This window comes from Coregonus clupeaformis, chromosome 17 (genome assembly GCF_020615455.1).
Source record: "Coregonus clupeaformis isolate EN_2021a chromosome 17, ASM2061545v1, whole genome shotgun sequence".
Taxonomy (NCBI): domain Eukaryota; kingdom Metazoa; phylum Chordata; class Actinopteri; order Salmoniformes; family Salmonidae; genus Coregonus; species Coregonus clupeaformis.
The window spans coordinates 9,589,322-9,875,767 of record NC_059208.1 but is presented as its reverse complement, the minus strand read 5'-3'; the positions used below and the strand labels follow the sequence as shown (position 1 = coordinate 9,875,767).

Genomic DNA, 286,446 nt, shown 5'->3' with positions numbered 1-286,446 from the left:
CAAGAAACACGAGCAATGGACATTAGACCGGTGGAAATCTGTCCTTTGGTCTGATAAGTCCGAATTTGAGATTTTTGGTTCCAACCGCCGTGTCTTTGTGAGACGCAGAGTAGGTGAACGGATGATCTCCGCATGTGTGGTTCCCACGGTGAAGCATTGAGGAGGAGGTGTGATAGTGTGGGGGTGCTTTGCTGGTGACACTGTCAATTATTTATTTAGAATTCAACCACATTTAACCAGCATGGCTACCACAGCATTCTGCAGTGATACGCCATCCCATCTGGTTTGGGATTAGTGGGACTATCATTTGTTTTTCAACAGGACAATGACCCAACACACCTCCAGGCTGTGTAAGGGCTATTTGACCAAGAAGGAGAGTGATGGAGTGCTGCATCAGATGACCTGGCCTCCACAATCACCCAACCTCAACCCAATTGAGATGGTTTGGGATGAGTTGGACTGCAGAGTGAAGGAAAAGCAGCCAACAAGTGCTCAGCATATGTGGGAACTCCTTCAAGACTGTTGGAAAAGCATTCCAGGTGAAGCTGGTTGAGAGAATGCCAAGAGTGTGCAAAGCTTTCATCAAGGCATAGGGTGGCTACTTTGAAGAATATAAAATATAAAATATATTTTGATTTGTTTAACACTTTTTTAGTTACACATGATTCCATAAGTGTTATTTCAAAATGTTATGTCTTCACTATTATTCTACAATGTAGAAAATAGTAAAACAATTAAGAAAAACCCTTGAATGAGTAGGTGTGTCCAAACTTTTGACTGGTACTGTATTTGGGATGTATGGATAATGTATGGACAGATCCTGTGTATTAATCTATACAGTTGAAGTTGGAAGTTTACATACACTTATGTTGGAGTCATTAAAACTCGTTTTTCAACCGCTCCACAAATTTCTTGGTAACAAACTATAGTTTTGGCAAGTCGGTTAGGACATCTACTTTGTGCATGACACAAGTAATTTTTCCAACAATTGTTTACAGACAGATAATTTCACTTATAATTCACTGTATCACAATTCCAGTGGGTCAGAAGTTTACATACACTAAGTTGACTGTGCCTTTAAACAGCTTGGAAAAGTCCCGAAAATGATGTCATGGCTTTAGAAGCTTCTGATAGGCTAATTGACATAATTTGAGTCAATTGGAGGTGTACCTGTGGATGTATTTCAAGGCCTACCTTCAAACTCAGTGCCTCTTTGCTTGACATCATGGGAAAATCAAAAGAAATCAGCCAAGACCTCAGGAAAAATGTGTAGACCTCCACAAGTCTGGTTCATCATTGGGAGCAATTTCCAAACGCCTGAAGGTACCACGTTCATCTGTACAAACAATAGTACGCAAGTATAAACACCATGGGACCACGCAGCCGTCATACTGCTCAGGAAGGAGACGCATTCCGTCTCCTAGAGATGAACGTACTTTGGTGCGAAAAGTGCAAATCAATCCCAGAACAACAGCAAAGGACCTTGTGAATGCTGGAGGAAACAGGTACAAAAGTATCTATATCCACAGTAAAACTAGTCCTATATCGACATAACCTGAAAGGCCGCTCAGCAAGGAAGAAGCCACTGCTCCAAAACCACCATAAAAAAGCCAGACTACGGTTTGGAACTGCACATGGGGACAAAGATCGTACTTTTTGGAGAAATGTCCTCTGGTCTGATGAAACAAAAATAGAACTGTTGGCCATAATGACCATCGTTATGTTTGGAGGAAAAAGGGAGACAGTTGCAAGCAGAAGAACACCATCCCAACCGTGAATCACGGGGGTGGCAGCATCATTGCTGTGGGGGTGCTTTGCTGCAAGAGGGACTGGTGCACTTCACAAAATAGATGGCATCATGAGGAAGGAAAATGATGTGTATATATTGAAGCAACATCTCAAGACATCAGTCAGGAAGTTAAAGCTTGGTCGCAAATGGGTCTTCCAAATGGACAATGACCCCAAGCATACTTCCAAAGTTGTGGCAAAATGGCTTAAGGACAACAAAGTCAGGGTATTGGAGTGGCCATCACAAAGCCCTGACCTCAATCCTATAGAACATTTGTGGGCAGAACTGAAAAAGCGTGTGCGAGCAAGGAGGCCTACAAACCTGACTCAGTTACACCAGCTCTGTCAGGAGGAATGGGCCAAACTTCACCCAACTTGTTGTGGGAAGCTTGTGGAAGGCTACCAGAAATTTTTTACCTAAGTTAAACAATTTAAAGGCAATGCTACCAAATACTAATTGAGTGTATGTAATCTTATGACCCACTGGGAATGTGATGAAAGAAACAAAAGCTGAAATAAACCATTCTCTCAACTATTATTCTGACATTTCACATTCTTAAAATAAAGTGGTGATCCTAACTGACCTAAGACAGGGAATTTTTACTAGGATTAAATGTCAGGAATTGTGAAACACTGAGTTTAAATGTATTTGGCTAAGGTGTATGTAAACTTCCGACTTCAACTGTATATACCTCGATTCTTTCAGCAAAGTCAAATCAATTAATTATTATTTGAGAGGAAAAATGTACCTTTAAGTTGTTGCACTTTTTGATAAGCAAATACTCAGGACTCTTTCATTTCTTTCTTTTTTTTTAAGTGCTGATGCTGGGGAAAATGAATTCTAATGTTGCATGGTACATTGTATGGAATCATTTGAGATTTTTTTGTTTGTGTGTAATTAAGAATTTAAATAATTATTTTTGAATGAATGGATATGAAAATTAGTTGGTTATCATATTATTGTATTTTGTTAATACTGTCTATTCCTGGTAGTTTCTGTACTGTCAGATAAAGTCTTACCGATGTATTTCTTTACCTTTCATACTCTTACCTGAAGCATACACAAAAAGATGCTATCTAGAAATTCAGAAGAGACCATAGCAGGTTCAGGTTGGTCTAGTTAGTCAGATGGCATTTGTCCCTCTTTGATAGAAATGCCTGAGAATAAAGCAGCCTGCTCAGTGTGAATTAGATAATTAGTCTCCATGGGGTTTATGACAGTCAGGCAGACATCAGAGACACTTCCTTCTATTGGATCAGCACCTACTGGGCTATGACCTTTGACCCTGCTGGGGGAGACGTTGGATGATCCCTTTATGTGTCAAAATTAAGCGGCATAGCTGGGGCCCCCCAGCTGGTAATTCAACCATGATAACAACTTTAGATAGCTGGCCGCAAAAGTAACTTAGCAATCTAAAAAAAAATGTAGCTGACATGGGCTAATTGACTGACTATCAGTGACTTACATAACAAGAGAAAAACTGCTGATGCACAACCACATTGATGATCAGGCCTACCACCGTTGTGTCGTCAGCAAACTTAATGATGGTGTTGGTGCAGGGAGTACAGGAGGGGACTGAGCACGCACCCCTGAGGGGCCCCTATGTTGAGGATCAGCATGGCAGATGTGTTGTTGCCTACCCTTACCACCTAGGGGCGGCCCGTCAGGAAGTCCAGGATCCAGTTGCAGAGGGAGGTGTTTAGTCCCAGGGTCCTTAGCTTAGTGATGAGCTTTGTGGGCACTATGGTGTTGAACGCTGAGCTGTAGTCAATGAACACCATTCTCACGTAGGTGTTCCTTTTGTCCAGGTGGGTAAGGACAGTGTGGAATGCAATTAATATTGTGTCATCTGTGGATCTGTTGGGGCAGTATGCAAGTTAAGGTGGGTCTAGGGTTTCCGGGATGATGGTGTTGATGTGAGCCATGACTAGCCTTTAGAAGCACTTCATAGCTACAGACGTGAGTGCTACGGGGTGGTAGTCATTTAGGCAGGTTACTTTGATGTTCTTGGACACAGGGACTATGGTGGTCTGCTTGAAACATGTAGGTATTACAGACTCGGTCAGGGAGAGGTTGAAAATGTCAGTTAAGACACTTGCCAGTTGGTACGCGCATGCTCTAAGTACACGTCCTGGTAATCCATCTGGTCCTGCGTCCTTGTGAATGTTGATCTGTTTAAAGGGCTTACTCACATCAGCTATAGATAGCGTGATTGCACAGTTGTCTGGAACAGCTGGTACTCTCATGCATGCGTCAGTGTTGCTTGCCTCGAAGCGAACATAAAATGCATTTAGCCTGTCTGGTATGCTTACGTCACTGGGCAGCTCGCGGCTGGGTTTCCCTTTGTAGTCCATAATAGTTTGCAAGCCCTGCCAGCATTCAATCTTAGTCCTGTGTTGATGCTTTGCCTGTTTGATGGTACGTCTGAGGACATAATGGGATTTCTTATAAGCTTCTGGATTAGTGTCCCGCTCCTTGAAAGCGGCAGCTCTAGCCTTTAGCTCGATGCAGATGTTGCCTGTAATCCATTACTTCTGGTTGGGATATGTACGTACGGTCACTGTGGGGACGATAAAATATTCTAACTCGCCACAGTAAGTTGAGACCCAAACTGAGAGGGGGCGGGGGGATTTTATCAGAGGGCCTTCAAAGGAGGATGTGGCCCACGGGCCGCCAGTTGTCCATCCCTGGTGTAGGCTATATTGAAATAATTATGCTCAAGTCAAAAAATCATTAAACAAAATAATGAGGATTTCTCTCCTACCTAATGGAGCTGTAGATTACATTTCACATTCCAGTGTTGGAACTTGTAAACAAGGCTGCATGGGATTTCTGTTAATGCGACTTCGTGCAGCCAATGGCAATGTCTGCTTTAGGTGTAATGCCAGGAGCCACTTGTGGATTTGACAGCTCAAACGCAGTTCCACCTCCGACACCATCAAAACAACCGCTATGCGGATGTTAGCTAAAGCAGATCTGATTGAATAGATAGAGCCCTTTGTGTCAATGCGGACTGGTGCCAACGTGAGCTTAAAGCACCAGAATGTTGTTGTGTGTGTGTGTGTGTGTGTGTGTGTGTGTGTGTGTGTGTGTGTGTGTGTGTGTGTGTGTGTGTGTGTGTGTGTGTGTGTGTGTGTGTGTGTGTGTGTGTGTGTGTGTGTGTGTGTACGTGTACGTGTACGTGTACGTGTCTGTGTACGTGCCTGCATGCATATTTGCGATGATGTGCCTATGTGCGTAGGTACATGCATGGCCCAGCTCTTTACTACTGTGGGTAAAGTCACAGGAGTTCAACACAACATCCCCCTGAGAGAGAATGGGAGACAAGGACAGCAATGCCTTCATAAACACCGCCTACATGATCTCCATGAAGCCGCAATTATCCTGTCAGATGCACAGCTGGGGGTCATATGACCAGCCAAGAGAGAGAATATCCTACAATCTAACATCATAGAGATAGATAGAGGACTCATCTTTGTATTTGTGCCGTTATAGCATGGGCAGCGCAATTAAGGCTATCTCCATTTTGAAGTAGTCAATAAGTAGTCCATTTTCTTCTTCACGATTGACTCATCCCTCCTGACGACCCGGTTGGACATGACTCCAACAGGGTCACCAGGAGGGATAAGCCAATGAAGTTGGAAGTCCCACCCAGTTGACTATATTAAAATGGTGGAAGCCCTCAATGGCGCTGCCCGTGCTAATACAACCTTTTGGCCACTTGAGGCCTCATTCTCTATGGTCAACATGCTAGCAGGACGTCCACTTATTATGATGTCAACATGCTAGCAGCAGGTCCACTTATTATGATGTCAACGTGCTAGCAGCAGGTCCACTTATTATGATGTCAACATGCTAGCAGGACGTCCACTTATTATGATGTCAACATGCTAGCAGCAGGTCCACTTATTATGATGTCAACGTGCTAGCAGCAGGTCCACTTAATATGATGTCAAGATGCTAGCAGCAGGTCCACTTATTATGATGTCAACATGCTAGCAGCAGGTCCACTCATTATGACCTAAAAGCAGGCTGTGAATTACTGGGGAGCCAGGGGAGGCTCGGCTCCCCTGAATGAGACGTTAGCTCCCCTAAATGCAACAAAGGTCAAACTTTGGGGGACTCTAAATAATGCTAATTTAATAATTATTCTATTTGTTTAAAATGCAGTGGTAAATAGGTTTTACAGTGGTAAATATGAAAATAAAAGCTTCCAAATGAAATGAACACCCCCACCTCTCTGTCATGGTTTAAACCAGGGGTGTCAAACTCGTTCCACAGAGGGCCTAGTGTCTGAAGATTATTTCTTCTGCTTTCAATTAAGCCCTAGACAACCAGGTGTGGGGAGTTTCTTACTAATTAGTGACCTTAATTAATCAATCAAGAGGAGCGAAAACCTGCAGACACTCAGCCCTCCATGGAATGAGTTTGACGCCTGTGGTTTGAACCATTTATTTCTATGTGGTGGCGCCATTTGTTTGATAAAAATAGCCTTTATTCCAAAGCATTCGATTTATCCTTTGATTTATCATTGTTTGCTTCAGTCAGTCAGCTGTTTAGAGCGCTCATTGCTTTGGTTTTCAGGTGGGCGTGGTTAATGGTGTTGTCCATGCCATCCGTGGCCATAAGTAGTAGACCATTTATTTAGCTTTTTTATTTTCTATCAATATTTGTTTTCTTTCCTGGATCAGCTGATGATCGTCGACAATTTCACTAGACAACTAGCCTACAGCTAGACACCAATGTGCATCCAATCCATCCAACAAGTATACGTTATTGACATTAGGCCTATAGTTGACGCTTTCGGTTAGAAGCATTCGATTTTGCAATGGCATAGGCCTATATTATTTTGGATTTGTGTGCCCATGAGAATTGTTTTCACGGCGAAACATAATGACATTTTGCGTAAGCATAGTTAGACTTACAGTGCGTTTTCCGAGATCTCCATGGTCCATGATTCGTACAGGGTTTAAGTTCAATGTTCTAATTCGATTGTTAAATGCTTAATAATGACAAATAACACTGTCATAAATGTTATTAATGTAAGGAAAGAAAGATAGTGTTTTATGTCTCACGATCTGTGAAGACTCCAAGGAATAACTCATGAATTATGGACAACTCATGAACTAGGGTGTAAAACATGTTTTGATTGTGTTCATGTTCATGTGTGTAAAATTGCCTCAGCTGAGAGGGTAGGCTATGGTCAGTGGTGTAGGCCTAGTGGAAGGTAAACCAGTGGAGGATGCTGAGGGGAAGACGGCTCATAATAATGTCTGGAACGGAGCAAATGCAATGGCATTAAACATGTTTTTGATATCATTCCACTTATTCCGCTCCAGCCATTACCACAAGCCCGTCCTCCCCAATTAAGGTGCCACGAACCTCCTGTGGTAAACGTAAGTAAACGCCATTTACCCACCCTTTTCAGAAAAATGCATTGAAAGTATAAGGAACCTTACTTTTTTCACCGCGACCAGCAATCAGAGTTTACCCACCAATTATTTTTAACACTACATCACTGGCTACCGCTAGGCCTATTTGAAGTTCATGGTAATACACATTGTAGCCTAGTAAGTTGACCATGTGTGTTAGGGTGACTATCCCGTTTTTCCAGGGACAGATCAGCCCCATTTCAGGTGTCCTGTCTTTTCAGGCCACAAAAAAGGTAAATTTGTCAGCAAGATGGTTAAATAATAGGCCTAGCCAATGGCAATCACTGAATGTCATTAACCACACTTTTTGTTTTTTTGTAACAGATGTCTATTTCCAGTCATCAAATGGTGCTAGTATAAATGGTTTTTAGATGCTGGAATTATTTTCGATTGTACGAACATGTACAGGTAGCCTACTTTTTTAAGTGATTTGTTTGACAATCAGATGAAAATATTGTAAATGGTTGTGTTCATGCCACATTAAAAGGTAATTCCTTTTGACCATTTAAATGACGTATTTAAAGATACAAAAATATATAAAAATAAATTGTGCACGTTTTCATTACTGCCTGTCTCTATGGGTCCATCCCATATTTATGCAAGAAAACCATATAAAGGACTGTAAGTGGGGGGATGAAGGGATGAGGGGATGGAGGGATGGGGTAACTGAGTTTCTGTGGTCACACACAGCCTACCACTGAAGGCGGCATTCTGTGAGTCACACAGACTCGGCGATCAGGTCAGTGTTCTGTATAATGACGTTTACCTATATGGGAAAGGAACAAACAAAACCTATATACGGTATATTGCTGGTGACAGATATTCAGACAGCAACTGTAAATGTGTTATGTTTCACTCTTGGTGAACTTTAAGGTTTTCTTTACAAGGTTGTGAAACATGTTGTGAGGATATTATATCCTCCTCAGACCCAGCAAGGTTTGGGATGTATTTATTTGTTACATCCCATAAGAGACTGGGGTAAAAAAAAAACATGTTACAAAGAACAAAATGTGAAAGAATAATTGAATTTACTTTTTATTGTACTGTAGTGGCCATTAGGACTAGTAAATAATTAATTGTATTTTTTTACATTACAGTAAAGGAGGACAGTAGGTAAAAAACATTGTGCATCCTGATATCCACTGGAGGGGACATTTATTAAGAAGCTCAAACCAAAACTAATGTCCATTAGATAGGACAGAAATGAATTGCCAGGTCTCAGGAGAAGGTTTATTGTCTTAGTGCAAGGCAGAGGGGCTAGGCACCACTCTCTTGACTTTTATTACTGGACAAACTGAAATAGACCACTAACATAGATACAGGAAATTACATCCCTTCTAAATGTTTGATCACTTTATTTGTTTTAATTTAGATACATGGCTTCTGTATGCGTGACAGACCAGCTCTCTCGATATCTAATTTTCCTCTTGATAAACACAAAAAAACATTGTGCAAACACACCTGCCATTACAACCTCCAACCTATCACTACCCACCAATTAAGTGTTCATTGAAAATAACCTGTTCAGAACTGACTGAGTCAGACACGTCATGAAAGCACATACTGTACTGTACTGACGTAAACGTGTTAAATATATCAAAAATGCTTCAATTCATGAAGCACTAGCAGCTATTGTTCCATAGTGCGTTCGCCACACCACTCATACACACACACATGCCGGCGCACACACACACACATGCACCCACGCACCCAAACATGCCATGCACACACATACGCACACACACACGCAAACACACACACCTCTATTCAAATGAAAGGACAAAACACCCACATCCCTGCTGGCTCAGGGACGTGAACTTACCTTGAGCATAATGACCCTGATGATAACAGACCTCCCTCCCTAATGGATATGCCTCTCATTCCAAAACACACACACATACAAACACGCACACACACCAGAGAACACCTTCCTAACTGCGGCTGAAAACTCTAGCCTTGAATCCTCCACAGTACAAGGTCAGTGGAATGTAAGCTGCAGTACGACTGTCAGAGTGGTCAGAAACAAAAGCCATATTCCCACGTTCATCCTGAAGAAGCTCTCAAGGGCACAGAGATGTTTTCAATGGAAACTCAATTGAATTTTGTTGAAGGCTGTAAGGAAGTAAGAGGATTGAGAATAATGTTGGTGGGAATGCAAACAGGTTATTGAAAAGGTGATAATGCAAGGAGTAATGCAGTGAGCTATGGCTGAATCCTACCCATATGTTACTCAACATGCAGCCATTGATGTGGAGATTGGCATGGCAGTTATGCAACTTTACCTCACATTGTTATTTGGTCCTTGATTGATTGATAGAACTCTTCATCACACCCTACTCTTCATCACACTCTACTTACATTTTTTGTTTTTCCTGACACATCTGAAGTGGGGATGAAGCACTGTTGAAGTGTGTCACAGCCACAGCAGTGATGGTTCACCTAATGATCTTGGACATAAATCTCTCTCTCATCTTTCTTTCTCTCTCTCTCTCTCTCTCTCTCTGTCTCTCTCTCCCTCTCTACTCCACAGGTTCACTCTGTGCTCTGTCGGGATCTCTTCAAATCCATCACTCTAAGACAGACAGAGAGAGAGAGAGAGAGAGAGAGAGAGAGTGGGCGGGCGTGCGGGGGAGAGAGAGAGAGAGCGACAAGGCTCCTGCTCTCTGCTCGGCCAAAACAGGCTGATGAATTACATGACAGACACAGAGAGGGCGCTGGCATTTTACTGAACATCTCCTGGGAATAGGTATTTCAAGGGAAAGATTCACTTCTGTTGGACAGAGTTATGGGGGAGAGAGGGGGTGGAAGAAAGAGAAGTAGAGAGAAAGGAAGATGGGAAGGGAGATCGAGCTATAGAGAGAGAGAAAGGGAGAGAGAATAAGGGAGAGAGAGGGAGGGAGAACAAGAGAGCGGGATGAAGAGAGAAAGAGAGTTTAGAGGGCCAGTTGAGTGGTTGCGGTTAAACTGTCTGAGACTCTGTGATGGATGTCTGTCCGGAAGGCCAAACAGAGAATGGCCACCCTAAGGGCAGGCGTGGATCATTTCCTTAATTATCACAGTAAAAATGTGACCATTTAAAAGCATTACAGAACTCAATGACTGTACAAAGACTGTAAACACAGTGTCCCATGGCAGTACAAGAGTGTCTGGTATAGCTGTGAAGATTAATAATAATATCTACTATAATTATAGTGTTCTGGAGGTCGAGGGTCTGAAATACTAATCGGTGCTAAAGCTTATCTTCAGCAGGGCACACAATGCACCGCTTTCACACACACGAACATTGTGTTTAATCTGAATACACATCAACAGCTCTCCAAAGGAAACTTCAGACAACGATTTACTGAGCCCTTGAGTAAAGCAGGGTCGTAAAAGTTGGGGCGAGGACTTGGCTTACATCCATTTATCTATCAATCCTGAAACAATGGTCTTTAAAATATAAGAAGGCATGCTCTGAGGGGAAAAAAGAGATGGCCAGATGACAATATTTTACACTAGGTCATGTGGCACAAAATATTTGAGCAAAAGCACTCACCAGATCTATCGACACATAGTGATGAGGGAGGATATAAATCAAATCAATGTTCAGAAATGACGAGGTTCCTCAGAGAGACAGTTAGTCATTTAGCTTTAGTGAGTGAGAGGAGAGGAGAGGAGAGGAGAGGAGAGGAGAGGAGAGGAGAGGAGAGGAGAGGAGAGGAGAGGAGAGGGAGAGGAGAGGAGAGGAGAGGAGAGGAGAGGAGGGAGAGGAGAGGAGAGGAGAGGAGAGGGAGAGGAGAGGAGAGGAGGGAGAGGAGAGGAGAGGAGAGGAGAGGAGAGGAGAGGAGAGGAGAGGAGAGGAGAGAGAGGAGAGGAGAGGAGAGGAGAGGAGAGGAGAGGAGAGGAGAGGAGAGGAGAGGAGAGGAGAGGATGCACGGCATGCCACAGTGTGGACTAAGTAATGAGAATATTCCATCTCGCTCCTCCTGCCTCGATGCTTGGCTTAAATTGTTTGGTGAATGACACTGTCTATGGCGATTCCAATGATTTATACCAACAACATTAGTGTAACAATGAAAAGACAGAATGGGGAGAATGGATGCCAAACACTGCTCAGATGTGTGCTTCGCTTCTTAAGGGAATAACATTACTCAGAAATTGGGAGAACTGGATTAAAGATGCCTACATACCAAAATGCACCGTATACCCTATGTAGTGCTTTAAATTTGACACAGTCAACAGTAGTGCCCTATACAGTATATGGAATAGGATGCCATTTGGCATGCAACCTATGTGTCAGGTGTTTTGTGACTAACTAGCTGTGCTCAGACATGCAGCACTCAAGTTGGGTGAAGCTCAATATCGTCTCTTGAAAGCAACATGCAATCATTCACTGCTGCTCTGCACTCTATTGATAGTGATACATTGCAGTATAATGAAAAATCCTTGTTCAAGATGATATTGTATTGTAGGCCGCAGCCCACTTGATTGTAAGTGTAACATATTTAATGTACATTCATACATATGTTAACATCCATTGTATCACATCTGCCACAGTATTGGGTATACCATCAACAAGCATGACACATGTATTCTGTGAATGCATAACACTGTAGCATTTTGACACATACCCCATGTCCCTGTCCAATCCATTACTAGCAGCTAAAGCTCTTCATACCACCCCCCTTCCACCCTTCCACCCTTTCACCCTTTCACCCTTCCAAATGAGACAAATCTTTATTTACAACAGCCATCCATCACAGAACACTAAAGCATTTAATTAAAGCAATGAGAAGAAGTCACATCAAGGCCATGATCAACAGCCTACGTTTATCAGTATCCTAACCTATCGTACTGATCCATATTAATATGACTCTGATTAACGATGCAGTCATTGGGTTTCTTTACAGGCTGATGTACGTGCGTGTCCAATAGCCAAGTCAAATAGCATGAAGAGAAAGAGGGGGAGGCCTCTTTAGACACAGCTATCCCAAGGTAATCCCTGCCATCTTTACAAATGATGGATTGTTGACTCACAGAGCACGGAGGTGTACAAGAGATCAGACATGCAACCTTTCTCAACGTGTGACCAAATATGTATAATGTGTGTAATGTTAGGCAATAGAGGGGGTTGTGACTTTGGCTTTGTTCATAGGACTTATCATCAAATTGGAACGTACAGTTGAAGTCGGAAGTTTACATACACTTAGATTGGAGTCATTAAAAAAAAACATTGTGAAGTGGTTATCCCACTGGCTATAAGGTGAATGCACCTATTTTTAAGTCGCTCTGGATAAGAGCGTCTGCTAAATGACGTAAATGTAAATGTAAATGCATGTCGGTTAGGACATCTACTTTGTGCATGACACAAGTAATTTTTCCAACAATTGTTTACAGACAGATTATTTCACTTATAATTCACTGTATCACAATTCCAGTGGGTCAGAAGTTTACAAACACTAAGTTGACTGTGCCTTTAAACAGCTTGGAAAATTCCAGAAAATGATGTCATGGCTTTAGAAGCTTCTGATAGGCTAATTGACATCATTTGAGTCAATTTGAGGTGTACCTGTGGATGTATTTCAAGGCCTACCTTCAAACTCAGTGCCTCTTTGCTTGACATCATGGGAAAATCAAAAGAAATCAGCCAATACCTCAGAAAAGAAATTGTAGACCTCCACAAGTCTGGGTCATCCTTGGGAGCAATTTCCAAACGCCTGAAGGTACCACGTTCATCTGTACAAACAATAGTACGCAGGTATAAACACAATGGGACCATGCAGCCATCATACTGCTCAGGAAGGAGACGCATTCTGTCTCCTAGAGATGAACGTACTTTGGTGCGAAGGTGCAAATCAATCCCAGAACAACAGCAAAGGACCTTGTTAAGATGCTGGAGGAAACAGGTACAAAAGTATCTATATCCACAGTAAAACAAGTCCTATATCGACATAACCTGAAAGACAAAGATCGTACTTTTTGGAGAAATGTCCTCTGTTCTGATGAAACAAAAATGGAACTGTTTGGCCATAATGACCATCGTTATGTTTGGAGGAAAAAGGGGTTGGCTTGCAAGCAGAAGAACACCTTCCCAACCGTGAAGCATAGGGGTGGCAGCATCATGCTGTGGGGGTGCTTTGCTGCAGGAGGGACTGGTGCACTTCACAAAATAGATGGCATCATGAGGAAGGAAAAGTATGTGGATATATTGAAGCAACATCTCAAGACATCAGTCAGGAAGTTAAAGCTTGGTTGCAAATAGGTCTTCCAAATGGACAATGACCCCAAGCATACTTCCAAAGTTGTGGCAAAATGGCTTAAGGACAACGAAGTCAGGGTATTGGAGTGGCCATCACAAAGCCCTGACCTCAATCCTATAGAACATTTGTGGGCAGAACTGAAAAGGCGTGTGCGAGCAAGGAGGCCTACAAACCTGACTCAATTACTCCAACTCCATTCAGGAGGAATGGGCCAAAATTCACCCAACTTACTGTGGGAAGCTTGTGGAAGGCTACCCGAAACATTTGACCCAAGTTAAACAATTTAAAGGTAATGCTACCAAATACTAATTGAGTGTATGTAAACGTCTGACCCGCTGGGAATGTGATGAAATAAATAAAAGCTGAAATAAATCATTCTCTCTACTATTATTCTGACATTTCACATTCTTAAAATGAAGTGGTGATCCTCACTGACCTAAAACAGGGAATTTTGACTAGGATTAAATGTCAGGAATTGTGAACAACTGAGTTTAAATGTATTTGGCTAAGGTGTATGTAAACTTCCGACTTCAACTGTACATGTATTTGACTTGTCGAGAACTTGAAGGTTAAGATGTCACATGATCACAGATCACAAACCCTTCTCTGTGTAGTAGTTGGTGTCACGTACGTTAAGAGAAGGGTCGGACCAAGGTGCAGCGTGAAAGGCGTACATGTTTATTTAACTAATAAACACACGACACAGTAACCAAAATAACAAACTTAACCGTGACGGTCCAAAGGACTAACACACAAGCCTAAACAGGAATACAACAAGATGCCACAACACAGGCAGGAAAACTGGCTGCCTAAGTATGATCCCCAATCAGAGACAACGAGCGACAGCTGTCTCTGATTGGGAACCACACCCTGCCAAACATAGAAATACAAACCTAGAATATTCACACCCTGACCAAACTAGCTAGAGTTCTATAGGCCAGGGCATGACAGTACCCCCCCAAAGGTGCGGACTCCGGCCGCACAAACCTGACTGAATAGGGGAGGGTCCGGGTGGGCTTCCAGCCTCGGTGGCGGCTGACCGGAGCTGGCTTGGGCACCGGTGGAGCAGACCGTTCTGGCTCCGGAGTGGAGCTGCTGACCGGAGCTGGACTGGGCACCGGTGGAGCAGACCGCTCTGGCTCCGGAGTGGAGTAACCGTCCATAATGCTGATGTTCTGGGGGGGGGTTATTTCCACATCAAAGGACGGACACTGATGTGAAGAAGGGTCTTTTAAACTGTACATACACCTCTGATACCTCTTAAAGAACTAAAACATGTCCTTATTTGTAGAGCTGTTTAAACCATGCCAATAATATGTAAATTATATTACTCTTATCTTAATAGTCTACTGTATATAGTTTGGTATATAGAACAATATGTGGCTTACATTGTGGCTGTAAATAAGGGCATACAGTCTAGACTACACAATAATGACAGAAGAAATTAGACACATCGGCAAATACAGTAAACCAGTAAAGTACTGTAAAGTAAATACAGTAAGGCAGGTATTTTCTGTTGACAGACTCACAGTCTTTCAACAATAAGATCATATAACTTTCTGTAAGTAGTCAATTTAATGCCGAGCCCCATAAACATTTTTTTTTCAATAGTTTAATCTCTTGCCCTAAAATCTGCCAATATCAATTTAATGACTCTGGCTCAGCTTTGTGTGTACAATGTGAGTTCAGCCTCAGCACCCAGGAAATTAGATATTTTGTGTGGACACAGGAGGAAGAAATCACCTGTGCTAAACATAGCTGTGTGTGTGTGTGTGTGTTTGCGCGTGTGCGTGAATGATATAATTCTAATACTATTTACAGTTCCAAAATGTTATTGCCAACCTGTAGGCCTATGTGGCTGGGATAAAACATTTAATAAATAGAGAGGTCTATTTTTTACAATTCTAAAGTTCGGTTTTGTAAAGTCAATATCTGGCTGAATAGGAAACAGATGTTTGTAGGGGAGCCGTCCTCTTTCAGGCTTTTGGACATTCCTGGATTGATCTCCAGGGCTTCTTTCTCCCAGTGGGGAGTGAATGCAGGGTGCACCTGACCTGGACTGTGGTGTCGCTGTCCAGTGTCATGTGGTGCTGATTTCCGACTCCATCGCTGTCCGCTTTAATGGCGCTGAATCTCCTATCGTCGCTATTACAGTTTAAACAACATCGGATGTTTTACTCTTGAGACATATGTCACTACAGCTCAGTTCATAAACATATTAGACCACAAACTAGTCCATGAATTCAATGAAGTTGAAATGTAACATTATTGAAACATGGATATTGATTTTGATACTCAGAGAAACCTTTACAAACATTTCACTGGACATGTTTGCCAATAGGCATATATTTCCTTGTTGGAATTCCTGGAAAAGTAATGACTTAAGAAACCCTTTTTTTCACAGAATACCCTTTTCAAGGTCCTTTTCGAAAGAACACTTTTACTCTTACTTATGATTTTGCTTCCTTCTTCAAACGATTTATTATGGGCATTAGGTTTAGTGTAGGCCTATGAAAAGATTTCACAAAGCGATTTTTTCTAAAGTAATCCATTCAGTGACAGAGAAATTACAAATTACAACCTAACCTTGAGTCAAGGATGTTCCCCCACATATGTATCAATGGGCGTATTCACTACATTTGTTGACTTATTTGGGTGGAGTAATTTAGGTGGAGTAATTTACATTGGATGAGAGTTTCGTAAATATCTCATAAACTGGTGTCATATGCAAAGATTGTGTTCCGTTGAAAAACAATCTCCTCAAGGCTCTCTATTGCGTTAACACTCCATGGAATTTCATACCTACTAGGGATGCATTGCACAGAGCAATGTACTGTATCTCTTTCTGGTTCTGAATTCTCTGATGCATATTGTTTCAGCAAATAAATTGAAAACAGAGTTCAGAAAATTAAAAGCAGTGAAACAGGTGGAAGTGGTCAAGAGACTCATTGCGATAGACATTTCATTTGACACAACTGACATTGTATCACAGGCACCTCTCCACTACAGAGACATGACATCTCTAAATGGACAAAGAGGATTAAACAAGCTAAGGATGCTACACATGCTTACATTATTCTAAAGCACTTTCTATGTGCTTACATTATTCTAAAGCACAATATACAGTATGTGCTTAACCAGCCACCAATCATACACCCTACAGTAACATAGACATAAGCCAATAACAATAAGAGTGATCTGTAGCATGTAATGTGTAGCATAATACTGCATATTATGTACAACGGATAATACTGTATATTAGTCAATGACTCCACAGCCTTGTGAACACAAAATGTTCACATTGAACTAGAGAGCAACAGAATTCCACAGGCATCACATAATTGCAGTGTAATTACAACAAAGACAATAGAACAGAGACAAGTGGAGAGTTAAATAGACCTTTAATTATTATTAATGGGCTTTGTCAACTGTTTTCAACAAAAAACATAGTTGAAAAACCAAAAGGTTATTCCGGGGTTCAGACGCTTAGGGTGGGGGTTTTATATAAGAAATAGACAAGCAGAAATAAGTAGCTATTATCAAGCATGAATGCACTCTGGTAGGTACATTGTAGTCATGTACAGTTATATGATTTTTGTTTGCTTAAGTCTTGCAGTCTTACCATGATTTAAAGTCCAGAATCACTTTTTAAAAAGATAGCAACAGCACAAACGTCTACGTTGATCTGGTTCAACAATCCCTCCAATATGGACCAAAACCCTTCTCATTGGACCACAAACGTTCAGGCTGTAAAACTTTGCTCTGATTATATTTTCGTCTAATTTGCATATTTGGTAAAGCAATCAAGCAGTCCCACACCTGATTCACTCTGACAGACAATCTGTGAATCTGATTACTTTGCCGAAGCTTCGGAGAAAAGAGAGGACAGCCATCTCTGTCTATTGGGGACTTTATAATCCTGTCCACCTGAACTGACATGCGTGAAGAGCACATGAATAGGACCAGAGCCATAATAGATATCTCTCTATACACGTATACTGTATATTATGTACACTGAGTACACAAAACATTAAGAACACCTGCGCTTTCCATGACAGGGAGGGGTACTCAGTGTATATTTATAGACATCTCTTTATATAGGGAATCTCTATGTATGGATCTGGCTCTGAGAAAGACCAAACATGTAACAAAGGAACCATAAATGAGACATGAAGGAGATCAGTACTAGCTCTGCCTAGTTGCATTGGCTCGGGAAGAGGCGAATCGGCAGACTTCGGAGACTCTCGGGGGAACTCGGGTAGCCTCGGATTCTCTCGGAAACGTAGATGTCGGAGACTTCCGGGATGCCTCGGAAGCGAGGTGGAATCCTTGGATGGGCGCGTGGAACTGGAATCGGACCTCCTCTCCTTCCTACGTTCCAGTAGCCGCCCATCGATCCGGATGGTCAAGGCGATTCCGGGTTCCATGCACTCTCGGCAGCCAATGTGCAGAAATCCACCGCATAGTCTGCCACAATGCGGGACTCTTGCCAAAGCTGGAGTAACTTCCGGGTAGCCTCTCTCCCGGACAACGGAGAATCGAAAACCTTCTTCATCTCAGCCACGAACTCCTCCAGACTGGAGCACACGGCAGACTGTTGTTCCCACATTGCTGTATCCCAGGCAAGAGCCCTCCCAGACATCAGCGTAATGAGGTACGCTATCTTCGAGCGGTCCAAGGGGAAGGAGGAGGGCTGCAGCTTGAAGATGAGGGAACACTGAGAGAGAAACGCCCGACAGGTTCCCGACTCTCCAGCGAAGCGTTCCGGGGAAGGTAAGCGGGGTTCTCGGAAGCCGGGGTGACCGGGAGAGACAGCCGGGTTACTGAGTGGCTGGGAGGTTACCGTCATGGTAGGCTGCCTAACAGACAATCCACGGAATTGCTCCAGCAATGTATTCAACGCGCGGTCATGGCGTTCTGCCAAGGTCTGGAAACCTTCCATAAGACCACGAAGCAACTCCTCGTGCCTTCCAATGGTGGCTCCTTGGGAGGAGACGGCGTTGCGGAGCTGGTCCGAGTCTGCTAGGTCCATCAGGGCCAGTTCGTACTATCACGGCTCAGGAAAAGACCCAGATGCAGACAGTTCGAATAACGGACGTTTATTATATAAACAGGGCGCAGGCAAAGGACAGGTCAAGGGCAGGCAGAGGTCGGTAGTCCAGGGCTGAGTCCGTAAGGTACAGAGCGGCAGGCAGGCTCAGGGTAGGGGCAGGCAGAGGTCAGTAATCCAGGGCAGTGTCAAACGGTACAGAACAACAGGCAGGATCAGGGTCAGGGCAGGCAGAATGATCAAAACCAGGAGAACTAGAAAACAGGGCTCAAGAAAACAGGAGTATGAAAAACACACTGGTAGGCTTGACGAGAGAAGAACTGGCAACAGACAAACAGAGAACACCGGTTTAAATGTACAGGGGATAATGGGGAAGATGGGCGACACCTGGAGGGGGGTGGAGACAAGGACAAAGACAGGTGAAACAGATCAGGGTGTGACACAGTATTACTGCAGGTGGATCCAGAACTAGTTGACCAAAAGACTGTACTAGACGAAGAATCAAGGATTAAATATGGCACTATACCACACAGCTTCACGCATAGCTAATCAATCCCTTCTGAACAATAACCTTATCAAATGTACACTTAGACAGCATTCTCTCTTCCACATGTTAACTTTTAACACCGTACAACTAATAAGAGACATAAAAACGGTATTGTTCCATAGGCTCTTAAACATGGCCTGGAGGGTCTATTTGTGGAGGCAGAGATCAATAGTAAATCCAAGGCACTGGTTGCTGGAGCCTTTGTTTCATTCATATTCCATTTCTCTCCAGAATTTATCCTCCAGGGTCTGACTGGATCTGTGGGAATAAGTAGGACGAGGGTGTCAGGTGGGCTAGTGATATACTATGGCCTTTCAGACAGGCTCAATATTTCCCCTCTGCTCTTGTCTGCTCCTTTGTGGCTCTTCAGAAAGAGAGAAGAAGAGCTCTGCTACCTGGACAATGATGTGACCTTCTGCTTCCGATGGCCCCCTGAGACACATCTGAAGGAGTCAGTCTAGTCTGTAGCTGGAGGATATGCTGTTGTGGAAGAAATACTGATAAAAGACACTAGGAAGAGGCTTCATCCTCTTTTGAAAAAGTTTCACTTTCATTTTCACCCGCTGGGACTCAGTGCCTGCCTGCCTGCCATCACAACCACCTGAGTTCTCTGTTTCTATGAATGAATCATCCCAATGGTTTTTGGATGGCATTCCACTTAGGGCGATGTTCCTTTCAGGATCATTGATAGCAGAGTATATATTAGTAGAGTGCTTTTAATTAAGGTGGCTGGGCTACTTAGGCTGGCGGTGGAACATCACCGGTGGGCGACGGCAAGGCTTGCCAAGTCTAATGGCGGTATAGCACGGTACTCAGTCACTCTCATCCCCTCCCTCCCTCTGCTAGCCAGCCCTCCATTCATCCCCCTCTCACTGGGGTCCCATATGGCAAGCTGCAAAGACAAAATTGTGTACATCGTAAAAATGTATGAACATAGAAAATACGCTTTTTGGTGTAAGGGTTAAGGTAAAGGTTAGTAGATAGTTAGTTGAACATCTACAAACCACCTGTAGGCGACATTCCAAATAAAGTGTTATCGACTGCTCTAACTCATAAATATTCATGGGAAGGTAGGCCCCTGACATATTTGGGTAATTAATTCATTATTGAATTAATTGGCAACTTAGAGGATTGTCTCTGTTGTTGATCACTCTTCAGATATCTACTGGGATTCAAACAAGAACCAATAAGTATCTGCTTCCCTAAAGCTGAATATTCATGACTTGTCTTTCAAAAAGACTTGAGGCTTTAACAATCTATGGATGGAAACAAAGAACTCAATATTCAACACAGTGTGTATATGGACTGTCCTCAACCTTCATATCCTTCAGCAAACTTATTTTTCTTCCTCCGTATTCTTACACTCTCCGTCACACACACTCTGTCACACACACACGCGCGCACACACACACACCATCAATGACAACACTGGAGTGGAGCCAATGTAGTGACGTTGTCTGTGACTCACCAACCACAATCTGAATGATGATGAGGCTCCCTATGAGAAACAACCATACACTAATAGTAATTTTTTTGTGTGTTCCCCATATAAGGTGGCTGATGGTAGGATAGTCAGTCCTGGACTGAAGGTGAAATGATTAGGAGAAATAGGAGAAATAGTTAAAAACCGAAACTGTTAATAAACTGAAAACTATTGCTTGAAGATTATTACAGGAGCCAGTTTGTGTTTGTGATTCAGTTGGTCAAGATGGAAAGTTTTAGAAAAAAAATAATAATTAAAAATAACATTTGAAGCACTTTTGCAGACCTCGAAGTGCTTTACATAATACTGGTGAAACTCACCTCATCCACCACCAATGTGTAGCACCCACCTGAATGACTAAATAACTCTACTGTTTAATATACAGTGAACCACTGCAATGTGGTCTGACCTCCAGTCTGGTATAGTTGGTCACCTTGTTAGCATGAACATTGATTCATCTTAACAAAAACCTTAGAATCCCTTTGTGACGGAGACACCATTTTGTTTCAACAAAGCCCAATCAACGATCATCTCACTCAAACTCATTATTTAACACTGTTACAATTAATCAAGTGACAGAAGAGCAGGGTGGAATGGAGAACATACATGAATGGAGAACAGTTTCCCCCCCTGTGGTCTAAGGCTGAAACCAAAATGGTTCCCTGTTCCCTATATAGTGCACTAAGTGGTGCCTTCTAAGTGGTGCCTTCTAAGTGGTGCCTTCTAAGTGGTGCCTTCTAAGTGGTGCATTCGGAAAGTATTCAGACCCCTTGACTTTTTCCACATTTTGATACATTACAGCCTTATTCTAAAATTGATTAAATTGTTTTTTTCCCTCATCAATCTACACACAATACCCCATAATGACAAAGCAAAAACAGGTTTGTAGAAATGTTTTCTTTTTTTTTTCTTTTTTTTTACAGAAATATAACATTTACATAAGTATTCAGACCCTTTACTCAGTACTTTGTTGAAGCACCTTTGGCAGCGATTACAGCATTGAGTCTTCTTGGATATGACGCTACATGCTTGGCACACCTGTATTTGGGGAGTTTCTCCCATTCTTCTCTGCAGATCCTCTCAAGCTCTGTCAGATTGGATGGGGAGCGTTGCTGTACAGCTATTTTCAGGTCTCTCCAGAGATGTTCGATCGGGTTCAAGTCCGGGCTCTGGCTGGGCCTCTCAAGGACATTCAGAGACTTGTCCCGAAGGCACTCCTGCGTTGTCTTGGCTGTGTGCTTAGGGTCGTTGTCCTGTTGGAAGGTGAACCTTCGCCCCAGTCTGATATCCTGACCGCTCTGGAGCAGGTTTTCATCAAGGATCTCTCTGTACTTTGTGCCGTTCATCTTTGCCTCGATCCTGACTAGTCTCCCAGTCCCTGCCACTGAAAAACATCCCCACAGCATGCTGCTGCCACCACTATGCTTCACCGTAGGAATGGTGCCAGGTTTCTTCCAGACGTGACGCTTGGCATTCAGCCCAAAGAGTTCAATCTTGGTTTCATCAGACCAAAGAATCTTGTTTCTCATGGTCTGAGAGTCTTTAGGTGCCTTTTGGCAAACTCCAAGCGGGCTGTCATGTACCTTTTACTGAGGAGTGACTTCTGTCTGGCCACTCTACCATAAAGGCCTGATTGGTGCAGTGCTGCAGAGATGGTTGTCCTTCTGGAAAGTTCTCCCATCTCCACAGAGGAACTCTAGAGCTCTGTCAGAGTGACCATCGGGTTTTTGGTCACCTCCCTGACCAAGGCCGTTCTCCCCCGATTGCTCAGTTTGGCTGGGCGGCCAGCTCTAGGAAGAGTCTTGGTGGTTCCAAACTTCTGTCATTTAAGAAAGATGGAGGCCACTGTGTTCTTGGGGATCTTCAATGCTGCAGAAATTTTTTGGTACCCTTCCCCAGATCTGTGCCTCGACACAATTCTGTCTCGGAGCTCTACAGAGAATTCCTTCGATCTCATGGATTGGTTTTTGCTCTGACATGCAGTGTCAACTGTGGGACCTTATATAGACAGGTGTGTGCCTTTCCAAATCATGTCCAACCTATTGAATTTACCACAGGTGGACTCCAATGAAATTGTAGAAACATCTCAAGGATAATCAATGGAAACAGGATGCACAGGAGCTCAATTTCGAGTCTCATAGCAAAGTGTCTGAATACTTATGTAAATAAGGTATTTCAGTTTTTTATTTTTAATACATTTGTAACAATTTCTAAAAACCTGTTTTCGCTTTGTCACCTGTTTTCGCTTTGTCATTATGGGGTATTGTGTGTAGATTGCTGAGGATGTATTTTTTGTATCCAATTTTTAGAATAAGGCTGTAACGTAACAAAATATGGAAAAAGTCAAGGGGTCTGAATACTTTCCAAGGGCACATAGAGTGCCCTTTCAGACACAACCCTAGTTATCATGGACACATGGAGCTGAATTTATTTCAATTCCCACGTCGTATGAAAACCCCCCAGGACAAACACAGACATGCATTGTTCTAACATCAATGGTTTGACATTTGAGAGTCATTATTTCTCAAATCAATAGAGATTACACATTCTTGAGCTATTTTGAACTTCTAATGCAGTAGGGATAATAAATAAGGGAGTGGTTTGTGACTCACAAGAGCAGCCGCTCACCGATATGTCAGTTCATACCCTGGTTGCACCTGCAACGCTGCCAAAACATCTGCTATGCGGATGTCTTACAAAGCTGGTTAACTCAATCTGATTGAAGTATTTTTTGCCGGAATAATGTTGTTTCTCTCATTTTTTACATGCTGACGCACTGTGGCCTCATTCAGAATTCACTCTGTTTTGCCAAACAATTACATGTATTACTGTGGGATATGTAAAAATGTCCACACACAATAAGACTGTGCTCTACTCTACTTACTATCTGTTTGTATATATCTGCAGCAGGCTGACTTGTTGATTGCACATTTTATACACCACATAATGGCTCGCTCTTCAAATCCACTCACACTTTCAGTATGGTATAAAAACCACAATATGATCCGAGCCAAGAGACATTATCATGTTTTATATGTTTTGTGATTCGTTGTTGTGGGAGAGTCTCTATCTCTGAAAGGAGGGAGAGGGAGAGGGAGAACGAGAGGGAGAGGAGAGGAAAAAAGAAAGAGAGAGAAAGAGAGGTAGAATGAAAAAAAGCGAGAACACATTATTTTGTATAATAAAAGCCCAAACACAGCAACATTAAATGTTATTTCCACCAGGTTTTCTGACATGGTAGGCTACTTGATGATGGTTGGTTGTGATTCTGTAATCTCAGAGTCCCATTCCTTCCCTTGTCCTGTTATCAGATGGAGATAGTGACATGTTGAGTGATACCTGCTGGGGATCAAGCTGATTCTGTTATCTACATGGTGGTGACATGGTGGTCACCCCGGTCACCTGCCATGCCGTGTCGTATCATGCCATCGTATCTCCACAGTTCTCTATATAATAAGCATATCTCTGTCTGTTTGTCTCTGCCTCTCCACCCTGCTGCCATTATCTTCCTTGTCTTCACCCTGCCTCCCCCTCTATCTATGTCTGTACTCCCTCTACCTCCCACATCTCTCCATCTACCTCCCCCCTCTACCTCCCTCTTCCTCCCACCTCTCTCCATGTACCTCCCCCCTCTACCTCCCTCTACCTCACATCTCTCCCCCTCTACCTCCCTCTATTTCCCCCTCTACCTTCCTCTACCTCCCACCTCTCTCCCTCAACCTCCCCCTCTACCTCCCCCTTATTGCTGGGATAAAGGCACTTGAGTTGTCAAGCACTCATTGAGCTGCGTGGACACTGTGGATTGTGTGTTGTCAGTGTCAATGCATCTCTCTCTTCACAGCCAACAACTTTCTGCAAAACAAGTCAACCTACTGTTATTTTACTGCTGCTCTTTAATTATTTTATATTTTTTACTTATCTCTTTTTTACTTAACAGTTATTTTTCTTAAAACTGCATTGTTGGTTAAGGGCTTGTAAGTAAGCATTTCACTGTAAGGTTCACCTGTTGTTTTCGGCGCATGTGACAAATAACATTTGATTTGATTTGATTTGTGATGGAAATCAGCTGGCTCCTCTCCACTTCTGCAGGGTTATCCACCTCCAGGCAGGTGACCAAGAACCCGATGGTCCCTCTGACAGAGCTCCAGAGTGTGCAAAGCTGTCATAAAGGCAAAGGGTGGCTATTTGAAGAATCTCAAATATAAAATGTATTTTGATTTATTTAACACTTTTTTGGTGACTAAATGATTACTTATATGTTATTTCATAGTTTTGATGTTTTCACTAATATTCTACAATGTAAAAAATAGTAAAAAATAAATAAAAACCCTTAAATGAGTAGGTGTGTCCAAACTTTTGACTGGTAGTGTATGTCTCACACACTATAATCCCCCTCTCTTTTTCTCTCCCTTTCTCTCTCCTTCTCACTCTCTATCTGTTTCAACCTCCATGATTTAGACTTTGTTTAAAAGCCCTGTGTGAGTGGCATATAGGCCTACAGGACTATGTGTCCAGAACCATTGTCAAATGGCCTATATCTGGGTAGAAAGGAAGAAAGCACACAGCATCCTCTTCTGAGAGAAGAATATATTGCCTATTAGCGATGGGGGGACCTTGTCTGTGTGATTTTAGAGAAGGGGTTATGGGGGTTGAAAATGTTTTTTAGTTAAGACTAAATTATTATGGTTCAAGGTCACAGCAAATTGAGGTTCTGTAGGCCTATCTAAGATTTTTTATTTTTTATTTTACTTTCTATTGCAACACATGAAATCAGAATAAAGATGAGACTCCTTTTAGGATGGCTTAGCAATTTCCAACTATTCATTTTTGTTTGTTTGTTTAGAAAAGTGATTTTTAGAATCCAAACTTGCCAACTGCAACGTGAAGGTTCTGTAATGTTTTGTTGAAAAACATCTTCAACTGATATATATATAAGATGCAAATCAACTTTATTTTTATGATACATTTGTTGCTTTAGCATAGGACAGTCATAAAGACTTACGTAGAAACCTTGAACTTCAGTGCGTCATCAGACTCTCCTACTGGACATTCCGATTACGACGGGAACAATAAGCGGAGTGCCAAGGAGGGTCATAGGGGAACGTTTGAAAGTAATATCGACCATATGCAAAATACCACAACGGATGTTAGTCATCACACAGCTCCGAGGAAGTACATGTCAAGTAAATGTACTTGATTTAAAGCGAATTAAGATACCTGTCACACTTCTATCTCTTGCTATATAACCTAGTGCAGTACTACAGTGTGGTCACAAAGACGCAACAGGACCAAAGGGAAGGCGCTGTAGAGCGGCAGAGCGCGCGGACTGGAGCAGAGAGAGAACTGAGCGGAGGTTGCGACCAAGGAACATCATTTTTGCGCACGCTTAAGGCATTTATATGGAGAGGAGACGATACCAGTTTCCGCAGGTGTAAACATCGAGCTCTCAAAAGTCATAGTGTTTGAAAAACATTTGAACTCAGTTTACTTGAATAGCCTATTTCTACTTTTGAAAATAGACGAAGAAATAATACTTTTAGGGCTGAATAGTTGCGCGCAACAGATAGCTGCATCATGAAATTACTTCTGCCGCTTGTGATAGCTTTTCTTGCTATTGGCCAATTTTTCTGTGAAGAAATTGGTCCAAAAGAAGATCTTGATTATTGGACAAACGATCAAATTACGGTAGGCATGATTTAATGATTTGACATAACAAGAAAATTATGTTATTTTTTGTTAGAATCGTCTATTAAACGAATTTTAAAAATGGACATGGATATTTTTTTAAATCTATGATTGCTTAACTATTGGAAAACATTTTTATATTTATTTAATGGCACAGCCTTGTGTTTTGTTTTACTAAAATTGTTGGAAGTCATTTTAACAAATGTTTATGACACATATTTGTATGCTGATGTCTGTTATAGGTTAATTTACCTGTTTGGAGAGTTTGGTAATGCGTAATTACGCATGTATAGAGACAAAGCATCAACCATTTCCCCCGCAACACAAATGTCGGGTGAAAGATTTGTTATGATTCAATGGGCATAAATTATGAGCTCTTAGCTCAGTGTACAGCGATCATTACTTTAGTCCCAGACTGAAGCTTCATTCACATGTAGCGCACGTTCTCACTTTGACATTGCGGGTTGGGCGCCTGCCAAGTCTCTGGGCGACTCTTGGGGCTTATTTCTCATAAACATTCTGCAGGTAGGCCTATATGATCATTGCCTCGCCCCTGAGGCAACACAGAGCGTTTTAACAAGGCGGGTGGGCTGTAGTCTTCAATAAGGAAGGAACCAACGGAACTAGGATGTCTTGGATAAGTGATGGGCACTTTAATGAGCGCGGGGCCATTAGCAGCTGTTGGGCCTCTGCTTTTAGACTAATGTTGACTCTAGATATATGGGCTACCCCGTCAGATAAAAATAGGATCGGATATGAAAGTTCACACGGGGTGTCTTTACTGTAATATATTGATTGCCCTGCGAGATTAGATCTAGTGCTATAAAAATATACGATATTTTACGCAGAGCTATAGACTTGTAGGCTATAAGGGAGTCAGTCTCCCCCGACCTCCTCTTATACCCTATGTCTAATGTTCCGTTCATTTGATTTCCTCCCTCGTGCAGGACGAGTGGCTGTCGTCTGACCCGTTCAGAGAGATACTGCGGAGAATGACGCGGAAACCGCGGCCTCATCAGTTCTTTGGCCTGATGGGGAAACGCTCCTCCGGTAAGACCGTGCTTCCTCGCGCCTCGTCCTGTTCCCAGCCTTCACTCTCTATAAGACATTTTCCGTTTATTGAAATTAAATGGAATTAAATTGAATGATATGCATTACATGTACATTTACATTTTTAGTCATTTAGCAGACGCTCTTATCCAGAGCGACTTACAGTAATGCAATTAATAATTACAAACTGTATGTCAATATTTTTACGCACGTTTTTTTCCTATTCATAAAATAAATTACATTATTATAGGCCTACATTGATTGATGTTTTTTCCCCCTTTCTTCCAACAGCAAATGCACAGATAACCCGAAAAAGTAAGTGACAAACTCGTAATTAATTAATCTTTTTAATTCATTTTGGAGAAGATTTCCCAATAATTGTCCATGCATTCCGAATTATGAAGCCATGGTTTATTCAGTTATAATTAGTTTTTCTGAAATGTTACAAAGGGACAAGGACTGGTGAGGCACAAATGTGTAGGCTAGCCAAGTGCGTGTAGCCTATCAGACACGGTTAAGGAACATCTATTGTGAGCTCAACCCAGGTGATGAGAGCGTTATTTGTACATCAGGTCAGGTGTTACAAGTTATGATGTTTGATGACATTGACGCCGTGAGTACTGTTCACCTGTACTTCACCATGTGGGATGTAGAGGTTCGTGCTAACCATGCGTGGGAGGGAGAACACACACCAAATGTTGCCCAGCAGCAAAATAAGAAAATGCATGGGTTGAATAATTATATTTATTTTGCATAATGGTAAGTAAAAGTCAAACGAAAGAGAGGGAGAGAGAGAGAAAAAATTGTCAGATGTTTTAATTAAATCACAACCCACACAGCTAACAGGTCGTTTGAGGGATTTAAGGAGACAGTAGGTGGTCGTCTTAATTATGCCTTGAAAATCCCTAAATTCCCTCGCTAGGATACGTTGTCTTAATTCTGCCTTGAAGACCTCTATTACCTCGCTAGAATACATAGTCTTAATTCTGCCTTGAAGACCCCTCTATTTCCTCGATAGGATAGTAATCTTAATTCTGCCTTCAAGACCCCTTGCTATGCTTTTGGGGACCCTAATCAAGATTTGGTTGGCCCCCCTCTAGACGGGGAAAATACGTATTTAAAAATATATATATATATATTTCCTGCAAATCTACACATTTTCCAATGGGGTGTATAGAAAATGTAGCTGTTTTAAAATACGTTTTCTGCAGTTCTACCCATTTTGCCATGGGGCAGAGAGAAATTGTTGTAATTTTATAACATATTTCATGCAACTCTACTCGTTTTGCCATGGGGCAGAGATAATTGTTTTCAGATTTAAAGCTAATTTCCTGTAATTATTCACATTTTGCCACTACATTTGCCATGTTAATGACATCTTAGTGAGAGTGACTAACATAATCCAAATGTCCCCCCTGGGGTCAGTCGGTATTCGGCCATAATTACTACAACTTTAGATAGCTGACTAACTTACCAAATAAAAAATGGTTAGCTGAAATGGCTAATTGAGCGACTCAGTGATGACATAACAAGAGAAAAATTGCTGATGCACAACCAAATTTCGAATTTGCACCTTGTGTATTCTACTATTCTAACTCTCAACAGTAAATTGAGACCCCGACTGAGTAAAAAAATGTGATGACGTTGAATCAACATGGATTTGCAAAAAGTAGTCCACGAAAGGAAATTTGTCAACCAACTTTGAACCTAAATCTAATGACATGGTGATATATATATATTTTTTTTCATGCAGAATTCACTGTAGTTGACAACTCAACCAAATGTAAATCAATACTAGACGTTGAAATGACGTCTGTGCACAGTGGGAGAGAGAGGGATATCCCACATCCCCTCTGTTCAGTCATTTAGGCATTTCCTAAATGACTCCCCTTCTCCGTGAAAGGAGGCAGCAAGTGCAGCATAAATACAGTGCATTTGGAAAATATTCAGACCCCTTCCCTTTTTCCACATGTTGTCACTTTACAGCCTTATTCTAAAATGGATTTAAAAAATAATAAGCCTTTTCAATCTACACACAATACCCCATAATGACAAAGCAAAAACAGTTTTTTTGAATTTTTGCAAATGTATTAAAAATTTAAAACAAAAATACCTTGTTTACCTAAGTATTCAGACCCTTTGCTATGAGACTCGAAATTGAGCTCAGGTGCATCCTGTTTCCATTGATCATCCTTGAGATGTTTCTACAACTTGATTGAACTCCACCTGTGGTAAATTCAATTGATTGGACATGATTTGGAAAGGCACACACCTGTCTATGTAAGGTCCTACAGTTAACAGTGCATGTCAGAACAAAAACCAAGCATTGAGGTCGAAGGAATTGTCCATAGAGCTCCGAAACAGGATTGTGTCGAGGCACAGAAATGGGGAAGGGTACCAAAAAAATTCTGCAACATTGAAGATCCCCAAGAACACAGTGGCCTCCATCATTCTTAAATGGAAGAAGTTTGGAACCACCAAGACTCTTCCAAGAGCTGGCCGCCCGGCCAAATTGAATAATCAGGGGAGAAGGGCCTTGGTCAGGGAGGTGACCAAAAACCCGATGGTCACTCTGACAGAGCTCCAGAGTTCCTCTGTGGCGATGGGAGCACCTTCCAGAACGACAACCATCTCTGCAGCACTCCACCAATCAGACCTTTATGGTAGAGTGGCCAGACGGAAGCCACTCCTCAGTAAAAGGCACATGACAGCCCGCTTGGAGTTTGCTGAAACGTACCTAAAGACTCTCAGACCATAAGAAACAAGATTCTCTGGTCTGATGAAACCAAGATTGAACTCTTTGGCCTGAATGCCAAGCATCACATAATATAAATAATAATATGCCATTTAGCAGACGCTTTTATCCAAAGCGACTTACAGTCATGTGTGCATACATCACGTCTGGAGGAAACCTGGCACCATCCCTACGGTGAAGCATGGTGGTGGCAGCAGCATGTTGTGGGGATGTTTTTCAGCTGCAGGGACTGGGAGACTAGTCAGGATCGAGGGAAAGATGAACGGAGCAAAGTACAGAGAGACCCTTGATGAAAACCTGCTCCAGAGCGCTCAGGACCTCAGACTGGGGCGAAGGTTCACCTTCCAACAGGACAACGACTCTAAGCACACAGCCAAGACAACACAGGAGTGCCTTCAGGACAAGTCTCTGAATGTCCTTGAGTGGCCCAGCCAGAGCCCGGACTTGAACCCGATCGTACATCTCTGGAGAGACCTGAAAATAGCTGTGCAGCGGCGCTTCCCATCCAACCTGATAGAGCTTGAGAGGATCTGCAGAGAAGAATGAGAGAAATTCCACAAATACAGGTGTGCCAAGCTTGTAGCGTCATACCCAAAAAGACTCGAGGCTGTAATCACTGCCAAAGGTGCTTCAACAAAGTACTGAGTAAAGGGTCTGAAATACTTATGTAAATGTGATATTTCCGTTTATTATTTTTTATAAATTTGCAAAAATGTCTCAAAACCTGTTTTTGCTTTGTCATTATGGGGTATTGTGTGTAGATTGATGAGGGGAAAATCTATTTAATCCATTTTAGAATAAGGCTGTAACGTAACAAAATTTGGAAAAAGTCAAGGGGTCTGAATACTTTCCGAATGCACTGTATATCTGGTATAGACCAATGCGTTGCTGGAGCCTTGATGCAGGCATGACTGTACATCACTCATCATTAGAGGCAAGGACAGAGAAAGAGAGAGGGGGAGGGTGATAGAAGGAGCGAGAGAGAGAAAGAGATAACGAAGGAGAGAGAGGGATGGAGGAAGAGAGAGAGCGAAGGAGAGAGATGAGAGAGAGCAAAGGTGAGCGAGAGAGCGGGGCAGAGAAAGGGGGAGAGAGAGCGGGAGAGAGAGAGTGCTTCGATCAATGCCCCAAGGACATTTAGGCGTTAAATTAGATTGGTTACGCTGATGATGGAAAGATGGACCCGAGCATCTCACCCTTACATTTACACAAACTGTATAATATAATATATACATTATACAGTAATACATATAATATAATATATACATTATAATAAATTACAGTATATAACACACAATGGAGGGGCCAAGCACTTATGATGTCCGGAGGGAAAACTGAGAAGAAATATTGCAAGTGACTCGTGACTAGACCACCAATGGAAGTTGCACAGGATGCCATCGCCCCGTTACGATCATCATCATTCCCATATCTCTAATGTGTTGACAGATAGGGTATGTTGACAGATAGGGTATCCCAGGGGTCTCACGCAGAGTTTTATAACCCCACCACTCCCCCTTCTCCCCCACATCCTCCCCCGTCTCCTCCATTCCCTCCACCCTTATATTATATTCCATTAGGGTGATCCACAGAGGTTGACAGAGACGCCCGTCAGTCTGTGACGCGTGTGTCCCCTCAGGACATGCATCCTATCCCCGCCCTCCTAGGAAAAACAATCTCCAACCACTACCCTTCCTTCCAAAACGTGTGGGTGGGCGCCGCTATATCCCTCAGTCACTAGGGCAAGGGGACGGAGTCAATCCATCAATTTGCACAAGACTAGAGATCTGCCAGAGTGGAAGGAGTGTAGATATTATTCTACACACTCTCCTCTCACCATTGAGGTTATACACTAGGCATTGCATCACTGACTAAAATGATTGGTCACACTTTATTTGGATGGTCCAGATAGATGATCTACAGATGGTCATACTGTCAACGCCATACTGTTATCTGTTGATAAGCAACTGCTTGGTAAGGTTACAGTTAGGGTTAGAATAAGGGTAAGGGTTAAGGTTAGGGCTAAGGTTAAGTTTAAGGTTAGGGTGTAAATAATATTGGCAGTAACTGGAAGAACTCACACCTTTTTGTTCTACACACTAGTCACTCTATCACTCGCTGTCTATAATTGTAGTGTCAATGGTATTGGCTCTCTTCTCTTTCAGGGCATAAAATTAACTCCTTTGTTGGACTGATGGGCAAGAGGAGCCAAGACGAACCAGGTAAGGGCCTCATATGAGCTTTTTAACCCACTGAGTCGAACCGAGCTGAACCAAGCTGTTCTTAGCTGGCCTGGTTACGAACCCACAATAATTGCTGGAACCCTGCTAAAAATGACAATCTGAAAAGAAACTGTGCTGTGTGATTTACAAGCTTTCTCCAACTATAGATTCATATGAGTGGAACACACAGCAGAACTACGACAAGCGCCGCTAACCGGTTGGTCTGTACTCAGTCCTCTGCTATTGGTCCGCTTCTCATCCAGTCATTCCTACAGAAGAGTGGAAGGGGTGTCTGATGCCGAGTTTTGTTTCCTCCAAAATATGTATAGTCAAACTTATTGTAATAAAATGTCTGTTTTCACATCATGGTGATGTAGCTGTACTGTACCTGACTGTACCAAATTTGATTTGTCCAGGAAGAAGGGGTTGAAAAGGAGGGCAGGAGTGTGATCTGAATAAGGTTTCAATATTCCGGTTGTTTTTCCCAAAATTCCCAGGTTTTCCAAAAATTCCGGTTGGAAGATTGGAATTAGAAAGGAAATTATTAGAAGGACATTTCCAGAATCCTCCAACCAGGATTTCTGGGAAAACCTGGGAAATTTGGGAAAGTTAGTGGACTGTTTGTCACCCTTGGTGTGAACTGATACTCCTACCGTACCTTACAGAAACATTATGTTATTTAATGTATGTCAAAGTATTAGTACCATCAGCATATCATATGTTCCAGAGAATACTGTTGTCGTGGACCATCAAAGCAAAGCTCTACCCCAGGGTATGTAGAAAATTGCACTGCCAATCACACTGTCTAGTGCCTCATAACTGTTTTAATCACAACCGATTGTGCTGTAAATAAACTACACACGCTGGTACACAACAGACATGCTGCTCTGTCAGGGCACGTTCTCATTTAAATTGACTGTAAATTAAACTGTCAAACTGTCATGTTTATAACACCAAGACCTATGGTATGACAGAATACTTGTATGTAATTGCGGCTTGATATATTAAAACTATTTTCTTTATTGGTGGAACTTTCTCTTCTTATTTTCACTGGTAGGAATATGCTGCGTAGAGCAGGGTTCCCCAACTGGTGGCCCGCGTACGGAATTTGGACCGCTGGTGGTTTTATTTGGCCCACCAATTTTTCTGAGCAAAAAAATACTGTTTTTTTTTTGTGTGTGATTTTCATTGTTGGACATAAAAGACACCAGGAAATAATCTCCAAGTGATTATAATTTAAGAAATCTGTTCCCAAGTATTCCCACGTGGGTGGTCCTCTGTAGCTCAGCTGGTAGAGCACGGCGCTTGTAACGCCAAGGTAGTGGGTTCGATCCCCGGGACCACCCATACACAAAAATGTATGCACGCATGACTGTAAGTCGCTTTGGATAAAAGCATCTGCTAAATGGCATATTATTATTATTATTATTATTAATAGAGAGACACGACATGATCGTATACAAATGTAAGCAAGGTTTGAAATGATTATGTTTTAGTCAATTTGCAGTCTACAAATAATTTGTAATTATGTTCAGGCCCCCCGACCATCCACTCAAGAAAAAAAATTGGCTCCTGATCCCTGGTGTAGAGCATGTGTAGAGGGTGTTGATATTGTGGAGTGGTGCACCCCTTGTGGAGTGATGCACCCTCTGTCGGACAAAGAAAGTAGCACACAGTTGTAAAATTGGCCAACCCCTCCCTCTCACACCCCACAAGTCGATATGATCCAATACCTATACCACTTAGAATGCATGCCCAATATATAGCTTTGTACTTAAGTGATATGCTAGTGTGGATATTGTAATGCAGACTCATGATGAAGATAATGACCACCCAAAAAACTAAACAATAACATGTGAGATAGATATTGTCAAGGGTGTGGAGCACATTTTATTTCAGCAGCAGTTTAAATACAGTAGACAGACACAGTGTACATCACTTTAGACATGTAATGCTATAGTTTCATACATTTCCATGAGTCTAGACTCTAGATGGATTGTAGTTGAGAAAACAAAGTGCAATCAATGCACCATGGTCAGCATCCAACCTGCAGTGTGTCTGTTTTGGTTTCAGTAGTTTCCTTATGTAACCCATTATACCAGCCTCTCTCAAGTATGTTTCATCTTCAATCGATTCATGTTGTTCCCAGCGTGATGTTCAATCTGTTACACATTCTATTATCTCAACGACACACTCACACAAGAACACACCCTGCACACACACTTTATGTAAACGCTAGTGAGAATGATGGTTTATAGACCATTATTACACCATGTTATGGTCTTGCTCTCTTTACATTGGTAGGTAAACACAACACACTCCAGTAAAGGACAGTATGTAACAGGCAACAAACACCTCGTCCCTTTGTTATCGCTATTCCAGACACATTATCTGTCTGATCAGTTTGTGTGGCCACTTACAGTTGAAGTCGGAAGTTTACATACACCTTAGCCAAATACATTTAAACTCAGTTTTTCACAATTCCTGACATTTAATCCTAGTAAAAATTCCCTGTCTTAGGTCAGTTAGGATCACCACTTTATTTTAAGAATGTGAAATGTCATAATAATAGTAGAGAGAATGATTTATTTAAGCTTTTATTTATTTCATTACATTCCCAGTGGGTCAGAAGTTTACATACACTCAATTAGTATTTGGTAGCATTGCCTTTAAATTGTTTAACTTGGGTCAAACGTTTCGGTAGCCTTCCACAAGCTTCCCACAATAAGTTGGGTGAATTTTGGCCCATTCCTCCTGACAGAGCTGGTGTAACTGAGTCAGGTTTGTAGGCCTCCTTGCTCGCACACGCTTTTTCAGTTCTGCCCACAAATTTTCTATAGGATTGAGGTCAGGGCTTTGTGATGGCCGCTCTAATACCTTGACTTTGTTGTCCTTAAGCCATTTTGCCACAACTTTGGAAGTATGCTTGGGGTCGTTGTCCATTTGGAAGACCCATTTGCAACCAAGCTTTAACTTCCTGACTGATGTCTTGAGATATTTTCAATATATCCACATCATTTTCCTTCCTCATGATGCCATCTATTTTGTGAAGTGCACCAGTCCCTCCTGCAGCAAAGCACCCCCACAGCATGATGCTGCCACCCCTGTGTTTCACGGTTGGGATGGTGTTCTTCGGCTTGCAAGGTACCCCCTTTTTCCTCCAAACATAACGATGGTCATTATGGCCAAACAGGTCTATTTTTGTTTCATCAGACCAGAGGACATTTCTCCAAAAAGTACGATCTTTGTCCCCATGTGCAGTTGCAAACTGTAGTCTGTCTTTTTATGGCGGTTTTGGAGCAGTGGCTTCTTCCTTGCTGAGTGGCCTGTCAGGTTATGTCGATATAGGACTCGTTTTACTGTGGATATAGATACTTTGTACCTGTTTCCTCCAGCATCTTCACAAGGTCCTTTGCTGTTGTTCTGGGATTGATTTTCACTTTGTACAGATGAACGTGGTACCTTCAGGCGTTTGGAAATTACTCCCAAGGATGAACCAGACTTGTGGAGGTCTACAACTTTTTTTCTGAGGTCTTGGCTGATTTCTTTTGATTTTCCATTGATGTCAAGCAAAGAGGCACTGAGTTTGAAGGTAGGCCTTGAAATAAATCCACAGGTACACCTCCAATTGACTCAAATGATGTCAATTAGCCTATCAGAAGCTTCTAAAGCCATGACATCATTTTCTGGAATTTTCCAAGCTGTTTAAAGGCACAGTCAACTTAGTGTATGTAAACTTCTGACCCACTGGAATTGCGATACAGTGAATTATAAATTCAATAATCTGTCTGTAAACAATTGTTGGAAAAATTACTTGTGTCATGCACAAAGTAATGTCCTAATCGACTTGCCAAAACTATAGTTTGTTAACAAGAAATGTGTGGAGTAGTTGAAAAATGAGTTTTAATGACTCCAAACTAAGTGTATGTAAACTTCCGACTTCAACTGTACTATTCGAGTACAGAATGGCTAAGTAATATCAGAGGCATTAGTCTTTTTCACATTACATTAGTACGATGACAAGTTAAAACAAAAACAGGGGGGAGACAAAAAGTAAAAAGAAAGAGTAAGAAATGTTCAAATTCATATTCTGATGAAGGACATAGATGAAGGACAAATAATCAATATTTTAATAGTTGATTCAATAAAATTGGTTTTTAATTGTGAGTGAATGTTGTAAAGCTGTCATCAAGGCAAAGGTTGGCTACTTTGAAGAATCTCAAATATAAAATATTTATTTGGTTACTACATGATTCCATATGTGTTATTTCATAGTTTTGATGTCTTCACTATTATTCTACAATGTAGAAAATAGTAAAAATAAAGAAAAAACATGGAAGTAAGTGTGTCCAAACCTTTGCCTGGTACTGTATATCTATCTTGTCTATTGTCTCCTGTGACATATTACCAAGTTCTTGTCTTGCACTGAACCAGAGGAGGCTGGTGGGAGGAGCTCTAGGAGGACGGGCTCATTGTAATGGCTGGAATGGCATTACAATGAGCCCATCCTCCTATAGCTCCTCCCACCAAGCAGGAACAAAGTGTCCTTTATTTTACAGGCTGCCTGCTTCCTGTCTGGGTAAGATGCAAATATTAGACTCTTGAAGTAAAGGTTATATCTAACTTCTGGGTAAGACGCTATGTTAAAAACACTACATCTTTACATTAACTGTTATTTGCATCTAACGTCACAATAATGTGAATGAGAGGAAAAGGAAGATTCTGCCGACAGAACTCATTAGGAATTTACATATATGTATTATGAAATCATATCTAGGTATGGTACTATAATTTATGAAAGCATTACAGTAGTATTGCTACTGAATTCCAGTTAGATGGACTACAGCATCATTCCAGTATTTTAACATGATCAACTATTCCTACTGAAACAGTTCCCCAAATCAGAACTGACCCTGTAACTGTAATTCACACTGATCCCAAGAACTAGATGATTCCTGCATAGGGCTGGAACAATTATCATATAATCGTCTAACCGACAATTATGGACAATAACCGTGAACAAAGAAAATGGTCAATAATAGTCTTAATACATTCATTTTAGGAGAAGAGGGGATTCAACTTTATATTCAAGTAGACATAGTATACCCAATAGCAGTTTTTCATGAAGTGGGTAAAGATGGTAATCATTTTGCGAGCGGCACAGTCGGAAGGAGAAGCTCGTTTTTGATACAGGGGTGTCACGAAAGCGGTGCTGTATTCGTTAGGTATGTCGTAACTAATTAGGTATGTCGTAGCTGAAGATGAATTATGATGCATTACAAGGTCAAAACATTTTAATAAAAACGACAATAACCATGGCAATTAATCGTTACCCAAAAATGCCATAATCGTCACAACTCTAGCATCAGACAGGTATGTTGTGAAGGGGAGGTGTAGTAATGGTGACAGAAGTGATTGATAGCTGACACGGTCTACGTTCCAATATCCATACTAGCATACCACTTAGAATGCATACATGCTCAATAGACTGCTTCATTCTAAGTGCTACGCTAGTGAGGATATTGGAAGAGAGCCACTGTTCTTGCTGTATCACTGGTCCTTATCAGGCTTGTAGATGGAGAGGGTTCTGGCTGAGGGGTCTGTAGCATTGATCCAGCGAGGCATCCAGTAGTGGCTGAGCCACTCAGCCTGGCCCGGGTACTGCTTCTCAAACACCTGGCGGTAGAAGTACGCCTCTTTGGTTCTGGGAGGGAGGAACGGGAACGTCTTAGGAGCTTTCTCCAGCTGGTAGTCGTTCACCTTGGAGGAGAGAAAGAAGGAGTCAGAATGTGTGTGTGTGCACGTGTGTCTGCATATGTCATGTGTGCCAGCGTGCCTGTGTGAGTATGTGCGTGCCTGCTGTGTGTCTGACTATGTGAATGTGTACCTCAGACTCCATTTGATCCTGCAGGCTGTTGTACCAGGACTTCTTGACAGACATCATTCCATCGCTGAAGGCCTCTTTACGTCTCCATAGGATCTCGTCTGGGATCAGGTTCAGACCTTTAAATGAGTCTCTGAGGAGGTGCTTCTCCACTCCATCCTGGTTATACACACACATACATCCCTCAGTGAAACTGAACTGTTTGGAATTATAGCACCGGAATCCTTTACATGTTTGGAGACTGATTTTTGCTTCAAGGACTCTGATTTGGATACACAACACTGACAACAATCCCTCGAGACACTTTTGCAATAATACATTACTTCCGATTTCATACTCCATTATCTCATCAGAGCCAAATCTACAGGATAGGGAGATTGGGATAGTGAGGATATGGTGATTAGGGCTGAGGAGACTGACCTTTGGCTGCCTCATCTCCTCAGGCAGGGAGAGGTAGTACGCTGTGAATCTGTGGTCCAGGAAAGGCACTCTCAGCTCCAGACTGTAGAGGAGAGAAGAGGAAGTCAGTTAGGTGCCATCTTTAAATCTTAGATCTTCTGTAATGAACCTATAGCTTCTCAAAAAAAGAAAGAAAGAAAGAAAGAAAGAAAGAAAGAAAGAACGAACGAACGAACGAAAGAACGAAAGAACGAAAGAACGAAAGAAAGAAAGAAAGAAAGAAGATAGTGGTCTGACGAGTTTGAGGAATGGATGTAAAAAGTAATGAATTTAGTGAAAAATAGTTTGATGCCCTTGCCCATGTGCAGCGGTTGTGCGGTCGGCTCTCAGGACGTCAAACAGGTAGAGCTCCTTCATCAGACGAACACTGTCCTCCGCTGCTGCCTTGGGCGTGGGAGCCTGGAGCAGGAAACACAACAACTCAGTTCATATTCCCAGACATAACAACTGGTTCCAGGGTTGGGTTCAATTCCATTTCAATTAAGTCAAACCAGGAATTTCCAATTGATTTCTATGACAATGAAAATTCATGCACTTCCTGAATTAACTACTCCACTCACCACAGCCCTGTCTAGTACATGAAAATTGGTGAGTGGGAGAGACATGACATCTGATGTGGAACAGACTTACCTTGTGGAAATAGATGTATCCTTGTGTAAGCTCGTCAGAGCCCTCCCCAGAGAAGATCACCACGCTGTCAGTCTTCTCACGGATGTACTTTGACACTAGGTACATGCCTGCAGAATGAGAATTGAATTGAAGTAGTCCCTTGCAGTATAACATAAACCTTGCCAAATATTCATTTCTTATGAAAGGTTCTTGCGCCATCTAGGGGCAAATAAAACCATCTGTATTTGGCTGAAAATAAGTAAATGAAAGTAAACTGATCATCACATGAACTTTGGTCTTTACTTCAAGTTTGCACTTTTGGGACTATTCCATTGGTTCCATTGTACCAGGCAAACTGAATCACGTATTTGATCCACATATTTGGCCCAGGTCTGGCTGATAGCTCCTCTCTATTGACAGGCCACACTCACTAATCTCCCAGAATTCCACTAGGATTCAAACCAGCCAATCAGTAGGAAAAGGAATGCAGCCTGACCAGACTCCTTTTGTCCAGGTCAGTGGGCACATTGAGAAGGTACAACAAAACTGTCTAGTGTCTACGTATTTCACAAATGCGTCACCCTCATAGCCTATTAATTCAGCTTAAGTGGGATACCACTTCTGCTTGGTGTTTGGAGATCTAGGCTGATCTAAGACGGGACAGTGTACTCCCTCACCAACAGAGGCGCGTATGGTGGTGATGTCATAGGTCTCCAGGTGAAAGATGACCTCCTCCAAGGCTTTGACACCCTCCTCAGGGGTGAAGTCCACCTCGTGGTGCTCACTGCCGATGTAGGACGCCACCTGGAACAATACAAGACATTCATTCACGTATTATCAATTTATTGCCGTCAACATATTATGCCCTGTGAGCTGTAATGTATTGGGTAAAAGATGCTACAAAAATAGTTTGATTATTACTGATTATGAAGTTATACTGTTATGAAACCGATTGATTAGCTGCTAATATTGTTGCACTCGCTTAGTCTAGGAGTCTTAGGCCTAGTTAACTGGTCTGTAACCTGATTTAAGGTGCATCTATGTGAGAAATCAGCGTATGAGGACCGTGTTGTATGTACATGTGCCTAGGAGACAGCAAACTTACCAGGATCCAGGCCCAGCTCCGTCCTGACTCCTATGGGTTGGCTAGCCCAAGTGGATTATTGTTCGTTGTTGAAAAGGGTGACCAACATACATATTTACAAAAATTAACTTCAAAAGGCCAGTCCAAAACTAAAGAGGTTAACAAAAAACAAAGACCGGCAGGCCGAGAGGATCTATGGCAGGGTTCTTCAATTCCGGTCCTGGAAGGCCAAAACACTTCTGTTTTTTATTTCTACCTGGTAGTTAATTGCACTCACCTGGTGTCCCAGGTCTGAATTAGCCCCTGATTAGAAGGAGAGGATGAAAAACAGAGGTGTTTCGGCCCTCCAGGACCGAAATTGAAGAACCCTGCTCTATGGCCACCTCTGAAGGATCCCCGCTCAACCTGATTGCTTGCACCTGATTGCCTGCACCTGTGCACTTCATCAAGGCTTGACAGAGCACCTAGACCCGGTTGCTGCTGCCCCCTGGGGGATGAGTGTGGAAGTGTTTAATCATGCTCCTAAGACCTAACCTACCCAACCTGTTCCATAACAATATCCTCTTTACTATAATGCAGAGTCTCTCTATGGAGGCTGGAGAGAGCCTCACTCACCTTGCGAGCAGCCAGGATGTCTGGGCTATCTTCAGCCCCGATAGCGAAGGTCTGGATGGGGTACTTCAACTTCTCTTCTTTGGCTAGTTTGACCAGCGTAGCTGCCACCAGACTGGAGTCCAGACCACCTGGCAGAAATATATAGTATCAGTCATAAACATGATTTACTAGCTTATCAAACGTGTAATTTGACCTATGGTGTAATGATAATAAGCATGTATTCTCATTTATTTGCAGACAAGCATAAGTGAAAACGACAAGTAACAGATCTCAAACATTACTTACTCAAACCACAAGCTTTCATGTGTGACACTACACAAAGATACTCCGTAATAGCCATTATTTGTACCTGAGAGAAGACATCCAATCCTCCTGTGGGCCATGAGGCGTTTCCGGACAGCGTTCTCAAACAAAGACCGGATGTTGCTCTTCACTGTCTCTGGGACAAAACCTACAGGGGACAGCAAGAGATCTTACTGTCATCACACAGGGACCAGTCAACTGAATGGTTAAAGACCAGCAAATCAACTCTAACATACTACACATCCAACTCCTATTGTCAGTGACTACAATGATTTCAGTTATACAAGAGGCTTCATTCGTGGCAATGCCCTCAATACCAAAAAGGTGCATCCTGAAACAATAATCAGTGAGCCATTCCTCCCTTCATCTTAGGTGTCAAACAACATTTGTCACCTTTCACTGATAGCTAGCTACAGGTAGTGGCACTGTTAAATAATCAGTAACCTTGACCCACATTTTGGCCGCTGTCAATCAAGATAGTGATGTTATGGAAATACTATGGATATGTGTGTTTGTGTGTGTGTGTGTACCGGAGGGTAGCCTCTCTACTGTGTCATAGGCAGCGTGGTTGGGCTCCTGGGTGCAGCAGTGGAAGCGGTCCATCTGAATAGACTCTACCTTCCCAGTGGGCTTCAGGTCAAACACCTCAAAGTGCCCCGGGAGGAACGGAGTGATCTTAGGAGGAGAGGACATGGAGTGGGTAATATCAGTCAGACCTGGGAACAAACACAAATAACATGTATAAGAACTACCATGGTAACACTTTACATTACGTTGTTGTTATCATACATGTATAGTAACACTATCATTATACACTAGTAACATCTTATTAACATGTTACATTGTACTTTACTAATTGAATTTCAGTTGCATAGCAATAGAGTTGAGCAGTTTTTGTAATTACACAATATTCTTTTTTTTATTTTACTCAAACAATAAAGTTAATCCAATCCGATCCTGAATAGGGATTGTTCTTTAATCCACTTGTGTAGCAACCAAAACCGCTCAACCCCAAAGGAGATATTAAGTAAGTAGTCCCCTCTCACCTTTAGCCTCAGAGCACACAGCCAGGAAGCCGTTGTCGGTCAGTAGTTTGAACATGGGCCGCACGCCATACGTATCCCTCCCCAGGAACACCTTCCTATTGGCTGTGTCCAGGAGGACGAAGGCGAACACTCCGTCCAATAGGGACGCCATCTTCTGAATGCCGAAGCGCTCGTACAGGTGAAGCAGGATCTCACCGTCTACTTTGGTCTGGTAGTCAGTAAACTCAAACTGCTCCTTCAGCTAAAGAAGGATGGAAAAAAGTATCAGGATTATTATGAGATATAAGACATTACAAGTGGTCATACATGCTCATGACATACACTCCCCTACATATTTATTTGTACAGTGAAGCAAAAACCTTTGGCTCTATACTCCAGCATTTTGGATTTGAGATCAAGTGTTTTCTATGAGGCGGCAGAACGTCACCTTTTATTTGAGGGTATTTTCATACATATCGGTTTTACCGTTTAGAAATGAATGTGCTTTATGTATCTAGTCCCCCCATTTGAAGGTGTCATAAGTATTTGGACAAATTCACATATAGTTTATTACATTTAGTCAAAAGTTTAGTATTTGGTCCCATATTCCTACAAACTTGTTGAATGCATTTGCAGTTTGTTTGATTGTGTTTCGGATTATGTTGTGCCCAAAATAAATGAATAGTAAATAATGTATTGTGTCATTTTGGAATCACTTTTATTGCAAATAACAATAGAATATGTTTCGGAACACTTCTAAATTAATGTGGATTCTACCATGATTACAGATGATCATGATTGAATCGTGAATAATGATGAATTACAGATGCACAAAGATCATGCCCCCAGAACATGCCACCCTCTCACTATTACATATAACAGGTTAGCATTTTTAGGGGGGAATGATATTTATGCATCTGTTACTTTCTCACTTGTCATTTAGTTCTCTCTCAAAAGTTTTTTTTATTTGGCATTTTGAATGATTATACAGATAACACACACAGCACAGGTAGAGGGCAAAACACACACGGATCCCCTACCAAATCAATCCCACCCCAACCCCCCATGCTCCAACAGAGCCCCATCCCCATATCAGACTTAAAGCAGGCATGATATAGAATTTTAGTAATATAATAAAATAACAAAAAGAAACAAAAATATAAATCAAACAAAAAGTTTTAAAAAATAATGATATAAATTGTCATTTGGGTTGGTTTATGGAGTTGTGAAATTAGCTGGGTCCATGTCTTCTACAAAGGATAGGAAAGGTTGCAAGGTATTATAAAATGTAATTGCAGTCACTCGTCATTATCTAAACGGTAAAACAGATATGTATGAAAATACCCTCAAATAAAAGGTGACATTCTGTACTATCGCCACATATAAAACATTTGATCTCAAATCACAAAATGCTGGAGTATAGAGCCAAATGAAAAGTTTTAGCTTCACTGTCCAAATAAATACATAGGGGAGTGTACGTGCTCATTACATAAATTACATGCTTATAATCACAATGGATTGTAAGTAGGTTACGCACAATCGCATCCAACAATTTCCCAAGGTGCAGGGTACATAAGATGTGTGATATAATAAGTTAATGCATTGTATTTTAAGACTGAGAATACCATTATCAATATGATCTTCCTACTTTCTTCGCTCACGGTTTTCTCAAACTCACATGAACAAAAGTTTGGACACATAAGAAATTTGGCTTGGCACCTAAAACCCTCACAAACCTTTACAGATGCACAATTGAAAGCATCCTATCGGGCTGTATCACCGCCTGGTACGGCAACTGCACAGCCCGCAACCGCAGGGCTTTCCAGAGGGTGGTGCGGTCTGCCCAACGTATCACCGGGGGCAAACTACCTGCCCTCCAGGACATCTACAGCACCCGATGTCACAGGAAGGCCAAAAAGATAAAGGACAACAACCACCCGAGCCACTGCCTGTTCACCCCGCTATCATCCAGAAGGCGAGGTCAGTACAGGTGCATCAAAGCTGGGACCAAGAGACTGAAAAACAGCTTCTATCTCAAGGCCATTAGACTGTTAAATAGCCATCACTAGGCGGCTTCCACCCGGTTACGTAACCCTGCACCTTCGAGGCTGCTGCCCTATATAAATAGACTTGAAATCACTGGCCACTTTAATAATAGAACACTAGTCACTTTAATAATGTTTACATATTTTTGCTTTACTCATCTCATATGTATATACTGTATTCTATTCCACTGCATTTCCATCTATGCCACTCCGACATTGCTCATCCTAATATTATTTATTTCTTAATTCCATTATTTCACTTTTAGATTGTGTGTATTGTTAAGATATTACTGCACTGGTGGAGCTAGAAACACCCGTTACACCCGTAATAACATCTGCTAAACATGTGTATGTGACCAATACAATTTGAAGTCCCTTTGGCATAGAGATAGTGCCTTTTTAAGAAAGGAGGAGTTGCCTGGCCTAAAGCCATTACCACACTAACATTATTATGTCCCTGCTTCGTGACTAGCAAGTAGAAACTGAATATGTTCCACACCAAAACTTGGCCATTTCCCAAAGGCCTGGTCCCATTTCCATACCTACAGTTGCCTGGGGTCCAGAAGTTTGGATTCCAGGCTATACCTTATGTGTCTATGGGCCATAACTACTGTGTGGTTTGTAGAGCTCCTACCATAGCCTGGGATTTGTGATGTGAAAAAATGTGGATTCCAGGCTATACCTTATGTGTATATGGGCCATAACAACTGTGGCGTTTGTAGACTTATTGAGCCTGTGATTGGTGAAACTGAAACAATGTAGATTCCAGGCTAGACATACCTTGTGGTAGTTGTAGATCTCTCCATTGTAGACGAGCCAGAGGTAGGGGAACTTCTTGATGCGGATGGGTTGCATGCCATACAGCTGGTCTACGATAGCCAGGCGATGGAAGCCAAAGCAACAGTTAGTGAAGCCGTTGACATTCTCAAAGCGAAAAGCGTCTGGGCCCCGGTGGGCGATCTTCATAGCGCTGGTGCACTGAACCGACAGGCACTCATCACTGCCAAACAAGGCCCATATACCACACATCCTGGGGCTGGAGAGGTGAGGGGGAGAGAAAGGAGAGAGAGAGATAGGGGGAAGGGAGAAAGAGAGAGAGGGGGTAATAAATACATGCAACAAGAGACAGAGCAGATGGTCTAGAGAGACTAGTGCCCCTTCAGCAACTGTTCTTTACAACCTTTCAACTGAGAAGGAAGAAAAAGGGTTATACAACGGACTATTGGACATATTGTACCTTTGCAAATCAGATAGGAAACTATAAGACACCACACTATCATACTTTTTACAAAACTATTGATGTCAAAAACGTATTAAGCGGTGTGTATTGGGCCGTGGATTTCATATAATTTAGCAGTAAGTGAGATTTTAAAACATAGCTTTCCAAAATGTGTACTACAGCATTGGCAGATTGATGTAACCGGTGTGAAATGGCTAGCTAGTTAGCGGTGCGCGTTAGTAGCGTTTCAATCGGTGACGTCACTCGCTCTGAGACCTTGAAGTAGTTGTTTCCCTTGCTCTGCAAGGACCGCGGCTTTTGTGGAGCGACGTGCAACGATGCTTCGGAGAGTTCCCGTAATCGATGTGTGCAGAGGGTCCCTCGTTCAAGGCCAGGTAGCGGCGAAGAGAGGGACGGAAGCAACGCTGTTACATTGACAGCTGCTTGAGTGCTGAATCACATTCAGGAAAGCTGATGACAGAATTGGGCAAGCCCCACGCTTCAATGTATCATCGTGTTACGAAGTATAATTTATCAATTCGTGGCAGCAAAACACAGTTAGATCCAGATCATTACCCATTATAAAAGCAAAACAGAAACCGTTTCATAATGTGAGTCCCCATCACATTTATTCAAACAAATACTGTGTAGCTCTGCTCGACACACGGTAACGTAAAGGTATATTCCATGTGGCTTTGTCATGTCGCACAAAATACTCGGCAATAGAAAGAACGAGTAACGGTTATCTCCATATGAGAAATGAAACACACATATTCGATTAAAAGGCATGCAGATAGTTTACTGAAAGACATACCTTTTTTTCGCGGACACAAAAGGGTGAAGCAGTAGTATTCTCCTCAGCGGCGGAATGATGCAACGCGAGCACTTCACTGATGCAGGCACGTCAAAACTAGCGTACTGACGATGTACTTCCCTGAACTGAAAGAGGGGCGTGACTTGCAACATCAGGTTCGGGTTGCATCAGTTTATGCTTAAATTTGAGATGATCAGATTTCACATACATTCTCGTTAGTTTTCCAGCCAAAAGGTGACAATAGACATTACATTACATTTACATTTTTAGCAGACGCTCTTATCCAGAGCGACTTACAGTTAGTTTATTTTTCATACTGGCCCCCCTTGGCAATCGAACCCACAACCCTGGCGTTGCAAACGCCATGCTCTACCAACTGAGCTACATCCCTGACATATGTTAATATTGTAACGACCCTGTATTGTGTTCTGTGTTCATGGATGTGTTATCGTTCTCATGGGTACTAGCAGGGGTTAAATATGCCAGGACAGATGGAAAGGTTGGGGGGTATGATGGGTAATCCGCGGGATTTTGGGAATGATTAAATAGGGGTTACGGTCTCATCTCTCTCTTCTGTTCGGGACCCCTTGATTTGACATGTTCTATTTGTGTATGTTTGAGGTTTAGCGGCGTGGGTTGTGGCCTGAACAATAGCCCATTTAGGAATAAACCTGTGTTCTGCCTGTACACCTGGTGCCCGTCTCTCTTTTTACTTTATGACCAGCTGGGTCATTACATTGGTGTCAGAAGTGCTTTCGAACGACGGGATAGATCGAGATTAGGCGAGTTAGCTGTTTCAGTATAGGCCGTGGTTAGCTTTAGCGTGACTCGGATCTACGGTCAGGATGATCGGGAGCGAGGCGGAAAGTTAAGGAAGAGTCGGACAAAGTGGCCGTTGTGGGCTCGGGTGTACCCGGTCGGGAGGGTCAGGCGATGACGGCTGTAGAAGAGCTGGAGAGCCACATGGCGGGAGTTAAATTGTCAGTCAGCAAGATGGCAGAACGGGCGGGTTTTCCTTCAAACCGCTCGACCAGAACAGACGTCACGAGCGACGGAGATATCACGGCGTCACCGCGTGCGGAAATGGCTGGACCTCCTTATGTAAACAGAGATGGCAGCGCCCTATTGCCATTAGCCACGGTAGCGGCTAAACTCCCAAAGTTCAATGGACAAGGTAAATGGGAAGTTTTTTCACTCAATTCGAGTTGTTGGCTAGAGCCGGGAGGTGGTCTGACGAGACGAAAGGGTTACAGCTTGCCCTGAGCCTGTCAGGAGGAGGCGTCGGAATGCCTGCTAACGCTAGCCCCGGACGAGAGGGGCGACTACGGTGCGCTAGTGGAGGCATTGGGGGCCGTTTGGGCAGCGATGCACAGCCCAACATGCTGCGGATTGAACTGAATAACAAAAAGAGACTTCAGGGGGAATCATTAAAGGCGTTGGCAAGTGATATTCTGAGCCTGACCAGGCGGGCTTATGCAAATATGTCGATTGGGGTGCAAGACGAGCTGGCACGGGACAGTTTCATTAGAGCGCTCTCCCCCACCGAACTGGGTAAGCATGTGCAGATGTCGGACCCAGCATCTCTGCGGGCTGCAGTGGAGATAGCCAGGAAGAGGGAGCTGATCTGGGGTGAGGGAGTGAGAGTGGAGGTTGCCAGTCAACCAGAGGTGAGAGCAGCGGCGGCCGGGGTGCTGGGGGTCACCAAACCAGAGTGGGTCGACGAGTTGGGAGGGTTAGTCAAGACCGCTTCGCTTGTCATTGAGAAGGGCTCCAGACAACATCGCAGTGTCAGCTCAACTTCCATTGTCTGCTGGGGTTGTGGCCAGACTGGCCACATTCAGCGGGAGTGTGGCAGATTCTCCAGTCAACAGGGAAACGACAGCGGGTTCTCGCGGCAGGGGCAGCGCGGGCCCATTCCTCCGCCCGCGAACCCACAGTAAGCAGAAGATGTACCCAGCAGTGCAGGCAAGAGGGTGGGGACCTGCTTCCCCAGGGTGTAGCGGCCACCGTGTTTCCTAGTCCGGTAGTTGTGGTGGGACGTACCACCATTGGGGACTTCTGCAATGTCATCGTCAAGGTAGAGGGGGTGGAATGTTTGGCCCTGGTCGACCACGGGCTCTACAGTAACCCTGGTGAGACCAGACATACTACCTGTTGGGGGTGCGGGTGGAGCCGACCTTTGTCCAGCTACGGACTGTCACGGGGAGCTAGCCCCATGTTAGGGAAGTGTCGGGTGTCTGTGACTGTGGGGGGGAGAACTGTGGGGTGTCCGGTGTGGGTAGCAGCGGTACAGGACCCCTGTATACTGGGAATGGACTTTTTGAAAAACTGTGGGGCTCAGTTGGACTTAGCTTCGGGCACTTTGAGGCTGTCGGGGGCCCACAGTGGGAATGTCGCCACGGGAGGGCCAGCAGGGGGGGGCTGTCCCTCCGTCTTCCTCCAAGCTTGCCGAAACTCCACTGGTCGTCCCGGCTGCTCCCTTGGTCGTTGTTCCATCCCAGCAGCTGTCTCCGGCGGCAACGACCTTCACTCCCCATAATGGTGCAAGCACAGGCATCCCAGTAGCCCAAAACACACTGGCTCCTTCACCCCATCAGCCCGACGGGGGAAGGAGGAAGTTCTCGACGCCCGTTGAGGCTGTGTGGCTGAAAAACTGTCAAGGTCTGGACGAGGGACAACAGAGACAATTAAAGCAGCTGCTGTTTGACTTTAAAGATAGCTTCGCTGGGGGGAAGATGAGGTAGGGCAAACGCACCTGGTTCAGCACGACATCGACACTGGGGACAACCAACCCATTAAAATTCGGCCCCGTCGCATTCCCCTTGCCAAGAGGAAGCAGCAGCCACAGCTATTGCTGACATGTTGCGGGCTGATTTCATTGAGCCATCAGATAGCCCGTGGTCCGCGCCGGTCGTCATGGTGCCTAAGAAAGGGGGTAAACTTAGGTTTTGTGCGGACTACAGGGGCCTAAATTCTGTCACCATTAAAGACTCTTACCCCATACCGAGGATCGATGAGTCGCTAGACCACGTCAGAGGGTCCTCGTGGTTCTCTTCCCTTGATCTGCGCAGCGGCTACTGGCAGGTGCCCCCTCGCCTGGGGCACGGAAAAACGGCCTTCTCCACGGATAGGGGCCATTGGCAGTTCAAGGTGCTGTGCTTCGGGCTTTGTAATGCTCCTGCCACCTTTGAGAGGCTCATGGACAGAGTGCTGGCGGGGGTTCCGAGAGACGAGTGTGTCGTGTACCTAGACGACATATTGGTACATGGCACGTCGTTTGAGGGGGCACTGGGGGGCACTTAGGCGAGTGCTGGAGAGGATCTCGGGGCGGGGCTAAAATTACACCCGGAAAAGTGCCATTTCATGCAAAGGGAGTTGGCGTTCCTGGGTCATCAGCTGGGTGGTGAGGGTATCAGCACGTTGCCAGACAAAGTGGAGGCTGTGAGGGGGTGGCCAATTCCAAAGGAAAAAAGGAGGTTAAGAGCTTCCTGGGTCTGGCATCCTACTATCGTAGGTTTGTGAAAGGGTTTGCGGGGATAGCAGCTCCTTTGAACCACCTTCTCAAGAAGGACACTGTCTTTCAGTGGACCGAAGAGCACCAGCGGGCGTTTGAGGCCCTCAAACGTGCCCTGGTGGAGGCCCCCTGTCCTGTCCTCACCAGACCCAAACCGTCCGTTTATTCTGGACACCGATGCAAGCAATGAGGGCTTGGGGGCCGTGCTGGCTCAGCGTGGTTCTGACGGGGAGCACGTAGTAGCTTATTACAGCAGAACTTTTGATAAGGCGAAAAACGCTACTGCGTGACAAGGAGGGGAGCTTTTGGCTGTCGTGGCAGCAGTACGCCATTTCAAGTACTACCTGGGGGGCCTGCCGTTTGTGGTGCGGACGGATCACTCCCGCCCTGCAGTGGCTTCTCTCCTTCAAGGAGCCAGAGGGTCAGATCGCCCGCTGGTTGGAGGAGCTGCAACCCTACGACTTCCAGGTGGAGCACAGGGCCGGCCTTCGCCACAGCAATGCAGACGCCTTGTCCCGCCGCCCGTGTGCTGAGGACGGCTGTGGGTACTGCGCCAAACGGGTGGAGCGAGAGAGGGAACTGTGCATGGAGGAGGAGTCACCGCCACGGTGAGTCAGCTGAGGGTGACAGAGTGCCGGGAGCTTGAGGCTGTGGACGTCGGGGAGTGGAGGCGTCGCCAGGAGGAGGACGCAGAGCTGCGTCCTGTGCTGGGGTGGGTGGAAGAGAGAAGACGACCGCCATGGGGGGAAGTAGCCCCTCTATCACCAGTCACCAAAGGACTCTGGGCTAAATTCTCAGTCCTTAGAGTGGCTGAGGGAGTGCTCCAGAGGGGGTGGAAAAAGCCAGCTACTGGAGAAATGACGTGGCAGGTAGTGGTTCCCAAAAGGCTGCAAGGGAGCGTGTTACAGCAGCTTCACGGGGAGTAGGCGCAGGGCATTTTGGGGTCTCCAAAACGTTAAAGCGCGTACGTAAAGGCTTCTATTGGGCCAGGCACAGGAGGGATGTGGAGGACTTTTTGCAGGCAGTGCGATGAGTGTGCTGCTAAGAAAGGACCTCCAGGTCAGTCACACGCCCTCCTACAACAATTCCCAGTAGGGGAGCCCATGGAGAGACTGGGGGTAGACATAGTTGGACCGTTTCCAATCACAGACAGCGGTAACAGGTGGATTCTAACTGCTATGGACTACTTCACCAAGTGGCCAGAGGCTTACGCTCTCCCAGACCAGGGAGGCAGAAACAGTAGCTGATGCATTGGTAGGGGGAATAATCAGTCGGTTCGGGTGCCACAGTCTATACACAGCGACCAGGGGAGAAACTTTGAGTCACGGGTGTTCTCAGAGTTGTGTAGACGGTTAGGCGCGGAGAAGACGCGCACTACTCCGCTTCATCCCCAGAGTGATGGGCTGGTGGAAAGATTTAACAGAACATTAGCACAACAGCTGGCTATCGTTACCTCAAAACACCAGAGAGATTGGGACACCCACTACCGTTTATTCTCATGGCATGTAGGTCGGCTGTTCAGGAATCGACTTCGCGTGCTCCCCAGCGCTACTAATGTTAGGTCGTGAGTTGCGCACCCCAGCCGAACTGACGTTTGGCCACCCTCCTGATAACGGCTTGACGGGGTTTTGCCTGGCCCGAACTATGTTCGTCGACTGCAGAACCGGTTAGAAGCGGCTCACACCTTCGCAAGAGAGTAACTCGAGAACGCAGGAATGCGCCAAAAGCGCCACTATGACTCACGCGCTAGGGGGAGGCACTTTGGAGCGGGAGAACGCGCGTGGCTTCACAACCCCACGCGCAAGAAGGGCGGTGCCCAAAGCTGGACAGTGCCTGGGTGGGGCCGTGCCTGGTGATAGAGAGAGTGGGGGAGGTGACGTCGGGTGGAGGTTCCCCCCACGGGGCAGGAAGGTGGTGGTCCACCGGGACCGATTGGCGCCCTACAGGGGAGGAAAACGGTGGGAATGGAAGTGAGGACTCTGATGTGAGCACACGGGGACAGTCTAGCGAGGGAGACTCTAATGCAAGCAGAGCCTGGGACGGGGGCTGCCTCTTCGGGGGTGCTGGAAATGACATTGGGGCAGATGAGTGTTCTGGGGTCCACCAGTGAGAGTCAAGGGAAGGCACAAGAGACTGATGCGACCTCCGGGTCGTTTTAAGGATTTTGTTTTGTAACCCTAGGGGCTAGGGTTTAGAAAGGAGGGGCTATGTAACAACCCTGTATTGTGTTCTGTGTTCATGGATGTGTTATCGTTCTCATGGGTACTAGCAGGGGTTAAATATGCCAGGACAGATGGAAAGGTTGGGGGGGTATGATGGGTAATCCCGCGGGATTTGGGAATGATTAAATAGGGGTTACGGTCTCATCTCTCTCTCTTCTGTTCGGGACCCTTGATTTGACATGTTCTATTTGTGTATGTTTGAGGTTTAGCGGGCGTGGGTTGTGGCCTGAACAATAGCCCATTTAGGAATAAACCTGTGTTCTGCCTGTACACCTGGTGCCCGTCTCTCTTTTACTTTATGACCCAGCTGGGTCATTACAATATATAAACATAGATGCATATAGCATGTGACTGGTATTATATTTCAACATGGCAAAAGGAGGTCAACATAATAAACAAGGTGTATAGACTCATTTGGCTGAGTTCACACAGGCAGCCAAATTATTATATTTTGTCCACTAATTGGTATTTTGACCAATCTCATCAGATCTTTTCACATATCTTATTAGCCAAAACACCAATTAGTGAAAAAATATAAGAATTGGGCTGCCTGTGTTAACGCAGCCTTAAACCCAACTCAAAGGAAAAGCTATTTTTTTTATACGCGTGAACAAGCGTGAATACGGCTCGTGTAAGGTAAATTGCCACGTGCCGATTAGGCCGCCCAGAGTGGCTCGCACTTTCGATTGTGCGTCAACAATTCAGCATAGCAAGTTTGTATGATGGTCTGGTTATTAAATGGGTAAATAGTTTAATCCATTCTCCATTTCATGAATTTATTCACAGGTAAATAGTAATATGCTCTTCTTACAAACAACCTTTGCTGCCCTGTTTCAAATCGTCCACATGGCTGGGAGAACCTATTCAAGTAACGTTATGTAAATGCATTTCGAAAATGTAAAACAAAAACGATTATTAAATAACTAACTACAGTGTAGGCCAACATGCTGACTAGACCGGACGCGAATGTTGATTGTACACCCACACCAGACGCGATGAGGCAATGCAGGTTGAAATGTCAAAACGAACTCTGAACCAACTATATTTAAATTTGGGGACAGGTCGAAAAGCATTAAACATTTATGGCAATTTAGCTAACTAGTTTGCTGTTGCTAGCTAATTTGTCCTGGGATATAAACATTGGGTTGTTATTTTACCTCTACTCCCGAAAACTAATCCACAGATAAATGGGTACACCGACTTCGTTTCTAGTAATCTCTCCTCCGTCAGGCTTCTTCTTCGGATTTTATATGGCGGTTGGCAACCAACTTTAAGGCGCATTAACACTAACGACTGGAGTGTGGACCTCAGTTAATACGTGGGTATATGCTCCTAAAAACCAATGAGGAGATGGGACAGGCAGGACTTGCAGCGCGCCAAGAGTAAGAAATAGACCAAATTCTGTTTTAGCGCCTGGCTACGCAGACGCTCGTTGATGTGCGCGAGCAGTGTGGGTGCAATGATTGAATGACATGTATGTGTACATTTATTTTGCAACGCGAGCGCTGTGGTCAGCATGCTTAACTCAAATGAGCTGCTAACGTAGCTAGCTAGCTATCTAGCCAACTTTACATACTGTATAGATAGATATATAGATAGCTAAGTGAATTAAATATCACCAGCTACCTAACCTCATATTAGCTAGCTATCTTGATGTATTTATCACTGTAAAAAACAAACTCCAAATACATTTGTAGGTAGCTAGCTAACAGCCATGGAGGAGGGTGAAAGGATAGTAGCCCCAACTCAAAGTGAGAGTAGGCTATTCTGGATAGGGCAGGTACTTTTGTGTAGTTCCAGTCCCTAGAAGTGAGGACAGAGATAATAGTAACATAATATTCAGTGCGGTCTAATTTGAGTATAATGAAGTATTTTTTTTTTTTGCGATGTTTTCTGTCCTCGGATACAGAGAGCTGTGAAAGCCTGTCTGCAGATGAAGAGGTCCCAATGAAGAGCAGTGGTTGTCAGTCCTGATCCTGGGGACTCAAAGGGGTGCACATTTTTGTTTTTGCCTTAGCACTACACAGCTGATTTGAAATGATCAACTCATCATCAAGCTTTAAGTGATATTTATGTATTAATTTGTGATGCTATCCTTAATATGATCCTGCTATTGTCACATGCTACACATGCGTGTGCACATGCATCTATTTATCCAATGTTATCATGATGTTTTAAGGGATATTATACTTTAGTAATCCACAATGACCTGGTGATGTAAAAGTCTAATAATGACATTATCTTCCATATTCCTACAGATACCTTGTAACTGGAGATTCCTTAAAAACGACTGCCTACAGTTACCATGTAGGGCACTGCAAGGTTGGGTGACCAGGGCCATCTGGGACTGCCTCCTAGGGGAATTCAGGCATGTGATGGCTACCTGTGTCCTGTATAACTTCATAAGGATGGACACGAGGACCAGGAGGGGATCTGCAGCTCGCCGCCGTGTGCCAGAGAGGTCTGCTGCTCTGCAGGATGTTTCAAGGATGGGGGCCAACAACGCAGCATAGGAGGCAATCCATGTGCAGGAGATCTTCACCTCCTACTTCTTCGAAAAGGGTACTGTTTTCTCAATAACAGTCTCTCTCCTTCACTTCATCCCTCTCCCCACTTCTCCCTAAATCATCTCGGTTATATCAGCTGTGTCGGTGAACCCCTCCCGCATCTGAACTGGCTGACACATAAAGGGCACAGCATGATCAGAGGTGAGAGGTCACTTGGTCGGGTCAACAGGAAGTATTATTAAAGAGATGCTTTACATTGAAATACAGATAGATGTAGTAGTCCCAGAGTTAATGATCCAAGGTCAGTTTTGCATTTCACCTCCTGATGATTATGATGACTGACAGTGTTAGAATAAAAAAAACAAGGCTTAATCATGCTCTCTCTCTCTCCATCTGTCTGTCGTGTGCAGGTATGTTTTGATGTGAGAGAGGATGCAAACCCCCAGTCCCGTCATCGCCATCTCACCCGCTCTTAAGATAACCTTCGGGCCAACTGGGGGCCCAAGACTGTTAGGAGACACAGCTAGAGACACTATTATGTAATTGTGATAAACTGAGAGAATATTAGGGTAGCACTGTAATTCATTAATCATATGCTGCCTTCCCTGCTCCTCTGTTCTTACCTCTTTCCCTTAGTCTTTTACACTCTCTCACACCTCTCTACCCACCTCTTTCTTCCTGTTTTTTATATAATGCACACCAGATGTGCATTGAAGTACAGACTGAACTTGTATTTATAATATATTACAATTATAATATTTATAATGCATGTATTATGTATTTATAACCCTTGGATAATGAACTTCTTTCAATAAAGCCTTTCACATTCTCTACTGGTTGAAATAAAGTCTCTCATTTGATGTCCTCAGATCAATGCAGATGAAGGAAATTAGATATTGAGATGAACCGGTTTTAGAGTATTTACATGATGCATAGGAAGTGTAGCATACCGTTTTTTAAATTCTGTTTCTGTATATATGAATTACAAATCAGCCTTTAACTAGTAAAATCATGTTTCTAGTCTATTGCATAGTTACAATGTGTAACCATTGATGTCCCAGGACCAGTAAACACTGTTGAAGTGTATGATTGTAATACATACCTGCAGACAGAGCATCATTCAAATACTGGAATTTGATACTCCTGGTATTGGAATCTCAGACATTCATACCTGAACTGCACCTTTATTTGCCAAGGTAGACTACATGATCAGTTAATATATTAACATTTAACATTTTAGTCATTTAGCAGATGCTCTTATCCAGAGTGACTTACAGTTAGTGAGTGCATACATTTTCATACTGGCCCCTGTGGGAATCGAACCCACAACCCTGACGTTGCAAGCGCCATGCTCTACCAACTGAGCTACACGGGGTCCAACATGTACAGGCTACAATGTGGGGATCTCATGCATGGTAATAACTACATGTATATACGACTTGCATCCTTGGCACAAAGTTATTTTATATTCTACTCAATCCATAGGCTTCATTAATGTCATTCAGACTGTTTTGAAGTTGATACAACCGGCTATGATTGCTGAAGTTCATAGCTAGGTTCTGAACTAATTCGTATACCAAACGTTTTAGGGTCCATACACAGATCGGCTACATAGCTAGCTACACATCCATAGGCATACAGGTATTTTTTATCCTCCACTGCACAATAAGCAAGAAAATAGTTAGCTAGCTAGGTTACTTCAGCTGCATTGCATGGCAAATATCAGCAAGGCAAGTTTACAAAATTGTACATTCAATTTGCAGTAGATTCTTTACATCCACTGTTTCACAAGACGACAGCCTGGTTTGCTGCTTGTTTCAGGAGTCCCTTAAACATTTAACAACCAGAATTACAATGTCATACTCAAGTCACAACGCCCATAAAGCTAGTCAGCTAGCTTGCTAAATAGCGATTTTCGTAAATTAACTTTATGATAAACAAAATATGCATAAACGTTTGTCTCTACATTAACTAACATATTCCTCTCAACTGTAAAATGTTTCCATAATTCGTTATGACGTTATAATTACTTAGATTTGCTTCCATCCTAGTATCCCATCTTTGCTGAAGAAAGTCTCCAGCCTTGGGTCGCATAGCGTCAAACCACTCGATATGATTTGTCATCGCCCAGCGGTCGCCGCTGGTGATTTGCATAAAGTTGGGAAATGTTAAACTTTTTCACCGCCCAACGGTCCCCGCCCTCTCCGCTTTCCTTCCATTGAAAATGAATGGGAAGCGGTGTTTCACCGCGCGGCACCGCGTGCTAGTGAACGTCTGGAATTGTGATATGTATAGTTAAAGTGTAATACTTATTGTTGATAAGTTTAGCTGCCAGTGCCAATAATACATATTTGAAAACAACAACTTTATGCCTACCTTTGATGATTTCGAGCAAAGGCATATAGGCAGGCTATGGCTGGGACACTCGAGAAACTCAGTTACAAGCGAGAATACTGTTATGTAGAAAGTAGGAGACTTGCTAAATTCTTTAACTGCTAGGGTGTATTAGCTACAACTCTCCTCACGTTCAGTGAGCCAACATAACAGGAGGCAGGTATGGTGGCTCCTGTAGGACAAAAACACTACATGACCAAAAGTATGTGGACACCTGCTTGTCAAACATCTCATTCCAAAATCATGGGCATTAATATGGAGTTGGTCCCCCCTCTGCTGCTATAACAGCCTCCACTCTTCTGGGAAGGCTTTCCACTAGATGTTGGAACATTGCTGCGGGGACTTGCTTCCATTCAGCCAAAAGAGCATTAGTGAGGTCGGGCACTGATGTTGGGCGATTAGGCCTGACTCGCAGTCGGCGTTCCAATTCATCCCAAAGGTGTTCGATGTGGTTGACGTCAGGACTCTGTACAGGCCAGTCAAATTCTTCCACACCGATCTCGACAAACCATTTCTGTATGGACCTCACTTTGTGCACAGGAGCATTGTCATACTGAAACAGGAAAGGGCTTTCCCCAAACTGTTGCCACAAAGTTGGAAGCACAGAATCGTCTAGAATGTCATTGTATGCTGTAGCGTTAAGATTTCCCTTCACTGGAACTAAGGGGCCTTTCAACAAACTTCACAGTTGGCATTGGGCTCCCGAGTGGCGCAGCGGTCTAAGGCACTGCATCTCAGTGCTTGAGGCATCACTACAGATCCCCTGGTTTCGATTCCAGGCTGTATCACAACCAGCCGTGATTGGGAGTCCCATAGGGCGGCGCACAATTGGCCCAGCGTCGTCCGGGTTTGGCCGGTGTAGGTCGCCATTGTAAATAAGAATTTGTTCTTAACTGACTTGCCTAGTTAAATAAAGGTAAAATACAAAAATTGGGGCAGGCAGTGTTCTCCTGGCGTCCGCCAAACCCAGATTTGTCCATTGGACTGCCAGATGGTGAAGCATGATTCATCACTCCAGAGAATGCATTTCTGCTGCCCCAGAGTCCAATGGAGGCGAGATTTACACCACTCCAGCAGATGCTTGGCATTGCTCATGGTGATTTTAGGTTTGTGTGCGTCTGCTCAGAAACATGAAACTCAGTTCATGAAGCTCCGGACGAACAGTTCTTGTGTGACGTTGCTTCCAGAGGCATTTTGGAACTCTGTAGTAAGTGTTGCAACCGAGGACAGACGATTTTTAGGCGGTACACGCTTCAGCACTCGGCGGTCCCGTTTTGTGAGCTTGTGTGGCCTACCACTTCGCGGCTGAGCCGTTGTTGCTCCTAGACGTTTCCACTTCACAATAACAGCACTTACAGTTGACCGGGGCAGCTCTAGCAGGGCAGAAATTTGGCGTACTGACTTGTTGGAAAGGTGGCATCCTTTGACGGTGCCACGTTGAAAGTCACTGAACTCTTCAGTAAGGCCATTCTACTGTCAATGTTTGTCTATGGAGATTGCATGGCTGTGTGCTCGATTTTATACACCTGTCAGCAATCGGTGTGGCTGAAACAGCCGAATCCATACATTTAAAAGGGGGTCCACATACTTTTGTGTATATATATATATATATATATATATATATATATATATATAGTGTATAAGGTGGTCAAAAGAACAACAATCATTCACAAGGGCTACATAGCGAACATAACAAATACAACAGTTTCATGGATTCTCATGAAAATTAAGTTGGCATTAGCTAAGCAGTGTATGTGAATTGACGCTCTCCACTTTCGCACGCAAATGTCGAGAGTCTGTGTGGTTTCGGCTTTATTCTATCAAGGACAAGCAGTTTAAATTTAGCCATTATATTTAGTTACATTTTAATGGTTCCAGGCAAGTAAACGCTGTAATATCTGTTCAGTTTCTCACCGTTAATAGCCTATTTTATACTGCCATGCTCTTCTTCATATGGTCTAAAAACAAAAAGTACCCTAAAGAACATGAAACTGCAACTCTGATCAGCTTGAAAGAAATCCAACTATTTTGGTTAAAGCTGGCATTTAAGTCTCATTTCAGAAATACCAGTACATCCAAGGAATCTTTGGAGTGCTTGTTATTCCAATGAAAGACTGGCATTTAGACAGGACAGATCAGGGGATATAATAGAACTGCCAACATTTGGAGAATAATTAACATTTCACGCACTCATTAATGGGTAGATAAGGCATACTATCCCCCCAAAATGTCACTGTAAAAGCACAAAAGAGTGAATATAGCATCTTCAGTCCTCTAAGCACATGCTTAAAACTTGAACCGAGAATAAGCTTTGCACTTAAATGAGTGTATAGCTAGCTATACTAAAATGAGAATAGAAATCTGCCCACACAAAAAAGGATTTGCAATCATCTCAACTGTCAAAGCTTTCCATTACAATAGAAATAAAATATACGTATATCTGCAGATCCACACACCCAGTGTAACTGTAACCATTTAAAAAACATTTAAAACCTGGACACAAAAATATAAAAACAAACAATATTAAAGGCTTTTCTTGTTCGGTAGTGTTGACAGCCTAGAAGTTTCTACCCCCACTGCGCAACATAAATATAAAAGATTAGCTATAGCTAAGATTGCAAAGGGAGAAAAAAAGCGAATAGCAAAAAAAGGAAAAGGGTATTGAAGTGGAGAATTGTGGCTAAATCTAAAAACATCAGTGTTACGGTTGTTCAACAGTGCTTTCAAATCATGCCATTCTCCCAATACTATGAAAAAGTGGAGCGTTCATATTTATACATACATATAATTCTGGTGCATAACCTTGGCACTGACGCAGATAATTCTAGAATTGGTTTTGACATCTTAAATATTGATTCAAAATGTTAATCAGAGAAAACAAAAATTCAACATATAAAGCCACATCTCGTCAGCAGGATGCATCGTGGGAGTATAAGCATAGAAAACCAAAATACTACTTTCTCAAAATTCTCTCAAATATTTGAGGGTACGGCCTCCCAACACTTTGGACATGCATATAAAATACAGGGTCAGTGTGGACTGTGTAAAAGCACCAGCAGCCCTTGTCAATACTGAAATGTCTACACAAGTATGGCTTTATTGATATTTCTCTCACACGCATAACTTAAACCAGGGATGGGCAACGTTGATAAGGGTGGGGGCCACAAAATCTTAACTCATCATGAGGGGCACAGTGGCTTGTGGGTCTGAGTACCCACATCTATAACCACACATGCATCGACCTTACGAGAAAAACATTTTAACAGCCCCCATCTTGACAGTGGAGAGAAGAAAATTAAGTTTGGGAGTACATTTTCTGCAATTCTACATATTTTGCCATGGGGCAGAGAGGAGTGTTTGCAGTTTTTAATATAATATCTGAGTGAGTGACTAACAAAATCAAATGGGGCCCCGGTCTGTAATTCGACCATGACCAACCACTTTTTTTTTGCTGACATGGGCTAATTGACTGACCGACATAACAGAAACTGCTGATTCACAACCAAATTTTGAAATTCTACCTCTCGACAGTAAGTTGAGACCAGGGTTTCCGTTAGCTGGTAATAGCCGGCTTTTGGCCTATATATATTTTTTTTTTGAAAAGCCGATAAATAAAAGTGGCGCCGGACAATTGTCCAGGAGAAGAAAAAAATCCCATTGTGATATAATGCTTTTTAGCCTATTCATTGATGGAAATACCAGTCGATGTAAATACATTTGACTGGTCATGCTTATCGGTCTATAGGTTAACTTGCATAATTTAGTGGAACTAAATTGGCGCATGCGTAGGCTACAGTATATTCGTTATCTTATTTATCACACCCCTACAGCATACAGATAGAGCCTTTGAGCGGAAAATATGTCAGACAGCGAGAGAGCTGCTGCAGCATCTCAAACGGCAACAGAAGGCAGGCTTCATCAGCACGTCACACCAATGAGCTAGAGGCAGTAGGCTACGCATTTTGAAAACATAATTGTTTGAAACCTGAACATTTTAATACATATGAGGCATGTCTTACCTTGCTTCAAAGTAGCCTATTAGATCTCCTCTCTTTCAAAATTTCTAACAAATATTTTCATCTGTCACATTAAACTGCTTGCATGTGCGGTGCCCTTTTGACAACAGGTGTTTTCCCGCCAATTGCATTATGGAACAAACATTTGTGCATAGCCTACTGCCATGTGCGCATTGCTGAGCTTATAATGTGAATACATTTACATTTTTGTCGTTTAGCAGACGCTGTTATTCAGAGCAACTTACAGTAGTGAGTGCATACATTTTCGTACTGGTCCCCCGTGGGAACCCATTCGAACCCAAACCCTGGCATTGCAAGCGCCATGCTCTACCAACTGAGCCACACGGGATCATAGTTTATCAACATTAAGCTAAAGGTTTGGATCGGTTGCATCAGATTCATTGGGCTCTATCTTCCCATAACTGTCCCAGAGTCTTTTTGGAATAGGCTATTTCTCTGCCAATAGAATAGGTAAACTTTTCTACTATGGGGGATAGTAGATTGACATAGGCTAGTGGTTTTGCTGTTCGTTACTTGTCTTGTTGGCTGAGGAAAGGTAAATGTAGACAGTTATTCTAACATCTCCAAAGTGAACATCAGAATCAGGACCACACATCCTTGCATCTGACTTGCATGTTCTGTTAATATGAATTACCATAATCTAAAATGTGATGTGTCATTCTGAGCACTGTGGGTGGACGCCTTAATCAGGTTACGTACCCAATACATATGGGTCCGGCAGATTTCTCAAATGTCCGGTAAACTAAAATGTTGCTGGTCAAATGTCCAGCGCCACATTTTCCTAACAAAAACCCTGGTTGAGACCCAGACTGAGTTGGAGAATGGGGGGCTACAAAATGGGGCCCCCAGTTGCCCATCCCTGACTTAAACTGTCTTGACTGTCCACAAAAGCGCCTCTAAAAATATAATCCACCTGTAAATCCTATTTAATAACATTCATATTGTATTGCACTTAGTCATCGTAAGTGTCACTGATCGTGACAGTCCATATGCGAGACCCAGAACCATGCAGGGTGTTGTTAGCCATCTAGTCCGGGCGGGGGAGCTGTGCTTTCACACAGGCCTGTAGCAGGAGTCTGGCTGCCACATGCGCAGGTCCACCAGGATCTGGTTGAGCTTCTGCATCCACAGGTTCCTCTCGTCCTTGGTGTCGGCACACAGCCAGTTCCTGCAGGTACACGTAAAGAGTCATGTTATGAGTTTCAGTATACTGGACCGGAGACCCAAGTCAGTTTACCTCCCTTCTCCCTGAAGCGTGCACTCGTTCACTTCCCTGAAGTATTGTTTTTAAATATTTGAGGGGGAGTGAACAAGTGCTCACTTCAGGGAGAAGAGTGCAGAAAATAGAAAACTTGGGCTTCAGTGTGCCAAATGTCATAAAATCAGCCAATCTTCAAATAATTGCTCCACACAAGGTACTTGCCTACAAAACAACACAGCGTACTATAGCAACTTCGACCAGTGACTTACTTGGTGACACACATGGTGTTTTTACACTGGCTGACGAGCGTCTCTCTGTCGTCCTCTCTCTGAGGCCGGACGGTGATCAGCTCGAAGGTGTTGGGCCGGGCACAGAACTCCCTGTTGGCTGGCTCCACCTTATGACTGGTGCAGTTGGCCAAGTTGATGCGACCTATTGGGTTCTAGAAAGACATGCACCCGTCCAAAGAAATTTTATGACAATTAAAATAGATAAAGCTACTATAATTGTTAGCAACATGAATTGACATACTGGTACATTACAACCAAGAATAACCACAATAAAACCTGAATGCTTATTTCCACTGGTCCTATAGTATTGAAAAAATAGGCTCACTGGGCTTATCATTAAAAACTAAAGGCTCCAATAGTGCTCGACGGCAGGTTGGCTTCAACATCCTCCTACCTTGCGTTTCTCGTCATCAGGGTAGGTCCAGTAGGAGATACAGTATCCTGACAGGACACACCATCTCCTGTGCCATGCTCCGAACCCACTCACATCCTCAAACATTGTCTGTAAAACAAAAAAAAATACAGATTAAGATTAAGCCTGTCCAAGGTGAAATCTCAAACGTCTCCCCTTGAAATAACAAAATGTTAGTCTGACTACCTGAGGGCATGTGGGATGTAGATCTGTAAATCTATGTTTAGGCTCCATGTCTACACTGCATCTGATGCATGCGTGTACTCACCAGGAAGCCTCTCTCCTCCACCAGGGAGCCCACCTCACACTGCATCTTCAGGTAGATGTGGCCCTCCAGGGGGCACAGGAAAGGCACCTGGAACAGATTACACAGGACATGTAACACAGGCCTCAGCTGAAAGACCACCAACACATCCACAAAATGCTTCCATCGATTAAGACGGCCGGGTGACAGGACAGATTGGGTTAATTAGCTTTTAGGCAGAAATGTAAGCCTGTTGTCTTCTAATAAGAGTAAATTGGCTGGATGGTGACAACTTAACTGCATACCGTGCCTGAAACACCCCCAAAACATACAAAAGACATCCAGCACAACTTACAGTCCTTACGACAATACCAAGCAACTTGTAGTTTGAGGTTAGAAATGTTAGTGTCACAACAGAACCAGATTATTTTGTTGTCACAAACCACCACACACACAAATCCCAAAATATTAAAGTGGTCATGGATCGAGTAGCAACCTTGCTGTGAAACATGTCTCTGAGAAGCGCTCTCTCAATGCCTTCATATTTGATCTAAAAGAGAGAAACGAGGAGTGTATGTGAGTGAATGAGTGTCAGAGGCGGGCAGGCAGCACACAGACAGTGCAGGTGGGAGAACAAAGACTGTTTTTCAGATTTGTAGGCCCGTCTCCCTGCTCCGGCCTCTCTCAGGACAACTGTCAGTTCTAAACTCTACAGATGTTAGACCCTCCCCTACGATTACCCTGGACATTAGCTGGTATTGTGTGCAGAGACACAGCAGAGGTCAGCTAAAGTGGAAATAGAGGGCGAATTCAGGATATAAATGGAAGTGGAGTCAGAACAACATTTCAATAAAGTTTTTAAAAAATGTTACAAAAGTCTTCGGATTTTACCTTCTCCAATGGGAACTTGTTTTTCCCAATTGAGGCTAGAGTTAGCTTGTGAGACCCGACCAGGACAAAGTTACTGGTGCGGACTGTATTTGGGCCCCCAGGACTGGCCACCACTGCAAAGAGAGAAAGGAGGATTTGTTGTTTAAGCTACACATTATTTGTTTTAGCAGACATTATCATCCACAGAGACTTGCAAAATCAATAAGTCTGTTCAACTGAAGTAGGTGAGACTGAACCACACATCACAATTACTGCAAGTAAAACCTTCATAAAAAATATCCACTAGCAGCAGTTACTTAAAAAGTATCCTTACCTGGAGTCAGACTGCTCTTCTACAGGGGCAAAGAGAGAGATGTTATGAAGAGGAGAGGCATGTTTAGAATGATTTTCAAGATGGCTGACTGTATGTACTGCATACATCATATATGACAACAGTAACAGAATAATAGTATAACGCATTCATTGATGCAATTCTACATTTCCCATGTGGCGATCATTCCTACCAATCCCCCTGAACAGATCCGATAAGTGTTCAAACAAACATTCTGTATGTAACCACAAGGCAGTGTATTAGAGAAGGATGATAAGAATGAAAGCTTACAGAGATGGCGAGGAACCTCTTGGGAGTGATGGCCTAGAAAGAGAAAAGGTGATTGAGTTTCAGAAGAGGTTACGTCAGGACATAGACAAGGGAATGAATGGGTAATTCAAAACACTGACTAAGCCAACCCTGCTATTGTGAGCTGTGAACAAAGCCTTTCAAAGAGACCCTTCACTGTGTGTTGGAATGGAAAGAAGGAGCCTGAAGGCCTAATGTGTGTGTTGGGCAGCAGTAGGCCCAGGGCCTGGTAAGCCTTGTGTTAGTTGTGTTCTACTACCGAGTAGTAACATTACAGTACACCCACACCAAAAGGTGAGTGGGGTTTTAAAATCAGTCCATACCGACAAGCACAAATCGAACATGGCTCCACACCATCTCATCTTAGAGACAGGAAGTTTTTTGAAAATAGCTCTAAATGCAATGCTCTAAATGCATATTCTGATACATAGCAATTGCACTGTATTCAAGCAGAAACTAGAAGGAAAGATACAAGACTATTCCCAGGTCAAATATTAAATAAACTGAATTGTACAGTTTGTTAAGGCATATTTGATTAAATCACACTACCTTTGACTTGCTGGGCTTCTTCCTCTTGTCAGGGTTCAACTCACGCTTCTGCACCTGAAGGAAATAAACAGGGTTAAAGTGAGTAATATCTCAGCTCAAAGAAGTCAGAGTCCTCCTTAAACAATAACATTTGCATTTACAAAAAGCAGCAAGAACTCACCAGGCAGTAAACCTCAATATCAATTGCAAAGTCGTTAGAGACATCAGGCCTAAAACGGAAGAGAGAGAGAGAGAGGAAGGCATTAGAACATGTATGACAGAGGACATGACATGCATGACAGTGGTACTACTCTACAGAATTTCAGAGAGGGAATCTGTGCAGTTTAACTGACATGGTGAACTTGGTAGAGAAGGTGATTGCGTCTCCACTGATAGCGCTACGTGTGCTGGCCAGGGGAGTAGCAACTGTATTCTCAGCTCCAGCACGGATCATGATGAAGAAGTAATGGCTTGACGACTCTGGAATAAACACAGATATAAAGTGGAAAATGTAATGAGTTCTGTCTAACACATAATACTTTAAGTATATTACAATTGGATTGAACAATGTACATTTTTCATCTTGTTTTTGACAGTACGATGTGGAAAACAGGAGATCAATAGAACTGTATTGTCCCCAAAGGCAATTTGGTTGCAGGCTCATTACAAACACTACAAAAGACATAACGTCATTCACCAAAAGAATACAAATAAAAAAGGTGGTTAGAAGAGATAATCAAGTAACACAATTGTTGTGTGTTGGGTCTCTACCTGGCTTGTTAGCAGAGGAGCAGACAAAGTCAGCTTTGAGGGGCAGTCGTAGCTCCAGGAGAGAGATGGATCCCTTGGAGGCTGAGACCCCCATGTCCCCACCCTGCCCCCTCCTCTGACCGCTAGGACCCTCTCCATTCAGACGGTCCAACTCAGCCTTCAGAGCCCCCCGCTTCTCCGCTGGAGGGAGACAAGAAAAAGACGTGTAAGAAAGTTTAAGCGAAATGCATGTCGATAATCTTAAAAATATAACAGCTGATCCCCAAGGGGTATGGTGCAAATTGGGATTGGCTGTCAGTGTGTGCACCCCATGTTGTAGGGGTAGAAGGGGAACTCACTGGCTACGAGCAGCAGCCTCTCAGCCTCTGCCTCCACCTGCGAGCCTTTCCCATGCTCCTCATCCGTACAGCAGTTCAGAGCTTGGCTGGCCTGGCTGATCACGGTCTGCTGCAGGTTCATCTCATTGGTCAGAACCTACAAGGAATCATAAAGACGACATCTCATTGGTCACATGGAACGAGGAAATCAACATCAGCGGTCAGAAGAACCTACATGGAAGGAAGGGGAAAATATCCCAAGAGATGTATATTTTGCACTCAGAGCACTTACACTTGATTCTGTACTCTACTACTAGATCCCTTACTATTAATAACAGTATGACAGGGCCACCTCTGAAGTAAGTTGTTCTTGCTCTGGCATTGTGTCACAGAGTCAGCTTCCATCTCACTTATGGAGAAAACGCACCAGACCGCTGTCGGTGCGGTGTGTTATAGAGACCACCGCCATTGGCAATTTAACAGACGTAATTTCCGTCCATTTCTACATGTGGAATCAGTTAGAAAATTACAGCGGCACTCTGTTCAGAGGTGTTAAGTACTCTCGGCCAGCAGATGCTCAACAATCCTACCGGTCTGTCCGTGCCTTTACCTTCATCTTCTGTTTGATGCTGGTGTGTCCTTGGCTCCTGGGTTCCTCTGCTGCTCTCCGAGACATGTCCTCCTTCCTCACAATGACCTGCTTCACACAGGGCCTCTCCGTACTCTCCTTGATCCTGGTCGACCTGTACGCATCAATACTGGAAGAGAAAGGAAAACATATGGAGAGAGTGAACAAGGAAGGCTGCTTTGCTTCAGTGAAAAATACCCCATAAAAGTATCAACAGGGTGTTAACTGGATACAAGGGTCTGAATGACCTAAGAGAAAATAGTTATGGTTCGTATCTTGAACTCAGTGAAACTAAATGACATAAATAGAAAAGTTGTTGATGTATCAGCTGAAGGGGTGAAGCTCAGCCAGTTACATTAGAGATACCATGAATTCAGTAAGGCACCAGTTTGGGTATGTGCCTTTAACTGGTTAGAGAGTGGTTGGTTACCTGTAGGGCAGGTTGTGGTCCTCATGGTTGTCTGTCTCTAGGCTGTCTGATGACCCGGCCCGGAGCATGCGAGCCCTCTGGAACTTACTGGGTCTGGACACACTGTCAGGAGTCTGGCTCTTAGCGTTGAATGAACTGGCTGGGGTCAACATCTTGTCAGGGATATACATGAAAAAGTATTAAGTTGGCCCAAAAATTACATATTTGGCCATAAGTCTATCTAGTCCATGGGCGCAAACAAAATATGACAAGCTTGCATTAAAAAGCAGTCCAAGACATTAAATAGCTGAAAGACTTTTCTACTTTGTATGCTTAGCATTTTTTCCATTTTGTTTCCAGCTTTGTACTGTAAACTCACCATCATTTTCCTCACTGGGCTCTTGACCACGGCAGCCACAGTCTCAGAGAAGGGGGCCAGGATGGACATAGAGGAGATGTTCAGTTTATCTTCCTCCTCATCTCCTGCACCCTCCTCATCCTCACCACTCTGGTCATGGAACCCGTCAAAGTTGTTGTTGATCACATCAGAGTTGTTGGACTGGTCCACGTTCATCTCATGACTCTCTTCTTCATCTGCATTGAGACAATAGTGAGTGGGATGTTATAGTGACGCCATCAGTGTAAACTTAGATTATATAGAGGACTGCTCTGATTAAAATCGTTGTTGACCGAAAGCTTAGGACATTAAAAAAATCTGGAACTTGCATCCGATTAAAGCATCCAAATAAACATTTTTAGGATCAGTGTAATCTCAAGAAAGCCAAGTTAGTATGATCAAGTATAGTGTACTAAGATAGTAAGTACAGTACCTGATTCCTCCTCCTGTGTTTCTTCCTCAGAAGGCTTCTCCACTGAGAATTCTACACTCTTCACAGGGCTGGAGGTTGGGGTGGTGGCAGCAGGTACATTGGGTTTCTTGGGTGCAGCATTCAGGCTATCCAGAGGGTAAGCTGTTGGCTCATCATCAGGCTGGGAGACAACAGGCCGTCTCTCCTCAGGCTGCTCAATCAGATCCTGAGAAAAATAATTACAGGCTCATTTAACATTTTCTTCATAACTGCTTTGCAGTTGCCCATCATACACCAGTCTACACATATGAAGTTTTGGTCGAAATAAATATACTTCACCACCAACCTTGGCCTGTGTGTTTTTCTTTGTGTCTGCTGCCGCCTCCTTGTTCTTCCAAATGTTGTTCCCTTTCTGGAAGCGGTTACGAATCTGAGCCAGTTCCGACTCACGCTCCTGCAATAAAAAACAAGAAAATGACAACTTTCCATCAGTCTGGTCACAAAACAAATGTCATAATACATGTAATACTTTAATTTTAAAAAGAGCTATTCATTACAAAAATAAATGCCAAAGTGCCGTACAAAGGCAAAACTAAAGACATTACGGTAGAAGGTCTGGGTAAATAAAGTGAACTGTAGTACCAGTTTCTGTTTCTGTGCGAGGTCAGCGGTGGCGGTGTTGGCAGCCTGGGCAGCTCTCAGCCTCTCCTGCACCAGCCTGGTGTTGGGGGTCACAGACTGGCTCACCACAGGGGTACGACCAGTCAGGCCTGCCCCAGACGGGTTCACTACGGTCGGGGTACGAGCGGCAGCTCCATGGCTGGTGGCAGGGGAACTCAGGTCAGAACGCTCCTGGCGCCTCTCCCCAAAACGCTCCATGAACGACTTGACACCTGTTAGAAACAGAAGAGAAAAATATTCAGTAACTCTTGGAGGACAATGGAAGTGGATATAGACATTGAAACACAGCAATGGTCAAATGAGCAGAGACTATGTATTAAAACATCTGATATTTCAGAACATCCTAATAAGCTGTCGACTTTAGCTTAAGAAAAACAACAAAGCTAAGTTGAGAGCTAATTCTCGCACACCTGGAGTTCCAGTCGCTCCAGCGGTGCCTCTCTGCTGCAGGGGAGTGGCTGGGGTGGTCTCCTTGGTGAACCTCTCCCTGGTCTGCAGGACAGAGGGTCCAGTGGTGGAGGGCTTCTTGGGGCTAGCGTTGACCTCCAGGGCTCGGGACAGGGCCTGGTTCTTCAGGGGGCTCTGAGGCACAGGTGAGGCTGAGGAGGGAGCGCCTTTCTGGGGGCTGGGGGTGAAGGCTGAGGCTCTCCCCTGGTAACTCCTCTGGGGACTAGATACAGGAGAGGGGAGACCTCTGCCTGTCCGTAGAGCTGGTCTGGCTTCAGGTACTTCAGTCTTCTGGGGGCTGGGGGGAACCGTTCTGGTGGACTTGACTGGGGAGTGGACAGGCTGCTGAAGAAATGCAAGAGCGAAATTATTAACCAAACTGTTCAGAAAATCTCAAAGTCTTCTGCATGTGCGTCGAAACATAACAATTTATAATTAGTTGTTACTGCACACCGCCTTCTTGCAAAGCATCACCAATTAATATCTTAATTTCTACTTCTGAATCTTTTTCACATTCAAAATGGCTCTATAGAATCAGTTTCTCCCATGCATTGACATATTAATCACACAACAGTTATGTACATCGTGATTAGTAACAAAGTCAACTGTCGCATTATGACTCACCTGGTTGGAGTCCAGAGCAGGCTTGCTGTTTGATGACTGACTCATTTGTGGCCGGTCTGCAGCAGCAGAGGTGGGTTTGGCTCCAGCACCAGCCTCTCTCCTCCAAGCAGGGGTGGCGGTACTGACACTACCAGGCTTCCCTTGTGGATTGTCTCTGCTGCGAGGGGCCGCGTGGCTGAGGTCGTCCTCCCAGGACCCAATGGTGGCAGCAAGGCTGGCCAGCCGACCCTTCCTGCCCACAGGGGCCTCTGAGGACGCAGCAGCAGGGCCGGGTGTGGGGACCGAGGCCACAGCCTGCCTCAGCTGGGTCTGGCTCTTCACTGGGGACAGAGCTGCTGGGATGTCTGGAACCTCGTCAGAGGTACCTTGGAGGAGAAAAACATACGCATTCAAATTTGTCAGGCCAAAACAATAATATGTGTTTAATATGATTGTTGTAGTATATTTCTAAACTGATATTAGAAGGTGTAAAAACAATGTTTGTCAGGTGTTCTATAATGGTTAAGCAGGTAATACATGTACAAATGAAATGATCGAGCTAGTCAACAGGCCATGCTCCTTACCTTCAGAGTCCCAGTACTGCCTCTGTTCAGCCAGTCTGGCCAGGCGAGACTTCATGGCAGCAGGGGTTGAGGAGGTGGGAGCCTCCCTCTGCTCTTCTCTGTTCCTCTGGAGAACTGGGCTAGTAGGCACCTCCTCCACATTCCTGGTGCTCTCTGGCTGTGAAGCAGCACTCACAGCCACCTTCTCTGGTTCTGGGGCAGGGCGCGCTACCTCCCTGGCCCTGACCTGCTCTGGGACAAGCTGTGCTGCCACCATGGGCTCTGGTTCAGGAACGGGAGCACCAGGGCAGACATCCACCCTCTCCAGAGAAGAGGCAGAGCGGATGCTGGCTGGGCCCGTTGGGGGCTTACGGTCAGTCTGGGGATCTGACAGAGTAGGGGTCAGGGTGCGAGGAGGCATCGCAGGCGCTCTGTTCTCCTCACCAATAATGGTGGGCTTGTCAAGTTCACCTGAACGACTCCGCTTGGAGGGAGAGGGCTTGGTGGACTGGTGGGGGGCTGGGGGGTCAAGTAAGAAACACCATGAGTTAAGTTTACACACTGGGAGATTTCCAATCCACAAAATTAACATAAGTATTTGACTTGATATACATACGATCTGAAATGTCACCATTTTGTCTATATTTGTACACAGCATAGGGAAAGCTACAGCCCTAGACCCATCCCACTGATTTGATCAGATCATTCTCTTTGAGCAGTTTCAATGGTCAAGCTTCTTGTATGGAAAGCTGTGCACGTGCAGGGCAAGAAGTTCAACCACTTCCTGAAGGCTAATGGAACCATCTGGGGTTTCAAATAAAACAAAACTCATCTATGCCATATTCACTATCGCAACCAGAGGGAGCACTGTGCTCGCAAATAATTGATGTATTTTATATTGTATCACTTTGAGAATAAAAGTGTATGATCTTTTTGTAGGAAGGCCTTCCCTTACCTTTGTCGATGACAGGCTCTGTGACCAGGCTGTTGCAGGTCTCAGCCAGAGGCTCCCTTGCTCTCTTGGCCATCTGTCTGTTAGAAGCAGTGGGCCTCTCTGCCATCTTCTTCTGCAGGTTCTCCCTGCGAGCACGGGTCCTCTCCAGGAGTTTCTGAACAGGGAAAAAAACAATACTTTATTATGAAATATAACATTTCCATTTAGAGCACTGTGTGCACTCTTTTTTCTAATTTGATTGAATCTAATGAGAACAGGACCTAGGAGTAGTAGCCCGCCGTACCGTCCAGACAGCATTGACTAGCACATATAAAAGTGACATCCTGAGGGACATTCCACACCATTGTAAACTTAAATTGCAACTGCGCCACTTTTCAACCTCATATTTATTGTCTCCAACCAGTGTCTACATAGGGCTGGCTGATATATCAAATTAATTTGAATGTTTTTGCACGATATTCCAAATGCCTGTATCACAAGAATCAAGTTTATTTTGTATAATTTTATGAGCGTTTATGTTCGCTTGTTCTCATGTCTTTTTGGTATCGTCTCCTTCGCCCCCATCTGCTGCGACTGTGCACCTTTTCATTTATACATGCACACCAAGTCCCTCCACCACACACCAAGCCCCTCCCCCTGCCACTCACAGTAACAAAGATGAAAGATCACTTCTTCCGATCTGACAAGCATTTTCAACTCGCTATTTGCATTTGGTCCAACAGAAACAGTCATACAGACACCGAAACACATTGAACAATTATTTTACTGTCATAGAGGAGAACATAACCTTTCTAACGATAGCCTTTTTATGTTTCAACTCATCAAATTGCAACTCCTCCTGAGCAGACCCTATTAAAATGGGAGTATCACTGAACATTGATTCTGAAAAATGTATGCTCAATTTCTGTTGTTCAGTACCACATTCCGCTACAAGCATTTTAGCCACATACTGTTATACTAGCGGTGTAGTCTGTGTTTTATAAATGTGCAATAAGCATAAAAAAACATAAGGAATTGGCAACTCGTTCTCATTCTGAGAAATAAGGTAGGCCACTTGATTTCAACATCTGAACAAAGTGGACAGGCTAGCATGCTGTTCAAACAGTTGGAGATGGACAGAAGGGTGTGTTCATAACAATTCAACTGTTCTATATTGTTAGCTAGCAAATAGATCCAAGTTAGCTATACTTTAAATATAAAGATTAGCTTGCTACTCACTAGCATGTGGGCTTGTGCTTGAGAGATTGTTTATGAGACCTGTGTTCATTTTCTATAATGTCTGCTACAAGAAATGTGTCATTATTAGTGAATGTGCATTATGCATGGTTCTGGTTAAATTTTTAAACAAAAGGGTACTTGAAAGTCAGATCAGTGATTATTGCAAAAAAGCAGGTAAAACAAATTTGATAATTAAATTATTTGTAGGTTTTATGGTTGTGTAAGGCTTAAAATCTAGATGATTTGTAGGCCACGTCGCCCGTCTACATATGTGAAAGCGGCGCATTTCTTGAAAAATATCACGTTAAAAAAGGTATACCCAATGACAGTGATTTCCAAACACAGATTGCGGTGACATGGTGGGCAAGAAAATACACTCCCTCTGCCTAGAAACTCGTTGCAGGTTTTGAAACTCACTTTCTTACATTTAAATTCTACACTGTGATGTCACATAGAAGCATTTTTTAACCACAGATGTAGACACTGGTTTGGTGCTGGAGATAATGAATATGAGGTTGAAGTGGTGCCATTTTAGTATGTTTTCCTTTCTGTTCTATTTTATTGCACCCATAGTGAGCAGTGGATGGAGGGGGTCTATGGCTTTCAAATAGTGAAAAAGTTTTAGTCCACATCACAGGGTCAACAAAAACTACTGAGTCTGGGGGAGATAAAAGGCTGCCATTGCCTCTACACTACTTCTCCCTGGCCTCCTACTCTCCTGTCTGTTCTTCTCATCTGTACACTAAAACCCTAGCTGGCCTCCCAGTCCAAGGCAAACAGTCCTGAGGCATGATTTATTGCCCTGGGCCAGAGCTCTGGCTGCAACAGTGCAATACTCAACACATTCTTGCCTGTTTCAGAGTTGCCTGAGCAGCTCTCTCACCCAGCCAGGCTGTGTGGAAAACTTGTTAAAGTGGGTGTCATTCCTTAGGAATGAGCCACTCGGAATGAGCCACTCCTGACGTGTTGTGGCTACTGGATTTGAAATCTCCCGAGGCATTTCTATTGGTTGGAGTGGAAATTTGAGTGATTTCGTATACTGCTGATGGCCGCTGCTTTCTCTATATATACACACACGAGTTGTCATGGAACAGAACCAGTTCCATACCAGAGTTATTTTTTTAATTAAATCTAGCTAGTCCTCATGGCACATTTGGTTTAAAAAATGGATAGTGTAATTTAAAAGGGAAATTGACAGACAGCTGCTGTATGGAAATGAAGGGGGGAAACACCCAGTGTAACTGAAAACACTAACGTTCACTCCTGTATTCATATTCAAATTCTTCACTTTGTCATACTGTAGTTTTGACTAATGCAGTCAAAGGTTGGAACTATTCCAAGCTCCAACTGGTATCCATTCATTCCCAATAAGGGAATTGTAGATTTCTCTCTCCCTGCTCACACGTTAAGGGAGGGGCTGGGGTTGTTGACAAGACAATTATCAGACTGCTTTATGCAGGCATGTAATGTACAGTATTAGAATTATGAAGAGGAAAATACCTTTAACAGGAGATGTCAGGGTTTAGATGTCATTTAGATGTCACTTCTATAACAGTTGACTTGGCTATCTAACGAGCAACGTTTTCAACAACTTTCAGTTAAGGTTATACATTTGAAATCAGCCAAAGTTAGCTAGTTTACAAAATATTTAAATTCCCATTTGTTGAAGAACAAATTAACGAGGTAGTTACCAGCTAGCTAACGCTAGTTAGCATGCAAACCAACGTGATTAACGTTGGTTTGCATGCAGGTTTTACAACATTATTTCAGTGCTACAAATATCGAGTTTAATGACAGTCACTGAGTATTTTGGTTATCAAACAAGTTTAACATCTTCATGCAATGCAACAAACAAATTGTTTTTAATAGCTAACGTTAGCTGGCCATGGTAGCTACGTTAGCTAGCTAGCAAATGTTACCCAGAACTTACTAGCTAGATAAAATAAATTAACTGTGCACTCACCTCGGTAAACGGATCCATTCCGAGAATAGTTTATCTTTGTTAAAATCTACTGACTTAGCTATATTAAAATCTACAGACTTAGCTATATTAAAATCTACTGACTTAGCTATATTAAATAAGTATAGTTTATCTATGCTAATTCAGCAAACGCGGATAGCTCGTTTCACCAGACCAGACGCCTCCGTTCCTGTTTTTTTTTTTTTTTACAAACATTTGTTCAATATTTGAATTTCAGCGCTGTGTTCACTGCGCAGACTCCGACGGTTGAACTCACGCAGGAATCACGGGACAACCAATGAGAAACACAATGGGCGTAGACAGACGAAGTCTAGCCAATCAGATTCAAGTTTCACTCTCTCTCAATTCAATTCAATTCAATGGGCTTCATTGGCATGGGAAACATATGTTTAAATTGCCAAAATAAGTGAAATAGATAAAACAAAAGTGAAATTAACAATCAGAAATTAACAGTAAACATTACACACAGTACAGAGAGACAATTTAGAGCCAATGTCACACGTAGAAAAATATCTCTGATTGTGATCAGCTGAATAATAATAACCAAGTTGTGAATTTTTTTATATTTACATTTTAGTCATTTAGCAGACGCTCTTATCCAGAGCGACTTACAGTTAGTGAGTATATATATATATATATATATATATATATATTAGAATAGAATAGAACAGAATAGTCTGTCTGTCTTTTGTACTTTCTCTCACCCACACACAGCCAATGTTGTAGACTGGACATTCAAGGCCCAACCTTCAGCGAGACAGAAGGAGGATGGAATTTGACCTGCCTGGTTAAATGAAGCATATCCTTTCCTTTATGCCATTGAGTCTGACTCACAAAACATGCAGGAAGGATACATGGAAGCAGGGAAACAGATATTGAATGAAGTCACATTTATTAAACAAGTTGGTGAGAAAAGTGAAAAACATAACACAAATATGTATAAACTATATAATGACACTTTGAAATAATTAGTGGCAAAAACTCTAATCTCTTATTTTTACTGAAAATAACTTAATCTCACAGAAGCACAATTGTTTCTGTGTGACGTTGCCCGGGCACCATGGAAACAGCTCTTAGTTTGTGTAATTTCGTTCGTCAGTCTCAACAACAGCTCGAGAGCTACAGCAACACGACTGATGCCGGAGTGCTCAAAATAGGACATTCTGGTTAGCTGCGGTTATCGTTAGTTGACCATAGCTAGCTAGTCTTGTTCAGTTTGATCTAGCTAACTAGCGAGCTAGGTTAGGTTAGTGACAGTTGGCAAGCTGGTTAGCTAGCTAACGTTAATAGTTAGCTAGCTAGCAAGCTAGCTACTTGTTTTTTTGCTTGGAAGACGTTAAGAGGTTATCCACAGAACAAAGACTCAGAGGATGCTCGAATCAATAAAAGTCACTGGTATGTATGCACTTTATCTATGGAACGTTGTGCCTTGAATTTGCTTGAATATTTCCAACCTGGTCAAAAAGCCACCAACAACAGAAACACACTGAACTTCAAACATATAAAATGCTTTATTAGTTACTGTTATGTAGCTAAGCATACTTTATGAACATTTTAAAGTGTCTTCATTATTAGGCTTATAACAGTTGTGCTGCATATATGCTCCATTTCCCAATCATTCTGCAAATGTTTTGACACAAAGTTATCATTAATGGGCTGTTTTTAGACATAATTATAACGCTGTCATAAAGTAGTTACATGCTTAATAATAATAATAATAATACATATTTTAAGCGCTTTTCAAGACATCCAAAGTCACTTTAGCTACATACAAAAGATAATCCGCAGCAGGATAAAAATAAATAAAATCACACATTAAAATATTTAACTATATAAAAGTACACCAAAATTGTTATAACAAGTCTAAAAATGCATTATAACTGTCAGTAGCTACTGTCCAGCATTACTTGTCAGTACTGTACTTCCTCAAAAATCTAAATGAAGCTATTCTTCAGTGCAGCAGGAAAATGATTTTGTAGCTAACATGTGGAACTGCAAAATACTCCTGTTGCTGTAATAAAGCACAAAACATTGACATGTTCAAAAGGGATATTTATCCATTCTTAATGTATTTGTTCCATGACCAGCTACTGACTCCCTTATCTTTTGGAATGATTCAGCTTGGTAATGTTATCTGTAATGGTTTGTTTTCAAATTTGTTGTTGCCATGTGATCTGCTGAAGCCCGGAAGTGGTTGTGTTGTTAGTGCAGTGGTTGCATAGCTTCCACATCAGTGCTCCTGTCTGAACAGAGAGGTTATACAGAGTGTGATGATGCTCCTGGTCATCCAGCCCATCTCACTGGAGCTCAGGACACAAGGCTCTGCACTAGAGCAGCTACCCTGTCAGACTCTGGAGACATGATGGGAATAATTAGGTGACTAGGCCTAAATCATAACTGACAGTGCTTTGTGCATAGAGAAATCAATGAACTGCTGATACAATTGCTATAAAGATGTAACTGCAGAGGTTGTCGGATATGTCCATTTGAGGTCTATGCACTGTGATTGTATGAAAGGGAGGAGGATAGTAGACACCTTTATTGCCTGGGGCTGAGTGAGTCAGTGTTGCACTGTAAACCCAAACCAATGATATCACCCTCTGAGCTATTGAATAAACCTCTGTTCGGGTTCTCTGAACAACGCACGCACACATGACAGAATTCACAGAACTCTAGCTTTAGAGCTGAACTGGCTGCAGCCTGAAGAAGCTCCTCTGTGTCTCGTTCTGTAAGAGGATTAGTCTATCTACTGTTCAACAAGTGAGTGAGATAATCTAAAATAAGTAAGCTGCTGCGTCAGCATTACTGACTCATCCCTCGGTCAGTCATCATCACTTGTTGTTTCAGAAAGGCTCCATTGGCCAGAGATGGAGCAGTCTAAGAAGTACCTCCTGAGCTCGATGGTGCCGGTAGAGATGGAGATCTTTAAGAAGTACTCAAGCCCCACAGTGCCAGACAAGCGGCCTGTGAGCCCCACTCAGGTGTGCCTGGAGAAGCTGTCATCCAGCATCCTCAAGGACCTCTTCACCACGGGAACAAGCAGCTACAATGTGTTCCTGCAGGCCGAGGAGGAGGAGAGACAGAGCCCCAAGCACTCCCCGTACCGCAGGCCCAAGAAGACTGTGAGATGTGCCTCTACAACCAGCAGGTCACACGACAACCACCGCCGTCCGTCTGTAACTCCTCTGTTACTGCTGGGCCAGCAGGGCAGCGGAGACACCAGGGACACCAGGCACTCCTCCTACCACCATGTCTTCTCTTCCGCCTCAGGGGGCTTCCCCAGCAGACCCAAGCCAGCCCACAGCATCAAGGTCCTGGGTAGCACCATGTACCTGTCCCATCGCCCTGTCTCTCAGCCCCGCAAGACCTGCTTGTCCAGCTCACCCCGTACCAAGCTTCCCTCGCTGCCCAGGGGAGGGGTGATGCGGGAAGGGGAGAACGCAGGGGTCAAGAAGCTCTGCATCCTCACCGCCATCAAGCCGTCCAACGTAGAGAAGGAGAAGGTGAAGTTCTTCAAGTCGGACTTCAGCTACAATCCTCAGTTTGAGTACAGCAACCCTGTGTCTCCGCTGGTGCTGGCTCGCCACAACAACGCCTCTGACCGCTTCCTGACACAGGTGAGACCCATGTCAATGAATAAATAGCACTTTTCGGCCATTTTAAACCAGAAATCTACCTACACATCAGCTATCACAGTGGAGAGGTGAGGAGTGAACTATCATGCCAATTACTGTCACAGGTAAGTGTAAGGTCAGGAACGGGAGACCGGTTTTATACAACTATTTTCAGCAAAGGCAAGAGATAGACTGAGCTGAAGTAAATCTGGCCACTCAGTGAAAGCCATGCAACCAGGTAGCAGACAAATCCTGTCAGACAAGATTGGATGGATTAGTTGGGGAAAACTTGCTTTAAAACTCCAGCTTAGCGCACCAATCAGGGGGTGGAAAGAGACATCAGTGCTCTCTCTGTCTGAGCTGTAGGGTTGAGGCAGAAAATATGACTTTGTGCACTATCTATCCACATTAGTATGTATCAAATGGCTATCCACATTAACCCATTCATCCACATTAATTCTGGGCAGATATCCAACAAGCTACTCTACCGACGGATCAGTATTTGAGCATGTTAAAAGTATAAAAGTTCAGGAGTCTTATGGCTTGGGGGTAGAAGCTGTTGAGAAGTCTTTTGGACCTAGACTTGGCACTCCGGTACCGCTTGCCGTGCGGTAGCAGAGAGAACAGTCTATGACTAGGGTGGCTGGAGTCTTTGACAATTTTGAGGGCCTTCCTCTGACACCGCCTGGTATAGAGGTCCTGGATGGCAGGAAGCTTGGCCTCAGTGATGTACTGGGCCGTACGCACTACCCTCTGTAGTGCCTTGCGGTCGGAGGCCAAGCAGTTGCCATACCAGGCGGTGATGCAACCAGTCAGCATACTCTCAATGTGCAGCTGTAGAATTATTTGAGGATCTGAGAACCCATGCCAAATCTTTTCAGTCTCCTGAGGAGGAATACGCTTTGTCGTGCCCTCTTCACGGCTGTCTTGGTGTGTTTGGACCATGATAGTTCGTTGGTGATGTGGACACCAAGGAATTTGAAGCTCTCAACCTGTTCCACTACAGCCCCGTCGCTGAGAATGGGGGTGTGCTCAGTCCTCTTTTTTTCCTGTAGTCCACAATCATCTCCTTTGTCTTGGTCACGTTGAGGGAGAGGTTGTTATCCTGGCACCACACGGCCAGGTCTCTGACGACCTCCCTATAGGCTGTCTCATCGTTGTCGGTGATCAGGCCTACCACTGTTGTGTCGTCGGCGAACTGCTGATTTTGTACGTTTGCCCACTGACAAAGAAATGATCAGTCTATAATTTTAATGGTAGGTTTATTTGAACAGTGAGAGACAGAATAACAACAAAAAAATCCAGAAAAACACATGTCAAAAATGTTATAAATTGATTTGCATTTTAATTAGGGAAATAAGTATTTGACCCCCTCTCAATCAGAAAGATTTCTGGCTCCCAGGTGTCTTTTATACAGGTAACGAGCTGAGATTAGGAGCACACTCTTAAAGGGAGTGCTCCTAATCTCAGCTTGTTACCTGTATAAAAGACACCGGTCCACAGAAGCAATCAATCAATCAGATTCCAAACTCTCTACCATGGCCAAGACCAAAGAGCTCTCCAAGGATGTCAGGGACAAGATTGTAGACCTACACAAGGCTGGAATGGGCTATAAGACCATCGCCAAGCAGCTTGGTGAGAAGGTGACAACAGTTGGTGCGATTATTTGCAAATGGAAGAAACACAAAAGAACTGTCAATCTCCCTCGGCCTGGGGCTCCATGCAAGATCACACCTCGTGGAGTTGCAATGATCATGAGAACGGTGAGGAATCAGCCCAGAACTACACGGGAGGATCTTGTCAATGATCTCATGGCAGCTGGGACCTTAGTCACCAAGAAAACAATTGATAACACACTACGCCGTGAAGGACTGAAATCCTGCAGCGCCCGCAAGGTCCCCCTGCTCAAGAAAGCACATATACAGTGGGGAAAAAAAGTATTTAGTCAGCCACCAATTGTGCAAGTTCTCCCACTTAAAAAGATGAGAGAGGCCTGTAATTTTCATCATAGGTACACGTCAACTATGACAGACAAAATGAGAAATTCTCCTCTAGAGCAGTGATGTTTTGGGGCTGTCGCTGGGCAACACAGACTTTCAACTCCCTCCAAAGATTTTCTATGGGGTTGAGATCTGGAGACTGGCTAGGCCACTCCAGGACCTTGAAATGCTTCTTACGAAGCCACTCCTTCGTTGCCCGGGCGGTGTGTTTGGGATCATTGTCATGCTGAAAGACCCAGCCACGTTTCATCTTGAATGCCCTTGCTGATGGAAGGAGGTTTTCACTCAAAATCTCACGATACATGGCCCCATTCATTCTTTCCTTTACACGGATCAGTCGTCCTGGTCCCTTTGCAGAAAAACAGCCCCAAAGCATGATGTTTCCACCCCCATGCTTCACAGTAGGTATGCTGTTCTTTGGATGCAACTCAGCATTCTTTGTCCTCCAAACACGACGAGGTGAGTTTTTACCAAAAAGTTATATTTTGGTTTCATCTGACCATATGACATTCTCCCAATCCTCTTCTGGATCATCCAAATGCACTCTAGCAATCTTCAGACGGGCCTGGACATGTACTGGCTTAAGCAGGGGGACACGTCTGGCACTGCAGTATTTGAGTCCCTGGCGGCGTAGTGTGTTACTGATGGTAGGCTTTGTTACTTTGGTCCCAGCTCTCTGCAGGTCATTCACTAGGTCCCCCCGTGTGGTTCTGGGATTTTTGCTCACCGTTCTTGTGATCATTTTGACCCCACGGGGTGAGATCTTGCGTGGAGCCCCAGATCGAGGGAGATTATCAGTGGTCTTGTATGTCTTCCATTTCCTAATAATTGCTCCCACAGTTGATTTCTTCAAACCAAGCTGCTTACCTATTGCAGATTCAGTCTTCCCAGCCTGGTGCAGGTCTACCATTTTGTTTCTGGTGTCCTTTGACAGCTCTTTGGTCTTGGCCATAGTGGAGTTTGGAGTGTGACTGTTTGAGGTTGTGGACAGGTGTCTTTTATACTGATAACAAGTTCAAACAGGTGCCATTAATACAGGTAACGAGTGGAGGACAGAGGAGCCTCTTAAAGAAGAAGTTACAGGTCTGTGAGAGCCAGAAATCTTGCTTGTTTGTAGGTGACCAAATACTTATTTTCCACCATAATTTGCAAATAAATTCATAAAAAATCCTACAATGTGATCTTCTGGAGAAAATAAATCTCAATTTGTCTGTCATAGTTGACGTGTACCTATGATGAAAATTACAGGCCTCTCTCATCTTTTTAAGTGGGAGAACTTGCACAATTGGTGGCTGACTAAATACTTTTTTTCCCCACTGTACATGCCAGTCTGAAGTTTGCCAATGAACATCTGAATGATTCAGAAGAGAACTGGGTGAAAGTGTTGTGGTCAGATGAGACCAAAATGGAGCTCTTTGGCATCAACTCAACTCGCCGTGTTTGGAGGTGGAGGAATGCTGCCCATGACCCCAAGAACACCATCCCCACCGTCAAACATGGAGATGGAAACATTATGCTTTGGGGGTGTTTTTCTGCTAAGGGGACAGGACAACTTTACCGCATCAAAGGGACGATGGACGGGGCCATGTACCGTCAAATCTTGTGTGAGAACCTCCTTCCCTCAGCCAGGGCATTGAGAATGGGTCGTGGATGGGTATTCCAGCATGACAATGACCCAAAACACACGGCCAAGGCAACAAAGGAGTGGCTCAAGAAGAAGAACATTAAGGTCCTGGAGTGGCCTAGCCAGTCTCCAGATCTTAATCCCATAGAAAATCTGTGGAGGGAGCTGAAGGTTCGAGTTGCCAAACGTCAGCCTCGAAACCTTAATGACTTGGAGAAGATCTGCAAAGAGGAGTGGGACAAAATCCCTCCTGAGATGTGTGCAAACCTGGTGGCCAACTACAAGAAACGTCTGACCTCTGTGATTGCCAACAAGGGTTTTGCCACCAAGTACTAAGTCATGTTTTGCAGAGGGGTCAAATACTTATTTCCCTCATTAAAATGCAAATCAATTCATAACATTTTTGACATGCGTTGTTCTAGATTTTTTTGTTGTTATTCTGTCTCTCACTGTTCAAATAAACCTACCATAAAAATGATAGACTGATCATTTATTTGTCATAGGGCAAATGTACAAAATCAGCAGGGGATCAAATACTTTTTTCCCTCACTGTATATAGCCCAGGGATGGGCAACTGCGGGCCCCTACACAAGGTGCAAATTCAAAATGTGGTTGTGCATCAACAGTTTATCTGTTGTTATGTCAGTCACTTAAGTAGCCCATGTCAGCAAAACATTTGTAGATTGTTAAGTTAGTCTAGCAGACTGCTATCTAAATTTGTAGTAATCAAAGTCGAATTAAAGCCCTATGGCATTGTGTAGAATTGTAGGAAATTAGCTGTAGAACTGCTCATTTTCTCTACCTATGGCAAAATGTGTGGAATTGCACGAAATTAACTCTAAAACTTGAGAGCAACTGTGGCCCCTCATGATGAGTTCAGATTTTCTGTGGCCCCAACCCCCATTAAAGTTGCCCATCCCTGATATAGCCTAATTATAGGGAGCTGTTTTCTATGCAGTATATCCCTTCAAACAAATCAACTGAAGGATGAGACAAGTTCTTGTTATTTCTCTCAATATCATCTGAACACAAGTTGCAGTCAAGAATGGAATCAAGCCTTTATAACTGTATCCTTACCAAGATAATACCGGAGTCCATCATTAGATTTGAGCATAATGTTGTCTGTTAGTTGATGGCATGACATTGTGTTTCTCTCCCGCTACAGGCGGTGCATATCATGGAGTTGGCCCTCCAGAAGTATGGGAACTACGAGAAGTTTGAGCAGGCCACAGGGGGCAACCTGCTCACCAAGGGCCGGATCTGGTACCTGGTCAAGAAGTACATGGAAAAGGAGGGCTGTATTGGGGAGGTGAGAGAGCGTCTTGAGTAATCTGATCCTAGATCTGTGGTCAAGGGCAACTTTTACCTGGAGAAAGGTAGAAGGTACCCCTTACCACAGATCCCGGGTCAGCTATGTTTCCATCCTCTAATGGTTATGCCAGAGAGCAATTCCCAGGGACCCATGGGTATAAAAGAACAGCCACACAGATACAGTAGAAGGCTGACAACCCCGCGGTGACAGGCAGCTTTTACAAGGTTTCCGTTTCCGTGAGCACATCTGCCTGACCCCTCTGTCGGCCCTGTCGTTTTTGCTGAATAGATTAATAATAACTTCTGACATGTTCTGAGCCATGATATGATGGTCATAGAGAACACAGGGAACAGCCAGAATAAAATACCAGGCTGTCAGGGGCTGGATCGTCATGTACCTCCTAAATCTCCCAAAATATCAAACCCCCTAAAATCACTATAATTAACATTCTGCACACCCCAACAATTCCCTCATATGGCGTGACCGCCACACAGTCCCCTCCCCACATAGTAACCCCATATCCTGCTATGGTACTGTAGCGCTTATTGAGGTAGACGTTCCTTAACCACATATCTCTCTGTGGTGTCTTTGCCAGATAGTGCTCCATATAAAGTGAGTCTCAACATCTCTCCCTCTCTCTGTTGTCAGATAGTGGTCAACGTGACAGACGACCTCCTCTCCAGAGCGTCCATGACGGTGGTGAATAGCCGGCCCACTCTGACCATCAACATTGCCACAGCCCGGGAACACTGGCTGGAAGGCATGCTACGACACGAGATCAGTGGGTAGTATAACTCCATTATACCTCTAGGGGTACTTAGTTTTGTCAAGATGTGCACAAATCCCAGTGTTTTTTCGAGTATTACAGCAACACAGTAATGTCTTTCAAGGGTCTTTCAATGCACACAGTTACTCCTGGATCAGGGAGAATGGGTCAGGAGTGTTAAGTGCAAAACATGTCTTGGCATCCTGACTGGTTGCATCACTGTCTGGTATGGCAACTGCTCGGCCTCCGACCGCAAGGCACTACAGAGGGTAGTATGTACGGCCCAGTTCATCACTGGGGCCAAGCTTCCTGCCATCCAGGGGTTGAAGGATTACTTGTTCCACCATTGGGGTGCCAGAGCAGCGAATAGTTTTGACTGGGCTGAGCGGGAACTGTGCTTCCGTAGAGGTAGGGGGGCTAGCAGGCCAGAGGTGGATGAACGTAGTGCCCTCATTTGGGTGTAGGGTCTGATCAGAGCCTGAAGGTAAGGAGGGGCCGTTCCCCTCACAGCTCCGTAGGCAAGCACCATGGTTTTGTAGTAGATGCAAGCTTCAACTGGAAGCCAGTGGAGTGTGCGGAGGAGCGGGGTGATATGAGAGAACTTGGGAAGGTTGAACACCAGACGGGCTGCAGCGTTCTGGATAAGTTGTAGGGGTTTAATGGCACAGGCAGGGAGCCCAGCCAACAGCGAGTTGCAGTAATCCAGACAGGAGAAGACAAGTGCCTGGATTAGGACCTGTGCCGCTTTCTGTGTAAGGTAGGGTCGTACTCTGCGAATGTTGTAGAGCATGAACCTGCAGGATCGGGTCACCGCTTTGATATTAGCGGAGAACGACAGGGTGTTGTCCAGGGTCACGCCAAGGTTATTTGCATTCTGGGAGGAGGACACAATGGAGTTGTCAAACGTGATGGCGAGATAATGGAGCGGGCAGTCCTTCCCCGGGAGGAAGAGCAGCTCCGTCTTGCCGAGGTTCAGCTTGAGGTGGTGATCCGACATCCACACTGATATGTCTGCTAGACATGCAGAGATGCAATTCGCCACCTGGTTCTATATCGTGGAGCTCCGCCCCATAGGGGAGCTCTGCTCCTATTGGTTTACCCCGCTGCCTAGGCAGCGAACAGCCTGAGACAAAATTATGCACACACCTGCAGCCAATAGGAGTACGGGTGTCCCTATAAGAGGGGACGCTTCCCCTCAATCAGCCTCCCATTATCTTCAGCGACTGGACTGGACTGAAGAAGCCGATAAGAAGACGAAGACTCAGGACGAAGAAAACCCAGTCGATTTTCCAGATCATCGACCTCATCCTAAAATGAGCACACCAGGAGATTTCCCACCACCAAAAGCTCTTTTCAGAGCTCAATGTTGCTGTTCCTCTATGGCGACTGCTGACCCCCACGACTTATGTTTCGTGTGTCTTGGGTCTCAGCACGCCAGGGACGGCCTCATAGATCACCCACTATACTATCATTGAAAGAGAGGAAGCAGCAGTGGGCATTTTTTAGGGAGGATATTCCTCTTGAGGATGTGCTATCAGTGTTAGCCTCAGCTTCTGAGGCATCATCTAAGGGCGCTGACAGGGATATTGGGGAAGAAATTGATATTCTAGCGGAACAATCCATTCCTCTGACCCATGATTTTAAGACCCCATTTCCATTGGAAAGGGCAAGGTCTTTTTCATCCCTGGGCGATGATGATGCGGGCTCTGAGAATTCAGCAGCCACATCATACGCCACAGCCTCTCTGCGCTCTGACTTTCCAGGGCTCATCGAGAGGGCTGCCGAGCGCCTGCAGATTAAGCTGCCCCCCATTCCCTCCAACCCGTAAGTGGATATGATGGAGGGTGGTCCTTATTCCAGGCCCAGGAGGGCGGCGGAGCCTATGGCACCGACCATGCCCTCGCTTGGTAAGTATGTGGAGGGCTCATGGGAGGCACCTATAGCGGCGCGTTCGCCGGGTAAGGCGTCCCTCCCATTCACCAGAGTGGAAGGCAGACAGCAGGGCTTTTCAAGGGGAATCCCCAGGCTCGAGATCGCCCTGGCTGCGTATCTCGTGCCGGGTTCGAGTCCCTGGCCCTCGTCCAAGAAAGCCGTTCTACCCACACAGAAGGACCGACTCACAGCACAGCTGGTTGAGAAGTCCTTCGTGTTAGGAGCCCAGGCCGTTGCAGCGGCAAATCATATTGCCCTCCTAGCAGCCTCTCTGTCCCGCCTAACAACGGGTAAGTCTGAGCTCACTGGGGAGGAAGTGGAAGAGGCGTCCATGGCCACTTCGGTGGTGGTGGAACGACACCTTTGGCTGTCTATGACAGCCATGAAAGAGACAGACAGAGCCGCGTTACTGAACGCCCCCATCTCTGACGACGGCCTGTTTGGGGTCGCCGTCAAGGATGCGACGGAGCGTTTTATGAGGCTTGACGAGGAGAGGAAGCAGCTGGCCAGACACCTGCCACTGGCAGGAAGACTCGGCCCTGCACCGAAATGACCGTCAAGCTCCACCGCCTCAAGTAGACAGGGGTCTACAGCGAGGCATTGTGCCCGGCGCCATGCAGCGACTTCCGTCAGCAGAGAAGCGGGCCCCGCCCCTCCTGCGGAGCCAGAGGTACCGACCGTGCCGTTGACAAGAGAGGTCGTCAGAGCGTCTTCTTGGAAGCACCCGAGGGGTGGCCAGAAGAGACGGCGCCAATGACGTGGCGAGGGGGCGAGAATGGGAGACGGCGCAGTGGCTGGTCCCACTGTGCCCATAATTTCCCCCCACCCTTTTATTGTTTTTATTTTTATTTTTTATTTAACCTTTATTTAACCAGGTAAGCCAGTTGAGAACAAGTTCTCATTTACAACTGCGACCTGGCCAAGATAAAGCAAAGCAGTGCGATAAAAACAACACAGAGTTACATATGGGGTAAACAAAACATAAAGTCAAAAATACAACAGAAAATATATATACAGTGTGTGCGAATGTAGTAAATTATGGAGGTAAGGCAATAAATAGGCCATAGTGCAAAATAGTTAAAATTTCGTATTAACACTGGAATGATAGATGTGCAAAAGATGAAGTGCAAATAGAGATACTGGGGTGCAAATTAGCAAAATAAATAACAATATGAGGATGAGGTAGTTGGATGGGCTAATTATTATTAATAATAATAATAATAATAATAATAATATGCCATTTAGCAGACGCTTTTATCCAAAGTGACTTACAGTCATGTGTGCATACATTTTTACGTATGGGTGGTCCCGGGGATCGAACCCACTACCCTGGCGTTACAAGCGCCATGCTCTACCAATTGAGCTACAGAGGACCACCCATAGGACCACCCATACAGATGGGCTGTGTACAGGTGCAGTGATCGGTAAGCTGCTCTGACAACTGACGCCTAAAGTTAGTGAGGGAGATAAGAGTCTCCAGCTTCAGAGATTTTTGCAGTTCGTTCCAGTCATTGGCAGCAGAGAACTGGAAGGAATGGCGGCCAAAGGAGGTGTTGGCTTTGGGGATGACCAGTGAGATATACCTGCTGGAGCGCAGACTACGGGTGGGTGTTGCTATGGTGACCAATGAGCTAAGATAAGACAGGGATTTGCCTAGCAGTGATTTATAGATGGCCTGGAGCCAGTGGGTTTGGCGACGAATATGTAGTGAGGGCCAGCCAACAAGAGCGTACAGGTCACAATGGTGGGTAGTATATGGGGCTTTGGTGACAATACGGATGGCACTGTGAGGGTATGGAGGGAACTGTTGTTGTTGATATTTTGAATAAAGAGTTGGCTCCAATTGACTTTGTCACAAGAGAGCCCCTTTTCCATGATACATCCGAGAACGTTCAGACTCCTTCACTCTCTCTCTCTCTCACCACTGAGTGTAGCTCAGCCCACCAAGGGTGCGTAGTTGAACACACACGAGGCAGGTGATAAAAAGGTAACAAGGCGCCGCCTTGCTTTACCTCATAAAGACCTCACATTACAGACTTCTAGGAGTGCTGTAGTGAAGGTCTCACATAGCAGACTGCAGTCACAGCCAGGTAATGGAATAATGACGCAATCGCTATTCGGGGACGGCGCTCTGTCTCAGGCTAACGCCTCAGTCAGTGCAGTTCAGACCCGTGCTGCGTTCACCGAAGGCCGGATTATCGAGGTTACGAGTTTAACCAACGTATCGGCGCCCCCGTTTCTTTCAGAACGCGCTAATGTTTCCTCTCCCTTTCTTGGGAGGCCCGCCTTGGGCTGTTCCACCACTTCAGTGTTGGAAAACAGCGGCGGCGAGGGCCGTAGAGGAATACAGGTCCTTCCTACTGAATGTACCACAGCTTCGCGCTCTTCCGCTTTCTCTGCATTGCTGGGAGTGGCGACAAAGCTGTACCCTCTCCCTCTGGTTAGACCAGACGTTGCAGAAGGGTTATGCCATCCAATTCCATCGGACCCCTCCCCCATTCAGGGGGGTGGTGGAGACGGTGATGAAAACACCCTAAAAAGTCGCCGCTCTCGTTGCAGAGATTACGGAACTTTTGGCGAAGGAGGCGGTCACAGTAGTTCCCTGGGAGCAAAGGAACAAAAGGCTATATTCGGCCTATTTCCTGGTGCCGAAAAAGACAGGGGGAATGAGGCCGATATTGGATTTACGCATTCTCAACGAGAGCGTACCCAAACGGCCCTTTCGAATGCTAACGACAAAACGTCTACTGGAATGTGTCCAGAAGGGAGACTTTTGTATGACTTTTGTACATAGACATAAAGGACGTGTACTTTCATGTGCCGGTGCAGCCACATCACAGGAAGTTTCTGCGGTTCGCCTTTCAAGGGGTGGTGTACAAGTTCACGAGGATGCCATTCGGGTACGCCCTGGCACCTCGCACGTCTTCCAAATGTGTGGAGGCGGCATTGGAACCGTTGCGTCATCAGGGAATAAGGCTACTTGCCTACCTAGACGTTCTCGCCCCGTCAGCAGAGCTGGCGTTCACTCACACGACACAGACAGTGATTCATCTCACGCGTCTGGGGTTCACTGTGAATTGGAAAAAGAGTGCACCCTGGCCCAGTCATCAAATTGTTTAACTGGGGATACAGATATACACTGTGACGATGAGGGCTCGAATTTCGGACCCTCGAAGGGTTGCTATGTTGCTAGCCCTACGACGGTTTCGTCCTAATCACACAGTAACGGCGCTTTCGGTCATGTCACTCTTGGGTCTCATGTCGTCGTCCCATTTCGTGGTTCCGCTGGGACTCCTGCGCATGTGCAGGATACAGCGATGGTTCGCCCAACTGCGACTAGACCCAGTGCGTCATCGTCGTCGGTTGGTGGTGGTTCCCCTCTCGCTCAGTGCAGATCTGAACTATTGGAGAGACCCGCGTGTTCTCACGCACGGAGTCCCAATAGGCAAAGTGTCCTCCTACATTCCAGTGTTTACAGATGCCTCTCTGACTGGATGAGGAGGGACATGTCAGACCCAAGCGAAAGGAGGTGTGTGGCCTCTTTCGAGTCGTCACATCAACCTCTTAGAGTTGGAAACGGTTCTACTGGTTCTGACCCACTTCGTGTCTACCCTTCGGGGTCACGATGTGCTGGTCTGGTCAGACAACCGAACCACAGTAGCCCACATCAATCGCCAGGGAGGAGTCAGGTCTCCTGCACTCCACTGGGCGGCGGAGGAATTGTGGCTGTGGGCTCACGAGCACCTTCGCTCATTGAGAGCAGCACACATTTCAGGCTACTTGAACGTAGGGGCAGACATCATGTCTCGAGGGGTTCCTCGAGACGACGAGTGGCGTCTGCACCCGAACATCGTTCTCCAGATTTGGGAACAGTTCGGGAGAGCCGAGGTGGATCTATTCGCGTCACGCGTGAACGCGCATTGCCCTCTTTGGTTCTCTCTTCGAGCTCAGGACGAACCGCCACTGGGGAGGGACGCATTTGCGCACCGACCATGGCCGAGAGTTCTCCTGTATGCTTTCCCACCGCTGTCCTGCATTCTCCCACTGTTAGCCAGGGTGAGATCAGGCGGGCTGTCAATCATATTGGTGGCTCCCGATTGCCCAGGGGCTCCATGGTTCGCGGAGATGATTCAGATGTTGATTGCGCCACCTTGGCCAATTCCACATCAACGGGACGCGTTGTCTCAGGCGGGAGGTGAGATAGGGCAATTGCCCATAATCGGCCAACCACTGAAGGCTTGGCTCCTGAGAGGGACAGGCTAGAGTGCCGTGGGTTATCTGATTCTTTAATCAGGACCATACAGGGTTCACGTGCCAGTTCCACTTCCAGGGTGTATGCCAGCAAATGGAACGTGTTTTCACAGTGGTGTGCCACAGAGAATGTGGACCCCGTGTGCTGTCAGGTTGAGAGTGTTCTCTCGTTCCTACAGTTTTTATTTGATAAGCAACGATTGCCCGCCACCATTAAGGTGTTTGCAGCGGCGATTTTGGCTTGTCATGAGGGGTTTGGCAGAGACACTGTCTTCAGCCACCCTCTGGTGAAACGTTTCCTTTTAGGAATACGGCGGCTTAGGCCAACGCCTAGGGCCACGGTTCCTCAGTGGGATTTGGCTCTGGTACTCGAAGCGCTCCGTGAGTCGCCGTTCGAACCATTGAATCAAATTCCCCTCAAGATGCTGTCTTTGAAGACGGCACTGTTGCTCGCTTTGACTACTGCTAAGCGTGTCAGTGATTTGTGTGCTCTTTCGACGAGACCCGACTGTCTTGCCATTAATGGCGATTTGAGCAGAGCGGTGTTACGTCCCAACTGGGTTGGGGCGGAATGATGAGGGAAATAGTTTTTGTAACTTTGTTACATTACTATTGGACCGGTCATAAAATATTGACGGAATTGTGATGTCATCTATCTGCTGGTTCAGATTAGTATGACTCATATTCTGGGTATCTGCCCACTAGACATTGGCAATGCCATTGGACTAGGTGGGGCAGATTTGTACCGAGGACACAGTATATTGTGACACAGTGTGTTACAGTACTGTGGGACTTGGTCGCAGCCATTGCTAGGTCCGACCTTTTCATTTAGGTGGGAAGTGTTGGGCTCGGCAGGGATTACATTTTGGAGCGTTGCGCTCCACGATATAGAACGATAGCGGAGCCCCATAGGACTTAAGGCCCTGCCGACCCTCCAGTCTCGCTGAAGATAATTTCTCAGGAGGCTGATTGAGGGGAAGCGTCCCCTCTTATAGGGACACCTGTACTTCTATTGGCTGCAGGTGTGTGCATAATTTTGTCTCAGGCTGTTCACTGCCTAGGCAGCGGGGTAAACCAATAGGAGCAGAGCTCCCCTATGGGGCTTCGCTCCACTCATAGAACTGGAGTTACAACTCCGGTAACTATCGTTATCAGAAGGGGGAAAGGAGAAAATTAATTGTGTGTCGTCTGCGTAGCAATGATAGGAGAGACCATGTGAGGATATGACAGAGGCAAGTGACTTGGTGTATAGAGAGAATAGGAGAGGGCCTAGAACTGAGCCCTGGGGGACACCAGTGGTGAGAGCACGTGGTGCGGAGACAGATTCTCGCCACGCCACCTGGTAGGAGCGACCTGTCGCAATCCAAGAGTGAGCAGCGCCGGAGATGCCCAACTCGGAGAGGGTGGAGATGAGGATCTGATGGTTCACAGTATCAAAAGCAGCAGATAGGTCTAGAAGGATAAGAGCAGAGGAGAGAGAGCTGGCTTTAGCAGTGCGGAGAGCCTCCGTGACACAGAGAAGAGCAGTCTCAGTTGAATGACCAGTCTTGAAACCTGACTGGTTTGGATCAAGAAGGTAATTCTGAGAGAGATAGCAGGAGAGTTGGCTAGAGACGGCACGCTCAAGAGTTTTGGAGAGAAAAGAAAGAAGGGATACTGGTCTGTAGTTGTTGACATCGGAGGGATCGAGTGTAGGTTTTTTGAGGAGGGGTGCAACTCACTCTCTTGAAGACGGAAGGGACATGGCCAGCGGTCAAGGATGAGTTGATGAGCGAGGTGAAGTAAGGGAGAAGGTCTCTGGAAATGGTATGGAGAAGAGAGGAGGGGATAGGGTCAAGCGGGCAGGTTGTTGGGCGGCCGGCCGTCACAAGTCACAAGATTTCATCTGGAGAGAGAGGGGAGAAAGAAGTCAAAGCATAGGGTAGAGCAGGACGAGCGGTGTCATTTGACTTAATAAATGAGGATCGGATGTCGTCAACCTTCTTTTCAAAATGGTTGACGAAGTCATCCACAGACAGGGAGGAGGGACGGGGAGGAGGAGGAGGAGGATTCAGCAGGGAGGAGAAGGTGAGAAAGAGCTTCCTAGGGTTAGAGGCAGAGGCTTGAAATTTAGAGTGGTAGAAAGTGGCTTTAGCAGCAGAAACAGAGGAAGAAAATGTAGAGAGCAGGGAGTGAAAGGATGACAGGTCCGCAGGGAGTCTAGTTTTCCTCCATTTCCGCTCGGCTGCCCGGAGCCCTGTTCTGTGAGCTCGCAATGAGTCGTCAAGCCACGGAGCAGGAGGGGAGGACCGAGCCGGCCGGGAGGATAGGGGACATAGAGAGTCAAAAGATGCAGAAAGGGAGGAGAGGAGGGTTGAAGAGGCAGAATCAGGAGATCGGAGGGAGAAGGATTTAGCAGAGAGAAGAGATGATAGGATGGAAGAGGAGAGAGTAGCGGGAGAGAGAGAGCAAAGGTTGCGATGGCACATTACCATCTAAGTAGGGGCAGAGTGAGTATTGTTGGAGGAGAGCGAGAGAGAAAAGGATACAAAGTAGTGGTCGGAGACTTGGAGGGGAGTTACAGTGAGATTAGTAGAAGAACAGCATCTAGTAAAGATGAGGTCAAGCATATTGCCTGCCTTGTGAGTAGGGGGGGACGGTGAGAGGGTGAGGTCAAAAGAGGAAAGGAGTGGAAAGAAGGAGGCAGAGAGAAATTAGTCAAAGGCAGACGTAGGGAGGTTAAAGTCACCCAGAACTTTGAGGGGTGAGCCATCCTCAGGAAAGGAACTTGTCAAGCTCATTGATGAACTCTCCAAGGGAACCTGGAGGGCGATAAATGAGGATGAGGATGTTAAGCTTGAATGGGCTAGTGACTGTGACAGCATGGAATTCAAATGAGGAGATAGACAGATGGGTCAGGGGGAAAAGAGAGAATGTCCACTTGGGAGAGATGAGGATTCCTGTGCCACCGCCACGCTGACCAGATGCTCTCGGGGTATGCGAGAACACATGATCAGACGAGGAAAGAGCAGTAAGAGTAGCAGTGTTTTCTGTGGTAATCCATGTTTCCGTCAGCGCTAAGAAGTTGAGGGACTGGAGGGTAGCATAGGCTGAGATGAACTCTGCCTTGTTGGCCGCAGAACGGCAGTTCCAGAGACTGCCGGAGACCTGGAACTCCACGTGGGTCGTGCGCGCAGGGACCACAAGATTAGAGTGGCAGCAGCCACGCGGTGTGAAGCATTTGAATGGCCTGTGCAGAGAGGAGAGAACAGGGATAGACCGACACATAGTTGACAGGCTACAGAAAAGGCTACAATAATGCAAAGGAGATCAGAATGAAATTAACTAAACATCTGGGAAAGCGAGAGAGCGGGGCCTCCCTCACTTACCTTTCACTGAAGCACTCAAATATAACTCTCCCAACCTCCACTTTAGAAATTATAATTGTTGTAAACTACAGAGGTTCAATGTTTCTAGGAATAGACTCTAACTTAGTTTATTCAGCTAGCTAACTTGGTACAGTATTCTTCTGTGAAAACCGCCCAGGGCACCGTATCCTATGACGCCATAGCTAACTAGCATGCTAGCTTCCAATAACACACAGTTTAGCACCAATTATCTATGCATAGTCACTTTAATAACTCTACCTACATGTACATATTACCTCAATTACCTCGACTAACCTGTGCCCCCGCACATTGACCCTGTACCAGTACCCCCTGTATATAACCTCACTATTGTTATTTTACTGCTGCTCTTCAATTATTTGTTACTTTTATTTCTTCTTTTTTTTTAGGTATTCTTTCTTAAAACTGCATTGTTGGTTAAGGGCTTGTAAGTAAGCATTTCACTGTAAGGTCTACACCTGTTGTATTTGGCGCATGTGACAAATACAATTTGATTTGATTGGATTCATAAGAGGCACATCCGCAACCACAGCACATTTAAATTAACACAATCATTACTCATGGTCCTGGACCACTCAATACTGAACTTGCTGTGTGCTGCATAGTAATTCCTCGGCCCACTAGTCTGCTCTGCTGTACTCAGCAGCACTATTATTTTTCTAGGATGAGGTCAGCTACAAGTACATTGTCAAAGGGTATCTTCACCCAGTTGGTACAATATAGCCTCTGTGATCATTTCCTGTGTTTGTGCCCTCTCCCCAGGCACACACTACTTACGGGGCATCAACAACGCTCAGCAGCCGTGGAGCAGTGGAATCGGCAGGAAAAAGCACAACCTCCGACCTTTCAACCCTACTGAGGAGGGGCTGGCCAGCATCCACTCTGTCCTGTTCCGTAAGGACCCTACCCTGTGGAGGGCTGCCTTGCTCTACTACACAGTGTACCAGGCCAGCCGCATGTCCTTCTCTCAGCTGTTCCACAGCCTGGGACGCTTCGTCCAGGACCCCAACACACGCTGGGACTACTGTGTACGAGCCAAGAGGGGGCAGACCGACACCGCACAGCCAGGTAACTAACACAGACACACACGTTTGTTCACACGCCCATACATAGGCATTCCTGCATGCAGGCACACACCTATCTCTTACTTTAGCCTTTTCTCCTACTGGTGTCAGCATTTTCTACCAGTTTTTAAGTTATGATGTAATGAACTTGGGCTATTTCAGTACGTACTGATGTCATCTCGATGGGCTTGTTGTATATTTCAGGTTGTTTCAGTAAGGACCAGGTGTACCTGGATGGCATCCTGAAGATCCTAAGACACAGAGAGAGGATTGACTTCCAGCTGCTCATGTCCCTGGGGAAGGTGGGTAACATGGGGTCGTTTAATGTGTCAGACTAGGACCCGTAGACATAGCAAGAGTAGGTTTATCAGGAGGCTGCCTAACAAGGTAACCAATTCTTATTCTATGGTCTGCATCCTATGCCTTTTTGTGCAGAATGATTATTTTTCAAAGTGTTTGCATTACACTGCAGACAGGAGACACAAAGGCAATATGTTTGATGTGTTTGACTGCACAGCTTTTGTATTACTCTCCTCTCTTCCTCTCTCCTTCACCATAACGACAATGCTTATTTGCACATGAAATTGAATGAGATGCCAGGCTGAATAAGCTTATGTAACTACAGCTGTATGCGAGAGCAGAGCATGTTATTCTGCCTGAGAAGAAGAATACTTCAGGCATAGAGAGGGAACACATGACTCACAATGTGTTTCACACAGATGGGCTTAGTGTTACTGCGGTCTGTCCTCCTAGGCTTATCTGTATAGCACAGGTGGCCAACCCTCCTAGAGAGCTGCTTGGTATGCAGTGTTTTGTTCCTTCCCTGCTCGAACACATCAATGAGCTGCTCATCAGGGCAGTTCCAGGTGTGTTAGAGTAAGGCTGGAACAAAAGCCTGCCAGGAGGAGGGTTGGCCACTCATAACTGAATAGAAACCTGCTTTTATTACATTAACACAAATTCAATCTTGATTGTTTCTGTCTGTCTGAAGTTTTTGTTTGCTTGTTCTAAAATACATTTGCATGATTTCAATCTTGATTGTTCCTGTCTCTGCCTGCCCAGGTGTCGTACGAGGACTTGGATCGGCTGAAAAGCCTGGCACTGATGGAGCACGTGAGGATACCTCACTTCCTTCAGGACACGGCGTGCTACGCTGAACAGCTGGAGAAGATCATGGAGGTCAACCAGCTGACTGACGAGGAGCTCAGGGTGCTCATCTGAGACATGGAGGAGTAGAGGGCCTGCACACTCAGTTACTCCCACATACACTACCGTTCAAAAGTTTGGGGTCACTTAGAAATGTCCTTGTTTTCTAATTAAAATAACATCAAATTGATCAGAAATACAGTGTAGACATTGTTAATGTTGTAAATGGCTATTGTAGCTGGAAACAGCTGATTTTTAATGGAATATCTACATAGGCGTACAGAGGCCCATTATCAGCAACCATCAGTCCTGTGTTCCAATGGCACGTTGTGTTTGCTAATCCAAGTTAATCATTTTAAAAAGGCTAATTGATCATTAGAAAACCCTTTTGCAATTATGTTAGCACAGCTGAAAACTGTTGTGCTGATTAAAGAAACAATAAAACTGGCCTTCTTGAGACTAGTTGAGTATCTGGAGCATCAGCAATTGTGGGTTCGATTACAGGCTCAAAATGGCCAGAAACAAAGAACTTTCTTCTGAATCTCGTCAGTCTATTCTTGTTCTGAGAAATGAAGGCTATTCCATGCGAGAAATTGCCAAGAAACTGAAGATCTCGTACAACACTGTGTACTACTCCCTTCACAGAACAGCGCAAACTGGCTCTAACCAGAATAGAAAGAGGAGTGGGAGGCCCCGGTGCACAACTGAGCAAGAGGACAACTACATTAGAGTGTCTAGTTTGAGAAACAGACGCCTCACAGGTCCTCAACTGGCAGCTTCATTAAATAGTACCCACAAAACACCAGTCTCAACGTCAACAGTGAAGAGGCGACTCCGGGATGCTGACCTTCTAGGCAGAGTTGCAAAGAAAAAGCAATATCTCAGACTGGCCAATAAAAAGAAAAGATTAAGATGGGCAGTCTGAGATATGGCTTTTTCTTTGCAACTCTGTCTAGAAGGTCAGCATCCCGGAGTCTCGCATGGAATAGCCTTCATTTCTCAGAACAAGAATAGACTGACAAGTTTCAGAAGAAAGTTATATGTTTCTGGCCATTTTGAGCCTGTAATCGAACCCACAACTGCAGATTATTTTATAATTTTTTCACCTTTATTTAACCAGGTAGGCCAGTTGAGAACAAGTTCTCATTTACAACTGCGACCTGGCCAAGATGAAGCAAAGCAGTGCGATAAAAACAACAACAACACAGAGTTACACATGGGATAAACAAAACGTACAGTCAAAAACACAATAGAAAATCTATATACAGTGTGTGCAAATATAGTAAGTTATGGAGGTAAGGCAATAAATAGGCCATAGTGCAAAATAATTACAATTTAGTATTAACACTGGAGTGATAGATGTGCAGAAGATTATGTGCAAATAGAGATACTGGGGTGCAAATTAGCAAAATAAATAACAATATGGGGATGAGGTAGTTGGGTGGGCTAATTACAGATGGGCTGTGTACAGGTACAGTGATCGGTAAGCTGCTCTGACAACTGATGCTTAAAGTTAGTAAGGGAGATAAGAGTCTCCAGCTTCAGAGATTTTTGCAGTTCGTTCCAGTCATTAGCAGCAGAGAACTGGAAGGAATGGCGGCCAAAGGAGGTGTTGGCTTTGGGGATGACCAGTGAGATATACCTGCTGTAGCTCAGCTGGTAGAGCACGGCGCTTGTAACGCCAGGGTAGTGGGTTCGATCCCCGGGACCACCCATACACAAAAATGTATGCACACATGACTGTAAGTCGCTTTGGATAAAAGCGTCTGCTAAATGGCATATTATTATTATTATATTATTACTACGGGTGGGTGTTGCTATGGTGACCAATGAGCTAAGATAAGGCTGGGATTTGCCTAGCAGAGATTTATAGATGACCTGGAGCTAGTGGGATTGGCGACGAATATGTAGTGAGGGCCAGCCAACGAGAGCGTACAGGTCACAATGGTGGGTAGTATATGGGCTTTGGTGACAAAACGGATGGCACTGTGATAGACTACATCCAATTTGCTGAGTAGAGAGTTGGAAGCTATTTTGTAAATGACATCGCCGAAGTCAAGGATCGGTAGGATAGTCAGTTTTACGAGGGCATGTTTAGCAGCATGAGTGAAGGAGGCTTTGTTGCGAAATAGGAAGCCGATTCTAGATTTAACTTTGGATTGGAGATGCTTAATGTGAGTCTGGAAGGAGAGTTTACGGTCTAACCAGGCACCTAGGTATTTGTAGTTGTCCACATATTCTAAGTCAGACCCGCTGAGAGTAGTGATTCTAGTCGGGCTGGCGGGTGCAAGCAGCGTTCGATTGAAGAGCATGCATTTAGTTTTACTAGCATTTAAGAGCAGTTGGAGGCTACGGAAGGAGTGTTGTATGGCATTGAAGCGCGTTTGGAGGTTTGTTAACACAGTGTCCAATGAAGGGCCAGATGTATACAAAATGGTGTCGTCTGCGAAGAGGTGGATCTGAGAGTCACCAGCAGCAAGAGCGACATCATTGATATACACAGAGAATAGAGTCGGCCCGAGAATTGAACCCTGTGGCACCCCCATAGAGACTGCCAGAGGTCCAGACAACAGGCCCTCCGATTTGACACATTGAACTCTATCTGAGAAGTAGTTGGTGAACCAGGCGAGGCAGTCATTTGAAAAACCAAGGCTATTTAGTCTGCCAATAAGAATGCTGTGATTGACAGAGTCGAAAGCCTTGGCCAGGTCGATGAAGACGGCTGCACAGTACTGTCTTTTATCGATTGCGGTTATAATATCGTTTAGAACCTTGAGCGTGGCTGAGGTGCACCCATGACCAGCTCGGAAACCAGATTGCATAGCGGAGAAGGTACGGTGGGATTGGAAATGGTTGGTGATCTGTTTGTTAACTTGGCTATCAAATACTTTCGAAAGGCAGTGCAGGATGGATATAGGTCTGTAACAGTTTGGATCTAGAGTGTCACCCCCTTTGAAGAGGGGGATGACCGCGGCAGCTTTCCAATCTCTGGGGATCTCAGATGATACGAAAGAGAGGTTGAACAGGCTAGTAACAGGGGTTGCTACAATTTCGGCGGCTAATTTTAGAAAGAAAGGTTCCAGATTGTCTAGCCCAGCTGATTTGTAGGGGTCCAGATTTTGATGCTCCAGATACTCAACTAGTCTCAAGAAGGGCAGTTTTATTGCTTCTTTAATCAGCGCAACAGTTTTCAGTTGTGCTAACATAATTGCAAAATCGTTTTCTAATTATCAATTAGCCTTTTAAAATGATAAACTTGGATTAGCAAACACAACGTGGCATTGGAACACAGGACTGATGGTTGCTGATAATGGGCCTCTGTACACCTAAGTAGATTTTCCATTAAAGATCAGCCATTTCCAGCTAATATAGCCATTTACAACATTAACAATGTCTACACTGTATTTCTGATCAATTTGATGTTATTTTAATGGACAACAAAATTGCTTTTCTTTCAAAAACAAGGACATTTCTAAGTGACCCCAAACTTTTGAACGGTAGTGTAGCTTGTATAGGTTAACAGCAACCTGACCAAGATCCATTTGGGATTGAAACGTGATGTATATAACAAAGGCATAGAGGTTGTTATAAGGTTGTTATGAGGTATGTGTTGGAGTAAGTGAATGTGCGGGTCCTTCTGGCCCGGTACCCCATGAGAAGTGACGATACGCTCCTCAACTGAGCATGCTCAGAAAGAGGTGACCCCTGACCCTCCTGCACGCCTTACCTCCACCGAGCTACTGAGCTACCGAAACCTAATTAAAGTCAGTAACATCATCCACAGTGACATTCCTGCATCTCTCACCATCACTACCATCCCCAGCAGGCAAAATGATTATGTAATTTCCTGGTTGTAAACTGGTTTTCCACCACATATGGTAGCTGTGTGACATGACATGACTTGTGCAGCGTACAGTAGTGTATGTAGGGTTTCTCTGGCCATCTCTCTCTTGCACCCCAAAGCCAAGTGTACTTCTATTTTCAATCTCCTGTTCCAAAGACTAATGGGTTCCTATACTAATGTTTCTGAATAGAGTTTTACCGTACTGGTTGGTTGCTGTTGTTATAGTTGATGTTCAGGGAATTACCCATGAACCAGAGAGTGTGTGTGTGTTTGTAAGGATCGGGCTGAGGTGAGAGACATAGAGGAGAGAGATGGCAATGGTATCATAAAAGCACATAAAAACTGTCAAGAGGGGTGAAACAAGGTTGTCCACTATCGGCATATCTATTTATTATGGCCATCGAGATGTTAGCTATTAAAATCAGATCCAACAATAATATCAAGGGATTAGAAATCCAGGGCTTAAAAACAAAGGTGTCATTGTACGCTGATGATTCATGTTTTCTTTTAAATCCACAACTAAAATCCCTCCACAGCCTCATAGAGAAAAAAAAATCAATTTATTTGGAACGGCAAGCCAGACAAAATTAAACTGGCCTATTTATATACAGTGGGGAGAACAAGTATTTGATACACTGCCAATTTTGCAGGTTTTCCTACTTACAAAGCATGTAGAAGTCTGTAATTTTTTTCATAGGTACACTTCAACTGTGAGAGACGGAATCTAAAAACAAAAATCCAGAAAATCACATTGTATGATTTTTAAGTAATTAATTTGCAAGTATTTGATCACCTACCAACCAGTAAGAATTCCGGCTCTCACAGACCTGTTAGTTTTTCTTTAAAAGCCCTCCTGTTCTCCACTCATTACCTGTATTAACTGCACCTGTTTGAACTCGTTACCTGTATAAAAGACACCTGTCCACACACTCAATCAAACAGACTCCAATCTCTCCACAATGGCCAAGACCAGAGAGCTGTGTAAGGACATCAGGGATACAATTGTAGACCTGCACAAGGCTGGGATGGGCTACAGGACAATAGGCAAGCAGCTTGGTGAGAAGGCAACAACTGTTGGCGCAATTATTAGAAAATGGAAGAAGTTCAAGATGACGGTCAATCACCCTCGGTCTGGGGCTCCATGCAAGATCTCACCTCGTGGGGCATCAATGATTATGAGGAAGGTGAGGGATCAGCCCAGAACTACACGACAGGACCTGGTCAATGACCTGAAGAGAGCTGGGACCACAGTCTCAAAGAAAACCATTAGTAACACACTACGCCGTCATGGATTAAAATCCTGCAGCGCACGCAAGGTCCCCCTGCACAAGCCATCGCATGTCCAGGCCCGTCTGAAGTTTGCCAATGACCATCTGGATGATCCAGAGGACGAATGGGAGAAGGTCATGTGGTCTGATGAGACAAAAATAGAGGTTTTTGGTCTAAACTCCACTCGCCGTGTTTGGAGGAAGAAGAAGGATGAGAACAACCCCAAGAACACCATCCCAACCGTGAAGCATGGAGGTGGAAACATCATTCTTTGGGGATGCTTTTCTGCAAAGCGGACAGGACGACTGCACCGTATTGAGGGGAGGATGGATGGGGCCATGTATCGCGAGATCTTGGCTAACAACCTCCTTCCCTCAGTAAGAGCATTGAAGATGGGTTGTGGCTGGGTCTTCCAGCATGACAACGACCTGAAACACACAGCCAGGGCAACTAAGGAGTGGCTCCGTAAGAAGCATCTCAAGGTCCTGGAGTGGCCTAGCCAGTCTGCAGACCTGAACCCAATAGAAAATCTTTGGAGGGAGCTGAATGTCCGTATTGCCCAGCGACAGCCCCGAAACCTGAAGGATCTGGAGAAGGTCTGTATGGAGGAGTGTGCCAAAATTCCTGCTGCAGTGTGTGCAAACCTGGTCAACACTTACAGGAAACGTATGATCTCTGTAATTGCAAACAAAGGTTTCTGTACCAAATATTAAGTTCTGCTTTTCTGATGTATCAAATACTTATGTCATGCAATAAAATGCAAATGAATTACTTAAAAATCATACAATGTGATTTTCTGGATTTTTGTTTTAGATTCCGTCTCTCACAGTTGAAGTGTACCTATGATAAAAATTACAGACCTCTACATGCTTTGTAAGTAGGAAAACCTGCAAAATCGGCAGTGTATCAAATACTTGTTCTCCCCACTGTATGAATATGAATTCGGAGGACAGAAATTATTAAATATTAAAGCATTAGACTTATCACTAAAAGCTTCAGTAATACAAAAGTTATACTTAAATCCGAACTGGTTCTCTAGCAAATTAGTAAGATTGTCTCACCCAATGTTCAAGAATGGCCTTTTTTACCTTTATGCAGATTACAACCTCTCACTTTCAGTTATTTGATAAGGAAATCATCACCCAAATATCACTATTTCTAAAACAAGCCATAGAAAGTTGGTTGCAATTTCAATTTAATCCTCCAGAAACGACAGAACTAATAATGCAACAAATATTGTGGTTAAACTCAAATATACTAATTGACAAAAAAACTATTTGTTTTGACAAAAAAAATAAAAAAATAGTATAATCTTTGTAAATGATATCATCGGTAGGACTGGAAATATCTGCTCTACCCAAAATTACAACCAAATAATTGCAGCCTTACCGCAAAAATTGAAGAGGAAAGTGGAAGGGGGAGAAAGTAAGGAACTTGTCTGTCGGCCTTGCATTAAAGAACATAATTTGTTAAAGAAAACTGTGATAAATAAAAGTATACCAGTTTCATTTAAGGACCAAAGGATTGACAGCCGTCCCATATAGATTGCAAAATAGTTGTAAAGAGATTTTTGACGTACCGATCCCATGGCATAGTGAACTGATACGGAAAACGACACTGGATTCAAAACTTAGAATCTTTACATTTAAATTATTATATAAAATTCTTGCTACCAATAGAATGTTATTTATATGGGGGATACAATCTTCCCAGCTCTGCAGATTTTGCTGCGAAGAGACAGAATCATTAGATAATTTGTAAGTAAGTATAAGAAGGAAGTAGAGGCCTAAGCATTGTTGTTCACTAGCTTACTCCAATTAGGGAAAGGGTGGTGGGGTTGGAAAGTAATAAAGGGGAATATATTTTTTTTAAAGGATATGTATGTGTATATATATATATATATATATATATATATATATATATATATATAAATAAAACATGGGGGATTGGAAGTGATGCAGACAATTACATTGATGGAAGTTACAATCTATCTGCAATATTAAGCTGATCTACCCCCTACATTTATTTTATTTTTTAAAGGCCAAATAAACAGTGATAAAAAAAAAACATTGACTTATGATGTGCCAGGTCACAGTGTAGAAAGGCATGTGGAAGAGGCAACCTAGCGAAGCACAAGACGGCAGCATAGTGCTACGATAGTAGGATTGGGATAGCATAGAAATGCATTGTGAATCATCTATTTGTGCCCCGTTGACATATCCTGCAAGAGGTTACCTTGGTGCAGCAGCATCAATCCCTACAAACACACCCACTTTCTTACGATTTGCACTTTTCTCTCCAGCATTTATGACCTTTCACCTATGAACTGCTTTGTTTTTGGCAGTTTCCTTAGAGATAACCTTATAACCTTACACTGATTAACTCTCCTTCCTGCATTTTAAAACTAACCAATAGGCCTAGTGTTTTTAAAGGCATGGTGTAACAGTAATATTGTACTGTAATGTTTTTCTCCTTTTGGTCAAACATGATTGACAGGTTGTTGATGTTCTGGCTTTTGGTACCTGTTTTGAGAACTGAACACTGTGATATTTGATAAATATTGTTCTATTGACACTTTCACCTAGCCTGGTCCTAAATCAGTTTGTGTTGTCTTGCCAATAGTTATTTACAATGACCATAGGAGTTGGCTGGATAGCACAAACTGATCTGGGACCAGGATAACTTTGACCTGATGTAGGTAGCGTGTTTGCTGCCGCTACTTCACCACAAATGGCCCTGGGTATGATCCAACTGTATGATGAGCACTGGTGTTTATAAGTGAAATTGCACTATATATTGTATTGTACTGAAACTGTACTGTATTTTAATGCCTCCTGATGGTCACTGAAGCCCTGAGAATCGCTAATAAAGTGGATCCATCACCTTGAAGACGTGGCTTTGTGTCTCTGTCTGTTCTCAAACTGGGGCCAGAGGTGTTGAAGTCGCCTTGTCCCATTAATCTCAGGTTTCGCTGTGAAACTGGATTCCATTGGGGCTTCGTGTTGAAAGGCACCTACAAGCACTGACATGCTGGACAATAGGCCTCTGTCCACACGGAGACGACCCACAAGAACAGGGCCTCTTATCCTGTGTGTCCACTCTGCTCATTAGAACCTGGGTCGTATTCACTAGGCACAAAATGGAAGAAAACAGGCCAAAACAGGGAGGTACTATATGAACTTGTCCAATAAGAAACGCTTGTTTTAGTTTTCTGTTGCACAACATTTTGCTACGTGTGCCCTGGTTTGTTAAACTGATAGGTGCTTGTTCTACTTTAGGAGACAACTTCATATTGTGTGCTTTCCAGGAGGCGTTTCCTATGGTTACATATGGGTGTTTATACACTATCGGTCAAGCTTGACCAGACTGTTATTGTGTTATACTACTAACAATGGAATCAGGTTAATTTTAACATGGAAACCAGATGATACATTTATGAGATTCTATTTTACGCAAGACAGCATGTCAAAAGGCAAGCGTTTCAAAACATTGAGAGTTTTTCTTTTGTTAGGGCTTGAACTATATTTCAAATGACTTGGAAGCCAACCATAAATATTCCACAGAGTCATTTTGTTTTAGAAGCTTGTTTGGTCGAAGTGGGTTAGATGTTTATATGACAGGGGTGACAGCTGAAGTGTCTGGGCTGAAATAGAGGAGGCCTCTGCAGTGCAGGCGAGGAGGCCTCTGCAATCCACATCTTTCACCACTAAAGGGCAGTCACATCCACTATTTTCTCCATAACTCCATTAGGGAGAGATATGATTCGACTATGATATGCAAAGAATCACTTCATTCAATCCTAATGTCACCGCCAGTACTGACCGATAGTAACCATAGTCTTACTGAGGATATGATTGTATACATGACATCACAGACCAAAGGTTATCTCTGAACTTCCTCATCCTGTAATACATGATGCTGACAGTGATGTAACCATAGAAATAGAGGATGTAACATCCCCCAAGTACAGTTCACTCAGACATGTGCCACTGAAAGAAGACCTTGGTTGAACTGAAACAGATCAGCTGTTGCTCTACACTTTCCAGACACACTTATCTTCAGGATGTGACAGCTTCCAAATAGGAATCTCAGAGATTAATAGTCCTTATTTTCACATTACTCATCTGGTTGGAAATGTAGTATACTGTAGTATACTGTAGAATACTGTACTACACACTAGTATCCCTCGAACCTGTGTAGTACTTACTATAGAATGTTGTAATACACTGTAGAATACTATAGTAAATACTACAGTATTATCTGCAACAACAAAAAACACTGTAGTAAATATTTTTTTTATTTTACCTTTATTTAACCAGGTAAGCCAGTTGAGAACAAGTTCTCATTTACAACTGCGACCTGAAATACTACAATAAGGTCTGCAAAAACACTCAAATTGTTTAACTATAGTAAATACTACAGTATTTAATTTGCATATACCCTGCCCATTCCCGTCCCCCATATCGCAATTTGTGCCACCAATAAGTGAGAAACCTACATGTCAAGTATAGACCATATATTGTGTTCCCTACAGATTATAGAAAAGAGCAGAAGATCTGAATTATCCATTTAAACCCCAGTTCTTTTAGTATTTCTCCAGGAGGTTTACTGAAGAAGAAAGCTTCCACTTCTACAGTACCAGTCAAAAGTTTGGACACACCTACTCATTCCAAGGACTTTTCTTTATTTAATTTTAATTTTTTCTCCTTAAAAAAAATAGAAAAGATTCCCCTTTATTACTTTCCAACCACGCCACCCTTTCCCTACTTACATTTTACATTACATTTACATTTTAGTCATTTAGCAGATGCTCTTATCCAGAGCGACTTACAGGAGCAATTAGGGTTAAGTGCCTTGCTCAAGGGCACATCGACAGTTGTTGCAAACATTACATTTAGGCATTAACTCTGAATGGTTAAGGTAATAGGTTTGGGATAGGCTTTAAACAAAAATCTCAAGAACAACTTTCTATCACTGCATTCAAACTTGCTAACTTTGGACTCCACTGCAGATGCTTACACCCATCCACCATCCCGGTTCACAATGCTCTAGCAAAACCGAAACCTACTTGAAGGTCATAGTGCTCATGGTTGCCCCTAGTGGCCTGTTTCCATGTAATTTCCCGACGTCCTCAGACATGGATGGATGTCTAATACGGACTTCTATCCCGGGCACTGGAGGTTGGTGGCACCTTAATTGGGGAGGATGGGCTCGTGGTAATGGAATGGTATCAAATACATTAAACAGTTTGATGCCATTCCATTTGCTCCATTCCAGCCATTATTATGAGCTGTTCTCCCCTCAGCTGCCTCCACTGATCCTGGGTGACCTGGCTACAGTATACTACAATCTGCAAAAACACTTATTTAATAACTGTAGCATATACTATAGTATTCTTTCACTAAAGTATTCTGGGGGTTTTACAGAGCATCTTTAAACTGTTAAATGTAACCATTGTCTGTCTGGTTGCAAAACAATAACAGTACAGGGAGGTTATTGTCCTCTGTTATTACCCTGTTTTTCGGTCTGAATGTGAAAGTGACCAGAGGCAGAGAGTAAGAGAGTACAGAGAGGGAGGAAGGAAGAGAGGGAGGAAGACTGTGCTGACTCGTTGTGACCCAGTCATCAGGGGGCTCATTTATAACCGTTGGGTACATTTTATACTAAATATCTGCGTGCGCTATTTCTGAAAAGACTCAACACGCACAAAAATATTGAAATTTAGTAACTTGGCTCACGCCATACATACGCGTTTCCCGTTATAAAGCAGATCTGCTGTAAAATTGTGCGCGCGTGAACGAGCATTATACCAAATATAACTCTGCGTGAATAACGCCCATCATTCACCTTCTATGGTGACAATATCGGCCTTATTTGCTGTATACTTTGGAAGTATTGCAATTAAGCCAAGCCAGTATATCTAAAGGAAATATAAATGGCGAACTTGATCAAATGTCTTTGGAGGTGTTGACAGAATGTTTATTTTTTCTGTGACATTGCTGTATCTGGCCGTTTCTGAAACACAAAAACAATTTCAAATTGTTGTGGACCTGTTAACAGATCGTTTGAATTAAATAATGTTTTGCATTTACTTTCTCCTGAACCAAAATATGCTGCACTGCCCGCGAATTCTGAAACAGAAAAATGAAAACTACATGTTCACCTGAATTTTATAAACCGCGCTCTCTTTAAGATGCATTCAGAAACAATTATAAATTATAATAGCCTATCTAATCAGCCTGGTCTCATAGACTAGACCTAACATAGTAAATATACATCTGGGAAATTCAAATAATATGATATGTTACCTTTGGTGTGGTTATATAAGACAGATGGTTACTTAAAATCCTTAAGAGTCTATTGATACACCGGTGTGTCAATCTAAGTAACATAATAAAAAATCCATCAAAATCCTTCAATTTAAGCTAGAGGTATGTTTTTTTGGATGGGCTGCGTCTAAAATCTACCACATCTGCCTATGTCCGCCTTCTGCATCCACATGGAAGGTGGCCGAGCTACATCTGTGTTTGTCAGACCATGAGACATCCCGAAAATCGGTTCTCTCACATGTCACCGACATGTCTGAAGTGGGTAACGCTGATGTGCCAACTTCTGTGTTGTTCAATGCGTTTCTATGGGCTATAGTAGTAAAGGCCAAATTCAACCCTTCCCCCTAACCTTAACCCTTTTAGCTAACCGTTCCCCTAACACTTTAAACTAACTCCTAAACGTAACCCTAATCTTAACCCTAACCCCTAACCTTGTTAACGTTAGCCACCTAGCTAGAATTCGTAACATATCATACGTTTTGCAAATTCATAACATACAGTTGAAGTCGGAAGTTTACATACACCTTAGCCAAATACATTTAAACTCAGTTTTTCACAATTCCTGACATTTAATCCTAGTAAAAATTCCCTGTCTTAGGCCAGTTAGGATCATCACTTTATTTTAAGAATGTGAAATGTCAGAATAATAGTAGAGAGAATGATTTATTTCAGCTTTTATTTCCTTCATCACATTCCCAGTGGGTCAGAAGTTTACATACACTCAATTAGTATTTGGTAGCATTGCCTTTAAATTGTTTAACTTGGGTCAAACGGTTCGGGTAGCCTTCCACAAGCTTCCCACAATAAGTTGGGTGAATTTTTGCCCATTCCTCCTGACAGAGCTGGTGTTACTGAGTCAGGTTTGTAGGCCTCCTTGCTCGCACACGCTTTTTCAGTTCTGCCCACACATTTTCTATAGGATTGAGGTCAGGGCTTAGTGATGGCCACTCCAATACCTTGACTTTGTTGTCCTTAAGCTATTTTGCCACAACTTTGGAAGTATGCTTGGGGTCATTGTCCATTTGGAAGACCCATTTGCGACCAAGCTTTAACTTCCTGACTGATGTCTTGAGATGTTGCTTCAATATATCCACATAATTGTCCTTCCTCATGATGCCATCTATTTTCTGAAGTGCACCAGTCCCTCCTGCAGCAAAGCACCCCCACAGCATGATGCTGCCACCCCCGTGCTTCACGGTTGGGATGGTGTTCTTCGGCTTGCAAGGCACCCCCTTTTTCCTCCAAACATAACAATGGTCATTATGGCCAAACAGTTCTATTTTTGTTTCATCAGACCAGAGGACATTTCTCCAAAAAGTACGATCTTTGTCCCCATGTGCAGTTGTAAACCGAAGTCTGGCATTTTTATGACGGTTTTGGAGCAGTGGCTTCTTCCTTGCTGAGCGGATTAGTTTTACTGTGGATATAGATACTTTTGTACCCGTTTCCTCCAGCATCTTCACAAGGTCCTTTGCTGTTGTGCTGGGATTGATTTCCACTTTTCGCACCAAAGTACGTTCATCTCTAGGAGACAGAACGCGTCTCCTTCCTGAGCAGTATGACGACTGCGTGGTCACATGGTGTTTATTCTTGGAACCATCAGGCGTTTAAAAATTGCTCCCAAGGATGAACCAGACTTGTGGTCTACAATTATTTTTCTGAGGTCTTGGCTGATATCTTTTGATTTCCCGATGATATCAAGCAAAGAGGCACTGAGTTTGAAGGTAGGCATTGAAATACATCCACAGGTACACCTCCAATTGACTCAAATGATGTCAATTAGCCTATCAGAAGCTTCTACAGCCATGACATCATTTTCTGGAATTTTCCAAGCTGTTTAAAGGCACAGTCAACTTAGTGTATGTCAACTTCTGACCCACTGGAATTGTGATACAGTGAATTATAAGTGAAATAATCTGTCTGTAAACAATTGTTGGAAAAATTACTTGTGTCATGCACAAAGTAGATGTTCTAACCGACTTGCCAAAACTATAGTTTGTTAAAAAGAAATTTGTGGAGTGGATGAAAAACAAGTTTTAATGACTCCAACCTAAGTGTATGTAAACTTCCGACTTCAACTGTATGTGACTAGTTTCAGGAAACGAGGCATATGTCACACACGTCACTACTTCACAGGAGAGGCATTTGAATGTAAACTTTAAAAAAAAATCTAAATGTGTTTTTGGCAGAAATGCCTTCTGGAACATGTGAACTTTTATGTGCCTTAATAATAAACTTGTATGCATCTGTAAATACAAATGCAATTGTTAAATTACGAGCATAGTTGGTTTAGCCACGGAAAAAACAGGAACCTTCCCGCTAGCCATGATTGGCTGAGATAATGGCTGGGCTGGACATGCTGAGAGATGAGTGCGGATTGGTCTGCCATGTAGCACGCTTTTGTCTATAACATGAGCTGGTCAGTATGTGTAGGTAATCCTTTCTAACACGGCCTTTTTGAAAGATATCACGTAGTAGAACTGCAAAAGTGTTGCTCTCCCCTTTCTGAAGGATTGAGTTTTGAAATCAATGGAATGCCCAGTGGAATTAGAGTATGATAGCTAAGGAGGGCTTAGCTATCATACAGTTGTGTCAAGTTGGCTGGAGGTCCTTCGGATGGTGGACCATTGTTGATACAAACGGGAAACTGTTGAGCATGGAAAAACCCAGCAGCGTTGCAGTTCTTGACACAAACTGGTGCTCTTGGCACCATACCCCCTCTTCAAAGACACTTAAATCTTTTGTCTTGCCCATTCACCCTCTGAATGGCACATATACACAATCCATGTCTCAATTGTCTCAAGGTTTAAAAATCCTTCTTTAACCTGTCTCCTCCCCTTCATCTACACGGATTGAAGTGGATTTAACAAGTTACATCAATATGGGATCATAGCTTTCACCTGGATTCACCTGGTCAGTCTGTCATGGAAAGAGCAGGTGTTCCTAATGTTTTGTATAGCCTACTCAGCGTATGTATTATGTTTATAAATCAAATTGTCTAGGCTACTCGACACATTTTACATTACAGTAGCCTATTCAGACGTAGCCTACAAATGTCAATGGAAACAGTGGTAGGCCTGCTCATCGACAACAACGAGACAGCCTATAGGGAGGAGGTCAGAGACCTGGCCGAGTGGTGCCAGGACAACAACCTCTACCTCAACGTGATCAAGACAAAGGAGATGATTGTGGACTTCTAGGCAAATCCCCACCTTATCTTAGGTCATTGGTCACCATAGCAACACCCACCCGTAGTATGCGTTCCAGCAGGTATATCTCACTGGTCATCCCCAAAGCCAACACCTCCTTTGGCTGCCATTCATGCCAGTTCTCTGCTGCAAATGACTGGAACGAACTGCAAAAATCTCTGATGCTGGAGACTCTTATCTCCCTCACTAACTTTAAGCATCAGTTGTCAGAGCAGCTTACCGATCACTGCACCTGTACACAGCCCATCTGTAATTAGCCCACCCAACTACCTCATCCCCATATTGTTATTTATTTAGCTAATTTGCACCCCAGTATCTCTATTTGCACATAATCTTCTGCCTAATCTATCACTCCAGTGTTAATACTAAATTGTAATTATTTTGCACTATGGCCTATTTATTGCCTTACCTCCATAACTTACTACATTTGCACACACTGTATATAGATTTTCTATTGTGTTATTGACTGTACGTTTTTGTTTATTCCATATGTAACTCTGTGTTGTTGTTGTTTTTAAATCGCACTGCTTTGCTTTATTTTGGCCAGGTCGCAGTTGTAAATGAGAACTTGTTCTCAACTGGCTTACCTGGTTAAAATAAGGTGAAATAAATAAAATAAAGAAACAGGAAAAAGAAGAGGACCGAGCATGCCCCCATTCTCATCGACGGGGCTGTAGTGGAGCAGGTTGAGAGCTTTAAGTTCCTTGGTGTCCACATCACCAACAAACTAACATGGTCCAAGCACACCAAGACAGTCGTGAAGAAGGCACGACAAAACCTATTCCCCCTCAGGAGACTGAAAAGATTTGGCATGGGTCCTCAGATCCTCAAAAGGTTCTACAGCTGCACCATCGAGAGCATCCTGACTGGTTGCATCACTGCCTGGTATGGCAACTGTTTGGCCTCTGACCGCAAGGCACTACAGAGGGTAGTGCGTATGGCCCAGTACATCACTGGGGCCAAGCTTCCTGCAATCCAGGACCTATATACCTACCTCAAATACCTCGACTAACCGGTGCCCCCGCACATTGACTCTATGCCGGTACCCCCTGTATATAGCCTCGCTATTGTTATTTTACTATTGTTATTTTACTGCTGCTCTTTAATAATTAGTGACTTATTTTGGGGGGTATTCTTTCTTAAAACTTAATTGTTGGTTAAGGGCTTGTAAGTAACATTTCACTGTAAGGTCTACACCTGTTGTATTCGGCGCATGTGACAAATACAATTTTATTTTATTGTATTTGAAAAGGTGAACCATCTGTTCTACTATTAACCTGCGCTTCGGATCGAATCGCATAGAGCAAAGTACTTTAAATCAATAATATGCCATTTAGCAGACGCTTTTATCCAAAGCGACTTACAGTCATGCGTGCATACATTTTTACGTATGGGTGGTCCCGGGGATCGAACCCACACCCTGGCGTTACAAGCGCCATGCTCTACCAATTGAGCTACGGAGGACCACCAAAATATCAATTTACTACTGTGAAGTGGGTCCAATTAAATTAGAGATGGGACGAATGGTAGCCTAGCCTAACTTGTTGTCGGCCTATAGGCTATTTCGTAAGTATGAAACCATCACAGTCAGAAAATGTGAGGAATGTATTATGCAATGATCATGGAAATGAAATAAATATTCGGAAATCAATTTAATTATTTTAGAATGCTAAAACAAAATAAATCGAGTTTCGCTCTTCTCTCTAACAGCAAATGATGGCATCTTGTTATTATATTTAGCTACCAGTTTTTTTTGTTATGAATAAGTAATCATATATTCCCCATTTGCACAATGCTACTAGGCTACTTTTGCTTTCTTGCAATGCAATAATTCAACTACTAGAAACTGTGCGTACAGATGGTCTACAGCAGTGCTCTCCAACCCTGTTCCTGGAGAGCTACCGGCCTGTACGTTTTCACTCCAAACCTAATCTAGCGCAACTGATTCTAATAATTAGCTAGTTGATAAACTGAATCAGGTTACAACTGGGGTTGGAGTAAAACCCTACAGGAGGGTAGCTCTCCAGGAACAGGGTTGGAGAGCCCTGGTCTACAGTTTGCGGGAGGATAAGCACATTCTCATGTCAAGTTACGTTTTTATAAATTACAACTTTTGCGTGAAAACTGGCGCACAAATATTTTGGGGCATATTTTGTGCGTACACAACATTAATAATTGAGGCCCCAGCTCAGCGCTCATCCATCCATCCTAACTAAGCTTTATGGGGAAATGCAGAGACTAACTTGGAGAGAAAACATGCAGTACTTCCATCATTGAGTTAGGAGAAGAGGAACTTGTTTTTGGAGGGTTGCCATCTTATCTTGGCTAGACACTTATCCGAGAGAGTTAGGGAGACTTGATAGGTTGGACCATTTAGTTATTTTTCAAGAGGATTGCTTCATTTAGCATCTTTTACAGCAATCTCCACCCACAGAAAGCTACTTCCACTACCTAGTAACTGTTACAAGGGCTATGAAACACTGACAAACCAGCATAAGGAGCAACCTTATCAAAGAATATAGTGTCTTCAGAAAGTATTCACACCCCTAGACTTTTTCCACATTTTGTTGTGTTACAGCCTGAATTTAATCAAATTGATGAAATTGAGATACCCTTTGAGCATGGTGAAGTTTTTAATTACACTTTGGATGGTGTATCAATACACCCAGTCACTACAAATATACAGGTGTCCTTAACTAAGTTGCCGGAGAGGAAGGAAACCTCTCAGGGATTTCACCATGACGCCAATAGTGACTTTAAAACAGTTACAGAGTTTAATGGCTGTGATAGGAGAAAACTGAGGATGGATCAACAACATTGTAGTTACTCCACAATACTAACCTAAATGACAGAGAAAAAAGAAGGAAGCCTGTACAGAATACAAATATTCCAAAACATGCATCCTGTTTGCAATAAGGCACTAAAGTACAACTGCAAAAGATGTGACAAAGAAATTAACTTTAAGTCCTGAATACAAAGCGTTATGTTTGGGAAAAATCCAACAACACGTCACTGAGTACTACTCTTCATATTTTTAAGCATGGTGGTGGCTGCATCATGTTATGGGTATGCTTGTCATCGGCAAGGACTGGGGACTAAGCACAGGCAAAATCCTAAAGGAAAACCTGGTTCAGTCTGCTTTCCAACAGACACTGGGAGACAAATTCACCTTTCAGCAGGACAATAATCTAAACCACAACGCAAAACCTACACTGTAGTTGCTTAACAAGAAGACAGTGAATGCTCCTGAGTGGCCTAGTTACAGCTTTGACTTAAATAGGCTTGAAAATCCCTGGCAACACTCAAAAAAACGTCTAGCTATGATCAAATCAAATCTTATTGGTCGCACACATATTTATCAGACGTTATTGCGGGTGTAGCGAAATGCTTGTGTTCCTAGCTCCAACAGTGAAGTAATATATAACAATTCACACAATTCTAAAAGTAAAAGAATGGAATTAAGAAATATATAAATATTAGGACGAGCAATGTCAGAGTCCGGAGTATGTGTGTGTGTCATATATACAGTGGGGAAAAAAGGTATTTAGTCAGCCACCAATTGTGCAAGTTCTCCCACTTAAAAAGATGAGAGAGGCCTGTAATTTTCATCATAGGTACACGTCAACTATGACAGACAAATTGAGATTTTTTTTCTCCAGAAAATCACATTGTAGGATTTTATGAATTTATTTGCAAATTATGGTGGAAAATAAGTATTTGGTCACCTACAAACAAGCAAGATTTCTGGCTCTCACAGACCTGTAACTTCTTCTTTAAGAGGCTCCTCTGTCCTCCACTCGTTACCTGTATTAATGGCACCTGTTTGAACTTGTTATCAGTATAAAAGACACCTGTCCACAACCTCAAACAGTCACACTCCAAACTCCACTATGGCCAAGACCAAAGAGCTGTCAAAGGACACCAGAAACAAAATGGTAGACCTGCACCAGGCTGGGAAGACTGAATCTGCAATAGGTAAGCAGCTTGGTTTGAAGAAATCAACTGTGGGAGCAATTATTAGGAAATGGAAGACATACAAGACCACTGATAATCTCCCTCGATCTGGGGCTCCACGCAAGATCTCACCCCGTGGGGTCAAAATGATCACAAGAACAGTGAGCAAAAATCCCAGAACCACGCGGAGGGACCTAGTGAATGACCTGCAGAGAGCTGGGACCAAAGTAACAAAGCCTACCATCAGTAACACACTACGCCGCCAGGGACTCAAATCCTGCAGTGCCAGACGTGTCCCCCTGCTTAAGCCAGTACATGTCCAGGCCCATCTGAAGTTTGCTAGAGTGCATTTGGATGATCCAGAAGAGGATTGGGAGAATGTCATATGGTCAGATGAAAGCAAAATAGAACCTTTTGGTAAAAACTCAACTCGTCGTGTTTGGAGGACAAAGAATGCTGAGTTGCATCCAAAGAACACCATACCTACTGTGAAGCATGGGGGTGGAAACATCATGCTTTGGGGCTGCTTTTCTGCAAAGGGACCAGGACAACTGATCCGTGTAAAGGAAAGAATGAATGGGGCCATGTATCGTGAGATTTTGAGTGAAAACCTCCTTCCATCAGCAAAGGCATTGAAGATTAAATGTGGCTGGGTCTTTCAGCATGACAATGATCCCAAACACACCGCCCGGGCAACGAAGGAGTGGCTTCGTAAGAAGCATTTCAAGGTCCTGGAGTGGCCTAGCCAGTCTCCAGATCTCAACCCCATAGAAAATCTTTGGAGGGAGTTGAAAGTCCGTGTTGCCCAGCGACAGCCCCAAAAGATCACTGCTCTAGAGGAGATCTGTGGTCCTCTGTAGCTCAGCTGGTAGAGCACGGCGCTTGTAACGCCAAGGTAGTGGGTTCGATCCCCGGGACCACCCATACACAAAAATGTATGCACGCATGACTGTAAGTCGCTTTGGATAAAAGCATCTGCTAAATGGCATATTATATTATATATTATTATATCTGCATGGAGGAATGGGCCAAAATACCAGCAACAGTGTGTGAAAACCTTGCGAAGACTTACAGAAAACGTTTGACCTGTGTCATTGCCAACAAAGGGTATATAAGAAAGTATTGAGAAACTTTTGTTATTGACCAAATACTTATTTTCCACCATAATTTGCAAATAAATTCATAGAAAATCCTACAATGTGATTTTCTGGAGAAAAAAAATCTCATTTTGTCTGTCATAGTTGACGTGTACCTATGATGAAAATTACAGGCCTCTCTCATCTTTTTAAGTGGGAGAACTTTCACAATTGGTGGCTGACTAAATACTTTTTTCCCCCACTGTATATGTGATGGGATGTATAGACATTACGGACAGTATGTGGACAAAATATTTAGTATATCTGTAGAATACGTAGGATAGAATAGCATTTATACAGCAATAGTCGAATAGGATGGCATTGACTAGAACATAGTATATACATATGAAATGGGTAAAACAGTATGTAAACATTAAAGTGACCAGTGTTCCATTATTAAAGTGACCAGTGATTCCATGTCTATGTACATAGGGCAGCAGCCTCTAAGGTGCAGGGTTGAGTAACCGGGTGGTAGCCGGCTAGTGACAGTGACTAAGTTCAGGACAGGGTACTGGGTGTGGGCCAGCTAGTGATGGCTATTTAACAGTCTGATGGCCTTGAGATAGAAGCTGTTTTTCAGTCTCAACTTTGATGCACCTGTACTGACCTCACCTTCTGGATGATAGCGGGGTGAACAGGCTGTGGCTCAGGTGGTTGATGTCCTTGATCTTTTTGGCCTTCCTGTGACATCGGGTGCTGTAGGTGTCCTGGTGGGCAGGCAGTGTGCACCCGGTGATGCATTGGGCAGACCGCACCACCCTCTGGAGAGCCCTGCAGTTGCGGGCGGTTTAGTTGCCGTACCAGGCGGTGATACAGCCCTACAGGATGCTCTCAATGTTGAATCTGTAAAAAAATAAAAAATAAAAAATAAGGGCAAATATTACACAATTCAGGTGTGCAAAGCTCGTAGAGACTTACCCAGGAAGACTCACAGCTGTAATCACTGCCAAAGGTGAGTCTAACATGTATTGACTCAGGGGGTTGAACACTTATGTAATCAAGATATATTAAGGTTTTATATCCATAAAAATAAAAAAAATAATTGTGTAATTGACAAAACAATGACATTTAAAATCAAACATAGCACCAAATGTAGAAAAAGTCAATGGGTGTGAATACTTTCTGAAGGCACTGTATACTGTAGTTCAGAGCTGTTTGTGTGTATGCGTACACATACTGTATGCTATCTTCATCTGGTCAGATAATGTGTTGAAAGGAGCTAGTAATTGGTTGCTGGGCTCCATGCCAAGTTACCTCACTTCCAACACAAACACACAAAGTGCCCGCTTACATAATTTAATAGAACAGCTTTAAAAGGCTTCAACAGCTAAGCTCCAACCTCCCATTTCACTCACTGACTTAAATGTACCAGTATTACCATGCAGCAGTGTGCAAGCTATAAGCTACAGCCACATTAGGTAGGTCACAGGCACAAGTACAACAGAATCATGTGAAATTCACATTAGTTGTGTTTGCTTGTATCATATTGTATTGAACAAGCTAGGGCTCTGGTGGTTGGATCTCATATCAAAGATCAGCAGACTTGACACAAAGGGAATGTCTATTAATTTCCTTTTATTTCATATACATTTTTTAAATGTTTTGGCACACTCATGTCTGTCTATAACATACACATACATACACACACACCTCTTTTAAATGATTTACTCCAAAACAATGTCATGATAGTCTCTACTGTACATTGATAAAAGGCAATCTCTGTGCTTCAATTCACATTTGTCAGGTAAATCCACCCTTTGCTCCACTGCAAAAACCAGACCAAAGCAGGATCCAGTCCAGGGCAAAGTCAGGTCAGTTTGACATGTCATGATGTCACCTACACCGTGTCACAATCTTCCTCCACAACGGCACATCTGTATGTCCTTGGCGACCGCAAGCGGCTGTCACCGTTCGTGTTTCGACATACTTTCTCCTCTCTCTACCACGGCAACTCTGTTTCTCAGCTCCTTCGGCGCAACGTCCACGAAGAACTCTGCCATGACAGGACAATGGTCAGACGCCACCCCGCCCCACGACCAGTTGTCAGGTATCCAGGGGTTGGTCAGGCCCTCCCGCACCACCAGGCAGTGACCTGCAGGGGGAAGCACATACATGGAGATACATACACTTCAGAGAGGTTACACATTCAGATTAAATTCCTGGTAGTTTATTGCAGTGGGTATAACTACAATGGTATGAACGCCACATATTCTGACACACAGTTACATCCGTAGACATCAGACAGACACAAACAGACAAAGACGTACCTGCATAAATCTTCTTCAGTGACTTGCTGACCCAGATGTTGTCCAGACAGAGGGAGCCCTGGGGGGAGCGGGTGCTGATGTTGGTGAACATGTTGGGGGGCACCAGGGGGCTCAGCCTCTCCTTCCTCAGCTGGTCCAACTCACTGCTCTGGGGGGGCAGGCCAAAGTCCCCTAACACCACCAGGCCCTTCTGACCTGTCACACAGATAAACCACAGATGGACATTAGCCATGTAGCTACGTCAAAAAACCGAATACAATAAACCACTGAGGAAGAGAAAGAGGGTAAGAATAAAGGAAGAGAAAGAGGACGTAAGTTTAGAAAAGACAGACTAGGGTGACCTTTGACCTTCAGCTACTGACCTTTCAGTGCGTCCTGGATACTAGAGGTATGTCTGTGGGCCTTGACTTCCTCAGAGTGGTGGTTCCTACCGTTGGACTCCTCAGCCCCAGACACAGCCGGAGCTCTCATGTGGATATTGACTATCGTCAGCTCAGACTTTCCAATCTAGTCACATATTAACCATTAACATAATGTTAGTCTCTCTAGCAGGACTTTATATGGTTATAATGGTATTGATAGGGGCAATAAAATGAGTAATGCGTTCTGTTACAGTCATTTTATGATAGTCATTTCAGTTTAGGGACACACACACTCCTTGTTGACTTACATAAAAGTGGGCAAGATAAGGCCGGGGGTGGGGGTGTTTCCCATTGCCGTTGACAACAGGACTCTCCACGACGGAAGCATCTTTCAGGTCGATCCCAGAAGAGCTGTCCCACAGGAACCCAGAATAACTGACTCCCTGAGGGAAGAGAGGACAACAGACAGACAGGAGTGAAAAAAGGAGACTTGTCAAATTTCCAGGACACCCTTGAACCAGTATTGGAGTCAACTCAGTTTTCAGTGAACTTCCCAAAGCCAGAGCTCAGTCTCTACTATATCACTAGGGAGGGGGATGTTTCCTGGTCAGCCCTCTCTAAATATAAAGAGCCTGGGGATGTCTGGCCTATATACTGCAGATGAAGGCATGGCTGTATCTTCAGTTCTCCTCTCTGTTAGTTAAATGAGCCCTCTCCCACCCAGGGAAAGTTTAAGCCTCTCTGAGTTCTGGTGGGTCTGCCTCTGGGGCAGGAGGGGATCGTTTGCTGGGGTAACGGTCAGCGTCACAGCTAGACCCAGAAGCAGATGGACTAGTTTGAGATAGATTAGATTAATAGACAGAGAGAGAGACAGAGAGACAGAGACAGAGACAGAGACAGAGACAGAGACAGAGACAGAGAGAGAGAGAGAGAGAGAGAGAGAGAGAGAGAGAGAGAGAGAGAGAGAGAGAGAGAGAGAGAGAGAGAGAGAGAGAGAGAGAGAGAGAGAGAGAGAGAGAGAGAGAGAGAGGGAGGGAGGGAGGAGGGGTGTGTCATAGATAAGACAGGCCAGAGAACATGGCCACTGCAGTGGAGCCTCAGACAGATATGATACCCACTGGCTACATCTTCCTGCTGCTAAGTCAATGGAGCTTTCTAAACCACGTGCAGAGAGCAGACACACAAACACACTTGCACTAAAAACTAATCAAATTGTACACACACACACACACACACACATCCCTAACCACCACCAAAAGCCATTATAAAAACTAATCAAATCGTACACGGAGATCCTGTTCTACAATGAACAGGTCAGAGTAACAGCAGAAGAGTTATAGCTCCATTCCAGAGCATCTTCACAGCTCCTTGACAAACTGCAGAGCCTGACAGTGGCAGGACTAGGAGAGGGAGGCTGGGAGGGATGGGAGGCTGACAGTGGCAGGGCAGGACTAGGAGAGGGAGGCAGGAAGGTTGACAGTGGGAGGCTGGAAGGTTGACAGTGGAAGGGCAGGACTAGGAGAGGGAGGCAGGGAGGGCTGGAAGGTTGACAGTGGCAGGACTAGGAGAGGGTGGCAGGGAGGGCTGGAAGGTTGACAGTGGCAGGAGAGGGAGAATGACAGTGGCAGGAGAGGGAGGCTGACAGTGGCAGGACTAGGAGAGGGTGGCAGGGAGGGATGGGAGGCTGACAGTACTAGAGGTCAGAGGGTTTGTTTATGACCCCCCTCCACATTATCTGTACTATCCATCTTACTTGACAGGAGCCATCGGCCACAGACACAGAATAAAGCTCAAGTTAACTTCAAGGGTCAATTTCAGGACTGGCTTCACACTGCTATATAGTCCTTGTGGTGTTTGGGAAGACAGAGTGTTGGACAGACATTATGGGAACAGAAAGGGCCTCTCTCTAAGGGTCCCCTAAAACAACCAGCTTTAATCATACTGTACTAGACCTTCTGACCTTTGACCACTACAGCAGACCTTAGATCATGGTATCTATTGAGCTACATCTGGTCACTGATAACAGCCCCTTAGTAAAGAGGTTATGTTTGAGTGTAAAGGGTTAGTACATTTTTCAGTAATAATTGCTGTTTACTTCTGGGCTGTGTGAAATATTGAGATGGGTGGTCTGTTTCAGATGGGATATGAGATTGTGAGAGAGGGGGGCTGGGGGAAACAGAGCGGGAGAGAGATGGAAAAAGAGAGAGAGAAGCAAGAAAGACAGACAGACAGAAAGGGAAAGAGAATAAAATAGTTTTTAGTGCAGTGAGGTCATCAGTAACCTTACCTCGTTGGACAGTCCTGTGTGTTTCTCAGAGACGGTACTCTTCCAGACTCCCCGTGGTCCTCTCCACTTCCTCACGCTGTCCAACGAGCCCTGGTTCAGTTCCACACAGAACTGCAACACAATAGAGGAGGGGTACGTATTATTACACAACACTGGACTGGACAGTAGACCATAGAAATAGTGTAGTAGTCATTCAGTCATTCTATTTCTATGCAGTGGGCAATGCAATGGATGTAGGGGGCATATTAAACAGCACATAGCAGTATTACATCACATATCACAGCTACTGTCAACACACTATTTTTGTCTCTGCTACAATCGGTTTTTAAAATAGCCACAGCAGATATTTAACTACTTGAAATGAGCACCATTTTTAGTATGAAGTGAAAGTTACACTGAAATGACTCCTCAAATGATACCTTTTGAAATTACCTCAAATAATGTATTTCAGTGTGCAAAGACACCAGCAGTGTTGTAACGTGAGAGGTCACTGAACAAGTTGGCAGCGATGGACTGGGAGAATTGGGAGAGGAGAACTTGGTTTTGAGACAGTTTGCCTTGACTGACCTGCTACCAGGTCCCAGAGGGAGAGCTTCCCTATGGGGCACCAGGAGAGGCAGAGGATCCCCTCCCTGGGTCGTACCTAGCCCTCACCCCCACCCCACCCAGGGAGAGTGACATTAATTAACCTATAGCACAGCTGTCATATCATGCTGGTTATATCCACTCACTTCCCTGTCCTACTGTTCAGAGAGAAAGAGACAGCTCAGCAACTGTCAATGATCAGGTCAGTTCCCTGTCTCTCATACTGTTCCTACTGTTCCTATTCTCAGTCTGACTTTCTCCTATTAAGGGGTGTGTGTGTGTGTGCGTCCTCATACTGTCTGATAACACCGTCTCTCTGACTGTAGGGAAGGAAAACCCAACTTTACCAGTGACTATCATCAATAATTGCCCTATCATCCTCTTCTGCAGGCCCTATATTAATGTCAAGCACCAACTCAAGCTGACACAGTGCCAAGCAGCCTACAATAAATGAAACTAATAACATTTCAAAATGGCAGCTGGTAGAAAACAAACAGAATTTACTATCGTCATGACGCCTGTATCCGGCAGAAGCGAAGGGAGATATGAGGATGGATGGAAGGCAGCTTTCCTAGGTACAACAAAACACACAGCCATAATTCAACCAGTGATGAACCAAGACGTGGGTATAGAGGAGGCCTTGGCACAGCTCCGGTGTGACCGGTGTGTGTGTACGTACAGTATGTATGTATAGTACCAGTCAAAAGTTTGGACACACCGACTCATTCAAGGGTTTTTCTTTATTTGTACTATTTTCTACATTGCAGAATAATAGTGAAGACATCAAAACTATGACATAACATTTGGAATCATGTAGTAACCAAAACAAGTGTTAAACAAATCAAAATATATTTTAGATGTTAGATTCTTCAAAGTAGCCTTGGTATTTTATTAGGATCCCCATTAGCTGTCGCAAAAGCAGCAGCTACTCTTCCTGGGGTCCACACAAAATATGAAAGATGACATAATACATTCATTTTTTACATTTTAGTCATTTAGCAGACGCTCTTATCCAGAGCAACTTACAGTTAGTGAGTGCATACATTTTCATACTGGCCCCCCGTGGGAAACGAACCCACAACCCTGGCGTTGCAAGCGCCATGCTCTAACCAACAGAGCTACAGGGGACAAGAACAGCTCAAGGACAGAACTACATACACTTTTTTTTAAAGGCACACGTAGCCTACATATCAGTACATACACAAACTATCTAGGTCAAATAGGGGAGGGGCGTTGAGCCGTGGTGCTGTTTTATCGGTTTTTTGAAACCAGGTTTGCTGTTCATTTGAGCAATATGAGATGGAACGGAGTTCCATGCAATAATGGCTCTATATAATACTGTCCGCTTTCTTGAATTTGTTCTGGATTTGGGGACTGTGAAAAGACCCCTGGTGGCATGTCTGGTGGGTTAAGTGTGTGTTCAACACATTAATGTTTCTTATAAAAAGAAAAAGTGATGCAGTCAGTCTCTCCTCAACTCTTAGCTAAGAGAGACTGGCATGCATAGCATTTATAACAGCTCTCTGATTACAATGAAGAGCAAGATGTGTCGCTCTGTTTTGGGTCTGCTGCAGCTTATCTCGGTCTTTCCTTGCAGCACTGAACCACACGACTGGACAATAATCAAGATTAGACAAAACTAGAGCCTGCAGAATTTGCTTTTTGGAGTGTGGTGTCAAAAAAGCAGAGCATCTCTTTATTACGGACAGACCTCTCCCCATCTTTACAACAATTGAATCTATATGTTTTGACCATGATAGATTGTAAACTAAGGTAACGCCAAGTAATTTAGTTTCCTCAACTTGTTCAACAGCCACACCATTCATTACCAGATTCAGCAGAGGTCTAGAATTTAGGGAATGATTTGTACCAAATACAATGCTCTTAGTTTTAGAGATGTTCCTGACCAGTTTATTAGTCCACCCATTCCAAAACAGACTGCAACTCTTTAAGGGTTTTAGTGATAAAATTAGCTGTGGTTGCTGATGCGTATATGGTTGAATCATCAGCATACATGGACACACATGCTTTGATTAATGCCAGTGGCAGGTCATTGGTAAAAATATAAAAGAGTAGAGGGCCTAAAGAGCTGCCCTGTGGTACACCACACTTTACATGTTTGACATTAGAGAAGCTTCCATTAAAGAAAACCCTTTAAGTTCTATTAGATAGATAGCTCTGAATCCACGATATGGCAGAGGTTGAAAAGCCATAACACATACGTTTTTTCAACAACAGGTTATGGTCAATAATATCAAAGGCTGCACTGAAATCTAACAGTACAGCTCCCACAATCTTCTTATTATCAATTTCTTTCAACCAATCATCAGTAATTTGTGTCAGTGCAATACATGTTGAGTGCCCTTCCCTATAAGCATGCTGAAAGTCTGTTAATCTGTTTACAGAGAAATAGCATTGTATTTGGTCAAACACAATTTTTTCCAACAGTTTGCTAAGAGCTGGCAGCAAGCTGATTGGTCTGCTGTTAGAACCAGTAAAGGCCGCTTTACCATTCTTGGATAGCGGAATTACTTTGGCTTCCCTCCAGGCCTGAGGACAAATACTTTCCTCTAGGCTCAGATTAAAGATATGACAGATAGGAGTGGCTATAGAGTCAGCTACCATCCTCAGTAGCTTTCCATCTAAGTTGTCAATGCCAGGAGGTTTGTCATTATTGATCGATAACAATAACTTTTCCACCTCTCCCACACTAACTTTACAGAATTCAAACTTGCAATGCTTTTCTTTCATTATGTATGAATATGATGGCTCACTGTTCATTGTTGGCATTTCCTGCCTAAGTTTGCCCACTTTGCCAATTAAGTAATCATTAAAATATTTGGCAACATCAAAATGGTTTTGTGATGAATAAGCCATCTGATTCTATTACATTTACATCATTTAGCAGACGCTCTTATCCAGAGCGACTTACAAATTGGTGCATTCAACTTATGATAGACAGTGGGACAACCACTTTTTTTTAGGGGGGTAGAAGGATTACTTTTATACTATTACAGATATTCCTTAAAAGAGGTAGGGTTTCAAGTGTCTCCGGAAGGTGGCCAGTGACTCCGCTGTCCTGGCGTCGTGGGGGAGCTAGTTCCACCATTGGGGTGCCAGAGCAGCGAATAGCTTTGACTGGGCTGAGCAGGAACTGTGCTTCCGTAGAGGTAAGGGGGCTAGCAGGCCAGAGGTGGATGAACGTAGTGCCCTCGTTTGGGTGTAGGGTCTGATCAGAGCCTGAAGGTAAGGAGGTGCCGTTCCCCTCACAGCTCCGTAGGCAAGCACCATGGTCTTGTAGTAGATGCGAGCCTCAACTGGAAGCCAGTGGAGTGTGCGGAGGAGCGGGGTGACATGAGAGAACTTGGGAAGGTTGAACACCAGACGGGCTGCAGCGTTCTGGATACGTTGTAGGGGTTTAATGGCACAGGCAGGGAGCCCAGCCAACAGCGAGTTGCAGTAATCCAGACGGGAGATGACAAGTGCCTGGATTAGGACCTGTGCCGCTTCCTGTGTAAGGTAGGGTCGTACTCTGCGAATGTTGTAGAGCATGAACCTGCAGGATCGGGTCACCGCTTTGATGTTAGCGGAGAACGACAGGGTGTTGTCCAGGGTCACGCCAAGGTTCTTTGCATTCTGGGAGAAGGACACAATGGAGTTGTCAACCGTGATGGCGAGATCATGGAGCGGGCAGTCCTTCCCCGGGAGGAAGAGCAGCTCCGTCTTGCTGAGGTTCAGCTTGAGGTGGTTATCCAACATCCACACTGATATGTCTGCCAGATGAAACATTTGTCTTTCTGCCCATAATTTCATTTAAATTACTCCAAAGTTTTTTACATCATTCTTTATATCATTTATATCATTGATCTTGGCTTCATAATACAGTTTCTTATTTTTGTTGAGTTTAGTCAGGGATGTAGCTCAGTTGGTAGAGCATGGCGTTTGCAACGCCGCCAGGGTTGTGGGTTCGATTCCCACGGGGGGCCAGTATGAAAAAAATAAAATAATAATAATAATAATGTATGCACTCACTAACTGTAAGTCGCTCTGGATAAGAGCGTCTGCTAAATGACTAAAATGTAAATGTAAATGTAGTCACATAATTTCTCAATTTGCAGCAATTGGTTTGGTTATCGTTGTCGTCGGGTGAGGTTGTGTCTCTCTCTGGCGGGAGGTAAGCTTGGCTTATATGGTGTCGAGTAAAGCTTAAACTATGTAGTTAGATTGTAGTTAGGTATTGTAGGTAGTTATCGTGGGTTATTGTATGTAATTATTTTAGGTACTGTATTCGACTGAGCCCGGTGAAGCACGAGGCTAGCTAACCCACTACCTGGACTAGCTAGCGGGTAGCTACTGGTAACTATTAGCAACTGTGGATAGTTGTTTCACGCTTGAGAGTACCTGTAATTACGCCAGCTAGCTGCCTACAATAATTACATACAATAATGCCTACCATTCAGCTGTTTTTCTAACCTCATTGTCTGAAGCGTTAACGTTAGGTAGTAAGTAGCTACTGTGCTCGAAATGTAGCTAGCTTGTTGCTACCTGGATAGCTACTAAACAATAGCTGGAACGACCTAGCGAACAGACGCGAACTGGCTGAATCGATTCAGTGGCTAGCTTTGCACTTGGCTAGCTAACAGTAGCTACTAGGTGTAAGCTATAACCTACATTTGTGTTTTGTTTTTACATACTGGTAGCCAGAGTCGTTCAAGGGAATTCAGGACATGGGTGACTAGTTAACGTTAGCTTAGCTCTCTCTGTGTGTTCGTGCCGTGGGAGGACGGGTTTCTTCGTTGGCAGAAAGCAATGGCTAGCTAGTATGCTAACTATTCTAGCTAACTAACTGGCTGAATAAGTTGACGACGGACTCGCTCAAGCTGTCGGGACTAACCCACAACGTTAGACACGGACACAAATGATCTGCTTGGCGTGTTGACACACTGGTGGTTTGTTGTGGCCGAGTATTGGTGCTAAACCGTGTTGATGGAGTCCGGCATGCTAGTTGGCTGTGGTGTCATATGACTAGGTGCCCTGGACGGTTTTCACGGAAGAATACTGTACCAAGTTAGCTAGCTGAATAAACAAAGTTAGTCTATTCCTAGAAAACATTGAACAGCTGTAGTTTACAACAATTATAGTTTCTGAGGTGGAAGTTGGGAGAGTTATATTTGGGTGTTTCAGTGAAACGTAAGTGAGGGAGGCCCCGCTCTCTCGCTTTCCCAGATGTTTAGTTCATTACATTCCGATCTCCTTTGCATTATTGTAGCCATTTTCTGTAGCCTGTCAACTATGCCTCTGTCTATCCCTGTTCTCTCCTCTCCGCACAGGCTATACAAACGCCTCACACCGTGTGGCTGCTGCCTCTCTAACCTGGTGGTCCCTGCACGCACGACCCACGTGGAGTTCCAGGTCTCCAGCAGCCTCTGGAACTGCCGTTCTGCGGCCAACAAGGCAGAGTTAATCTCAGCCTATCCTACGCTCCAGTCCCTCGACTTCTTGGCGCTGACGGAAACATGGATTACCACTGAAAACACTGCTACTCCTACTGCTCTCTCCTCGTCTGACCATGTGTTCTCGCATACCCCGAGAGCATCTGGTCAGCGGGGTGGTGGCACAGGAATCCTCATCTCTCCCAAGTGGACATTCTCTCTTTTTCCCCTGACCCATCTGTCTATCTCCTCATTTGAATTCCATGCTGTCACAGTCACTAGCCCATTCAAGCTTAACATCCTTGTCATTTATCGCCCTCCAGGTTCCCTTGGAGAGTTCATCAAATGAGCTTGACGCCTTGATAAGTTCCTTTCCTGAGGATGGCTCACCCCTCACATTTCTGGGGGACTTCAACCTCCCTACGTCTACCTTTGACTCATTTCTCTCTGCCTCCTTCTTTCCACTCCTCTCCTCTTTTGACCTCACCCTCTCACCGTCCCCCCCTACTCACAAGGCAGGCAATACGCTTCACCTCATCTTTACTAGATGCTGTTCTTCTACTAATCTCACTGCAACTCCCCTCCATGTCTCCGTCCACTACTTTGTATCCTTTTCTCTCTCACTCTCCTCCAACACTACTCACTCTGCCCCTACTCAGATGGTAATGCGCCGTCGCAACCTTCGCTCTCTCTCCCGCTACTCTCTCCTCTTCCATCCTATCATCTCTTCCCTCTGCTCAATCCTTCTCCCTCCAATCTCCTGATTCTGCCTCCTCAACCCTCCTCTCCTCCCTTTCTGCATCCTTTGACTCTCTATGTCCCCTATCCTCCCGGCCGGCTCGGTCCTCCCCTCCTGCTCCGTGGCTTGACGACTCATTGCGAGCTCACAGAACAGGGCTCCGGGCAGCCGAGCGGAAATGGAGGAAAACTAGACTCCCTGCGGACCTGGCATCTTTTCACTCCCTCCTCTCTACATTTTCTTCATCTGTTTCTGCTGCTAAAGCCACTTTCTACCACTAAATTCCAAGCATCTGCCTCTAACCCTAGGAAGCTCTTTGCCACCTTCTCCTCCCTGCTGAATCCCCCCCCCCTCCTCCCTCCCCTCTCCTCCCTCTCTGTGGATGACTTCGTCAACCATTTTGAAAAGAAGGTTGACGACATCCGATCCTCGTTTGTTAAGTCAACTGACACTGCTGGTCCTGCTCACACTGCCCTACCCTATGCTTCGACTTCTTTCTCCCCTCTCTCTCCATATGAATTCTTGCGACTTGTGACGGCCGGCCGCCCAAGCCCACTTGACCCTATCTCCTCCTCTCTTCTCCAGACCATCTCCGGTGACCTTCTCCCTTACCTCACCTCGCTCATCAACTCATCCTTGACCGCTGGCTATGTCCCTTCCGTCTTCAAGAGAGCGAGAGTTGCACCCCTTCTCAAAAAACCAACACTGGATCCCTCTGATGTCAACAACTACAGACCAGTATCCCTTCTTTTTTTCTCTCCAAAACTCTTGAGCGTGCCGTCTTTAGCCAACTCTCTTGCTATCTCTCTCAGAATGACCTTCTTGATCCAAACCAGTCAGATTTCAAGACTGGTCATTCAACTGAGACTGCTCTTCTCTGTGTCACGGAGGCTCTCCGCACTGCTAAAGCTAACTCTCTCTCCTCTGCTCTTGTCCTTCTAGACCTGTCTGCTGCCTTTGATACTGTGAACCATCAGATCCTCCTCTCCACCCTCTCCGAGTTGGGCATCTCCGGCGCGGCTCACTCTTGGATTGCGACCTACCTGATCGGTCGCTCCTACCAAGTGGCGTGGCGAGAATCTGTCTCCGCACCACGTGCTCTCACCACTGGTGTCCCCCAGGGCTCAGTTCTAGGCCCTCTCCTATTCTCACTATACACCAAGTCACTTGGCTCTGTCATATCCTCACATGGCCTCTCCTATCATTGCTACGCAGACGACACACAACTAATCTTCTCCTTTCCCCCTTCTGATAACCAGGTGGCGAATCGCATCTCTGCATGTCTGGCAGACATATCAGTGTGGATGATGGATCACCACCTCAAGCTGAACCTCGGCAAGACGGAGCTGCTCTTCCTCCCGGGGAAGGACTGCCCGTTCCATGATCTCGCCATCACGGTTGACAACTCCGTTGTGTCCTCCTCCCAGAGTGCGAAGAGCCTTGGCGTGACCCTGGACAACACCCTGTCGTTCTCCACTAACATCAAGGCGGTGACCCGATCTTGTAGGTTCATGCTCTACAACATTCGGAGAGTACGACCCTGCCTTACACAGGAAGCGGCACAGGTCCTAATCCAGGCACTTGTCATCTGTCTGGATTACTGCAACTCGCTGTTGGCTGGGCTCCCTGCCTGTGCCATTAAACCCCTACAACTCATCCAGAATGACGCAGCCCGTCTGGTATTCAACCTTCCCAAGTTCTCTCACGTCACCCTGCTCCTCCGCACACTCCACTGGCTTCCAGTTGAAGCTCGCATCTGCTACAAGACCATGGTGCTTGTCTACGGAGCTGTGAGGGGAACGGCACCTCCGTACCTTCAGGCTCTGATCAGTCCCTACACCCAAAACGAGGCCATTGCGTTCATCCACCTCTGGCCTGCTGGCCCCCATACCTCTGCGGAAGCACAGTTCCCGCTCAGCCCAGTCAAAACTGTTCGCTGCTCTGGCACCCCAATGGTGGAACAAGCTCCCTCACGACGCCAGGACAGCAGAGTCACTCACCACCTTCCGGAGACACTTGAAACCCCACCTCTTTAAGGAATACCTGGGATAGGATAAAGTCATCCTTCTACCCCCCCTTACCCCACCCCAAAGAAAGAAAAAAAACATATTGTAAAGTGGTTATCCCACTGGCTATAAGGTGAATGCACCAATTTGTAAGTCGCTCTGGATAAGAGCGTCTGCTAAATGACGTAAATGTAAATGTAAAGTCAACCAGTCAGATGTGCAGCCAGACATATTAGCTACTCCTTTTGCCCCATCTCTTTCAACCATCGTTTTTCAATACCTCATCAATCCATGGAGCCTTAACAGTTCTAACAGTCAGTTTCCTAACAGGTGCATGTTTATCAATAATTGGAAGAAGCAATTTCATAAATTCATCAAGTGCAGTGTCTGGATGCTCCTTATTTTTCACATCAGACCAACAAATATCATCCACATATGAGTCACAGCAGAATCTTTTGTATGATCTCTTATACACTATTTTAGGCCCAGCTGTTGGAACTTTGGCTTTCCTGGATATAGCCACTGTAATGTTATCACTGCATCCAATGGGTACGGATACAGCTTTAGAACAATGTTCTACAGTATTAGTAAAAATTTGATCGATACATGTGGATGATCTTGTTCCTGTAGTGTTTGTAAACACCCTGGTAGGTTGATTAATAATCTGAACCAGATTACAGGCACTGGTTATAGTAAGAAGCTTCCTCTTTAGTGGACAGCTTGATGAAAACCAGTCAATATTCAGGTCCCCAAGAAAGTAGACCTCTCTGTTTACATCACATACACTATCAAGCATTTCACACATATTATTTAGATCCTGACTGTTCGCACTTGGTGGCCTATAGCAACGCACTAAAAGAAAAGGCTTTAGATGTGGCAAGTGAACCTGCAACCACAACACTTCAATAACACTTTACTTAAGATCCTCTCTAAGCATTACAAGGATATGGCTCTGAATATATACAGCAACACCTCCCTCATAAGCATTTCTGTCTCTTCTATAGATGTTATATTCTTGTATTGCTACTGCTGTATCATCAAATGAATTATCTAAGTGAGTCTCAGAAATGGCTAATATATAAATGTTGTCTGATGTTAGAAAGTTATTGATTTCATGAACCTTATTTCTAAGGCTACATATATTAATAATTTGCTATTTTCAGCCCTTTCCTGGGTAGCTTATCAGAGGTCGACATAATACTGAAAAGAGCAAACAAAGCAAGATAAAAAATATATACATTCAGCAGTCCATTAATCAATTGGTGTGTGTGTGTGTGTGTGCACGCGCTGTGGGGTTGAAGCTATGAACCCAACAGCTTGGCTCTCTCATCCCTTCCAGGCTTCTGGGAGGGAGGGTGGATAATGAGCCTGTCATAGTGGATGTAAGCAATGTCCCTACTGGCAGCTTTCATGGCTGGGATAAGTTATTTCCTCTTCAGGTGCGCAGCTTCAGGATAGTCATCGTTGAGAAAGATATACATTCCTCTCAAGGTCTTGGCTCTTTCCAGAACAGCTACCTTGTCCTTGAACATCAGGAACTTCAACTCAATCTTCTTGTGGTCCATCTTCAATTTCTCCGAGATCATTTCCCTCACTTTGTCCTCAGACTCCGTCCAGGTCTCATGTGGAGATTCTGCAATTCCATCCACAACCATGTTGTTACGCCTTGATTGTCCCTCTGGATTTATCCGTCATTGTTATCATGGATTCATACACAGAACTGATGTCCTCTCTCAATGACTTAAAGATTACTGTCATCTTGCCGTTCTCCTTTTTCAACTAATCGAGCTGACCCTGGGAGAACTGCAAACTGTTCTTTAGGTCCTGGACCTCTCTGGTCAGGTCGTCCATTCTTTTATTAGTTGAATCCACCAGCATTTGGACAAAGCACTTGAAGCTATTTTCTTGTTGCTGTAACAACTGTTTGTATTACTCTTTTTGTTCGTTTAAAAGATCCTTCACGTGTGATAGAGAGACACCACTGTCCTCGGCAACGGTACTCCCGCCAGCTTTGGTCTTTGTCATGGTAGCTAGCAACGTAGGTTACGCTGTTACTCCTCACAGTTCCAGAGAGGGCAGGTCACAGGGAAGCTTGAAAACAACAAAACAGCAGGGATCTAAACAGCCACAAACCCGGGACAATCCGTGGGCCCAGCCACAATGGCTAACCGCTGCGTTCAAGCTCTCAAGAAAACCCTGCTTGCTTTATATGCTTCATATGCTGCAACGCCAAATAGCTCCTCAGACCCTGTCCTTGGTCGGCAGGATCACTGGACAGAGACTAGCAATCCCAGCAACTGATGCCAACTGTGTCGCGGGATCAAAACTAAAAAGTTAGCTACCTAGTAAGAACTTCCCAATACACTTTCAAAACAACAAATCCGAGCTCTTCCTCGGATTTGATGCCAACTTTGCACACTCTTGGCATTATCTCAACCAGCTTCACCTGGAATGCTTTTCCAACAGTCTTGAAGGTGTTCCCACATATGCTGAGCACTTGCTTGCTGCTTTTCCTTCAACTTTGCGGTCCAACTCATCCCAAACCATCTCAATTGGGTTGAGGCCAGGTCATCTGATGCACCACTCCATCACTCTCTTTCTTGGTCAAATAGCCCTTACACAGCCTGGACGTGTGTTGGCCCCCCCGTGTAGCTCAGTTGGTAGAGCATGGTGTTTGCAACGCCAGGGTTGTAGGTTCGATTCCCACAGGGGGCCAGTATGAAAATGTATGCACTCACTAACTGTAAGTCGCTCTGGATAAGAGCTTCTGCTAAATGATTAAAATGTAAAATGTAAATGTCATTGTCCTGTTGAAAAATAAATGATAGAACCAGATGGGATGGCGTATCGCTGCAGAATGCTGCGGTAGCCATGCTGGTAAAGCGTGCCTTGAATTCTAAATAAATCACAGACAGTGTCACTAGCAAAACACCCCCACACCATCACACCTCCTCCTCCATGCTTCACGGTGGGAACCACACATGCGGAGATCATCCGTTCACCTACTCTGCGTCTCACAATGACACGGCAGTTGGAACCACAAATCTCAAATTTGGACTCAGACTAACAGGACAGATTTCCACCGGTTTAATGTCCATTGCTCATGTTTCTTGGCCCAAGAAAGTCTCTTCTTATTGGTGTCCTTTAGTTGTGGTTTCTTTGCAGCAATTCAACCATGAAGACCTGATTCACGCAGTCTCCTCTGAACAGTTGATGTTGAGATGTGCCTGTTACTTGAACTCTGTGAAGCATTTATTTGGGCTGCAATTTCTGAGGCTGGTAACTCTAATGAACTTATCCTCTGCAGCAGAGGTAACATTGGGTCTTCCTTTCCTGTGGCGGTCCTCATGAGAGTCAGTTTCATCAAAGCGCTTGATGGTTTTTGCGACTGCACTTGAAGAAACTTTCAAAGTTTTTGACATTTTCCGTATTGACTGACCTTTATGTCTTAAAGTAATGATGGACTGTAATTTCTCTTAGCTTATTTGAGCTGTTCTTGCCATAATATGGACTTGGTCTTTTACCAAATAGGGCTATCTTCTGTATACCCCCCTACCTTGTCACAACACAAATGATTGGCTCAAACGCATTAAGGAAATAAATTACACACATTTTTAAGAAGGTACACCTGTTAATTGAAATGCATTCCAGGTGACAACCTCATGAAGCTGGTTGAGAGAATGCCAAGAGTGTGCAACACTGTGATCAAGGCAAAGGGTGGCTATTTGAAGTATCTCAAATATAAAATATATTTTGATTTGTTTAACACTTTTTTGGTTACTACATGATTCCATATGTGTTATTCATAGTTTTGATGTCTTCACTATTATTCTGCAATGTAGGAAATAGTACAAATAAAGAATAACCCTTGAATGTGTAGGTGTCCAAACTTTTGACACGTACTGTATGTATGTGTATATATACATACACATACAGTGGGGGAAAAAAGTATTTAGTCAGCCACCAATTGTGCAAGTTCTCCCACTTAAAAAGATGAGAGAGGCCTGTAATTTTCATCATAGGTACACGTCAACTATGACAGACAAAATGAGATTTTTTTTTCTCCAGAAAATCATATTGTAGGATTTTTTATGAATTTATTTGCAAATTATGGTGGAAAGTAAGTATTTGGTCAATAACAAAAGTTTCTCAATACTTTGTTATATACCCTTTGTTGGCAATGACACAGGTCAAACGTTTTCTGTAAGTCTTCACAAGGTGTTCACACACTGTTGATGGTATTTTGGCCCATTCCTCCATGCAGATCTCCTCTAGAGCAGTGATGTTTTGGGGCTGTCGCTGGGCAACACGGACTTTCAACTCCCTCCAAAGATTTTCTATGGGGTTGAGATCTGGAGACTGGCTAGGCCACTCCAGGACCTTGAAATGCTTCTTACGAAGCCACTCCTTCGTTGCCCGGGTGGTGTGTTTGGGATCATTGTCATACTGAAAGACCCAGCCACGTTTCATCTTCAATGCCCTTGCTGATGGAAGGAGGTTTTCACTCAAAATCTCACGATACATGGCCCCATTCATTCTTTCCTTTACACGGATCAGTCGTCCTGGTCCCTTTGCAGAAAAACAGCCCCAAAGCATGATGTTTCCACCCCCATGCTTCACAGTAGGTATGGTGTTCTTTGGATGCAACTCAGCATTCTTTGTCCTCCAAACACGACGAGTTGAGTTTTTACCAAAAATTTCTATTTTGGTTTCATCTGACCATATGACATTCTCCCAATCCTCTTCTGGATCATCCAAATGCACTCTAGCAAACTTCAGACGGGCCTGGACATGTACTGGCTTAAGCAGGGGGACACGTCTGGCACTGCAGGATTTGAGTCCCTGGCGGCGTAGTGTGTTACTGATGGTAGGCTTTGTTACTTTGGTCCCAGCTCTCTGCAGGTCATTCACTAGGTCCCCCCATGTGGTTCTGGGATCTTTGCTCACCGTTCTTGTGATCATTTTGACCCCACGGGGTGAGATCTGGCGTGGAGCCCCAGATCGAGGGAGATTATCAGTGGTCTTGTATGTCTTCCATTTCCTAATAATTGCTCCCACAGTTGATTTCTTCAAACCAAGCTGCTTACCTATTGCAGATTCAGTCTTCCCAGCCTGGTGCAGGTCTACAATTTTGTTTCTGGTGTCCTTTGACAGCTCTTTGGTCTTGGCCATAGTGGAGTTTGGAGTGTGACTGTTTGAGGTTGTGGACAGGTGTATTTTATACTGATAACAAGTTCAAACAGGTGCCATTAATACAGGTAACGAGTGGAGGACAGAGGAGCCTTTTAAAGAAGAAGTTACAGGTCTGTGAGAGCCAGAAATCTTGCTTGTTTGTAGGTGACCAAATACTTATTTTCCACCATAATTTGCAAATAAATTCATTAAAAATCCTACAATGTGATTTTCTGGATTTTTTTTTCTCAATTTGTCTGTCATAGTTGACGTGTACTTATGATGAAAATTACAGGCCTCTCTCATCTTTTTAAGTGGGAGAACTTGCACAATTGGTGGCTGACTAAATACTTTTTTTCCCCACTGTACATACATACATACATATACACACAGTTGAAGTCGGAAGTTTACATACACTTAGGTTGGAGTCATTAAAACTCGTTTTTCAACCACTCCACAAATTTCTTGTTAACAAACTATAGTTTTGGCAAGTCGGTTAGGACATCTACTTTGTGCATGACACAAGTAATTTTTCCAACAATGGTTTACAGACAGATTATTTCACTTACAATTCACTGTATCACAATTCCAGTGGGTCAGAAGTTTACATACACTAAGTTGACTGTGCCTTGGCTTTCGAAGCTTCTGATAGGCTAATTGACATCATTTTAGTCAATTGGAGGTGTACCTGTGGATGTATTTCAAGGCCTACCTTCAAACTCAGTGCCTCTTTGCTTGACATCATGGGGAAATCAAAAGAAATCAGCCAAGACATCAGAAAAAAAAAATGGTAGACCTCCACAAGTCTGGTTCATCATTGGGAGCAATTTCCAAACGCCTGAAGGTACCACGTTCATCTGTACAAACAATAGTACGCAAGTTTAAACACCATGGGACCACGTAGCCGTCATACCGCTCAGGAAGGAGACGCGTTCTGTCTCCTAGAGATGAACGTACTTTGGTGCGAAAAGTGCAAATCAATCCCAGAACAACAGCAAAGGTCCTTGTGAAGATTCTGGAGGAAACAGGTACAAAAGTATCTATATCCACAGTACAACAAGTCCTATATTGGCATAACCTGAAATGCCGCTCAGCAAGGCGCCACTGCTCCAAAACCGCCATAAAAAAGCCAGACTACGGTTTGCAACTGCACATGGGGACAAAGATCATACTTTTTGGAGAAATGTCCTCTGGTCTGATGAAACAAATATATAACTGTTTGGCCATAATGACCATCGTTACGTTTGGAGGAAAAAGGGGGTTCCTTACAAGCCGAAGAACACCATCCCAACCGTGAAGCACGGGGGTTGCAGCATCATGCTGTGGGAGTGCTTTGCTGCAGGAGGGACTGGTGCACTTCACAAAATAGATGGCATCATGAGGAAGGACAATTATGTGGATATATTGAAGCAACATCTCAAGACATCAGTCAGGAAGTTAAAGCTTGGTCGCAAATGGGTCTTCCAAATGGACAATGACCCCAAGCATACTTCCAAAGTTGTGGCAAAATGGCTTAAGGACAACAAAGTCAAGGTATTGGAGTGGCCATCACTAAGCCCTGACCTCAATCCTATAGAAAATGTGTGGGCAGAACTGAAAAAGCGTGTGCGAGCATGGAGGCCAACAAACCTGACTCAGTTACACCAGCTCTGTCAGGAGGAATGAGCCAAAATTCACCCAACTTATTGTGGGAAGCTTGTGGAAGGCTACCCGAAACATTTGACCCAAGTTAAACAATTTAAAGGCAATGCTACCAATTACTAATTGAGTGTACATAAACTTCTGACCCACTGGGAATGTGATGAAAGAAATAAAAACTGAAATAAATCATTTTCTCTACTATTATTCTGACATTTCACATTCTTAAAATAAGGTGGTGATCCTAATTGACCTATGACAGGGAATTTTTACTAGGATTAAAATGTCAGGAATTGTGAAAAACTGAGTTTAAATGTATTTGGCTAAGGTGTATGTAAACTTGCGACTTCAACTGTGTGTGTGTGTGTATATATATATATATATATATATATATATATATATATATATATATATATATATATAGAGAGAGAGAGAGAGTCACTACTTTCACAGGTTACTCCCTACTACCACAGGCAGACTGACAGCCACCATTTTCTCCAGCTCAGTTATAGCTCCTCAGTCTCTACTCTGCAGCAACGTTTGAAACATGAGTAGACAACATACCACTTCTCACACACTCAGAACAGTTGGGATTCAAAGCATAACAGTCTAGATTTTCCAGACCCTGATGTTTTGTTGTTTCTAACAGATATGCCACAACTGACGTAGATTTTCAGTGGCCAGAATCCTCCTAGTATGGATAACAGTCCAGATGGCTGGCACACACACACTTCCAGGCAGGCTTGTTTAAGCAGCAGTGAGTAAGAGGAAAGAAAGCTTTATTTCCGATAGTTACAAGTTCTAATGTAAATAAGGAAGCATAGCTGTGGCAAATATACACGTCTGTTTCCCACCATGTTGCGTCAATAGATAATATAGGTCTGAGGGAAAAATACAAAGGAAGTGTGTAGGAGTGTGAAATGGGAAGAGAGACTGAGATATTGTGGGGGAGTATTAGTGTGTGTGAGGGTGAAAATGGTAAATAGTGTGGGTGTCTGTTGTGATGTAACCAAGTGGCTAGATGATGGCTACCCAACCATGTTACTCTACTCCTGCTTGTTGTTTAAGCCAACTCTGAAGAAGAAAAAACAGTGACTAATACTGCTTCACATGCTTAGTGACTAAACAGTGAAAAATGTCAACTGTTAGTAAACATGCCAACTCAAACTGTTGGTTTAGTCAGTGTGTGGTGCTTGATGCAGCATCACAGATGACGACCTCAGACGTGTTTACCATATTTGTAGAGATTAAAGGTAAACATATAATGGGGGGGCTGGTCTAGTGGTAGTGCTGCCACCCCTGAAGCACATATGCCCCTGGAGGCAGTGGTTCAATACCCCGTTCCACCACTCACTTTCTGTACTGTATCCATCTTCCCATCTCATTTTCTAATTTATATCTGTCAATCAGTTCTTCACACAAACCGATGCGCCTGGCACCAACTACCATACCCCATTCAAAGGCACTTAAATATTTTGTCTTGCCCATTCACCCTTTCAATGGCACACATACAAAATCCATGTCTCAATTGTCTCAAGGTTTAAAAATCCGTCTTTAACCTGTCTCATCCCCTTCATCTACACTGATTGAAGTGGATTTAACAGGTGACATCAATAAGGGACATTTGAATGTTACTCCCATGTAGGCCTGTATTTACAGTTATATCTTGTTTTGTCTGATCATGGGGGAAGTCTCAACTGGAAGTTATGAACCCAGAAAAGGTCATTTCAGTTTTGGAATTTTACAGAATATTCCAAGTTGTGAAATTCCAGTGGGCAGTTAAAGAATCCCTACAGGGAGTTGAGGAATAAGACAAGGAAGACTGATGTGATGTTAGAGTGATGTTAGAATGTGATGCGCTCCTTGAGAGAGAACTAGGTCGACAGAGCAGAGCTGCTGTCTCTCAGAGAGAGTTACAGAGTGAAAGCCTGTGGGTTTGAGGAGCCTGTGGGTTTGGACATAATGGTTCTGATTTCACACTCACACTTCGTGACTCACTGACTGTCTGTACTGCAGCGATAGAGGGAGGGAGAAAGAAATCTGTAGAAGACGAGAGGAAAGAGATGGCTCATTTCTCTTCATGAAGCATCCTCCTCCCCTCCATCTCTCCTCTCTGCCTTTGGAAAGTCTCTCTCCCTCTCTTTTTTAGAAATAAACTATCAATCCCTCTATTCAGAGGGGAGCTTTCGCTCTATAACTCTCTCTCTCTGAGAGACAGCAGCTCTGCTCTGTCAACCTAGTTCTCTCTCCAGGAGCGCATCACATTCACATCACATACTGTACCAGACAGACAGACGGGCGGCTCATCTCTCTCCCTCTCGTCACAAACAGCTCCTACAGCTGTTACTAAAAGTCTGCTCCAGCACTAATATAAACACACATTTCATTTACAGACACCGGCTCAGGACCTAGACAGGGTTCATAATAAATCTCCAATGCCAACATATACTTGTGAACACACAAATGATCTTCAGACTAGATCTGATATCTATAGATCTATCTATTTAACTAATTGAGTGCATATTCAGGCAGTCCCTAGAGAGGACCTTCTCTGACTGTCCACAGCTACATTCTCCTAACCTCATAACCAAAGTAGAGCGCAGACACACATAGAGACCCCTAATGGGTTGAGGACATTACATAACATTCAGTAATAGAGAAGCAGGTTATTCTAGCAGTGTGCAGCAGCATACCAGGGCAGTGTCCCCTATCTCTCCTCACACTCATAAAGAAGACACCCCTCTCTCCACACGTAGCAACTACTGACTTATTTATAGCGGTGAAAGCACAGGAGACTGGCCTCACAGTTCACACTACATTTAAGCCTGGAAATAGAATATAGTTTACAGAGAGAGAGAGAGAGAGAGAGAGAGAGAGAGAGAGAGAGAGAGAGAGAGAGAGAGAGAGAGAGAGAGAGAGAGAGAGAGAGAGAGAGAGAGAGAGAGAGAGAGAGAGAGAGAGAGAGAGAGAGAGAGAGAGAGAGAGAGAGAGAGAAATGGAGAGGGAGGGAGAAAGAGCGATAGAGAGAGAAAATGAGAGAATTATGCATAATTGAGAAAGAACAGAAGGTTAAGTGGGTGAGAGAGAGAGAACAAGGGAGGGAGGTTCTCTACATGTTTTTAATGTCAAGAGCATCTCATAATTATCACGAACATAAAGATTATCTGTACTGGTGGACTAATGGGTACACAGAACTTTGCTCCCCAAATCAATAAGAAAAGTATTTGATCTAGTAGGTGAAGAAAGGGATTGCTACACTGTACCTTGTCAAGGGCCTCCCGATCTACCAGGTCTTGGACTGCCAGTAACTTGATGCTGGAGAGAGCAAGAGAGGAATAGAGAGAGATGGTGTGAGACACATGGATGCATCAATTAAACAGTGGAGAATCATCTCTGTTATCCAAGCTGACCTTTGCGTTATTATTAGCCATATGATAGGGTGATACATACACCAGTTCTGGTAATAGAGGAGAGGCCAGTGCATTATTAACACAGAGGGCCTCCCTACACATCCAGGATCCTCCTGACTCTACAACACATAACATGACTCAGTCTTTTCCCCTGAGGCACCATGTAATAAAGTCAACGGATGTGTCTGAAATGGCACACTATTCCCTACATAGTGCACCATACACAGCGGCTCTGTTCCAAAGTAGTGCACTAGGGAATAGGGGTGCCATTTCGGACACATACAACATTTATTATGCAGAGAAAGGCAGAGGGGGAAGAGTAGACTTTGGACTGCAAGCCCAGGAGATTGTACATACAAACACATTGGTGCAGAGATGGGGTGGAACCTACTTTACGATCCCATAAACATGAAACTGTTTAGTTTCTAATTGTTTTTCCAGCCCACTAGTCAGCGTGATAAAAAAAGGGCAAAGCACTATTCTCTCTTTCTCCATCTTGGCCCCACTCTCCTCTTGCTCCATCCTGCACACTGTTCTCATGTCCCCCTCACTCACTCAGATCCACACAACTGCTGGCTATTAACTAAATGAGCAAACGGAACATTCCTTATTCGTTCACTGACTCATTCAGACTTGTTTAAAAATTAACCCCAGAGAAAACTCATTTGGTAATAGGATTTTTTTTTTTTTGGGGGGTTCATCTTCAACAGAGGGCTTAGACTATGGACTACAGCTGTAACAGAAGAGGTAAAAATACTCTGGCCTATTTCACAGGTGGGATTAGACACACACACCCCCCACTGGTATGTCCATTACGGAAATATTTTACAGAGCTGCTTGACTGCACTGCACATCCTCGGTCTCCATGGCGACCAGGTACAGTGTTTTAATGCCCTCCGTCCACAGTATTGATTAAGGCTGATTAACTTTAATTAGATAATTAAATCTAAGGCAGTGAAAATGAGACTGTAGTCTAGTGTATTGTTATGCCTATTGTGAAGAGCCTATCTATGTGCTAGGTGATCACACACACACACACACACACACACACACACACACACACATCTAGTAATCCTAAAAAGGAGGTTGCGTAGGCAGGGGAGGGGGTTGCTGTGGCCCACATGTACTCCATGAATGAATGCAATCTGTTAACAGTTATGATGTAAGACACAATCAAGGTATGTGACAAATGTAGGGGCTAGTAATAACGGCCCTAAATGAGTTGGCTCCGCATAGCTGTGAATCTAGCAGAATCTTTAATACCAGTAAAAAATGTCAGGGTATGCTACTCTGCTGACACTGACAAACTGGGATCAATAAAAAAAGGAGGAAATTGTCCTAATAAAAACCCACACAAATTCCAGGAGCAAGGACTCACCCGTGAATATGTGCACTCACCGGGGATATGGCCGATGCTCTCCCTATAGTGCCAATAAGATAGGCTATTGAGCGAACAGTAGCCTATTGGGAGTTGAGAATTTTGATAGCCTAACTAAAACACAGGTTAGAGTTCTTTTCTTTGTTTCCTATCTTTTGTGTTTTTCCAGCGATTGTATTTCGAAATATTGCGATAGGCCTATTTAAGATGATTTTCACTGATAGCCGCAAATCAACAAATCAGCCATTTGAAATACTGCCCACTCTAGATTATGCCCTGGCTTTATGATTTTCATACAATCAATAGCTTTTTTTTTTTTTTTTTTTAAAGCTAATGATCCTCTGTGGCTAAATCATGCTCTCTGGTGTAGTGTTTTGAAGGATTGTATTGCTTTTTGTATAGACGGGAGTAATTACAGTGGGGAAAAAAAGTATTTAGTCAGCCACCATTGTAAGATTTTTTATGAATTTATTTGCAAATTATGGTGGAAAATAAGTATTTGGTCACCTACAAACAAGCAAGATTTCTGGCTCTCACAGACCTGTAACTTCTTCGTTAAGAGGCTCCTCTGTCCTCCACTCGTTACCTGTATTAATGGCACCTGTTTGAACTTGTTATCAGTATAAAAGACACCTGTCCACAACTTCAAACAGTCACACTCCAAACTCCACTATGGCCAAGACCAAAGAGCTGTCAAAGGACACCAGAAACAAAATTGTAGACCTGCACCAGGCTGGGAAGACTGAATCTGCAATAGGTAAGCAGCTTGGTTTGAAGAAATCAACTGTGGGAGCAATTATTAGTAAATGGAAGACATACAAGACCACTGATAATCTCCCTCGATCTGGGGCTCCACGCAAGATCTCACCCCGTGGGGTCAAAATGATCACAAGAACGGTGAGCAAAAATCCCAGAACCACACGGGGGGACCTAGTGAATGACCTGCAGAGAGCTGGGACCAAAGTAACAAAGCCTTCCATCAGTAACACACTACGCCGCCAGGGACTCAAATCCTGCAGTGCCAGACGTGTCCCCCTGCTTAAGCCAGTACATGTCCAGGCCCATCTGAAGTTTGCTAGAGTGCATTTGGATGATCCAGAAGAGGATTGGGAGAATGTCATATGGTCAGATGAAACCAAAATAGAACTTTTTGGTAAAAACTCAACTCGTCGTGTTTGGAGGACAAAGAATGCTGAGTTGCATCCAAAGAACACCATACCTACTGTGAAGCATGGGGGTGGAAACATCATGCTTTGGGGATGTTTTTCTGCAAAGGGACCAGGACGACTAATCCGTGTAAAGGAAAGAATGAATGGGGCCATGTATCGTGAGATTTTGAGTGAAAACCTCCTTCCATCAGCAAGGGCATTGAAGATGAAACGTGGCTGGGTCTTTCAGCATGACAATGATCCCAAACACACCGCCCGGGCAACGAAGGAGTGGCTTCGTAAGAAGCATTCCAAGGTCCTGGAGTGGCCTAGCCAGTCTCCAGATCTCAACCCAATAGAAAATCTTTGGAGGGGTTGAAAGTCCATGTTGCCCAGCGACAGCCCCAAAACATCACTGCTCTAGAGGAGATCTGCATGGAGGAATGGGCCAAAATACCAGCAACAGTGTGTGAAAACCTTGTGAAGACTTACAGAAAACGTTTGACCTGTGTCATTGCCAACAAAGGGTATATAACAAAGTATTGAGAAACTTTTGTTATTGACCAAATACTTATTTTCCACCATAATTTGCAAATAAATTCATTAAAAATCCTACAATGTGATTTTCTGGATTTTGTCTGTCATTTTGTCTGTCATAGTTGACGTGTACCTATGATGAAAATTACAGGCCTCTCTCATCTTTTTAAGTGGGAGAACTTGCACAATTGGTGGCTGACTAAATACTTTTTTTCTCCACTGTATATAATTTTGGCAAGTTCAATTCAATTTACTTTAGAGGAAGCTGTGTAAAACAGCTGGCCGTTAGGCTAGTAGGTTTACAAGGCCGAGTTCAAATGCAGACATCAAATTCAAAGCAATCGGCGCACTGCCTAAACGACTTACCGGCAAAGCAAACTGTCTGGCACGGTCTCTGCTCTCTGCTTTCTTAAAGTGAGAGAAAGGCGTGCAGGCTGGCAGCTTCTCTCCGAGCGATGCTCTACATGGTCCTCAAGCAAGCCTTTCAATACGCTTAACAGCCGTTGCATTTTAATCGTGATTGGAACGATTTTAGTCTACTTTTTTGCAGCCTACTTTAAAATGTTTGGACTTGAGCTAGAGTATTGCGAACAGGGGTCTAATACATGAATATGTATCAGCAGACAGACAGGACAGTTAAGCCTAGATTGACTCTAATTCCAGTATACAGCTCAATCACTGTGGATGTGAATGGAGAAGTGGACTGGTGACTTTGGGACTAGCAGGATTAGTGCCCTGCCACCCTCTCCTCCCAACACGTCTCAGTAGGACGGTGGTCTCCCAGCGGTTCCTACAGGACATTACGCAACACTGCTGCTGGGTCTGTTCTGACTTTCACCCTTTATGCCACGCCGCATAAAAGCATCTGCTAATATAAATGGAAAAAATGCATACGTCAACGTTAGCCTCCCGGTCTGCTCTGCTCGGGAATGATTAGGTGGAGGAGGTTCACTGGATTACCTCATCCAATAGAAGAGGGAGGGAATGAAATGAAGAGCATAAAATAGTGATAAGACAGACGACAGATGAGACTGAACTGATAAGAACAGAGAAAAACAAGTCCACCCAGAGATATGAGACTACTTCACAGTCATATATAGACTGATAGTAAATGGAGACAAATTATTACATCATGTACTATGGACCCATTTGCAAAAAGGAATACTCCAAATCCAGCACTTGAGAAGCATTTATTTTATCCTACAAATCCAAATGCTTTGGTTGCTGTCTTCAAATGGTTTGATGCTTCTGCTTACCCACCACACTAGTTTTCCACCGTACCCTAACACCCTAATTCTTTCATAATAGATTGTGAGAGAAATCAATATTTCTGGTCTCTGTTATGAAAAGAGGAACTGTGCAATCAGAGACTGTGAATACAAACAGGTCTGGAGCCAGAGCGCTCTAGGAGGGTGACAACACCCCTCCTCTAGGTGTGATCACACACTCAGAGGCTACCATAGAAATAGAATGCCTCTGGGGCTCTACTGCCTCCCTTGCACTGACCACAGGTGACCTGGCCGCAGTGCAGACAGGACCTGATGTGACCGTGACCACACAGGAGAGCGTGTGTGTGTGTGTGACAGGATAGCGTGTTCAAACTCCTCAAATCCCCACACAATCCTCCTCACAGCTCGACAGGATGGGCAGATTAACAAACGAAGGCAGGCACCAAAAAAAGAATGACGGATAAAAAGCTCTACTGCAAATGTACAAACAAGTGAGAGAGCACACACACAGACACACACACACACAGAGGATGGAGGGGGCTTGCAGCAAAGGTCACTCAAAGATCCACAATGCCGCAGAGAAACAGAGAGAGAGCAGAGCCATACTATGTGGCTCAGAGAAACCGTAATCCCTCAATGTCATCATTCATTTAAAGAAAATAACCAACGTAACTCAGACACTTACAATGATTTACCAGGTTAGGAAAACCACACACACTGAATACACAATGAAGGAAACAGAGTCTGTACTTAAGAGTAAATCTGATAACACAGAGACATTGTAGTTGCGTAAACTAAAAGTAATGAGCTGCCGCACCAAGGTCACCTTGGAATAATCCTGTCTCAGAGGGCACTGTACTAGATAGCGGTGTATGAGTGCAGGCTGGTTTGAGAGAAGATGGTGTATGTGTACAGTTGTGGTCAAACGTTTTGAGAATGACACAAGTATTGGTCTTCAAAGTTTGCTGCGTCAGTGTTTTTAGATATTTTTGTCAGATGTTACTATGGTATACTGAAGTATAATTACAAGCATTCCATAAGTGTCAAAAGGCTTTTATTGACAATTACATTACGTTTATGCAAAGAGTCAATATTTTCAGTGTTGACCCTTCTTTTTCAAGACCTCTGCAATCCACCCTGGCATGCTGTCAATTAACTTCTGGGCCACATCCTGACTGATGGCAGCCCATTCTTGCATAATCAATGCTTGGAGTTTGTCAGAATTTGTGGGTTTTTGTTTGTCCACCCGCCTCTTGAGGATTGACCACAAGTTCTCAATGGGATTAAGGTCTGGGGAGTTTCCTAGCCATGGACCCAAAATATCGATGTTTTGTTCCCCGAGCCACTTAGTTATCACTTTTGCCTTATGGCAAGGTGCTCCATCATGCTGGAAAAGGCATTGTTCGTCACCAAACTGTTCTTGGATGGTTGGGAGAAGTTGTTCTCGGAGGATGCATTGGTACCATTCTTTATTCATGGCTGTGTTCTTAGGCAAAATTGTGAGTGAGCCCACTCCCTTGGCTGAGAAGCAACCCCACACATGAATGGTCTCAGGATGCTTTACTGTTGGCATGACACAGGACTGATGGTAGCGCTCACCTTGTCTTCTCCGGACAAGCTTTTTTCCGAATGCCCCAAACAATCGAAAAGGGGATTCATCAGAGAAAATGACTTTACCCCAGTCCTCAGCAGTCCAATCCCTGTACCTTTTGCAGAATATCAGTCTGTCCCTGATGTTTTTACTGGAGAGAAGTGGCTTCCTTGCTGCCCTTCTTGACACCAGGTCATCCTCCAAAAGTCTTTGCCTCACTGTGCATGCAGATGCACTCACACCTGCCTGCTGCCATTCCTGAGCAAGCTCTGCACTGGTGGTGCCCCGAACCCGCAGCTGAATCAACTTTAGGAGACGGTCCTGGAGCTTGCTGGACTTTCTTGGGCACCCTGAAGCCTTCTTCACAACAATTGAACCTCTCTCCTTGAAGTTCTTGATGATCCGATAAATGGTTGATTTAGGTGCAATCTTACTAGCAGCAATATCCTTGCCTGTGAAGCCCTTTTTGTGCAAAGCAATGATGACTGCACGTGTTTCCTTGCAGGTAGCCATGGTTAACAGAGGAAGAACAATGATTTCAAGCACCACCCTCCTTTTAAAGCTTCCAGTCTGTTATTCTAACTCAATCAGCATGACAGAGTTATCTCCAGCCTTGTCCTCGTCAACACTCTCACCTGTGTTAACGAGAGAATCACTGACATGATGTCAGCTGGTCCTTTTGTGGCAGGGCTGAAATGCAGTGGAAATGTTTTTTTTGGGATTAAGTTCATTTTCATGGCATAGAGGGACTTTGCAATTAATTGCAATTCATCTGATCACTCTTCATAACATTCTGGAATATATGCAAATTGCCATCATAAAAACTGAGGCAGCAGACTTTGTGAAAATGTATATTTGTGTCATTCTCAAAACATTTGACCACGACCGTAGACTGGTTTCGGGTCAATTGAGAACCAGTGCCGAGTGTGTACCAGTGTAAACGACAAACTGGTTACAGTTAGAGGGAATAGGCCCATGGCACCCGTCCTGGCACTGACAGAAGCAGTGTTTTCTGGGTAATGCCTCTCACTCACGGTCTGTCCTTCTGTCGGTCACAAACTGCTGTCCTAATGGAATTTTCCACATGAGCGCCTTCTCCCTCTGTGCTCTTAACACTCAGCGTCAGCTACACGCACACACACACACACGCGCACGCACGCGCGCTCGCTCGCTCAGCACAGACCTCCAACAACCCACACCATCGCTCATGACCTCAGCATCAATCCCGAGTCACACACACACACACACACACACCATCACAAAACACGCTGACAGGGCTGAGATAGAATCTGTGCCTCTCTGATAGCATCGGATTTCATTGGGATAGAGGATAGAGGGTGTGTACCATAGTAGCAGTTGAAGCTCGCATCTGCTATAAGACCATGGTGCTTGCCTACGGAGCTGTGAGGGGAACGGCACCTCCGTACCTTCAGGCTCTGATCAGTCCCTACACCCAAACGAGGGCATTGCGTTCATCCACCTCTGGCCTGCTGGCCCCCCTACATCTGCGGAAGCACAGTTCCCGCTCAGCCCAGTCAAAACTGTTCGCTGCTCTGGCACCCCAATGGTGGAACAAGCTCCCTCACGACGCCAGGACAGCGGAGTCACTCACCACCTTCCGGAGACACTTGAAACCCCACCTCTTTAAGGAATACCTGGGATAGGATAAAGTAATCCTTCTACCCCCCCTTACCCCACCCCCCACCAAAAAAATATATATATATTGTAAAGTGGTTGTCCCACTGGCTATCATAAGGTGAACGCACCAATTTGTAAGTCGCTCTGGATAAGAGCGTCTGCTAAATGACGAAAATGTAAATGTAAAAATGTAGCAGAGTCCAGCACATAGTCATGATGTCTGTTTTGGCAGTCAGTCTGCTCTGTTCTGACAGAACTGTGAGTCAGGGGACATACCTGCTGCTGCTGTGGGTGAGATGTAGATGTGACCTTCCCATCATGCACTAGGACAGGGATTAACATGGTTAGTGGCAGGTAGGCAGCGCCAACACCAGCACCACCCAACCCCCGGGCGCTGAACACCCGCTTCCCTGCCTGTAATTCAGACCTGCTAGGTTGGGACTGAGGTGTGGGGTGTGGAGGTATAATCTCAACCACTGCAGCTGGCTGGAAGTTGTAAGTGTTCAACACACACACACACACACACACACACACACACACACACACAGGTCCAACACATTATAAACCTGGAAAATCTGGACAGCTAGATTGGTAGTGGGAGAAAGGAGAGTGTTGTGACGGTTAACAAAGGAGCTTCAGCAGGTGAGATCTATACTAGCCATGTCATTCAGGCATGCATGCACACATTTATCAACATAATATCGTCTGGGTTAAGCACATGTCAGCTAGAACAGGCCTTCTAAATGTAAATCATTGACAGCGTAATGGGGTCATTCCAGTTGATTTCAATCACTTGACAGAATCCCTTCTGTTTTAAACAAAACATGCCATACATATTTGCCCATGGAAGAAGTGGTCAGAAAGTGACTTTTTGGACCTGAATGCCAAAGCATTTAGGAAATAGAGGTCTTAAAAGTTGAGCCATTTTGCATTACCCACCCTACCATGAGACCTCTATGTCTTCATCACTGGTTGAGTTTGATATCATTTAAAGGCTTACAAAAGAGGGTTGTCAAACTATTCTATAATTTCTTAACAGAAGATATACATGTTTGATCCTTTAACGTCAATTATCTAAAAACGCGTAAACTCCACATACAGTTGAAGTCGGAAGTTTACATACACATTTTATTATATTATATTTCTATGATTGAAATTACACCCACCCTGTATTTACGAGTATGCTGTGTCTCAACCGATGGTGGGAACAACACAAACACCTCAGATTATGTCAAATAGGGTCTAAGCTACAACATATGCGAAATAGTGAAGCATTAAACAAAGTTATCCTTTTTAAATAAAACTATACTAAATATAATCAAATCACCAAATAATTGATTAAAACACACTGTTTTGCACCGAAGGTGTACGGTAGCCTCAACAGCACACTGTAGGGTAGCACCATGGTGTAGCCGGAGGACAGCTAGCTTCCGTCCTCCTCTGGGTAAATTGACTTCAATACAAAACCTAGGAGGCTCATGGTTCTCACTGCTTACCATAGACTTACACAGTAATTATGACAACTTCCAGAGGATGTCCTCCAGCCTATCAGAGCTCTTGCAGCATGAACTGACATGTTGTCCACCCAATCAAAGGATCAGAGAATGAATCTAGTACAGAAAGCATAAGCTACAGCTAGCTAGCACTGCAGTGTGTAAATGTGGTGAGTAGTTGACTCAAAGAGAGAGAAAGACAATAGTTGAACAAATTAATTTCTTCCAAAATGAAGAAGCAAGAGAGAAAGAGTCTTAACTTTCACTTACTTAGCTAGCAAATGCAGCTAGCTAGTTTAGCCTACTGAAACACCCTGCTCAAACAGAGGGATGCTATGTTAGCTAGCTGGCTATGGCTTTCCAACACAACACTGGAACTCTTCCGAGTCAAGGTAAGCTTTTGGTATTACTAATTTATTGCCGCCGGTGTAACTGCTTACTGACTGTACACTTTAACGTTACTACATGTTAGTAGCAGGTTTACTAACGCATTAGTTCTATTAGCTATGCTGACTATGACCTTACTTTAGCTAATATGGTGACAACGATGTAGGGTCGTGTAGCGGTTTGGCTTGGATATTTATTTATTTTTCGCCTGGTCACATGCAGCTGATGTGTTGTGCATTGAAGTCCACAAGTGAAGGGAAGAGGTGAGAGGAGGAGAGTGCATAGATGCAAGAAGGAATACAACGTGGCTGCTATGAAAGTGAACTGTGTTTATGCGTGATCAGGGGTGTATTCATTCCAACGATTCTGTTGAAAAACTTTTCTTAAAACGGAAGCAAACGGAACAAAAAGGAGATAAACATAGCTGAATTTGTCCAATAGAAACTCTCGTTTGCAACTTTTAGACTAACGATTACACCCTATATCAGCTAGATGCAGGCAAGAGTGTACAAGGCGGTATTGAATGTCACTGTCCATGTGTCACCTCAAATTTGTCTCTCGACCTGTGTGCACCTACGTTATAAACTTTCCTTCATAGGCTAGGTTGTAGCAACCTCATGATGGGTATAGGAAATTCTAGTATCATGTAGTAGCCTAAACCTATCGCTGTTACATTGAACTGGGTGAATGGAATATGAATGAGAGTCATCCAACATGCTTTAATAGAAATAAGGCCATGTTCATGAAAAAAAATCGTCCTCCCTTATCTTAAACGGCACTGACCACCACTGGTTAAAAGGCAAAAAAAAAAAACATTTTTGACAACACTGTTTTAAGCTTTTAAATTAGGTCAAACTCAACCATTTATCTTTTGCCCGTGATGAAGACATGGATGTCTCATGGTAGGGTACGCAAAATGGGTCAACTTTGAGCACCTCTATCTCCTAAATGTTTTAGCATTCAGGTCCAAATAAATCCCTTTCTGACCACTTCTTCCATGGAAAGTTTCATTCAAATCAAAATGGGGTGCAGTCAAAAAGTGATTGAAATCAGATGGAACAACCCAATACAGAACATAATGCTTCAACATTAGAAGCGAGAAAACACAGTTGATCTGTAGTACCGGTAATCTGTTTAGAAGGAGTCGAGAAGATCTTGTCCAGAGATTGTGTGGTGATGGGAATCATTGGACGATTGCATTACGAAATTGATCGATTGACCTTAGAATAGCTAACTAGCTACACTGATCTGATTTTCCCTTATCAGATCATGTACATTCAGATAAACACAGAACACATTGTTTCTGTTATCGGGTTGAATCGATATAGATTAGAAACACTGTCAGGGTTCTAATGGCGAACCTCATTAACGATGAAGATCAGAACACATTCCAACAGGTCTCTAATCCACACCCGTCCTGAGTGTGTCAGACATGCCTTGGGCTGGGGGAGTTAGGGATTTTTAGGGATGATTATAAATTCAGACTGCAGTGAAAACTAGTTTGCCTTCAGTGTAAAAGCAAGAGTGGTTTCCTCGGTAGATCAAGTCAGTTCAGACCCATTTAAACCTTTTCCACTAACCCTGTAGAGGCTGACCTGGGGTGAGAGTGTGTGTTTAGGGCGGCATGTGGGTTTGTTTTCGCTAGCGCTGCATGTCCACGGTTAACCTATGGGGTTTCTCAACAGTTTTGACTGATTTACATCCAAATCTAATTTCCACAGCAGTTATTGCACAACACTGACCAAGACAAAATCCCCTACCACTAGTTAAAAAGAAGAAAAAAAAGTTGCCTCGTGACAGCCAAAGTGAAATAATTGCATAAATCGATATCGCAATGCATGGCACTACCTATCTTGAACGGTATTAACCTTACTCCCTGCTAGCTAGTCAGCCTTCCCAGTTCCCTTAGCCTCTGTCTGTGTCCCTGAAAATGCCACTCGTGAATGCCGAGGTTAAACAACTGCACAATAGATATCGCAATGCATGGCACTCTACCGATCTTGCATTTGTGGCCTACCGTTCCCTCGCCTACCGTTCCCTGACACAACATAGTACACAGAGAGGTCATCCCTGGAGTCTGTCAGTAATAGAGCTGTTCATTTGTTTAGCTTCCAGAGATATTAGTCAACTGTGTCAGCAGCTCTATTCTACACATTACCTGTCCTGCTGAACTGTATTAACCATACTCCCTGCTAGCCTAAAGTAACTTCCCTCTCCCTGCTAGCTAGTCAGCGTGGTTCCTTGTTCCCTTAGCCTCTGTCTGTGTCTCAGCAAGGGAATGGGAGTGGTAGTAGGGAGACCAACAGCTCAACTGACTCATTACAAATAACTGGAGGGGGGAGGTTCCTTTCCTCCAAGGCTGCGTCAGGCTGGCTGGTGGGACTGGTAGCCAAATGTCTGTCAGTCTAACCTTTGGTTCCGTGTGGTGCAGAGCGGAGGAGTTCATTGAACTCCAGTGACTCGCTCTCTATGCTAGCTGGAGGCAGGCCAAGATAACACACCCCAGCTTGAACTGTAAACACAAGTATCAGCCCTGCTACCTGCCTACAGCCTGTGGTATTTCGCTCCACAGCTGAGCGCTAAGCAAACAGACAACACCCCTCCCCCTCCCACACACCCTTCTCTGGCTACACCTCCATTTCTCTCCATTCCCCTCCACCTCCTCTCCCTCCCCTGCTCCCATTCTCTCCCTCTTCCCCTATATTCCACCCCCCCAACTTTCCTTCCCTCTCACCTCCTCAATGTCCCCAGCCAGAACACACACCTATAGGCTGACAGAACACAGGAAAAAGGGAGGGACAGCCAGGGGAAGTACCAGCGCTTTAGAAAGAGCTTTCATATCCAAACCAGTACAGAGGAGGAAGATAAGTATTTGGGGTCAAAGTACTGTGCTAAAGGTAATTGTAAAGGGCTTTGTTTTCTCTGATTGCTGTGCGTGTGTGGACATGTTAAACTATACTTGTGGGGAACAGAAGTCTTCACAAGAATAGTAAACCAACACAAATTTGAGTGGTCCCCACAAGAAAAAGGGCTATTATTAGGCTAAGGGGTTAGGTTTAGAATTAGGGATACGTTTAGGGGTTAAGGTCTTGAAAAATGAGAGTTTTAATGGGAACCAATTGTGTCTCCCCACAAGGTTTGGAAAAACACAACACTGTGTGTGTGTGTGAGACTGTACAGTCGTGGTCAAAAGTTGAGAATGACACAAATATGAATTTTCACAAAGTCTGCTGCCTCAGTTTTTATGATGGCAATTTGCATTTGCTCTAGAATGTTATGAAGAGTGATCAGATGAATTGCAATTAATTGCAAAGTCCCTCTTTGCCATGAAAATGAACTTAATCCCCAAAAAACATTTCCACTGCATTTCAGCCCTGCCACAAAAGGACCAGCTGACATCATGTCAGTGATTCCCTCGTTAACACAGGTGAGAGTGTTGACGAGGACAAGGCTGGAGATCACTCTGTCATGCTGATTGAGTTAGAATAACAGACTGGAAGCTTTAAAAAGGAGGGTGGTGCTTGAAATCATTGTTCTTCCTCTGTTAACCATGGCTACCTGCAAGGAAACACGTGCCGTCATCGTTGCTTTGCACAAAAAGGGCTTCACAGGCAAGGATATTGCTGCTAGTAAGATTGCACCTAAATCAACCATGTATCTTATCATCAAGAACTTCAAGGAGAGAGGTTCAATTGTTGTGAAGAAGGCGTCAGGGCGCCCAAGAAAGTCCAGCAAGCACCAGGACCGTCTCCTAAAGTTGATTCAGCTGCGGGATCGGGGCGCCACCAGTGCAGAGCTTGCTCAGGAATGGCAGCAGGCAGGTGTGAGTGCATCTGCACGCACAGTGAGGCGAAGACTTTTGGAGGATGGCCTGGTGTCAAGAAGGGCAGCAAAGAAGCCACTTCTCTCCAGGAAAAACATCAGGGACAGACTGATATTCTGCAAAAGGTACAGGGATTGGACTGCTGAGGACTGGGGTAAAGTCATTTTCTCTGAATCCCCTTTCCGATTGTTTGGGGCATCTGGAAAAAAGCTTGTCCGGAGAAGACAAGGTGAGCGCTACCATCAGTCCTGTGTCATGCCAACAGTAAAGCATCCTGAGACCATTCATGTGTGGGGTTCCTTCTCAGCCAAGGGAGTGGGCTCACTCACAATTTTGCCTAAGAACACAGCCATGAATAAAGAATGGTACCAACACATCCTCCGAGAACAACTTCTCCCAACCATCCAAGAACAGTTTGGTGACGAACAATGCCTTTTCCAGCATGATGGAGCACCTTGCCATAAGGCAAAAGTGATAACTAAGTGGCTCAGGGAACAAAACATCGATATTTTGGGTCCATGGCTAGGAAACTCCCCAGACCTTAATCCCATTGAGAACTTGTGGTCAATCCTCAAGCAAGAGGCGGGTGGACAAACAAAAACCCACAAATTCTGACAAACTCCAAGCATTGATTATGCAATAATGGGCTGCCATCAGTCAGGATGTGGACCAGAAGTTAATTGACAGCATGCCAGGGCGGATTGCAGAGGTCATGAAAAAGAAGACTCTTTGCATAAACTTAATGTAATTGTCAATAAAAGCCTTTGACACTTATGGAATGCTTGTAATTATACTTCAGTATACAATAGTAACACCTGACAAAGATATCTAAAAACACTGAAGCAGCAAACTTTTTGAAGATCAATACGTCACTCAAAACTTTTGACCACGACTGTACTGTTGAGACTAGGGTGGGGCAGTATTTTATTTAGTGTTCTTTGTTACATGATTTACATTAAGTGACAGACCCACGAGGATCATGTGCTGTATGCATGATGACAGTACTCTCTCGTGAGAATGGATTTGGGACCGCATGCAAGATTTGACTCTGGGTGCGGAAATGACCATGACAGGGACACGTTCTCCTGACGGTAGCCGTTTCAGTAGCAGCAGCCCGTCCATTAGGGGCAGCGCCCCACCTGTGATAGTTTTTTACCAATGTAAACATAGAAATTGTTTTATACACACTAAGTGTACAAAACATTAGGAACTATTTCCATGACAGAGTGACCAGGTGAAAGCTATGATCCCTTATTGATGTCACTTGTTAAATCCACTTCAAATCAGTGTAGATGAAGGGGAGGAGACAGGTTAAATAAGGATTTTTAAGCCTTGAACAAATTGAGACATGGATTATGTATGTATGCCATTCAGAGGGTGACCGGGCAAAACAAAATATTTAAGTGCCTTTGAACAGGGTATGGTAGAAGGTGTCAGACGCACCAGTTTGAGTGTCAAGAACTGCAACGCTGCTGGGTTTTTCACACTCAACAATTTCCCGTTTGTATCAAGAATAGTCCACCACCAAAAGGACACCCAGCCAACTTGACACAACTATGGGAAGCACTTCAAAAATCCATGCCCCGACAAATTGAGGCTGTTCTGAGGGCAACAGGGGGTACAGCAACTCAATATTAGGAAGGTGTTCTTAATGTTTTGTACACTCAGTGTGTGTGTATATATATACACACACACACACTACATGACCAAAAGTATGTGGAAACCTGCTCGTTGAACATCTCATTCCAAAATCATGGGCATTAATATGAAGTTGGTCCCCCCCCCCCTTTGCTGCTATAACAGCCTCCACTTTTCTGGGAAGGCTTTCCACTAGATATTGGAACATTGCTGCAGGGACTTGCTTCCATTCAGCCAAAAGAGCATTAGTGAGCTCGGGCACTGATGTTGGGCGATTAGGCCTGGCTTGCAGTCGGCATTCCAATTCATCCCAAAGGTGTTCGATGGGGTTGACGTCAGGACTCTGTACAGGCCAGTCAAATTCTTCCACACCGATCTCGACAAACCATTTCTGTATGGACCTCACTTTGTGCAACAGGAAAGGGCTTTCCCCAAACTGTTGCCACAAAGTTGGAAGCACAGAATCGTCTAGAATGTCATTGTATGCTGTAGCGTTAAGATTTCCCTTCACTGGAACTAAGGGGCCTAGCCCGAACCATGAAAAACAGCCCCAGACCATTATTCCTCCTCCACCAAACTTTAGAGTTGGCACTATGCATTCGGGGAGGTAGCGTTCTCCTGGCATCCGCAAAACCCAGATTTGTCCGTCGGACTGCCAGATGGTGAAGCGTGATTCATCACTCCAGAGAATGTGTTTCCACTGCTCCAGAGTCCAATGGTGCCGAGCTTTACACCACTCCAGCCAGCGCATGGTGATCTTAGGCTTGTGTGCGGCTGCTCGGCCATGGAAACCCATTTCATGAAGCTCCCATCTAACAGTTATTGTGCTGACGTTGCTTCCAGAGGCAGTTTGGAACTCTGTAGTGAGAGTTGCAACCGAAGACAGACGATTTTTACTCGCTACGGCACTCGGCGGTCCCGTTCTGTGAGCTTGTGTGGCCAACCACTTCACGTCTGAGCCGTTGTTGCTCCTAGATGTTTCCACTTCACAATAACAGCACATACTGTTGACTGACGCAGCTCTTGCAGGGCAAAAATTTGACAAACTGACTTGTTGGAAAGGTGGCATCCTATGACAGTGCCAAGTTGAAAGTCACTGAGCTATGGAGATTGCATGGCTGTGTGCTCGTTTTACACACCCGTCAGCAACGGGTGTGGATGAAATAGCCGAATCCACTAATTTGAAGGGGTGTCCACATACTTTTGTTTGTGTGTGTGTGTGTGTGTCTATGTATGTATGTATGTATGTATGTACAGTGGGGAGAACAAGTATTTGATACACTGCCGATTTTGCAGGTTTTCCTACTTACAAAGCATGTAGAGGTCTGTAATTTTTATCATAGGTACACTTCAACTGTGAGAGACGGAATCTAAAACAAAAATCCATAAAATCATATTGTATGATTTTTAAGTAATTAATTTGCATTTTATTGCATGACATAAGTATTTGATACATCAGAAAAGCAGAACTTAATATTTGGTACAGAAACCTTTGTTTGCAATTACAGAGATCATACGTTTCCTGTAGGTCTTGACCAGGTTTGCACACACTGTAGCAGGGATTTTGGCCCACTCCTCCATACAGACCTTCTCCAGATCCTTCAGGTTTCGGGGGCTGTCGCTGGGCAATACGGACTTTCAGCTCCCTCCAAAGATTTTCTATTGGGTTCAGGTCTGGAGACTGGCTAGGCCACTCCAGGACCTTGAGATGCTTCTTACGGAGCCACTCCTTAGTTGCCCTGGCTGTGTGTTTCGGGTCATTGTCATGCTGGAAGACCCAGCCACGACCCATCTTCAATGCTCTTACTGAGGGAAGGAGGTTGTTGGCCAAGATCTCGCGATACATGGCCCCATCCATCCTCCCCTCAATACGGTGCAGTCGTCCTGTCCCCGTTGCAGAAAAGCATCCCCAAAGAATGATGTTTCCACCTCCATGCTTCACGGTTGGGATGGTGTTCTTGGGGTTGTACTCATCCTTCTTCTTCCTCCAAACACGGCGAGTGGTTTAGACCAAAAAGCTCTATTTTTGTCTCATCAGACCACATGACCTTCTCCCATTCCTCCTCTGGATCATCCAGATCATCATTGGCAAACTTCAGACGGGCCTGGACATGCGCTGGCTTGAGCAGGGGGACCTTGCGTGCGCTGCAGGATTTTAATCCATGACGGCGTAGTGTGTTACTAATGGTTTTCTTTGAGACTGTGGTCCCAGCTCTTTTCAGGTCATTGACCAGGTCCTGCCATGTAGTTCTGGGCTGATCCCTCACCTTCCTCATGATCATTGATGCCCCACGAGGTGAGATCTTGCATGGAGCCCCAGACCGAGGGTGATTGACCGTCATCTTGAACTTCTTCCATTTTCTAATAATTGCGCCAACAGTTGTTGCCTTCTCACCAAGCTGCTTGCCTATTGTCCTGTAGCCCATCCCAGCCTTTTGCAGGTCTACAATTTTATCCCTGATGTCCTTACACAGCTCTCTGGTCTTGGCCATTGTGGAGAGATTGGAGTCTGTTTGATTGAGTGTGTGGACAGGTGTATTTTATACAGGTAACGAGTTCAAACAGGTGCAGTTAATACAGGTAATGAGTGGAGAACAGGAGGGCTTCATAAAGAAAAACTAACAGGTCTGTGAGAGCCGGAATTCTTACTGGTTGGTAGGTGATCAAATACTTATGTCATGCAATAAAATGCAAATTAATTACTTAAAAATCATACAATATGATTTTATGGATTTTTGTTTTAGATTCCGTCTCTCACAGTTGAAGTGTACCTATGATAAAAATTACAGACCTCTACATGCTTTGTAAGTAGGAAAACCTGCAAAATCGGCAGTGTATCAAATACTTGTTCTCCCCACTGTATATGTGTGAATACATTTTTTTACATTTACATTTTAGTCATTTAGCAGACGCTCTTATCCAGAGCGACTTACAGTTAGTGAGTGCATACATTTTTATTTTTTATAATGGAATCGAACCCACAACCCTGGCGTTGCAAATGCCATGCTCTACCAACTGAGCTACATCCCTGCCGGCCATTCCCTCCCCTACCCTGGACGACGCTGGGCCAATTGTGCGCCGCCCGATGGGTCTCCCGGTCGCGGCCGGCTACGACAGAGCCTGGATTCGAACCAGGATCTCTAGTGGCACAGCTAGCACTGCGATGCAGTGCCTTAGACCACTGCGCCACTCAGGAGGACATCCCATCTGGTTTGTGCTTAGTGGGACTATCATTTGTTTTTCAACAGGACAATGACCCAAAACACACCTCCAGGCTGTGTAAGGGCTATTTGACCACGAAGGAGAGTGATGGAGTACTGCATCAGATGACCTGACCTCCACAATCACCCGACCTCAACCCAATTGAGATGGTTTGGGATGAGTTGGACCGCAGACTGTTGGAAAAGCATTCCAGGTGAAGCTGGTTGAGAGAATGCCAAGAGTGTGCAAAGCTGTCATCAAGGCAAAGGTTGGCTACTTTGAAGAATCTCAAAAATATATTTTGATTTGTTTAACACTTTTTTGGGTTACTAGATGATTCCATATGTGTTATTTCACAGTTTTGATGTCTTCACTATTATTCTACAATGTAGAAAATAGTAAAAATAAAGAAAGACCCTTGAATGAGTAGGTGTGTCCAAACTTTTGACTGGTACTGTGTGTATATATATTTCACGGATAATGTTTTAAATGCTCATAAAAGTGGTAAGTGTGTACATTTTCCTGTTTAAAAAATATATTGTTCAAAACAAGCTGTTCAGCTAGTTACTACTCTGCCCCTCAGTGACTGTCAGCAGCAGCTCCGCGGGCGCATAGGCCATGCGAACATTGCTTGGAGTGTTTTGCCAGCTATTTGCTATGAGGGGGGAACTTCCCTAATGAAATCGCAGGATTTCATAGCATAAATTATAACAGCACAAAGTAAATGGACCGTCCTGGGGTGCTCAATGTGCCTCTATTCAGTCTCCTCTTCCCAATGAGTCTCTCATGCCAGATGGCTTACTTCCGACTAGATCTGCTCTATGAGGTACAGATGACGCAAAAAGAAAATTGTAATTAACTTGTAAATAAATAAATCATAACAGTCATGGGAGCCTGGGACCCAATAAACCAGACAACGACATCCAACAAGACTCGAAGGACAGAGGGATACACTAAGTAGAACCTTCTCATCACGGATCTGGTAGGACAAAAAGGCATGGCCAATGTTATTGTTTCCCCTGGTGTTTATCATGTGTGGACTAAAACAGCATAAAACCTGGTGTATCACAAAGCATGATCAAATGAATTAGCCAGCTACAGTAATTTTGAGAAACATTGAGAAATAATTTTTGCTAGATTTTTTGGTCAAATTAATCACTTATCTACCTTTGATAAGCAGCTAGCTAGTGTACAAAACATTAAGGACACCTGCTCTTTCCATGACATAGACTGACCAGGTGATTCAAGGTGAAATCCATGAACCCTTAGTTATGTCACTTGTCAAATCCACTTCAAATCAGTGTACTTGAAGGGGAGGAGACAGGTTAAAGAAGGATTTTTAAGTCTTGAGACATGGATTCTGAATGTGTGCCATTCAGAGGGTGAATGGGCATGAAAAAAATATTGAAGTGCCTTTGAACGGGGTATGGTAGTAGGTGACAAGTGCACCAGTTTGTGTCAAGAACCGCATCGCTGCTGGGTTTTTCACGCTCAACAGTTTCCATGTGTATCAAGAATGGCCCAGCACCCAAAGGACATTCAGCCAACTTGACACAACTGTGGGAAGCATTTGAGTCAACACGGAATATAGTCCATGAATGCTTTCAACACCTAATAGAGTCCATGCCCCGAAGAATTTAGGCTGTTCTGGGGGCAAGGGGGGGAAAGTGTTCTTAATGTTGTGTCAATATTAGGAAAGTGTTCTTAATGTTGTGTACACTCAGTGTAGCTTGCTAGCTAGTTAGCTCCCATGCCAATTTCAAGTCTTTCTAATCTAATATCTGACTAACTCGGAAATATCAAGTTATTTCAGAATGAAAGTTAACTGGCTAGCGCATCATTCTTTGTGACATGTTAGCTAGCTATCCCCAGTTAGATAATGTGTTTTCACTTATCGCATCTGCATGCTTGTTGCTTTCTCCCTGGTGCACTCATTCGTTCGTAAACTGGCTGTTCATTCTAAATAGTATAATCTAATCTGTTCAGTTGCAGCATGTGCAGCAGCGGTCATTTGGTTTTTGACATGCAAAAGTTAAATAGGTGATTATATACTGTTGTTCAAATGCACAGATCGCTTTATAGATCTTCTCAAAGAAACTACCAGTAGTTGTGGCATCATATTTCTGTCATGCTGCTTTGTTGACAACTCCAACCACCTCGCACCCCAGGTATTCGGCCAATCAGCGGCCGCCACTGCATTTCAGTCTGTCACACACTGTGTCCTAACACCACCAAGGGGGAATGTGTCCCCCTCTCACTGAGGAGGCCCAGGAAGAGATTCTAGCTTTACTGCTGCATCACACTGTTCTGATCTTGGGGTTATACAAGACAACCCACTGAAATATATCAAACAAAAATATAAATGCAACCTTTTCATTGATTTTACTGAGTTACAGTTCATATCACCAACGAACTATCATGGTCCAAACACACCAAGACAGTCGTGAAGAGGGCACGACAAAGCCTATTCCCCCTCAGGAGACTAAAAAGATTTGGCATGGGTCCTCAGATCCTCAAAAAATTCTACAGCTGCACCATCGAGAGCATCCTGACTGGTTGCATCACCGCCTGGTATGGCAACTGCTTGGCCTCTGACCGCAAGGCACTACAGAGGGTAGTGCGTACGGCCCAGTACATCACTGGGGCAAAGCTCCCTGCCATTCAGGACCTCTATACCAGGCGGTGTCAGAGGAAGGCCCTCAAAATTGTCAAAGACTCCAGCCACCCTAGTCATAGACTGTTCTCTCTGCTACCGCACGGCAAGCGGTACCGGAGTGCCAAGTCTAGGTCCAAAAGACTTCTCAACAGCTTCTACCCCCAAGCCATAAGACTCCTGAACAGCTAATCATGGCTACCCGGACTATTTGCACTGCCCCCCCACCCCATCCTTTTACGCTGCTGCTACTCTGTTAAGTATTTATGCATAGTCACTTTAACTCTACCCACATGTACATATTACCTCAACTACCTCAACTAGCCGGTGCCCCCCGCACATTGACTCTGCAACGGTACCCCCTGTATATATAGCCTCCCTACTGTCACTTTATTTTACTGTATATATAGCCTCCCTACTGTCACTTTATTTTACTTCTGCTCTTTTTTTCTCAACACTTTTTTTGTTGTTGTTTTATTCTTACTTTTTTTGTTTAAAATAAATGCACTGTTGGTTAAGGGCTGTAAGTAAGCATTTCACTGTAATGTCTGCACCTGTTGTATTCGGCGCATGTGACCAATAAAATTTTATTTTATTTGATTTGATTTGATATGAGGAAATCAGTCCATTGAAATAAATTAATTGGGCTGTAATCTATTATTTCACGACTGGGAATACAGATATGCACTGTTGGTCACAGATACCTTTTAAAAAAAGAATGGGCCTCAGGATCTCGTTACGGTATTTTTGTGCATTCAAATTGCCGTCGATAAAATGTGATTGTGTTTAATGTCCGTAGCTTATGCCTGCCGATACCATAACCCGACCGCCACCATGGGGCACCCTGTTCACATCAGCAAACCGCTCGCCCACACGACGCCATACAAGTGACCTGCGGTTGTGAGGGCAGTAGGATGTACAGCCAAATTCTCTAAAACGACATTGGAGGTGGCTTATGGTAGAGAAATTAACATTCAATTCTATGGTAACAGCTCTGGTGGACATTCCCGCAGTCAGCATGCAAATTGCACGCAGCCTCAAAACTTGAGACATCTGTGGCATTGTGTTGTGACAAAACTGCACATTTTAGAGTGGCCTTTTACTGTCCCCAGCACAAGGTGAACCTGTGTAATGATCATGCTGTTTAATCAGCTTCTTGATATACCACACCTGTCAGGTGGATGGATTATATTGGCAAAGGAGAAATGCTCACTAACAGGGATGTAAACAAAATTGTGCACAAAATTTGACATAAATAATATTTTTGTACATATGGAACATTTCTGGGATCTTTTATTTCAGCGAATGAAACATGGGACCAACACTTTATATGTTGTGTTTATATTTTTGTTCAGTGTAAAAACGCACAGTCTACTGGGGAAGTCACCCACAGAGTGAGCGAGTGTGAGTTCATGAATGTCTCTGTGAGTGAATGTGTGAGTAGCCTTGGGGACAATCAAAGTCACCGAAGACCAAACACTCAACGACTCATCGTCTCAGATCAATAAATAAAGCTGAACAGAACACAGTGGTGAGTTAAGGGTCTGGCTTTCTAACGAGACTACTGATCAGACTGCTCTATCCCTTAACACAGTTGACCTGGTCTGTGATAGGTATTCACCTGGCAGTACCTCATTTAGGAACAATCCTGAGAGCCCAGGCAGGGCATTGGTTAATCCAACAGTGTGATTGTTCTCTACCACCTGCAGACATGTTTTCCCTGGGGATACAAAACAAGTGACAAGCACTTCCCTTATCTAACGACTCTATTTGGATTACAGGTGTTTTGCATGTCAACTCTTTTTGAGCAGAGACGATGGAACATCACCATACATTGGCATATAATCTATAATGGACAATTTACGTCTATAAAATTGACCGTTTGTCAGTAGGGTACAGATCAATACTTACTCGTTTTCAAGCAATGTCATACACACGACCTCTTTGACGCCCGGGTTGTTGGCCTTTTCACAGGAGCAGTTCTGGAGGTTCCAGGTAGCCACCCTGACCACCGCTTTCCCGTCCCGCATCCCCGACGGCGGCTCCACGTTGGGCCGCACAGACATGATCCGAGTCGGCCCCCAGGGTGGAAGCTCCATGTCCTCACTCCAGAGACTGAACGATGTGGGGCTCGGGTGAGACTTGGTAGTGTATGCCAACCCCCCGTTAGTATTGGTGGAAGGTGTTCTGGAACGCTCCACAAACACTTGGAAGCGAATTTTGTCCAATAGGGAAGAGTTTATGTGACTGACCCTCACCAAGTCTTCGATGCTTTTAAACGGACCGTTTTCTATCCGGTATTCTACTATGTTCTTCGCTATTTTATCCGTGATGCCACGGATGCTCATGAGCTGCGCCGGTGTGGCGGTGTTAATGTTCATACCTGTGCATGACAGGTGGGGTTCGAAGTCTTTACGCAGAGACGACGGCGAGTGTTGGGAAGAACTCGTCCTGCTCGAGACGCATATCTCCAGTCTGATGATCTCCAGTTTGCCAGCACCGATTCCGCTCACGAGAGCCAAGTCCTCTACCTTTTTAAACCCCGCAATGCAGTCCCGGTACTCCACGATATTCTGCGCTACCGTGCGGTTCACTCCCGGTAGAGTCATCAGCTCCTCCTCCGTGGCGGTGTTGATATTCAACCGCTCTTGGTTCACGAGGATGTGGCTGAAGTTGCACGCGGCGCTAAACTTGCGCTTGCTGTTGCTTAAATCCGTAGGGTCTTTAGGGATCGAGCGGTGGCACCCCAAATTCCCTCCCATGGCTGCGGTTCAGTTGGCAGGGCAATCCACCGGGGCTTGGAACAGTCTAGACCGGACCGAACGGCAAAGGCAGCAGCACCACAGCAGCAGGCGCGCAACGTGGAAAAATTGCCTACAGTGTGATTGATCGACTCCTGTTCAGATATGCCCTGCATGCAAGACAGTTGTAGACGTGACAGTTTTTTTTACTAATTTACAGACATATGAGCCGTAGTATGTTTTATCGTATTTATTTTTTTGGGATTCAAATATAGAAAATACGCACAAGAAAGGGTTACGCACGAAACATCAGTTCGACTCGGTTACCCTCGCAGGTCCAATTCTTTAGTCGTTTAGCTATCTGTCTAACTCCATTTTTATCATGAAGCCTACTGGTGTTACGTCCTTGCTGAATATTCAGGTACCGGCCAGCTTGCCGAGAGGAACTGCTCGGTGGCGTGCTGGTGCTACAGCACCTTGTTCGCGTTAAACGCCAGCTGGTCTCAACATCACACCAGGGGGGCGTGGCTCTAACCTGACTGACAAATCAGTTTTTTCAGTCCACATGTTGTGCTGAGTCCTTGAAGAGGACTTCAGATCTGATGCAATTTATCTAATTTACATTATAATACATGCCTAAAATGGTTACATTCTAAAGAGAAGAGCTCTCGAAATCAGATATCTCAATACAGGCTATCACATGTAAAATGCAGCCTAAAATAATCCCTTTTACGCTTTTACGTGTTGTAAGGAATATTACTTCAACAGGTTATAAAACACTTAATACACATCAAAACCCTAAAATTAGATTTTCTATTAAATCTCTTAATCTGTTGGTTTTTGTTTGACACTTCTGGTCAGACGGTTTCACAAGTGGTGCACAGGATTTATTTCGATTGAGTAGGTAAAATAAACTCAAACACTTTAGCAACTCACTTAGGTGATCTTTATGAAAAGGAGAAGTGTGCATGATGATAAGATTGTCATATTTTTTCACCTCATCTTTTCTCTTCTACAAAATAAGCTATTATTAAATCTAAAGTTGCGATATAAGATGTAATAGATCACTATAATAATAATATATAATACTTTACTTTAAGGTATCTGTGACTTTTTACACACAGACACTTCAACAAATAATACTCAAATGTCCATGTTGGTCACAGTCACAGAGGCCCCTAAGTGTTCTCAATTTTGCATTTCAAATAGTGTTACAACACTTAATTTATTTTCAGTAAATAAAATACACAGATATTGGTGCACTGTGCAAGCAGGGATAGAATATAAATTGGTATTTCAAAGCTTCATATAGCCCACAGCCACCTCTCTCTCTCGTTCGCTCTAAAACAGAAATAAATTAGCTAGGCCCCCGTTTCATCCCTCTCCAGTCAAATAGAAATATGCAGACAACAGAACAACCAATGAGAGAGAGGTGCTGAAGGTGGTCAGAGTTTTACATAACATGATGCATTGTGGCCAGTTTCAATGGACAGCCAGGCTAAGTAATGCCATTCTGGTTTCTACACTACAGGTTTTTTCTCCTCTGATTTGATTAGCATCTCATTTGCATTTTAGATTAGCCAAAAGGGGATTATGTTGGATTTCATCTCTGGCTACATAAAGCTGGTGATAGATAAGCTATCAAACTGTATAACACTTTCTGAACTATGTAACAGAGCTGTACACTATTATTTTGTTTTGTTAGAATGTTTTCAAAACAATGTGGATATTATGCTGTGAGGGTTCTGCATAACAAAGCAGTGGACTTCCCTTTTGGAACTGTCCATACTGGCTTTTGCTCTAGCCCTGCTCTAAGCACACCTGATTCAGCAAATTTAGGCCACCCCTGCCCAAGAATCTCCCTGGCATAAACCAGGAAGCTGTAGACAGGAAGATATCTGATCGCCATGCAGCGTACACCGGTACGGTTCCACCACCAGTACTGATGGGGAAAGCCATGCATGCAGTGTTCACATCACAGTGTTTCATGACATGGCTCAAAGTCAGAACACTTCCACATTCACGTGAACCCTGTTCTTATTACACAATACCAAGGAAGTCAGAATCACTGAGAAAACATCAACAGGTAATAAAGCTGTATTGATGTCTACAGATGTACCAAAACAGTATGACTTCACAAAAGGATAAGGGGATCAAATAAATAAATAAAGTGATCACAGCCAAAAATTGCTGAAAATATTTAGATATCATAAGGTGATATGACAGACATATCGAGGATCCTGTTTCCCCTACCAGTAACCCTGTGCTCTGTTCCATGCCACTTCTTTGTCAATATTGACTTACTTACACTCTAGTTGTGGCAGCCAAGGCTCCTGGCCCCACTTGACCTGCAGAGAGAATGGAAGTTGGTCTACAGAGCACGCAGCTGGAGCGTGACCAGAGGACAACCACCATTTTGTCTTCTTAACTCCTATCCAATATTTCTCAATTACTCTGATCATATCACCCCATAAACTAACTTGCCCATGTGGACACAGAAACTTATCCAAAGCGTGTCTCAGTTGGCAAGACTGGTGCTAGCGCTGCCAAGGTAATGGGTTCACTTCCCACAGGGATCACATACAAAAAATGTATGCACTCACCAACTGTAAGTTGCTTTGGATACAGGTACACACTTAGGCTGCGTTTACACAGGCAGTCCAATTCTGATCTTTTCCCCACTAATTGTTCTTTTGACCAATCACATCAGATCTTTTCACATCAGATCTTTTTCAGAGCTGATCTGATTGGTCAAAAGACCAATTAGTGAAAAAAATATCAGAATTGGGCTGCCTGTGTAAACGTGGCCAGAGATGCACAAAGACACACAGACACAATCATTGTCTGGTCCAATGATGTAATGGGATTCTGGCTAACAAAAGGCCCGTCTCCATGGTGGCAGAGACCACAGGTGGTGAAACAGTGCAGACACACATACAGAATAGAATCTGGCTCCTGATCCCTTAGTGGGTCCAGAGCTGAGAGGCCCTGTCTAACTAACGTACTGCTGTGTAACCCTATTGCATGGCACAACGAGAGAGAGAGAGAGAGTGTGGCACACCAAGCGAGTGCACTGTGTGTGTTGGCTGGGCTCCCTGCTTGTACCATCAAACCCCTGCAACTTCTCCAGAACGCCACAGCCCGCCTGGTGTTCAACCTTCCCAAGTTCTCCCATGTCACCCCGATCCTCCGCACACTCCACTGACTTCCAATATAAGCTCGCATCCACTACAAGACCATTGTACTTGCCTACGGAGCAGCAAGAGGCACTGCCCCTCCCTACATGCAGGCTATGCTAAAACCCTACACCCCAACCTGAGCACTCCGTTCTGCCACCTCTGGTCTCTTGGCCCTCCCACTCAGCCCAGTCAAAGCTCTTCTATGTCCTGGCACATTGGTCTTTTGACCAATCAGATGGTGGAACCAGCTTCCCCCTGAAGCTAGGACAGCAGAGTCCCTGCCCATCTTCCGAAAACATCTGAGACCCTACCTCTTCAAAGAGTATCTTAACCCATAAGAGTCTAAGCCGGGGGGGTTCTACTAAGCTATATGGAATTGTTTTAAGAAGGTCATACCAAGGATCATTAGCTATTTGATTTGGAATTTTAAGACCTCTTGAAGTATAAATATATATATATATATATATATAGCTCTGGAAAAAATTAAGAGACCCCTACCAAAATTATCAGTTTCTCTGGTTTTACTATTTATAGGTGTTTGGGTAAAAATAACATTTTTGTTTTATTTTATAAACTACTGACAACATTTCTCCCAAATTTCAAATAAAAATATTTTCATTTAGAGCATTTATTTGAAGAAAATGACAACTGGTCAAAATAACAAAAAAAGATGCAGTGTTGTCAGACCTCGAATAATGCAAAGAAAATAAGTTCATGTTCATTTTTAAACAACACAATACTAATATTTTAACTTAGGAAGAGTTCAGAAATCAATATTTGGTGGAATAACCCTGATTTTCAATCACAGCTTTCATGCGTCTTGGCATGCTCTCCACCAGTCTTTCACATTGATGTTGGGTGACTTTATGCCACTCCTGGCGCAAAAATTCAAGCAGCTCGGCTTTGTTTGATGGCTTGTGACCATCCATCTTCCTCTTGATCACATTCCAGAAGTTTTCAATGGGGTTCAGGTCTGGAGATTGGGCTGGCCATGACAGGGTCTTGATCTGGTGGTCCTCCATCCACACCTTGATTGACCTGGCTGTGTGGCATGGCGCATTGTCCTGCTGGAAAAACCAATTCTCAGAGTTGGGGAACAATGTCAGAGCAAAAGGAAGCAAGTTTTCTTCCAGGACAACCTTATTTCATGCGTCCTTCACAAAGACAAATCTCCGTTGGGTGCGAGACACTGTGGCTTGTAGGCCTCTCCAGGTCTCCGTCTAACCATTAGACGACCAGGTGTTGGGCAAAGCTGAAAATTGGACTCATCAGAGAAGATGACCTTACTCCAGTCCTCTACGGTCCAATCCTTATGGTCTTTTGCAAACCTCAGCCTGGCTCTTCTTTGCTTCTCATTGATGAAGGGCTTTTTTCTAGCTTTGCACAACTTCAGCCCTGCCCCTAGGAGCCTGTTTCAAACCATCCTCGCCGTGCACTTCACCCCAGCTGCCGTTTGCCATTCTTTTTGTAGGTCACTTGATGTCATCCTACGGTTGTTGAGTGACATTCGAATGAGTTGGCGGACTCGTTTTCGCCCTCTGCCGATCTGTAGCTTTGTTGTCCCCAATGTCTGCCGCTTGAACTTGTTCTTATGAACCGCCGTCATTGAAATTTTAAGGATGGAAGCAACCTGACGCTCACTGTATCCCTCTGCCAATAAAGCCAGAATTGAACCCTTCTTTTCCTCACTCATAACTTTCCTTTTCAAATCTTTTGGCATGGTCAATAGTAATTTTTTTGATTAATATTACTTTTGAGGTACTATTAGCACTGTTTTTGCCATCCAGCTGATCCTATTGCAAGAGGATAGTGATGACCACAGCAGTGGTTTTTATACTTTTCCTCGTTAAATAAGATTTGGTTCAGGTGATCACCTAATCAGTACCTAATTCAGTAGAATGAGGTGTGCCTGTGTTGGAATTCAACAGACACTGGAATGGAATGGCTGTCATACATGTAGAGATGCTGATTTAAGAAAAATGTGCAGTGGTCTCTTAATTTCTTCCACAGCTGTATATACAGTACCAGTCAAAAGTTTGGACACACCTATTCATTCAAGGGTTTTTCTTAATTTTTACAATTTTCTACATTGTAGAATAAACTATTTTATTTCAGCTCATGAAACATGGGACCAACACTTTACATGTTGTGTTTATATTACTTACTACGACTGAGATAGGTGGTTGCCCCACCTAGCTATTTTAAGATGAATGCACTAACTGTAAGTCGCTCTGTATAAGAGCGTCTGCTAAATGACTAAAATGTAATATGTAAAAATGTGTGTGTGGAATAGCGAGTGTGTGTGTTTGCGTGTGTTGCCTTGTCCAAGCCATGGGACAACAGAGTTCACACAGAGAAAAAAGCTAAAACATGTTGACAGCCGCAGTGGCAAATCTTCTCCCTCCGTTGTCTGTCTGCTTGGACCCACTCCAGCTCACCACACACACACACACACACAGAGCTCCAAAAACCAAAAGGTCATTGTCAAAATGAGCAATTAAGCAGAACAGACTGTGCAAGCCAAGTCAGGGGACTGCATTTAGCAAGAGCTTCCCTGTGTTTCACCAACTATGGAACGGTTTTTGGCAGGAAGGAGGTCTCAGGGGTGATAGACTAGAGAAAAGGCACCAAGCGGTGTGGACAGCGAAAATAAATCGGAGCATCGTAGTGCTATGTAACAAAGATTGGATTCAGTTTCCCATGGACCGGGCAGCAAGAGACTGCTGATGAGTGATTTAGCGTTAGTAACCACTCCACTGAGGCATAGAGCTGAATAGGGCACTGTAAATAGTCAGGGAGCCTTATACTAAGTGGACTGATAGATGCATACGGTGTCTAGAGAAAGCTCACAACTGAAGTAGGCCTCAAGGTGACAATACATAGATGATAGAAAGTATGAGGAAGATTTCTTTTTCAGTTTCTTCATTGCTCCCTAGCATGTCAATACAGTATGTGATCAAAATGCACTATGCACAACTGAACTTTTATCCAATTACTTTGAGTGGAGTAATTGGCCATTACCCTCAGTGCAATGGCCATTAATAAAACCTGGTTAGTAGAGATGTTCATTCTGGACCGCACGGCTCCACGGGTGCCGACTGAGCACAGGGCGAGCAAGACATGAACCTTGACCCTTGTCCAGTCTGACTGGCTAGGATGATGTGGTCAACAGACCAGACACCAAGGACCAACGCCAACACAGCTTTCTGTGTCAAAGGGTGTCGGTCCACAATGGACCCAATATCAATTGGCAGGCTTTTACTGCTTAACTATTACGATCAGCTAATTCCTAGATCACCATTGTCTCGTTCCGTTTTAGGTCAAACTTTTCCAATAATTCATTATATTGTCTCAAAACCATCTATCCCAACGGGATGGTTTAAGTGGGTTAAAGGCATCAAAGATAATCAGCCATCTCCCCCAATGAACTCTGAGTGCATTTCTCTATTCAGGAGGATTCAGGTTTGGAGTACACCATGACGAGATGATCAGGTCTAAAGAGCAGAATGTTCAAGGGGCACAGAGAGAAAGTGTGTGATAAGACTGGAAATTCCCGAGATATGGCCTATGACAGCATGGCAGGGTTCCCCAACTGGCGTCCCGGTGGTTCTATTTGGCCCCCCAAGTTATGAGCCCAATTATTATTAATAATAAATATATCTCTCATCATTGGACATAAGACTAAAAACACCAGGAATTCAGCTTCAAGTGATTTTACATTTTGGAATTCTGTTAAATTATTCCCACTCATAATAGACATACAGTGTATTCGGAAAGTATTCAGAGCCCTTGACTTTTTCCACATTTTGTTACATTACAGCCTTATTCTAAAATGGATTAAATTGTTTTCCCCCCTCCTCAATCTACACACAATACCCCATAATGACAAAGCAAAAAGTATTTTAGAAATGTTTGAATAATTAAGTAAATAAGGTATATTTTTTTATGTGCAAACATTTCTAAAAACCTGGTTTTCGCTTTGTCATTATGGGGTAGATTGATAGGGGGGATTAATACATTTTAGAATAATGATTTAACGTAACAAAATGTGGAAAAAGTCAAGATGTGAATTCTTTCCGAATGTACTGTACGTGATCAAATACAAATGTAAGAAAGGTTTGTAATAATGTCAAATATCTGTTTGGGCTTCTTGCGGTCAATTTGCAATCTACAAATGATTTGTAATTATGTTCCGGACCCCCAAATAACTGCTCAAGAAAACGAAAGAAAATCAGCCCGCAGCTGAATCTAGTTGATGATCCCTGTTGTATGGGATATGGCGGAGTCAGTAGTTATTCACTGCCCCCTGCTGGTGAAATATAGCACGCATCTTGGTGTGGAGGACATACACCGCAGAGGACATCTTTTGACTTGTAACTAGACTCAAAAGGCGAGCAAAGCCGCATTATACCACACTAATTCACTTCCATCAACAAAAAGCTTATTTGATTCCAATTATTTCAATAAAAACCACCTGGGGTTGTATCATCACACGTTTATTAGTAGACTTTACAATAAAAACAAAACAAAAGACAAATAAAAAAAGACAGAGATACATTACATGAACAGAGTTAAATGTGATGTAAGGGAAGGGAACCCCATAGTTGTTTATTACAGTCAATGCAGACCTGTTTATTTACAGTCATTGGACATTGTAAGTAAACAACAATAGGTTATGTTAACGGATTTAGTCAACAACCAAGCTTTCCTCCCCACCATCTTCTAAAACAGAATGGAGAAATGCCTACAAACAAACATGGAACGAAAAATTAACCAACAATTACTGTAGCAGGGCCAATATAAGAGAACCCCCCCCAAAAAACAGACAAAATAACCATCAATGAAACATTCTAACATGACTGAAGTTATACACTGCGGTCCATGGCTAGATAATTTAAATGACAAGAAATGGAAGAGCATAACATTTTTGGATGAGGGCCAAAAAAACAAAAACAACGATGACTAAATAACTAAAAAACAAAAGTCGTTATAAAAACAAAACGCCTGAGGTGTGTAGCTTGGTTTGTAGCTTCCTACTCCGCAGTTTGGTCATTTGGCATTAAATAGAACACTACAAGAAAGTAGTGCAGTCTCCAAGGTCATCTAACTAGAAAGAGGAAAATAAAGCAAGAACAGTCTTGTGGCATTCTGGGTTTCAAAAAGAAAAGAAAACCTTCTCTGAAATCATGAAACAGCTCATACCTGTGGGTTTTGTTTGTGTGTGTGAGACTGTGTGTGTGACTATGTGTGCTTGAGAACTGTGAACCAAAAAACATGATTGTACAACTAACTGTCTTACGTGCCCATTTCAGGAAGAATAAGAAAGGTCTTTGGGGAGGAGAGCGAGAGAACATGAAGGTAAAAAAAAAAAGGAGACAGTATAGTGATGGAGTATGTTCCAGGACTGAGCCCGTCTGTGACAGTGAGTCTTAATCTAGGACCCTCACCCTGGCCCCCAGTTAGAACCCACTTCCCCCAGACAGACCATGCTGCTCCTTCACACACACACAGTAACAGGTTTTTGGTCGACAGACAAACTGACGGTCCAGGTTGGTAAATTGGCAACTAGTACATTGTTACACGGTGGATCTACTGAATTACTTTTAAAATATCTTCTTCTTTTTGTTCTTTTCCAAGGTCCTGTAGGAGCGTGAGAGAGAGAGAAGAGAGTTGGAGAAAAGAGAGCGGGAAGAGAGACAGATGATCACTATGTCGATTACGAGGCAGAGCTCTTTATAAATGAGCCGTGTATGCAGTATTTGCTGCAGTGTGTATGTGAGTGATCTCCAAACAGCACTTTGGCTGCACCCTGTGCCATTTTCAGCCTTTCAACAGGTGTGTATTGTCTCAAAGGGAGTGTGTGTTTTGTGCTGTGCCTTTTCCCAACCATTGAGACGTCTGTCTCAAAAAAATTGACAATAAGTAATATTCCAACATTTTCTTTGATGGTACAGGATGTGAGGCATCGAAAAATACATACTGTATTATATGACACCGCAAAAATAGGTTGAATAATTGTTTACGGTTGACTCCATGTAATATTGTTCTATAGAAATGTATGTGTTGGCCGTCTTTTTCATGTGAGTTGTAGTAGTGTGTTGTACCTGGAGGAGTCTAGTTTATGTTGCTCCAGCACCCTCTGCTGCGCCTCCCAGTGGTTCTTCTCGTCCTCCAGCTGGCGTCTCTTCTCCTCCAGCTCCTTGTGCTGGGCCTCCAGGTTCTTCTTCATCTGCTCGTGGCGCCGCTGGAGCTGCAGACAGGACAATTTGCATCGCTGAAATCTAGTGTGTCTGTGTGCGTGTTAGATGTAGGATTCTAATAAAAACATACAAATGTACCCATTCAAACTGGTGTCTTTTTTAAGTGAGATTGCTCCATGAAAAAATAAAACATGGGGTGAGTGAGTGTGTTTTAGTGATTTAAGTGGTCTGAAGGTGTTCTGTTAGGTTCCAGTACCTCTTGCTCAGAGTCTTTGAGCTTCTGGATCTTCTCCTTGACCTTCATCTCAAACACCTGTTCCATTTCCATCTCCATCTTCTTCATCTTGGCCACATGCTCCCTCCGCTCCTCCTCCATCTGGGCCAGGGGACTCCTGCAGGGTTGAGGCACGTACACACACACAACATCCATCAGGCTAAAGCCTTGCACCCCAGCCCTAGCCCAGAGTAGTCAAACTCAGACTTTGGGCCAGGGTGGAAATTCCTGTCACCATCTCTGTTGCATAGACTTATGCCTGGAGGAGGATGAGGAGGAGCAGGGGAGAGGAAGGCCTTGGATGTGGAAGACCCAATGATTCAGTGACAGAGGACAATAGCTATCTGTCTGTTAGTAAAGCCAAGCCATTGCGTCGCTGAGTTAGTGAACACCAAGTTGCCAAAAAGCTCTACTGGTGTGGATGCTGAGTGAAGCTCACGAAAAAAAAGCAAGAGCCTAATCATAGGACAAATAGGATTTTCCTGGAAGACTATTGGAGACTATTCTACCAACAAGTATTTAATGAAGACTTCTGGGCAGTTTTCTAGTGCCGTAGAATTATATCATCCATATCGTGACCTGGTAGGGGCCTCTAGTTTAAAATAAAGAGCAGCATCTGTATACAACACTGATATCTGTACGAGGCAGAGGGGAAAACAGAGAGGAGAGAGAGTAGAAACGGAGCAAACTTAAGGTTCTTGAAGAACTGAAATGACACTTACATGCCTTCATTTGTGTCAAATCTAAAAAACAGAAACATACACACTTAGCATGCTGATATTATGATGACCATGTGTTAGAGAGCTAGTAGCTAGATAATGAGAACAAATGCTGGTGGTTACTGTGACATTACGGTGCATTATTTTAGTGAGGTTTTCTGTGCTTGGCTGTGAATTAGCAGTGGTTCAGGGTTATTAGATCCTGGGCTATGTGTGGGTGACTGTTAGTCCCTGTGATCAGGGGAGAGGATTGCGTTAGTGCAGGGCCTCGTCACCTTCCCTTCATCCACGCTGATCCAGAAGACCTGGAATGGAGAGAAATGGGAAACAGAACCACTTATAAAAACCTTTGGTGGACTGTTGATTAGTACTCACTTGGTCATTGGTCCCTTGTTCTTGTTGTTGTCCACTCCGTTGTATGTGACGGCTGCTAGCTTCCTGCTGCGGTAGTTCTCATAGTGGACGTTGTTGGTCACGTCCTTCAGGTCCTGCATGTGGGTTCTGGATCAAATCAAATTAAAAAACGTTATTTAAACTGCATGTAGGTTCTGGAACAAGAAGACCGAACAGAACCACTCAAATACAACTTTATTTAAACTAAAATTAACCACAGCAATAAACTTTAGAGTTAAAAAATAAATAAAAGTGACACTAAAAATACTTTTAAAAATTTAAACAGTCAGAGCAGTGAGGACGATATCGCACTGAGAACTGCCACCATAATGTCTCTGCCATCTGCTCCTGCTCATGCAGAGTGTAAAACAGGCCACTCAGTGGAGCATGACCATAATGCAGAGTGTGTTATAACAGTACCTGATGAGCATGTTCCTCAGGATGGTGAAGTCACAGTGCTCTCCATTCTCCACTTGCGAGAGAGAGCGAGAGAGGAGGAAGAGTTAGAGTAGTCAGTCACCACAAGGGTGTGTGGCAGTCACAGGAGGGAGGGAGAGAGCGAGAGAGGAGATCGAGAGCTAGTCACAGCTCAAGGGAAGACCTCAATTGCATACTCCTCATGTCCGCTCTCCTCGTAACACATCGGATGAGAAGGTCAGAGGGGAGGGACCTCTGTCTTTCTCATCCAATGGGTTTTGAGAAGGAGACGAGGAGAGAGGATGCGAGGAGTATGCAATTAAGATCTTCCCCTAGAGAGCAGCATGGAGTAGACAGGGAGGAGTGCCTGGGTGTAATACTGTCAGCAGCCACAGGGTGGTGCCAGACACCACATATACTAGTTCCCCTGAGGTTTCTGCCTGACTGCAGTGTGTAGAGTGGATCACATAGCTGAAGTGTGGCCTTGCACTCTCCCTATTTATACACTTACATGGTGCCAGAAACATTTTTGGTATTCCAAAACTCACTCCCCATGGGCGGGTAACATGCAACTGCCACAGAGGTACTGTAGTAGTAACTGCACAATTCATCCAGTCGAGAGAACACAACTCTACTATCTTATACAGAATTAAAGCCTCACACACACAAACTACAGACCAAAGACCTTGACTCATAATCTGGTCATATAAATAAATAAAAGAGCTGTATCTGAATGGTAGAGTTTAGGGTAGAACTGATTTGACCATCTACTCATGCAGCAGTAGAAAACAGTTGGGAGCAGAGAGGGGAAAAGACCGGAGTTCTGGGGTTAGAGTGTATTCTCGTGTGTGTGTTATTTTTTTGTACGTGACCTGAACTCTGGGCCGATGACTGCTGGGGTCATGAGGTTAAAGTTCAGAAGAAATAGCTAAAATTCATTACACGTCTACTCTACTAAGACCAGTGCTGTACAGTCCAGACTAATTTACAACCGTTCATAACATGCGGTTGTATTCAAGAAGAAAAACGACATGCACGTCCAATTTGTACCCATCAAGTCAGTTTGAGTTTAAAATGATGAGATGCAGAGAGTCGAACAGGAGACTCGCGTTAAATGGTGAAACAGTCCTCTTTCAAATCGGGGCTCTCAATTAATCTCTCTCGGTGAGCTGCTGCATTCCTGCGTGCACATATTCCTTAGTCGGATGCGTTAAGTGCACGCAGTCGGATGCGTTTTAGAGGTAGTGCATTTTTTTTTTTTTATGAGTGCTAAAGCAGCTTCCTGTCGGTCTGTCTGTCTGTCTAGCATCAAAGAGAACTGAACACACATATCCTGTTGAGTAGAACACATCTGTCTGCTACATACAGGACTCTCCTCAAAACACACCCCTCTATCTAAAGGGCCTGTTCTATATTGAGTGAAAGTCAAACTTGTAACACAGCAACGGTCATATAATCTCAATGATTTTTGTTTGTTAAGACATAAAAAAATGTCATTTTCGTAGTACGCAATATGACCTCAGTACTACTCTATTTTTGTGTTTAGAACATTCCATGGTCATTATGTCACCAGTAGATATGAGTATTTAGCAGACTGACGTAACTGGTCACACAGGAACACACAGGGCCAGCAATAACATAGCAAGTGAACATTGATAACACAACATAACTCTAAATGTCAACTGCTGGGCAGGAGGCTGCTGAACTTACCCTGGTTCTAGTAGTATACTGTTTAGTATAGGAGTAGTGTTGAATAGTGTTACATTTTAATACCCTTTTTTAGCCGAAACCTGAAATGTAGATGGGACTAGAAATGTGAGCATTTGCATTGAGACACAGAGAGGGCCCTAAGGGAAAAGCAGAACGGTCATTCTAAGTCAAACATGACCTGCAGATGCACTTCCCCCAACACACACACACAAATAGAGACACACAAAGAGAGACACACTAACTATAGGCAGAGTGCAGTTGCCCGGATAATGTATTGACCCCATAGTAGGGTGAGATAGATTGTATTACTTCCACAAATAAACCTTTCAAAGTTAAACCCATAGATGTGTGGGACTACCTTGGTGCTAATATCGAATAACACCCAGAGGCTGTTATGTGTGTGTGTATCTAGACCATTATCTGACTGTGACCTCTGACCCCTCACCTTCCGCCACGCCCCAGGGGTACTGCCTCCCTCGCACCCGCTTCTCGTTGACCACGATGATGGTGTTGCTACCAACAACAGCCAGGGGCAAGCGATCCTGTAGGGGGAGGGACAAACGTTACACAGCAGACCAACAACTCATTAAAATAACCTGTTAGACAAGGCTATGCACATACAGTCTGCAGACGTACATTTTTGTGTCAACTTTGCTGTCTCCTTTTTATTCAATTGGATTGAAAATTGACTGCAGATAAAGTAGTGCATTGACAACACAGCAGCTCTAATGGCAGTGACAGTTGAGAACAGTTGTTTGTGTGTGTTTCTGTGTGTACCTTTAGTGTGTGTGTGTGTTTGATTGTTCGCTCCTGTGTGTGTGACAATAAGTGCAGAGTGTGCTGGAGCAGTAGAGGACATGTGATTGTGTGACCTAATCAATACTCAATACTAATTCTGCCTGTATGGCTCTACGGTAGCCAACTAACCACTCAGTGTCTACGGTAACCAACTAACCACTCAGTGTCTACGGTAACCAACTAACCACTCAGTGTCTACGGTAGCCAACTAACCACTCAGTGTCTACGGTAGCCAACTAACCACTCAGTGTCTACGGTAACCAACTAACCACTCAGTGTCTACGGTAACCAACTAACCACTCAGTGTCTACGGTAGCCAACTAACCACTCAGTGTCTACGGTAGCCAACTAACCACTCAGTCGCTTCTCTTATCAATACTGGGGCTGGTGGGGCCAGTTCAGCCAAAACACTTCTAGTGGATTTTAGTGTTAGATGAAACACTAGTGTTAGATTTATGTTATGCCTTCAGCAGAGCTATAAACACTACATTTCATGATTGGGATAAAGATAGTGATGTGTGTTCATGTTTGTTATGTCAAGTTTTTTCTCCTATTCAATTCCATCTTTGGCATGGAGAATAAAAGCTGTGTGTGTGTGTGTGTGTGTGTGGGGGGGGGGGGCACTGGGAGAATCCAAACCTTGATCTTCTTGACCATCTTGTTCTCCTCCTCATCGGTCGTCTCTGGGAACTCATAGATCTTAATTTTGTGTTCTGTGATTTCTCGCATGATCTATAAAGAGAGAGGGAGAGAGAGAGAGAGAGAGAGTTAATGTGAGTCCTGCTCCCCTCTGGTTGAGTATCCATCTAGGCCAACGAGTCACAAACAGCAATACTCACTCAGGCTGAAGGGTCAGTCAATACACAGGATGAAGGAACTGTGCTCAGCACGTACACACACTCGTTGAGTCACATGCAACAACTGTGCATCACTTATTTATTGCATGTGTTCTCTCCCACAGGAATAGCTTGCATACACTACTAATCACACACAAACTGTCTACATCTGAATTCAGAGAAAGATGTGTTTTTTAAACAAAACATAAACACACAGGCCCCGGTACGTATACAGAGCCGACACACACCTGCTTCTTGAACTGTTGGCACTCCTCAGGAGTCATTGTGTCCGCTTTGGCGATGAGGGGGATGATGTTCACTTTTTCATGTAACCGCTTCATGAACTCTATATCAAGAGGCTTCAATCTGGAGAGGTGGGAGAAAGCGGTTTTGAGTTTCAACAAGTTCCTTTAATTTAACAGGGTGCATAAGGGACCAGGTTAAGCTTGTTGGCGCTACACCGGAGGGATGGAGGGAGGGAAAGAGAGAGGGTAGAAAAACTCAGATTTCACAGCTTGGCCGACCTCGGGACTAAAAAAACATAATTTCCGGTCCAGAATGAATCTCCCTCTCCATGGCAGCATTGCTGCTGAAACTGCACATCTGGCCGGCCCACAACACACTGTAAATCTACTGAGCAGCACAGGACTCTTCTGTCTGAAAACAATTAATACAGAGTTAAAGATTCCAGTCGGTTTGTGAAAGGAGATTCTAAGATATCTAAACCATGTTGAATCCTGGCACGCAGACAAGAGCTAAAACTGCATGCCGACATGTACAAGTCTCTGCTCTGGCTTGGCTGTGGCTAGATTAAACGTTATGTTTAGAGAGTTAGATCAAAAGAGCAGAATTAATCATCACACTTTGAGGAATGATTGTGTTTCAGTCTCCATTTTGAAAGATCAGTTTGTGCACACACACACTAGGCCTACACACACACACACACACACACTTTGCTCTCTGCCCTGGGTTCAGCTGTGCTGGTAATGTGCTGTGAGTCCCGTGGGGACACAGAGGAAGAGACAGATTTTAACTATGAATGGAGCCATACGGTGCTAGTCCTCTTGGTTGACCACAGACTGATGCCAGCCAGCCAGGCACGATAGAGACCAGAACAGAACAAGGACTTGGTCAGAGATACAGACACCTTGGGCCAAGACAGTGAGGAGCACTGGCATCCAAATGGAGAGAGCGCTGGCCTGTCAAATGACCCTTTGTTTATGGGGAGCACAGAGCAGCCCACAGTGGGGATGTAACAGCAGGGACAGCTGTGTGTGGAGCAGAGCACAGACTGGAGCCAAGATACATAGGATAAACAGCCTCCAACAAAGTGAACCCAGGAGAGGACAGATTACGTAAATGTTGTCCCAGTGTGCCTCGCAGCAGCCCCAGTAGGGGTTAAGCGTGGGGTCGAGGGTGGGGCTAGGCCTAAATGAAGACTGACAGCTTGACTCCACACCAGGGGCAGGAGGGTGGATGACCAACTAACAACATGTAAACAGTCTCAGGCTAGTTGTACACCTCTTTTCTTCCCCTGTGACTAATACCCCGTCTAGTCTGCCCTGTTAGGGAACAGTCAAGAGCCTCAAGATCATGTTCAATCTCAAATGAGAGAGGGAAAATACTGTTTTCTTCACCCGTGTGGCAGAATTATTCACAGTTTGAGAAGCGGCATGACTAAATTTAAACTCCAGCAGTGTTTCAAGAATGGCACCATTCCAGCTGCAGTACCTACCCGTGTCCAGAGGGGGCAATGAAGTAGAGGCAGCAGTGCACTCTGTTGTCAGGCATCTGCCTTCTGTTGACCCGGGACTCTGAGTTGAGGTAATCCTCAAACTTACTGTCAATGTGATCGATGACTGGCTGCCAGCTTTATAGGAGAGCAGAGCACAGACATTACTCAATGTTAGGTAACAGTGTCTACATTTAATGTAGAATATACACATTCAGATATAGAGATATAGGGCAGGCTAGTCAGTCAGTCGGCCAGCATGCAGGTCGGTCGGTCAGCCAGACGTACCAGTTACTGTTGTCGACAGCGTCCCCGAACCCTGGCGTGTCAACGATGGTGAGAAGAAGTTGAACTCCTCCTTCCTTTACCAGCACCTTAGACTGCTCCACCTGAGATTGTAGAGAACACTAAATATTTACAACAAAGACGTGTAGAAATTCAGCACAGAATCATGGTGAACTTCAAAAAAACACCATGACATCAATTTCTCTCCATTTACGGTTAATTTGAATACGGACATGTACAAACATTGACACATTGAAAAAAGAATAATCCGATGCGTTACACCATAGTGTGTGTATAACTTGTGCTAATTTACGCTAATCATGAAAGTTTGCAGTCTCTCCACTTCGGAGCACTCCTCTGTTGAGGGGATGGGCTCAGACTCAGGGGCTTGGTTAGGAGGTCTGACAGTCCTTTCCATTCATCTTTATCTAGAAAGTGTCTTTTTGGAGAAGTTAGCTATCCACAAACTACAAAAGCCCAGGTGAAAAAAAAAATGTGGCTTTGCCAAATATAAATCACAGATAGAGATACACTTGTGGAGGGTTGCCAGCCAGGCAGACTGAGGATGAATCCATCAACAGGGTCTTAGAAGATATTTGACCTTAGACCCAGAGAGCGCTCTAGTAACATTTGGCTGCCTACCTGGAGTGTCCAGTACGGGGTGTACAGAGCGGATTGCAGAGTGGCCTCTTAGCTGATCAGAGAGCTTTAACCAGCAGGCGGTCCAGACCAGACCTTGTGATTAGCTGCACTTCAATGATTTAAAATCAGGAGGAACATGAAGGCCTGCCGTGTTCCGCTCAGATTGCAATGGAAGCCATTGTACGCGTGTGTTAAATGCAGCTCTGTGTACAGTAAGCAAGCTCTGCTTCAGCAGTTGTACACAGACCCCAACATAAAACACTACTATACCTCATTTGCTTCCACACACACACCTCACAACCGGATGTACTTGGTGATATAAGCGCCCTTACCATCGTTTTGTTTACTTGATGACATATTCCATTGCTGTTGGACCATTTTGAGAAGGCCAGCCCAGCCAGCAGCCCATAGTTTATCTAAGAGCAGCACATTTTAATTTAACCTCAGCAGCTAAACTGAGCCGTCACCTTCCACTTAGAAAGCACCACATAATACCCGTGGTCTAGGCCTGAGGCTGGGTTATGGCTGCTCTCCCTCCGCTCCACCCGCTGGGCCCAAGCTAAAGGCTTCCTCTCCTCCACACAGCCCCACTGTGGGCTGACCACCCCCTGGCTGGCTAACACAGAGCAACGCCCTGAGTATGGAGCCAGATAGCTGCCAACAGGTTGAACGTACGTATTTTTAGGATCGTAAGAAAATCCATACGTAAAATGGTTAGGATCGTAAGAAAAGCCATTAGTGAAACATGAAACGTAACTGCTAAATTAGATCTGTAAACGTACAAACCCTATGTTACGACTACAAATGAACATTTACACGTTCAATTCTTACTTTACATCTCCCTTTACTCGGTTACAGATCTTTTTTTATACGTACAAACTTTTGTCAGGAATGTGGTATCTGCAAAAGGACATGAACCGAACGTAGCTAGTCGAAGTTAGCTAGCCAATCAAGCAACTCTAGCCCAGAAGTTAGAGTTGCTTTGCAGCTTCCGGTTTAATTTCCAATATAAAAGTTGAGCTTATTTTCTAATAAAAATTATAAAAAGTTATAAAACACAAATAGAGTTCTAAAATTATTCCATATTATGGAGCCAGATACCTACCAAAAAGGTTGAACGTGCACATTTCTAGGATCATAAGAAAATCCATATGTAAATTGTTAGGATTGTAAGAAAATCCATGCATGAAACATGAACGTAAAATTATCTGTGAACATACAAACACCATGTTAAGATCACGGACTAACATTTTAGGCTTGAACAAATTGTTGCAATTCTGACGTACAATAATACCTTTCAAAGTTTTGGCAGTTTCATCTCACCAACAAACAAAAAAAACGTACACCAAACGGCCTGCGAGGAGTGCGACTCGAACAAGCATAACACAGTATTCAAAAATCAGAAGTCAGGGAACCCGGAATGAGGTATCCTGCACGTTTTCAAGTTAAAAGTTTCCATTACTCCTGCTGAGTTTACTTCACATTTAGGTAGCCAATGTAATGGATTTATTTGCCAGCGCAAGTCTAGATAGTACTAGCTGTATTATGCCTATAACAGTGAAGTTTCAGTCCGCTAGGTGCATCTCTACAGCATGGACATATCTCTGGGTGACGTAGACATCCCCATGCATGCATGCACCTTATCAAAATATGACTAATTCACTATTGCACCATCCCATCCTCTGGGCTCTGTCTGCAATCTTAACCAGGAGTATCTACCAGGAATAATGAAACAGATTCACCAAACATCTATTATTCTATGAATTCTGTACGACAACTGGAGTCTTTGCCACTCAAAATAAAACAATTATTGATTATTTAAATCACTCAAAATCTTGCCAAAGCATAATCTGTAGAAGTGGTTAATATACATTTCAAATACTTTGACATGATTTATATGAATCAGGTCATGAACATATGGACTTTGAAATGAACAAGGGAGAGGTTAAACGTAGGCTAAGTCTGGCATAAGCTTATTCCCACACTTTACAATAACTATGTTGCAGTGGTCTTAGGTAGTCTCCGTATAGGCTATTCCCTCCATTGCGACACTGCCGCCCAGTTGAAGAGCTTGTGATCTCCATGCAGCACCACAGCACCGTGCGCCTTCAAAAAAGCACCCCTCAGCCTCAGAAGTTGACCTTCTGGAGGCATGCAGTCAGATTCTTTATACCCTAATGTAGGCCTATTTGCCTACTAGCCAAATAAAGTGCAGAGCACGCAACTCGTCATTCCAACATATTTGAACATTTCATTCAGTTCAGTATGTCATCCATTCAGTCATTTGTCTGAGTTGCAATAGGAACTAAATCAAAGAGAATAGAACAGTCTCATCCATTTGTTTATTGAAAATCATGTGTATTCAAAATTATCCAAAGTTCTTTAGCCGATCACTTAAAATAATTCTGTTTACTTTAGGCCTATCCAAAAAAAAAAAAAAAAAATAGGCCTTCAACTTGTAGGCATTACAATTTAGGCTATCATTTTGGGTACTGGTTTCTTGTGTAATAATTGTATAACTCTATTTGTGTTTTATAACTGCTTTTATTATAGGGCTCCCCTTAAAGAGACCCTAGCTCACAGGCCTCTAAATATAGCCTCTAAATACATGTTAAACAAAATAGTTGAAGAAGCACATGCAGTGGCTGATAGGGAAAACAGATCTGCCAATAAGAATAGGTTATAGATAGTCTTGACCATTTGGGACCCCTTGGCTATTTAGCTCAGGACAGGTTATAGCAAAGACTTAAATCAATATTTTGTTTTGTCTCATTTATTGATATGGATTTAGCCTCTGCGTGATAGGGTTGTGCAACGCAAGTGGCTATAACAAGCCTACATACCGAGTGGAATTCGCAAATATAATATAAGGCCTACAGTCTGTGCTCCCAAATACTGGAAAAGGTGTGATTCATTAGGTTACATGATCACCACAGTAGCCCCACGCAGCTATAAAAATAAATAATGCAATTATATGGCCATTAAATAACCCACAACAGCATGGCATATTTAGATAGTGGAATAGGCCTAAAAATCATATTTACTTTCTATTCTGCAGCTCAGGCGGTTATTCTAGACAAGGCTCTTCTGTGTCTATCATTCTCACACAAGTCATTTGCTGAAGGCCCAAGCCTATACTACGTCATCTACTAGTATAACGTCTTTATTGAATGCAGTTCTAAAACAAGTTCTAGACTTTTATTTTGGAAATGAAACCGGAAGCTGTAAGCGACTAACATCTTGGCTAGAGTTGCTTCATTGACTAGCTAACTTCGACTAGCTACGTTCGGTTCATGTCCTTTGCAGATGCCACATTACTAACAAAAGTTTTACGAATAAAAAATATCTGTAACCGAATAAAGGGAGACGTAAAGTAAGAATTGTCGTAACATAGGGCTTGTACGTTTACAGATCTATTTTAACATTTACATTTAATGTTTCACGCGTGGCTTTTCTTACGATCCTAACAATTTACATATGGATTTCCTTTTGATGCTAACGATACGTACGTTCAATCTTTTGGCAGGTATTTGGTTCCATAGATGATTCACACAAATTTTGACCATCGATAAAGGAGAATGAGGTAATAAAAGAGAAAACAACTAGTGTGTTTTAGTGGGTGCCTTTTTATAGGGCAGCGTGACGACAAGTCTGTCCCCCCACCCTAGCCAGACACTGACACCTGGAGCTGGTGGGCCGGAGGATTCTTTACGGCGTGTGAAACGTTGACCTCCTCATCCATTAAACCCTACTAGAACGCGGCTGTTCATTCCAGCTCAAAGTGTGTGTGGTGCTGCCCCTGACCTCCGTGACCTTCCGTCACAGGAATCCAGACTGCACATTGATATCCTCCAGTCTCCTTTCCTGACCGCTAACCCCAGCTGCTGCTGGCTACTGGTGGTGGTGGAGATTCATAGACCTCAACCAGATCCTCTAAGCACCAGTAGGATTTCCTCTCTCCTTCCCCACTCTCTTTTGCCCTCTCCTCCCCTCGCTCCCTACCTCTCATCTAGTCTTGTTGTAACTAAAACTAAACTGGTTACAGATATATTCTCAGGCTCCATCATAGCATAGATGATTGACAGTGGCATTAAAAAAAAAACTGGTTTCATTTACATTTTAGTCATTTAGCAGACTTACAGTTAGTGAGTGCATACATATTTTTTTTCCCCATACTGGCCCCCCGTGGGAATCGAACCCACAACCCTGGCGTTGCAAATGCCATGCTCTACCAACTGAGCTACACGGGACTACATTCATGCTGTTCAACTGACTGCGCCCTTTACAGTGTCATGAATGGCAGATGCTAGTGTGAGATGCTGAATTGATAAAAACAACGACATGGACCCCTCCCTGTCTGGAATGAGTTAGAGATGGTACTAAACAGTGTAATGGTAAGAGGAGAAGGATCAGTTTTGAGTAAACATCTAGGAAAGAATCTGCAAACAGAAGTTTAATCCCTCCCTCCTCTCTCTTCCTTCTCGCTCTCCCTACCCCCCCTCTTATCCCCCCCTGCTCGCTCTCCTCTCTCTTGCTCCCTCTCGGTTCCTCCCTCTCTCCTCAACAGAGTGAGTCATGCCACAGTCATGCCTCTAAGTGGCTGACCACAATGAGCTCACAGACAGACAGGGAAGAGGAACCCTAACACTGACCGCTTCGCCACACTCCTCTCCTCTCCCCTACAGTTGGTTGGCTCAGCTGTGTCACATGAGGATATTAGGCTGGCAGACAGACATTAGCACGCTAAGCGCCAGCCTCGTCGCCCCTCTCCATCTGCTCTTAACTACCTACACATACGCCTGCCCTAGCCTGGTCCAGATTTGTTCAGCCAACTCCTATGGTCGGTCGGTGGCAATGAGCACTAAAGTCGGCTGAACAGCACAAACACATCTGGGACCAGGCTAGCCCCGTCCCTTCAATAACACAAACAATATAGCATAGCCCTCATCACCCCAAGGTCTTCAGGCCTCTGAACAGATCTGGATGGATCATGGAGGGTCTGTTGTTCATTACCCAACCAATGCATTCCATAGGGTTTCATCACATCACTCTGGCTCGACTGGGAAACAAAAGACACCACAATTATGTGAAATCTCAGTTTGTGGTTCCTGGCGAGAGGGAGGAGAGGAAACATTAAAAAGGAATGCTTTCTTCATTCTTCCCCTATTCCTCTAGGATAAACAAGCGTAGAGTTCCCACTAGCTACTCTTCCCTTCTGGGATCCTGACCCAGACAAGTTTATCAGGAAACCTCTGGAATAATGTTTACTATTGAAGCCAAAAGAAGCAGAGCAAATGCACTCACACACACTAATCTCGTTTAAACTTTAATAAGTGCTTAAGGGTGTGTAATGCGCAGGTAAACAAATTGGCGGGTGCTGGGCTTAGTGGAGATTTAGACTGTAGTGTTGAGAGGAATCACACATGAGATGAAACAAGTCAAGAGAAGCCCCTTAAAATGCATGGAATACCACACACACCCAGGCTGAGGGGGACGAGGCAGAGGCCATGTTTCTATTGGCTGTGATTCACAGAAACGGGATCACTTTCCTGCAACTTCAAAAGGGAGGTACAATACAATGTGGTTAAACCTTCATGGAGGGATGTTTCTATGAAGTCTGAAAACTAGATAGCACTCCTGCTGCACACCTAACCTGATGCCGAGGGCCCAGGAGAGGAAGCAGGTCAAACTAGATGGCTAACCATTGATCAGTACTACTTCCTGTTACTACTATGACTACTTCCTCTTCTTCAACTGGTATAATAGCATTCAGTGGTAGTAGATCAGATACTCCTGCTCCCTTCTTTCCCCCTCTCTCCTTGTCAGGCTCCTTCTCTACCCCTCTTCCTCCCTCAACCTTCAGATCCAGAACCCTTAGTAAGGACTTTTACTGCTAGTGCTGAACAAACAAAGACCCAAACAACCTGGGAAGTCAACCCAGGAGTAGAGAAGAGGTTGACTGCCTCACTTCTTGTTTTGTAAGAAATATTAATGTGTTAAAAATTCCAAACTGTCTATTCAATCAGCTAACATACAGCTCTGACAGACATTCCTAACATCAGAGACATGCATCAAGAAGTGTCTTCACAGTCCCAAAATCCAAAACGAGGTCAAGGCAACACACAATATTATATAGAGCCATGACTGCCTGGAACGTCCTGCCATCTCAAATCACTCAAGCAAACAGCACACACTTTTTTTTATTAAAAACAGCACCTCACAACACAATGCCTCTCCTTACTGACCAAAAAAGAAAATCCACTCCGCTCTCTCCCGAGAACATCTGGTGTTTGAGTTAAAGATAACATGTGCCCATGCCACTGAACTTAAACAGGCTGTAAGAGAAACAGTGGAGAGATGGGAAGAGAGAGATATTAGATTTAGGTCTCTGTCTTTTTCTTCACACAACGTTAGCTAGAGTAGGCTTTAGCTGGAGGAAACTGATGTACCCAGTTCCTTTTATGAATGGCTCCGCCCCGGTGTGACTGTTTTTATGCAGCTCCACCAAGTTACACTTCACAGTTGGTGGTGACTATAACATATAACGAAAGTCCAGTATTTTATGTATAGGACCCTTTTCATTTAATGAATGGCTCTGACTCTGTTCAGCTACACTAAGTTAACTTCAACTTCACTCCAACCCACTATATCTGGAGGTGACTAAAATATAACGAAAAGTCAAGGCTGTCACGGTTGCTGAGGCAACATATGTATGGGACTCCATTCACTGGGTGAACGGCTCCAATGCTGTGTGACTATGTTACTTATTTTAATGAACAACAACACCAAGGTTACCATTTCACCACAAGAGACCCACTGGGTGGTATCTCTAACATATTACGATTAACAAAATATTATGTATGCGCTGGCGTATGTGTAATGTTATTAAGCATTGGACTGTTAAGACTTAAGGGTATGAAAGTGTGAATTATTATTTTAAATCCATGTAGCTCTGTCCTTGAGTTATTGTCTATAATGTTCTGTATTATATGTCATGTTATGTTTTGTGTGGACCCCAGGGAGAGTAACGGCTGCGTTAGCAGCAGCTAATGGGGATCCTAATCAAATCCTACAAATACTAAAACACCAGCAGACTGAGGATTCCACAGCTGGGAAGCAATAGACTGGTAGGAGTACCTTATCCTGGCAGGCCCTGAAACCTGGCACGCCCTCCACAGGCACGCCAGAACGAGCCCAATGACATCATTTCGGCACTATTAAAACATGCATCCTCACCTACCTTAGCCTGGGTGCCAGTCTGTTTCTGCTCGCTTGCCAACTCCTTATGGAATTGTTGGCATGACAGAGATTGGCACCCAGGCTACTCCACTCTGGCCTGTACAAGACATCAAACTGTTATCCAATGACAAATCATTCTCCTATTGAGAAACTTTCAAGCCAGGTAGAATATGGGATTAATAGTGATCTGTCATTGGATAGAGGTGTGGCGTCATAATACGAGTAACTATGTGTGTGTGTGTCTCTCTCTCTCTCAGAGGCATGCAGCCCAGCTCTGACAAAAGAGACCCATGTTTTATCACCCATTCAATCATCACAGGAAACAGTCTGTTTGGAGCGCCCCCCTGCGCTGTGTGTGCATGGCCAATCCTTTGGCACACATATGAACTGCAGGTTGTTTATGGCTTTCAACACCAGGAATTGGCCTGAAGGCCATACTTGACACATTAAATGAGATCCAACAACAGACAGAGCTCTTCAGCCAGTGTGTGGGGCCAGGGGCAGCTGCAAGCCAAACAGAATAAACCAACAGGATGGGACATTTTGGGGAATACTCTTAACTTGACATTTGGCTCTTTTAAACCTGGCCTCAGAGATCAGCAAACGGATAACACAGGCAGCTCTCTCAGCAAAACAGCCATTTACAAATAGGTGTCTGCAGTGTAGACATGTTGCAAAACAACTGTGTGAAGTTTTACAGACACTTGTTTCACAGATGTTTGAATATTCCATATTCAGAAACATGAGTGTCAGTGATAAAACTGGACATGAGAAGAAAAGTATTTCTCAACGTGGTTGAGGAGGCCCCCCCATCTAACAGGGCCGTTAGAGGGAGTTACAGTGTGGTTAGTTAGTTACTCAGCCAGCTGTAGTCTCTCCAGTGCTTACATTAACACTTATTGAGCTGAACTAGGTCATAAATACTGTGGTGCATGTGGCATAAATAATGTGATGCAGAGATGTTCCAAGACATGAATGAGGTCTTGGCAGGCTCAGTCTCTCTCTGCTATGCTGCTGCTGCCGCCACGGGCCAGGGAGCCAGTCCATCACTGCTGACAGCGTTCTCACACACTTGGCCCACATACAGTATACACACACAGACAAACAAACTCATATATGCTCACATGCCTCTCAATCGCTCACACACTCCAATGCACAGACAAAGAAACACCCAAATGCATGCACACAGTCACCTATGCTCACACAGACAGACGCCTATGCTCACCATTACCCACCCATTCTGAAGGCACTCAGAAGCCCAACACACACGATTCCCTACTTATATATAATATATTTAACCTCCCGTGGGCCAGATTGAATGGGCTCGCGGGGCAGATCCGGCCCCCAGGCCGTAGGTTGCCCACCCCTGCTTTAGTCCCTCTTTTAATTTCCACAAATCAATGTGACACTCCAGCCTACATGTACAGCACAACTTCCTCTTGGAAATCAGTGTCAGCTGTCAATACCACTACCACCACACCAATAGCAAAACACTGGTTTGGGCCGTACAGCACAAGTGTAAGAAAACCCCTAATACCAGATTTACTGTTATAATATCTCTCAACCATTCCACTGCTTCTCTTAATGAAAATTACATTGCGAGTGTGTTTGTGTGTCATAAATCACAGGGTAGCGTGGTGGTCTGGTTGTTAACCCCTTGGTTGTCAACTGATTTCCCAGATTGACTGGGGCTCATTCATCATCAGCCTGGACTAATATTTCCTCCCTAGTATGTGACCCTCTGGCTCTGCACCTTTACAGCTGTGCGCGCGCCTCTGGCTACAGTTTAACAGCAGCGGCCATCAAGCGGGGCCCAGTTAGCGCATTTCCCCTGACCTAAGAATGAACTGCTGGCTCAGTAGTCAGTACTAGTACACCCACAGAGAGGAGGAGAGGAGCATGACTCCAGTTATAATTATGTACTAGTTCTCTCTCCAGCCAAAAACTCCCTGTTGCTATTTGTTTAGCACACCGTTCCTTTTCCCAGTCGATGAGTCAGTCGCCCGCACCTGATATTCTGTATGGTTTCAGCAGGCCTCTCTCTTTGCAGTCAAAGACATTCCTCCTAGTCCAAGTAGATAAACTGGTTGCAGGTCTCTTGCTATTCACAGACAGACAGGGCAGCGGTGGTAACAGGGTAACCTGTTACACCCTGTTAGGGTATCGACTCTTAAGAGTGGCCTAGCCTGAAGCCTCACCAGCAGCATGTCAGAGAGCTGGTATGTAGTGGAGGGAGGGCCTGTGACATCAATGACCCAAAACAACACAAAGGGCTGGGTGGGAGCTGGCTGGGGCACACTGGTGTTACCACAGCCTGGGGCACCAGCAGTTAACCAGGCCAATGTCAAGGTTACATTCAAGGAGAGCCCAGAGAAACAGATATTACATGGTCGTGTTAATTAGGGCACACCGTAGCGAAATGTTTTACAACGGAAAAAGAAAAAGAGCGTTCAAATAGAAGAAAACGGTCCAAAACAAGGATTTACTATGTCACGCCTGAACATGACCCAGCTCTGCGTCAGATTATGGCCAAACCTCTGGGTTAGACCTAATGGTATGAATTCCTTTAGACTCCAGCATTATAAAAAAATGCTGACTTGGCAGGGTGCCTCAACATCAGATAATATACCAGACTAGAGGGAAGTTCTGTGGCCAACAGAGGGACTTATGGGTAGTCAGACAGGACAGAGACAGATTACCTAGCTATCACCCTGCACCTAAAGCAACAGGAAACAGCGTTTTTAACGTTGCGAGTGAACTGAAATATTTATCTCAGTAATGTCCTGTTAAGAGGAGGGAGGGGAAGGGGGGGGTGAGCCTACTCATTTGTTTAAGCTTACAAAGGGACAGAAGTATGATAGCGTATTCCAAGAGAGAAACGGAAGTAGGGTGTTGAAAATTAGCTCAAGCTATGGTGCAACACATAAGCACATCAGATGATTGTTTATTCATTGTGTTTATCTGTTCCCATTCAAATAAACCACAAATAAATCAATAGGGTATCCTAGTGTTTACCTGTACTGTCTTCTTGATTCTGTGGGCGGGACCAGGGTATTCAGGAGAATACAAGTCTGTCAGGAAGAGGGAGTTGATCAGTGTAGACTTCCCCAAACCAGATTCACCTAGAGAAAGAGGGGGAGCGAGAAAGAGGGAGATTAATTTCAAGAGGTGTATTTCACACTGTACTTGTTTTTCTAATCCTTGTTTTCACGCTAGACAGTCGCAACACGACAAATCTCCAGATGTAGATTCCTAAACCCTGCACAATGTTTAGAATTCTTTAAAATGTTTCACATTCAAACTTTCTCCAACAGGAAATCAATCCATTTGAGCTGCCTCAAGTGAAGTGTCAAGATTTAACATGAGAAGGAGAGACAGGCGAGGAGGGCTGAATATATTTCCTCCTAGTCAAATTATTTTCCTGTCTGCATTTCAGGAATCTAATCAGGGACTATTATGATGAGGAAAGCCTAAGGCTGGCATAGTCATCATACCTTTACAGTGACTGTCTCACCACAAACTAATTTAGGAAATTTGTCTTGGATAAAATAACGGCTCAAGCTCTCGTGGACAGATTCAGATTTTCAGAGAACAATCCATAAATCTGGGTAACCCAACACCATCAACAGTATACATAGCAACGGTTGGCGTGGGGACGGGGGGCCAATGAGAGGGGCTGAACAAAGGGATCAGTGTGGTGGAAGGGGGCGGGGCTAGAGACACGCTGGGCTGGCACAGAGGACCGCGGCACACTGCTGCGTGTGTGCGTAGGTGCACCGACCTGACCTTTAGAAGAGTGGTTAGTCCCAGCATCGATCGACCACTCACTACTGCCAATTAACCAGCTACTAAACGCTTTGTGTGCAGAGAGAGCGAGAGAGAGAGCGAGAGATGGAAACACCACACAAAGGAGAGCACTCTTTCTCCCTCAATCCTTTTAGAAAGAGGTTCTCTCAACACACTTTCACATGGTAAATGTTTTCCGCCAGGGCTAGAGCCACACTGACCTCACAATAACAATGGTAATGTTTTAGCGGTCGGGCTGTTATGAGGAATGATGTGGATATGATCATCCATGTGGATATTTCTTCAGGACGGAAGTCAGGATTTAGGGCCTACTTCTCTCACTGAGAGCTGGGTGGAGAAGGGACGGGTTGTTGGTCTTGTGAAAACAGCAAACTGAAATACGCTGGTCTCAAACAAAAATCAGCTTGCATTAGGGAAACTATAAGCTGACAGAATGGCAGGCTCAAGCGGATACAGTGAGATGGGATTCAGCGCTCAATGTCTATAAACTGGTTCAGATAGAGATTCAGATCCAGCAGCAATGATGGGCAGAGAGGAAACTTAACTCTCTGGTCACAGTTAAAAAAAGAGCCAGAACACTAAACATCTCTCGTTTTGAGAGTATTGAGTGAGGGATAGAGGGAAGGAAGGGAATGACAGGGATGGATGGCGGGATACCAGCGAGCAAGTTGGCTAGTCAGACTACAGAGCTGGGTTTGCTTCTTTGCAGAGGAGAGCAGGAGGGAGGGAGAGATGAAGAAAGGATGGGGGGAAAAAGGGTGAGGGAGGGATGGAGGGATATAAGAGCTGATGTAGGCTATTCAGAGTTGGAGTTGCAGAATTTGTTACCAGAGAGGAGAGAGCAAGGCCTCTTAAATCCTTATGTCATGGAAATGAGAATCTCCCTATACTGGCCTATAGCTGGGGCCTGACCCCAGGGTAGGGATCTCCCTACACTGGGATCATCAGCACTGGTCTGGATTACAGGGAAAACTGGAGAGCAGTTAGCATGCATGCTACTGGGAATATATGGGGGCCTTTTGTAGCCTAACCTCTGACTCAAAAATGTGTAATCATTTGAAAACCAGTCAATTGAATATCTACCAGAGGGCTACAGAATAGATTTAGCCTTGAGGCAACGCAGTGTTCATAACGATGTGACAGATCCGACATCAGACCAGACTTCCATTCACAGTAGTAGTGAAGGGTCAGTCTCAGTGTCATACAGCTAGAAACAGATGCTAAGCTGGTTTATGCGACCTGTCCTGGACCTAGAAAGTAGTATTCATAAGTGCCACCAGACCAGAGCATGACCCCTCTCGGTGTAGCCCTGCCTGGCCCGTCCCCGCCAGTGGCCCTCCTCGGTCAGTGACCAGCCCAGCCAGCAGCACACTTCCTTTAAAGGAAATTTCCAGCAGCTGTGTAAACCATGGGGGCGTATTCAGAGGATCTTCACCCTGCTCTGCATGCAAGGAGATGAGGGGCTGGCTGGGGCTAGAAGGGGGAAGCAGGAAAAAGTTTGGATTGGAGGGGAGACAGTTTAATGTTAGTTCATTTGACGGTGCTGCCTTCTACTACAGGAAATGGTACACCGACTGGTGAAATTAAGTGGTTCTGTTCTTTTAGGAGGGGGACAGCAGAAACTGGCTGAGGTTATCATTCTGCTTTCACTGTATTTAACGTGCAGGTAAAGTGCGTCTCGGATGATAGTGTGTGTGGTGTGTTGAAAAGGGGTATTTCCCCTTCAAATAGGGCACACACATAAAATTACTATAAAAACATTACAAGTCTGGCTACCACGTGACAAATCTTTAAATATCTTCTGGCAAACACATCACTTTCCTTTAGAGAGTGAGTCAAAACCCTGAAATCCTACTTGTTGATGTGGGGGACATAGTTTCCAGAGAAGATAAATACCGAAACACATTAAAAAGTGTTTGAGGCTGGTTTGAGAGAAGATGGTGTATGTGTACAGTCGTGGTCAACATTTTTGAGAATGACAAGTATTGGTCTTTAGAAAGTTTGCTGCTTCGGTGTTTAGATATTTTTGTCAGATGTTACTATGGTATACTGAAGTATAATTACAAGCATTCCATAAGTGTCAAAGGCTTTTATTGACAATTACATTAAGTTTATGCAAAGAGTCAATATTTGCAGTGTTGACCCTTCTTTTTCAAGACCTCTGCAATCCGCCGTGGCATGCTGTCAATTAACTTCTGGGCCACATCCTGACTGATGGCAGCCCATTCTTGCATAATCAATGCTTGGAGTTTGTCAGAATTTGTGGGTTTTTGTTTGTCCACCCGCCTCTTGAGGATTGACCACAAGTTCTCAATGGGATTAAGGTCTGGGGAGTTTCCTAGCCATGGACCCAAAATATCGATGTTTTGTTCCCCGAGCCACTTAGTTATCACTTTTGCCTTATTGCAAGGTGCTCCATCATGCTGGAAAAGGCATTGTTCGTCACCAAAATGTTCTTGGATGGTTGGGAGAAGTTGCTCTCGGAGGATGTGTTGGTACCATTCTTTATTCATGGCTGTGTTGTTAGGCAAAATTGTGAGTGATCACACTCCCTTGGCTGAGAAGGAACCCCACACATGAATGGTCTCAGGATGCTTTACTGTTGGCATGACACAGGACTGATGGTAGCGCTCACCTTGTCTTCTCCGGACAAGCTTTTTTCCAGATGCCCCAAACAATCGGAAAGGGGATTCAGAGAAAATTACTTTACCCCAGTCCTCAGCAGTCCAATCCCTGTACCTTTTGCAGAATATCAGTCTGTCCCTGATGTTTTTCCTGGAGAGAAGTGGCTTCCTCGCTGCCCTTCTTGACACCAGGCCATCCTCCAAAACTCTTCGCCTCACGGTGCTTGCAGATTCACTCACACCTGCCTGCTGCCATTCCTGAGCAAGCTCTGCACTGGTGGTGCCCCGATCCCGCAGCTGAATGAACTTTAGGGAGACGGTCCTGGCGCATGCTGGACTGTCTTGGGCACCCTGAAGCCTTCTTCACAACAATTGAACCTCTCTCCTTGAAGTTCTTGATGATCCGATAAATGGTTGATTTAGGTGCAATGTTACTAGCAGCAATATCCTTGCCTGTGAAGCCCTTTTTGCGCAAAACAATGACGACGGCACGCGTTTCCTTGCAGTGGTCTAAGGCACTGCATCGCAGTGCTAGCTGTGCCACTAGAGATCCTGGTTCGAATCCAGGCTCTGTCGTAGCCGGCCGCGACCGGGAGACCCATGGGGCGGCGCACAAGTGGCCCAGCGTCGTCCAGGGTAGGGGAGGGAATGGCCGGCAGGGATTTAGCTCAGTTGGTAGAGCACGGCGTTTGCAACGCCAGGGTTGTGGGTTCGATTCCCACGGGAGGCCAGTATGAAAAATAAAAAAATGATGTATGCACTCACTTAACTGTAAGTCGCTCTGGATAAGAGCGTCTGCTAAATGACTAAAATGTAAATGTAACCATGGTTAACAGAGGAAGAACAATGATTTCAAGCACCACCCTCCTTTTAAAGCTTCCAGTCTGTTATTCTAACTCAATCAGCATGACAGAGTGATCTCCAGCCTTGTCCTCGTCAACACTCTCACCTGTGTTAACGAGAGAATCACTGACACGATGTCAGCTGGTCCTTTTGTGGCAGGGCTGAAACGCAGTGGAAATGTTTTTTGGGGGGATTAAGTTCATTTTCATGGCAAAGAGGGCCTTCGCAATTAATTGCAATTCATCTGATCACTCTTCATAACATTCTGGAGTATATGTAAATTGCCATAATAAAAACTGAGGCAGCAGACTATGAAAATGTATATGTGTCATTCTCAAAACCTTTGACCACGACTGTACAATGAGCTGAACTATGGCTGGCTGCAGTAGCCATTCTAGCCAAGATCAAGTTCAATCCTGGGCAAACGTGGTAAATCATTGGCAAATATTTATTTTTACCGATGGACGCAAACGTCCCACTGTTGCAGCCCACTTTCACTAACTTGGCTGCCGACAATCAGTTCTAACCAAGAGAGAGGCTTAAGCTTTTTGCATGCTTGCTTTCCAGTCAAAACAGTTCAAGCATATATTAAGACAAAGTTTAGAGGTTTTTGTTCATTTTGGCTGTCGAAGTTTGGTAGCCAAAGTACAAACAGGTCCTAAAATTAAAAACACCCGCCAAACGTGGGTAGATTGACACTGGCGGGTAAGGATGTCAAACTCACCAGCCACGTTGGCGTGTGGTAACTCTCCGGGCTCTACAGTGTGAGCATTTAATAAAAAAGTATGGGCACAAGTGCGAGCTGTAATTTATAGTTGTTTTCAAAGTATTTCTTCAGTTTTGTTTTATATCTGGTAATGCACAAAGAAATCTGAATCCTAACGTTATAGCTATCCCACCTTGCACAGCAACACTGCCTGTCTGAGGGACTGTGAGTGCTGAAATAATCATTTTTAGAAGCAATGGGCACATTGTTAACCTAATTAACTTGAAAGTCTCCTAAAGTGAGTCATTGTCCTCATGTTTCTTGGCTACTTACATTGTTTGTTCAAAAGCTAGGTTGCTTATCAACGTTTGAGTTTGTTCCCAATGCTAGCAAAGAGAAATTGTCGGCCTCTACTGGTGACATTCGCACGTGATGACTCAAGTGGCCCTGTCACCAAGGTAACCTTAAAAAGGGTAGCTAAACATTTTTGTATCTGATATTTATTTTAAAATACTCAGGTCACAGAATATTAAATTAAATTGAGCAATATACCACATTACTTCTTACTAGTAATACATTTATTGTTTTAGAAACATTCCTAAGCATGCTCAGTTTTTTCCTTTGTGTAGTTATGGCAAACAAAAATATTTGGGCTGGTTAAAAAAATATCAGTGGCTGGTAGATGTTTTTATATATATATATTTTTTTAATCTACCTGCCACAGTGGCTGGTATACAAAACAGTTAGTTTTAGGCCCTGTCTACGACCATTCGTCGGTGATTGGTCAACAGTACTAGTCCTAGGAGTGGGAACTATGGATGGGATTCTTCAATTAAAATGTTTGTCGTCATTCAACGAGAGACTAGTGTTTTATGCACATTTTTTTACTTGGGAAATACTGTACGAAACATCTTAGTTATATGTAAAATTGCACGACTAAGACCTCAAACATGAAAGTTGATTACAGATTTCTTGATTTATCTTAGATTAATTGGGACTATTTTGAGAAAGTGTATACTGGCTATGCTATTAATATGGTGTCTCAAGGGGGGCAAACAGTACTAACGCTTTTCTCATTTTTCAAGCAAAGGTCTTTTAAAGAAGTATGTGAGGCACAAACGATTGTGTCGCCTAGCCGAGTTCTGCTAGGAGCAAACCGAACCTAGTATGCGGCCACCTTTAAAATACATTGGCACACTTCACATCGCAAACAGAGACATTACCATAAGTTGTCTGGTAATTAAGAAAACACACACACACAGAGAAACACACCCCATGGAGCAGCAGAGGGTAAACATGCACTATCAGATGCTGTATCTCCAACAGCATGACATGAGCTCAGCTTCACCAATTACCCTGCCATTCTAATTACATTGCACCTATAACCATCTTTTTACTGAGAGTGCAGCAGAGGGGGAAACTCCAGGAAGGGACCACTTGAATGCTGCTCAACTCTACTCAGACCGACAGCAGTAGGTCTGGAATACCAGGCAGGCGTTCCTCCTCTTCCTCCCTCGTTCTTTCTCTTGTTCCCTCTCTCCTGGCCCGGAGGCAGGTGGGCACAGGTTGAGTCGACAGCCCGCCCGCCACAGGGCCAGGGGACAGAATATGACCTCACTAGGGTGTTCACAGCCATTTCCTGTGTAACGAAGTTCGGGGTACAGTGCCTTTAGAAAGCATTCATACTCCTTGACTTACTCCAAATGTTGTGTTACAGCCTGAATTCAAAATTGATTTAATTATTTTTCTCACCCATATACACAAAATACCCCATAATGACAAAGGGAAAAGATGCGTTGACATTTTTGCAAATTTTTTGAAAATGAAATACAGAAAACTAGTATTCACACCCCTCAGTCAATACATGTTAGAATCAACTTTGGCAGCAATTACAGCTGTTGAGTCTCTGAGCTTTGCACACCTGGATTGTACAAAATTCTTCAAGCTCTGTCATGTTGGTTGTTGATCATTGCTAGACAGCCATTTTCAAGTCTTGCCATAGATGTTCAAGACGATTTAAGTCAAAACTGTAACTAGGCCACTCAAGAACATTCAATGTAAATCTTCGGAAGCAACTCCAGTGTATATTTGGCCTTGTGTTTTAGGTTATCGTCCTGCTGAAAGGTACATTTGGAAAGCAGACTGAACCAGGTTTTCCTTTTAGGATTTTGCCATTGCTTAGCTCTATTCAGTTTATTTTTATCCTAAAAATCTCCCTTGCTGATGACAAGCATTCCCATATCATGATGCAGCCACCACGCTTGAAAATAAGAGTGGTACTCAGTGATGTGTTGTGTTTGCCAAACATAACGCTTTGTATTCAGGACAAGTTCATTTAATTTGCAGTTTTTTAGTGCCTTATTGCAAAGAGGATGCATGTTTTGGAATATTTGTATTCTGTACAGGCTTCCTTCTTTTCTCTGTCGTTTAGGTTAGTATTGTGGAGTAACTACAATGTTGTTGATCCATCCTCAGTTTTCTCCTATCACAGCCATTAAACTAACAGTTTTAAAGTCACCATTGGCCTCATGGAGAAATACAGGAGCGGTTTTCTTCCTCTCCAGCAACTGAGTTAGGAAGGACGCCTGTATCTTTGTAGTAACTGAGTGTATTGATACACCATCCAAAGTGTAATTAATACCATGCTCCATGTTCAAAGGGATATTCAAGGTCTGCTTCTTTTCTTCCCATCTACCAATAGGTCTAAAACAAAATTAAACATGTATTTTTCCTTATATAGACACACCATATGTGTTTTAATAAAATGAACTATATGTAGGCTACTGAGCTTGTCTGATGCTTTAAGCACACTGTTTGATTAAATAATTCAGGCACAAATGACTCAAGAGGGAGCTAGACATCAAGATAGCCTTACCAGAAGAAAGAAAACCTGTTCCCAACCCCCCTCATCCCGCTGCTGCTGGCCATGTTATGCTCCTGAAGTTGCCGGTAATAGGCTACACCAGGGGTAGGCAACCTTTTCCATTTAGAGTGCCAATTTATCTTACAATTTCTACCGATCTGCGTGCCAGTTTTGATTTTCTTATGCACATTTTGGTGGAACAGTCATTTAATTTATAATAAAGTAATGGTATCTTAAAATAATTGTCGAAATCTAAATGAAAATGATACAAATCTAAAAAGTAACTTCTATTACCATTGCCAACTATGTAAAAATAGCCTTCATAAAGCCAACAAATAAAAACATTGCAGCCTGCAGGTAGGACATTTCCTGATAAAAATAAATATCTTATAAATCACATTGGCTACGCATTGCCTGTTGGCAAGGAACTTGAAACATTGTATAAACTTTAACTGGGTCCGGCCCAAAGTTCGCACTAGCAAACTTGCAACATTGTATAAAATATTCTGGGCCCTCAGAGTTTCCCCGTTGCAGTGAGCTCAGAACAGATACAGCCGTAGGCCATTTGTGCAAGGGATAAGAAGTAATCCGGTATTGTATGACTTTTCCACTGGATCAGAGCATTACATTTTCCCCTTTCATGCCGAGTGGTATTGAAAGGGAGAGAGCTGGAAATATTTTTCAAATACATTGAGGAACAATTGTAATTCTCAATGGATTCTAAAAACGGACTTTGTTTACTTGCTGTTTGATGTAAAGAAAAAATTACTTTGAGAAGCTCCATAGCTCATTAGTGGTAGTGTGTTAAGACAAATCGGAAATATTATCAGACATCCCCAAATGGGGCACATTTATAGGCCAGGTAGCCTAGGCCTACTTATATATGTGTAAATCAGGTGTACGTCCTTACTCAACATTGACAGGAACATTCCAAACAAAATAATAAATGAATAAATTGACAAAACTCTTAAATGGAACTAAATAAACCAAAACTTGTTTCTCACAAGTGTAGCATAGGTTGTGCGCTCTGTAAACAACGTGTCCACTTCGACAAAGATAATGGTACATGGCTGTAATAATAATAATAATAATAATAATAATAATAATAATAATAATAATATGAACACAAATAAACGCAACACGTAAAAATAAAAGATCCCAGAAATGTTCCTTACGCACAAAAAGCTTCTCTAAAATGTTGTGCACATATTTGTTTACATCCCTGTTAGTGAGCATTTCTCCTTCGCCAAAATAATCCATCCACCTGACAGGTCTGGCATATCAAGAAGCTGATTAAACAGCATGATCATTACACAGGTGCACCTTGTGCTCAGGATTATTTCTGTCTTTAATAAAACCCTTTAAATCAAAAGGTCAAACAATTCACACAATGAAGTTATGAAACCATGAATGCACACGAAATGGCGAGAGATCGCATTCTGGAGAAAGACGTGCATTGTGCATCTTAGCCACACTCCCCTTCTTCATGGACCACCCCGCAATGGATTAGTCCACTGAGACAGGCGTGAATTAGACTGGTGTCTTGTGTACCATGAAACAAATATACAGTACCAGTCAAAAATGTGGATACACCTACTCATTCAAGGGTTTGTCTTATTTTTTTTTACATTGTAGAATAATAGTGAAGACATCAAAACTATGAAATAACACATATGGAATCATGTAGCAACAAAAAAAAGGGTTAAATCAAAATACACTGCTCAAAAAAATAAAGGGAACACTTAAACAACACAATGTAACTCCAAGTCAATCACACTTCTGTGAAATCAAACTGTCCACTTAGGAAGCAACACTGATTGACAATACATTTCACATGCTGTTGTGCAAATGGATAGACAACAGGTGGAAATTATAGGCAATTAGCAAGACACCCCCAATAAAGGACTGGTTTTGCAGATGGTGACCACAGACCACTTCTCAGTTCCTATGCTTCCTGGCTGATGTTTTGGTCACTTTTGAATGCTGGTGGTGCTTTCACTCTAGTGGTAGCATGAGACGGAGTCTACAACCCACACAAGTGGCTCAGGTAGTGCAGCTCATCCAGGATGGCACATCAATGCGAGCTGTGGCAAGAAGGTTTGCTGTGTCTGTCAGCGTAGTGTCCAGAGCATGGAGGCGCTACCAGGAGACAGGCCAGTACATCAGGAGACGTGGAGGAGGCCGTAGGAGGGCAACAACCCAGCAGCAGGACCGCTACCTCCGCCTTTGTGCAAGGAGGAGCAGGAAGAGCACTGCCAGAGCCCTGCAAAATGACCTCCAGCAGGCCACAAATGTGCATGTGTCTGCTCAAACGGTCAGAAACAGACTCCATGAGGGTGGTATGAGGGCCCGACGTCCACAGGTGGGGGTTGTGCTTACAGCCCAACACCGTGCAGGACGTTTGGCATTTGCCAGAGAACACCAAGATCGGCAAATTCGCCACTGGCGCCCTGTGCTCTTCACAGATGAAAGCAGGTTCACACTGAGCACATGTGACAGAGTCTGGAGACGCCGTGGAGAACGTTCTGCTGCCTGCAACATCCTCCAGCATGACCGGTTTGGCGGTGGGTCAGTCATGGTGTGGGGTGGTATTTCTTTGGGGGGCCGCACAGCCCTCCATGTGCTCGCCAGAGGTAGCCTGACTGCCATTAGGTACCGAGATGAGATCCTCAGACCCCTTGTGAGACCATATGCTGGTGCGGTTGGCCCTGGGTTCCTCCTAATGCAAGACAATGCTAGACCTCATGTGGCTGGAGTGTGTCAGCAGTTCATGCAAGAGGAAGGCATTGATGCTATGGACCGCTCGTTCCCCAGACCTGAATCCAATTGAGCACATCTGGGACATCATGTCTCGCTCCATCCACCAACGCCACGTTGCACCACAGACTGTCCAGGAGTTGGCAGATGCTTTAGTCCAGGTCTGGGAGGAGATCCTCAGGAGACCATCCGCCACCTCATCAGGAGCATGCCCAGGCGTTGTAGGGAGGTCATACAGGCACGTGGAGGTCACACACACTACTGAGCCTCATTTTGACTTGTTTTAAGGACATTACATCAAAGTTGGAACAGCCTGTAGTGTAGTTTTCCACTTTAATTTTGAGGGTGACTCCAAATCCAGACCACCATGGGTTGATACATTTGATTTCCATTGATAATTTGTGTGATTTTGTTGTCAGCACATTCAACTATGTAAAGAAAAAATTATTTAATAAGATTATTTCATTCATTCAGATCTAGGATGTGTTGTTTTAGTGTTCCCTTTATTTTTTTGAGCAGTGTATATTGTATATTTGAGATTCTTCAAAGTAGCCACCCTTTGCCTTAATGACAGCTTTGCACACTCTTGGCATTCTCTCAACCAGCTCGCGTGAAGAATGTTTTTCCAACAGTCTTGAAGGAGTTCCCACATATGCTGAGCACTTGTTGGCTGCTTTTCCTTCACTCTGCGGTCCAACTCATCCCAAACCATCTCAATTGGGTTGAGGTCGGGTGATTGTGGAGACCAGGTCATCTGATGCAGCACTCCATCGCTCTCCTTGGTCAAATAGCCCTTTCACTGCCTGGAGGTGTGTTTTGGGTCATTTTCTTGTTGAAAAACAAATGACAGTCCCACTAAGCACAAACAAGATGGGATGGCGTATCGCTGCAGAATGCTGTTGTAGCCATGCTGGTTAAGTGTGCCTTGAATTCTACATAAATCACAGACAGTGTCACCAGCAAAGCACCCCCACACCTCCTCCATGCTTCATGGTGGGAACCACACATGTGGAGATCATCCGCTCACCTACTCTGAGTCTCACAAAGATACGGCGGTTGGAACCAAACATTTCAAATTTGGACTCATCAGACCAAAGGGACAGCTTTCCACCGGTCTAATGTCCAATGCTCGTGTTTCTTGGCCCAAGCAAGTCTCTTCTTATTATTGGTGTCCTTTAGTAGTGGTTTCTTTGCAGTAATTCGACCATGAAGGCCTGATTCACGCAGTCTCCTCTGAACAGTTGATGTTGAGATGTGTCTGTTACTTGAACTCTTTGAAGCATTTATTTGGGCTGCAATTTCTGAGGCTGGTAACTAATGAACTTATCCTCTGCAGCAGAGGTAACTCTGGGTCCTTCCTTTCCTGTGGCGGTCCTCATGAGAGCCAGTTATCATAGCGCGTGATGGTTTTTGCTACTGCATTTGACTAAACTTTAAAAGTTCTTGACATTTTCCGGATTGACTGACCTTCATGTCTTAAAGTAATGATGGACTGTCGTTTCTCCTTGCTTATTTGAGCTGTTCTTGCCATAATATGGAATTGGTCTTTTACCAAATAGGGCTATCTTCTGTATACCCACCCCAACACAACTGATTGGCTCAAACGCATTAAGAAGGAAAGAAATTCCACAAATTAACAAGGCACACCTGTTAATTGAAATGCATTCCAGGTGACTACCTCATGAAGCTGGTTGAGAGAATGCCGAAAGTGTGCAAAGCTGTCATGAAGGCAAAGGGTGGTTATTTGAAGAATCTCAAATATAAAATATATTTTGATTTAACCCTTTTTTTGGTTACTACATGATTCCATATGGTGTTATTTCATAGTTTTGATGTCTTCAATATTATTCTACAATGTAGAAAATAGTAAAAATAAAGAAAAACTCTTGAATGAGTAGGTGTGTCCAAACTTTTGACTGGTACTGTGTGTGTGTGTGTGTGTGTGTGTGTGTGTGTGTGTGTGTGTGTGTGTGTGTGTGTGTGTGTGTGTATATATATATATATATATATATATATATATATAGTGAGGGAAAAAAGTATTTGATCCCCTGCTGATTTTGTACGTTTGCCCACTGACAAAGACATGATCAGTCTATAATTTTAATTGTAGGTTTATTTGAACAGTGAGAGACAGAATAACAACAAAATCCAGAAAAACGCATGGCAAAAATGTTATAAATTGATTTGCATTTTAAATGAGGGAAATAAGTATTTGACCCCTATGCAAAACATGACTTAGTACTTGGTGGCAAAACCCTTGTTGGCAATCACAGAGGTCAGACGTTTCTTGTAGTTGGCCACCAGGTTTGCACACATCTCAGGAGGGATTTTGTTCCACTCCTCTTTGCAGATCTTCTCCAAGTCATTAAGGTTTCGAGGCTGACGTTTGGCAACTCGAACCTTCAGCTCCCTCCACAGATTTTCTATGGGATTAAGGTCTGGAGACTGGCTAGGCCACTCCAGGACCTTAATGTGCTTCTTCTTGAGCCACTCCTTTGTTGCCTTGGCCGTGTGTTTTGGGTCATTGTCATGCTGGAATACCCATCCATGACCCATTTTCAATGCCCTGGCTGAGGGAAGGAGGTTCTCACCCAAGATTTGACTGTACATGGCCCCATCCATCATCCCTTTGATGTGGTGAAGTTGTCCTGTCCCCTTAGCAGAAAAACACCCCCAAAGCATAATGTTTCCACCTCCATGTTTGATGGTGGGGATGGTGTTCTTGGGGTCATAGGCAGCATTCCTCCTCCTCCAAACACAGCGAGTTGAGGCCAAAGAGCTCGATTTTGGTCTCATCTGACCACAACACTTTCACCCAGTTATCCTCTGAATCATTCAGATGTTCATTGGCAAACTTCAGACGGGCCTGTATATGTGCTTTCTTGAGCAGGGGGACCTTGCGGGCGCTGCAGGATTTCAGTCCTTCACGGCGTAGTGTGTTACCAATTGTTTTCTTGGTGACTATGGTCCCATCTGCCTTGAGATCATTGACAAGATCCTCCCGTGTAGTTCTGGGCTGATTCCTCACCGTTCTCATGATCATTGCAACTCCACGAGGTGAGATCTTGCATGGAGCCCCAGGCCGAGGGAGATTGACAGTTATTTTGTGTTTCTTCCATTTGCGAATAATCGCACCAACTGTTGTCACCTTCTCACCAATCTGCTTGGCGATGGTCTTGTAGCCCATTCCAGCCTTGTGTAAGTCTACAATCTTGTCCCTGACATCCTTGGAGAGCTCTTTGGTCTTGGCCATGGTGGAGAGTTTGGAATCTGATTGATTGATTGCTTCTGTGGACAGGTGTCTTTTATACAGGTAACAAGCTGAGATTAGGAGCACTCCCTTTAAGAGTGTGCTCCTAATCTCAGCTCGTTACTTGTATAAAAGACACCTTGGAGACAGAAATCTTTCTGATTGAGAAGGGGTGAAATACTTATTTCTCTCATTAAAATCCAAATAAATTTATAACATTTTTGACATGCGTTTTTCTGGATTTTTTTGTTGTTATTCTGTCGCTCACTGTTCAAATAAACCTACCATTAAAATTATAGACTGATCATTTCTTTGTCAGTGGGCAAACGTACAAAATCAGCAGGGGATCAAATACTTTTTTCCCCTCACTGTATACGACTGCTCGACTAAAAATCTCAGTCGACCAACAGCATATCAACCAAACGATCGACCGGTCGACTAACTTATGTGACATGTTAAGCACATTTTTACTCTTGAACTTATTTAGGCTTGCCATAACAAAGGAGTTGAATAATTATTGACTCAAGACATTTCAGCTTTTCATTTTTAATTAATTTGTAAAAATAATAAAAAAATTCACTTTGACATTATGGGGTATTGGGTATAGGCCAAATTCAGGCTGTAACAACGTGGAAAAGTCAAGGGGTGTGAATACTTTCTCAAGGCGCTGTACCTCTGGGCAGGACTTATGGAACAGAGAGGACAGTGGAGAGGAGAATGGCAGGAACGTAATGGTGCCTGCACCCTGGGTCTTTCGCTTTCCCTCCATCCCTCTCTCCCTTCAGCTGTTCAGGCTCCAACTCTGGCTGCGTGAATGGAATTACAGGAAACCTCCCACCCACAATCCAAAAGACACACCACACACACAACTCAAATAACACTACACACCTCTCGCGTGCACACACAACTTATACACACATTCCACAGTATGGAGGAAATAAACCCTGCCTACCCTCCATCGCTGAAGCACTTTATTTTTATTTTTTTATATGGTTTCTTCGAGTCCTGCTTTACATGCAAGACAAGTTATCCTAACTCAACAGAAAGCATCACTAATACATTTTATTTATTTTTTAGTCATTTAGCAGACGCTCTTATCCAGAGCGACTTAACAGCCAACTGTCAGCACTGTGCATTGATAACGTTCCTGACTGTGAAATGTAATACTGCTGGACTGGACACATGAACGTCTATGGCAGACAGCCATGTGTAGGCTATATTACATATCCACATACATTTCTTACACAGATGTGTCCACATCTTTCAAACAGAGACTGCGTCCCAAATGGCACCCTATTCCCCACATACTACACTACTTTTGATCAGAGCCCTATGGACCATGGTCAAAAGTAGTGCAATACATAGGGAATAGGGTGCCATTTGGGATGCAGACGGAGCCTCTAACAGCCATTTTCATGCAAACTTCATTGATTCATACAGTAATATGCAAACAGCTTTTTACACAGCAGTAAAATCTCCATTTGATTTCCCAGAGAAATACCAGGAAATGTTTTCTGTTCTGTGGGGTCTTATTTAGAAAAGAGGAGCGGGAGACATAAAATGGGCTGAAAATATCTCTACTCACCCACGACCATGAGAGTGAACTCGAAGCCTCTCTTGACAGACTTTCTGTACACTTGGTTTGGGAGATTGGCAAAGCCCACATAACCTTCCAGGAGCTTCTCTTGCTGTAGACCGAAACCAAACATTAATGCTTTTCCCAACTGTCCGGGCTGGTAACAAGGCTAAACTAAAGACAGGTTACACTGTTGACTTATCGCCAAAGTAGCTGTGATATCAATGGCCTATGAAAACTGTTTAAAATAGTTGAATTGACAGGTACAGGATATAAAAAAATAGCAACATGTTAGGGCTGAGCGATATGGCCAAAATATCATATAACGGTATTACATTTAAAAAATACAGTATGATGGTATTTGATGTTTTTGAATAATAAAAGTTCTAAATTTGCTTTATGAGTAGTGCGTGACCCTAGGTTGCAACACATACATTCTAACTGATTTCAATGGGTCTTTCTCCATTCTGATTGTTTTATGCTGTTCAACTGAACCAAAAATCATGTTTAGCATTTATCAATTTCTGCATTTCCTGCACTCATTTGAGAGCATTTCCACACTGCCACGTAGGGCTGCACGGTATGGGCAAACAATCTAGGCCTTATTCTTAACCAAATGTTGCAATTGCGATTTGACTTGCGATTTTGATCAAAACACTTGGGTGAACTGTTGGAATCATGGAAATAGAATGATTCTTCTAATTCTATATAGTTAGATTATAGTAGTGGGCACTTTGAATACAGTGTTGTTTGACATGACAACAAATGAAAATGCCAGGGGGGAGTTATTGTGACAGGGTAGGAAAAAAAGTGTTACGTTTTCCTTGGGGACCCTATAATCTGTCTACATTGAATGTTCTCTCTTAGCTACTTCATGTAGCTAGCTAACATATTCATGCTTCGCGTATTCATCTTTGATTTAGAAGATACTGTTGCACAAACAACATGCTGATTTAGGTCTACACCATCACTGATATTATCAGGCTGTATAGCTAGTTACGTTTGCTCTGACTCAGTACATTTATTAGCTAGCCAGCTAACTAGCGATTAGCGGCTAACAAGACTTAGGCCCAACTTGCTAAGAAAAGACAAACTAGCTGTTTACAGATGTAAGCTACACAAACTAATAGTGTAATTATAGAATGATAGTGGATTTATATTAAGCAGCAAAGTGAAAACAGCATCATTGTCATCAACATTGTTGCATGTGCTGCATTGACCATGCAGACTGAACGCAAGTCTCTCGTGGTCGAGGAACAACAAATGGCTCCTTGTGTGACAGGGGGCGAGGATAGGTCTGTGTGAAAAGCGGCATGAAAGAGAGATGACTCAAGTAGCGACGTAAACTATAAAAATTGACGTTACACACGGTGTATCACATTGAACAAACCAAACATTCAAATACTGTTATACAAGGTAAAGTAAAAACCCAAACCGGTCCGTGCATCAATACCGGTATATAGTAAAATACGGTATACCGCCCAGCCCTACAACCTGGACAATGTTGTACTGAATTCAATCATTCATCAGACAATTGATTGAATTCATATGCCCAATCTAACATTCTTCTCTCTTAACATTATCAAATAAGTAAATATTATAGCCTAAAAAAGGTACGGTACAGTGGAGTGACACTAGGTAATCAGTCTCAATAATACTTACAGCTGGTTTGGAGAGTGCAGGTCAGGATGGTTGATAGTGAGGTGGTGATGGAAGAGAGGAGATGCAGAATGAGTCACAGTCCACAGTAGACAGGAGGAGCACCACACCATAAAGGAAAGAAGTGATTAATACAGTATACCAGTTAAGAAGAACACAGACAAATGAATCCACCATCCATCTTGTGTCAGAATAACACATGCCTGCCTGTGGATAAAAGCCCAGACGGACTCTCTCAGGTGTCAATTTCACTTTGACGCCATTTCAATGTGCAAGTGCCATCATGACCAAGAAATTTGCCTACTCATATAGTAGTCAGCAAGGCATAGCTTCTGAGGTATAGTTGAACTTACTTGTGTAACTTCTAGCCTATACAGTATACTGATAGGTCTTGCTACTCCATTTTGCGTATAGCACTCAATCAGATCAGATGATTGGTGGTAGTGGTACGCATACTTTTGGATTGCTTGGTTAATGCTAGTTCCTGCATCTTTCACCAAAAATTCAATTTGATCTGCCACAGGTATGACAAATAAAGTTTTTCCCCACTCAGTTTCTTCATTCTATTTGAAGGGATTTTACCTATGTTTTATAGGGCTAGGATATTTGTAGTCAAACCCATGCATAAACGTCTCAGATATCCTTTTTTTTTTTTATCAGAGGGTGTAAAACACGGAGATGGATCACGATTTATGACGAGTCTAGTCTGGAAAACAGGGTTGTGGCCTCAGCTTCTTTTACAGCTCTCTGGGTGCCAGTAAAGTGACATGAAAGCTCCTCCAAAAACAGGTATTTCCCTAAATAGGATAGCAGCCATTACTGAAGAGGAGTGTAGAGTCAGCAGCCAAACAATGTTCTCAGTAAAGAGAAGAAAAATCATTAACTTGCCAACTGTAATGACACAAACAAGTTAGGCTAAAGCAGTAGGACAGCAAATTATGCTTGTAATTCAGCACATCAGAGGGGGAAAAAAACAGTCAACCTACCTAGCATTCAAATTGCCTAATCCTCACTCTTACAACTCACTTGAGCTTCAGTTTGAGGAGTTACAACTAACTCAAACTTCCTACAGTATTTTAGGTCTGTTTATGAGAGCGGTCATTGATTAACTCCAGAGTTTAGAGGTATTGATACATCATTTCAGAGACTGATGTGAAAACGAGATCCCATTGGCTACCAGCTACAGCGTTGTCTCCCAAAAATCGTAGTGTAAAGCCATCAATAGGGTGGCAAGAATTTGAGCATTCACTCAGGCTATCCCAGACCCAGACAGTTGGGCCAAAAATAGTGATTATTAAGCGGAGGAGACATTTTTGGCGGTAAGCACTGCTCAGAGGAGGAGGCTGTTCATTCCGACAGCTTTAGACAGCCAGTTTCAGCTCATTGGCTATTAACAAACCACTTCCACAGAAGAAGATCTGCCCCACCTAGCCTTCACTCAAGCTCACCGTCTTTGAGGGTTTCAATGTCGCAAACGCCAGGTGGGATGATAGAAGTTGACAGACGTAGCATGCATCACCACCCAAGCCACTTCCTCCTGATGTTATCGGTCGGTCTGTGTCTGTCAGTCTGCTCTGGAGCAGAAACGTCTGTCACGTACACAGTATGACTGTCAGTGGTGCCTGTCGCTGATCAGACACTTCATGACCACCTCAGAACATAGCTGAGACAGCAGCATCATCATAATTCTGATCTCTTAGCTAGCTCGTACTGAGAAGAGAAACGTTTGATGTGCACTTCAGAGCCAAAAACAATGAGCCGTCCCTACTTTTCCACGAGTCCAAGCGGAAGGTCATAAAAGTTAGCCTCATCTTATGAAAAAATAAAGTGAAATATATAGGCTACATCTACTGCAGCTTCCTGACTCATACAGCAGGCATAAGCGGCTTGTTGAAATTTACTAAGTCAGGTCTTTTTCAAGGCAACACCCTTGACATATTTCAAATACCATTGTCAAGGTTGGCGAGAGAGCTTCCACCCAGGCCAGGGTCACTGCGAAGGATACGTGGTGTGGTGGACCTCTGTGTCTTGGATGTTCACCTCAACCTTTACACACAGTGGCTTTAACAAAGGCCACTACATACCTCCAGAAAAGCAGCGCTTCTTCCTCCTTTAGGCCTCACATTCCACCACTCTTTGCCCATGTTTTTCAATGCACCAATAGCCTGATACAATCTGTTTCCACTCTCTTTGCTACATGCTCCCTTCAAGCAGAGTAGATGTGTTATTCTTCTTTGCTGGTGGTGGGTAAACTGCCGGAAGAGATGTGGTAGGATTGAGGCTAGTCTGCCTCAGAGAGCCTGAGGTTAGAAGGAGGAGTGTTCAGCTAACCCTAAAGCAAGGCCTAGCACAGTACACTGATGTTGGCTTGCAAATACTAGAGGAGGATACATAGTAGAGAATGTTGCTCTGCGTCAAAAGGTCTGACCCCTCCCACGACCTTTCTTCATCTTCCCAGATCGTTACTTCACCAGACTTACTGGTGTGGGCGTGTGTGTGTACACAGTTTTGCCAACCTCTCCATTAGAGTCGGTCTGTGTCTGCCTTGCATGATTTAGTGTCAATTTACATTTTAGTCATTTAGCAGACGCTCTTATCCAGAGCGACTTACAGTTAGTGAACGCATATATTTTTATTTCTATACTGTAATTTAGGAATAATATTAAGTCTGTATGAGTAAGACAGTCCTGAGAGTGAGGTGAACAATAGTCAGTGGTCTACATGGAAAGCTGATTGATTCTCCATTCACTACCTACCCAGTTCATCTGAGGCTAAATACCAAATCTCTCCCCATGAGTGTCTACCGTATTTCACACACCAATCCAACGCTTTTAAATCTTTGAGGGGGAGTGAACGAATACATTACAGCAAGACAGGGAAGAATCCAAAATGGGCCTTTTACGGGCACCTAAACAAACTCTGCCCAGGCTATGGGCTGCCTTAGTCAGCTGTGTCATCACAGACATCCTGGCATTCCCAGGCCCCGCCATCTGACACACTGACTCACACAAAAATAGTTAGCAACAATAATGGAGAGACAGCAATTGTTCAATAACAATTGAGAGAGATAGTGGGAAAATGTGCATTTATTTACTCAAACTAAAGTAATAACATTGCAGGCATTCCATAGGGACTAGAGAAAACATTCACATGGTCGGTAGGTGGACTGTTGGGTTTGAATGGCTAGGGTGAGGATCTATGCCGGCCTTTACACTCACAGGAAACTTTCATTACAGATTCTACAGCTACAGGTCACATGGAGGAATAACTGACAGGCAGAGTCACTCAGTAAAAGCATCCGCCATGTGATTACAGCATGATTACCACAGTATTAATCCAGTCTCATGTGAACCAATACACGAGGACTTCGTTTTCTAAAGGAGATATTGCAGTCCTCCTACCCCACTCCAAGTAAAACATTTTGTTGATGCTGAATAGATGACAGTTTTTGTTTGACAGACAATCGAATGATGACGTAACTTAGCTTGTTAGGTGTTTTTGTGGAAGATTGGATTCATAACAACTTTGCTCCAGGTTTCCCCCACATTTACTTTACCATTGATTCAATCCACTTTAATTAACTAATGATTAGTTATGTGACCAACACTGGCAGTTTCTGACATCTGAAAGTAAGCTAGCTACGTCGACTTTTTGGAATAACAGCCATTCACAACTTAACAAGCGAGCTGCGATGTCAGCTATTCCATTACAACAAACCTAGCTAGCTAGTAGTAAATGTTTTTATAACATTGTTCTATCTGTGCTAGTAGTTAGCTAACCAACTTAACTAGGTAACGTTCGTTTTGTTAGCTAGCTAGAAACGTAGTTATGATGCGCCTTTGTTGGGGTTGCCAACTTATCACAACTGGCATCTGATGAAGTAGCTAAACTCAGTTGACATTCTTCACACAACATTATTTGGCCAGTAATTAACTTATCTGGCTGTATCTCAAACTGCTAGTTAATTAACGACAGGTAGCTAACGTGAACTACGTTAGCTATCGTTTGCTAGTACTAGCCAACTGTGTGCCAGGTAACTAAGCCTCTCACACAGTCGAAAAAACAAAGGAAATGCCACAGTAACGTTACTCGCGGTTATTCTCGAGCGGTTTGTAAATGTATTTCCAATGAGCTAGGTAACTATCGTTGTTTTTCTAGCTAGGTAACTAGCTAGCTAATTCTGACAAAGTTTTTTAGTAACAACTCCGAGGACGCAAATAACAAACGATAGCAAAAGTTCCCGAATGAATTAAAACGGACAGAGTCAGAGTACTCACCCATAATGTTCCCGTTCCTATGCACCTCACTAACCGATCTTGCACCGTTAGACATTCCCTTTCACGAACTCACTGGAGACCACAAAACTGTAAAAGTCGTACCAAATTTATTTCGCGTAATGTCAAAAATATCCACTGTCCGCAGCATGTGGTGGAGACATAGAAATAGATAGGACTACAGTGCCGAGAAGCCTTCTTCTTCGCTGAGGACTTATAGCGAACTACACACAAAAGGTGTGTTGTCGCCGCCAATTGGACGGGGGTGAAAATAATTCAGAAAATGTAAGTAAATTCCATAAAGTGAAAGGAAAAATAACATTAATCCACAAAAACTACAAAAAATGATTAAAATATATTCCCACTCAAATCATATTTTATTGGTCGCATACACATATTTAGCAGATGTTATTGCGGGTGTAGCGAAATGCTTGTGTTCCTAGCTCCAACAGTGCAGTAATATCTAACAATATACAAGTATGAAAAAATAAATAAAAGAATGCACTCACTAACTGTAAGTCGCTCTGTATAAGAGTGTCTGCTAAATGACTAAAAATTTAAAAATGTAATACAACAATACACAAATCTAGAAGGACGAGCAATGTTGCAGTCCGGAGTGTGTGTATGTATGTATATATACAGTGGGGGAAAAAAGTATTTAGTCAGCCACCAATTGTGCAAGTTCTCCCACTTAAAAAGATGAGAGAGGCCTGTAATTTTCATCATAGGTACACGTCAACTATGACAGACAAAATGAGAAAAAAAAATCCATAAAATCACATTGTAGGATTTTTAATGAATTTATTTGCAAATTATGGTGGAAAATAAGTATTTGGTCAATAACAAAAGTTTCTCAATACTTTGTTATATACCCTTTGTTGGCAATGACACAGGTCAAACGTTTTCTGTAAGTCTTCACAAGGTTTTCACACACTGTTGCTGGTATTTTGGCCCATTCCTCCATGCAGATCTCCTCTAGAGCAGTGATGTTTTGGGGCTGTCGCTGGGCAACACGGACTTTCAACTCCCTCCAAAGATTTTCTATGGGGTTGAGATCTGGAGACTGGCTAGGCCACTCTAGGACCTTGAAATGCTTCTTACGAAGCCACTCCTTCGTTGCCCGGGCGGTGTGTTTGGGATCATTGTCATGCTGAAAGACCCAGCCACGTTTCATCTTCAATGCCCTTGCTGATGGAAGGAGGTTTTCACTCAAAATCTCACGATACATGGCCCCATTCATTCTTTCCTTTACACGGATCAGTCGTCCTGGTCCCTTTGCAGAAAAACAGCCCCAAAGCATGATGTTTCCACCCCCATGCTTCACAGTAGGTATGGTGTTCTTTGGATGCAACTCAGCATTCTTTGTCCTCCAAACACGACGAGTTGAGTTTTTACCAAAAAGTTCTATTTTGGTTTCATCTGACCATATGACATTCTCCCAATCCTCTTCTGGATCATCCAAATGCACTCTAGCAAACTTCAGACGGGCCTGGACATGTACTGGCTTAAGCAGGGGGACACGTCTTGCACTGCAGGATTTGAGTCCCTGGCGGCGTAGTGTGTTACTGATGGTAGGCTTTGTTACTTTGGTCCCAGCTCTCTGCAGGTCATTCACTAGGTCCCCCGTGTGGTTCTGGGATTTTTGCTCACCATTCTTGTGATCATTTTGACCCCACGGGGTGAGATCTTGCGTGGAGCCCCAGATCGAGGGAGATTATCAGTGGTCTTGTATGTCTTCCATTTCCTAATAATTGCTCCCACAGTTGATTTCTTCAAACCAAGCTGCTTACCTATTGCAGATTCAGTCTTCCCAGCCTGGTGCAGGTCTACAATTTTGTTTCTGGTGTCCTTTGACAGCTCTTTGGTCTTGGCCATAGTGGAGTTTGGAGTGTGACTGTTTGAGGTTGTGGACAGGTGTCTTTTATACTGATAACAAGTTCAAACAGGTGCCATTAATACAGGTAACGAGTGGAGGACAGAGGAGCCTCTTAAAGAAGAAGTTACAGGTCTGTGAGAGCCAGAAATCTTGCTTGTTTGTAGGTGGCCAAATACTTATTTTCCACCATAATTTGCAAATAAATTCATTAATAATCCTACAATGTGATTTTCTGGATTTTCTTTCCTCAATTTGTATGTCATAGTTGACGTGTACCTATGATGAAAATTACAGGCCTCTCTCATCTTTTTAAGTGGGAGAACATGCACAATTGGTGGCTGACTAAATACTTTTTTCCCCCACTGTATACAGTGGGGAGAACAAGTATTTGATACACTGCCGATTTTGCAGGTTTTCCTACTTACAAAGCATGTAGAGGTCTGTAATTTTTATCATAGGTACACTTCAACTGTGAGAGACGGAATCTAAAACAAAAATCCAGAAAATCACATTGTATGATTTAAGTAATTAATTTGCATTTTATTGCATGACATAAGTATTTGATCACCTACCAACCAGTAAGAATTCCGGCTCTCACAGAACTGTTAGTTTTACTTTAAGAAGCCCTCCTGTTCTCCACTCATTACCTGTATTAACTGCACCTGTTTGAACTCGTTACCTGTATAAAAAGACACCTGTCCACACATTCAATCAAACAGACTCCAAACTCTCCACAATGGCCAAGACCAGAGAGCTGTGTAAGGACATCAGGGATAAAATTGTAGACCTGCACAAGGCTGGGATGGGCTACAGGACAATAGGCAAGCAGTTTGGTGAGAAGGCAACAACTGTTGGCGCAATTATTAGAAAATGGAAGAAGTTCAAGATGACGGTCAATCACCCTCGGTCTGGGGCTCCATGCAAGATCTCACCTCGTGGGGCATCAATGATCATGAGGAAGGTGAGGGATCAGCCCAGAACTACACGGCAGGACCTGGTCAATGACCTGAAGAAAGCTGGGACCACAGTCTCAAAGAAAACTATTAGTAACACACTACGCCGTCATGGATTAAAATCCTGCAGCGCACGCAAGGTCCCCCTGCTCAAGCCAGCGCATGTCCAGGCCCGTCTGAAGTTTGCCAATGACCATCTGGATGATCCAGAGGAGGAATGGGAGAAGGTCATGTGGTCTGATGAGACAAAAATAGAGCTTTTTGGTCTAAACTCCACTCGCCGTGTTTGGAGGAAGAAGAAGGATGAGTACAACCCCAAGAACACCATCCCAACCGTGATGCATGGAGGTGGAAACATAATTATTTAGGAATGCTTTTCTGCAAAGGGGACAGGACGACTGCACCGTATTGAGGGGAGGATGGATGGGGCCATGTATCGCGAGATCTTGGCCAACAACCTCCTTCCCTCAGTAAGAGCATTGAAGATGGGTCGTCGCTGGGTCTTCCAGCATGACAACGACCCGAAACACACAGCCAGGGCAACTAAGGAGTGGCTCCATAAGAAGCATCTCAAGGTCCTGGAGTGGCATAGCCAGTCTCCAGACCTGAACCCAATAGAAAATCTTTGGAGGGAGCTGAAAGTCCGTATTGCCCAGCGACAGCCCTGAAACCTGAAAGATCTGGAGAAGGTCTGTATGGAGGAGTGGGCCAAAATCCCTGCTGCAGTGTGTGCAAACCTGGTCAAGACCTACAGGAAACGTATGATCTCTGTAATTGCAAACAAAGGTTTCTGTACCAAATATTAAGTTCTGCTTTTCTGCTGTATCAAATACTTACAGTGGGGAAAAAAAGTATTTAGTCAGCCACCAATTGTGCAAGTTCTCCCACTTAAAAAGATGAGAGAGGCCTGTAATTTTCATCATACGTCAACTATGACAGACAAAATCCAGAAAATCACATTGTAAGATTTTTTATGAATTTATTTGCAAATTATGGTGGAAAATAAGTATTTGGTCAATAACAAAAGTTTCTCAATACTTTGTTATATACCCTTTGTTGGCAATGACACAGGTCAAACGTTTTCTGTAAGTCTTCACAAGGTTTTCACACACTGTTGCTGGTATTTTGGCCCATTCCTCCATGCAGATCTCCTCTAGAGCAGTGATGTTTTGGGGCTGTCGCTGGGCAACACAGACTTTCAACTCCCTCCAAAGATTTTCTATGGGGTTGAGATCTGGAGACTGGCTAGGCCACTCCAGGACCTTGAAATGCTTCTTACGAAGCCACTCCTTCGTTGCCCGGGCGGTGTGTTTGGGATCATTGTCATGCTGAAAGACCCAGCCACGTTTCATCTTCAATGCCCTTGCTGATGGAAGGAGGTTTTCACTTAAAATCTCACGATACATGGCCCCATTCATTCTGTCCTTTACACGGATCAGTCGTCCTGGTCCCTTTGCAGAAAAACAGCCACAAAGCATGATCAAATCAAATCAAATCAAATCAAATTTTATTGGTCACATGCGCCGAATACAACAGGTGCAGACATTACAGTGAAATGCTTACTTACAGCCCTTAACCAACAGTGCATTTATTTTAAACAAAAAAAGTAAGAATAAAACAACAACAAAAAAAGTGTTGAGAAAAAAAAGAGCAGAAGTAAAATAAAGTGACAGTAGGGAGGCTATATATACAGTAAAATAAAGTGACAGTAGGGAGGCTATATATACAGGGGGGTACCGTTGCAGAGTCAATGTGCGGGGGCACCGGCTAGTTGAGGTAGTTGAGGTAATATGTACATGTGGGTAGAGTTAAAGTGACTATGCATAAATACTTAACAGAGTAGCAGCAGCGTAAAAAGGATGGGGTGGGGGGGCAGTGCAAATAGTCCGGGTAGCCATGATTAGCTGTTCAGGAGTCTTATGGCTTGGGGGTAGAAGCTGTTGAGAAGTCTTTTGGACCTAGACTTGGCACTCCGGTACCGCTTGCCGTGCGGTAGCAGAGAGAACAGTCTATGACTAGGATGTTTCCACCCCCATGCTTCACAGTAGGTATGGTGTTCTTTGGATGCAACTCAGCATTCTTTGTCCTCCAAACACGACGAGTTGAGTTTTTACCAAAAAGTTATATTTTGGTTTCATCTGACCATATGACATTCTCCCAATCCTCTTCTGGATCATCCAAATGCACTCTAGCAAACTTCAGACGGGCCTGGACATGTACTGGCTTAAGCAGGGGGACACGTCTGGCACTGCAGGATTTGAGTCCCTGGCGGCGAAGTGTGTTACTGATGGTAGGCTTTGTTACTTTGGTCCCAGCTCTCTGCAGGTCATTCACTAGGTCCCCCCGTGTGGTTCTGGGATTTTTGCTCACCGTTCTTGTGATCATTTTGACCCCACGGGGTGAGATCTTGCGTGGAGCCCCCAGATCGAGGGAGATTATCAGTGGTCTTGTATGTCTTCCATTTCCTAATAATTGCTCCCACAGTTGATTTCTTCAAACCAAGCTGCTTACCTATTGCAGATTCAGTCTTCCCAGCCTGGTGCAGGTCTACAATTTTGTTTCTGGTGTCCTTTGACAGCTCTTTGGTCTTGGCCATTGTGGAGTTTGGAGTGTGACTGTTTGAGGTTGTGGACAGGTGTCTTTTATACTGATAACAAGTTCAAACAGGTGCCATTAATACAGGTAACGAGTGGAGGACAGAGGAGCCTCTTAAATAAGTTGTTACAGGTCTGTGAGAGCCAGAAATCTTGCTTGTTTGTAGGTGACCAAATACTTATTTTCCACCATAATTTGCAAATAAATTCATAAAAAATCCTACAATGTGATTTTCTGGATTTTCTTTTCTCATTTTGTCTGTCATAGTTGACGTGTACCTATGATGAAAATTACAGGCCTCTCTCATCTTTTTAAGTGGGAGAACTTGCACAATTGGTGACTGACTAAATACTTTTTTCCCCCACTGTATGTCATGCAATAAAATGCAAATTAATTACTTAAAATCATACAATGTGATTTTCTGGATTTTTGTTTTAGATTCCGTCTCTCACAGTTGAAGTGTACCTATGATAAAAATTACAGACCTCTACATGCTTTGTAAGTAGGAAAACCTGCAAAATCGGCAGTGTATCAAATACTTGTTCTCCCCACTGTATATATACACTGCTCAAAAAAACAAAGGGAACACTAAAATAACACATCCTAGATCTGAATGAATGAAATAATCTTATTAAATACTTTTCTTTACATAGTTGAATGTGCTGACAACAAAATCACACAAATATTATCAATGGAAATCAAATGTATCAACCCATGGAGGTCTGGATTTGGAGTCACCCTCAAAATTAAAGTGGAAAACCACACTACAGGCTGATCCAACTTTGATGTAATGTCCTTAATACAAGTCAAAATGAGGCTCAGTAGTGTGTGTGGCCTCCACGTGCCTGTATGACCTCCCTACAACGCCTGGGCATGCTCCTGATGAGGTGGCGGATGGTCTCCTGAGGGATCTCCTCCCAGACCTGGACTAAAGCATCCGCCAACTCCTGGACAGTCTGTGGTCTGTGGTGCAACGTGGCCAGATGTGCTCAATTGGATTCAGGTCTAGGGAACGGGCGGGCCAGTCCATAGCATCAATGCCTTCCTCTTGCAGGAACTGCTGACACACTCCAGCCACATGAGGTCTAGCATTGTCTTGCATTAGGAGGAACCCAGGGCCAACCGCACCAGCATATGGTCTCACAAGGGGTCTGAGGATCTCATCTCGGTACCTAATGGCAGTCAGGCTACCTCTGGCGAGCACATGGAGGGCTGTGCGGCCCCCCAAAGAAATGCCACCCCACACCATGACTGACCCACCGCCAAACCGGTCATGCTGGAGGATGTTGCAGGCAGCAGAACGTTCTCCACGGCGTCTCCAGACTCTGTCACGTCTGTCACATGTGCTCAGTGTGAACCTGCTTTCATCTGTGAAGAGCACAGGGCGCCAGTGGGGAATTTGCCAATCTTGGTGTTCTCTGACAAATGCCAAACGTCCTGCACAGTGTTGGGCTGTAAGCACAACCCCCACCTGTGGACGTCGGGCCCTCATACCACCCTCATAGAGTCTGTTTCTGACCGTTTGAGCAGACACATGCACATTTGTGGCCTGCTGGAGGTCATTTTGCAGGGCTCTGGCAGTGCTCCTCCTGCTCCTCCTTGCACAAAGGCGGAGGTAGCAGTCCTGCTGCTGGGTTGTTGCCCTCCTACGGCCTCCTCCACGTCTCCTGATGTACTGGCCTGTCTCCTGGTAGTGCCTCCATGCTCTGGACACTACGCTGATAGACACAGCAAACCTTCTTGCCACAGCTCGCATTGATGTGCCATCCTGGATGAGCTGCACTACCTGAGCCACTTGTGTGGGTTGTAGACTCCGTCTCATGCTACCACTAGAGTGAAAGCACCGCCAGCATTCAAAAGTGACCAAAACATCAGCCAGGAAGCATAGGAACTGAGAAGTGGTCTGTGGTCACCACCTGCAAAACCAGTCCTTTATTGGGGGTGTCTTGCTAATTGCCTATAATTTCCACCTGTTGTCTATTCCATTTGCACAACAGCATGTGAAATGTATTGTCAATCAGTGTTGCTTCCTAAGTGGACAGTTTGATTTCACAGAAGTGTGATTGACTTGGAGTTACATTGTGTTGTTTAAGTGTTCCCTTAATTTTTTTGAGCAGTGTATATATACACACACACACTACCAGTCAAACGTTTGGACACACCTACTCATTTAAGGGTTTTTCTTTATTTTTTACTATTTTTTACATCGTAGAATAATAGTGAAGACATCAAAACAATGAAATAATACATATGGAATCATGTAGTAACCAAAAAAGTGTTAAACAAATCAAAAAATATTTTATATTTTAGAATCTTCAAAGTAGCCACCCTTTGCCTTGATGACAGCTTTGCACACTCTTGGGATTCTCTCAACCAGCTTCACCTAGAATGCTTTTCCAACAGTCTTGAAGGAGTTCCCACATATGCTGAGCACTTGTTGGCTGCTTTTCCTTCACTCTGCGGTCCAACTCGTCCCAAACCATCTCAATTGGGTTGAGGTTGGGTGATTGTGGAGACCAGGTCATCTGATGCAGCACTCCATCACTCTCCTTCTTGGTCAAATAGCCCTTACACAGCCTGGAGGTGTGTTGGGTCATTGTCCTGTTGAAAAACAAATTATAGTCCCACTAAGCGCAAACCAGATGGGATGGCGTATCGCTGCAGAATGTTTTGGTATCCATGCTGGTTAAGTGTGCATTGAATTCTACATAAATCACAGACAGTGTCACCAGCAAAGCACCCCCAAAACATCACACCTCCTCCTCCATGCTTCATGGTGGGAACCACACATGTGGAGATAATCCGTTCACCTACTCTGCATCTCACAAAGACACGGCGGTTGGAACCAAAAATCTCAAATTTGGACTCATCAGACCAAAGGGACAGCTTTCCACCAGTCTAATGTCCATTGCTCGTGTTTCTTGGCCCAAGCAAGTCTCTTCTTCTTATTGGTGTCCTTTAGTAGTGGTTTCTTTACAGAAATTCGACCATGAAGGCCTGATTCACACAGTCTCCTCTGAACAGTTGATGTTGAGATGTGTCTATTACTTGAACTCTGTGAAGCATTTATTTGGGCTGCAATTTCTGAGGCTGGTAACTCTAATGAACTTATCCTCTGCAGCAGAGGTAACTCTGGGTCTTCCATTCCTGTGGCGGTTCTCATGAGAGCCAGTTTCATCATAGCGCTTGATAGTTTTTGCGACTGCACTTCAAGAAACTTTCAAAGTTCTTGACATTTTCCGGATTAACTGACCTTCATGTCTTAAAGTAATGATGGACTGTCATTTCTCTTTGCTTATTTGAGCTGTTCTTGCCATAATATGGACTTGATCTTTTACCAAATACGGCTATCTTCCGTATACCACCCCTACCTTGTCACAACACAACTGATTAGCTCAAACGCATTAAGAAGGAAATAAATTCCACAACTTAACTTTTAACAAGGCACACCTGTCAATTGAAATGCATTCCAGGTGACTACCTCATGAAGCTGGTTGAGAGAATGCCAAGAGTGTGCAGAGCTGTCATTAAGGCAAAGGGTGACTACTTTGAAGAATCTCATATAAAATATATTTTGATTTGTTTAACACTTTTTTGGTTACTACATGATTCCATATGTGTTACTTCATAGTTTTGATGTCTTCACTATTATTCTACAATGTAGAAAATAGTAAAAATAAAGAAAAACATTTATTCAGCCTCCTGGGGTTGAAGAGGCACTGTTGTGCCTTCTTCACCACATTGTCTGCGTGGGTGGACCATTTCAGATAGTCAGTGATGTGTACGCCGAGGAACTTGAAGCTTTCACCTTCTCCACTGTGGTCCCGTCGATGTGGATGGGGGCATGCTCCCTCTGCTGTCTCCTAAAGCTCACGATCAGCTCCTTCATTTTGTTGAAGTTGAGGGAGAGGTTATTTTCCTGGCACCACTTTGCCAGGGCCCTCACCTCCTCCCTTTTGGCTGTCTTGTCGTTGTTGGTAATCAGGCCTACCACTGTTGTGTCATCTGCAAACTTGATGATGGAGTTGGAGGCGTGCGTGGCCACACAGTCATGGGTGAACAGGGAGTACAGGAGGGGGCTGAGCACCCACCCTTGTGGGGCCCCTGTGTTGAGGATCAGCGTAGCGGAGGTGTTGTTGCCTACCTTCACCACCACTCCTTCAGTCATTTGAAAACTAAAATACCCTACTAATACATGTACAGTATCCCAGAAAGAGTTCAGCTGCAGAAACAATGATTTAGATTTTTCTTGACTTCTTTTCAACTTGTGCAGTGCTGTTTACCACCATTGCTATAAATGACACAATTTCTGTGTACTGCTGGTAATACTCAGGCTGTGGTGTAGGCCTACCGGTATTCACTAGCACCGGTCCTTCAGAGATACTCAACCTTTCTACCCTTTTGACAGCCTCCGCATAGCAGACTCTCTCAACTGCCCTGATTTTGGCAACCTCAGTCTCTTTCACCCTAATCAGGCATTCCAAGGATTTCGCTTCAGGTTCTCCACCACCATTACAACACTTTGCTCCTTGGCCACTCTCTTCTAATAAACATTCGACATCTCCTTCATAGTGATCTTTCCCACATCTCGACTTCACCCGTCCAAACATTTTACAGCAAGAACATTGTAAAGCCGGGGATACGAAAGCTCTGACAGGATAGTACACATATCCCAGCTGCACTGCCCAAAAGCCTGGGCAGCACCATTGAGAACTGTCACAGACAGAAGAGGAAGCGAGACATCTCACTTGTTCGTTTTTTCTGGTTCATATACAGTCAATGAACTAAGCAGACCAGACCCAGTTGCTAATGCATTGGTGCCTATGGGAGAGCCACTCCTTAAGCAGACTGGAACTGTGACAATTTTTAAAAATGGTAAATGGCCCAAGTGGGACATTTTCATTTATCCACCATCTCTGCTTTCACCATTTTGAAGTAGTCATTGGGTGGGACCAGAGGTGTAGTGATGCCTGGAGATGTGGGTATACTCTAATTTTGCAAAACATTTCACCAATGGCCCGCCCGGCGTAGGAAAGGCACCCTGTGTGAAAAACTCTATGAGAAACAGTGACATACATTCTTGCACTACTCATCTCATATGTATATACTGTATTCTCTTCTATAATATTCTACTGTATCTTAGTCCATGCCGCTCTGTCATTACTTGTCCATATATGTATATATTCTTAAATTCCATTCCTTACTAGTTTTGTGTGTATTGGGTATATGTTGTGAAATTGTTAGATATTACTGCACTGTCGGAGCTACATTTACATTTTAGTCATTTAGCAGACGCTCTTATCCAGAGCGACTTACAGTTAGTGCATATCAAGAATGACAAGAATTCCCTTCCTTACAAAAACGTTTTGTAAAATCACAAATGTTTCATTAGATCACATATCAGCGTCGGTAATATCTGTATAGAACATCCTACCATAATAAACAGACGTGTGCTCTTTTTGGCCAAGCCGAGAGGTAAGGAAGGTCCAATGACCTTTTATGCTGATTAGATACGTTTATTATACAGCACTGTAAGATCTGCAGCACTTCATTCTAACAGCAGGGTTACGTGTTCATTAGGGCACGCAACTGAAAACTCTTCTCAACAGAAAATAAAAATTAGCTGAGTAAAAGTCCAGGTAGTTCCTCCTGGTTTAAGTCAGTTTTCTTCATTTTGGTGCCAAATTAACACGACCCAGGCCATGTGAGCTGGGTGATTAAATATCCTAGGTACTAGAAGCACAAGCATTTCGCTACACCCGCTATAACATCTGCTAAACACGTGTTTGTGACAAATACATTTGACTTGATTTGATTTGAATGATAAATCCCATATTGGTCTTTCACAGTCAGGCCAACCCAAGCTGTACTGTGCAAGTAGGCTAATAGTAGGCCTACTGTTGAAACAGATAAATGAAATTCACTAGTTTCAGATTTGTTTAAAAAAATGGTTCACACACTTTTTTAATAGAGAAATGTAATAAAATTGGATGTTTTAAGTCCATAACAATGCTTAAACCACATCAGGAGACCACTTTTGAGGTCTGGGAAAAATCTCATTTGCTCTTGTCCTTCTAGACCTGTCTGCTGCCTTTGATACTGTGAACCATCAGATCCTCCTCTCCACCCTCTCCGAGCTGGGCATCTCCGGCGCGGCTCACTCTTGGATTGCGTCCTACCTGACCGGTCGCTCCTACCAAGTGGCGTGGCGAGAAGCTGTCTCCGCACCACGTGCTCTCACCACTGGTGTCCCCCAGGGCTCAGTTCTAGGCCCTCTCCTATTCTCGCTATACACCAAGTCACTTGGCTCTGTCATATCCTCACATGGCCTCTCCTATCATTGCTACGCTGACGATACACAACTAATCTTCTCCTTTCCCCCTTCTGATAACCAGGTGGCGAATCGCATCTCTGCATGTCTGGCAGACATATCAGTATGGATGACGGATCACCACCTCAAGCTGAACCTTGGCAAGACGGAGCTGCTCTTCCTCCCGGGGAAGGACTGCCCGTTCCATGATCTCGCCATCACGGTTGACAACTCCGTTGTGTCCTCCTCCCAGAGTGCGAAGAGCCTTGGCGTGACCCTGGACAACACCCTGTCGTTCTCCGCTAACATCAAGGCGGTGACCCGATCCTGTAGGTTCATGCTCTACAACATTCGAGAGTACGACCCTGCTTTACACAGGAAGCGGCACAGGTCCTAATCCAGGCACTTGTCATCTCCCGTCTGGATTACTGCAACTCGCTGTTGGCTGGGCTCCCTGCCTGTGCCATTAAACCCCTACAACTCATCCAGAATGCCGCAGCCCGTCTGATGTTCAACCTTCCCAAGTTCTCTCACGTCACCCCGCTCCTCCGCACACTCCACTGGCTTCCAGTTGAAGCTCGCATCTGTTACAAGACCATGGTGCTTGCCTATGGAGCTGTGAGGGGAACGGCACCTCCGTACCTTCAGGCTCTGATCAGTCCCTACACCCAAACGAGGGCATTGCGTTCATCCACCTCTGGCCTGCTGGCTCCCCTTCCTCTGCGGAAGCATAGTTCCCGCTCAGCCCAGTCAAAACTGTTCGCTGCTCTGGCACCCCAATGGTGGAACAAGCTCCCTCACGACGCCAGGACAGCGGAGTCACTCACCACCTTCCGGAGACATTTGAAACCCCACCTCTTTAAGGAATACCTGGGATAGGATAAAGTAATCCTTTTACCCCCCCCCCTCAAAAATAAAATAAATAAATAAATTGTAAAGTGGTTATCCCACTGGCTATAAGGTGAATGCACCAATTTGTAAGTCGCTCTGGATAAGAGCGTCTGCTAAATGACGTAAATGTAAATGTAAAATTTTTGAGTGTAGCTACCCTTTAATTCATGTGCACAGGGACCTAGCACTGATGTTTGGTTAGCAGTGTTTCTGTAGCACTTGAGACAGAGTTTGGAAAATAAATGGCCATTGGATTGATGCCAATAATTATTATCATTCTGCCAGGTAGGCATAGGCTACTTTGTAGCTAGTTAACACTTAATTGAGAAGGTTTTGGGAAAGCCTTTCCATCTAGAAGATGGTTAGGCCTATCATTACCATCGCTATATTTTTCCTGTTCCTTAATTGTTTAAAACCAGGACGTTTTACTTCATACAGATGTAGGATCTTAATTTGATCACTCTTTTGCTGATTAGAATTTTCCTGCACTGCAGGAAATGCAAACTTGTAGTGTATTCAAGGTTTAAAAACGCTTCTAAAGTTTGTAATTTACACTTTAAAATGTCAGACTTGATTTACCCTAACAAAAACTGTATGAACCCCTACAAAAAATATCCATGAATTATAATCCACATAATAATTCAAATGTCCTGTTGCTGCAGGATTCTTTTCCTGCGGTAGCAAACTGGCTCAAATTAAGATCCTACATCTGTATTATGAGGCATGTCTTACCTTGCTTCAAAGTAGCCTATAGCCAAAATCCCACTATAGTAACATGGAGGCAATTAGTTGTTGCATCTTTAGATTTCCCCTCTTTCTACATTTCTAAAGAATATTTCAATCTCTGGCCATGAAACCGCCTGCGCATTTTAGAAAGGTGTTTCTGCAAATAGCATTTTGGAACATTAGGGCGTGGGCCAGTGGAAGCTGCTGAGAGGAGGATGGCTCATAATAATGGCTGGGACGAAGCGAATGGCATGGCATCAAACACACGGAGACCATGTATTTGATACCATTCCACCAATTCCGCTCCAGCCATTACCACAAGCCCGTCTTCCCCAATTAAGGTGCCACCAACCTCCTGTGCCGTAGGCCTACCGCCGTGTGTGCATTGCTGCGCCTAAAATGTAAAGAATTAGCTTAATAATTTATCAACATTTTAAGCTAAACATTTTGATCTGCTGCATCAGCCTTATTGATTGATACAGTGTATACCTGACTGTAAGTCGCTTTGGATAAAAGCGTCTGCTAAATGGCATATTATTATTTATTATTATACCTCCACTACACTACTTGGCTTGATACCTGCTCAAACAACACACTCCAGGTGGCAGTAGTCACCCTTTCAGTGTGTTTACTAACTCATAGAAGTAGTAGAAGAAGCATTATAACTGACTCACATCACCTATATGTAGGTCTATACTAAAGTAGGTTATGAATCATTTGGTACGTTTTCTGCTCATATGCCATGGTCGGTTTATGGAATCTTATACCGTCTATGATGGAATGATTCGTTCATGAATTGATAATATGACCTGTGGTGCCACCTAGCGGTTATGGTATGAAAGATAAACCATAATCAGGAGGCAAACAGGATCTTCGTCCAAGAGGTCTTGACATCTATGGCACAGGAGATAGCATGCCTTCCCTATCCTCATAGTGTCACTGGATCAAGCATCTTGACTACTCCCTTCTAAGTCCCACACATTAGTCCCTCAGGCTTTTGTTAAAATCATAACCAACACAGAGGAGGACAATTGGACTGTAACATTGAGCCCTAAACAGCCTTGAAACCCTGAATACACCAACTAACCAGATGACAACCTCTGTGTTGAGATGAATTCGGATGTGGCACGTAGGGCAATGAGAATGTCGCTTCACGTATCTGATATGAGAGAGATCATCGGCTGAATGGCTGACTTTGCGCCACCTGCGTGTGTGTGTGTGTGTTATTATTGTGGCATGGATTCAGCCCTTCTAATAAACAAATACTCTGACCAATTATAGAGAAGTCTGAGTCTATTACTGTGAGAAAATGGACAAATGGCAGGGTTGCCCGATGATGTAATTGAGGAATGATTGGTTAAAGGTTACACGTGACATAACATTGACAAATGTATTGGGGTTGTTACACAGTATTTTTATTTTTATTTATCGCACAATATAATTTGCCTTGAGAGACACACCCTGCCATTTGCATGTTCCATATTCTCAATGAATATAGCACTCAAATAGACAGTATTAGTTATGGCATGAAACAACCACAAGATGTCAGTGTTGGTGATATCAAATGCAACTATACGGCCATGTGATTCAGTATTTATTATCATAGCAGTGAACAGCAGCGGGATTGGCTGTATAATCAAATCTGGGCCCTGGGAATGGGCTCTCCTGTAGAGGAGTGTTTATGTCTGAGTCATAAATAGAATCGCCATTCATTCACAGTTGATCAGTAATGACTGTAATGACTCAGACTCTTCTGAAACCCTCCACAGCATCTCATAGCAGAGCTCAGTCAATATCCTTCTCTCACATAGTAGTTCTAAAACATCTGAATGCTAATTACAGTGTGTGTGTATGTATGTGTGTGTGTGTAGTATGTTTATATGGATATGATTTCCATAAACTTTATATTCCCTAATACAAGGAAAGAGAATTGAGAGGCGATTGCTCCTTCAATCATTCTTTCACATGGACCCTTGAGTGCTAGGGAAGAAACCATGCTCTGAAGTAGCGTGCCTTGGCACAGGCGGACATTTTCCTATTACAATAATAAGAGACAATTATAGTAAATGGTATATACATTTTTCATAGATTATCCCAAAATAGCCTCAGATACAGTGGGGAAAAAAAGTATTTAGTCAGCCACCAATTGTGCAAGTTCTCCCACTTAAAAAGATGAGAGAGGCCTGTAATTTTCATCATAGGTACACGTCAATTATGACAGACAAATTGAGGAAAAGAAATCCAGAAAATCACATTGTAGGATTTTTAATGAATTTATTTGCAAATTATGGTGGAAAATAAGTATTTGGTCACCTACAAACAAGCAAGATTTCTGGCTCTCACAGACCTGTAACTTCTTCTTTAAGAGGCTCCTCTGTCCTCCACTCGTTACCTGTATTAATGGCACCTGTTTGAACTTGTTATCAGTATAAAAGACACCTGTCCACAACCTCAAACAGTCACACTCCAAACTCCACTATGGCCAAGACCAAAGAGCTGTCAAAGGACACCAGAAACAAAATTGTAGACCTGCACCAGGCTGGGAAGACTGAATCTGCAATAGGTAAGCAGCTTGGTTTGAAGAAATCAACTGTGGGAGCAATTATTAGGAAATGGAAGACATACAAGTCCACTGATAATCTCCCTCGATCTGGGGCTCCACGCAAGATCTCACCCCGTGGGGTCAAAATGATCACAAGATCGGTGAGCAAAAATCCCAGAACCACACGGGGGGACCTAGTGAATGACCTGCAAAGAGCTGGGACCAAAGTAACAAAGCCTACCATCAGTAACACACTACGCCGCCAGGGACTCAAATCCTGCAGTGCCAGACGTGTCCCCCTGCTTAAGCCAGTACATGTCCAGGCCCGTCTGAAGTTTACTAGAGTGCATTTGGATGATCCAGAAGAGGATTGGGAGAATGTCATATGGTCAGATGAAACCAAAATATAACTTTTTGGTAAAAACTAAACTCGTCGTGTTTGGAGGACAAAGAATGCTGAGTTGCATCCAAAGAACACCATACCTACTGTGAAGCATGGGGGGTGGAAACATCATGCTTTGGGGATGTTTTTCTGAAAAGGGACCAGGACGACTGATCCGTGTAAAGGAAAGAATGAATGGGGCCATGTATCGTGAGATTTTGAGTGAAAACCTCCTTCCATCAGCAAGGGCATTGAAGATTAAACGTGGCTGGGTCTTTCAGCATGACAATAATCCCAAACACACCGCCCGGGCAACGAAGGAGTGGCTTCGTAAGAAGCATTTCAAGGTCCTGGAGTGGCCTAGCCAGTCTCCAGATCTCAACCCCATAGAAAATCTTTGGAGGGAGTTGAAAGTCTGTGTTGCCCAGCGACAGCCCCAAAACATCACTGCTCTAGAGGAGATCTGCATGGAGGAATGGGCCAAAATACCAGCAACAGTGTGTGAAAACCTTGTGAAGGCTTACAGAAAACGTTTGACCTGTGTCATTGCCAACAAAGGGTATATAACAAAGTATTGAGAAACTTTTGTTATTGACCAAATACTTATTTTCCAGCATAATTTGCAAATAAATTCATAAAAAATCCTACAATGTGATTTTCTGGAGAAAAAAATTCTCATTTTGTCTGTCATAGTTGACATGTACCTATGATGAAAATTACAGGCCTCTCTCATCTTTTTAAGTGGGAGAACTTGCACAATTGCTGGCTGACTAAATACTTTTTTCCCCCACTGTATATGGGTATCATTTATTTAGTTTAGAGTATATTGCAAGTTGTAAATGTAGGCTACATTCCTATGTTATTTAAACTGACTTTGAGATTTAAGTAAATGAAGTACAGAATTTTGGTTGTCAGTGAAAGAATGATATTCAGAACATGCATGTCCTTCATGTCATGTGTGTCCTTACCCGTGCAAAACTGTGTTCTTCTATAATTATTCTACTGTATACCCTCCTTTGTCACAAACCAATGTTACTGTTGCCAGTGTAGTGATGATTTCAGCAGTTGCCTTCCGAGTGAACATGTACAATATCTGTTGCCAGGTGTAACATGTTTAAGTATTTTAAATTGTCAAATCAAATCATGAAACATGTATCCTCTTCGGAATATGGATTTATGCAGTGGGCGTTAGTGTGGGCGTGTATATTGGTGTTATGCATGCATGAACATGTGGTGTGTGTGCGTGTGTGTGTGTGTGCAAGTGTGTAAATGCATATGTGTTTATTATAACACAAGCCATTAGAGACACTGCTTGTCATCTTCAGCCATAGAAGCCATAGCTCATTAGGGAGGCTAAAGAAAAAAGCTCAGAGCTCAAGAGAAAGAAAATAGAAAAATGAAAAAAAAAAGTGTGTTTCTTTGCCCAGGAGCAAACTGGTACTTTGGTAGCTATGATGTGTGTGTGTGTGTGTGTGTGTGTGTGTGTGTCCAAACCCTTACCCCCTATCCATCAGATTGTTTTAATGTACGGAAACGTACGGAATGTACGGAAACGTACGGAATGTACGGAAACGTACGGAATGTACGGAAACGCTACAGACAGACTATGACTCCTTATTAAGGAAGCTATGGAGCCTGCCGGTAGTCCTGTTAACGAGATCTACACACCACAGCCCTGCCAGCAGAAAGATCTGTATGGGAATCAAACCCCACTATGCCTTCTGAGAAGCTTAATTTGAATAAGCTGCAGATTGAGGGCTGGGCACTGGGAGTGATAGGCCTACAGTACACTGTTAATTCCAACACGTGTGTGTCCGTGTGTCTGTGTGTCTGTCTGTCTGTCTTCATGGTGTCCTCCATAATAACAAAAAAATATCCTCCTGGACCTCTCAAAAGTGTCAACTTGAAAAGCTGCATGAGAAAATCATTCAAGTTTTTAAAAACGAGAGGCTTAGTCGAGAGAGAACAAGCATTGTTTTGGGGCCTGCAGGTGTTTTTCTACGTAGACATTATTTTGTCTGAAAGAAATATGCACTCTGTTTTGTTCCCGTCACATGCGACACCTCTTTGTCTATGTGTGAATACATTTGTCTCTGCCACTGCAGCAGCTTGTTGGCTTCTTTGTAGCTGGTTCCAGCAGCCTCGCTGGCTTTGAAGTTTCCCCTGAGTTGGACATAAAGCAGTCGTTTTCATAATTGATTTTCATCGGTGGAAGTTTTGGTGTTTCATACACTGTTATGACGTTTCTCCCGCTTGATCCCCCCAAGGCTGAGGCTTCTTTTATGTGCCATCTTCCAGGCGACAGTAGGCTGTCAGAAGTGAGTAGTACGATGAGATGAGGACAACAGTAACATAAAGTTATACTCCACTACTTTCCATGGTCTTCAAATAGCATACAGTCACAACCACAACAACACACTTATCCTGTCAACATGGTCTCATTAGAATACTGTATGTCATAATAGTGACATTTAACCATTGTAGTTACATTTCACCTACCGTAAGATGAGATATGTGGTCCTCTGTAGCTCAATTGGTAGAGCACGGCGCTTGTAAGGCCAGGTAGTGGGTTCGATCCCCGGGACCACCCATACGTACAAATGTATGCACACATGACTGTAAGTCGCTTTGGATAAAAGCGTCTGCTAAATAGCAAATAAATAAAAACATATATATGTCTGATCCTGTACTCTGTACTCCAATACTTTCCATGGACTAACTTAACTATGGGAGTCATGAGACCCAGGCAGTGTTCACATGAAAAGCTCCAGGAAAGACATGGATCCTAGATGCCCGGGGGTTTTCCAGGAAATAGATGGATCCTAGATGCCCAGGGTTTTTCCAGGAAAGACATGGATCCTAGATGCCCGGGGGGTTTCCAGGAAATACATGGATCCTAGATGCCCAGGGTTTTTCCAGGAAAGACATGGATCCTAGATGCCCGGGTGGTTTCCAGGAAAGACATGGATCCTAGATGCCCGGGGGTGTTCCAGGAAAGACATGGATCCTAGATTCCCGGGGGTGTTCCAGGAAAGACATGGATCCTAGATGCCCGGGGGTGTTCCAGGAAAGACATGGATCCTAGATGCCTGGGGGTGTTCCACATTCTTCAGTATGATTAAAGACCCAGGGGTGTCCTGTGAAAACCATTAGCATATTTAGGGCTTCTTTAAAGAATAATTGCATATAACCATTCTTCATCGGAATTAAATACCTTTTTAGAAGCTTTGGAATACATGGGAAGGGGTGCAGTGGGTAGGGAGAGAGGGCCTGTAACCCATTGATGGGCATGGATACTGGAAAATTAAGGTTATAGGCCATCCAAGTGAAAAAGTTTATATTTCTCCAAATGCTGCGTTGCTAAGGCCCTCCTCATATCCAACACCAGATTAATTGTGAATCACTGGCACCAATGGCTACACATGTTTAAGAAAACTTAACATATACAGACATTTTCTGCCATCCCTCCACAAAGAGTAAGTAAGCATAGTCTGTGATTTTAAGTCTTATTTTCTTCAGTTTGTCTTTATCCCTTGTATGAGCAAACCATGACATTGGTTTAGTCTCTCTCTCTCTCTGGAGTACTGACTATCTTCATGCAGCCTTTGCACCCTACCCTGGCCTCTATCCTACATGGGAGAGTAGAGATAGCTTCAGGGCATAAGCTCCATGCTGAAACAAGGATGAACACAGCTTACCATGATCCTTTTTATAGGAAACATAGACAACACATGTCTTGTTTGGCCCTATGAGAGGAAATCATGTGAGTATGGTAATGAAGAGTGCAATCACTCACAAACTGAACATGAGGTTTTTATAACCTTTATTTTACTAGGTAAGTTGGTAACACTTTATTTGGAAAGTCCATCTGTAGATGCTCTACAGACTATCTACAGACTATCAGTAACATTTCAACTAACTATCTACTAACCCTAACCCTAACCTTAACCCTTATCCTAACCTAACAAAGAAGAGAACCCATTCTCATTTACATCAACAACCTGGGGAGAGTTGCAGGTCAGGGGAGAGGAGAGGGGATGGTCCTATAGGATACACGTTTCTGGAAGTCAGTCTGCTCAATATGCCTGCTGATGTAGTACTACAGTAATATTGTTGATTGTTTGGATCCCTATTAGTTGATACAGTCGCAATAGCTACTCCTCCTGGGGTCCTGTGTTCATTGTGTTGTTGTATTTTCTTTGCTGTCTCTCATTTGGAAAGACTTTAAGACTGTAACAGTATATACTGTGTGTCCTATAATGTCCTATACATCCTTGAAAAACATATGTAAATGGCTTAGATTAGATACATCAAATGATGAGAGAACACAAATAAATTAAATTGCCAACATGTCAATAGGCAGTATGCTAATATCACTATCGACAGCGTCACACATGCGAAGCGTGCCCATATGGAGGTACACATCTCATTGTATTTAATTAATGTCTTCACATCTAACATTGTTGTACCCTTGTTGTCTGCTCTCTTGTCACCCTGGCGTAGTGTTGTACATGACAAACTCCCAAATGTTTTACATTTACCCTCTTAATGAGGCTGATGTCTACTTGTCATTGAGAAATAATTAACCATGGCGTCCCTTCCAAACAAGAGACAGTAAAGAAGATACAACTCAACACAATAAACCCAGTATAGGGAAAATAAGAAGAATGAGAATTCTGTTCCTAAGCAAAAAGCCTTGTATTGTCAGAGAGACCTCTTTGCCAACTGCCTGCTAAAGTTTTATTTTGTGATGTGTAAGCTCTACTCCGCTAACAAGCCCAGATCACGCATAAAAGCAAACAGACAGACAGTGGTCCTAGAGAAACTAATGATCAACACACTGAAACGAGACCACAAAAATTACAAAGAAGAAACAAATATCTGAGTCTTGTCCACATGTTGAGGAGGACAACATTCAGCTATCAGAAACACTGTCAGAGCCAGTAATGGGAAATGCTTCTTATGTGTTACTTTCGAATAGGAGAGGAATTTGCATTTTCCACATGACTATAACTTTATAAGAAGTTGAACCTTGTTAATGTTATTCAGGGAGAGAAAGACTGAGACCAATGCTTCTACTGTCTTTGACACCATCTGTTTCACGCTTTAAAATAGCATGATCTAATATCAATTACTTCACAGGGAAGTAATGGTGTTTGACGGAATGGTATTTGGTTTGAAAATGTGAAACAAAATAAAACTTAAAAGATGTTGGTTTGAGGCATCCATTAGCAGTAAAAACCTCAACTCAGAATATGTTCCAGAAGATCAAGTCTAATTACCACATAATGGATTAGCTGAAGAGTTTCCCAAAGGATACTAGAAGTTCCTAGAAGTCAGTGAGAGAGACGTAGCGCCATACACTGTGTATAAAAAACATTAAGAACACCTGCTCTTTCCATGACATAGACTGACCAGGTGAATCCAGGTGAAAGATATGATCCCTTATTCGTGGTCCTCTGTAGCTCAGCTGGTAGAGCACGGCGCTTGTAACGCCAAGGTAGTGGGTTCGATCCCCGGGACCACCCGTACGCACAAAAAAAAATGTATGCACGCATGACTGTAAATCGCTTAAAGCGTCTGCTAAATGGCATATTATATTATATTATTATATATATATTATATTGATGTCACATGTTAAATCCACTTCAATCAGTGTAGATAAAGGAGAGTAGACAGGTTAACCTCTTAAGGATCAGACCCTTTTTTTCAATTTTTGCGTAAAATGACATACCCAAATCTAACTGCCTGTAGCTCAGGACCTGAAGCAAGGATATGCATATTCTTGATATCGTTTGAAAGGAAACACTTTGAAGTTTGTGGAAATGTGAAATTAATGTAGGAGAATATAACACATTAGATCTAGTAAAAGATAAAACAAACAACAAAACATGCGTTATTAAAAAAATAAATAATAATCATCATCTTTGAACTGCAAGAGAATGGCCACAATACAATATTGCAGTTTTGGCGCAATTTAGATTTTGGCCACTAGATGGCAGCAGTGTGTGTGCAAAGTTTCAGATTGATCGAGTGAAACGTTGCAATACTGGACTGTTTTGCATCAAGTCTGCCCAAATGTGCCAAATTGGTCAATTGATACATTTTCAAGTACATAACTATAGAGAACATACAAAAATGATATGGTAATACAACATTTAAGTTTACACACTCCCAGGAATGTCATACATGATGGATCATTAGCTTATATACTAACTTTCACACATCTATATGGCCGGGCGGGGTGGGTGTGGAGCCAGGATTTTATCAAACAAAACTATGCTACATTTTATCTCTGGGACCCTTAGGATGACAAATCAGAGCAAGATTACTGAATGTAAGCACATTATTTATCTTCAGAGGTGAATGTATCAAACCAGTTGCCGTGATACGTTTTTTGTTGTTGTGCACTCTCCTCAAACAATAGCATGGTATTTTTTCACTGTAATAGCTACTGTAAATTGGACAGTGCAGTTAGATTAACAAGCTTTCCGCCCATTTAAGACATGTCTATGTCCTGGAAAGTTTGCTGCTACTTACAACAGTCATGCTAATCACATTAGCGCACGTTATCTCAACCGTCCGGTATACAGGACACCGATCCCGTAGAGGTTAAAGAAGAAGGATTTTAAAGCCTTGAGACAATAGAGACATGGATTGTGTATGTGTGCCATTCAGAGGGTGAATGGGCAAGACAAAAAAATGAAGTGCCTTTGAACAGGGTATTTTAGTAGGTGCCAGGCGCATCGATTTGTGTCAAGAACTACAACTCTGCTGGGTTTTTCACGCTCAACAGTGTGAATCAAGAATGGTCCACCACCCAAAGGACATCCAGCCAACTTGACACAACTGTGGGAAGTATTGGAGTCAACATGGGCCAGCATCCCTGTGGAACGCTTTTGACACCTTGTAGAGTCCATGCCCCAATGAATTTAGGCTGTTCTGAGGGCAAAAGGGGGAGTGCAACTCAATATTAGGAAGGTTTTCGTAATTTTTGGTATGCTCAGCGTATATCATCAGAACAGTGGTCGGAAAACAGAGCCTTGATGAACTCCAAAACTTACCTTAGACTCTCCTCTTCGCCAAATTCACCATACACATCTCTTTTCCACATAAATCAGTTATCTAATAGTTCTCAGTATCCCTACATACAGCAAGGACCATCATATGGTTGTGAATGGTCATTCTCCTTCTCATGTTTGCTTTCTCCTATAGCACAGCACCACCAGGAAAGTATAATCTCCGTCATGCTAAATTGAGCTGATTATTGTAATGAGGTTTCACACCTTTGATATCCTCCAGAGCCTTGGGGAGAGGTTGTGAAGATGAACATGGGCGGGTGAAAGAAACCAAGCGAGATGGAGGGCGGTAGGGATGGAGGGCGGTAGGGATGGAGGGAAGGAAGGGACAAGGTGTGAGAGAAGACTAAAAACAGCATCCCTCCACGTGTGCCATTCTGAGGTTTTTCCAGGTCAGCTGTGATACAGTAATGTACAGTTAGTAAGATTGTAAAGATTGTTTTTATTTTTGGTGAACCATAAAAAAATATTAAAATATTTACTCCCTGAAAAGCAGGAAATGCCTTCAATAGCGGTGGACAAAGAAGCATATCCTATTGTGTATAGCCAGTCCTGTGGAGAGGGAATATGTTGCTACGCATACATGACTGTCACTTTAATTGCTGATTTTCAAAATGTCATTGCTCTTGTAATGTTTTTTTCTGTGGATAGGGGTGTCAGACCCTGGAACTGGATCGTGGTATGAATTTGGAGTTTCAGGGGTCTGGTTTGGTATGATTAAAGTTATCAAGAATCCCAGGAACTCCCAGCTATAGGTTTCTTGATTCCTGATTAATATAAAACTCACTCACATACTGTAGTATCTAGCATTGGGTAGGTCTGTCTGACCATCCCAGGAAAATCATTGGTAAGAGGCTACATTTGCAACGTGAATGAGGCTTCGTGTAAAAAAACCAGGTTTCAGAACCTAGCTGGGTACAGTAATATCTGGTTCGAGCTGGTGTGATATGGCTACCCAAAGCAGGTTTGTAATCACCTGCACTACACCTGTCTTCAAACGCAGGCAGGTTCATGTGACGTCTCTTCTAGGCTGGCTTAGCCACACTGAGCCTTGGCTGCTTCACTCCGATAAGGTGGATAAGAGAGCCGTCCTGACTGCACACACCCACACCCACACCCACACACACACATATACGCTCAACACACACACACACACACACACACACACACACACACATACACACACACACACACACACACACACACGCTCACACACACACACACACACACACACACACAGGGGGAGCGGTCCTGTCGACGTATTACACTGTGGCTTTCATCTCCTTACCATTTGAAGGGCTTATTCACGCCAATTAATAGTCTGTTGCTTTCTTCTCATAATTCCACCCACCAACTTCCCCTGCGGTCAGTGGAGGCTCCTCAGAGGAGGAAGGGGAGGACCATCTTCCTCAGTGAATTTCATAAAAATAAAAATAGTGAAACATTACAAAAGCTGTAATTTAAACAATAATTAATATATTCACGTCACCAAATAATTGATTAAAACACATTGTTTTGCAATGAAGGTCTACAGTATTCTCAACAGCACTCTGTAGGGTAGCACCATTGTGTAGCCGGAGGACAGCTAGTTTCCGTCCTCCTCTGGGTATATTGACTTCAGTACAAAACCTAGGAGGCTCACGGTTCTCACCCCCTTCCATAGACTTACACAGTAATTATGACAACTTCCGGAGGACGTCCTCCAACCTATCAGAGCTCTTGCAGCATGAACTGACATTTTGTCCACCCAATCAAAGGATCAGAGAATGAATCTAGTGCTGAAAGCATAAGCTACAGCTAGCTAGCACTGCAGTGCATAAAATGTGGTGAGTAGTTGACTCAAAGGGAGAGAAAGACAATATTTGAACAGTTTTGAACAAATAAATGTCTTCAAAAATGAAGGAGAAGCAAGAGAGAGAGGGAGAGAGAGAGAGCTAGCTACTGTCACGATCGTCGACTGAAGACACGGACCAAGGCGCAGCGTGATAAGCGTACATACTTTAATTGTACTTACACAAACAAAAACAACAAACAAACGATACGTGAAGTCCTAGGTTATACACAACAAACCAAACGGAACAAGATCCCACAACTACTAGTGCAACACAGGCTGCCTAAGTAGGGTCCCCAATCAGAGACAACGAGCTACAGCTGCCTCTGATTGGGAACCACCCTGGCCAACATAGATCTAAACGATCTAGAACGAAAACATAGAAAAACTCAACATAGAAAAATACACACCCTGGCTCAACCTTTAAGAGTCCCCAGAGCCAGGGCGTGACAGTACCCCCCCTCAAAGGCGCGGACTGCGACCGCGCCACACAAACACAAGAGGGTAGGGGCCGGGTGGGCATTCCGCCTCGGAGGCGGATCCGGCTCCGGGCGTGACCACCACTCTCTCTTCACCCCCCCGTTGCGCCCCTGATCTGGTCTGGCCCCGCTGGCCAGAGCTGGACTGGACACCGGTGGAGCGGATTGCTCTGGCTCCGGAGTGGAGCAGCTGACCGGTGCCGGACCAGGCACCGGTGGAACAGGCACAGGCCATGCCGGACTGGACACACGCACCACTGGCTTGGTGCGGGGAGCAGGAACGGGCAGGAACGGGCTGACGACGCGCACCACTGGCTTGGTGCAGGGAGCAGGAACGGGCCGGACCGGGCTGACGACGCGCACCACTGGCTTGGTGCGGGGAGCAGGAACAGGCCGGACCGGGCTGGCGACGCGCACCACTGGCTTGGTGCGAGGGACAGGAACAGGCCGGACCGGGCTGGCGACGCGCACCACTGGCTTGGTGCGAGGGACAGGAACAGGCCAGACCGGGCTGGCGACGCGCACCACTGGTTTGGTGCGAGGGGCAGGAACAGGCCGGACCGGGCTGACGACGCGCACCACTGGCTTGGTGCGGGGAGCAGGAACAGGCCGGACCGGGCTGGCGACGCGCACCACTGGCTTGGTGCGAGGGACAGGAACAGGCCGGACCGGGCTGGCGACGCGCACCACTGGCTTGGTGCGAGGGACAGGAACAGGCCGGACCGGGCTGGCGACGCGCACCACTGGTTTGGTGCGAGGGGCAGGAACAGGCCGGACCGGGCTGGCGACGCGCACCACAGGCTTGGTGCGAGGGACAGGAACAGGCCGGACCGGGCTGGCGACGCACACCACTGGCTTGGTGCGTGGGACAGGAACAGGCCGGACCGGGCTGGCGACGCGCACCACAGGCTTGGTGCGAGGGACAGGAACAGGCCGGGCCGGACTGTGGAGGCGGACTGGAGGTCTGGAGCGGAGAGCTGACACAACCCGTCCTGGCTGAATGCCTATTTCCACACAATATGTGTGAGGCATCAGCACAGGACGTACAGGGCTGTGCACTCGTACTGGCGCTACAGCACGTGGCACTGGCGCAGGATATATGGTACCGAGGAGGGGTACTGGAGGCCACGAGCGTTGAGCCAGCACACCCCGTCCTGGCTGCATGCCCACCTTAGCACGACACGTGCGTGGTGCTAGCACAGGACGTACAGGACTGTGCCGGAACACTCGCGGCACAGTACGTGGCTCCGCCAACCACCCTTTTAGCCCCCCCTAAAAATTATTGGGGCTGTCTCTCGGGCTTCCTCCCCGGCCGGTACCCTCTGCGTTGCCGCTGCTCCTCTCTGTAGCGCGCCTCCACAGTCTCCTCTCCTGCCTGGGCATTCACCTTTGCCCATGGCCCTTTGCCCGCGAATATCTCCTCCCAAGACCACCATTTGCCCACCTGGGACATCGCCATCTTCTCCTCCTGGGCACGCTGCTTGGTCCTCTTATGGTGGGATCTTCTGTCACGATCGTCGACTGAAGACATGGACCAAGGCGCAGCGTGATAAGCGTACATACTTTAATTGTACACAAACAAAAACAACAAACAAACGATACGTGAAGTCCTAGGTTATACACAACAAACCAAACGGAACAAGATCCCACAACTACTAGTGCAACACAGGCTGCCTAAGTATGGTCCCCAATCAGAGACAACGAGCTACAGCTGCCTCTGATTGGGAACCACCCTGGCCAACATAGATCTAAACGATCTAGAACGAAAACATAGAAAAACTAAACATAGAAAAATCCACACCCTGGCTCAACCTTTAAGAGTCCCCAGAGCCAGGGCGTGACAGCTACAGTTGAAGTCGGAAGTTTACATACACCTTAGCCAAATACATTTCAACTCAGTTTTTCACAATTCCTGATATTTAATCCTAGTAAAAATTCCCTGTTTTAGGTCAGTTAGGATCACCACTTTATTTTAAGAATGTGAAATGTCAGAATAATAGTAGAGAGAATGATTTATTTAAGCTTTTATTTATTTCATCCCATTCCCAGTGGGTCAGAAGTTTACATACACTCAATTAGTATTTGGTGGCATTGCCTTTAAATTGTTTAACTTGGGTCAAACGTTTTGGGTAGCCTTCCACAAGCTTCCCAGAATAGGTTGGGTGAATTTTGGCCCATTTCTCCTGACAGAGCTGGTGTAACTGAGTCAGGTTTGTAGGCCTCCTTGCTCGTACACGCTTTTTCAATTCTGCCCACAAATGTTCTATAGGATTGAGGTCAGGGCTTTGTGATGGCCACTCCAATACCTTGACTTTGTTGTCCTTAAGCGATTTTGCCACAACTTTGGAAGTATGCTTGGGGTCATTGTCCATTTGGAAAACCCATTTGCGACCAAGCTTTAACTTCCTGACTGATGACTTGAGATGTTGCTTCAATATATCCACCAAATTTTCCTTCCTCATGATGCCATCTATTTTGTGAAGTGCAGAAGTCCCTCCTGCAGCAAAGCACCCCCACAGCATGATGCTGCCACCCCCATGCTTCACGGTTGGGATGGTGTTCTTCGGCTTGCAAGCCAACCCATTTTTCCTCCAAACATAACGATGGTCATTATGGCCAAACAGTTCTATTTTTGTTTAATCAGACTAGAGGACATTTCTCCAAAAAGTATGATCTTTGTCCTCATGTGCAGTTGCAAACCGTAGTCTGGCTTTCTTATGGCGGTTTTGGAGCAGTGGCTTCTTCCATGCTGAGCGGCCTTTCAGGTTATGTCGATATAGGAATCGTTTTACTGTAGATATAGATACTTTTGTACCTGTTTCCTCCAGCATCTTCACGGTCAAGGTCTTTTGCTGTTGTTCTGGGATTGATTTGCACTTTTCACACCAAAGTACATTCATCTCTAGGAGACAGAACACGTCTCCTTCCTGAGCGGTATGACAGCTGCGTGGTCCCATAGTGTTTATACTTGCATACTATTGTTTGTATAGATGAACATGGTACCTTCAGGCATTTGGAAATTGCTCCCAAGGATGAAGTCAGACTTGTGGAAGTCTACAGTTTTTTTTCTGAGGTCTTGGCTGATTTCTTTTGATTTTCCCATGATGTCAAGCAAAAAGGCACTGATTTTGAAGGTAGGCCTTGAAATACATCCACAGGTACACCTCCAATTGACTCAAATGATGTCAATTAGCCTATCAGAAGCTTCTAAAGCCATGACATCATTTTCTGGAATTTTCCAAGCTGTTTAAAGGTACAGTCAACTTAGTGTATGTAAACTTCTGACCCACTGGAATTGTGATACAGTGAATTATAAGTGAAATAATCTGTCTGTAAACAATTGTTGGAAAAATTACTTGTGTCATGCACAAAGTAGATGTCCTAACCGACTTGCCAAAACTATAGTTTGTTAACAAGAAATTTGTGGAGTGGTTGAAAAACAAGTTTTAATGACTCCAACCTAAGTGTATGTAAACTTCCGACTTCAACTGTATATATCTTAGTATTTTTTTCACTTTCACTTACTTAGCTATTAGCCAACTCAAACACCCGGCTCAAACAGAGAGGGATGCTACGTTAGCTAGCTGGCTATGGCTATCCAACACTGGCACTCTTTCAAGTCAAGGTAAGCTTTTGGTTTTATACATTCATTGCCACCGGCATCCGCCAGTGTATCTGCTAAAGTGCTTGCTGACTGTACACTGAACTGCATGATTGTAGCGGGTTTACTAATGCGTTAGTTCTATTAGCTATGTTGACTATGACGTTAGATAATAGGGTGACAATGATGTAGGCTATGTGTAGCGGTTAGCGGTTAGGATATGAAGGTTTGGCTTGGAAAGGTTTTTTCTCCTGGTCACAGCTAGCTGATGTGTTGTGCACTAAAGTCCACAAGCGAAAGGAACTGGTGCGCGAGGAGGAGAGTGTGTAAATGCGAGAAGGAATTACAATGAGCAAAGTGATCATGCTGTTTGTACAGTATGTGGCTGCTATGACAGTGAACTCTATTTGCGTGTGATCAGGGGTGTATTTTTTCTGCCAATTCTGTTGAAAAACATTTCTCAAACTGTCACAAGCCGGGCTAGAACTCCGGTCTCAAATGTGTAGAGCTGGGGGTACTACCCCTTGCCACAGAGGAGATGTTGTAGGACCCAAATGAAACACCCCAGGCAATACTCCAGGTAAGTAGATTTAATGTTCAAAACAGGAGGCAAAACAAAACAACTCCCCGAGGGGAGAAAAACAAACTAAAGATAACTTCGAATAACTTACTAGGACTGATACGGTGGGACAAAGCAGGAGACACATAGACAGGACGCAATAACCAAGTGAGAAACAAGGGGAAAACACACAGCTAAAATACTCAAGGGGAAACAAGGCACAGGTGACATAGATAAGCTAATTAGGACACATGAGGAAAAACTAAGGCAAAGGGGAACACAGCTGACCTCTAGAGGCCAGGAGACAAACAGGGGAAGCAGGAAGCTGACACAAATGGAAGCAAATGGAACGAAATGGGGATAAACATACCTGAATTTGTCCAATAGAAACTCTCGTTTGCAACTAGATGCAGGCAAGAGCGTGCAAGGCGGTATTGAATGTGTTACTGCCTGTCACCTTGATTACAAAAAATTATCTTGACTTCTCTCAACTTCATGATAGGTATAGGGAAATTCAAGTATCATGTAGCACCCTAAATCTATCGATGTTACATTGAGCTGGGTGAATGGAATATGAATGAAAGTCATCCAAAATGCTGTAATAGAAATAAGGCCATGCTCATTAAAACAATGGTTGTCCTCCCTCATCTTAAACTGCACCAACTGCCACTGCCTACGGTTTTATTTACGCTCACACTGCCTGTGTTATCATCAGCTTAATGGTTGTGTTGGTTCATACCTAATACCTAATACACCTTGCATGGTTACATTAGTAAAATAGACAGCGAGAGAAATTGCAAATGGCCAGGTAACATAACTTGTGTTGTCATTAAGTGGGTTACTCCTGTGTTTGGAGAAAGAAAATATAGGGTGTTCATTGAAGAACTTTGTGGCCTTCATTGTGACCTTTGGTCACGGGCATCACAGAGGATGACACAGGAAGTGAAATAATTGTCCTATAGTCTCATCAATGCATTGTTGGCTTTCCTATCAAAGGTGTAATAACGACTGTTAATAAACTCAGTTTCTTTCCATAAAGGACTGTCTGAGTAACTTAATGTGTGACATTTTCACATGGACAGCGGTCATTTATCAGTCTCACTCTTTAGCAAGATACATGATGTTGTTAATTTCCTAAATGAAAGTTAACTCATGATCTGTGAATTACTTTTTCATGATTTGTTAACCGTTTATAAACGGCACATCCATCCTAGGTGATGGTCTTATTGGTCTTATTTTAACATGGTGGACTTGAACAAAAAGAACAATGTTTGGATTCGAAACCAAACACAGGGGAAATCACTTTGACATCCCCAATTTGCAGCAACAAATTAAAACATAACAAAGACTTAATTACGGTAAAGAAAAGTAGGCGTCTGCCAATATACATTACAGAAAATTCCCTACATTAGCCTGATGGCTTCACTGTTTTTTGTGTCTTATTTCCTCATTTACAATAGCACACAAGAACACATTACTTTATTAAGCATTATTAAATGAGCAATTTAGGCCGTGGATGAGCTAATGGCTTGCGTAAAAGGATATCATAATAATAATCATAGGAAGACAGATTGACAGGTGATCCTCATTTGATATCATCATACGTACACAGTAAAGGCATGCAGCCTCTTGTGTGTCATCAGAAATAGCTATATGCTGGGTGAAACAGGTGGAGAAGTGTAATGGTTTGTTGATGGTCTTGTCTAAGACATTAAACCTGCACCAAATCCACTCAGGCAGTCTAAAAAGCTTTGTCTGGTGGCTGGGTTGTGTTATTTGATATGACCATAATCCTGACCAAAGCCACAGTAATGGTTTTCGTATGAGCCAACCAACCACTTAACCTTCTCCAGTACCTCTGATCATGAGAGGTGCACTGCCACCATAACAAGTGGCTTTGGGCTAAAGTAAGGACTTCCTCCACCGGCAGTCCTAGTATGCACCCCAAATGGCACCCTAATGTGCCCTGGTCATAAGTAATGCATTATGTAGGGAATAGGGTGCCATTTGGGTCGCAGTGTTAATTCATTTTGTCTCGATGAAACTGAACATTGCTCACAGGGGGAAGTAGAGTGTCAAAGGGGACCAATTTAACCGTGGATGGGGAACATTTGACATATCTACCTCCTGGTTAGAGTCCTCTGATGAGGTTTCAGGAAGGATTAAAGCTTATGTGATACTCTGACACTGTAATATTTAGGAAATGATGGGTGATACAGTACAGTACAAAACCATTGCTTTTATTCCTATATAATATAATACCTAATTGTTGCTCTTTGTGAGGCTGCATAAACTCACCAAATTACCAGCTTTCCTTTCCTTTGTCTCATGCTTGGCAATTAACCCAAATAAGAACAGGGGAGAAAATCTGTATGGAGGAGATATTATTGCCTAAGGAATAACAATGTCTCATTACTAAAGACAGTGGTCTTGTGTGGGGCTCAGTTGGTGCTAGCATTGTCAAGGTTGGGGTTCAATTCCCGCAGGGATCACATACACATACTATAAATGTATGCACTCACTGTACTGTAAGTTGGATAAAAGCACATGTTAAGTGGCAAAATATATAGAAAGCAGTGGCGGTCGGTGCCGTTTTTTTTATGAATATGGCCTTGCTTATATGGCTTATTTCTATTACAGCATATTGGATGACTGTCATTCATATTCCATTCACCCAGCTCAATGTAACATCGATAAGTTTAGGCTACTACATGATACTCTAATTTTCCCTGTACCCATCATGAGGTTGCTACAAACTAGCCTATGAATGGAAGTTTACAATGTAAGTGCACAGGTCGAGAGAATTATGAGTAATCAATGTGACAGATAGTGACATATTCAATACCACCTTGCACACTCTTGTCTGCGTCTAGCTGATCTAGGGTGTAATCATTAGTCCAACAGTTGCAAACAAGAGTTTCTATTGGACAAATTCAGGTATGTTTATCCCCGTTTCGTTTCATATGCTTCCGTTTAATAAATGTTTTTCAACAGAATCGGCACAATGAATACACCCCTGATCAAACGCTAACAAAGTTCACTTTCATACCAGACACATACCAACAGCTCATTGTATATAAAATTCCTTCTCGCATCTATCCATGCGCTCTCCTCCCCTCACCTTTTCCTTCGCTTGTGGACTTCAGTGCACAACACATCAGATGTCTGTGACCAGGCAAAAAAACGTTTCCAAGCCAAACCTGCTAACCGCTACACACAGCCTACATCGTTGTCACGTCATAGTCAACATAGCGACTAGAACTAAAACGTTAGTAAACCCGCTACAATCATTCAGTACAGAGCAGTCAGCAGCAATCAGTTTAGCAGTTACACATGCGGGCCCCAGTGGCAAAAAAATAATACAACCAAAAGCTTACCTTGACTTGGAAGAGTTCCAGTGTTGGATAGCCATAGCCAGCTAGCTAACATAGCATCCCTCTCTGTTTGAGCCGGGTGTTTGTGTAGGCTAAACTAGCCAACTGCATTTGACACTAGCTAAGTATGTGAAAGTGAAAGTAAAAAATATATACTACGAGATATAGCTCTCTCTCTCTCTCTCTCTCTCACTCTCTTTCTCTCTCTCTCCCTCTCTCTCTTGCTTCTCCTTAATTTGAGAAGAAATATGTTTGTTCAAAACTGTTCAACTATTGTCTTTCTCTCTTTTTGAATCAACTACTCACCCCATTGTATGCACTGCAGTGCTATTTAGCTGTATCTTATGCTTTCAGTACTAGATTAATTATCTGATCCTTTGATTGGGTGGACAACATATCACTCTCCTGAGTGGCGCAGTGGTCTAAGGCACTGCATCGCAGTGCTAACTGTGCCACTAGATCCTGGTTCGAATCCAGGCTCTGTCGCAGCCGGCCGTGACCGGGAGACTCATGGGCGGCGCACAATTGGCCCAGCGTCGTCCAGGGTAGGGGAGGGAATGGCCGGCAGGGATGTAGCTCAGTTGATAGAGCATGGCGTTTGCAACGCCAGGGTTGTGGGTTCGATTCCCACGGGGGGACAGTATAAAAAAAATATATATGTATTCGCTAACTGTAAGTCGCTCTGGATAAGAGCGTCTGCTAAATGACTAAAATGTAAATGTAATATCAGTTCATGCTGCAAGAGGTTGGAGAACGTCCTCCGGAAGTTGTCATAATTACTGTGTAAGTCTATGGAAGGGGGTGAGAACCATGAGCCTCCTAGGTTTTGTATTGAAGTCAATGTACTCAGAGGAGGACAGAAGCTAGCTGTCCTCCGGCTACACCATGGTGCTACCCAACAGAGGGCTGCTGAGGCTACTGTAGACCTTTATTGCAAAACAGTGTGTTTTAATCAATTATTTGGTGACGTGAATATATTTACTATGGTTTTATCTGAAATTCACTGAGCAGGATGGTCCTCCCCTTCCTCCTCTGAGGAGCCTCCACTGATAGAAAAAGAGTCAAGGCAACCCCAGGAAGGAAACCACAGTAACCAAAGGTCATTGGGTCACCTGGCAGGCAGGTGATGGCGGTGAACATGTCCTGTGGGAATGCCACGCGATGCTGAAGGGGTTTGTGTGTGTACGTACGTGCATGCGTCCGCAGGTGTGTGTGTGTTTGCGTGTGTGTGTGTGCCAGTGGCACCCTAAGAAAGGTAAACAAATCACAACAGTGTGGGATACACTGTATGTCTGTTGTACTTTACGGTGTGTTCAAAGAAAGGAAAAGAAAGAGAGGGAAAGTGTGTCCCCATTTTATCATTCAATATTAACCTGTTAGTTTATTCAAACTCAATTCAATAATGAACATCGGCAACAGGCCCATTAATCAACCATACCAGACCAGACGACGGTAGACCAGACTAGTACAGTGAAATATTATAATAAAACAGAAAAGCGATCCAGTATCTTCTGTAATAACCCTAAGGAGAAACCAGAATTAGTCTAATACAGGAGGAAATAATTTAGTCGAAACAGAACATTTGGGGACAATGTTTCTGATTGCCCAAAGCAGAAATCAAATATGTGTTATCGAGAATATGAAGCTGATGAAGCTTATTCCTGGACCAAAAAGCAGATGAAGCTTATTCCTGGACCAAAAAACACTTTCAATTAAGATTTTCCATATACTTTTTATTTCAGTAGGAGGTTTAATCTGAGTCTGGGAAATCATCCCTTGATGTTTCCTGTATAAGACTCAGACAGAGACAGAGACCTTGTCCCTGAGGACAGTACCTTGAATTACCATAATTTGATGCCCCTGAAGATCACTTTCAATGGCTCTGACTTTATAAACTTAAGATGAGTCTTGTCCCAAGGAGAATGACTAAGTATGATAACTGCAGGTCCACCCAGTACTGTTGGCATGGCTAATGCTGAGCAATATGCAGAGACAGGTAAGAAATCATCGCCAGCTCCCTCCCTCAAACAACAGGAGGAAATTAAAATATGTCACAGTCAGGCAGTGTTTTAGCTGGCTCATGGTTTGTTTTAACTGGCTTTGTCTGGTCTGGTCTCTGTCTGAGTTGTAGTGCTACAAGCCTGGTGGCTCACTGGATAGACAAGCACTATAACCTGGTGGTCCAGTCTATGGTCCTGTGTGTGCTATTAGCCAACTCCTCTCTGTGTTCCAATTGTCTTACCAAAGATGCCTTTGTGTATGCCTTGACAATGATAGAAGAGTTGGCTACAACACATAGCCTTCAGTATGGGACCAGGCTAAACAGGGATATTCTTGTCTGAGTATTTTTGATTGTCGAGGGACAGCTGATCCAATCACTAAGGGGCAAATCCTAATTTCCAATGTTCATGTAGTCATGCATTGATGTCAGTGTTAGACTAAGAGGAAGTTAGGATTCACCTTGGGACTCAGTGCCTAACCCAACCCCTCTGGAGAGACAGTACTTCTCTGTATATTTTGAAGTCCTTCTTTGAATTTCTCCAAGTTCACATCTGAGACAGTTGTTATGTTGCACTCTTCAATAATATATCAAACCCTCTGATACTGGTCCTTGGAGACACATATGTCTGAGCAGTTTCAATGTGTACAGTAATTTGACCCATAGGCGAAATTACCACGGGAATTGGTGGACATATTAGAACAGGTCGATTCGTCTCCCCCCCCCCACCCCCCTAATTTATTCAAAATGGTTGGGGGTCCCCTGGAGGATTGGAGGGGCCCCATATAGCATAGGAACACGTCATAAGCAATGGCAAAATGTGTAGAATTGCAGGACATCAGCTTTAATGGTCGACTTTGGCCACGAAAAACAGTCCAATTCCTCCTCTTTCTCAATTTTCTAACCAAAATGGGGTGTGCCTTTGGTGGTTCATCAATGTGTCATTCTGGTCATGCACGCTGCGACCGACATAGCTAGTTCATTAGCTAAGCTAGCCACTTGTAGCTAGCCAGTGACTCATCCAGTATGTGTTGGTGTCATTTCACAGGATTTGTTATTCAATCAGTTTTTATTAAAGCATTACATATATTTTAGTCATTTAGCAGACGCTCTTATCCAGAGCAACTTACAGTTAGTGAATACATATATATTTCATTTCATACTGGTCCCCCGTGGGAATCAAACCCACAACCCTGGCATTGCAAACGCCATGCTCTATCAACTGAGCTACATCCAGCCATTCCCTCCCCTACCCTGGACAACGCTAGGCCAATTGTGCGCTGCCCATGAGTCTCCCGGTCGCAGCCGGCTGCGACAGAGCCTGGATTCGAACCAGGATCTCTAGTGGCACAGCTAGCACTGTGATGCAGTGCCTTAGACCACTGCGCCACTCAGGAGACTGAATGACCTGTTATGTTGGTGCATTGATCAGTTATAGTTTAAAGTCGTTATTTTAGCGTCCAAAAAACGTTGATTAAGTATGTTAAAAAGCTGCTTTTCTGTGTTGGAATGGTGTGGGCATATACCGGTCATTAAAAATATTCATTCAAGTAGACCGCTGATTGGCCAGGTCATCCTCCTCAGGAGGTTGACAGCATCCTTTATGAGGAAATAGCAAGAGTTTTTGAAACGGTCTGTTTAAGAGGTGGGAATTTGTAAGTGTTTTGTCTCCAATTTATGCTTTGGCCACAAATACAAGTATAGGATGAGTTAACAACATTATTTGGGTATGAATTAACAGAATATGAACTTTTAAAAGGGATATTTTCACTGGACAGTTACTTTAAAATGGAAACATTTTCTCTTATCCTCATGGCAAAATGTAAAAAAAATAGCATGAGATGAACTATAAAACAGCAACATTTTCTCTCTGCCCCATGGTAAAATGTGTAGAATTGCAGGTAATTAGGGGGGAGGGGCCTTCCACTTAGCCTTCCCACTTATACTGTGTTTTACCCCTCAAGAGAGGCATAATACGTTTTGTCAAACTGTGTAGAATTGCAGGAAATTTGTTTTAAAATGTAAAAAAATTATCCGGGGGAGGACCACCCAGAGCCACGTCTACTGTTTGTCCACCCCAATATCTACACCACAATGCCACCCTTGATTTGACCACCTCTAATCATCTCTGGAACAGCCTGTCTCTGTCATACTAAACATGTCCTTGTTGGGGTGTAGCTGTGAGAGTGGGGGTGTCGCTGTGAGAGTGGGGGTGTAGCTGGGAGAGTTGGGGTGTACCTGGGAGAGTGGGGGTGTAGCTGGGTGTAGATGAGAGGGGGACAGCTGGGAGGAGGTGGTTGGTGGGGAGAGGTTGCAGGGGTTGAGTGGTGTTGGCAGAGACCATGAAGTATGACTCTGGGTCTACCTTGAGTATAAAATATGTCTGAGTATAAAAATAGATCTAATTTAGGATCTAATTTTAGTCTGTGTCAGTTTATAATTTAGAAGACAATTAAGAACAATTGGGCATCCATCCTATCCCAGCCTTAAATACAGATGGATGGAAGGATGGAGGGATGGAGGGAGGGAGGGAGGGGAGAACCGTTGAACAGATGTAGCCGTGGTGTCGAGGGGAATAAATAAGTGAGTAGTTGTTTTGAGACAGATAGGCGCACTCATGTATGGCAGGCAGCGTTTGTTCATCTGTGCTTTTAGTGAACCGTTGACAAGCCGCTTCTAGTCTCAACTTCAAAAACGATTTCTCTTTGTTTAAATGTAGCCCTGATTTGCTGCGCGTCAGTGTGTGTATTTATTCTGAACATGCCTTGATCATGATCTGTCATACTTTGCATTTAAAGATGGAATCCACAGTAGGGGAAACACCGCCCCACCGTCCCACCGTCCCACCGTTGTTATTGTTTTTGTTGCTGAGCTGAGGAGCATCATGCAGCATGGTAACAAAAAATTGCGCTCTTCTATCGCACGTGCAATGATGTCCGAGGGGAAAAAACCGTTTGTTGTATGCAGTAACTTATTTGTTGTTGTACTATCGCAAACGGACGTGGCAGTTTCACCATTAAGGATTCCAGCTTTAAGGACAAATGCAAATAAACATACTGTATGGATACTGAAGCTCATTATTCAAAGATAAACATTTTGTTTAGCTAAAACGTGAACCAGTGATTGATGAAGCACTGTAGGTTGCATGTTGTGTGACAATGTTATCAGCATATGGCAAATGTCCCTCTGTAAAGTGTATTGAGACCTTATCACAATCCACTTAAATAAAGTTGACTTGACTTCACAGGCATATGGGTGCCCTCTCCACTCCTGATGCCTAGTATTGGGTAGAAGGCTACAACGTACACTACCAGTCAAGAGTTTGGACACACCTACTCATTCAAGGGTTTTTCTTTATTTTTACTATTTTCTACATTGTAGAATAATAGTGAAGACATCAAAATGATGAAATAACACATATGGAATCATGTAGTAACCAAAAAAGTGTTAAACAAATCAAAATATATTTTATATTTGAGATTCTTCAAATAGCCACCCTTTGCCTTGATGACAGCTTTGCACACTCTTGGCATTCTCTCAACCAGCTTCATGAGGTAGTCACCTGGAATGCATTTCAACTAACAGATGTGCCTTCTTAAAAGTTAATTTGTGGAATTTCTTTCCTTCTTAATGCGTTTGAGCCAATCAGTTGTGTTGTGACAAGGTAGGGGGGGGGGTATACAGAAGATAGCCCTATTTGGTAAAAGACCAAGTCCGTATTATGGCAAGAACAGCTCAAATAAGCAAAGAGAAACGACAGTCCATCATTACTTTAAGACATGGTCAGTCAATACGGAAAATGTCAAGAACTTTGAAAGTTTCTTTGTGCAGTCGCAAAAAACATCAAGCTGGCTCAAATATAAACTGGCTCTCATGAGGACCGCCACAGAAATGGAAGACCCAGAGTTACCTCTGCTGCAGAGGATAAGTTCATTAGAGTTACCAGCTTCAGAAATTGCAGCCCAAATAAATGCTTCACAGAGTTCAAGTCACAGACACATCTCAACATCAACTGTTCAGAGGAGAGTGCGTGAATCAGGCCTTCATGGTCTAATTGCTGCAAAGAAACCACTACTAAAGGACACCAATAAGAAGAAGAGACCTGCTTGGGCCAAGAAACATGAGCAATGGACATTAGACCGGTGGAAATTTGTCCTTTGGTCTGGAGTCCAAATATGAGATTTTTGGTTCCAACCACCATGTCTTTGTGAGACGCAGTATTGGTGAACGGATGATCTCTGCATGTGTAGTTCCCACCGTAAAGCACGGAGGAGGAGGTGTTATGGTGTGGGGGTGCTTTGCTGGTGACACTGTCTGTGATTTATTTAGAATCCAAGGCACACTTAACCAGCATGGCTACCACAGCATTCTGCAGCAATACACCATCCCATCTGGTTTGGGCTTAGTGGGACTATCATTTGTTTTTCAACAGGACAATGACAAACACACCTCCAGGCTGTGTAAGGGCTATTTTACCAAGAAGGAGAGTGATGGAGTGCGGCATCAGATGACCTGGCCTCCACAATCCCCCGACCTCAACCCAATTGAGATGGTTTGGGATGCGTCGGACGGCAGAGTGAAGGAAAAGCAGCCAACAAGTGCTCAGCATATGTGGGAACTCCTTCAAGACTGTTGGAAAAGCCTTCCAGGTGAGGCTGGTTGAGAGAATGCTAAGAGTGTGCAAAGCTGTCATCAAGGCAAAGGGTGGCTATTTGAAGAATCTCAAATATAAAATATATTTTGATTTGTTTCACACATTTTTGGTTCCTACATGATTCCGTTTGTGTTATTTCATAGTTTTGATGTCTTCAGTATTATTCTACAATGTAGAAAATAGTCAAAATAAAGGAAAACCATTGAATCAGTGTGTGCCCGGGTGTGTCCAAACTTTTGACTGGTACTGTACATCATGACCATCCAAAGCTAAATGAAAATAAATCACAAGGCGAGTGTCCATATTTCCTTTATTTCCTTTTATGACATGCCTTTACAATGTATGGATGGTTTAATCAGTGCTAGGTCTTGAGTTTTATCACAAAGCTTCAGACAACGTTTTGTCCGTCTAAAAAAAGGAAAAGACAATTGACAGGCAGAGAAGAAAGACAACAACCATATTCTCTCTGTTTTATATTACTTTGACATTTCTGCGTCTTCATTTCAGCAAGACAGTGGAAAACTAGGATATCAAAGTCCATTTCACTTCTATCAGCTCTTTCAAAGCAAACAATAAAGAGTTAATTTCTCCTTTGTGTTGGTTCTGTATACACTATCCTGGACATGAAAAGATTCCCAAACACATAAACCTTTGTCTGTGAAACGCAGCGCTTTCTTCTTTCATGTCCAGAAACCGACTCTGAATGTGAAATGATTTGGTTAAAATGAGAAACAGAAAATGTGAGATAAGTATTTCAGGCACTTAAATATTCTTCCCGACTCCTTGGCTTGGCTACGCTTGCTTTCTTCATTTGCGGTACAGTACATGCATTGAAAGAAAAAGTATCCTCTCCTAAACCCATTACAAATACATGAGACATGAACCCATGGCCTCTGCTCTGCAGGATAAATCAGTGCAAAAGGCTGTACAGTAGCACAACATTCAAATACAACGATTTAAAGGGATTTCAAGTTCTTTCTCACACACAACAACAATGTACCTATTTACATTTAGTTTGATTCATGTGTGATGTGACTAGGCTTACTTGTGTATCTACCGGTTGTATCTATCTGTTGCAACTACTTGTCGTAACAACATGTTGTAACTACCTGTTGTAACTACCTGTTGTAGCAACCTGTTGTAACTACATGTTGTAACTACCTGTTGTAGCAACCTGTTTTACTACATGTTGTAACTACCTGTGCTCATCATATCATCAAATCCTCCCAAATGAACTGTCCACCTTGCAGCTCTGGGGGAAAAAATGAAACTTTGTAAACATTCCTTTTCAAAATACAGAATTTGTTATCCGCATTGAATATGGAAAGAACCTTATACTTTTCTAATTCTCTCATTCTCCTGCCCATATCTCTCCTCTCTATTTATCTCTCTCTCTTTCTCTCCCTCTCCGACCTGCCCTCCCCCTCCCTTCTCTCTATGGGATGTTTTAGTGAACCCTTGTCACTGTGATGGAAGTGAAAGCCATTTAAATTAATGACAGCTGCAATTTGCTCTTCTCACTTGGCTGGAGATATAACTGTACACACAGTGTTATTAAAGGCAAGGTAAATGATGCATGCATCTATCTGCATTCTGAACGCAGCATGGGGCTGAACAGAAAGGGGATGTATGTGTTGAAATGATTACAGTCTTCCCATCGCCAGGTTTGTGATGCTGAGGGTGTGTCCCAAATTGTACCCTATTCCCTACATAGTGTATTACTTTCCACCAGGGCCCACAGGGCTTTATGCACTATGTAGGGAATAGGGTGCCATTTGGGACACTAACTATATCTACAATTTGGCTGAGAGAGGAAGCTTTGTGTGAAACACATTCCTATGAATATGAATATGTATTCTATTTCAGGAAGCATAAACTGAGTCATAAAAAATCATAGCAAATGTTTTTTGTGGAAAAACCAAATGCACAGTATTGTTGTTGGGTGTTGTACAGGTGTTGTGTTAACATGTAACACGAAACGCTTGTTCGGACTCAGGACATGAGAACTTGGACACTACTAGGGTACTGGTAAATCACGAAACACATACAAATCACTTGAATCTACCAATTGTTTTGCGGGGTCATTTGATTTGATATCTACCCAAAAAACCATTGTGCTACGTTATCTGACCATCACAAATCTACTAAGATGCAATGGATCAACTTTGTTGTTTCAAGACAACAAGAACATACAGTACAGGGAGTTGACAAAATGAAGGAAGGAATGTTTAGTGTTTCTACAGCACATCAGTAGTCTTTCAACATTGGTGATGTCATGGTCAGTTTAACAAATCATTGATTCCATTATTTCACATATGAAAATTAAAGGTAATTTTCATGATTGATATTTGGGGCCCGTTATTTGTTCAAATAAAATTAAACAAAGTATGCAGTTGGATGCACAAACACAGAACACTCTTCAGATCAAAGGTCTGTTATCATTACCTTACAAAAGTTTAGTCCAACAAACAATTTCTCCAGATTTTGCTCTAGAAAAGACTTATCAACCTATCAAAATTTAAACCTGAGATTCAGATTTTCAAAACGATCTCAGAACAGATCTCAATGAAGCCATATGTGGTACACCCATAGACTATACCCTTCTGTTACTGTGATCTGAACTAACTGCCGTTGTCTATGTTCTGACCTGTACGCTGTGCATTTGAAAATGCTTGTCTTTAGATTGATGCCTACAGACAACCGCTAACGTTTAAAGCATTTCTCCTCTTTAAAAATGGGGTTTTCTCAATGTTTACCTTTGTAATTGACACATATGGGGTGTGAAGCTTCAAATACACAGATCCAGGTTGAATCTATCATGATTTCTTTTAAGTACACCACAGGTAGGACAAAATAAAAACAATTTCACAACAGAAGACGTTACATCCATCTTGAAATTTGGAACCAGTTGTAAACACTAGAAATGTGGGTCCTATCTCCGGGTTTAGTTCTGAACTTCTGCTGTTCATGCATAGAATTAGAATAAATTAGTCATTCTAATTCTAGAACTAATTAGGCAATCTAATTCTATGGTATACAGTCAGTTCTCACTATAGTGATGTCAGTTCTCACTACAGGGATGTCACACCGGACTACTGATGTCCTATAGTATTCAGTAGTGATGATGTCATGTTACACCACAGTACTGATGTCCTCCACCTCGTTGGGCTTCACAGGCTTGCTGGGCAGCGACTTGAGGTACTCCAGGTGTCGCCGGGCATCCTCCTGGTTCTGCCGTACGTAATACACCACGTAGGAGATGACCATGGCGAACCAGCCGAACATCGTCACCAGCATGGCGTAGTCCGTGGTCCTCTTGGCCAGGTTACACAGGTCTGTGTCCACCGCCAGGAAATGGCGTCCCTCCTGCTCCTGGAGTTCGGAGCTCCGGCAGAGGACACGTGCAGCCGCTTCGTGGTTGTGGGCCATGCCGCCCAGTGCCTGCTGCAGGGTGCAGTCACAGTGCCAGGGGTTGTCGTCCACCAGGACCCGTGCTTTGAGCCGGGCGAACGCATCCTTGTGCACGCTAGTGATGCGGTTGTGTGAGAGGTCGAGCACCTGCAGTGTGGCCTCCACGCCACTGAAGGCGCCCTCCCCCAACGTCTCCACAGAGTTGTGGGACAGGTTGAGCTCCCGCAGCAGCCTCAGGCCCCGGAAGGCGTGGTCGGGGACGGCCATGATCTGGTTGTGGTCGAGGCGGAGCACGGCGGTGTCTGGAGGCAGGTCCGGGGGGATCTCTTTGAGCCGGGACCCGGTGCAGGAGACGTTGAGGCCAAGGAGGAGCCCCAGGGGCCCCGGGCCGAGGTGGAGGCCAGGGTCGGGTCGGGCCCGCTGGCAGACGCATCCCTTGGGACACATGGAGGCAGAGGGGAAGCACAGGGCCATGAGGACCAGGCTCTGGAGGAGCAGGCACATGGGGATGGAGCGGGACAGCCACAGGTCCAGGGGAGTCATACTGGTGGGGACCACCAACCCTCAGCATCCCGCCAAGGGACAGGGACACTACACCACTGGACCGACCCAAGGAGCAACGGACCGGCCACGGCTCATACCAAACACTCCATACTGGAGACTGACGAGCCTCCACCAACACACTCGGTCAGTTCAGGCCTAGCAGGGCCTGTCACCAGTTTAACTCATGCTGTAATCACACCTGAAATAAAACAGATAGAAGCATTAAACAATATAAAAACTGCTTAATGAATTACTGTAGACAAAACAGCAGCACCACGGTTTGTAAGTGAAAATAAACCATTGACTTACTCTGTTAAATACACATCATCATAATCTCACTGTTATTGATAGAAACAATATTGCACAACTTGTTCTATTTATGCCATTCTAGGCTACATGATAGGGTTAATCTAGGTTAGATGAATCACTGTCCTTAATAACCTAAATCAGGGTCACACAGAGTGTATCTTGGTAGTTTTAAACAAATCTAATTTGAAACAAAAGTATATACCTCTCACACATGGTTATGGGCATAAAAAAAGAAGATAACTGTACCATGTCAGTGGCTTGCGAAAGTATTCACCCCCCTTGGCATTTCTCCTATTTTGTTGCATTACAACCTGGAATTAAAATGGATTTTTGGGGGGTTTGTATCATTTGATTTACACAACATGCCTACCACTTTGAAGATGCAAAATATTTTTTATTGTGAAACAAACAAGAAATAAGACAAAAAAACAGACAATGTGATCGTGCATAACTATTCACCCCCCAAAGTCAACACTTTGTAGAGCCACCTTTTGCAGCAATTGGGGTATGTCTCTATAAGCTTGGCACATCTAGATACTGGGATTTTTGCCCATTCTTCAAGGCAAAACTGCTCTTGCTCCTTCAAGTTGGATGGGTTCCGCTGGTGTACAGCAATCTTTAAGTCATACCACAGATTCTCAATTGGATTGAGGTCTGGGCTTTGACTAGGCCATTCCAAGACGTTTAAATGTTTCCCTTTAAACCACTCAAGTGTTGCTTTAGCAGTATGCTTAGGGACATTGTCCTGCTGGAAGGTGAACCTCCGTCCCAGTCTCAAATCTCTGGAAGACTGAAACAGTTTTCCCTCAAGACTTTCCCTTTATTTAGCGCCATCCATCATTCCTTCAATTCTGACCAGTTTTCCAGTCCCTGCCGATGAAAAACATCCCCACATGCTGCCACCACCATGCTTCACTGTGGGGATGATGTTCTCAGGGTGATGAGAGGTGTTGGGTTTGCACCAGACATAGCGTTTTCCTTGATGACCAAAAACCTCTATTTTAGTCTCATCTGACCAGAGTACCTTCTTCCATATGTTTGGGGAGTGTCCCACATGCCTTTTGGCGAACACCAAACGTGTTTGCTTATTTTTTTCGTTAAACAATGGCTATTTTCTGGCCACTCTTCCGTAAAGCACAGCTCTGTGGAGTGTACAGCTTAAAGTGTTCCTATGGACAGATACTCAAATCTCCACTGTGGAGCTTTGCAGCTCCTTCAGGGTTATCTTTGGTCTCTTTGTTGCCTCTCTGATTAATGCCCTCCTTGCGTGGTCTGTGTGTTTTGGTGGGAGGCCCTCTTTTGGCAGGTTTGTTGTGGTGCCATATTCTTTCCATTTTTTAATAATGGATTTAATGGTGCTCGTGGGATGTTCAAAGTTTCAGATATTTTTTTATAACCCAACCCTGATCTGTACTTCTCCACAACTTTGTCCCTGACCTGTGTCACGCTCTGGCTCCGGGACTTTGTATTATTGAGCCAGGGTGTGTTCATTTTTGTTGTGTTTGGGGATTAGTTGGGTTGTTATTGGTGGTTTCATTGTTTGGTCCAGTGACTCCCAATCAGTGGTAACGAGTGTCAGCTGTCGGCTCGTTATCTCTGATTGGGAGCCATATTTAAACTGTCATTGTTCACCTTGGGGTTGTGGGTTTTTGTTCTATGTTCAGTCGTTGTCACTGAGGACTTCATGATCGTGTTTTGTTTTGTATTCTCGTGTATTGCATTAAAGTCAATATGTTCGCTACCAACGCTGCGCTTTGGTCCTACTTCATAGACGATCGTGACAGAAAAACCCACCACAACGAGACCAAGCAGCGTTTCCAGGAGTTGGATGACGAGTGGTGGAGACAGAAGAGCGAAGGTTGGGAGAGGACTATAGAGGCCTGGTCCACGGAGAGGAGAGAACCCCAGAAAATGTTTAGGGGGGGGCTCACGACGTCGGGGCAGCAGGAGTACGGGTTAGAGGAGTGCAGTAGGTTGGCAGAAAAGGCCGCCAGGTTAAGGGGGCCACTGGTCACGAAGGGGAAGGAAGGTGTGGAGGCACGGCGAAGGGTACTGGGGTGTGTTACCAGTCCGGTCCGGCCCGTTCCTGATCCCCGTGTAGGGCCAGGGGTGTGTGTCCTCAGTGCGGTCCTGTCTGTTCCTGTTCCTCGCATGGAGCCTGTGGTGCGCGCCGCCAGCCCGACTCGGTCTGTTCCTGCTCCCTGCACCAAGTCTGTGGTGCGTTTCGTCGGCCCTGTTCGGCCCGTGCCTGCTCCCCACACCAAGCCAACGGTGTGCGTCGCTAGGCCAGCTCGACCTGTTCCTGCTCCCCGCACCAAGTCTGTGGTGCGTTTCGTCAGCCCTGTCCGGCCCGTCCCTGCTCCCCGCACCAAGCCAATGGTGCGCGTCGCCAGCCCAGCCCGGCCTGTCCCTGCTCTACGCACCAAGCCAAAGGGGTGCGTCGCCAGCCCAGCCCGGCCGGTTCCTGCTCCACGCATCAAAACTACGGTGTGCGTCGCCGGCCCAACCCGGACTGTTCCTGCCACTCGCACCAGGCTAAGGGGTGCGAGTCGTCAACCTGGGTCAGCTCGTTCCGGCTACTCGCACCAAACCAAGGGGGCGAGTCGTCAACCTGGTTCAGCCTATGCCTGCTACGCGCACCAAGCCAGGGAGGCGAGTCGTCAGCCTGAGGAGGTCCGTTCGGCTCCACGCACCAAGCCGAGGATGCGTATCGTCAGCCAGGTCCGGTCCGTCCCTGCCTCACGCGCCAAGCTAGGGGTGCGCGTCATCAGTCCGGATCCAGCCAGCTGGGTTGGATCGGACCGGGGCCATTACGGGGATGGATGTAGGATGGTGGTCAAGCCCGGAGCCAGAGCCGGAGCCGCCTCCGAGGAGCAACACCCACCCAGCCCTCCCCTATTTGGGTTCTTTGAGGCGCGGTCGCAGTCCGCGCCTTTAGGGGGTACTGTCACGCTCTGGCTCCGGGACTTTGTATTATTGAGCCAGGGTGTGTTCATTTTTGTTGTGTTTGGGGATTAGTTGGGTTGTTATTGGTGGTTTCATTGTTTGGTCCAGTGACTCCCAATCAGTGGTAACGAGTGTCAGCTGTCGGCTCGTTATCTCTGATTGGGAGCCATATTTAAACTGTCATTGTTCACCTTGGGGTTGTGGGTTTTTGTTCTATGTTCAGTCGTTGTCACTGAGGACTTCATGATCGTGTTTTGTTTTGTATTCTCGTGTATTGCATTAAAGTCAATATGTTCGCTACCAACGCTGCGCTTTGGTCCTACTTCATAGACGATCGTGACAACCTGTTTGGAGAGCTCCTTGGTCTTCATGGTGCCGCTTGCTTGGTGGTGCCCCTTGCTTAGTGGTGTTGCAGACTCTGGGGCCTTTCAGAACAGATGTATATATACTGAGATCATGTGACAGATCATGTAACACTTAGATTGCACACAGGTGGACTTTATTTAACTAATTATGTGACTTCTGAAGGTAATTGGTTGCACCAGATCTTATTTAGGGGCTTCATAGCAAAGGGGGTGAATACATATGCATGCACAACTTTTCCGTTATTTTGTTTTGTTTAGAATTTTCTGAAACAAGTAATTTTTTTCATTTCACTTCAACAATTTGGACTATTTTGTGTATGTCCATTAAATGAAATCCAAATAAAAATCAATTTATATTACAGGTTGTAATGCAACAAAATAGGAAAAACGACAAGGGGGTGAATACTTTTTCAATGCACTGTAGAGTTGAAATGTATTCAATTTTGAGTTTGCATCCCAATATTACCCTTTATCTACACTATATATACAAAAGTATGTGGACACCCCTTCAAATTAGTGGATTAGGCTATTTCAGCCACACCCGTTGCTGACAGGTGTATAAAATCAAGCACACAGTCATGCAATCTCCATAGACAAACATTGGCAGTAGAATGGCCTTACTGAAGAGCTCAGTGACTTTCAACCGTCATAGGATGTCACCTTTCCAATAAGACAGTTTGTCAAATTTCTGCCCTGCTAGAGCTGCCCCGGTCAGCTGTAAGTAATGTTATTGTGAAGTGGAAACATCTAGGAGCAACAACGGCTCAGCCACAAAGTGGTAGGCCACATAAGCTCACAGAATGGGACCACTGAGTGCTGAAGCGCTTAGAGCGTAAAAATCGTCTGTCCTCAGCTGCATCACGCACTACCGAGTTCCAAACTGCCTCTGGAAGTACGTCAGCATAATAACTGTTTGTTGGGAGCTTCATGAAATGGGTTTCCATGGCCGAGCAGCTGCACACAAGCATAAGATCACCATGCGCAATGCCAAGCGCCAGCTGGAGTTGTGTAAAGCTCACCGCCATTGGACTCCGGAGAAGTGGAAACGCGTTCTCTGGAGTGATGAATCACGCTTCACCTTCAGGCAGTCCGACGGACGAATCTGGGTTTGGCGGATGCCAGGAGAACACTACCTGCCCGAATGCATAGTGCCAACTGTAAAGGAGGAATAATGGTCTGGGGCTGTTTTCATGGTTCGGGCTAGGCCCCTTAGTTCCAGTGAAGGGAAATCTTAATGCTACAGCATACAATGACATTCTAGACGATTCTGTCCTTCCAACTTTGTGGCAACAGTTTGGGGAAGGCCTTTTCCTGTTTCAGCATGACAATGCCCCCGTGCACAAAGTGAGGTCCATACAGAAATGGTTTGACGAGATCGGTGTGGAAGAACTTGACTGGCCTGCACAGAGCCCTGACCTCAACCCCATCGAACACCTTTGGGATGAATTGGGAGGCCGACTGTGAGCCAGGCCTAATTGCCCAACATCAGTGGGCGGCAGGTAGCGTAGTGGTTAAGAGCGTTGTGCCAGTAACCGAAAGGTTGCTGGTTCTAATCCCCGAGCTGACTAGGTGAAAAATCTGTCGATGTGCCCTTGAGCAAGGCACTTAACCCTAATTGCTCCTGTAAGTCGCTCTGGATAAGAGCGTCTGCTAAATGACTAAAAAAATAAAAAAATAAAAAATTATAATAATAATAATAAATAAATAAAATAAATAAATCAGTGCCCAACCTCACTAATGCTCTTGGGGCTGAATGGAAGCAAGTCCCCACAGCAATGTTCCAACATCTAGTGGAAAGCCTTCCCAGAAGAGTGGACGCTGTTATAGCAGCAAAGGGGGGACCAACTCTATATTAATGCCCATGACTTTGGAATGAGATGTTTGACTAGCAGGTGTCCACATAATTTTGGTCATGTAGTGTATATCACAGAAGACTGAAATATAACAAACCGTTTGACATAGAAACACAGGATTTTCGGCGTTTATTTAAGAAATACACTACCGTTCAAAAGTTTGGGGTCACTTAGAAATGTCCTTGTTTTCGAAAGAAAAGCAATTTATTTGTCCATTAAAATAACATCAAATTGATCAGAAATACAGTGTAGACATTGTTAATGTTGTAAATGGCTATTGTAGCTGGAAACGGCTGATTTTTAATGGAATATCTACATAGGCATACAGAGGCCCATTATCAGCAACCATCAGTCCTGTGTTCCAATGGCATGTTGTGTTTGCTAATCCAAGTTTATCATTTTAAAAGGCTAATTGATAATTAGAAAACCCTTTTGCAATTATGTTAGCACAGCTGAAAACTGTTGTACTGATTAAATAAGCAATAAAACTGGCCATCTTGAGACTAGTTGAGTATCTGGAGCATCAGCAATTGTGGGTTTGATTACAGGATCAAAATGGCCAGAAACAAAGAACTTTCTTCTGAAACTCGTCAGTCTATTCCTGTTCTGAGAAATGAAGGCTATTCCATGCGAGAAATTGCCAAGAAACTAAAGATCTCGTACAAAGCTGTGCACTACTCCCTTCACAGAACAGCGCAAACTGGCTCTAACCAGAATAGAAAGAGGAGTGGGAGGCCCCGGTGCACAACTGAGCAAGAGGACAAATACATTAGAGTGTCTAGTTTGAGAAACACACGCCTCACAGGTCCTCAACGGGCAGCTTCATTAAATAGTACCTGCAAAACACCAGTCTCAACATCAACAGTGAAGAGGCGACTCCGGGATGCTGACCATCTAGGCAGAGTTGCAAAGAAAAAGCCATATCTCAGACTGGCCAATAAAAATAAAAGATTAAGATGGGCAAAAGAACACAGACACTGGACAGAGGAAGATTGGAAAAAAGTGTTATGGACAAACTAATCAAAGTTTGAGGTGTTCGGATCACAAAGAAGAACATTTGTGAGATGCAGACCAAATGAAAAGATGCTGGAAGAGTGCTTGATGCCATCTGTCAAGCATGGTGGAGGCAATGTGATGGTCTGGGGGTGCTTTGGTGGTGGTAAAGTGGGAGATTTGTACAGGGTAAAAAGGATATTGAAGAAGGAAGGCTATCACTCCATTTTGCAACGCCATGCCATACCCTGTGGACGGCCCTTGATTGGAGCCAATTTCCTCCTACAACAGAACAATGACAATGACCCAAAGCACAGCTTAAACTATGCAAGAACTATTTAGCGAACAAGCAGTCAGCTGGTATTCTGTCTATAATGGAGTGGCCAGCACAGTCACCGGATCTCAACCCTATTGAGCTGTTGTGGGACCAGCTTGACTGCCTGGTACGTAAGAAGTGCCCATCAAGCCAATCCAACTTGTGGGAGGTGCTTCAGGAAGCATGGGGTGAAATCTCTTCAGATTACCTCAACAAATTGACAACCAGAATGCCAAAGGTCTGCAAGGCTGTAATTGCTGCAAATGTAGGATTCTTTGACGAAATCAAAGTTTGAAGGACACAATTATTATTTCTATTAAAAATCATTATTTCTAACCTCGTCAATGACTACATTTCCTATGCATTTTGCTATATTTCCTATTCAAACTAATTTCATGTATGTTTTCATGGAAAACAAGGACATTTCTAAATGACCCCAAACTTTTGAACGGTAGTGTATGTTTATTCATTATGAAATTCTTAAAAATATTAATAACATTCCACCCATGAGGCCACTAGAGGGTGATTTGGTCATTTGACTGCAGGAAAGGGCTACAACAACACATCCTTATGAACACACACTCATTACTGAGACGTGACGATAAGCATGGACCTGTGAATCCTCCTGTCAATCAAACACTAGCCAGCTACAAACTATGTTGTTTATTTAGTCAATTAAGAACAGATTCTTATTTACAATGAGGATCTGTCAAACATGTACATTGCCTGTTGTGCATGTACATTTTATTATCTGTGTAAGAGTGAGAATATAGTAAGTACACAGTAATGGGCAGTTAGAGAGGACAAGGGAAGCAATGTTTACTTACGTTCCCATTCATGACATATGATTGGTATCGTTAGTAAAACAAACACACACCTACTCTATTGTAAGCTTGTGTACTGTGGATAACAACACATTGGATACGTTCCAAATGGCAGCCTATTCCCTATGTAGTGCACTACTTTTGACTAGGGCCCATAGGGAATAGGGTGCTATTTGGGCCCCAGACATTGTCTGATAAGTGCTAAGTACAGTGGAGTGCAGTAGGCTGGTTCTATCACACCCCCTCATTCTCCCTCTGTCACACTGTGTAATGTCACCTTCTCAAAACAGATCTTTGTCTGCAGAACATGGCATAGGGAAGAAACAGCACAGGATTCACTACAGTACAGGAACTCTACATTAACCTTACTGTACAATACAGCCCTATTCAATCACAACAATGCTATGCAATTATTTTCTGTCGCATAACTTTCCCCATATCGAGACCCTACCTATCATGTTCATAAAAACATGCTAACATGCAGTGCTTAATTTGTAAATTGCGAGGTCCCGGAACACATAGTGAGCACGAGGGGGGGGGGTTATCCGGGGGGTTCTGAGTTATCGGAACACAACGTAGCAGCGCATCAGACAGAGTAAACAGCCAAGTAGCCTACTATCTATGGTGGTGAAATGGACAGCACTCTCAAAGGTGCTGATTAATTCTAAGCATTTTAGACGTCGCTGCAGTATGCCCACATATTTGAGTGTAGCTGCGGGGCTTACACATGCAACATTTTTAGACGTCACTGCAGAACACCCGCCATATGCAAATACACACATACTCAGCTGTGGGGCTTACAAGACTCAAATTTCATATAATTTTCAAGACATCAATGTAGCAGTAGAATAAATATCACGATATTGGAATATAACTTCAAATAAAATAAATCAATGTAGGCTACAGCAGAACACACATGAGAATGTATAGGCCTCCTGCCTATGTGATAATATGCACATATTCAGATTAACTTCACAGTACAGAACTGTTTTTAAAGGTAAACAATTTTCCTACCTTAGTTTTCAAAACCACCCACAATGACTCTCCCCATGTCAAGTTAATTTAACTCCTGACAGTTAATTTCTTGCTGATAGGGCTGTTCTGTTCTGAAGACTCCTACTGTAGAGTCAATTTTTTCATTTTGAGTGTTAACTATAACCTGGGTGTCCTCTTTAGCCTTGTCTACAATGCTTGCTGCCTCTAAATGCGCCTTGGTTCGGGCATGTTCAAAAATATTTTTCTGAGGGCTCTTTGTTGTTGTTTTTATGTCAGTCAGAGGATGTTACTGTACATTCCACCCTCTCTTTTGCTAGCTAGTTTAATCCCCTCCAGTCGTTTCTAGACCCAAGCTCCCTACCTTTTTGCATGTTGTACAGCCCAGCTTTGAATTCTGCATGACAAGCCCTTGGTTATTCGTTTGCTTGTTCTTGAACTGCAAATTGCACCTGCACCGAGCACTTTGTCGGTGGATGCACTGTCCCCCCCCCAGCTCCCCGTCTCTCTCTCCCGCTAAGTCTGACTCGCTAGTAGGCCTACTAGCTAGTGGAGGTGCCGGTGGTGATGCTGAACTGGCGGGATTAGCAGAACTGGTAGCTAAGGCATCGCCATCAGGAACAGTTCTCTGACTCGTTCTGGGTTCGATTCAACATCTTTCTCTGGATTTTTGGACATGAAAAATGTCATCAAACTCGATTGACTTTTCTCATCCATTTTGTATTTGGCTTTCCACCGTTTCAAATTCAGTAGGGAGACGACTAGCCTAGGCTACGTGACGTGATTACATAGGGACCTCTTCACTAGCTGACCACCACTACCAAGACCTGTGTCAAGATCAGTTACTTACCCCACCGGCCCTCCTCATAACCTCTATGTACAAATAAAAGAGTAGGTCTGGAATCAGTGTGGCAGTATAGGATGAATACACAGAAGGATCACTTCTGGTCTTTCTGGGGGGCGGGAGAAATAACAAGTCAACTTGAATTAACGCTGATCGATTTTATTAGAATGTTTACAGTGCGAACAGTGAAACAATTAATAAATAATGCCACGAGAGGTACCTGATCTAGGCAAATAGGTGCCGGAACGAACAAAGTCAAATTTGAGAGGTGCCGGATCCTGTTCCGGCAGGATCCGGCTCAAATTAAGCACTGCTAACATGTGTCTGTCAGATCTCCCTGAGGCATTGATAAAAACACATTAATTACCGAGCTCGAACAGAATAAGATCCTGATACTGTATCCACTTAAGTGATTGTTAATGGATATGGGCGTCTCCCCACACCCGGGTGAGGCTGGAATAGCCAAATCCACTAATGTGAAGGGGTGTCCACATACTTTTGTATATATAGTGTAATTGGTTAGATTTGTCAAAAATGTCAAAACCCTACTGCTAACCAATATGATAATATAAAGACTGCATGTAAAAAGTAAGGACTTAATTCAATTTATGAATGTTTTAATGGTTCCACTGAATCTGAATAACAGGGCAATCATGTCCTTCTTGATTTGTGAAAATACAATTTAAGTGGTGCCAAAAATAGAAATGGTCGCAGCCTCGCGGCTGAGTTCACAGGCGCCCAATTTAACCCAGTATGTGAAAAACCTTGTGACCAGAGACTGGAGAGGGCCACCAGCTGAATTCAGCCAGGTCATTACTCTGAAATAACTTTTGGGTATGATGGTATGACTTCAGTGTGTATAAAACTGAGCACACAGCCTTGCAATCTCCATAGACAAACATTTGCAGTAGAATTTGCATACTGAAGAGCTCAGTGACTTTCAACCGTCATAGGATGCCACCTTTCCAACAAGTCAGTTTGTCAAATTTCTGCCCTGCTATAGCTGCCCCGGTCAACTGTAAGTGCTGTTATAGTGAAGTGGAAACGTCTAGGAGCAACAACGGCTCAGCCGCGAAGTGGTAGGCAACACAAGCTCACAGAACGGCATCGCCGAGTGCTGAAGCGCGTAGCGCGTAAAAATCGTCTGTCCTCGGTTGCAACACTCACTACCATGCAAAGCTCGCCTTCACTCTGGAGCAGTGGAAACGTATTCTCTGGAGTGATGAATCACGCTTCACCATCTGGCAGGCCGACGGACCAATCTGGGTTTGGCAAATGCCAGGAGAACACTACCTGCCAGAATGCATAGTGCCAACTGTAAAGTCTGGTGGAGGAGGAATAATGGTCTGGGGCTGTTTTTCATGGTTTGGGCCTCTTAGTTCCAGTCAAGGTAAATCTTAACGTTACAGCATACAATGACATTCTAGACGATTCTGTGCTTCCAACTTTGTGTTAACAGTTTGGGGGAGGCCCTTTCCCGTTTTAGCATGGCGATGCTCCCATGCACAAAGTGAGGTCCATACATGTAGTGTATCATGTCATCAATGTCAACTTAGATTTTTGTAAAGTAAATATCTGTCATCATATGATTTTAAGGGGTAGAGGCTGGGCAATGGATTGGGGATAGAGAATAATACAACCTTTACATTTTTTACCATTACTGGAAAAAGAGCAATCCTTTACAAAAATCAGATTTTCAAATGCAACTACCACTGAATAAAAATATAAAACGCAACATGCAACAATTTCAAAGATTTTACTAAGTTACAATTCATATAAGGAAATCAGTCAACTGAAATAAATAAATTACGCCCTAATCTATGGATTTCACATGACTGGGAATACAGATATGCATCTCTTGGTCACAGATACCTGCCTCATGCAGCGCGACACATCTCTTTCGGATAGAGTTGATCAGGCTGTTGATTGTGGCCTGTGGAATGTTGCCCCACTCCTCTTCAATGGCTGTGTGAAGTTGCTGGATATTGGTGGGAACTGGGACACGCTGTCATACACGTTGATCCAGAGCATCTCAAACATGCTCAATGGGTGACATGTCTGGTGAGTATGCAGGCCATGGAAGAACTGGGACATTTTCAGCTTCCAGGAATTGGGTACAGATCTTTTCGACATGGGGCTGTGCATTATCATGCTGAAACATGAGGTGATGGCGGCAGATGAATGGCACGGCAATGGGCCTCAGGATCTCGTCACGGTATCTCTGTGCATTCAAATGGCCATCGATAAAATGCAATTGTGTTCGTTGTCCGTAGCTTAAGCCTGCCCATACCATAACCCCACCTCCACCATGGGGCACTCTGTTCACAATGTTGACATCAGCAAACCGCTCGCCCACACGACACCATACACGCTGTCTGCCATCTGCCCGGTACAGTTGAAACTGGGATTCATCTGTGAAAAGCACACTTCTCCAGCATGCCAGTGGCCATTGAAGGTGAGCATTTGCCCACTGAAGTCGTTTACGTCGCCGAACTGCAGTCAGATCAAGACCCTGGTGAGGACGACGAGCACACAGATCAGCTTCCCTGAGACAATTTCTGACAGTTTGTGCAGACATTCTTTGGTTGTGCAAACCCACAGTTTCATCAGCTGTCTGGGTTGCTGGTCTAAGACAATCCCACATGCAAAGATGCCGGATGTGGAGGTCCTGGGCTGGCGTGGTTACTCGTGGTCTGCGGTTGTGAGGCTGGTTGGATGTACTGACAAATTCTCTAAAATGACGTTGGAGGTGGCTTATGGTAGAGAAATGAACATTACATTCTCTGGCAACAGCTCTGGTGGACATTCCTGCAGTCAGCATTTCAATTGCACGCTCCCTCAAAACTTGAGTTATCTGTGGCATTGTGTTGAGGCACAGATCTGGGGAAGGGTGCCAAAAAATGTCTGCAGCATTGAAGGTCCCCAGTGGCCTCCATCATTCTTAAATGGAAGAAGTTTGGAACCATCAAGACTCTTCCTAGAGCTGGCCACCCGGCCAAACTGAGCAATCAGGGAAGAAGGCCTTGGTCAGGGAGGTGACGAAGAACCCGATGGTTACTCTGACAGAGCTCCAGAGTTTCTCTGTGGAGATGGGAGAACCTTCCAGAAGGACAACCATCTCTGCAGAACTCCACCAATCAGGCCTTTATGGTAGAGTGGCCAGACGGAAGCCACTCCTCAGTAACATGACAGCCCGCTTGGAGTTTGCCAAAAGGCACCTAAAGGACTCTCAGACCATGAGAAACAAGATTCTCTGGTCTGATTAAACCAAGATTGAACTCCTTGGCCTGAATGCCAAGCGTCACGTCTGGAGGAAACCAGGCACCGCTCATCACCTAGCTAATACCATCCCTACAGTGAAGCATGGTGGTGGCAGCATCATGCTGTGGGGATGGGGGACTAGTCATGATCGAGGGAAAGATGAACAGAGCAAAGTACAGAGAGATCCTTGATGAAAACCTGCTCCAGAGCACTCAGGACCTCAGACTGAGGCGAAGGTTCACCTTCCAACAGGACAATGACCCTAAGCACACAGCCAAGACAACGCAGGAGTGGCTTTGGGACAAGTCTCTGAATGTCCTTGAGTGGTCCAGCCAGAGCCCGGACTTGAACCCGATCGAACATCTCTGGAGAGACCTGAAAATAGCTGTGCAGCGACGCTCCCCATCCAACCTGACAGAGCTTGAGAGGATCTGCAGAGAAGAATGGGAGAAACTCCCCAAATACAGGTGTGGCAAGCTTGTAGCGTCATACCCAAGAAGACTCGAGGCTGTAATCACTGCCAAAGGTGCTTCAACAAAGTACTGAGTAAAGGATCTGAATACTTATGTAAATGTGATATTTCAGTTTTAAATTTTTTATACATTTGCTAACATTTCTAAAAAACTGTTTTTGCTTTGTCATTATGGGGTTGTCACGCCCTGGCTCTGGGGACTCTTGTATGTTAAGCCAGGGTGTTAGTTTCTTTGTGTAGTGTCTATGTTTCGTTTTCTATGTTCTGTTCAAGGTTATGTGTTTCTATGTTGGCCGGGGTGGTTCTCAATCAGAGGCAACGTGAATCAGCTGTTGCTTGTTGTCTCTGATTGGGAACCATACTTAGGCAGCCTGTTGTGCACTTGTGTTTTGTGGGATCTTGTTCCGTGTTGGTTTGTATTGTATAACCGAGGACTTCACGTATCGTTTTGTTGTTTTGTATCGTTGTCACGCCCTGGCTCTAGGGACTCTTTTAAGTTGAGCCAGGGTGTGTAGAGTTTATGTTTTGTGCTCGTTGTGTCTAGTCTAGTTTTGTATATCTATGTTGGCCAGAGTGGTTCTCAATCAGAGGCAACGAGTATCAGCTGTTGCTGGTTGTCTCTGATTGGGAACCATTTTTAGTCAGGTGGTTTTCCCACAGTGTTTGTGGGATCTTGTTCCGTGTTGGTTTGTGTTTTGCACCTGTGGACGTCACGTATCGATTTGTTGTTTTGTTCGTGTATCATTTAATAAATAAGTATGTTCACCTTCCACGCTGCGCCTTGGTCCTCTATATCCGACGGCCGTGACAGAAGATCCCACCAATACAGGACCAAGCAGCGTGCCCAGGCAGGAGAGGAGAAGCGGCGCCAACCGGGCAGTCGTCGGACAGGCGAGGGGCACCCCCAAGACATTTTTAGGGGGGGGCACATGGCAGGGACGACGGGGCCACTGGAGGCAGATAAGGGGCGAGTTGGTGGACGAGGAGAGAAGGCCACCGGGTTACGGGAGCCATTGGTGTATAGAGGGAAGGAAAATGTAGAGGCACGGCGAGAGGTACTGAAGTGTGTTGCCAGTCCGGTCCGGCCCGTTCCTGATCCCCGTGTAAGGCCAGTGGTGTGTGTTCCCAGTACGGTCCGGCCTGTTCCTGTCCATCGCGCCAAGCCTATGGTGCGCGTCGCCAGCCCGGCCCGGCCTGTTCCTGCCCCTCGCACCAAGCCTATGGTGCGCGTCGCCAGCCCGGCCCGGCCTGTTCCTGCTCCCCGCACCAAGCCAATGGTGCGCATCGCCAGCCCGGCCCGGCCCGTTCCTGCTCCCCGCACCAAACCTGTGGTGCGCATCGCCAGCCCGGTCCGGCCTGTTCCTGCTCCCCGCACCAAGCTAGTGGTGCGCGTCGCCAGCCCGGCCCGGCCTGTTCCTGCTCCCCGCACCAAGCCAATGGTGCGCGTCGCCAGCCTGGTCCGGCCTGTTCCTGCTCCCCGCACCAAACCTGTGGTGCGCATCGCCAGCCCGTGCCCGTTTCACCGGTGCCTGGTCAGGTACCGGTCAGCTGCTCCACACCGGAGCCTGAGCAATCCGCTCCACCGAAGTCCAGTCCAGCTCCAGCCAGTGGGGCTAGACCAAACCAGGGGCACTACGGGGGGGTTAGTAGAGGGTGGTGGTCAAGCCCGGAGCCGGAACCGCCTCTGAGGAGGAATGCCCACCCAGCCCTCCCCTGTTCGGTGATGTTTAGGCGCGGTCGCAGTCTGCGCCTTTAGGGGGGGGTACTGTCACGCCCTGGCTCTAGGGACTCTTTTAAGTTGAGCCAGGGTGTGTAGAGTTTATGTTTTGTGCTCGTTGTGTCTAGTCTAGTTTTGTATATCTATGTTGGCCAGAGTGGTTCTCAATCAGAGGCAACGAGTATCAGCTGTTGCTGGTTGTCTCTGATTGGGAACCATATTTAGTCAGGTGGTTTTCCCACAGTGTTTGTGGGATCTTGTTCCGTGTTGGTTTGTGTTTTGCACCTGTGGACGTCACGTATCGATTTGTTGTTTTGTTCGTGTATCATTTAATAAATAAGTATGTTCACCTTCCACGCTGCGCCTTGGTCCTCTATATCCGACGTTCGTGACAATCGCGTTGCTAGTACACTATTAAAGAGATGTACGCGTATCACGCTGCGCCTTGGTCCGCTCATTATGACGATCGTGACAGAAGATCCCACCAAAACAGGACCAAGCAGCGTGTCCAGGAGCAGACAGCCTGGACTTGGGAGGAGATCTTGGACGGGCAGGGGTCCTGGACTTGGGAGGAAATCCAGGCCGGTATGGATCGCCGTCCGTGGGAGGAGACGGTGGAGGCGCGCCATAGAGAGGAGCAACGGCGCCAACCGGGCCGACGTCGGACACGCAAGAGGCAACCCCAATACATTTTTTGGGGGGGGCACACGGCATGGACGACGGGGCTGCTGGAGGCAGCTACTGGGCGAGTTTGTGGATTAGGAGAGGAGGCCACCGGGTTTGGGGGGCTGGAAGGGAGGTTGGCGGAGCCTAGAGGTAGAGCAGAGCCAACTCCCCGTACTCAGGCTAGGCAGTGTGAGACTGGGCAGGTTCCGAGGTATGCGGAGCTGCGTACTGTGCCGCGAGTGGTCCGGCACAGTCCGGTACGTCCTGTGCGAGCACCACGCACGTGTCGTGCTAAGGTGGGCATGCAGCCAGGACGGAGTGTGCCGGCTCAACGCTCGTGGCCTCCAGTACCCCTCCTCGGTCCCGGTTATCCTGCGCCAGTGTCACGTGCTGTAGTGCCAGTACGAGTACACAGCCCTGTACGTCCTGTGCTGATGCCTCACACAGAGTGTGTAAAAATAGGCATTCAGCCAGGACAGGTTGTGTCAGCTCTTCGCTCCAGACTTCCAGTCCGTCTCCACAGCCCGGTCCGGCCTGTTCCTGCTCCCCGCACCAAGCCTGTGGTGCGCGTCGCCAGCCCGGCCCGGCCTGTTCCTGCCCCTCGCACCAAGCCTGTGGTGCGCGTCGCCAGCCCGGCCCGGCCTGTTCCTGCTCCCCGCACCAAGCCTGTGGTGCGCGTCGCCAGCCCGGTCCGGCCTGTTCCTGCCCCTCGCACCAAGCCAATGGTGCGCGTCGCCAGCCCGGCCCCGCCTGTTCCTGCCCCTCGCACCAAGCCAATGGTGCGCGTCGCCAGCCCGGCCCCGCCTGTTCCTGCCCCTCGCACCAAGCCAATGGTGCGCGTCGCCAGCCCGGTCCGGCCTGTTCCTGCTCCTCGCACCAAGCCAATGGTGCGCGTCGCCAGCCCGACCCGGCCTGTTCCTGCCCCTCGCACCAAGCCAATGGTGCGCGTCGCCAGCCCGGTCCGGCCCGTTCCTGCTCCCCTCACCAAGCCAGTGGTGCGCATCGTCAGCCCGGTCCGGCCCATTCCTGCTCCCCGCACCAAGCCAGTGGTGCGCGTCATCAGCCCGGTCCGGCCCATTCCTGCTTCCCGCACCAAGCCTGTAGTGCGCATCATCAGCCCGGTCCGGCCCGTTCCTGCTCCCCGCACCAAGCCAGTGGTGCGCGTCGTCAGCCCGGTCCGGCCCATTCCTGCTCCCCGCACCAAGCTTGTGATGCGCGTCATCAGTCCGGCACAGCTCGTGCCTGGTCAGGTACCGGTCAGCTGCTCCACACCGGAGCCTAAGCAATCCGCTCCACCGATGTCCAGTCCAGCTCCAGCCAGCGGGGCCAGACCAGACCAGGGGCGCTACGGGGGGCGGTTGTTAGAGGGTGGTGGTCACGCCCGGAGTCCACCCGGCCCCTCCCCTGTTGGGTTTATGTTGGCGCGGTCGCAGTACGCGCCTTTGGGGGGGGGTACTGTCACACCCTGGCTATGGGGACTCTTGTATGTTAAGCCAGGGTGTTAGTTTCTTTGTGTAGTGTCTATGTTTCGTTTTCTATGTTCTGTTCTAGGTTATGTGTTTCTATGTTGGCCGGGGTGGTTCTCAATCAGAGGCAACGTGAATCAGCTGTTGCTTGTTGTCTCTGATTGGGAACCATACTTAGGCAGCCTGTTGTGCACTTGTGTTTTGTGGGATCTTGTTCCGTGTTGGTTTGTATTGTATAACCGAGGACTTCACATATCGTTTTGTTGTTTTGTATTTTGTATCGTGTTGCTAGTACACTATTAAAGAGATGTACGCGTATCACGCTGCGCCTTGGTCCGCTCATTATGACGATCGTGACAGGGGTATTGTGTGTAGATTGATGAGGGTGAAAAACTATTTAATCAATTTTAGAATAAGGCTGTAACATAACAAAATGTAGAAAAAGTAAAGGGGTCTGAATACTTTCCGAATGCACTGTACTTCCATTAGTTTTCTAAAACCGGTACCGGTTACCTTCAGATGTGTCGTAGAGCACAATCGTGTTCGTGAGAGTCTCCCCTTTCCATTGAATGGTCATAATAGTTTGTAGGTCAAACTGTTTGGACACAACAGACGTTTACGTGATTTACCAACTTTCGGGATGTCTCATGGTCTGACAAACACCGTTCTAGCCTCTGCCACCTTTCACCGCAGATGCGGAAGTGCGACACTGGCGGATGCAGTGGATTGAGATGCATCCAATGCAATAAAAACAGATATCTCTAGTTTAAACTGATTGATTTCGATGGGGATATTTTTGTTATGTAACTTAGATTGACCGTTGAGTCAATCGACTCAGCTTCTGGATATGCCACACCTGTCAAGAGGATGGATTATCTTGGCAAAGGATAAATGCTCACTAACATTTTAGAGAAATAAGCTTTTTGTGCGTATGGACAATTTCTGAAATATTTTATTTCAGGTCATGAAAAAAGGACCCGTGTGGCTCAGTTGTTAGAGCATGGCGCTTGCAACGCCAGGGTTATGGGTTCAATTCCCATGGGGGACCAGTATGGGAAAAAGTATGAAAATGTATGCACTCACTACTGTAAGTAAAACTACAAAAAGGTAAACATGTTGCATTTATATTTTTGTTCAGTGTAAATTGGTCTGCAATCACAATCTAGCACGCACTATAGAACTGGGATGGGCTCCCAATCAATTACAATCATGCATGGGCTTTGTTAATAGCACTTGGGCTATGTAATGGCTGCTCAATAGTTTTCTCCCCCATGGGCTTGTAAGTAAGAATTTCACGGTAAGGAATCCTGCTGTACCTGTTGTAGTCGGCGCATGTGACAAATAAAATGTGATTTGATTTGATTTGTAAGAGCTTTGACTTCCAGTGATGTCAACCAAAGCTTACAATCGAGGCTATTTCCTATGACAAATCTCAACATGGCAGTAAGGATGAATCATGAAGTAAGGAAAAATAAATGCAGCTATAGCTATTCTATGTTAAGTGATATTGAAGTCATCCATCGCAAAACACTGTCAGACTGGAAGCATTAGCCTGAAGACAAATGAATGGTCAAAAGTTCAATGAGGTATCTCTTTGATATGACCCCATCATAAGGTCAGAGAATAAATAATGTCCATTGTTTCATTACTATGCATTTACAAAACAATTACTAGAATATTATGTAACATCAATGTTGTTACTGTAGTAATTAGTGTTACTACACAGGTATAAGAGAAACTTCATGAACACCATCATTATAATAAGAGGCAGAGTAATTTGATTGGTCCAAGACTTAGAATTGAAATGTATTTTGACACAACCATGACAATATTTGTATCATTTATCTTAGGATATGGCCATTCTATTACTTAAGTTACATGTTCCTGTCAAGGCCATATTTATGGGTTAGCATCACCATGAAATTCAACAAAGATGTGGATCCATCCAGAATGGCACCCTATTCCATACATAGTGCACTACTTTTGACCAGAGCTGTGGTGAACTACATAGGGAATAGGGTGCAATTTTGGATGCACACTTAGACCTACAGCAGACTAGCCTACTGTGTTTTCTTGACCCATATAGTCCTACATCACTTGATACATTTTGTGTTAATCAAATAAACATTATTATTAAGGATGAACTATTTATGCAAATAGTCTTGAGCTGGATAGGGGGATTTCGAATTACCATAGAAATGGGCCTGAGCAAATAATAGCCAAGCTATTCCTCAAACAAAATAGTCTGCAAGTGTTATAAATGGCATGGCATAGCATTTCCCAAACAAATAAACCATGCTCCATGGTAAAGAATATGATTTATGAGTAGCCAAGCCTACACAAAGTTGTAAACTTTGTTAGGTAGGCCTATAGGTCTAAATGTATGCCTTTAGTTTATCGGTTATATATTATCATTATGATATTACTAGATTATATTATTATAGTATGAGTTTTGGTATGATATAATGAGTGAACATCTGCTGAACTATTTCCATATGAACACTAATGATAAGGAGGACACCCCACTGTGTGAGCCTGCTCGTCACCAAGGTGAATTTCTTCCTATAGCGCACTCGGTGGCTCAACCGTCAACGGTTAACCCTGCTCTCGAGCTCCGCGCCCGAATGCGACGTACTACAGTGTTCCCGGCTCCCCTTTCTGACCGGCTCAGCTGTTGTTTTCTACATGGAAAAAACTCACTGCCATGATTAAACTATTTCATTGCGGTAATGGGTGTCATCATGTAAAGATGACACCCATGGATGACACCCATGGAACTATGTAATGTCCAAGTATTTACCAAGGACATAAGAGCATAAGAGCAATGTTATTGCCGGTATCCTATAATACCATTATATAATACCATTATTCTAATAGAATAATAACAGTATATTCGATATACCTACCTACAATAAACAATATTTGAGTGATCAGAGGACATCAATGTAGCTGTGAAGCTACATGAATAATAATATTAATTTAAAACATGGTGGATATTGGGGGAAAAAAACTAAAAATGATATATGACGACCCAAACCAATCTATTTTTTGAGTTTTTTTCTTAATCTGACTAACAACAATCACCATCAGAAAAGAAAAAGAAACATGAAGCATGAAAATTAGCTCATACATACGTATGTGTGTGTGCTGCGCGTGTAGCAGAGCTGCAGAGCAACAGGCGACATTTGTTTCCATTCTCACCTGCAATAAAAACAACCGTCAGTCTCTCAATTTCCAACGTTGACATTCTAAACGGATCGTTCCAAACCAATCTTCCTTCTGCATTAGTTTCCTATCCTCGTCAAAAATGTTGGAATAGCCGCAGTTGAAATTCACATTTTTACAATTGCTTGTTGCTCCTCAGTATTGAACGCGAAAGGAGCGTGACTGAGCTCGAGCTGGCAAGGGAGGGGTTTGCGAGACAAGCATTGGAGGCGACAGTGTTCACCCGGAGCGCGCGCGGGGATGAACGGTCAGACAGACAGTAGGTGTTGCCCCAGTGTCTGTTGGGTTCTACTGACAAATTCTATACACGTGTAATAAATCATCAGATACATTCGTTATTTTGCATCCTCGTAAAACTAAAAGGAGAGCTGTTGAGTTAAGACAAATTGTAGGTGCATTTCACTGTTAGGTTACACATGTTGTTTACGAAGAATGTGACGAATAAAATTTGATTTGATTTGTGATCCCAGACAGTCACCACACTATCTGCATAACGCTTCAATCAGTCAATGGTAGAAATATTAACCAAAGTATTGCTCTTTCAGTGATTCATATTTGAATTGTAGCCTATCACATTGGTCCACATTTGAAAATACCGTATACTAAAGACTTTTCTGTGACTATGTGTCTGCTCAGAGAACAAGTGGCCTACACGTAGCCTACATAATGTGATCAGGAGCCCACATTTACCATGGGACTTACTGTGTAGCCCACATTTACCATGGTACTTACTGTGTAGCCCACATTTACCATGGTACTTACTGTGTAGCCCACATTTACCATGGTACTTACTGTGTAGCCCACATTTACCATGGTACTTACTGTGTAGCCCACATTTACCATGGTATATATGAGTCACATGAAGCTGTCGCACTGCCACATGACTGTCAGGGGAATCTGAAGGGAACTGTCTATGTAACATGGCCATGGTGGCCACCAGCCTGGCAGTCAAGCAGGATCTCCCTCATTCTCTCACATAACAGGCAGGCACTCACTTACTGGATGGTCATGACTGGGACACTCATATAAATAATTATATTTCTATGGGGACACCCAACTGTGGTGATGACATGAGGGGCCCTAGAGATTCCTATGGGGACACCACCTGACATCAACTGACTTCGGAGTTTGGTCATAGCCTGGCCAGGCAACCATGGGTACAGTTAACAATAACATTCAGGACTCAGGAGTTTACAGTGCATTCGGAAAGTATTCAGACCCCTTCACCTTTTCCACATTTTGTTACGTTACAGCCATATTCTAAAATTGATTAAATAAATGTTTTTCCTCATCAATCTACACACAATACCCCACAATGACAAAGCGAAAACAGGTTTTAAGACATTTTTGCAAAAAAACAGAAATACCTTATTTACATAAGTATTCAGACCCTTTGCTATGAGACTCGAAATTGAGCTCTTGTGCATCCTGTTTCCATTGATCATCCTTGAGATATTTCTACAACTGGATTGGAGTCCACCTGTGGTAAATTCAATTGATTGGACATGATTTGGAAAGGCACACACCTGTCTATATAAGGTCCCACAGTTGACATTGCATGTCAGAGCAAAAACCAAGCCATGAGGTCGAAGGAATTGTCCGTAGAGCTCCGAGACAGGATTATGTCTGTCAGCTTCCTGCTTCCCCTGTTTGTCTCCTGGCCTCTAGAGGTCAGCTGTGTTCCCCTTTGCCTTAGTTCTTCCTCATGTGTCCTAATTAGCTTATCCAGGTCACCTGTGCCTTGTTTCCCCTTGTGTATTTTAGCTGTGTGTTTTCCCCTTGTTTCTCACTTGGTTATTGCGTCCTGACTGTGTGTCTCCTGCTTTGTCTCACCGTGTATGTCCTAGTAAGTTTTTGAAGTTATCTTTAGTTTGTTTTTCTCCCCTCGTGGAGTTGTTTTGTTTTGCCTCCTGTTTTGGAACATTAAATCTACTTGCCTGGAGTATTGCCTTGGGTGTTTCATTTGGGTCCTACAACATCTCCTCTGTGGCTAAGGGGTAGTACCCCCAGCTCTACACTTCTGAGACCGGAGTTCTACCCGGATTGTGACAGAATTCTACCCGGATTGTGACAGAATAACCAAGTCAATCATGGACCCAGAAACACTCAGTTCCCAGGACCTGTTGGCGGTGATCATTCGACATGAGGCTTCTTTCCAGCGCCATGAAGCCGTTCTCAGCCGACAAGAGGAGCCGATGGCTAGACATTCTCAACTCCTGGCCGAAATGATGAGTTCCCTTCACCAGCTCTTTGAACGCCTCCTTGGTCCTCCCCCTTCCCCCCGGTCACCTCCCAGTGACGACAGGCCTTCTCGGTTGGCGGAGCCCCGACTACCACCTCCCAAGCCCTTTTCTGGGGATCCAAGCTCTTGTCAGGGTTTCCTCACCCAATGCTCCCTCACCTTCGAGCTCCAACCCTCAAGTTTTCCCACAGACCGTTCCAAGATTGCCTACCTCATTACCCTTCTTTCAGACAAGGCGCTCGCCTGGGCCTCTGCGGTGTGGCAGTCCCAGGAGGCCTGTTGTGACTCCCACGCTGCATTTGTAGAAGAGTTCAAGCGGGTGTTCGATCATCCTGTCAGTGGGCGGGAGGCTTCCAAGCGCCTACTGTCTCTCCGTCAGGGCCCCCCGAAGCACGGCAGATTTTGCCATTGAGTTCCGAACCATAGCAGCAAGGAGCGGATGGAATGATGAAGCGCTGAGGGTCTGCTTTCAGGGAGGGTTATCTGAGCCCCTTCAAGATGAGTTAGCCACCCGTGAACCAGCTGAAGATCTCGAGTCCCTCATAGCCTTGGCCATCCGCCTGGACAATCGTCTAAGAGAGCGGAGAACGGCTCGCCGTCAGGTGTCTCAGTCCCAAGTTCCTCTGAGCAGCTCTGTTTCTCCTGTTTGGACTCCGTCATTCAGAGCTGCCCCGGCTCCTGAACTGCCCCAGGATTCCCCGGAGAGCATGCAGTTAGGCCGTTCCAGGCTTTCTTCCAACGAAAGGGAACGTCGCATGAGGGAGCGTCGGTGCCTCTACTGCGGGGTGGCCGGCCACTTCCGCTCCACTTGCCCCGAGCTTTCGGGAAACGCCTGTCCCCGCCCAGCTACAGGAAGGTTGTGATGGGGAAAATTAGAGCTCCTCCTACTAACGCGGTCCTAGCTATTCCAGCCACTCTGTCCTGGGAGGGCCACCAGCATCGGGTCTAGGCTATGATCGATTCCGGTGCCGCAGGTGATTTTATGGATGTAACCTTGGCTAAGGAACTTAAGATCCCTACCCAACTACTTCCTCAACCCCAGGCAGTTACAGCCTTAGATGGCAGACCTCTGGAACCAGGAAAAGTTACTGAGGCGACTCAGTCCCTGCGACTTACCATCTCTCAACACCAGCAGGAGGAGACCTTCTATCTCATTGACTCTCCCGAGTATCCTATTATCCTGGGTCACCCTTGGCTATGCAGACATAATCCCCAGATCGACTGGCCTACTGGCACCATTCTTAGCTGGGGTCCCACTTGCCAACTCACCTGCATGCTTCAGAGTTCCTCAGCCCCTAGTACCCAGTTTCAAGAGTCTGTTGACGTCTCCCCGAGTCCCCAGTGTTTACCATCGGTTCAAGGCAGTGTTCAGCAAGGCCCGGGCTACTGCCTTACCGCCTCATCGCACTTATGACTGTGCCATTGATCTACTCCCTGGGTGCTGCCCTCCTAGAGGTCGGATCTTTTCCTTGTCCTCCCCGAGCACGCAGCTATGGACACCTACATTAAGGAGTCCTTGGCAGCCGGCCTCATCTATGCCTCTACTTCCCCGGCTGGGGCGGGCTTTTTTGTTGAAAAGAAAGACGGGGGTCTGAGGCCTTGTATTGATTACCGGGGACTCAACAAGATCACGGTTCGGAATCGATACCCTCTTCCTCTCATGGCCACTGCTTTTGAGCTGCTTCAAGGGGCTTCCATTTTTACTAAGCTGGATCTCCGCAATGCTTACCATCTCGTGCGGATCCGGCCAGGAGACGAATGGAAGACGGCGTTCAACACGCCCACGGGACACTATGAATATCGGGTGATGCCGTTCGGGCTCACCAATGCCCCCGCAGTATTCCAAGCCCTGATTAATGATGTTCTCCGGGATATGCTTAATCTGTTCGTCTTCGTGTACCTGGACGATATCCTCATCTTCTCGGGGTCACTGAAGGAACATGAGGGGCATGTTAGCCGGGTTCTCCAGAGGCTCCTTGACAATCACCTCTACGTTAAGCCTGAGAAGTGTGAATTTCATGTTTCTCAGACTCAGTTTCTCGGGTTTATTGTCACTCCCGGGCACCTAGAGATGGATCCCAAGAAGGTCAAGGCGGTCCACGATTGGCCCACACCTGCCACGGTCAAGGAGGTTCAACGGTTCATTGGCTTTTCTAACTTCTATCGGAAGTTCATCAAGAATTTCAGCTCGGTGGTAGCCCCCTTGACGACGCTTACCAAGGGAGGAGGGACCAAGATTCACTGGGGTCCGGAAGCAGCAGGGGCCTTCGAGGATCTCAAGCGCCGCTTCACTTCTGCTCCGATTCTGGTGACCCCTGACCCAGAGAGACCTTTCGTGGTGGAGGTGGACGCCTCAGAGGTGGGGGGTGGGAGCCGTCCTGTCACAGAGGGGTGCGGATGGGAGATTACACCCTTGTGCCTTCATGTCTCGCCGCCTGTCTGAGGCCGAGCGCAACTACCACGTGGGGGATCTAGAGTTGCTTGCGGTAAAACTGGCCTTGGAAGAGTGGCGCCATTGGCTTGAGGGGGCTCAGCACCCTTTCCAGGTTCTCACAGACCACAAGAACCTGGAATATCTCCAACAGGCTAAGCGGATGAACCCTCGGCAAGCACGATGGTCCCTTTTCTTTAATCGATTCCAGTTCCTCCTGACTTACCGACCTGGCACCAAGAACGTCAAGCCGGATGCTCTGTCTCGAGTCTATTCTCCCGAGGTACAAGAGAAGCCCTTGGCATCGATTATTCCGAGGTCTAGGATCGTCGCACCTCTTCAGTGGGAACTAGAAAGAGGGGTACGAGAAGCTCTTGCCCATGAGCCCGATCCAGGCGGTGGTCCTGCCGGTCGCCTGTACGTTCCTCTCTCGGTTCGGGCCCGCGTCTTGCAGTGGGGTCATGAGTCGCCCTTGACATGCCATCCTGGCAGTGCTCGCACACTGGAGTTCCTCCGACGGCGGTTTTGGTGGCCGTCCATCAAGAAGGACGTGCAGGTCTATGTTGAGGCCTGCCCTGTGTGCAACCAGGGAAAGTCGACACGCCAGCGACCCCAGGGACTGCTCCATCCCTTACCTGTTCCTCGAAGGCCATGGTCACACCTTTCTCTGGACTTTGTTACGGGACTTCCTCTATCCCAGGGCAACACCGTCATCCTTGTGGTGGTAGACCGTTTCTCTAAGGCTGCCCGGTTTATTCCCCTGCCCAAGCTGCCCTCGGCTAAGGAGACTGCTGAGCTCCTCATGAACCATGTCTTCCGGATATTTGGCATTCCCCTGGACGTGGTCTCTGACCGAGGTCCCCAATTCTCGTCCCGGTTTTGGGGGCCTTCTGCAGGCTTATTGGGGCCACAGCCAGCCTATCGTCAGGATTCCATCCAGAGTCTAATGGCCAAACGGAACGGATTAATCAGGATCTGGAGACCACCCTGCGGTGTATGGCGGCCAGTAATCCCACGTCTTGGGCCACCTATATCATTTGGGCTGAATATGCCCACAACACCCTCCAGTCCTCAGCCACCGGATTGTCCCCCTTCGAATGCCAGTTCGGTTACAACCCTCCATTATTTCCAGAGGAAGAGGCGCAAGTTGGTGTTCCCTCGGCCCAGCGCTTTGTCCAACGCTGTAGGCGGACCTGGAAGAAGGCCAGGTGTACCCTCCTTCGGACCTCCCAGAGATACCAAAGTCAGGCTAATCGCCACCGCCGGACGGCCCCTAGTTTCCGAGCTGGTCAGAGAGTTTGGTTGGCCACTAAGAACTTGCCCCTCCGGGTCGAATCCAAGAAGCTTTCCCAGAGATACATCGGCCCTTTCCGCATTGCTAGAAAGGTTAACCCTGTTTCGTATCGTTTAGTTCTGCCTCGCTCCCTTAGAGTTAACCCCACTTTCCATGTTTCACTCCTTAAACCTGTCTTGTCTTCTCCTTTTGCCCCCCACACAGACCCCCGCCACCTCCCAGGATCATAGACGGCCAGCCAGCCTACACAGTCCGCCGGATACTGGACTCCCGGAGGGTCCAGAACTCTCTGCAGTATCTGGTGGACTGGGAGGGCTACGGGCCAGAGGAGCGCTCCTGGGTTCCAGCCAGGGACATCCTGGACCCAGGGTTGATCCGAGATTTTCGCACCCTGGGGCCAGGGTGTTCTGGAAGGAACGTCAGGAGTCGTTCCTAGAGGAGGGGGTCCTGTCAGCTTCCTGCTTCCCCTGTTTGTCTCCTGGCCTCTAGAGGTCAGCTGTGTTCCCCTTTGCCTTAGTTCTTCCTCATGTGTCCTAATTAGCTTATCCAGGTCACCTGTGCCTTGTTTCCCCCTTGTGTATTTTAGCTGTGTGTTTTCCCCTTGTTTCTCACTTGGTTATTAGCGTCCTGACTGTGTGTCTCCTGCTTTGTCTCACCGTGTATGTCCTAGTAAGTTTTTGAAGTTATCTTTAGTTTGTTTTTCTCCCCTCGTGGAGTTGTTTTGTTTTGCCTCCTGTTTTGGAACATTAAATCTACTTGCCTGGAGTATTGCCTTGGGTGTTTCATTTGGGTCCTACAACATCTCCTCTGTGGCTAAGGGGTAGTACCCCCAGCTCTACACTTCTGAGACCGGAGTTCTACCCGGATTGTGACAGAATTCTACCCGGATTGTGACAATGTCGAGGCACAGATCTGGGGAAGGGTACCAAAAAATTTCTGCAGCATTGAAAGTCCCCAAGAACACAGTGGCCTCCATCATTCTTAAATGGAAGAAGTTTGGAACCACCAAGACTCTTCCTAGAGCTGGCCGCCCGACAAAACTGAGCAATTGGGGAAGAACGGCCTCGGTCAGGGAGGTGACCAAGAACCCGATGGTCACTCTGACAGAGCTCAAGAGTTCCTCTGTGGAGATGGGAGAACCTTCCAGAAGGACAACCATCTCTGCAGCACTCCACCAATTAGGCCTTTATGGTAGAGTGGCCAGACGGAAGCCACTCCTCAGTAAAAGGCACATGACAGCCCGCTTGGTGTTTGCCAAAAGGCACCTAAAGGACTCTCAGACCATGAGAAACAAGATTCTCTGGTCTGATGAAACCAAGATTGAACTCTTTGGCCTGAATGCCAAGTGTCACGTCAGGAGGAAACCAGGCACCTCTCAAAACCTGGCCAATACCATCACTATGGTGAAGCATGGTTGTGGCAGCATCATGCTGTGGGGATGTTTTTCAGCGGCAGGGACTGGGAGACTAGTCAGGGTTGAGGGAAAGATGAACGGAGCAAAGTACAGAGAGATCCTTGAAGAAAACCTAGTCCAGAGCACTCAGGACATCAGACTGGGGCGAAGGTTCACCTTCCAACAGAACAACGACCCTAAGCACACAGCCAAGACAACGCAGGAGTGGCTTCGGGACAAGTCTCTGAATGTCCTTGAGTGGCCAAGCCAGAGCCCGGACTTGAACCCAATCGACCATCTCTGGAGAGACCTGAAAATAGCTGTGCAGCGACGCTCCCCATCCAACCTGACAGAGCTTGAGAGGATCTGCAAAGAAGAATGGGAGAAACTCCCCAAATACAGGTGTGCCAAGCTTGTAGCGTCATACCCAAGAAGACTCGAGGCTGTAATCGCTGCCAAAGGTGCTTCAACAAAGTACTGAGTAAAGGATCTGAATACTTATGTACGTTTACATTTACATTTTAGTCATTTAGCAGATGCTCTTATCCAGAGCGACTTACAGGAGCAATTAGGGTTAAGTGCCTTGCTCAAGGGCACTTCGACAGATTTTTCACCTTGTCGGCTCGGGGATTAGTACCAGCGACCTTTATGTAAATGTGATATTTCAGTTTTACATTATTTTATAAATTTGCAAACATTTCTAAAAACCTGTTTTTGCTTTGTCATTATGGGATATTGTGTGTAGATTGATGAGGGGGGAAAACAATTTAATCAATTTTAGAATAAGGCTGTAACGTAACAAAATGTAGAAAAAGACAAGGGGTCTGAATACTTTCCGAATGCACTGTATATTTTGCAATCAGACGTCTCCAATCTCCACCATTCCACCACAAGACTGTGTTAGCCCGCTGAACTAAAGCCTCAGCATTAGCTCTGGGAGCTAATGGAAGTCCTCAGACCTCAATGTGGTTAGTTCAACCACCTCCGCTACACCTTATGTATAAACCCCAAACAGATGTTAATTAGAGATGAATAGCCATCTACAGTGTCTTCAGAAAGTATTCACACCCCTTGACTTCTTCCACATTTTGTTGTGTTAAAGCCTGAATTTAAAATGGCTTACATTGAGATGTGTTGTCACTAGCCTACACACAATACCCCATAATCTCAAAGAGGGATTATGTTTATAGAAATCTTTACAAAAAAAATAAAAAATGTAAAGTTGAAATGTCTTGAGTCAATAAGTATTCAACCCCTTTGTTATGGCAAGCCTAAATGAATTCAGTACAAATGTGCGTACCAAGTCACATAATAAATTGCATGGACTCTGTTTGCAATAATAGTGTTTAACATGTTTTTTGAATGACTACCTCATCTCTGTACCGCACACATACAATTATCTGTGAAGTCCCCCAATCGAGCAGTGAATTTCAAACACAGATTCAACCACAAACATCAGGGAGGTTTTCCAATGCCTCGCAAAATAGGGCACCTATTGGTAGAATAAAAAGCAGACATTGAATATATCCCTTTGAACATTGTGACGTTATTAATTACACTTTGGATGGTGTATCAATACACCCAGTCAGTACAAAGATACAGGTGTCCTTCCTAACTCAGTTGCCAGAGTGGAAGGAAACCGCTCAGGGATTTCACCATTAGGCTAATGGTGACTTTAAAACAGTTAGAGTTTAATGGCTGTGATTTGAGAAAACTGAGGATGGATCAACCCCATTGTAGTTACAGTGAGGGAAAAAAGTATTTGATCCCCTGCTGATTTAGTACGTTTGCCCACTGACAAAGACATGATCAGTCTATAATTTTAATGGTAGGTTTATTTGAACAGTGAGAGACAGAATAACAACAACAAAAATCCAGAAAAACGCATGTCAAAAATGGTATAAATTTCATTTGCATTTTAATGAGGGAAATAAGTATTTGACCCCTCTGCAAAGCATGACTTAGTACTTGGTGGCAAAACCCTTGTTGGCAATCACAGAGGTCAGACGTTTCTTGTAGTTGGCCACCAGGTTTGCACACATCTCAGGAGGGATTTTGTTCCACTCCTCTTTGCAGATCTTCTCCAAGTCATTAAGGTTTCGAAGGCTGACGTTTGGCAACTCGAACCTTCAGCTCCCTCCACAGATTTTCTATGGGATTAAGGTCTGGAGACTGGCTAGGCCACTCCAGGACCTTAATGTGCTTCTTCTTGAGCCACTCCTTTGTTGCCTTGGCGTGTGTTTTGGGTCATTGTCATGCTGGAATACCCATCCACGACCCATTTTCAATGCCCTGGCTGAGGGAAGGAGGTTCTCACCCAAGATTTGACGGTACATGGCCCCGTCCATCGTCCCTTTGATGCGGTGAAGTTGTCCTGTCCCCTTAGCAGAAAAACACAATAAGTCAAGGGGTATGAATACTTTCTGAAGGCACTGCATTTACATGCAACAGTCCTTTACTCATATAAAGCAGTTAGTGATCAGCTGAGGTATATCAACCACACACAAATCATCCAGTGATTAATTTGAGTGAGTCTAGCTGCCTCGACGACAAGAGACATTTTCCTTTTCGCCGTTAAAAGGTTATGTTTTGTTACGGTTATTTGCATACTGAGTGTTTAATTATTTCCAGCCAATAAGCAGTTATCTGATGGATGACTTGGAGGGGAAGGAATGATGAATGTTTAGGTATATTACCGGCTAGGTATATCTATCAGGCCATTAGCCTATCTGGGTAACCACGGCGATCAAACTCTGCATGCAACACAGATAATGTTTATTTAAATGTCATGAGATGGGCCTATAATTCCTCAATTGTCATGTAACGCTTACCAATACATTTGTAATGTTCAAGTCTTCAAGCAATCATTTTCTCAAGCCTGTCATTTCATATAGACTGCATTAGGAACACCTGCTCTTTCCATAACATAGACTGACCAGGTGAATCCAGGTGAAAGCTATGATTCCTTATTGATGTCACCTGTTAAATCCACTTCAATCAGTGTAGATGAAGGGGAGGAGACAGGTTAAAGAAGGATTTTTAAGCCTTGAGACAATTGAGGCATGGATTGTGTGTGTGCCATTCAGAGGGTGTATGGGCAAGACAAAATATTTAAGTGCCTTTGAACTCAATATAGAAGCTCATCATTGAGAGTGTGACAATAGGTTAATACACAATAAACTTAACACAATAAAGTTCAACAACCTATTTCATTGGGGTCTTCTGGCTTTCATACCAGATACAGACTAATATGATGATACGGTGTGTTTAAAAGTGGTGTGGGGACTTTTTTATTGAAGCTAAAACATCTAAAGAGTGATATTCACTTTATTTGTAGAGCCAATACATAATTAACAATAGTAAGTGAGTAAGGGAGACTTATTGGGGAAATTTCCTTTGATTCCTCATGTGGAGAGAGTGGAAAGACCGCTTTCTCAGCTTCATGCCTCTTTACTAGAAGGGGAAAATCCATATAGATGTGGCAAGTGTTCCTATCCAGCTCAAAGGTCC

General features: G+C 44.2%; 7 protein-coding genes and 1 long non-coding RNA gene across 17 annotated transcripts; 3 read left to right on the top strand and 5 right to left on the bottom strand.

Moving 5' to 3' along the window:
- The first annotated feature begins 25,603 nt into the window (after positions 1-25,603).
- LOC121585616 (protachykinin) lies at positions 25,604-33,271 on the top strand. Its single transcript, XM_041901941.2, has 5 exons — positions 25,604-26,225; positions 27,173-27,275; positions 27,567-27,590; positions 32,193-32,249; positions 32,417-33,271. The coding sequence occupies exons 1-5, from the start codon at positions 26,115-26,117 to the stop codon at positions 32,461-32,463; spliced, it is 342 nt and encodes a 113-aa protein (XP_041757875.1). The 5' UTR covers positions 25,604-26,114; the 3' UTR covers positions 32,464-33,271.
- Positions 33,272-37,305: 4,034 nt separating this feature from the next.
- On the bottom strand, positions 37,306-56,604 carry LOC121586566 (asparagine synthetase [glutamine-hydrolyzing]). Of its 4 annotated transcripts, XM_045226064.1 has the most exons (13): positions 53,200-53,308; positions 46,307-46,431; positions 45,054-45,309; positions 42,250-42,490; positions 41,734-41,919; positions 41,250-41,351; positions 40,901-41,028; positions 39,879-40,005; positions 39,223-39,329; positions 38,891-38,991; positions 38,554-38,635; positions 38,137-38,292; positions 37,306-38,009 (listed from the first exon to the last, which is right to left on the bottom strand). In XM_045226064.1, exons 3-13 carry the CDS (start codon positions 45,300-45,302, stop codon positions 37,800-37,802), a joined length of 1,689 nt encoding a protein of 562 aa, XP_045081999.1. In that variant the 5' UTR covers positions 45,303-45,309; positions 46,307-46,431; positions 53,200-53,308; the 3' UTR covers positions 37,306-37,799. The 4 variants fall into 4 exon arrangements, with proteins under 4 accessions (XP_045081999.1, XP_041759287.2, XP_041759286.2 ...); XM_041903353.2 differs by lacking the exons at positions 46,307-46,431; positions 53,200-53,308 and adding an exon at positions 56,584-56,604; XM_041903352.2 differs by lacking the exon at positions 46,307-46,431.
- On the top strand, positions 53,323-55,380 carry LOC121586568. The gene is made up of 3 exons (XR_006661879.1): positions 53,323-54,034; positions 54,301-54,750; positions 54,960-55,380. It is a non-coding gene; the product is annotated as an uncharacterized LOC121586568 (long non-coding RNA).
- A 4,863-nt stretch (positions 56,605-61,467) lies between the features above and the next one.
- On the bottom strand, positions 61,468-74,707 carry LOC121586565 (anillin). 3 transcript variants are annotated; one of them, XM_041903347.2, is made up of 24 exons: positions 74,530-74,707; positions 71,349-71,502; positions 70,415-70,912; positions 69,852-70,216; positions 69,191-69,572; positions 68,742-68,992; positions 68,446-68,553; positions 68,121-68,325; positions 67,670-67,884; positions 67,312-67,463; positions 66,864-67,011; positions 66,275-66,410; positions 65,937-66,116; positions 65,519-65,645; positions 65,347-65,395; positions 65,187-65,240; positions 64,620-64,652; positions 64,332-64,350; positions 64,019-64,131; positions 63,624-63,677; positions 63,152-63,238; positions 62,866-62,973; positions 62,451-62,623; positions 61,468-62,148 (listed from the first exon to the last, which is right to left on the bottom strand). In XM_041903347.2, exons 1-24 carry the CDS (start codon positions 74,545-74,547, stop codon positions 62,034-62,036), a joined length of 3,744 nt encoding a protein of 1,247 aa, XP_041759281.2. In that variant the 5' UTR covers positions 74,548-74,707; the 3' UTR covers positions 61,468-62,033. The 3 variants fall into 3 exon arrangements, with proteins under 3 accessions (XP_041759281.2, XP_041759282.2, XP_041759283.2); XM_041903348.2 differs by having other exon boundaries at positions 69,191-69,569; XM_041903349.2 differs by lacking the exon at positions 63,624-63,677.
- An 854-nt stretch (positions 74,708-75,561) lies between these two features.
- On the top strand, positions 75,562-95,821 carry LOC121586564 (uncharacterized protein KIAA0895-like). Of its 3 annotated transcripts, none has more exons than XM_041903345.2 (7): positions 75,562-75,942; positions 77,399-78,164; positions 82,951-83,094; positions 83,746-83,878; positions 94,195-94,500; positions 94,701-94,798; positions 95,559-95,821. In XM_041903345.2, exons 2-7 carry the CDS (start codon positions 77,415-77,417, stop codon positions 95,715-95,717), a joined length of 1,590 nt encoding a protein of 529 aa, XP_041759279.1. In that variant the 5' UTR covers positions 75,562-75,942; positions 77,399-77,414; the 3' UTR covers positions 95,718-95,821. The 3 variants fall into 3 exon arrangements, with proteins under 3 accessions (XP_041759279.1, XP_041759278.1, XP_041759280.1); XM_041903344.2 differs by having other exon boundaries at positions 77,395-78,164; XM_041903346.2 differs by lacking the exon at positions 77,399-78,164 and having other exon boundaries at positions 75,565-75,942.
- A 21,117-nt stretch (positions 95,822-116,938) lies between these two features.
- On the bottom strand, positions 116,939-163,222 carry LOC121586563 (endonuclease/exonuclease/phosphatase family domain-containing protein 1). Its single transcript, XM_041903343.2, has 7 exons — positions 161,909-163,222; positions 139,135-139,186; positions 120,300-120,410; positions 118,321-118,455; positions 118,013-118,157; positions 117,651-117,845; positions 116,939-117,475 (listed from the first exon to the last, which is right to left on the bottom strand). The coding sequence occupies exons 1-7, from the start codon at positions 162,757-162,759 to the stop codon at positions 117,288-117,290; spliced, it is 1,677 nt and encodes a 558-aa protein (XP_041759277.1). The 5' UTR covers positions 162,760-163,222; the 3' UTR covers positions 116,939-117,287.
- Positions 163,223-170,397: 7,175 nt separating this feature from the next.
- Positions 170,398-211,726, bottom strand: LOC121586562 (septin-7). 2 transcript variants are annotated; one of them, XM_041903340.1, is made up of 15 exons: positions 211,525-211,726; positions 210,491-210,492; positions 205,598-205,700; positions 190,178-190,284; positions 179,285-179,385; positions 179,000-179,134; positions 177,513-177,630; positions 177,068-177,160; positions 176,076-176,172; positions 173,924-173,975; positions 173,486-173,611; positions 173,114-173,134; positions 172,374-172,509; positions 172,022-172,167; positions 170,398-171,557 (listed from the first exon to the last, which is right to left on the bottom strand). In XM_041903340.1, exons 1-15 carry the CDS (start codon positions 211,577-211,579, stop codon positions 171,521-171,523), a joined length of 1,329 nt encoding a protein of 442 aa, XP_041759274.1. In that variant the 5' UTR covers positions 211,580-211,726; the 3' UTR covers positions 170,398-171,520. The 2 variants fall into 2 exon arrangements, with proteins under 2 accessions (XP_041759274.1, XP_041759275.1); XM_041903341.1 differs by lacking the exon at positions 173,114-173,134 and having other exon boundaries at positions 211,525-211,725.
- Positions 211,727-251,665: 39,939 nt separating this feature from the next.
- LOC121586561 (leucine-rich repeat-containing protein 3B) lies at positions 251,666-275,791 on the bottom strand. 2 transcript variants are annotated; one of them, XM_041903338.2, is made up of 2 exons: positions 275,553-275,791; positions 251,666-255,525 (listed from the first exon to the last, which is right to left on the bottom strand). In XM_041903338.2, the coding sequence occupies exon 2, from the start codon at positions 255,324-255,326 to the stop codon at positions 254,505-254,507; it is 822 nt and encodes a 273-aa protein (XP_041759272.1). In that variant the 5' UTR covers positions 255,327-255,525; positions 275,553-275,791; the 3' UTR covers positions 251,666-254,504. The 2 variants fall into 2 exon arrangements, with proteins under 2 accessions (XP_041759272.1, XP_041759273.1); XM_041903339.2 differs by having other exon boundaries at positions 275,486-275,565.
- Between the last annotated feature and the right edge of the window lie 10,655 nt (positions 275,792-286,446).

What these genes read in the sequence shown, in the direction of transcription:
- LOC121586563 (XM_041903343.2), bottom strand. Translation starts at nt 162,759, where the DNA reads ATGGGAGGGAATTTGGGGTGCCACCGCTCGATCCCTAAAGACCCTACG. An exon ending in TATCCAGGACGCACTGAAAG is followed by an intron (nt 117,846 to 118,012) that starts GTCAGTAGCTGA and finishes TCTGTGTGACAG; the next exon opens with GTCAGAAGGGCCTGGTGGTG. An exon ending in ACTGAAGAAGATTTATGCAG is followed by an intron (nt 117,476 to 117,650) that starts GTACGTCTTTGT and finishes TTCCCCCTGCAG; the next exon opens with GTCACTGCCTGGTGGTGCGG.
- LOC121585616 (XM_041901941.2), top strand. Translation starts at nt 26,115, where the DNA reads ATGAAATTACTTCTGCCGCTTGTGATAGCTTTTCTTGCTATTGGCCAA. An exon ending in GGACAAACGATCAAATTACG is followed by an intron (nt 26,226 to 27,172) that starts GTAGGCATGATT and finishes TCCCTCGTGCAG; the next exon opens with GACGAGTGGCTGTCGTCTGA. An exon ending in TGCACAGATAACCCGAAAAA is followed by an intron (nt 27,591 to 32,192) that starts GTAAGTGACAAA and finishes CTTCTCTTTCAG; the next exon opens with GGCATAAAATTAACTCCTTT.
- LOC121586561 (XM_041903338.2), bottom strand. Translation starts at nt 255,326, where the DNA reads ATGACTCCCCTGGACCTGTGGCTGTCCCGCTCCATCCCCATGTGCCTG.
- LOC121586565 (XM_041903347.2), bottom strand. An exon ending in GACCACAACCTGCCCTACAG is followed by an intron (nt 67,012 to 67,311) that starts GTAACCAACCAC and finishes TTTCTCTTCCAG; the next exon opens with TATTGATGCGTACAGGTCGA. An exon ending in ACAAGTTCCCATTGGAGAAG is followed by an intron (nt 63,678 to 64,018) that starts GTAAAATCCGAA and finishes TCTCTCTTTTAG; the next exon opens with ATCAAATATGAAGGCATTGA.
- LOC121586562 (XM_041903340.1), bottom strand. Translation starts at nt 211,579, where the DNA reads ATGTCTAACGGTGCAAGATCGGTTAGTGAGGTGCATAGGAACGGGAAC. An exon ending in GCCAACAGTTCAAGAAGCAG is followed by an intron (nt 177,161 to 177,512) that starts GTGTGTGTCGGC and finishes CTCTCTTTATAG; the next exon opens with ATCATGCGAGAAATCACAGA. An exon ending in CTGAGGAACATGCTCATCAG is followed by an intron (nt 173,612 to 173,923) that starts GTACTGTTATAA and finishes GATTTGATCCAG; the next exon opens with AACCCACATGCAGGACCTGA.
- LOC121586564 (XM_041903344.2), top strand. Translation starts at nt 75,918, where the DNA reads ATGCTCGAATCAATAAAAGTCACTG. An exon ending in CATGCTACGACACGAGATCA is followed by an intron (nt 83,879 to 94,194) that starts GTGGGTAGTATA and finishes CCCTCTCCCCAG; the next exon opens with GCACACACTACTTACGGGGC. An exon ending in TGCTCATGTCCCTGGGGAAG is followed by an intron (nt 94,799 to 95,558) that starts GTGGGTAACATG and finishes CTGCCTGCCCAG; the next exon opens with GTGTCGTACGAGGACTTGGA.
- LOC121586566 (XM_041903350.2), bottom strand. Translation starts at nt 46,458, where the DNA reads ATGTTGCAAGTCACGCCCCTCTTTCAGTTCAGGGAAGTACATCGTCAG. An exon ending in ACATCCTGGCTGCTCGCAAG is followed by an intron (nt 40,006 to 40,900) that starts GTGAGTGAGGCT and finishes GTATTGTTCCAG; the next exon opens with GTGGCGTCCTACATCGGCAG. An exon ending in CGCACAACCGCTGCACATGG is followed by an intron (nt 38,636 to 38,890) that starts GCAAGGGCATCA and finishes TCTCCTCTACAG; the next exon opens with TCTGGAGCTGAGAGTGCCTT.